The sequence below is a fragment of the Sus scrofa genome, chromosome 10 (assembly GCF_054392235.1).
Source record: "Sus scrofa isolate SSC_HxYL_T2T_F1_AM1 chromosome 10, Sscrofa_HxYL_maternal_Yorkshire_Landrace_v2.0, whole genome shotgun sequence".
In the NCBI taxonomy this organism is placed as follows: domain Eukaryota; kingdom Metazoa; phylum Chordata; class Mammalia; order Artiodactyla; family Suidae; genus Sus; species Sus scrofa.
Genome location: NC_139392.1, coordinates 86,919,356 through 87,193,648, shown reverse-complemented (window position 1 = coordinate 87,193,648; position 274,293 = coordinate 86,919,356). Strand labels below are relative to the sequence as shown.

General features: G+C 45.4%; 2 protein-coding genes and 1 long non-coding RNA gene across 24 annotated transcripts; 1 reads left to right on the top strand and 2 right to left on the bottom strand.

Annotated features, from left to right (window-relative positions):
• Positions 1 to 32,427: 32,427 nt before the first annotated feature.
• LOC146399582 (uncharacterized) lies at positions 32,428 to 37,192 on the bottom strand. 2 transcript variants are annotated; one of them, XR_014818126.1, is made up of 2 exons: positions 36,363 to 37,192; positions 32,428 to 34,439 (listed from the first exon to the last, which is right to left on the bottom strand). It is a non-coding gene; the product is annotated as an uncharacterized LOC146399582 (long non-coding RNA). The 2 variants fall into 2 exon arrangements; XR_014818127.1 differs by having other exon boundaries at positions 32,619 to 34,439; positions 35,588 to 37,192.
• Positions 37,193 to 80,594: 43,402 nt separating this feature from the next.
• USP6NL (USP6 N-terminal like) lies at positions 80,595 to 233,249 on the bottom strand. Of its 21 annotated transcripts, XM_084980533.1 has the most exons (17): positions 233,121 to 233,249; positions 215,638 to 215,724; positions 139,845 to 139,912; positions 137,622 to 137,704; positions 133,919 to 134,012; positions 130,045 to 130,084; positions 119,151 to 119,231; positions 111,288 to 111,395; positions 105,786 to 105,895; positions 103,509 to 103,557; positions 101,740 to 101,860; positions 98,372 to 98,466; positions 97,680 to 97,745; positions 97,487 to 97,586; positions 94,186 to 94,338; positions 83,344 to 83,958; positions 80,595 to 83,303 (listed from the first exon to the last, which is right to left on the bottom strand). In XM_084980533.1, the coding sequence occupies exons 3-17, from the start codon at positions 139,850 to 139,852 to the stop codon at positions 83,122 to 83,124; spliced, it is 1,905 nt and encodes a 634-aa protein (XP_084836659.1). In that variant the 5' UTR covers positions 139,853 to 139,912; positions 215,638 to 215,724; positions 233,121 to 233,249; the 3' UTR covers positions 80,595 to 83,121. The 21 variants fall into 21 exon arrangements, with proteins under 21 accessions (XP_084836659.1, XP_084836647.1, XP_084836651.1 ...); XM_084980521.1 differs by having other exon boundaries at positions 80,595 to 83,958; XM_084980525.1 differs by lacking the exon at positions 133,919 to 134,012 and having other exon boundaries at positions 80,595 to 83,264; positions 83,334 to 83,958.
• Positions 231,140 to 233,954, top strand: LOC146399581 (uncharacterized). The gene is made up of 2 exons (XM_084979581.1): positions 231,140 to 231,202; positions 232,567 to 233,954. The coding sequence occupies exons 1-2, from the start codon at positions 231,140 to 231,142 to the stop codon at positions 233,707 to 233,709; spliced, it is 1,206 nt and encodes a 401-aa protein (XP_084835707.1). The 3' UTR covers positions 233,710 to 233,954.
• Positions 233,955 to 274,293: the final 40,339 nt, after the last annotated feature.

Sequence of the window (274,293 nt, the reverse complement as noted above, 5' to 3'; positions counted from 1 at the left end):
ATCTTCAATGTGTACAAATTTCAAAAACATCGTTGAGCAAAAAACCAAGTTGCATAAGGGTAGATATGTATGACATCATTTATATAAAGTTTAAAAACTTATAAAAAAAAGCACATAACTATATGGATCCACACATATGCGGTAACGTAAAAAACACAGAGGAATGAAAAAGAAGTAAAGCAACATGAGGAATCACGCTGTTTCAGACTTGACAGTTAGAGGAGGCTTTCTGGAGAAATATGCTTGAGTGACAGAAGAGGCCTGGCATGGGGCTGGGGGCCAGAGCACAGCGTGCTGCACCACCTGGTCCTCCTGGAATCAGATCCTGCTTTGTCTGCCGTTTAATCACTGTGTGACTCCGGGCAAGTTACGTGACGTCTCTGTGCCTCAGTTTCCTCATATATAAGACAGTTTAATAACAGTACTTACCCCTTAGGGCTGTTTTGAGAATTACATACATCGATGTGTATATGTTGGAACAATGCCTGGCACATGGTAATGGCTATATGAATGTTTGCTATTATTTATATTCCGGGTAGAAGAACTAGTCAATTCAAAGGCAGGATGAGGGGGTTAGGGGAAGAAAGGATGGGCAGAAAATCTTGGTGTGTTCCTACACTAGCAAGAAAACCTATGTGAACAGAGCAAAGTGAGGGAGACAGGGTGAATGGCTGGTGACACTGAGGTTGCGGATCAAATCCCAGCAGGCCTTACAGGACGTGGCAGGAAGCTTGACTATTGTCCCCTATGCTGCTGGAGAGATGTAAGCCAAGGAACAATGTGAGCCAATGTGTGTACTTGAAAAAGATGACTCTTAGCCATAAAAAAGAACCAAGTATTACTGCTCACAATAATTGGATGGATCTCTAGGGAATTACACAACGTGAAAAAAAGCCAGGGCCAGAAGGTCACATACCAGATGATTGCATTTCTACAAGGCTGTTGAAATGATAACAGATTAGTGGTTGCCAGTGGTTATGGGGGGGGAACATGTGGTTATAGAAGGGCAACACATGTGTCAAAAGGGCAACACACGTATTCATGGCAGCATTACTGCCAATAGCCAAAAAGTGGAAGCACCTGAGTCCATCCCCGGATGAACGGAGAAATAAAATGTATAAACATACCAGAGGATATTATTTAGCTTTGAAAAGGGAGGGGATTCTGCCACATGCCACAAGGATGAGCCTTGAGAACATTATGTATGAAATTAGCCAGACAGAAAAAGAGAGATACTGTGAATTCCACTTGCACAGGGGTATCTAGAATAGTGAGATTCAGAGAGACAGAAAGTAGAATGGTGGTTACCACGGGAATGAGGGATGAGGAGTTATTATTTCATAAGTACAGAGGTTTTTTTTGCAGTTTTGCAAAACGCAAAGAATTCTATGGATGGACCAAGACGATATTATCACAACAACAGCAACGTACATGATGTCACTGAACCTTAGACTTAAAAGTAGTTAAGATGGTGTATTTTACGTTGTGTGTGTTTTACCACAATTTTAAAAATAAATAAATAAAAAGGGCAGCACAGGGATGCTTGTGGTGTGGGAACAGTTCCATGTCGGGACTTCATTGGTTCAATATTCTGGATGTGACCTTGTACTACTGTCTTGTATGACGTTACCACTGGGAAGCTACATCAAGGGTATACGGAGCTCTCTGTATTCTTTCCTACAGCTGTAAGTAGATCCACAATGATCCCCAAATTAAAAGTAGAATGAAAATAAAAAAGATCGCTGTGCATGCTGGGTGGAGTTCACATCGGAGGAAGCACTACAGGGGTGGAAAACCCAGCGGGTCATAGTTGTCCGGCTGCAGGATTAGAGCCTGAACCAGAGCAGGACAGTGTAAAGGCCAGTGGAGAGGAAACGTACTTAAAAGAGGCAGATGGGGCTGGAGAGGGTGAGATCACAAGGGCGAGAGAAAGGAGGTGAGAATGACATCAAAGTTTCTGAGTAGGCTGATGGGGTGAATGCTGCATCAATAACCTGGAAAGATAGTTTATGAAAAGGAATGAGTTTAGGAATTCAGGTGGGGGGGGATTAGAGTATCTGGGCCAAAGTCACTCTGAGCCACCTTCCAGGTTCTGAGCATCACCAGCTCAGCCCCTGACACTCAGTGGTCAATGAACTTCTTCATCCTTATGGTCATTACCGCTCAGGATTTCCATGTCCAGAAACTGTGAGTGTGTTTCTGTCACATGGCAAAGGGGAATTAAAGTTGCAGATGGAATTAAAGTCGATTACCAACACATCTTTTTTTTTTTTTTTTTAATTTTTAGGTCTGCACCCACACCATAATGGAAATTCCCAGGCTAGGGGTCAAATTGGAACTGCAGCTGCCAGCTTACACCAGAGACACAGTGGCTCCTCAACCCCCACTGAGTGAGGCCAGGGATCAAACTCACATCTTCATGGATACTATATGGGGTTCTTAACCTGCTAAGCCACAGTGGGGACTTCTCAACTGATCTTAATTAAATAGGGAGATTACCTTGGATTATCTGGGTTGGCTCAGCATAATCGCAAGGGTCCTTACCCGTGGAAGAGGGAGGCAGAAGTGTCAGTGTCAGATGATGTGATGTGAGAAAGACTCAACTGGCCATGAGGATGGAAGGCGGGCACAACTTCTAGTTGGAAAAGACAAGAAAATTGATTCTCCCATTAGAGCCTCCACAAAGGAAAGCAGCCCTGCCAACACCTGGATTTTAGTCTAGTGAGACCCGTTTTGGACTTTTGACCCCCCCAAACTGAGTGATAATAAATTTGTGACTTGTTACAGCAGCCATAGGAAACATACAATTCTTCGTGGGTAATAAGACACCCGGGCTCAGGAAGGACGTGGGTAAGGTCCCCGCCAAGGGTCAAATCCCTCTGTGAGGAAGCGAGGACCAGATGGATGAGAAGGAAACAAGGATAACTCAGAACTGTGATGGAACAACAAATCTGAACCTAAAGCCACCCCCGCCCCAAACACTATAACATCAGACAGCAGGAAAGCAGTAGAAACATCCATAGAAATATCCCTTAGAGACAAATGTATTCAACTAAACCACCAGGAATCTGGGGCAAACTGCTGCCTTTTCTGGCCTCCCCGCATGAATGGCTCCATCCAGTCTATGACACAGAGGCCGGAGGCCCTTTCTCTCCCTGGGCTGCCTGAAAAGAGCCTCGCTTTAGGAGGTGGGGGGGGGGGGGGGGACTGAGTGCCCAGAAATCTCTCTGAAAATGAAATTTCAAACTACTTCTTTCATAACAAATATAGCATTTCGGTCACCATGTATTTCAGTGTGGTGCACAGAGGTGGGAGTCAGCAAGTGGTTAGACAGATCTAAGTGGGTTTGTCTCATAGGAAGGAATCCTGTGTTCCTGCGTCTCCAACTTCTGCAGAACCCACCATGGGATTCCGTCCACAGAGATGCCCAGATTGGATCTAAAGGCACAGAGGTGATGTCCAGAGAAGAGGAACAGAAGCAGGAAAAAAACACTTGGAATACAGAAAAAGCCATAGACGACAAAGCTTTGAAACTTCTGGGCTCTGCATCTCAAAGTAGGTAGACTCCCAAACTGGGAGATTAGAGACCAGAGTTCCAATTTTGGGTCAATGACGCTTGGGTGCCCTTTTGTTCCTCAAAATTTCATAGGAAGTGGCAAACTAGAGTTGTAGAAGGAACACTGGGTCCATGACTTTGCTCTGTCACTAATTTTCTGAAAGATGTTGACTAAATCCATTTATCTAGACCACACTTCCCTCATCTATGAAAGGAAAAGATTAAATTAGATCAAATCTGTGACTAAAGGGGGTATGTGCCAAAAAATACAAATTGTGAGCATTTATGCATTCATTAATTCCTATGATCAATATTCTATTTAATTATTTCAATAAGTCTTTGGCGCAGAGAAGATTTAAAGCTATTGGGCAGTTCCCATTGTGGCACGGCAGAAATGAATCCGACTAGTATCCATGAGGATGCGGGTTCCATCCCTGGCCTCACTCATTGAGTCAGGGATCCGGTGTTGCCATGAGCTGTGGTATAGGTCGCAGATGTGGCTTGGATTCCACATTGCTGTGGCTGTGGCGTAGGCTGGCAGCTGCAGCTCTGATTTGACCCCTAGCTTGGGAACTTCAATATGCCGTGAGTGCAGCCCTAAAAAGCAAAAAACAAAACAAAACAAAAAAAAGCTACTGGCAACCAACATATAAAATAGAGCAATACAGTGAGAATTAGGAGAAAGTGAGAGGGAAGAAACAAAGGCAATGCCAAACCACAGCAGGGGTTAAAATGCCAACAAAAATGAGTCAAGAACACAAAAACTATAGTTCTATGTGCTTGCTAAAAGCAAGCCCCAAAATGTGCTCTGAGCTACCTGGAAGTCAATGGGTAAAGGGAAACTTCTAAAAAAACATAGAGTAAATGCAAAACAACCACTCAATAAAAAAAAAATTGGACAGAATACAAAGATAAGACAAAGAAATTCCTCTGAGGATCCTTTCGAGAGAACAGCATTTAATGCAATAAGCGACGTCCTCAAAAGCTTCCTTACAAGACACACAGCAATGAATTTCTTGGGACTTATTACAGGCTGGTGGCCTGACATGAATATGAAACTCAGTAACTCAAGAATCCAATGCCACAGGCTTTAGGTATACAGCTCTCTGGCTCAGGCTAAATTCAAAGAATTGTTTTAGATGATCAGGACATATGGAAGGACTACATGTCATCCAGCAATCTTCACTTAATATTGTGTCCCACTCGTTTCAAGATATTAGATAAAGACATGTCTGTCCATTTTTCTTTTTTAATTCATTCCAAATAGTAAAGGGGCAGGGGGAGGCAGAAATATTGACTCCACTTTCAATGAAATGAAAGGATTTTTGTAACTTAGAACAGAGCAAAATGGAGGCGGAAAAGACCAACCTGGGAGCAGGAAGGTCATACCTAAAAGTCTATAAAGGAGAGCTGGGTTGAGAAGAAAGTAGATTAACCATGAAGCCTAGAAAGCCTCTGGACCCAGAGGCAGAGGCATGGGGGACGGGAGGGGAAGGGAAAAAATGGAAACCAGAAGATTGTTTGAAAATCTAGAGGAGGAGAGCTTCAGTCCCTAAGCCCTGACCCACCCAGTCCCACAGCCAATTCACCCCACACCCCAGGAGTGCTAAGACCTTGAACCAACTCGCAGGTGCCAGGCATTGAGGAGGGTGGTGATGGGTGGTCCTGGGACGACTCAGGGGATTCGGTGAAGGCACACTGACCAGTGAGCCAATGAGCTCTCTGCTCCTCCCCAGCCCCAGATGCCCACAAACAGGGTTACACTCCTGGGCAGGGAAGTGGAGGGTCCTTCTTTAGGGAAACAGAAACACCCCAAGGAAAGAGAGACTCACAGATCATAACAGCCAGGATTCCCAAAGAAAAAGCCATCGGAGCACCCATTCCTCCTCCAGCACGGCTCCCATGACAATTGGTAAGCACCCCCTGTGCACACAGGGCTCCAACCAACGTCCTGCATCGCACTCTTGACATGAATGAGCCATCAAGGACCACCAGTCATGGGAGGGATGTCCTCAACTTGGAAGGGGAGATGCCATGACAAACAGAAAAGCGAAAGTGGGAGAAAACCCATTTCAAAGAACAGAATGAAACTTAGAAAGAAAATGGCCTGTAAATAATATCCTCAACCAGCTAAGGAAAAATCTAAACAGATGACAAAATAATGGTGTCTTTACCTCCAAGAAAAATAGAAGTTGAGCAAGAAATGTTCTCCTGGGACATTACTTGACTTGGCACTGAGCAACCCTCTGGGGGTCATATTAGAAAATATGGAACACTTATCCACAGAGGAGAAAGCAGAAGACAGGTGTCAGCAGGTAAAATCCTCATCTTCCTCAAGGCTGATGAAGGATATAGGATATAGGATGCTTCCATTATTTAGAAAGGCGGCATCAAATGCTAGAGGAAACAGTCCAGACAGTGGAAAGGATTCCTTGAGGAAGGGCAAGGATGGAAACAGGGGCCAGAGGATTCTGGCTTTTTCTGATTTAACTCTCTGGCACCATTCACTTGTTTGACTATGTGTACCAAATAAAATAAAAGCTGATTTTAAAATGCTGGAGTTCCCCTTATGGCTCAGTGGGTTAAGCGCCTAATAGCATCCATGAGGATTTGGTTTCGAGCCCTAGCCTCGCCTAGTGGGTTGGCAATCCAGTGTCACTGTGAGCTGCGGCACAGATTGCAGGTGTGGCTCGATCTGGTTGGTGTTGCTATTGCTGTAGCGTAGGCCGGCAGCTGAAGCTCCGACTCGATCCCTAACATGGGAACCTCCATATGCCACAGGTGCGGCCCTAAAAAGGAAAGAAAAATGTGATCGCGCTCAGCCACGTGTGAAATACGTAAGTGGTGATCAGCTCACATTACGTTTTCTCGGGTTCACCTGTTGTTGCTTTTGTTTTTTTGTTTGTTTGTTTGTTTGTTGTCTTTTTGCTATTTCTTTGGGCCGCTCCCGCGGCATATGGAGGTTCCCACGCTAGGGGTCGAATCGGAGCTGTAGCCACTGGCCTACACCACAGCCACAACAACTAGGGATCCAAGTTTCATCTGCAACCTACACCACAGCTCACGGCAACGCCAGATGCTTAACCCACTGAGCGAGGCCAGGGATCGAACCCACAACCTCATGGTTCCCAGTCGGATTCGTTAACCACTGCGCCACGACGGGAACTCCGCTTTTGTTTTTTTTAATCTTTTTCTAGGGCCGCACCCATGGCACATGGAGGTTCCCAGGCTAGGGGTCGAATCGGAGCTGTAGCCGCTGGCCTACACAACAGCCACAACAACTAGAGATCCAAGTCTCATCTGCACCCTACACCACAGCTCACGGCAACGCCAGATGCTTACCCCACTGAGCAAGGCCAGGGATCGAACCCACAACCTCATGGTTCCTAGTCGTATTTGTTAACCACTGAGCCATGATGGGAACTCCTCTCGGGGTCACCCATTTGATGCAAGCAGTCCTGTGTTATTACCATCAGCGGTGGCCGTGGCCTGAGGACCCGCCTGCTAGCACTAGATCGTGAGCTCCTTGAAGACGGGAACTGTTCAGATGATGTCCACTTAGCACTGACCACCCTACCCGCCACACTCGGTAATAATAGCTAACATCGTGGTTGTTTGCCTCTTACTATGTGCCAATCACCAATTCCAAACATTTACCTGTAGGAAGTCACTTAATCCTGCCAATGCTGAGCAAGAGAGGTGTGACTGTTATCCATCACAGAATAGATGAGACAACTAAGGGACAGCACAGACAAGAGGACAAATCATTTATCTGACATTGCCACCTAGTAAATGGTGAAGCCAGGGTTCCATTCCAGTCTGAGACCCTCCCTCTCAATGACTGTGAACTCAAGAAATATCTGTGGAAGGAAGACAGCACAGCCAAAGTTAGGAGGGAAGAAAAATAAACAGAAAGAAAAAATGCAAATAAAAAGGTCATTTTCTCCCGAGAAAATAATTTGGAATCTGATACAATGCAGAAACTTTAAAATTACACTGCAGAGAAAATACAGTAATACTAGCCTGGAAAGATGTAGAGACACATCTACTCAAAAGATCCTTCCAGGATATCTACTGCGGCACAACAGGATGGGCAGTGTCTTGGGAGCGCTAGGACACAGGTTCGATCCCCCACCCAGAAAGTGGGTTAATGATGGCGTAGGTTGCAACTGCAGCTCGGATCTAATTCTTGCCTTGGAAACTCCATATGCCGCAGGACAGCCGGAAAAAAAAAAAAAAGATGCTTCTAGGTAATCAAAACCTAGCACCCATAGACTGGCTAGCTTGGGACAGTGCTGCTTCCTGCTGTCCTCCTCCACATCACCTCGCAGCAAAACGGAGCTGCCGTCATGAAGGAGACTCATCCGTGAGCAGACAGCTGGCATGAGCCGGGAGCAGGTGAGAGAGCCTGATCTCACGGTAACCAAGTGGGACCCCCTGGGGCCTCCCTGGAACAGTCCCCCCCACCCCATCCACCCAGCATCCTGCGCCTGCCTCTTGTCTGTAGAGAAGCTTTAGTCTCCTAGGCCTTCCTAGAGTCCCAAAGAGTACATTGAATCCGAGAACTGAGGAAATGCAGAACCAAAGGAAAACAGTCAAGCAGGACAAAATAATAATAGTTGAACCATTCAACAAGGTCAAGGGCCTCTAGAGCCTCCTCGAGGGCTACACATAATACTCTGAGCCAGGTCCTTCGAGCTGTTTCGCAGATACTAAAACCCCATCAGGTGGAAGACTTAACTCTATGTTGCCCACAAGCACAGAAACGCCAGACCCAGACTGATAAAACCAGAAGCTTGATGATGTCAACTCCCAATTACCTCACCACCAACCAATCAGAAGAATGTCCACAAGCTGATCACGCACCCCACAGCCTCCCTCCCTCATCCTATCTTAAAAAACCCTTGAAACTCATTGGGGAGTTTGGGCCTTTGGGGCACTAGCGGCCCAGACTCCTTGTTTAGTGCCAGCAATGGGACTTGCCTTCCTGGCCTGAAGACGGCCTCTGCATGTGTAATCTGAGGCTCCCCATTTAAAAGAAGGTATCAACATACCAGTTATAAACAGGGCATCTTGGCTCCACCCCACCTGCTCTCCTGAGGCCTTCGAAACTCCACCCCCACCCAGGCCGAGGACCCCTCATGGGTCCTCCAGCCCCCATGTTCATCTCCCACCTCTCCTGCTCCGGCTGCCAACAATTTCTGATGCTTGTGCCAATGTCACTGATGCTCACAAACTCCCATGGGTGCTGGGAACCCCTGGGCCCCAGCAGGTGATTTCCCATCCTTCTCCACCTGCAGCTCCCAGGCCCTCCAGCGTGAATCTACCTGGAGCCCACTCCCACCAGCCCCAGCACCCACCTTGCCCCCAGTGCCCCTCCAGACTCGGCAAAATCATTTCCTTGCTTTTGACCTGCATCCCCCATTCTCCACGAGGCCTTAGCCGAATACAGAGCCCACCTGTGTCCACAGGGAGGGCCTTGTCTCTGAATCCAGCAGGGGCCATGGCCCCTCTTCTCTGCTGATTCTTTTGCACACACCAAATGTGTGCAGTTTATTGTGCTTCAATGATATTTCAATAATTTGTGAAATAGGTAACCAAAGAAAACAATATACTTTAAAATAACCTCAAAAATCTAGACTACCTAAAAGTAATTTCCACATATTCCAAGTAAACAGCAAACCGTGTTAAATTACACGAAAAATAAATGATGCCAAACTGTATTAAGGCATCTCACTTGATATATAAAGTGATGTGAGAAGTAAAAGGATACCAAAAAGATACACTGTGAAAACACTTGTCCAAGAAAGTAGAAGTGGCTTCTGCTGATTTTTTTTCCTTCTTAGTTCCTCAGGCAGACAGACTCCCGGGAATAATTCTAGGAGAGATGGGGAGGGTTGGGGGCAACTGAGAGCAAAAGCAGACTCTCCATTTGGGAATAAAGAAGTCTTTTGCCCAGCAGTGTTGGCCAGGGAACGCCTCAGGGGAGATGCCAGACATAACCGAACACCGGGGAAGGCCGGGCTCTGGAAAGATGCAGCCAGAGCCTCCCAGAAGAGCAGGTCCCAGACTGGGTGAGACAGAGCGCATGGTATCTCATGTTCAGAGCTGGGGAACCTGAGCCAGAGGGACGTGGGGGAAAGGGCGAGTCAGGGCTCCAGATCTTAGACCTCGAGAGCAGGTCGAAGAGCTTGAAGTTTTTGAAAATATGACTCAGGAATTCCTGTTGTGGCTCAGCGGGTTAAGAACCCAACTGGTCTCCGTGAGGATGCAGGTTAGATCCCTGTCCTCACTCGGTGGGTTAAGGATCCGGTGTTGCCATGGCTGTGGCTGTGGTGTAGGCCGGCAGCTGTAACTCTGATTCGACCCCTAGCCTGGGAACTTCCATATGCTGCAGGTGCGGCCCTAAAAAGAAAAAAACAAACCCAGTTTCAGGAATCTCTCCAGCTCTGTTCACATATATCCTGCAGCCAGAACTCAGAGGATGGTTCACACACATTCCAAACACCTCCTTCCCTGCCTTTCCCTGCAATCGAACCTATAAAATAGAGCCATTCCCAGCCTCCTTTAAGGATCAGATTGGCCTCGTCACACAGTCTGGCCATTTACATGGAGATGCATCCCTATAGAGTGGTTCCATTCCGCAACCCCCCCACATCCCTGCCCCAAACACACACACACACACACACACACACACACACACACACACACACATCCAAATGCTCTCGGCTTTTACCGTTCACCTTTGCTTTTCTTCTTACCTTGCTGAAATATAAGAGAAGATCCTGGAGCTGCAGCAGCCATTCTGTCACCAGGAGGACCAAAGCCACACACTAGAATGGCAGAATTGGAAGACAGAAGAATATTCTTGCCCAGCCCTGGACTGCCCTCCTCCAGACTTCCCATTACATTTAAGGAAAGGACAGAAGAAGCAAAAAAGGAGAGGAGAACCTCATGTAAACCACTATTATCAGTTATATATTTATGCTTAACTCATATTTATAATCTATAATTTACAGGGAAATGCTTTCCCAGACACGGGAGGATCACTTGTGATGCCATGAAACCGTTGCTATGGGAGCAGTAACATAAATTAGGCACCATCTTCCTGTGGGATACTCCCTAGCACTGTATAAGGAGGACAGAAATGACACATACGTAGGGACATGGAAAGAGCCTCTGAAATACAATGTCAAGTGGAACAAACAAATCAACAAAACAAGGAGTTCCCGTCTTGGCTCAGTGGAAACGAATCCGACTAGCCTCCATGAGGATGCAGGTTCAATCCCTGGCCTCACTCCGTGGGTTAAGGATCTGGTGTTGCCGTGAGCTGTGGTGTAGGTTGCAGACGTGGCTCGGATCTGGTGTTGCTGTAGCTGTGGTGTAGGCCAGTGGCTACAGCTCCAATTCGACCCCTAACCTAGGAACCTCCATATGCCATGGGTGTGGCCCTGAAATGCAAAACAAAAAACAAAACAAAACAAAAGTCAACAGAACAAGATGCAGTATTGACCCATTTACGTGATTTTAAATGTTATATGTGTGCAGGTACCCCCCCATCTATAAATGCACAGATAAAAGAAGGACACACACCACCTGTTAACAAGGACTGTTCCGGGGCTTGTCGGGGAGCAGGGCTGGGCTGGGGGTGGAAGGGGCTTGGCTCTTCCTTCCGAGCCTCTGTGGGGAGAGCAGTTGAAAAGCACCCTGTTAGTCTGCTCCCTTCCCTTTGGGTAGTGATATTCCAGACTCGCTAAACCCCAACAGACGAGTGAAATGCCTGGGGAGACCACCCCCACAATGTCTTCAGCCCTAGGATTCCAAATACCCCAGCAAGACGGATGGCTGCATGAATCGGCGCCCACTGGGGCTGCCACGCTGATGGCCTAGTTGCTGGGCTTCTGTCTCCTGGACACCTAGAAATGGACACCTTGGACCCCAATCAAATACTCCAGTGGGCCGTTCAAAGAGCTGGTTGTATGAAAGCCTGAGTCCCGCTGAAAGCCCCTTGCTCACTTCAGCTGGGGGCCCTCCACAGCCCCAGCAGTTCTGGCCCCTGAAGCCTGCTGCCCCTGAGGTTGGGGTTGACTCCTTGGGGTCCCACCCTCCCTTCCCTCCAGGGACCGGGAGCCTGCATCAAGGGCATCCATCCCTTCCACAAGCACCCCTGGGGGTCCTGGTGCCGGGGCATCCGCCTGCTTCCAACTTTCTGGGCTCTGCTAAGTGTGGGTCCGTGAATACCGTTTGCGGGTTGAAGGGATGTGAGCTGTGCGTGACACAGCTGCTCCGCAGTCTAAACCATAATGGGTGTGAGGAGAGTTTCCAGCAGTGGCTGGGATGCGTGTCTGAGGATGCTCATAAGACGCAGCTCCTGCGCACAGTGGCCGGGCATGTGGGGCCCCACAGTGGCGAGAGAGCGCACCGACCAGGCGAGGAGAAAGGACGCAGGCGCACATGCGCGCAGGGAGCTGACCAAACTCTTCCGAGGCGTCACATCAAGCGAGTGCCAATTCATAACGGAGCGCGCCAGGGCGGACGGTGTCGGATTTCATTTCAAAGACGTCACGCGGACCCGCGAGAGAAGAACTAGACTCACGGACCCTGCACAGCACCTCCAAGGCATGCGCCCACCTCCAGGTAACTGCTGGCGGCCGGGCACCCACCAGAGAATGAAGGGGACCCGCAGTCCCTCCTACTGGGTTTCCTGCCTCTAGTCAAGTCCCACGTCAGTCCAGTGTGCCAGCGCGCCACGTTTTCCAGCCACCCACGGCATGCACAGCCCCAAGGTGGGCAGTGCGGGTGGCAGCTTGGTGCCGAGCCCACCGGGGGACACGGTGGGGCTGTCACTGGCCATGCAGCTGCCTCTGGAACCAGGGAACATGGCAGGAACAACAGTTGGGCACTTGTGGCCAGGAGACCTGGGAAGGCAGCACACAAACCGCGCCCCCTTCCAGTCCGTGGGGGTGGCGGTCAGAGCCAAGGCTGCACGTCCTCCCATCTGTTTTTGAGGCTGGGTAACAAGACCAAGGTCTCCTTTTGATGGCAGCCTCTGGGGCTTCTGTAGGGACATGTGTGATGAGGTGGGACAGAGGGGCTGGGGGAGCATGTTGAGGACATAGCGAAGGATACCACTCACTGCCCCCTGCATCTTCATGGCAGGTCCAGAGCCCACCCCCTCCTCCTCCTCCTCAACTCCCACCCCATCTCCCTGACCCCTCCCCACCCAGCACCACCAGCCCCTCTCAGCTCTCCTCCTCCTTCTCCAGGAGGGTGAGACACGCCGCGGAGGGGGCCTTGGGAGAGAAGCAGATGGAATCCCCTCACCCTTCTCTCTCCTCCTCTGGCCCATCTGCCACCTGCTCCCCCTGCCCATTTACTTTTAAAGGAATCAGCTTTAAAAGCAGGGGAGGGAATCCCACCCAAACTCTCCCAGTAACAAAGAATCATGTAATTACTTTGCAGCTACTTGTCCTCGGTAATTTGATGCTTGTGTTGTTATAATTACACATTCCATGGAGTTAGAGAGTCATAGTTCTGGGGTGGCCCATTGGTGACATCTGCAGTATGTTCAAATGAAAAAAAAAAGAAAAAGAAAAAAAAAAAAACAACCAAACAGCCCCCAAAGCAAAAAACTGTCAGAGAGGGAGCCTGGCTGATGCAGCTCCAGCCCCAGGTGTGGCTCTGGGAGGAGGGACCGAGCAAACCTTCATTTCCTGCCCAGTGTGTGCTTGGCCTGGTGTATCCAGGATTGCGCAGGGCCCGTGTGTGGAAACTCACCCCCTCACATACTGCCGATCCACACGAACTCTGGTCCAAGTTCACCTCTGCACGGGTTCTCACCTTCATCTCCATCGAGCCACTCTGGGCTCCCTGCTCACCAGCACCCCTGCCTCTGCTGCCCCCACGTTCATCCCAAATCCTCGGACGATCTTTTAATTAAAAAAAAAAAAATTTGTTTTGTTTTGTTTTGGTCGTCAGGCTCCTGGCATGCAGAAGTTCCCGGCCCGGGGATCAAACTCAAACCACAGCAGTGACAACGTGGGATCCTTAACCTGCTGAGCCATCTGGAAACTCCACGGATGATCTTTTAAAAAAGGCCGATCTGGGGAGTTTCCGCTGTGGCTCAGTGGGTTAAGAATCCAACTAGTATCCATGAGGATGCAGGTTCGATCCCTGGCCTCACTCAGTGGGTTAAGGATCTAGTGTTGCTGTGGGCTGTGATGTAGGTTGCAGATATGGCTCGGATCCTGTGTTGCTGTGGCTGTGGTGTAGGCTGGCAGCTCTAGCTCCGATGTGACCCCTAGTCCCCTAGTCCGGGAACTTCCATATGCCGAGGGTGTGGCTGCAAAAAAGCAAAAAAAAAATTTTTTTTAATAAATAACAAAGGCAAATCTGATGGATTCCTTCCTGCCTAGCATTCACCGGCTTCCTGGAGAAAACGCAGCACTGGCTCGGCCCACCAGGAGGGTGGGTGCACCCCAGCTCCAGCCTCACCTCCCCGCTTACTCCTCCCGCCCTGGGCTTTGTCCTCGTGTGAGATTGTGGGGGGCTGGGGACTCCGGGGAGGAAGGCTCAGGGCAAGGAGGACCAGGTCCAACCTCCCACAGCTATGCCCGGCTTGCGGGCCCTGGTCTCTCTCCCCGGCAGGTATGGGAGCTGCGGCAGGTGGTTCTCAGGTGGGACTGGAGACTCAGCCCCTCCAGCCTCATCCGTTCAAGGCTGGTCCAGTGTTTGAGAACCAGACCTCTGCTGTTTGGGCTCCAGGGCCCCTGGGCAGCCGAGTGGGTCACGGCCAGCTGGGCACCCCCTCCTGACTGTCCCCCATCCCCACCTGGCTGCTCAGCCATCACCGGCCACGGTCAGGCTTTCCTAACTGTGGCCCCGCTCGGCTGTGTTCCTCAGACTCACAGCCACCCAGGAAGCTGACATCTTCTGCCAGGGACACCCGGTCCCTACTAGCCTCTCTGGCTGGACCGTGACCCTGCCTGGCCCACGCATGCCCTGCCCTCACCCTGCTGTCCCCTGAAGGTCCCAGGCATCAAGTCCTGCTCTTGTCCTTCCTTCGTGCCCCCACTTTCCCTCATTGTCCTCAGTGCCATCTCTCCACACAAGCACCCTTTGGGCCAAGGGTTCAAAGAAGAGGGCAGTGAACGCATCAACTCCCGCATCCCAGGGCACAGCCCTGACCATGAAACCCATCCTGATGAGCATCCCCAGAGAACCAGTGTGCTCAGTCAGTCATGCCATCGGCGCCTGCTTATTAGGGAGCTACCATGACGTGCCAGAGAAGGGCAGTGAGCACGAGAGAGAGACCCCCTGCTCGCCAGGGGGACAGTGGGAAAGGTGCAGCAGGAAGTGGGGGAGGGAGGGCAGAGCCCCGAAATCTGAGCCAACCAGAGAGGCCGGAGGCTATGCCCAGGTGAGAGGGACCTGCAGAAAGTTCTAGCAGAGGGGCGACCGCCACCCTTTAGGGAGAGACGGGGTGGCTTGGACACGGGTGGTGAGAACTGGTCAGAACCAGGTATCTTTGGCGGGTATTGCTGATTCAGTTTCCCGATGGACCGCACGAGGGATGCGGGAACAGCGGGGAGGGTGATGCTGAATACAAGGCTGGAGCCACAGCGGAGGGAGATGGGGAAGGCTGGTGGCTGGTCCATCCAGGAATCTGGGACCAGAGACCGACTGGGGTGACACAGAGTCGTGTGCCAACCCCCTCGGCCCTCTGCCCGCTGTCCTCTCTATGGCCTCAGGCCTCACAAAATGAAGCAGGGTTATGGGCTCAGCCAAGCAGGTGACCTACAGGGTAGACGTGCACATTTCAACCTCCTGTTACCCAAGCCGTGCCAGCCCAGCCTTCCTAGCCTGTGGGCACCTTCCCACTCCTGGGGAAGCCAGGGGTCCGGGCTTAGGTAAGCCCTCCTGAATGTCATCCAGTCCTGACTCAGGAGTCCAGGGGACTCTAGAACGCCTACTAGCTTTCTGAGTCTGTGGAATCTACTCTGTGTCCACACCTTGCGCCGGGGAGTGGTGGGGTGGGGGAGCAGGAAAGCTGGGAAGGGGGACATCACCTCTTCAAGTGCTAACTTCCAGCACCTCCGCCTGTGCACACGCAGAGCCACTCTGCAAGGCTCCTGGCCCCAGCTGGCCCTCCTGCCAACTGTCCCCCACGCCCCCTTCCCCAGCAGGTCTCCAAACAGTCCGGCCTTCTCTTTAAAAGAAAGAAGGTAGTAACGGTACCTTAGGAAGAACACACAGGGGAGTTCCCATTGTGGCTCAGGGGGTTAAGAACCCAGTGTTGTCTCCATGAAGATGCAGGTTTAATCCCTGGCCTCACTCAGTGGGTTAAGGACCCGGCGTGGCCACAAACTGCAGTGTAGGTTGCAGATGTGGCTCGAATCTCATGTTGCTGTGGCTGTGGCGCAGGCCTGCCACTGCAGCACTGATTCAGTCCTTAGCCCGGGAACTTGAGCATGCTGCGGGTGTGCCCCCTCCAAAAAAAAAAGTCTGTTTTTTCATAGAGGCTGGTGGCGAGAAGAGGGCATCTTGACAGTTCCCGCTCTGCTCCAATGACCCTCAAGCTTGACTATACACAGAGCGGTGTTTTTCAGAAAAAGCTTGAAGCAATGGCCCTTTGAGCTTTAAAGAGGGGTCAGTCACCTGGTTGGCACGCAGAGCACAGAATTACAGAGAACTGGAAGGCACAGGTCCCACCTCCCAGCACCGATGCAGAGGTGCGGGGGTGAGAGGCCAGGATGCTGACAAGGAAATGGTCAGAGAAGAGCCCATAGTGGCCACTCAGGGGGAGCCTCTCAGCCGCAGCGACCACACAAAAGAAAAATGAAATGGGGCCAAAACTCTCCCCGTGAATGAGCTCCAAGGACAAAAGGGATGGGCAGAGCTGGTCAAGAAAAAAACCTGGTGTCTGGTGGTAGGTGTCAGGCGATTCTGCCAAGGGATTCTGCGCTTTGTCTGCATTTTCCAGAAGCGGGTCACTTCCAGGAGGAGTCAGGTGTTCTTGGGAGGAAGAATTAAAGGTGGCCGCAGTCTGGAGAAGCTTCTGTAACCTGCTGAGCTCCAGGGTGGGTGATGGGGGGCTTGGCTGTGAGGCCTGGAGGGTGTGAGGCAGGCTGAGGAGCACCAGGGAACAGCCAGCCAGAAGCCCCTTCCCAACCTGCCGAAGCCAGGCTGGGCCACCAGGCAGCACCTTCCTCTGACCCTGTTCTCAAGTCCCCAGCAGTGTCCAGAGAAGGCCAGATATCACTTCCTACATTTCCCCAGGGAGGGAAAGGAGTTTCTAGGATTACATAACTTGATCTTTTCATAGCACCCCGGCAGGCTCCATCATTTCATTTTATTCCCATGTTACAGAGAGGAAATGAAGGTTTAAAAAGTTCAGGTAGGGAAGTTCCCCTGTGGCTCCATGGTTAAGAACCTGACATAGTGTCCGTGAGGATGCAGGTTCGATCTGTGGCCTCCCTCAGTGGGTTAAGGATCCAGTGTTGCCACAAAGCTGTGGTGTAGACCTGCAGCTGCAGCTCTGATTTGAGTCCTAGCCTGGGAACTTCCATATGCTGGGGGGGAGAAAAAAAGTTTGACGTGATGTCATCAATGCCACGTGGCTGCTAAGTGGTAGAGTCTGTTAGACCCCAAAGCCCTGTGGTCCCATTTCTGTCAACAGTGAAATATCTGCCTTACCAAGGGGGCCTGTGACCAAGGACCCAGCCTTCTTGGTTGGAAATAAAGGGACCAGCTCAGAGATTTTCCAGAGGGACTTCGGTTTCTTCATGCAGTGTCATGAATTGAGTTTTTTAAAAATTTCATGCACCATTTAAATTCATTTCAACCTGAAATTACAGTACCATGAGGGCTAAAGAAACGGAGCATGGAGGAAGACAGCTCCCGGCTTGCTGGCTTAATAAACCAGAGCTGGTTGCATGGCTGGACGGTCCACCCAGGTTTTGCATGTTTGAGGCTGCAATGCCCTCTCTGACAGATGAGGAAATGGAGTGAGAAAGGGAAATTGGTGTCTCTGTTTTCGCAGAGACCAGAGGGCCTGGATGAAAGCTAGGCTTCTGGTTCCAGCCCCATCCTCCACGAGCTGGTTGCTCCAGGCCTGTCTCCCCCTCTCTGTGTTGGTTTTAAGTCAAAGGCAGACCACATCTCCCATTGACCGGACTCTGGAATGCTCGTGGCCACTCAATTAATTCTAAAAACACAGAAACTTGGAGCTGGACAGGACCCAGGAGGTTATGGGGCTGGTGGGTCTCAGTGGACGTGCACAGCTGAACCGCCCGCCCCGCGGCGAAAACGGGCGGAGGGTCGGCCTGGGCACCCATCTATCCTAAAGGTTCCTGATTTTGCAGATGAGGAATCCGACTGCCACCCATGGTGCCCACCCAGCCCATAAAGGATCTGAGTTCAAGGACATGACATCGCCCTGGGAAATGTCTGTCCCTTTGGAAGCTGGGGTTTATTTTGGCCTGAAAGGGTGAAAAACCATCACAGTGAATGGTGGATGCCAGGGCTGGGGCATTTTGGATTCTACCCTACAGGGTCCTGGGGACTCTTTGGGATTTTGAGAGCGGTGAAACCATCCAGCCTGTGTTTAAGGATGATTGCATCAGGGAGGCCAGGGGTGGGGGTCAGGCCAAGAGCTTTTCAAAGACAGGTGATGGGGGCTGGGCACTTCTCGGAGCTCCTTTGTTCAGCCCCATGCCTTCCTATCAAATTCGAAAATTGGAGCCTACCCAAAGGCTTATTATGATTATTATTCTTTTCAGTCTTTTAAAAAGACTTAACAGCATGGAAAGCAAGGGAGCGAGAGAGTGCAAAAATGTGCATCCAGCCAGAGGGAGCCCTGTTCGCCAACGAGGAATCTCTGTTTCTCGTTAATTAGAGGAGCCAAGAAATTACCCTTCCAAAGCTGGCTTTTCAACCAGAAACGCCAACTGCTCAACCTTTTGTGGGAACCCCTCTGGAGCCCAAGTCCTGGATGGCCCAGGGCCCCAGCCACACAATTGAAACGTCCACTGGCACCACCTCGGCCTGTTAATTGCTGTGCAGAGAAGGTCCCTCGCTTGATCCCTTTATCTGTCACCTCCAGGAGGATGGCCCTCCTCGTGCTCCTCCTGGGATCCAGGCTGGCCGAGCTGCCGTCCCCGTGCCAGGCGCTGGCCGCCACGCTCCTCTCCCGCTTCCAGGCCCTGGATCCCCGACGGGCTGCACTTCCAGCTGCCAAGCGGGGGAACAGCTGGGGAGGCGGCACTGGCAGGCGGTGGCACCTCCCGGAGCAGAGCAGGACCCGCAAGCACAGTGGCCTCCTCATCTGCCGAGTGGCGCTGGGCTGGTCAGAAAGTGCGGCCACCCAGAAACTGGGTGCTGGGTCCTTGGGCCACCAGGTAACCTCTGACGGGGAAGCGGAAGCCTGGAGACCAGGCCCCTCTATGATGACGGATGTGACGCTGTGATGTAAATTTGGTCTCTGTCCCTGTTATGGCACAGAGCTCCCCAAACCCTTGGACCTTCCTCCGTGAGGAGGGCCAGGAGGGTCTGCTTGTCCTCTGAATGAGATGACAGGGGCTTAAAACTTCCAGTCCCTTCCCGGCCTCCGGGGCATGGGGGGAGCCCGAGACCAAATGGCCAGTAATTAATGGCCAATCGTGCCTCTGCAATGAAGCCTCCAGAAAACCCCACAAAGACAGGGTTTGGGGCACTCTGGGGTAGGTGAACAGGCGGAGATGTGGGGAGACTGGCCCTCGGAGAGAGCACAGAAGCCCTGTGCCCCTCCCCCACACCTTGCCCGGATCTCTCTTCCATCTGACTCCTGAGTCATATCCTCTCATCATAAACCGGTGATCCAGTAAGTAAGAGTCTTCTCTGAGTCCTGAGCTGCTCTAGCAAATTCATGAAACCCAAGGAGATGGTTGTGGGAACTCCTGCCCTATCACTGGTGGGTCAGAAGCACAGGTGACAACCTAGACTTGGGACTGGCATCTGAAGGGGGGGCAGTCTTGAAGGAATGAACCCTTCACCTGTGGGTCTGATGCTGTCTCCACGTAGATAGTGTCAGACGTGAGTTAAGTGCTTGGTGGTGTAGGGAAAACACCCACCAGTGGGAGTGGGTATCAGAAGAGCAGGAAGGAGGCAGGGTTGCTTCACCTGGTGAAGACACACTGGGAGGGACAGACCCCAGCTTCCCAGGAGAACTGGTACCACCATAGGAGGGATCCAAGAGACTGCAGTGACCCCCAGAGGGGGACCACGCCCCCCAGTGGAAGCAACAGAAAGACAAATTTCATGTGACAAGGGTGTGTGGGCTGCATGGTTTCCAAGGCAACCCCAGAGGGAGAAGCCAAGGGGGGCCAGCCCAGGAGACTTGCCCTTGCATTTTCAAAGGGTTTGCCCTCCAAGAGTGGGATGGGGCTGCAGGAGCAGGGCATAGTCTCAGGCAGTTACAAGACCCTAGAGCACTCAAGAGACCAATAATTTAAGGGAGCTGGTTAAGAATCCCCAATTCACGGCACTGCATGGGACATCCAGTTTGGCTAAAGTGCAGAGAAGTGGCCGGAGGTGAGGTTTGAAAATTCAATTGACTCCTGACTGTGGGGGGCCTTGCATACCAGTTAGGAGGTGGGGCCTTTTCCTTATGAGCAACAGGAAGACCCTGAATGTAGGCAGGAGGCCAGCGGAACTGGTTAGGGGCCAGATGTGTGCTGGTAGCCACTCCTTCCAAAATGGAGCTGGAGGAATAGGGCTCCCAGACTTCAGACTATACTACAAAGCAACAGTCATCAAAACCATATGGTACTGGCACAAAGACAAAAACATAGATCAGTGGAACAGGATAGAAAGCCCAAAATTAAACCCACACACCTACAGCCAACTAATCTATGACAAAAGAGGCAAGAATATACAAGGGAGAAAGGACAGCTTGTTCAATAAGTGGTGCTAGGAAAACTGGACAGCCACATGGAAAAGAATGAAATTAGAACACTCCCTAACACCATACACAAAAATAAATTCCAAATGGATTAAAGACCTAGATATAAGACCAGACACTATCAAACTCCTAGAGGAAAACATAGGCCAAACACTCTCTGACATAAATGACAGCAACATCTTCTCAGATCCACCTCTTAGAGTAATGACAACAAAAACAAAAATAAACAAATGGGACCTAATAAAACTTAAAAGTTTCTTCACAGCAAAGGAAACCCTAAACAAAACAAAAAGACAACCCACAGAATGGGAGAAAATCTTTGCAAGTGAATCAACTGACAAGGGATTCATCTCCAAAATTTATAAACACTTTCTGCAGCTCCATACCAAAAAAACAAACAACCCCATCAAAAAATGGGCAGAAGATCTAAACAGACAGTTCTCCAAAGAAGACATACAGATGGCCAAAAAACACATGAAAAGATGTTCAACATCACTCATTATTAGAGAAATGCAAGTCAAAACCACTATGAGGTACCACCTTACACCAGCCAGAATGGCCATCATCGAAAAGTCCACAAACAATAAGTGCTGGAGAGGGTGTGGAGAAAAAGGAACCCTAGTACACTGTTGGTGGGATTGTAGATTGGTGCAACCACTGTGGGAGACAGTGTGTAGATTCCTCAGAAAACTAAACAGAACTACCATTTGATCCAGCAATCCCACTCCTGGGCATCTACCCAGAGAAAACCACGACTCGCAAAGACACATGTACTCCGATGTTCATTGCAGCACTCTTTACAATAGCCAAGACATGGAAACAACCTAAATGTCCATTGACAGAGGAGTGGATCAAGAAGATGTGGTACATATACACAATGGAATATTACTCAGCCATTAAGAGGAACAAAATACCAGCATTTGTAGCAACATGGATGGACCTAGAAATTACCATGCTAAGTGAAGTCAGCCATACAATGAGACATCAACATCGAATGCTTTCACTGACATGTGGAACCTGAAAAAAGGACAGAGTGAACTTCTTTGCAAAACAGATGCTGACTCACAGACACTGAAAAACTTATGGTCTCCAGAGGAGACAGTTTGGGGGGTTGGGGGGGATGTCCTTGGGTTATGGGATGGAAATCCTCTGAAATTGGATTGTTATGATCATTATCCAACTACAGATGTGATAAATTCATTTGAGTAATTAAAAAAAATAATAAAGAGAAAGAAACTGAAAAAAAAAAAAACCAAAAAACCAAAGAGGCCCGTTGCCCTGCCTCCTTTGCACGGCAGACCCGGCTTGGCCAGCCTCCCAGGTCGGTGGTCTGCACGGAGAGGGATTCAACAGGATTCCCGGAGCACGTTCACCGACAGCATCGTCAAGTCTATGGGAACCCAAAGGGAGGGGTCTAGCGGGCGCTAAATTGGATTTGACATTTATAACCGCCAATTAAAAGCTCAGCAGTGAAAAAGAAATTATTATTCCATTATTTCTCTTCAGCAGAGATCTCTCTCTGAAATAAACATTTTCCTCACGCAGTTTCGGCAAGGAACCTGATTGTCAGGGCGGATCCTAAAACCAGGGGTCCGGTTAACCCGGGGACTCTTGGCGTCACTATGGTCTGTGCGGGCCTTTCTGCAAGTCGGGGCGTGCAGGCTGGGCGGGGCTGCTTCGCTTTGCATGAATGATGAGAGGACAGTCACCCAGGGCAGGCACTTCCTGGGGACAGGGAGATAGAAAACCACTCAGAGAAAACATTTGCAAGAAGGGAAATGTCCTCAATGCATCTTCCATAGTTTGCTGTTGTGAGCCCCTCCCCCTGCCTTCGCAGTGAGAGCTTCTGGAAATCCTACTCTTGTGTGGGGGGGGAGTCTTTCCGAGTTCTGCTCCCAAGCTGGCAAAGAACAGACAGAGGGCGCTCCTGCAAATGCTGGGACCAGAGAGCAGAGGAGGGGGCTGCTGACCTCTGGCGTGGGTGGGGTGGACCGTGGAGGCATCCACGCTGGACGTGACCTGGGGATGCTCTCCAGGAGGAGGCAGGGCCGAGGATGTGAGGAAAGGCTGGTACCTGAGGGAGGGCGGGCTGAACCCAAGGGCTCCCCGTCGGCCGCCACCCCCAGCACCTGCTCGCCTCCCTGGTTTCTCCATTGGCGTGATGATGATGGTGGATTCTCACACCTCGCCAGGCGAGCAGGGCACAGGGAGGGCAGGAAACCAAGACGACAAAGACTCGAAGGAAGTTTTGTAGTTTTGTCAGGGGGGAAAATAATAATAATAATAATAGGCTTTCACACCAAGCGCTGCTCTGGGAATCCAACTGCTCACCCTGTACTTTAAGCCAACATTGACTAAACAACAGCGAAAAAATAAACCAGATAAAAGCAACTGAAATCCTCCCGGGAAGGAGGCCGCCTTTGCTGGCACCCCCCACCACCACCTCTTCCGGGTGCGACGCAGTAGCCACAGAAACAGAAGACTGTAATTAAAGGGAGAATGGCTGAGGGCCAAATTAAACTCCTTAAAACAACAACAACGTTTTCAATAAAGAGAGGCGAGAGCAGCATGCTTCAGGCATTACTGTAGCCCTTTTCTTCCAGGAGGGTTAGCAAATAGCACATACAGGGCCTTGAAATTTTGATCAAGCAAAACGTTTTCAAGGGTTTTATTTCCTCCCTCTTTCATTAAAATTGCACCCCTGCGATTCGATTCTGTGCATCACCTAGATACACACATGCCTGCTGTGTCGCTTCTACCCAGTGAGGACTGTCGGGGCCTCTGAAGGCACTAATATCTCATTTAGGATCTGTTGGGGAAAAGTCACACGTATAAAAATATAAATGAAAATGGCCCTACACACACACACACACACACACACACACACACACACACACAAACACAGTGCTTATTTCCTTTGCTAGGGTAGTGGTTTTGAACTTGGGGACACAAGAAAAATACATTTATTAGTTCAAAGAAAGGGATCTAGATTTGGGAATATGCCTTATGGGATCCTGGGGGCCTCACACCCAATACCTGAACCTGGGAGGAAGCGAACCCTAAGACCTTAGAGGCGAGAAGGACCTTGAAAGCTGCAGCCCTGAGCCCTCTGTTCCCCACACCACGCCCCCACCCCCTTCAGGCTCAAAGACTAGAGAGGATTTTTTTTTCTTTTTTTTTTTTTTTGCCTTTTCTAGAGCTGCACCCACGGCATATGGAGGTTCCCAGGCTAGGGGTGTAATTGGAGCTGTAGCCACCGGCCGACACCACAGCCACAGCAACGTGGGATCCAAGCCGCGTCTGCAACCTACACCACAGCTCACGGCAACGCCGGATCCTTAACCCACTGAGCAAGGCCAGGGATCAAACCGCAACCTCATGTCCCTAGTTGGATTCGCTAACCACTGAGCCACGACGGGAACTCCCTAAAGACTAGAGAGGAAAGGCAGTCAAGGAGAGGAAGAAGGAGGCGGCAGGAGAGAGAAAACTAGGTGGTGAGACGGGAGGAAAGATGTCGATCTGAGTGCCTTTGGCACAGGGAGAGAAACCATCTCAAGTCAGCGTAAGAGAAGAGGAGGGCAGTGCCATCAAGACCGAGATGGTGAGTCACACACACCCCCCGCGCCAGCCTCAGTCAGTTCCACCACAGGGACCTCGAAAATCTTTTTTTTTTTTTTTTTTTTTTTGTCTTTTTGCTATTTCTTGGGCCGCTCCCGTGGCATATGGAGGTTCCCAGGCTAGGGATCTAATCGGAGCTGTAGCCACAGGCCTACGCCAGAGCCACAGCAACGCGGGATCCGAGCCGCGTCTGCAACCTACACCACAGCTCACGGCAACGCCGGATCGTTAACCCACTGAGCAAGGGCAGGGACCGAACCCGCAACCTCATGGTTCCTAGTCGGATTCGTTAACCACTGCGCCACGACGGGACCTCCTCGAAAATCTTCAGACACCAGGCACTGCCACTCTTCCGGATCCCCTCCCGCTCTGCCTCTTCTGTCTCTCCAGCCCAGCGCCTGCTACTTCTCAGCCCACGAAGCTGCACACGTTCTTAGGCTCTTACGTGTATGCCCCCCACAGCCGGCGGTGGGCAGAGGCCAGCTGGCCGTCTCGGAATCCCAAGTCCAGCCTCCCTGGGGTAAGAACCTGGCCGGCCCACACGCCCACACGCCCACCTCAGTCCAGGACGGCAGGGAGGGGTCACGTGAGGCCAATGCCCAGCCCTGGAGGGGACAATGTCACAGGCGGCAGGACTCGTGGGCTAGAGGGGCCACCCGAAGCTTAGGGGAGGGAGGGCTCAGGAGAGCGGGCAAGGAGGACCAGGGACACCCCTCTGTCTTCCTGATCTCGGGAAGCGTGATGCTCCCTCCTCCTCAGGTGTCACTGCAAGGAAACCCAGGTCTAAACACGCGCACACTGTGTCATGGAACCTTCCAGAATCCTTCCCCAACATCGTTGCCTCGCTCAATAGCTACCAAACAGGAGCAGCCTGTGGGATCCTTCCTACTCCAGGAAGGCCCTGGGGAATGAGTCACAGGTGAAGACAGTCTGCCTTGCAGCGACTTCTCTTCCTCGTCGGGCGTTGCCGTGAGCGGGGGTGTAGTCGAAGATGCAGCTCAGATGCCGCATTGCTGTGGCTGTGGTGTAGGCCGGCGGCTGTAGTTCTGATTAGACCCCTGGCCTGGGAACTTCCATATGCAGAGAGTGTGGCCCTAAAAACAACAATAACAACAACAACAACATCAAAACCCCTCTCTTCCCAGCATTCTCTTCCTGGTTTCCACGCTCCCCAGGGCCTTCTTACTGCTTCCCCAAATATCACACCATTTCCTGTAATGACATTTTAAAATTTTGCTTTCATTTCACTTTACACCTAAAGAAGAAGCCGGGGAGGAGTTCCCATCGTGGCGCAGCAGAAACACATCCAACTAGGAACCACGAGGTTATGAGCTCAATCCCTGGCCCTGCTTAGTGGGTCAAGGATCCGGTGATGCTGTGAGCTGTGGCGTAGGTCTGGCATTGCTGTGGCTCTGGCATAGGCCGGCAGCTACAGCTCCGATTAGACCCTTAGCCTAGGAACCTCCATATGCCGCACGTTCGGCCCTAAAAAGACAAAAAGACAAAAAAAAAAAAAAAAGAAGAAGCCAGGGAAAGGTACCCTCCCAACGTGCAGTCAGTGCAGCTTGCATGAAGCAGCCACTCTTCCAGATCAAAGGATCCATCCTATTAACACCTGACAACCTGTCCACTTGTCACTATTCAGTCAGTCATGCAGCCAATACTTACTGGTATGTCTTCTAGATGCCAGATAAGGTGCTAGACACTGGATACAGCCATATGGGACAAACACACGTTTCTACTCTCAAGGAACTTTAACGACTTTGCCAGGAACACAGCCACCGAAGAGTCATTCCACACTTAAGAAGTGTTACTTACACAAGGGAAATTGAGGGCATGGGCAGAATGTATGAGGGTGAGTCAAGGGAGGCCTCCCTGACTAGCTGAAGTTAAAATGACATACATCCTCCGTCCGTATCAGTATTATGTTAGGGCTACTGTGACAGAGTGCCACAGGCTGAGTGGCTTCAACAAGACTTATTTTCTCACAGCTGTGAAGGCCAGAAATTCAGGATTACACTGTGGGCACGGCTGTTTCCCGAGGCCTCCCTCTTTGGCTTGTAAGTAACCATCCTCTCCCTGTGTCTTCGCAAGTTCTTCCCTCTCTGTGTCCTCCTCTCCTCTCCTCTCCTTAGAAAGACCACAGTCATATGACGGGGGCCCTCATTTTAAACTCAATTACCTCTTTAAGGATCCTACATCCAAATACAGCCCCATCCCGAGGTAGTGGGGGCTGGGACTTCAACATATGGATGGGGTCAGGCGGACACAATTCAGGCCATAGCTGCCTTCATTGCTAGCCAGCTGCCCAATGCTGCAAAAATGTTCTAGAAAGAAGACAGCTGGAGACGAGCAAGTATGATCACGAAAAGTCTAGAAGGTCAAGTTAAATACATCTGACTTTATCTGAAAGGTGACCTTGAGATCCTTGAAGGAAGAGGAGGGACAAAAACTGCAGGTTTCACTGTGGACCATGAACGGGAGGAACAAGGTGGGGGCCACGGGGACCAGGTGGCAGGTGGAGATGCCTTGGACTGGAGGAGACCCTGAGGTCTGCGGAGGGGTTGGGGCATGACTATAAACTGGAACCTGGAGTTCCTGTTGTGGCTCAGAGGTTAAGAACCTGACTAGGGTCCATGAAGATGTAGGTCCGATCCCTGGCCCTGTTCAGTGGGTTAAGGAGCTGGTGTGGCCATGAGCTGTGGTGCAGGTCACAGACGCCGCTCAGATCCCTCATGGCTGTGGTGTAAGGCCAGCAGCTATAGCTCAACTCCAGCCTGGGAACCTCTATATGCCACAGGTATGGCCCCAAAAAGACAAAAACATAAAATAATAAACTGGAACCAGAGGGTGGGGGTGGAGGCAGGTGCAGAACAAAGCCCCAGAAGCACCGACACTAAAGGATAAAGAGAAGGCAGAAAGGAGAGGCCAGAAAGGTGCCGGAAACCACGAGAATGTGGCGTCACCAGAGCCAGGGGACAAGAGTGCCCCAGCAGGGAGTGGCCGGAGGGCAGAAGGGTCCGACAAGGGAGGGTAGGGTGTGGCTGCAGATGGGTTTACATCTGGAGGCCGTCGATGTCCTGGGTGAGGGCATTTCTGGGGTGGGTACGGCTGGAAGGGGAGGTGGGGGGACACCCTAATTTGGGCTGGGGGCACAAAAGTCACAACTGGGGAGGTTAGGATCCCTAAAGAACTTTTTAAGGGAGAAAAGCTTTGAACACACCTGAACGACGCTGGAAAAGAGCCAGTGGAGAAGTAACATCACATCCTGAAGAGGCAGATGGAAACGCTGGCCTTGGGACAGAGAGAAGGGACAATTCTTTTTTGTTTTTTTTTTTTTGTCTTTTTAGGGCCGTGCCCATGGCATATGGAGGGTCCCAGGCTAGGGGTCCAATCAGAGCTACAGCTGCCGGCCTACACCACAGCCACAGCAACGCATGATCCGAGCCGTGTCTGCAACCTACACTACAGCTCATGTCAACGCTGGATCCTTAACTCACTGAGCAAGGTCAGGGGTTGAACCCGCAACCTCATGATTCCTTGTTGGGTTCGTTTCCACTGCGCCACGATGGGAATTCCAAGAAGGGATGATTCTTCCATCTCAACATTTTCCTGCAAACGAAGCAGGAAATGAAGCACAACCATCATCAAAGCAAGGGCTTCGCAGCACTGCAGTGTGTGCAGGGGAAGCTCGCAGGCAAGGGACCCTTTGTGTAGGTGGAGAATGTGGATTAGCAGGTGAATTACTCCAGGATGAGCCGAGGAGGGACTACCCAGCATATCTGGGGACAATGGTATGCATCAGGCCTGCTCTTTTTAAAAAAAAATTTTTTTTTAATTTTAAAAATTAGTTTATTTACTTATTGTCTTTTTAGGGCTACACTCACAGCATATGGAGGTTCCCAGGCAAGGGGTCAAATCAAGCTAAAGCTGCCAGCCTACACCACAGCCACAGCCACACAGGATCCAAGTCGCATCTGCAGCCTACACCACAGCTCATAGGAACGCTGGATCCCCAACCCGCTGAGCGAGGCTAGGAATCCAACCTGCATCCTCATGGATACTAGTCAGGTTCTTAACCTGCTGAGCCACAAGAGGAACTCTACTCTTTTTCCAAAAAATAAGATTTGTCCTCAAATTGCCACGTATGCCCCTTGGCCACTCAGTATCTGGACTGGCAGATAAGAAGCATCCCGTTACTGCCCAGAAGCACACCATCGAGCTGCCCACAGACAAGCCAGGTCTGTTTGCTTTTCTCCAGGACACTTTGAATGAACTATAAAAGCTGGAGGAGTGTGATGAAGCCCCCTGAAGCTGCAAACCACAGAGTGTTCGAGAACTGCCGTCTGGGCCCCGGACACCTTTAAAGGCTATGGCTATGAGCAAAAACCACAGGCAGGCTTCCCCTGAGCTGGGTCTCTCCTCCTCCGTTCCTTCCTGGGCCGCCTCCACAGCCTTGCAGGGACCGGATCCCACTGCACCAGCACATCCTTCTCGGAGGGGCCCCAGGGTCGGGAATAAAGCCCCCCAGAGTTTATTCCATCAGGCCAATGAATTTCAGACCAAATCACTCCCACAGGGCCGTCTTCTCCAGTTACTGGGCTCGTTCAAGCTCAGATAATGGAACAATTCCTCCCGATAACGGCCCACGAGCAAGTGAAGGAGAAAAACTAGCCCCCCTGCTACTTCGCTGAAGGGAAACCAGAAGGCAAAGGTCACTGCCTAGAGCCTCCAAGTTTTTAGTGTCTTGGAGAACTTTCTACCACAAGCGATTTGGAGCATGAAGAATGGATTCGCCGGGAGTGGTGGTTATAAGCAGAACAGACATTCATTTTTGTGTCCTAGTGACCGATGCACGTCCAGCGCTCTGGATGTTCTCTTTCTAGAAGGTTCCACGGCTCATCTCCCTGGGAGGCAGGAAGCAGGATGGAGTCCCCCAGAGCCAGGTCTTCAGAAGTGTCCGGGGCTGCACACCAGGAAAAGCGAAGTCTGCTAGGAGTTGCCTCATTTGTGTTGACTTGTCCCATTCGAACCTCAGGGTCGGGACAAGGACACCCTCTCCAGGAAAGTGAAGAATCCGACAGTGACTAGACAGCTAGAAACAAGGAAGAAGGCCAGGACACTCCTGGTGCGCAGGCACATGGGCAGCGCTGGGCCCCACCTGTCTGCAGATGTCGCAAAACAGGAAGCCTCCTGGGCTCAGAGCATTTCCTGGGCCAAGACTCCTCCGGATCCTCCCCCAGGGGCCACATCCATTCCCCTGGAGAAACCTGACCCTGAGACAGGAGGTGCCGCTGAAGGTGGCGAGAAGTCCCTACCGCCTACTCACAGGTGCCAGCCGTGGTCTGGTTGTGCCGAGGGAGAACTTGGGGCAGCAGGAGAGCCCGCCACGCAGCTCCACTTTCTCTCATGCAGAAGAGTTTTGCAGCTATGGGGCTTCGGTAGCTATAGGGCTTCTGCAGTTTCGCAGGGGTCTGACCATCAGCTGGAGGCTCTCTGGGTCTTTGGTGGGGGCTATGTCTGTAGGAGGCTCTGCTCTGTTCATTCTGCCCCTTCGTGTCTGCCCTGGAGCCAGAGAACCTCTATGGGCCGCCTCAAAATGGTTGGCCTTGAAGCGGGTGACCTGACTTCACCGTTTTGAAATGATTCTAAGATGCCGAAGTGCATTGTGTTAAAATGAGGAGAGCTCACAGAGACACCCCATTCGGACAGCGTGCTGTGGCCCAAAGTCAGACAGGGCCAGGCTGGGATCCCCAGGGTGGGGGCACAGCTGCTGCTCAGGTGGCCCCATACCCCACGTACGTCTGTCACTCAGAATCTTGGCCCCAATTGCTCTGCCCCTGTCCTGAGCTTGGAATTGAACAGGCCCCTAAAACCATCCACCAATGTCTGTCCCCAAGGGTGGGGACACAGCCAGCAGCTTCTGCAGCCAGTGTCAGCAAGGCCTGGGATTCTGAGAGATAGCTTCAGGCAGCATGCTGTCTGCAGATGGCTCTCTGGGAGCTGACTTGTAAAAGCAAATCCAACGACAAGTGCAGAATCCAAGGGTGACTACAGAAGAAGACTAGCGGGCAGGGCATAATTAGGGCGCACTGGGTTGGCCTGAGCTCTCTCCACCCCTGACCTTTGCCATCCTGGGCAAGGTGGCTCCTACCTCCTAACCAGCATGGGGTTGCCCAGAGCAGGGCGGGGGGCGGGCGGCCCTGGGCATCTGGCCCCAGAGCATGACCTGGTGGGAGAGAACTTCGAGATCATTTGGGTCCTAGGTCCGCAATGCACTTGAATTTGAGAAAGAGATTCAGAAGGCAGCAGCTCATGGCTATGGAAGCGACTGAGGGGCTAGATCCTGGCCATGCCTCTCCCAGCCATGGTGAAGAAGGCAATGTCAGGCCTCCCCAAGGGCCAGGCCTTCCCTTCTCATCCAGCCCTTGGCCCTCTGCTTTCAGTCCACGGTCGATGCTGAACGGTCCTCACCTCCCAGGAAACACCGGGGTGTCCATTTCATCACCAATACGCAGGTTGAATGCCTCCCAAGGGACAGGCTCTGGGGTCCTGCCCCAGGGGACAAGGGGCAGCGGGGATAACAGACAGAGGACAACCTCCTGGAATGCAAGTCAGATGCCCTTCTGGGTGGAGGAGCTGGGGAGCCCAGAGGAGGAGGAGGGCTTGACTGCTCCTGCCCTGGGGATCCCGGAGACTTCACAGAGGAGGTGAGCTCAGAGCTGGGAGCAGCTCATCAGGAACTGGCAGCCTGTCCTCCCAGCTGGGCTGGAATATTCCTCAGCTCCCCAGGCAGCAGAGCTTGGCTGCCATCAGGGCCCGGTTTCTGGGAGCCTGGGTCAGGCCAGGCCAGGTTCCCAGCTGATGGGGGTGTCGGGGGCTTAGCCTCTGCCGTGTACTTCCTGCTCCTTCCTGCCCCATGAGCTCTGATACATCCATCCTTCCCTTCTCAAAATGCCTAGTTCATCCACTGCTCTTGGACCCTTGCTGCGCCAACATTACTACATTTTTAAACACCAAAGTAGAGAAGATAAATTAGTGCACCTATATCACCTAAATTCAACAATCCTCACCTCGTGGCCAGTCGTGTTTCATCCACACCGCGCTCCCCTTCCCCAACCTGCACCTCAGACAGTGTATCATTTCATCGGCACACATTCCAGAAGGTGTCTCAAAAAGAACAGAGTTTTCTTAACCCATATCCACAAGACCGTTCTTGTTCCTTTAAAAAATGATACCAATTTCTGAATATTCCCAAACGGATATATCCAGTCAGCAATCCCACAGGCTGGGTTTTCCAAATTGCACACCAAGATGTCATTTGCTGTGTTCCTCTGTCCCATACATTTTCTGTCAATGGATGTTTAGATCTAGAGACATTGATTATTTTGGGCTGTAACTCCAAAGGCGCTGGAGAGATAAGAAGGGACAGAGAAGCAGAAGGACCTGAGTTCACCCCTCTCTCAAAACATTAAAATCACAATTAACTGCTGGACAGTCATCCACGATATAGACTGGAACTTACCAAAAAAGACACTCTACACCCAAAGACAAAGAAGAAACCACAATAAGTTGGAGGGGTGCTTTCACAATATAATTAAATCTCATACCCACCAGGTGGGAACCACAAACTGGAAAATAACTGTATCCCAGAGGTTCTCCACAGGCGTGAGAGTTCTGAGCCCCACATCGGGCTTCCCAGCCTTGGGGGTCTGGCATCAGGAGAAAGAGCCTGCCCCCTACCCCACCCAGGAACATCTGGCTTTGGAGGCCAGCAGGGCTTGTGTGCGGGAGCCTCACAGGACTGGGGGAAACAGCGACTCCACCCTTGGAGGGCGCACGCAAGGTGTCACATGCACTGGGACCAAGGGCAAAGCGGGGACTCCATAGGAGCCCGGGCCAGATCCGCCTGCAGGCCTTGGAGGGTCTACTGGGGAGGCAAGGGTTGGTTCATGGTGGGGGCGAGGACACTGGTGACAGAGCTCCAGAGAATCATCACTGGCATGAGCTCTCCATGAGGTCACCATTTTGGCCCCAGCCAACAGCCTGCAGGCTTCAGTGCTGGGATGCCTCAGGCCTAACAACCAACAGGGTGGGAACACAGTCCCACCCATCAGTAGACAAGGTGCCTAAGTCAGCCTGAGCTCACGCTGCTTCTAAACACATCCCTTGACACAGAGGGACAAGACCCAGCCCCACCCACCAGGAAGCCTGCAATCTCCTGGACCAACCTCACCCACCAGGAGGCAGATTCCAGAAAAATGGGGAATTACGATCCTGCAGCCTGAAGAATGGCAAACACAAACACAGGACGTTAGACAAAACGAGATGGCAGCAAAATACATTCCAGAAGAAGGAACAAGAAGAAAACCCAGAAGAACAATGACGTGAAGTGGAGATAGGCAATTGGCCTGAAAAAGAATTCAGAAGAATGATCCAAGATCGCAGAAAAACTGCAGATATGGGGGGATTCCTCCCATCAGCAGGTACATAGGGTCTGATCAGTTCTTTCTATGATTTAATGCCAGGTCCGTTCATTCACTAGAGGTGATTGCGTGTTGGTCTCCTAATTCCATAACTCCTTCATTTATTAGCTAGACTCCTTCTTTAAAAAAGAGAGCAACTTCATGGGGTGGGGGGATGGAATGAAGAATTGATTCTTTCTCTTCTTACATCAGTTTTCCAAAGACTGAATTTCTTCCCCAACTTTCTCCAAAAGTGACCAAGGGGTGTTTGGTTTTTAGCATCATCACAGTGGCTAGAATTTCAACATATGTGGTGTTTTAATCCACTGCAGTCAATTTCTTCCAGTCATTACCCCAACTGACGTCTGAATTGCCTCATCTTTGGCCAGAAGGAAAGACTTTGGCTCCTGCAGCCACTTTGACAGTTTCTTTGCTTTCGGGGATCGTAGGATGGTCCAGGCTCTTCATGTACATTCATCTCACTCTTGTTTATTTCAATAGCAAGTCCCCTGACCCCCGCCTCCAATCTGTCTGTGTCTAAACAGCAGCTAGATTAATCTTTCCTCAAATTAATTTTAGCTCTGTTTCTCTTCTTGAGAGACAGTGTGATACAGGAACCAGAGAGGACCTCTGGAACTCCAGAGAACTGGGTTTGAAAGCTGGCCACATCAATTACAGAGGTGCAGCCCTGGCTGGTTCCATCATCTTCTGAGCCTCAGCTGCCTCATTTGTAAAAATAGGAGTAATATCTTCCCTCACAGGATCAGGGTAAAGACTAAATACCTGCACAGCGCCTGGTTTAGAATCTGGTGAATAGTAAGTGCATGTCAATATCCCTTCCTCTTCTTCTTGTTCTTTTCAGGAAACACCAGCGGCTCCTGGTGCCCCTCCCCCATGCAAACTTTCAAGGTCTCTTCCTCTGACTCATGATGACCATTCTCTCCATCCACCTCCACTCTGGTCCGACCAGAGTGTTCTCACTGGAGTTACTAACTCCCACACCAGCCCTAGTTCCCACCGCCCCTCCTCTGCCTGAAGTGCTTTTTCTGTTTATTCAAATCCTACCTACCGGTGAAGACCCCGCTCAGATCCTTCTGTTTCTGCAACCCCTCCAGACCACACACTCTCCCCATCCCATGAAAGCATGTCCATCTGCCGGCAAAAGCCTGGCTGGGGGGCTACACTCTTCGGCAGCTAGTTTCACATGATGCCTACAAGTTTGGACAGAATCACGCTTTCTGATGCCGGACTGGTGGCCACACAGATCTGTGTGTGTGACTGAGTGAGCAGGGCCAGCTAAGTGTGCTCGTGTGTGTGTGTGTGTGCGCTTGCCCATGTCGGTGTTAGCACACACGCAGGTCTGGGTATATGTGTGCATGTAATCAACACCCTGCAGGAAGCCAGGCTCCCCACTGCCCTCTCTGACTCAGAATCATGAGGCTTCCCTGAGGCTCTGCCCTCCCCTCAGACTTCGGCCAGAACATGGGGGGGTCCCAGGTCTTGAAAAAGACCCAGTGATGTTCTCCTTGGAGGGGTCTCAGTTTTCCAAACTAGATATGACTCCATCTGGAGTAAGAAGAGCCCTAAATGCCCAGAGGTGCTTCATTGTCCAGATCTGGCAGCTGGAAATGAGACCAATAATGAACTCAGCACAGAACTTTCGCATGGAAAAACCACCCCCAGAGAAGCAACGAGTAATGACGCTTGGCAAGTGGGCCTCTCCTTGAGACAGGATAACCCCACCTGGAGACTAGCCAATGGCTCCAAGGCATCACAAAATCCAAAGAGGCAGCTATGGCACAGGGCATCCACCTTCTAGCCCTTCCTGGACCCCAGAGTCCGTCCCAGGATGGAGTCATTGCTGAAAAGAAGGAAAGAAGGAACTGTTCCAGGTGAAGACAAAACGCAGCTCTAGCGAAGGTGCAGAAGCCCTGGGTGAGCTTTCTTGGGTCTTTGGGGTTTAAAAGAAATGTCTGTCCCTTCCTTCAAAAGGTGTCACCCAGATAAAAGAGGTTTAGCCAAAGCCAGCTTCAAAGCTCTGCACAGAGAGGCAACAATGATTTAAAACAGGACTTTCCCTGGAGGGTTGGAGGGGTAGGGGGTGCCCTGGGATGAAGGGAGGGGCTGAGCAGCACCCCAGAAAGAAGGCGGCCAGTGAGGAGGGTCCTGGAAGAACTGGGGCCTCTTGGGCCACACGTGAAGGGGTCACCAGTCAGCTCTGTAAGGAACCCACCTCTGCCGCCCCAGATGGGCAGACACCTGGGCTGTGTTCCCCAGGGGACGAAGGAAGCTGGCAGGTCCCTGGGCTGGCAACTCTGTGCCAGGTGCCTCAGAAAACGGCTGGCACGGCCGCTGCCAGAGCAGAAGGAAGACAAGCCCTGATTACTCTAGAGGAAAGGGCCTCTGGGCTGAGTGGGCAGGGGCCGTGGGCTTCCGACAGCCGCGGTGAAAACGGAAGTTCAGGCTGTTAATGGGGTGTTCAAGCTATGGTGTCACTTTCCCCCAAGGTGGGTGGGAAGCTGGGGGACATCCCAGAGGCAGGTGTTTGGGTCTGCAGGTGCTCACTGATCACAGGAAGCTGCGTGGGTGGGGATGGGAGAAGGGGGTGGGGGAGGGGATGGTGGGGGAGGGGACAAGGGGGAGGCATGGGGGAGGGGGGCGGGGAGGCTCTTCAGAACCAGTGGGTGTCTGGCCCTGCTCTGCTCTCAGTCCTCTTCCAGGGCTTGTGGGGGCTGAGGGCAGGATGAGGGGCTCTGAGCGAGGGATGCAGCTGGGTGACCACCACGTGCCATTGCCTGGTGACAAGTAATAGCAGTGCCCAGGCCCCAGGTTGCATCTAGCAGAGGCTTGAACGTGCCAGACCCACTCCCCTCACAGGCTTGTCCCAGAGCCCCTGCACCTGGCCCTGCATGGCCCTCATTCTGGTCCAGTCTGCCCTCGCCTACCCTCCGCCGGGTGGCCTGATTGCGATGCACGCTGGTGCCCAAGTCGTTAAAAAAACAAACCAACCTGTGAGCCGCTCCCTATTCCTAAGCTATAAATAGAATGTGCTTTTGTGCATCTTTCTGGAACAGGTCATGTGCGCAGGCTCCCCTCCCAGGCTCAGCCCAGGCAGCCGAGTCACTGAAGAGGCAGGTGCAGAGGCCGGGCCTCCCGGAGCCCTGACAGCAGCATTCGCTGGGAGCTTTGGACATCCCAGCTCACAACGGACAGCTCTGGGGACGCCGCTGCGGTCCCAGGAAACTACTGTCAGCTTACTTTTCATTTGCAACTGTTTTTAAACGAGCCAAAGGCCAGGTCCCTCTTCCACTTGCTCAAGAAGGCGTCCTCACCCTCGGTCACCTGTTCCCACTCCAGGGCAGGTCAGACAGGTCCCAGAAAGAGCCTCCTGGCACCACAAACATCACTCGACCAGGACAAGTCACACGGACCCCTGGCAGAAGGGCAGTGACCGGGATGAGGCAGGAAGGGTGCCAGACTCACTGGGCAGAACCCCAGGGGTGCAGCCTAGGCCAGAGCCTCACCTGCCTCGCCCTGGTCACTGCCTGGATTGCAAATAATCCTGTCTTGAATGGGGTAATGTGTAGGTTCTAGAAGTTTCCCCAAACATCCACCTTCAATTCTTCTGCTTCCAACTGAATAAGGCCTGTAGCTCTTGTGGAGAGAGAGCCAGAGACTGAGGAACAGAGGCAGGGACGCACAGAGACAGGGAGACAGAGGGACCCGCCCGCTCCTGCCTGCTGCCCTTTGCACTAAGCTCATGCAGCTCTCTCCTCTAATTCACCTTCTTTTTTTTCCAGCCTGATCGCTGCATGTCTTTCAGGCACTGCTGGTGGGAGGCTTTCCATCCAGCTTCCCACAGCATCCATCCCCCTCGTAATGCATTTTATTTTCTTGTCACTGTTCAATCCTTTGTCCGCCTTCCCTCATTCATTCAGCGCCCACTGGGTTCAAAGCTCCGGATGGGGCCCTGGGCTCCACCGAGACCAAAGCAGACAGCAGGGTGGCACCATGACTTTGCGGGCTCTTCCGCCACAAAAAAAATCCTTAGAAGTCCATTTTACAGCTGTGATGCTACAAAGGTAAATATATTAATAGCATATGGAACAGCATTTTCTTCGACCTAAACGTTCCTTTTTTTCTTCTGATTTTAAAAGAAATGACAATTAAACACTGTCACAGGCTCCCGAAAGTATCATGGGCTTCATGGAGGCCCAGTCTTGGCAGACTGTTGCTAACTCAGGGAGCTGCTGATCTGGCTCACAGTCCAGGATGCAAAGTGGAACACCTTGGAAGCTTCCAGAAACCTCGTTGCCCAAGGGCACTCGGAGAGCGACATCAGGACCTTGGAGGGATCCAGACACCAGCACGTCTTCGAATCCGGTTGATTAAGTGCGCAGTCGAGGTTGTGCAGCCATGGTCCTCAGTGGCAGCTGCCCAGGGGAAGAGCCTGAGGAGCTCTTCTTAGAACCCCAGGTAAGAGGGGTGGTGCATCCTTGTTCCTAAAGCTCCAGGCGATCGGTGGGGCAGTGGGTGGTGGGTCATGCCCGCAGGGCCTCTGTCTCAGCCTGGCCTCTTGTCACGTGGTTCCTGCCAGACCTGCCTCTGGGCCACAGAAGGTTGAAGATGAAGGAGGAGATGGGAGGGAGAGACAGCGATTATGACATCACTATCGCAACGGTCCCCAAATCAGCAAGCTTGCAGGGGCACAGGCTGCTGACCCTGCCACCAGGACTGTCCCTCATGGCCGTAAGGAGTGGAGGGAGCAGCACTGAAGGCAGGTGCCTGCAGCTGGCAGTGCACACATGGGAGCTGGAAAAAATGTAAGGGGCTGCACCTGAGAGATAAGGCAGCCCTGGGAGATAAGGCCCTGGGGTCCCGCCCGTGTGATGCTCTGTGTCCCTTGGTCCAAGCACCTCTGGGACAGGCACAGGATGGGGGCACAGGGGCCGGGAAGCACAGGAACCCCCTTGAGGGCTCTGCGGAGGAATCAGTCCATTCAGCCCAGAAGGGACCAGGGAATCTGCGGCTCACAGCCAGCGCAGGAGGAGCTCAAAGCGGGTGGGGACCCGTTGGGCCTGGGTGCAGATTTCACCATGGCCTGTGCCTGAGCCTCGGCCTGGCATGGGTGGTTGTGGGCTGTAGATTAGCACTTAACTCTACATTCAATGTGATCCGCTGGAGTAGAAGTGTCCCAGCCAGAACCCGGATCCCTTGAAAGCAGGGACTCTTGGTTTTTTAAAACGGTGGTAAAAGACACAACACCTAACACTGACCACCTCAGCCGCTTTTAACCCTGCGGGTCCGTGGCATTAAATACACCCACACGGCGAGAGTGGGGCCAGTGCGCCCATCCACTTCCAGAACTTACGAGCTTGCAGAACAGAAAGTCTGTGCCCGTGGGGAGAAATTAATAAACAGAAACCTCTTCCATCATCAGAGAATCCGGTGAGCAGAATGGGGAGCCCGGGGTGAGAGCGGCGCCCAGCAGGGGGAGGGAAGGCCCCGGGAGACTCGCCGAGGCTGAGCCGCGGACGCGGGTCTCTAGCGCCGCGCCCCCACCCGGCACGTGGCTCTCCACGGCTGCACACCCCAAACTGCCATTCTCTGCTGATGCCAAATAAACTCATCTCGGCCAGAGAAGCAGCCGGCTGGCTGTTGGCTTCAGGTCCACACCATGTGACGGTCTCCCCCCGCCTCCCCCACCAGCCCCGGGCGGCCACCATCCCGCTGTGCATCCCTGTGATGTGACGGCTCCGGGGGCTCCTGTCACTGAGGCCTCTGCTCCAGCTCCGAGGGCTGGGGAGGGACGGAGGGGCCACAGGAGGGAGGCCTCCCCATCTTCGTACAGAAAACTCCGGAATCTTTAACCCCCTGCTAGAGCCTCGTGGCCCTGACTTGGACGCGGCTGCTCTGTCTTCTGCTGTCAGATCCAGACGGCTCGGCCCAGCAGCCTTTTGACATGAAGTAATAATTGTCAGAGAGGGTCAGGGCTCCACCAGCTGAGAAAACACCAGAGTGACCCTTGCGAGGGAAGCGGGCCCCGCAGAATCAGGACACAGCCCATTAGCGGGTCAGAGGACCTTCCCCGCTGACATTTGCGTCGCCACCGCCTCATCAGGAAATGTGACGGGAGTGACATCCTCTGTGCAGTCACCTTGACGGGGGCGCGTGCCAGCCCGCCTGCAGAGTGGCGCTCGGCAGACGGTTTCAAACGTCGTGGTGAAAAACCACAGAAGCATTTCACGGCTATTGCCGCCTTAATACAAAAGGACTAAGCAAAGAAATTTTGGAGATTACAGAAAAGCACACAGGTGGAATCAACCGCCCATAATTTCATCCCTAAGAGATGAGAGCTGCTGCCTCTACGGCACAGACTCCTCGGATCTTTGTCAACGTGCATGTGTGTGAATATTCACGTGTATGTGTGTATGTGATGTGTGCATGTGTGCGTGTGTATATATATTACGCATGGTGTATGTGTGTGGGTATATGCACAAACATGTGTATATGCATGCATATGTATGTATATGTTCATTGTGTGCATGTATATGTATGCATGTACGTGTGTGTTATATTACATGCATATGTATGCATGTGTGAATATACCTATACACACGTGTGTATTTTCATCTATATATATGCATGTGTAGGTTATACATATGCATGCACATGTATTATGTGCATTAAATGTATGCATGTTGTCATGCATGTGTACATGTGTATGTATGTGTGTCGTGTGTATTGTGTGCACATGTGAGTATGTGTGTTATGTGCATGCATGTGTGTATGTTGTGTGTATTATATACATGTGTACACGGAGGCAGTGATAGTTTTATGAGGGTGCATTTTTATTTGTTAACAGAATGTGTCAATCACTGGTATAAGAAAATTTGAAAACAGATCAAGGGCATTTTGGTATGTAAAGCTTTACAAATGTTTGTAGACACCTTTCATATGTTTCTAAAGCAGCATTTTTCAAACTGTGTTCCACAACACATATATGACTTAAAATAAAACCTGGGACCTGCTGCCCACCAGCTAGGGATTTCCAGGCACACGAGGACCCCGAGAAACCTGGCAGCAAAAATCCCCGCGAGGCACAGTGTGTCCGGCACTGCCGGCCACAGACCACCGTCCAGGTGAGCCCACAGGCTTGATGGGCTGCATGATTGAGGTCAGCCTTTCTCATGCCCTCTCCCGAGGCTGGGACCAGTCCTTTCCAGTTGTCCTGGGCCTGAGGAGGGACTGTCCAGTATCACCGGGGAAATTCTGAATGTAGGAAGGAGCAGGGAAGGGGCAAATGGCCAATTCAAATCTGTTGGCTGAGAGTCTATGTAACACGATCCTTTCCCTGCACAGCGCCCCCAGCTCCTCCTGGGGATGGCGTGAGGCAGGTGCCAGGGAGGGACTCCAACCACCAGCTCCCTAACACACAAAGTGACTCTTGCTGCCGACCTTTGCCTCGCTTTCTCACTCTCACCAAATTATGGGGAAGGATGGGAGGGGTTAACAGAGGTGGGAGGAGAAGACACTCAGGAGTTTTTTTAAACAAACATCTTCGTTCTTTTTTTTGCTCTTTTTTTTTTGAAAAATTAATATTATACTGTATTGATTACTTTTGTAATTTGCCTTTTCGCATAATATCGCATGAGGATTTTCTTGGGGCATTAAATAAATCAAACATAATTTTTCATGACTTCATATAATTCTGCCTGCAAGATAAATACCATACTTTTTTTACCCAGAGTGCCAGTTATCAATTTATTGCCCGTGGGATCCAAATTCACCCTTCAGTACCTGCCTCACCATTGGGATAATGAGCTGGATTTTGTCTTTTCTGTCCTGCAAGTGCAATGCCAAACGTTGTCAGTAGAGGGCGGGAGAGGGCCATTGCCGGAAAGGTCCAATTCTCCGCCCTCATTTCAGGGTGAGGGGTTTGCTCTTCTTCATCCTGTTGCATTGTCAGTGGTGCGTGTGCACGTGTGTGTGAATGCCCAGCGCTTTCTGCCCTAGCACACAGGCGGCCTCAGAACCTTGACCAAGGCTGCTGATCACCCAGCTGCAGACTGGGGACCAAGAGTGCCTCCAGTTCCAGCCTCAGGAGGGTAGCAGTGCCTTGAGCCCTCCAGCTGCCCACCTATAAACCTCTGCTCACCTGCACTCTGAAGACATGTTTCTGCTGCCCAGGGACACAGACCAGCTTTGGTCAAGACCGCCAGGGGCTCTGTCCTGGCAGTGACCTTCAACCACACCTGCTTCAGTCACCGACCCCCTTCCAAGGCTGTCCTTTCTAGGGTGCCTCCCCCGCCCCGGGGCACCCTTTAGGGTTCTCTGTCCATCTTTCTAGCCACTCTCCCATCATAACTTAAAAATCCCTTAGAATTAACTTCCTACACTATTGTGTGATTTTTGCCTCCTGACTGGTCTCAGATGGAAACGTCCAGCAAGGATGGTGCTTTGAACATTATTTTTGAAGGGTTTTCTTTTGCAGTTGGGCAGCAGGACAAGATGGAATGAAGGATGTATTTATTCAGACAACCCTTAGAGGGTTACCAGGTCCCAGAGATAAGGGGCAGCAGAGAACAGTGATGGAAAAGTTACTAAGTGCCCGTCATGAGAACCGCGTCACTAACCTTCACCACAGCCCCCAAGCGGCACTGCGACGTCCCCAGCTGACCGGTGAGCACCTGCAGCACAGGGTGAGTCTGCTCAAGGCCCCGCAGGTGGGAGATGGGGCCTCATGGATGCCAACCTGGACGGCGCCCTCCTTCTGCTGCCTCTAAGACGGGACAAGTGGGACTGCCAGGACGCTCCATCAGCAGCGAGGGCTGGAACCTGTGCCGTAACAGATCCAGAAGGAAAGGGAGGATTCAGGGCAGAGAACGTCCAAGTCTCTGAGAGTTTAGAAACACTCCCCGGGAGGGACACCTGCGGGAAAGGGGAGGGTTGAGTCTGGAAAGTTCTGGGTGACATGCTTGTTGAGTCTGCCCTGAGAAGGGCTGGGGTGACCTCTGAAGAGACACAGAGGTGACACCAAGGACAGCCCAGATCTGTGCAGGATGGGGCTCTCCCGTACACCCCAGTCCTGATCTTAACGCGACTGTCAAGTGCTTAACCTGGTAGCATTTAGGGTTTATATTTGGGTGCCTCCCCCTGTAGTGTCTTCATAAATCAGGAGTAATAAAATCCTCACTCTGGATTTGGGGGGCCTACTGCACCCCTGGGCAGTTTCTTGGTGACAAGGCCAGCTGCTGGCAGACAGGAGACAAGCGCCAGCTACCGCAGGAGTTTTTCTACTTGGTGGGAGCAAGGCCAGGGCTGGAGGAGGGAGGGCGAAACGCTGCTGGCGGCGGAGCACGGGGTGGGAGGAGGTCTCCAGGGATGAGAACTTGAGACCAGGGGGCCAAAGAAGGGGGCCTGCACTGACCCAGTCCCCAGGGCCAGCTCAGCATCCCTGACACGCACAAACCCCTGAGCAGAAGGTGGGGCCACGGACAGCCTCTGCCTTTGGGCCACGGAAGCCCTCACCCCCTCACCACAGTGAGACTAAACCAAACATGGGGGGCTCCTCAGAGAGCAGCAGTGGTCCCCAAGGTTTTTGGATCACACACCCTGTCATTTTCAAATATTTCCTAAGTACTGCATTTGTGCGTGGATGTATTTATTTTTAGGGCTGCACCTGTGGCACATGAAGTTCCCAGGCTAGGGGCTGAATCAGAGCTGCAGCTACCAGCCTACCCCACAGCCACAGCCACACGGGATTCAAGACGCAGCGGAGACTCACGCAGCAGCTCGTGGCAACGATGGATCTTTAACCCACTGAGTGAGGCCGGGGATCGAACCCGCATCCTCATGGATGCTAGCTGGGTTCTTAACCCTCTGAGCCACAACAGGAACTCCTGCATATTTATATAGAAATTAAACCTATGTACTGCTGTTCTGATTAGAGTGTGCCCCTCATAAAGCATACAGCCAGAAGAAATGTTTAGAGGATAATCTGAAAATAAACATGGGTGAAAGCTCTAAAATTGTCCTCCCTCGTCCAGGGAGGCATTCTGACCCCACCCGCCCCCCCATACAAGGTGTATGGTCCCCAGGTTGGGAGTCTCTATTGTCTAAAACTTACTGAGCCCACAGCAAAATCCAAGTTGTTTCAGGCTCCTTAGCCCGTACGATCTCTCCTCTCCACTTCCTGTCCTCTCGTGAGGCCCACGCACCCCAAGAGTCCTCTTTGACAGCTCAGTTTTCCTATATTTTCTTGGGCACATATGGAGATATTGATTAGCCTTGTCATTGTGTTTTTAAAAATGAGATTACTCCCACGAGTTCCCACTGTGGCTCAGCAGGGTACAAGCCCGAGGAGCATCCATAAGGATGTGGGGTCGATTCCTGGCCTCGCTCAGTGGGTTAAGGATCCATTGTTGCCATGAGCTGTGGTGTAGGCTGGCAGCTGCAGCTCCGATTCAACCCCTAGCCTGGGAATTTCCAAATGCTGCAGGTCAGGTGCCCTAAAAAGCAAAAAAAAAAAACAAAACAAAACCCCAAACCCTCCCCCCCCAAAAAAAACAAACAAAAAAAAAATTAAAAAATTTAAAAATGAGAAAAAAATAAAAATGAGAGGACCCCATATCTCACATATTTCGTACATGTTGTTTTTGTTACTCTTAAAGAATCCCCTGAGTCATACAGTTGTATGTGTTCTATATATTTAACGGCTCTCTCGTATTTAATAGTGCATACACGGGGTTATTTATTCAACCATTCATGAACATTCACTGTGCTTCTCATTTTTTGTCCCCATGAGCAAGGCCATAATAAACATCCTCGTACGAATGCAAGAAAAAAGGGAGAGTGTGATGCTTAGCCTGCTCCCGGGTGTCCTTGTCACGTCATGACCGGCCCGCTCTTCCTTCCCCTTTAGGCGGGGAGGCTGGACACCTGCGATGCCTCCTGGGACGAGAAGTTTGGCGAGAAGGTTCATCCCCATACCAGTGCTGGGCGCAGTCTCCGAACACAGGACAGCCACGTTAGTACCTGTCTTGTAGGCTGTGTGACGATTAAATGACCTAATTGCATGTGAATTACCTCAAAGGAGAACCGTCGCAAAAAACAGAGGCGCAGTAAGTAGGAGCCGTCGATTGTCATCTCAGCGCCCACCTGTCTCAGGGAAGCTGGGAGTCAGGGTTGGGACGGCCACCCAGAAGAAGGGACAGCTCGCCAGTTAGTGCTCTGCCAGTAAGTGCCAGTAAGCTCTGACTTAAATCATGAGCTGCGTGTTGGGATCCTGAGGTACAGAAAATGGTTGTTTCCTGGTCAGCAGAGATGCAAGGAAAAGTCCCCCAGGGTGAGGTCCTGTCCCAAGGATAGGCTAGGTGTGGCAGAGGCAGTAAGCTGGGAATTCCCACTGTGGCGCCGTGGGACGGGAGGCGTCTCTAAAGCGCTGGGATGCAGGTTCGATCCCCAGCTCGGCACAGTGGGTTCAGGGATCCAGTGTTGCCGGCGTATAGATCGCAGCTGCAGCTTGGATCTGATTCCTGGCCTGGGAACTACAGAAAAAGAGAGAGGATAAATGATCGTACCCCAGTATGTATTTCCTCCTTCTTCCTTTTAGTAATAGAAGCCTTTGAAGTTTTGCCAGGCATGTGGCATCTCAATTACACTGCTCAGACTCTTGCATTTCAGGTGTGACTCCATGGCTAAATTTTAGCCAGTGGACTGGGAGCAGGAGTGATTTGTACAAGCAACAGGTTGTACCAGGAAATTTATATAAGGGAATTCTTTGCATTGCATTTCTTCTTATTCTGCCGTGAATGGTCCGACAGGCGGATACGGCGGACCGATTCCTGTTCAGTGCTTCGGTCGGAGAAAACAACCTCAGCGATAGATAAGCAAAAACAGGTGAGGACCCGGGGTTCCTGGGGGCCTGGTGGAGCAGAGCTGCTGCGTCCCTGGAACACGTCGGGGCTTCTGTATGACAGCATCTTCATCAACGTCTTCTTCTTCTTTTTTTTTCTTTTTGGGCTGCGCCCACGGCACATGGAAGTTCCTGGGTCAGGGGTCAACATCAGAGCAGCACCCGCAGCAACACCAGATCCTCAACCCACCTCACTGGACCGGGGTTAGAACTGGTGCCACCACAGGGACACGCTGGATCATTAACCCACGGCGCCACAGCGGGAACTCCCAATTTCATCTTCTTTAAGCACTGTCCTCTGGAGCCTCTTGTACAGCGTCCATCCGGTATCCTAACTAGTCTTCAACTGGTGTCAGAAAGAAGGTGCTTGTTGCCAAAATGAAAACAAAATCACAGGGCACAGTCTAAGCAGGGGGTGGCCGGCCGTGAGAAAGTGCGTGCCGCAGGCTGGAAAGCAGATGATCTGTGTTATTACATGGCAGGATATTTGGCAAATCATGCCTTCACTAACTTGGAAGGCAGATCTGGTCCCTCAAGAGTCTGGGGACTCTTTAGTTCCAGCGAAAGTCATTTTAGAACCTTCACAACAGGGATGCATCTGGCTGGTCCTTGATGCCGTTGGCAAGATACCGTGGGAGACACACAAAGTTGGGGGTGTTTGCAGCAGAGGTGGAAGGAGGCAGCTCTGTGTTGGGAAGCCCCTCTGCTTGTGGCCTGCAATCCACAGTGACCCAGGGGCTGGAAATGCAACTGCTTCTGCTGCCAATGGCAGCGTCTGCTGCCACAGAGCTGTTCTCGAAGGCCTCCTGAGGAGACTTTTCAGCCAGGCAACAGGATCCCACTGGGAAGTATCAGTCAGGTTAGGGTGCAGCTTTCCACTCAAGTTGATCATCTCGGGGGGCTTCAAGAAAGCCACTGTCAAAATGGGAAAGACCCTTCTGTAACAGAAGACCAAGGGGCAGGCTTAAGGACTGCATCCCAAAGAGAGGTTCTGCCCATGGAATGAAACACAAGCAAATAAACTACAAGCTTATCAAGTTTGGAGGCAAGTGTATTATCATTCATTCCCTCAAACAGCCCTCAGAGCCCCAACCTGCAGCAGCGGGAGCTTCTGGTTCCGCTGGCGAGACATCAGCCTCTTGGATCACCTCCTGCTGTTCTTGTAGAGGAGATAGTCCCTCCCACACTCGGGATCAGCCCTGGTTCCTGTTGGAGGCGGGAAACTGTTTTGATATTTAGACACCCTAATTCGTGTTCTGGGGGTGCTCACTGCTTTCAAGCCTTTTTATTGGACTTTGAATGCTTTGAATTTCATGTTCATGAATACCTGAGTACACACTAACATTTTCTTTCTTCCTTTCTTTCTTTCTTCCTTTCTTCCTTTCTTTCTTTCTTTTGCTTTTTAGGGCTGCATCCATGGCGTATGGAGGTTCCCAGACTAGGGGATCAATTGGAGCTCTAGCTGCCAGTCTACACCACAGCCACAGCAACACCAGATCCAAACTGTGTCTGTGACCTACACTACAGCTCATGGCAATGCTGGATCCCTAACCCACTGAGCAAGGCCAGGGATCAAACCTGCAACCTCATGGATGCTAGTCAGATTTGTTAACTGCTGAGCCATGACAGAAACTCCCACACTAACATTTTCAATTCAAATTCAGGACTACAGGGTTTCTATGGAACTCATCAATGGCATATCTGTACTTCCTTCCTGCCAAATATTCTGCTCCTCAGAACTGCCAAGCAGAGAATGCATGGGCTTCATTTTTCAATGTTCCGGAATAAAAATGCCTACTGCCACCAAAAACAACAGCATCAGTGCAGCATTACAAAATGTTTCAGTCCTTTTTTCCTCAGAATCCAGCCCAGCGAGGGAGGGAGAATCAAACGATGGCATTTTACAGTCGCCTGAAACAGCTCCTTTCTGGACAGTTATGCCACCCGTTCAACAGGCAGTCTCACTCCCTTCCTTCATTTTCCTTCACTGTTGAGGGAGCCCATCTTCAAATGTAATTTTACGTCATCATTGTGTAAAATATTTTCATGACTCCAAAGGCCAGGGTACGAAACAAGGTAAATTTTACATACTGCCCTTAACACGTGTGGGCCCTGAGACCAGATCAGAGACAGAGGCCCACATCCTACATGGACATGTATTTTAAGTGATTAAACTGGGCCAACAAATGTGTGTGTGTGTGTGTGTGTGTGTGTGTGTGTCTTTTTAGGGTCGTACTAGCAGCATATGGAGATTCCCAGGCTAGGGGTCAAATTGGAGCTATAGCCACCTGCCTAGACCATAGCCATAGCAACACCAGATCCTAGCCTCGTCTGCAACCTACAGCACAGCTCATGGCAACGCCAGATCCTTAACCCACTGAGCGAGGCCAGGGATGGAACCTGCATCCTCACAGACACTATGTGGGGTTCTGTACCCGCTGAGCCACAGTGGAAACTCTGCCAACAAATTCTTTTTTTTGCCACCCCACTGCAGCATATGGAGTTCCTGGGCCAGAGATCAGATCCAAGCCACAATTGTAACCTAAGCTGCCTCTGTAGCAGTGCCAGATCCTTAACCTACTGTGCCTGGCCAGGCATTGAACCTGTAACCCAGCAGTCCCAAGAGGCCACCAATCCTGTTGTGCCACAGTGGGAACTCCTTTACCAACAAATTCTTCTGTCCTCTCCTCTTCACATTTCTTCCCCACTTGGACACGAGACCACTTTCTGATGTATTATTTTTGGCTCTGCAGAATTCTACACTGGAACTTGGTGACCCAGGACAGCCTGCCCCTTCCTCTCCTCTGGTCCTATGTCTCAGGCCTTCCCAGCACACAGGGGCCTCACAAACATACACTTGGGGTCGTGCCAGCCCCAGTCAGCCTTCGGGAGGAAGGGCCCTGAGATGGGGTGCGGCCCAGGCCCTCCAAGTGGGCTGGGCCTCCTGGGCAGGAAGTTCTGGAGCCCTGTGACCTAGAAAGGAGGGTGTGGGCTCCACACCCCTTGGCTGGGATGTGGGGGGCCCTCACCCCCTAGGCCAGGGCAGGGACTGCTTCTCCCAGGCCTGCAGGCAGCTGTGATGGACCAACCCAGCATCTCTCCCTGTCCTGCAGTGTGGGGTTTATCATTCCATTTGATAAACAGAAGCACATTTTATACATAAATGGATGGTATCTTTGCACACCCACAGCTACACGCAGACTTTCTGCCCCATGGTTGGGGACCGCGGGGACAGACCAGGAGCTCCTTATCACACAACCAGCCTCCTCACTGCAGAGAAGGCACCCGGCTGGGCCAGCAGCAAGCAGCCGGCACCAGAAACGGCTTCTCATCACTTTGGGGTGACTCTGTCAAGGAAGCAAATGTGACTTTAATTCACACTAACGGATAGGAAAACAGATTCCTCGATGTACCAAGAGAAGGTAAACTGGATATTAAGACACAGATTCAGTTCAGATGCCCAAAATAACAGCTCCATGCCCGGACCTGAACAGCAGGCCCCACCAGCTTCTCTCTCCTTTGCCAACAGCTCCCCTGATGACCGCTGAACACCTAGGAAGCGGGACCCACGGAGGGACCGGGTCCCACGGGAGGAAGCCCCATCCGTTCGCCCCCAGTGGTCCACTCACGAGCTGCCCTCTGCAGCGCCTCCCGCGTCCCTGTGGCTCCACGGCCCCACTTTGGGCAACTGCTCTGCCTCTTCCGCTCCATCTCCCACCAGCTCTCTCCGCGGTGAAGACGCTGCTTCCCGGGACGACTGACCACCAGCCATCCCCTGAAGCCCGAGGGCTCAGCCGTCTACGGGAAGAGAGGCTCACACTCTTCCTGCCGAACGATGATGAGGGTGGAAATCAAAGTCTAGCCAAAACAAGAGGATGAAATGAGAAAAACCAAAATCAGCCTCCGAGGTGCGAATCAGCCCGCGTGCCCCTTCCGTCACTGAAAAGGAGCTGCTTCGGCTTCCCCTCTGGACGCTGCAATACCGGTGGTGGCCACCAGGTGGCCTCGGGGCGGAGGGAAAGCTGTGCCGCGGGAAAAGCGGAATAAGAAAAGCTATGAGCTATGAGTTCTTTTTAAAAATATAAATTAAAAAACGTCTATATTGGTTAAAGCCGCTAAGTTTCCTCGATAGGAACAACGTGGTGTCAACTCACTAAGAACTCTACCTCTTATAAGCCACCACCTAACTTTGTTGTGGGTGGAAAAAATCTTCCTGAATTGCTTTTGGAGTTAGAAACTTCAGGGGCTACGTTGGCTTTGAATTAGATCTCCTCCTATTAGCTTTTTGGGAAAGAGGCTGCTCTTTGGCTTGCTAAGTAATAATTAAGAGAGCTTTGCTGGAGGTTCTTGAAGTCTCTTTCCTGAGAGAAAACCAACAGTCTCTTTGCCATAGGCTCCTATTCTTTGTTTTCTTTTTGTTTACATAATGAAAAAAAAAAAAAAAACCCCACCTAATTTCCATCAAAGCAAGGGGCCAAAACAACAGGGTCCTACTGTAGAGCACAGGGAACTATACTCAGTATCTTGTAATAAACCATAGTGGAAAAGAATATGAAAAATATATATCTACGTGTAACTGAATCACTTTGCTGGACATCAGAAACACAACGCTGGAAATCAGCTATGTTTCAATTTTTTTTAAAGAATTTTACTTTAGGAGTTCCCATAGTGGCTCAATGGTTCACAAACCCAACTAATATCTGTGAGGACGCAGGCTGAATCTCTGGCCTCACTCGGTGGGTTAAGAATCTGGTGTTGCTGTGGCTATGGTGTAGGCCAGCAGCTGTAGCTCCAATTCGACCCCTAGCCTGGGAACCTCCATATGCGGCAGGTGAGGCCCTAAGAAGACAAAAGAGAAAAAAAAAGAGAGCGAGAGAAAATAATTTTATTTTAAAACACATTGCGGCCTGGCTGCTATAACCTCTTCATGACCAGCTACCCAATCAGAAAGTTCTCTTGGTTTCCATGGGCAACCGCCGCTTGGCCTGGGCTCGCTAAGGCCGTCTCGAAAACCAGGGCTTCACTGGAATTAAAGAGATTTTCTTTGTTCAAGAAGGATTTCCCAAAAAAAAAAAAAAAAGACAAAAAAAAAAAAAAAAAAAGGAGTTCCGTCGTGGCACAGTGGTTAATGAATCCGACTAGAAACCATGAGATTGCGGGTTCGGTCCCTGCCCTTGCTCAGTGGGTTAACGATCCGGCGTTGCCGTGAGCTGGGGTGTAGGTTGCAGACGCGGCTCAGATCCTACGTTGCTCTGGCTCTGGCGTAGGCCAGTGGCTACAGCTCCGATTCGACCCCTAGCCTGGGAACCTCCATATGCCACGGGAGCGGCCCAAAGAAATAGCAAAAAAAAAAAAAAGAAGGATTTCCCTCCTTCATACCTTCGACTTAATCCTGAAACCTCAGACCAACCTGCTTCATTGACTTTCCAAATAGGCAAATGTTCTGAAGGAACAGCTGGTAAATATGCAGGCTCAGCGGTTTCCCCTAAACCAGCAAGTGAAAGTCAAACCACAAGGCCACTGGGCCGGGATGTTAATAATGTCACATGCAGAAACAACTTTTCTACATAAGACAGCAGGTGAAAAGAGCCTGTTTGCTCAAGATGGTTCTGAAAATGAGTCTCAATGAGAGGTCTGCCACATGGCAACGTGACGCAAACACAAGTTCAGACAAAGCCATCCTCCCTTAATTCCTCTTATCCATGGTGGCCACGTGCCCAGCACCAGAAAATCATGACAATCCAATTCCTCAACTTCCCAACTTCTCTTGCAGTGAGGGGTGATCTTACGACCTCCTCTGGGCAATGGACCCAAACGGAAGCAGACTGAGAACATTTTCAGGAAAACTTTACTTTTCCTGTTAAAGGAATAAATAGCAAAGGCTGGTGCTACTCCTCGCCTCTCTTCTTTCTGCCTTGGATACAGATACGATGTCTGGAGCTGCAGCATCTATCTTGCAGTCATGAGGCGAGGGAGGCGTTTGGGTAAGCATCACGGATGAGTGGAACTTGGGGTTCAGTGCCTATCTCTGAACAGCTGCTTAAGGGAGAAAAAGAAATCCACGTGCATTCAAGCCATTTCAGTTGGCCTCTGCTCCCTGCAGCTTCATCTAATTCTAAGCAAGACACACCATGCTTGGCATACTTTCCATTAACTCTTCTCTCCCTGCAGGAATCTAATGCAGAAGGAGCAGCGTTTCTGCCCCTCTCCATGCTCTACCATCTCACCCTTGTAGGGAAAACTCATAAAAACCCAAGCTGGGTGGATGAGACAGTGAAACTCTCCAATTTGGCTGGGGTTTTTGTCATCGCCAGGTTAAATGAGTGACAGCTGATAGCCAAAGAAAGTCATCAGATTTTATGTCAGAGAAGATGATAAAGGACTCGCCGCTCCAAGGCCCGAACATTTGCATCCTGGGTGGAAGGGATGCCCCCCAAGAGCCAGAAACAGCACCCCCATCAGCTGTCCTTGTCACAGGGATGGGAAGGTCCATCTAGCCACCCCATCTGCATCCAGAGCCACAGGTCAGAGGGGCTCTGTGCTTGAAAAGCACATTTGAATGGGGCCTGCGTGGATTCTTCTGCTTCACAACTTCCACAGCCCCCCTGTGCTCTCAGATTGCTATAGTCTGAGTGTGACCCCATATCCGTGTGTCGAAATCCTAATCCCTAAACTGATGGTATTGGGAGGGAGGTGGGGTCTCTGGAGTGATGAGGTTTTGAGAGTGGGGCCCACATGGACGGGATTAGTGTCCTTATAAAAGGGACCCCACAGAGCTCCCTGCCCCCCCCACGTGAGGACACAGGGAGAAGACGCTGTCCTTGGCCCTCACCAGACTATGCTGGCACCTGACCTTGGACTTCCTGCCTCCAGACTATGACAAACAAATGTCTGTTGTTTAAAGCCGCCCAGTCTGTTAAGGGAGAAAAAGAAGCACAGGCTTGTTTGCTATGACAGCCCCCACGGACTAAGACAAGATAACGGCCAAAACCCACAGGTTGTTTATCGCCCAGATTCTTGACTTGAAATTATGCAAAGCCAATCCCACTGCTGAACACAGTTTGGCAATTCCTTAATCCATTAAACATAGAATGTCCATCTGACCCAAGAATTCCAATCCTAGGCATCCAAGAGAGTTAAAAATATGTCCAAATAAATACATGTCCGCACGTCAACAGCAACCTTGCTCACTAAGGCCAAATGGTGGCATCGACCCAAGCGTCCATCCACAGATGACTGGGTAAGCAGAGCAGGCGGTCTACACGCAGTGGGGGTGATCCAGCTATAAAAGGATCAGGTACGGAGACCCACTGCCTGCAAGCTAAAGGACCCTTGAAACTCGGAGTCTTCAAGTGATAAGAATTTAGATACAAAAGGCCATATATTTTTTCTTTCTTTCTTTTTTGCCTTCTTTTTTTAGGGCCACACCTGCGGCATATGGACGTTCCCAGGCTAGGGGTCAAATCGGAGTTGTGACTATGGGCCCACACCACAGCCACAGCAACACCAGGTCCGAGCCATGTCTGTGACCTAGACCACAGCTCACGGTGGCGCCAGATTCTCAAAGCCACTGAGTAAGGCCAGAGATGGAACCTACATCCTTATGGATACTAGTCTGGTTCTTAGTCTGCTGAGCCACGACAGGAGCTCCCCAAAGGCCCCATATCGTGTGATTCCATTCCCATGAAATATCCAAAATAGGCAAGGCCACAGAGACAGAAAGCTGATTAATTGTCAGAGGCTGGGCAGGGAGGGGAGGAGAGAGGAAAACTGCTTGATGGGTGAGAGGTTTTCTTTTGGGGCGATGGACGTGTTTGGAACTAGACAGAGGTGTGGTTGAACCACACAGAGAATGCACCAAGTGCCCCTGGATGGTTCACTTTAAAATGATTTATTTCATATTCCGTGAATACCGCCTCCATTAAAAAGCCAGTGGGAGGCAGGGAGGGAGGGGAGGGAGGAAGGGTGGAAGAAGGAATTGACTGGCTCACGTTAACATGACTTTGGCGAAGGAGGCTCCGCGGAGAGAGGGACCGAAGTGGTACCCTGGGGGCTTTCCAGCCTGGTGTCACCTTGTCCCTGATGGCCCCACTGCGCCTCGGCCTCCATGAGACACATAGCCCTAGAAGAAGGTGACGAGCCTTCAGCCCCAGACACCCAGGCTCTCAGCTCAGAACCTCAGCTGAAAGATGCGGGGCAGTTCTGTCACCACCCTCCGCCCGCTGTGGTCGGAGGAATCAGCTTACTGCAAACACACCTAGTTATGCACTGAGGGAGAAGAAGCTTGGCGGCCGTGATTTCTTTGAGGGTTTAACTTCTTTAAAGAAAGGGAATTTGGGAGCTCCCATTATGGCTCGATGGTAAACAAACCCGACTAGTATCTATGAGGATGTGGGTTCCATCCCCAACCGTGCTCAGTGGGTTAAGGATCCGGCATTGCCGTGAGCTGTGGTGTATCTCACAGATGTAGCTTGGATTCAGTGTCGCTGTGGCTGTGGTGTAGGCTGGCAGCTGCAGCTCTGATTCGACCCCTAGCCTGGGAACCTCCATATGCTGCGGGTGTGGCCCTAAAAAGATGAAAAAACAAACAAACAAAAAAAACAAAGGGAATTGATTTCAGGTGTTCATTTCTCTGCCTAAAAAGTCAAGATTTAGTTGGGGGAGTAACTGTTGTGGCTCAGTGGGTTAGGAACCCAACTAATATCCACAAGGATATGGTTCAACCCCTGGCCTCCCACAGTGGGTCGAGGCCTGGCGCTGCCTCTGGAAGGCCAGGCTCGACAGTGCGCAGTGTACTCAGAGGAGGCACAGGTTGCATCCAAATTCCAAGAGTGCTCCAGCAAATCTCGGAGGAACTTCTGGACCACGGAACTCAGCGTGATGCATCACACGAACTCAGCACACGCTGAGCACTGAATCGGACCCAGGGTAGATCCACAGCTGTCTGCACGAACACACGAATAGATGAACGTCTGGGGAAACTGGTGGCGCTGGTCAGCATATGCCCAGGCTGTGTTCAAGCTCCACACGAGAGAGGAAACGCTAATCCTTCATCCGTCATCCAGGCGGAAGGCAAACGGATCATGTCCCTTCCCTTCCACCACCAGTGGCCATAAAAGCAAAGGCTCTGAAACGTTAAGAGGCCATAAAGCTGTTGGCAGTGGCACGGGGCTCTGAGAACACACACATGAATAAATGAAAACCCAGAGCTGCCACAGAGACCGCTGTGTCCACAAGGACACTGGTTAACAGGCTCTTAGAGGAAAGGAACACAGGCCGTGGCTTCCCACAGACACCCGGGGGCAGCCGTCCGCCAGGCTCCCCGGTGCGCCCAGCCCAGAGCCAGGTCGGTGGCTCCCGTCCAGCTGCACGGGGTGGTGCAAGGAAAACACAAGACTGATGCCACGGGGTGGTCAACCAAATACCCACCCGCTCAACAACTCTCAGGCCACGGACGCTCTCTCTGAGGGGGAGAGGACAGCGATCAGACTGGGGAGGCAGACCCACAACCCTCTGAGTTAGCAGAGCTGCCAGCCGCCACCCAACACACTGCACTCAGTGATGGATGCGCGGGAGGGCCCTTCATGGGGACCGCCTGGCACTAGACGCTGGAGTTCTCTGGATTTCTCTATCGAGAGCTGGCCACACAGACCACGCAGGCTGTCTGTACCAAGATTTTGCCCTTGATCTGAAAACATGTTTTTTCCCCGTGGACCTCTGAGCAGGGACCGCAAAGAATGGCCAAGAGGCCCTGGGGGTCAAGGGGAATTAAGGTGATGCCTCCCTCCTGCTGGGTCTCCCCAGGTCACCTGACCCCCAGACACAGCCACTCGACTCCCTCCAGGACTGTGTGTCACGGTTACGTTTGGTTACGCTTCTGGGAGGATGTGCCATCGAATTCTTGTGGAGGGTTTGGTGGGAGTGGATGCCTGTTCTTTTTCCACCTTCTTTTCACCTGCTGGCACCGAGCAGTCAAGCCCCCAAACATGCATTTTATCAGGGCCGAAAGAGTACACACAAACCAGCACTTGGGGGAGGCTGGAAGAGGCTCCATTAAAGCCATTGAAGGAGTCCCCCCTGCGACACCGTGGGCTAAAAATCCAACTGCAGCAGCTTGGGTCACTGCAGAGGCATGAGTTCAATCCCCGGCCAGGCACAGCAGGTTAAGGATCCCTTGCCGTGGCTGTGGTGTTGGTCACAGCTGAGGCTTGGATTCAAGCCCTGGCCAGGCAACTACATATCCTGTGGGTATGCCCCCTCCCCCCCAAAAAAAGCCACTGGACAGAGGCAGAGCTTGGCAAACAGGAATTTCTGCTTCGTTTTGGCAGCATCAGGTGGCGGAGGCAGGTGGAGGCACGAAATAAGGATCAGGCAGAGTGTGAGACGGTCCCATCGGAGAACCACCCGAAGTTTCCTGAGCACGTATTAACTGCTGGTGCCATGCTGGGCGATGGACATGTACGGGGCAAAGAAAGCAAGACCCACAGGCTCCTGGGAGGCAGTCGGGCCCCTGGAATGATGGACCGTCATCCTTCCAAGCCTGTCTGAGGGCTGGTCAAATCCTTCACCTTTCAAGTAAAAAACAAGCACAAAGATAGTGCAATAAATGTAGCCTTTCCAAAAAAAAAAAAAAAAAAAAAAAAAAAAAGCAAATTGGCGATGGCTTTTAAATCACAGGAGGAACTGTGTCAGGAAGCCTCTGATTTTACCAGGGCTCAAATCAGACATGGGACCATCTTATTCAGGCTGCTGTAACAAACACCCACAAAGACTCATTCTCCCAGTCCTGAAGGCTGCAGATTCCGTGTCTGGGGAGAGCCCGCTGCCTGGTTTGCAGACGGCGCCTTCCTGCTGTGTCCTCACATTACGAAGCGGCGGGGAGCTCCTGGTCTCTGCATAAGGACACCAGTCAAGACCCCACCTCTTACTACTTTACACTGAGGGTTAGGATTGCAATACATGGATTCAGGGGGAGCGCAAGCATTCAGTCCAGAGCATGGACCGGGAAGCATGACCTGAGGACCCCCTGGGGAAGAGAGAAGGGGCTCGCCTTGTTCTTTGGGGGGTTAGGAGAGACATTTGGGGTTCGGCAATATCTCTACATCAAGCTAACAGAGATCCACTATCTAATTTTTTCATACTTATATGCCTCAATTTTTCCCAAATGAAGACCTCTTTCCTAATTACTGAACAGGGAAACTTACACACTTGAACCCTCCAGTCTGTCCAGCGCTGTACCAGATGCTCTCTATTTGACCCTCACAACACTCCCAAGAGGCTAGCGTCCCATCTTGTGGATGGGGACACGGAGGCTCAGACAGGTCAAATCACCCGCCAAAAGCCACACAGCTGGCCACGATCCAGTCAACACCAAAGCCCACATATGCCTGCCCCTTCCAGGATTGGCCAAATGCTCATCAACTTACCTGCTGCACACAAGTGGGCTCTCATGGCTTCTCCCACTCTGCCATGGTGGTGGGCATAGACGGAGCAGATGAACAAACTCTATGCTGCCAGCCTTTCTCTGGCCGAGGCTGCTCTCAGAGATGGGGGCAGGGCGGGGGGGGGGGAGTGCTGGTCCCTCCTGTGGACAGGTGGGCAGGCCACTGTTCCCAGCAGGGACTGCCATGTGGCAGCACCAGCCCCCTCTGACTGCCATGCACAAAGGTGGCTCAGGCCATGGCGCTCCAAGGGGCCCTGGGATGGAGTGAAGGGATGGTGGCTGTGGCAGCAGCAGCAGCCACTTCTGGAACATCACATGTTCCTTGTGACTGCCTGGACCCAGGTTCATATGGGAACAGAGACGAGCTACCTAAGTTGATCCCTGTGGCCCTCTGCCAGGGGCCATCTGGTCAACCTTAGTCAGCCCCTGAGGTTGAGCTGAACTTCTCAGTTACAAGCACCTACAGAAGACAGCAGAATGCGTGTACACCTGTCCAAGAGAATCCCCCTGCTGGTTCCACCACACACCTGGGGATAGGCAGAGACAACTTAAAGGAACTCATTCATTCATTCTTCGAATACCGAGGTGCCCCCTTAGACAACCTGCTATTTAATACTGTAGAAACGCCATGGGCTTCTGAGAAAGTCTTGTTTGCAAACCTTGGTCTGCCACAAGCCGAGTGACCTTGAGAGAATTACATGACCTACCTCATAAGGCTCTGAAGGGATGAAATGGGACATCACCTAGAATAACATAAGGCTCGAAACCACAGTGTGACATGTACATGACGCAAATGCACCTGCACTCCCACTAGTCAGCATCCACAGCCTCCTCCACATCAGGTCTCCAGGCGCTTCAATTCTTGGCCAAAAGTTTAATGCGATCTCTGTGTAAGACACAGCTGAAGTATATCTGACAAACTAATCATACACGCTCCTTTCGGGGGCAGGGGGGAAGGGGAGAGGGAGAGAGAATACTAAGAATAGAGTCGGAGGGGTGAGGCACAGGGCAGCTGCTGGGAGAGAGATGGGGGGGGTTCTGAGGATGGGTCCTTGTCTCTTGGTGTGGGAGTTGCCAGATAATTGGGGTATTATAGCAAATTCCCTTGCAGCATTGGGACCTGGTCGTGAGTGGAGCTGGAATGACTCTGAGTAAAATGTCTGTGAACACTGGAAGAGCCTTGAAAAACTGCTTTTGATTGTCTTTGAGGTGGACTCAGGTATCAAGGAAAGAGAAAAACCTTTCTGGAGATTGTTAGGTAGTAGCAGCAGCAGGTTTACCAGCACTGTTGCCTAAAGTAATAAGGAAGGTAGAAAATGTACCTTATGCCCAGGGGCTCTGGCGAAGGGAATGGTCCAAGCAGACAAGCAGAGTGTTGAAGGGGCCACTTGATTTCTCCTTGCTGCCACTGATAAAAAGCAAGACAAGAAGAATGAGCTAGAGGAAGGACTTGTAAACAAAGGAGAGGCAGAACTTCCTGATTTTGAAAATTCTCACTCTCCAAGATGGCAAATGATGTTAAAGGGCTCTTGAGCAAAACTCAACAACAGGGCACCATCTGGAAAATTCAGTCTAAAGATAAATCCAAGAGTGTGACGGCATTTTAGTCTGCTTGGCTGCCATACAAATAACAAGGACCACAGACTGGGCACGTCAACAACCCTGTCCTCACAGGTCATATATTGGCACTATCTGCAGGTGAGGCTTTTTTCCCCAATGAAGAGCGTGCCCCTCCTCGCCAATAAGATTCACAGGTTATCCACAAAGTTTTTAAGAGAATTATATTGGAGGAAGCACTGCCAGCTTGGGCTGAAAGGGACCGAAAGCACAAATTAAGAATGCCTTTGAACCCTGAACCATCTACAAGTCAGAAGCAGGTGGAGAAAACTATATACACACATGAAAAGCAAGCATGACTTGGAGGGTAAAAGTGAAAGCCCACAGAGTAAAGCCAAGAGCTGTGGAAAGTAGTCCCAGAAAATGTCCATTTGTACTCTGCTGGATTTCAGAACTGCTATGAACCAGTGACTTCCATGCATCACCAGTTTCCATCCTTTTTGACCAGAAGGGTCTCCAGCTGTTAGCATGTGCTTGTCCTATTACTGCTGATAATTGTCTCTCTAGTTTGCAAATTTCATACCTGGCTTTGAGGACTCAAGGAACTACACCTAGGAAGCCTCCAACTATATATGGACCTAATTTGGATCTGAAATTCAGAACTTCAAACCGATACTATATGTACTGGGGGGGGAGGCTTGAGAAAAGCTAAGTTCATTTTATGTGTGGAAGGGACATGAATCATTGGGGCACAGAGGGAGGATTAGCCAGCCTCCAACAATGTCCCCAAAGATCCCCACCCTCTGGTATCTCTGCCCTTGTATCACCCCCTCCCACAATGAATAGGAATGACACATGTGACCTATAAGATACTGCAGAACTGACATACATGACTTCTAGGTCTTAGCAGACACTGTGGCTCCCCTAATTCTCTCTTGGATCACTTGCTCTAGGAGATGCCTGTTGCCATGACAACACTCAGCAGGTGTGTGGAGAGGTCCACATGGTGAGGACCCTAGGTCTCCTGCTAGATCCAAGCTAGATCATTCTACCAAAATGTTCTTGAGGAGTCCTGTTGTGACTCAATGGTAACGAACCTGACTGGTGTCTATGAGGATGCAGGTTTGATCCCTGGCCTTGCTCAGTGGGTTAAGGATCCAGCATTGCCATGAGCTGTGGTGTAGGTTGCAAATGCAGCTTGGCTCCTGAGTTGCTGTGGCTGTGGCCTAGGCTGGTAGCTGCAGGTCCAATTCGACCTCTAGCCTGGGAAACTTCCATTTGCTGTGGGTGTGGTCCTCAAAAAAATTAAATTTAAATGTTCTTGAAGTTTCAACCCACAGAAACTGTGTGATATAATAGATGTATATTATTGGTTTAAGACAGTCAGATTTGGGAAAATTTGTTACCCAGCAAGAGATAACTATTACAGGATTGAAATGAACACATGTCAAATACTCCGTTCAATTCATGAATGAATGATGGAAATAGCAATACAGTTCTAAAAACATTTGGGGAACCTGACATTCACAGATAATTTCATAAAGGATTGTTAGAACGTGGGTGTTTGATTAATACAAAAGAATACAGAACTGGTTAATGCCCTACAGAGTAGTAAACCAAAACCTTTGTTTTTTTGGGTTTTTTTTTTTAGCTGACGCTGAAATGACATGTCATCACCTTTTGCCTCATTTCCAAGTTTTAAATACTTTTTCAAGAAAAAAATTTTTTTTTGTCTTTTTAGGGCTGTACCCGTGGCATATGAAGTTCCCAGGCTAAGGGTCCAATAGAAGCTGAAGACCCTGGCCTATGCCTAATCCACTGCGGGGGGATCAGAGCCAAGTCTGTGACCTACACCACAGCTCACGGCAACGCAGGATCCTTAACCCACTGAGCAAGGCCAGGGATCCAGCCCGCATCCTCATGGGTATTGGTTTGTTAACAGCTGAGCCACAACGGAATCTCCATAAATACTTTTTCTTAACAAGCAGATAGGATTTCAGGAACTGAGACAGGGAACTCCCAAGGGACTGCTGCTCAGGAAAGAGGGTCCCAGGAGCGGCTGCCACCCCAGCTGAGACTGGACCTCCCTTACTTCTGCTCGGAGGGGACAGAAGGGAATAAAGCGGGCAGGGGCGTCCGGAGTGGAGCGTGGCGTCAGGAGCCCCCTAAGGGGAAATGGCACCGCGCTGTACACAGAGCTGCCTGGAAGCAGCTTTGGCAGGAAGTTGCGCTGGGAGAGGGTAGAAAGGTGGGCAGGAAGAGCAGGTCGCCAGGTGCAGAAAGAAACAGGACGCCCAGGTAGAATCCTAGGCTCTAACTAAGGTTTGGGGGTGTTGTTTCCTTACCTTTTAAAAATCATCTTAAGCGTGTGAGCAGTATTTACCTTTTAAAAAGATGAAATGTGAATTCACCTTTGGGACAGACCGATTCTTTTTTTGGGGAAGAACAATTACGTGACCCTTTGCCTACACATTCAAAGCAAATATCATGCTTCTTACTGAGTCTGTTGGCCTAAATGAAGGTGTTTGAGGCTGGGAAACTCCAAAGTCTGCGCAGAATAAAAGGCAGAAGAGCAACGGGCGGGCCCGGAGCGAATGGCTGGCGCGTCTGCAGGAGGCCAGCCTGGTGAGAAGTCCCCGCAAGTCGTGTTCTAATGGGCCTTCCCATCAGGGACCAGAAGACAAAGGAGCAGGCAGGCCGCTCAGAACCACCTCCGCTGTCAGTCAGCCTGGGGAGGCGGGGCTCCGGACAGGAAGTAAGAATCCAGGAAGCCCCGCAAGCGGTGTGGGGACAGCCCTGCAAAGGACCCCAGGACAGAGCTGCCTAGAGGCTCTCAGGAAAGCCACATCCGACAGGCTTGTCAGAGCCTCCCTTCCCCCTTCTCCCCTTCCCCCCAGAGGACAGATAAATAGTGACAGAGAGACAGTGAGGGATGGACAGGTAAGTACAGGTATAGGCTAGATGCATAGACAGGAAGAAAGAAAACCCTGGAGGAAACATTTCTTTTTATCATCTTCCTGAAATGTGGACAAGGGCAGAGAAAGGACATGCAAGCATGAATGAACAGGAACTCCAGGATACAAATTACTCGCTTTTTGCTGGTCACACTCTGAGAGGCGTTTTAGAAGCAAAATTCCAGAGCTCCCAATTTCCGCTTTTCTAGATTATCTGTGATGGATACGTTTCGCAGCCATTTCCCCCAACACCAGCCAGGAGTCAACACTCAACCTGAAGGAGAAGTCGGAGGACCAGCGTCGGCCTCTTTCTGTCCCCTTCCACCTGCGAAGGACCGAAGGACCGAAGGGGAGGAGGAGGGTGGGGGGAGGGGCTGGGAGGGAGGCTGGTTCTCTCCGGCTTGGCCCGGGCTCCCTCCCCTGCCCCCCGCGGGTCTGGCTCCTCTGGACACAAAGTGAACATCTGCTAGTTCACCTGCTTCCCTGGAGGCTGGCAAGCAGCTCACCCAACTGTTCACAAAAATGCGGCTTCTGGGGGATAAAAACCCGTCTATGCGGGGCCAGCTCCTACCACCTAACAACACGACTGGGTCCTAGAAACATGGGAGCCTAATCGGTTCTGCTGGGGGCAGGAGGCGGCTTTGGTGATGAACGGAGCGCTGCGGGGTGTTCTGAGTTCCAATCCCCTGGGAAAGGCCCAGGTGGGAAGCACAGCCATAGGCAGTGTGCATATTTTTCTAAACATAAAGCCGATTATCCACCATCACCTGGAAACAAAGGAAAATTACTTGTAATTATTCTAGATGGAAAAATAGCAACTTCTGGAAGTTTTCCGCCTCCCCTCCCTCCAACGCCCATTCACAAAGACGAAGTAAGCCCGAGTTGATTCCGGGTGACACATCAGAGCATGATTCACGCCTCGAGAGGAGGTGGGCAAGAAAGACCAACTTTTAAAGTATTCCGATGAAAGAAATGACCCTTGTCATGGAAGTTACTGTTTTTAAAAGACTGAAGCCCTCTCCTGGAGAACGCTTGGGAAAGCTGGGGACAAAAGCCCACAGGACCAGCAGGTTAGCAAGAACAAAAGCCAAGCCTGGTTTAAATCCCCCCACGACGCCCCCACTCCTGGGTGGGAAGTCCTCACTCCGGAAAGCCTGTCACAGCTTTCCTAAGTTTTCAAAGAGCTGTCACAATACTGCGCGGGTGGGAGGGGGCCGCAGCCACGTGAGTGTCGCTGCACATGGCAGGCGGGTCATGCGGGTGATTCTGGTGATGGCTGTGGCCTCTTTTCTCCTCCTGAACGGCTCTGAAAAGGTTGGCGCCCTGGGGCTCCTGTTCTGGAGCAAGGAGTGGCTGGATCACTTGAGGGTCTGAGATTCCACGTGCAGATTACATAGTTACTGGTGCAGGAAGAAATGATAGCAGGTGGGGTTGGCTGCCTGCAGGGAGGGGAGAGGCTGGAAGGTGCTGTGGAAGCTGGGATAACCCCTGTGCTGGGGGCCTGAGGCTAGAACAGTGTAATGGGGGCTGGAATACGGGGGTGCTCTCAAGTGATGAGAGACGGGACTTTTTTTTTTTTCCCCTTGCTTTTAGGGCCACATATGCAGCATATGGAAATTCCCAGCGAGGGGTCGAATCAGAACTGCAGCTGCCGGCCTACGCCACAGCCACACCAGATCCAGGCCGTGTTTGCAACCTACACCATTGCTCATGGCAACGCTGTATCTTTAACCCACTGAGCGAGGCCAGGGATGGAACATGCATCCTCATGGACACTACTCAGGTTAATTACCACCAAGCCACAGTGGGAACTCTGAGAGAAAGGACTTTTTTAAAAAAAAAATTTCAGTGTGCAGCAGATGGATAGTTTTGGTAAAGTACCCTAAAAAATCAATGACAAGGAACATGAATTTAACCAAAGAAATACAAAATGGAAGCCCCACTACTTTCATATTAGGTTCGACAGCATAAAAATTATTCTGTCCAATTGCCAGAGAAATTTCCAAGAGCTCACTCTCAATTTATGGAGCCCAGTTTTCCCAATGTATTTGTTCACTTTCCCTTTTTCTCCCTTGTAAGTTTGTTTGCTTATTCATTTATTTTGCACAATACCTGCAACATGTGCCAACCATTCCACCACCACACACTGAGAGATGTGGGTCTGGGGTCTGGCCCCAAGGGAATCTTCCCAATCTGAGATATTAAGTCGGTCATAATGCTGGGCCCCCAACCAGAAAGACCCCCAGCATCAGTGTGTCTTTGCCAGTGAGTTGACCCTGTGGCGATGGTACCAGGACCCATTTGCAGATGGCGCCAAGTGGCTCAAGGGATCGCTTCCGGTGAAACCCAGGTTCCTCTTTAACTGTTTAGCTGCAATAGCTAAGAACTCCAGCTGTCAGGACTGCTACATTTTGGCACTGGCCTCATGTGTCAGGACATGGTGGCCCCTAGCGAAAAATCAGCATGGAAAAAACTCCATCAAGAGTAAGGAGACTACGAGTTATCCTAGGAGTTCCAGTGTACCAGCTAGAGTGACATTATTTATCCTTCCTTGGGCTCCCTCAAGCCAGGCCCAGAATGGGTTTTGCTAATTAGTTGGCATCAGGCAAACATCCCGTGGTGCAATCAATGTCCTTACAGGAGGCTTTCAAACACCGCTTGGAAGTACATCCGAATTCACTAAGACTCCCCATTTCCCTCTAAGAAAACAATTATCTACGTCCAGTTTCCACACACACAACTCCAAGTGCCTTCACACTGGGGTCAGTAGCATGAGCGGTCTAGTTTTGCCAGGACTGGAGTCACCTCTGGTTTTAACGGTCACAAAGGCAGCTCGTCTAGTTGGGACAGAAGACTTCTGTCTCTCAAAGCCTCGGACTTTTCTGCTGTTGTTTCAAACCAAAAGCACAGTGAGGTCAAGGCCGTTTGCATGTGGACTGCTCAGTCTCAATGCCCGCTGTCCTAACACCATTTTGTATCCCTGTGGCGTTAACTACTTCATCATCTACTCTGATCGATACAATCCCAAGTCACAGAAGAAAGTGTTTCCAGGCCGGGGGGTTTTCCGGGTAATGACAGAGACACCGTATATCGTCTCAGACGATTGGGCTACGTGTCTGCACATCATATGCCCACACTCCTCACGCCTGACATGAATTGCCAACCATTTCAGGCACCAAGAAACATTCCACTGACTGTCTCTTGTATAATTAGGAGGGTATAATTATGAGGTCCTCAGATCATGTCACAGGCTTCTGTGTGGCTATAAAACATGCCAACATAGGCTTGGATTTACCTCTGAGAGAAAGGGGGTGCTTCGTGCCCCACGAACAAGGACCCCCTGTGGGCACTCACTCACTTCTGACAATCAGACTGCAGTGGAAAAGAGGGCTGCCTGTTCCCAAGCTTCCTCCTATTTGTCTCTCTCTCTGGGGACACAAGGCTTTGGAACCCTTAGCTGCCACATGGGCAGTGTCACTGTCATGAAGACACCATGCTGAAAAGACCTTAAGTGGAGACCCCATGGAGAGAAGTGGCTGAGGACAGGGAGTTCCAGCTACTTCAGCTCAAGTGCCACACAAGGGAAGGAAGAGCGGTGGGGATGCCCTCAGCTGCTCCTGAACTGTGAGATCATAAATCGCCATGGTTGTTATATGCCACTCAGTTTAGGGTGGTCCATTACTCAGCAAACAGATAACTAATATACCTCTTAAATGGATCACAATTGGAGCCCTTCCTACTGCTCTTTTTTTCAGAACGCATCCCTGGCCTTTTTAGGACTCTCCCAGCTAGTAAGACTCTCCCAACGAGTAAGGCTTCCCCAGCTAGTAAGACTCTCCCAACGAGTAAGGCTTCCCCAGCTAGTAAGACTCTCCCAACGAGTAAGGCTTCCCCAGCTAGTAAGACTCTCCCAACGAGTAAGGCTTCCCCAGCTAGTAAGACTCTCCCAACGAGTAAGGCTTCCCCAGCTAGTAAGACTCTCCCAACGAGTAAGGCTTCCCCAGCTAGTAAGACTCTCCCAACGAGTAAGGCTTCCCCAGCTAGTAAGACTCTCCCAATGAGTAAAACTTTTCCAGCTAGTAAGACTCTCTCAACGAGTAAGGCTTCCCCAGCTAGTAAGACTCTCCCAACTAGTAAGACTCTCTCAACAAGTAAGGCTTCCCCAGCTAGTAAGGCTCCCAGCTAGTAATGAAGCACATCTGGTCTCCCCATTAGCCCTGAACTGCTCTGCCACCCCTCCATCACTCACACCTTGCTTCCCGCTGCTCACCCAGGTGCTGGCCCACGTTTCCTATTTTTGATGCTTCTAGTTATGAAGCCCCACTGCTCTCCTCGAAGACTCCGTGCCCCTGGGGTTCAAGCTCACTCTCCACACACCCACCATGTGCCTGGTAGATGAAGTACCACATCCCTGGGCCCTGTTCCTTGGCTTCTCGTGTGAGGAGCGCAGTCAGTCCAGGCCTGTGGCTGGTGCCTACGGGCCAGCAAGCTCGATCGCTCACTCACTCAAGTGTTCACAGAACATCCGCAAGGCTCCAGATGTGGAACAAAGCTGATAATCTCTCACTGTTGGGCAGGACCAAGGAGAAAGGTCACATCTTCATTAACGGTGTGGTGAGCCAGTACCAACCACGGCTGTGCAGTTAGGATACAAAAGTTAAACAGAAAAGATCTTTTTTTTTTTTTTGTTCTTGCAGGAGGTCTTGTCAGACTGTGAATGGGAATAACTACCCATTTTCTTGTCTGTAAAATAGATAATTGTCCTCTCGTAAGGAGTAAACGGGACAGTGTGTGTGAGACGCTTTAGTGTCTTACACACAGGAAGCGCGCCATAGACGTCAGCTATTCTACTTCTTATTCCATATTATCTCAAGTTTAACGCACCCAGTGCTGAGGCTCTCGCATTCCCTCTGCTCTTCCCACATCTTCCCCACCCCAGTTCCTGGCGCGCTCTCCTCTGTGTGCCAAGACGGACCCCTGCCCCCTGCGTCCTTGTCTCCTTTTCCTTTCTCGCATCCCACATCCGACCCTAGGGCAGGGATCTGTCTCTAAAATACATCCAGGGGGAGTTCCCCTCGTGGCTCAGGAGTTAAGGAATCCGACTAGGAACCATGAGGTTGCAGGTTTGATCCCTGGCCTTGCTCAGTGGGTTAAGGATCCGGCGTTGTGAGCTGTGGTGTAGGTCGCAGACGTGGCTAGGATCCTGTGTAGGCTCTGGCATAGGCTGGTGGCTACAGCTCTGATTGGACCCCTAGCCTGGGAACCTCCATATGCTTCGGGTGTGGCCCTAAAAGGACAATATATATAATACATCCAGAATCGACCACTTCTCACCCCTCACTGCTCTGACCCTGTCCAAGCTCTCATTGCCCCTGCCTTCTTTCACAGCCAGGATGTGCCAACTCCTCTGTCTGCCACCACCCACCCTCCACATGTCCTGACCAGCTCTTCAACCAGCGGCCAGGAGAACTGTGTTTAAAGAGGTCGCATTCATCTTTTTTGCTCAAGGTCCTCCAGTGACTTCCCTCCTAACGGCATCATGATCATCTGGCTCCAGATCTCCTCTCATTCATTTCCGGGCCCTCTGCACACTCTGGTCTTCAGCTGCGCTGCTCATCCTGTTCTTTCCCAAGCACACCGGCTACTCCTGCCTCAGGACGTTTCCACTTGCTAGTCCTTCTGTTGGAAAGACTCTTCTTCAATACCTAAGTGTCTTGCTCCTTCAGCTCCTTCTAGTCTATTCTCAAAGGCCAACTTCTCTGGAGTGGGGGGAGATCTTCACGGACTGTCCTAATTAATATTACCCCCCCCCCCAGCACTGTCTGCCTCTCCAAGCTTTAAATTTTTTCCTTATCAGCTACCTCATACGTGTGACTTTGCCTTGTTGTTTCTCCCACTGGAATGTGAGTCCTGTGAGGGTGTGGGTTGTTCATTGCTCTCTTCCCAGGGCCCAGAAACAGTGCCCGGCATGTGGCAAACTCTTGACAACTGCTCAGGAAGAGGGGGCAGGAGGGAAGGAAGGACAAAGGGAAGGGATACTCGACTTCTTTGACTCACACGACCCAGGGACAACTTGACCGGCTCATCAAGTTGGAGCCTTGCTTGGGGTTCTAAACTAAAATCGAGAGGCCGCTGCCCTTCCTCCGCAGGGCAGGGAAGTACGGCGGCCCCTTGGGTACCTGTCCCTTCGTCTTTCATTTCGTGCAGGTACAGAGGAGTCACCTTTAGCTCGTGGCTCCCACTTCCGCTGATCTTCGGCATCATTCCCACTGTACCCGGGGGCAGAGGTACCCTCTTTGGGTGTCAACATTTGCCCAAAGTGCAGAGTGGAGCAGGTTCGAGGTCAAGTCTTCTGAGACACTAGTCCTTCGGGAGCCCTGGGCCTTGGGGAGTCAGTGGCAGGTCCAGAAGGTCCAGTCCCTCCCAGGCTCGCTCACAGTTGGGGACATGGTGGTGCACACGCCCAGGACGGGCCAACAGCCCGACAGATTAGAAAGCACGTTGAGCTGGGGAGTCACGGGCTCCGGGTTTTATCAAAGCCAGAAGCACCCTGACCCGAAGGAGAGCAACTCACCGCTGAGAACCTGCCTCGGCCCCATGAAATGAGTCACTCGTCGCCTTCTCAGGAGGACGACATCACGGGTGTCTCCATGGGGCCCCCGCATATTTGAGACAAGAGTCTGACCAGCGACAGGTGCGAAGGCCAGGGAAGCACCGAGACAGGTCGGGGGGATTCCCTGCCTCACGTTCAAGAGCTTTTTCCTGGATGTGTTTACATCCATCCATCCAGCAAACGCTTACTAGACATCTAGCCAGGTAACACAGGCGAATTTACAAAGGATCTGACCTTCAGAGGGGCCCTGTTTCCTGGGCCTCTGACTCCACATCTCCTCTCTCTTCATGCACTAACCCTTGTGCTGCCCCTGGAGTGAAGCCTGGGGCCTCTCAGGCGAAGAAGGTAGTTGGCTCCTGTGCCAACAGTCAACGTAATGTAACAGGACCTACAGCTGCCAGCCGACACCACAACCACATCAACACCCAATCCGAGCTGTGTCTGTGACCTACACCACAGCTCACGGCAAGCCAGATCCTTAACCCACTGAGTGAGGCCAGGGATCGAACCCGCATCCTCATGGATACTAGTCAGGTTCATTTCGGCTGAACCACAACGAGAACGCCAACACAAAACACTTCTCTTTGGGGGAAGTGGCAGCCTTCAAAAGGCCCAGATGAAGTCCGCTGCAAATGCTACGTTCTATAACCCATCGGCGGACAAAGGGGTTGGGTGGCCGGTCTCCATGTGGGCTTCAAAACACACTTTGGGTGCAGTCCGTCAGACGGTGAGACACCAACACCAAATGCTACTGCTTACATGTGGAATCTGAAAAAAGGACACAATACTGACACACAGACTTTGACAAACTTATGGTTTCCCGAGGAGAGAGGTCGGGGGGTGGGGGGATGCACTGAGGGTTTGGGATGGAAATACTATAAAACTGGATTGTGATGATCATTGTACAACCATAAATGTAATAAATTCTATGAGTAATAGAAAAACCCCACACTTTAGGAGCACGCAGTGGAGGAAGCAGGGGAGAGCAGTGACTCAAGATTTGTTGAAACGAATGTGGTGGGTGCTCTGGGTTCTGCAGGGATGAGTTTTTCAGAGTTGCCATCCACTGCGTGGCAGGACGCCCAGGCGTGGCAGGTGGCACAGACACAGCCGTAATTGATAGCTTAATTAAGGAATTAAGTGGGTTATAACTTCCAACCTACAGTTTGGCTTAGCTAAATTTCATTATCTTCCCTCCCCTGGTACACACACAGGAGTCAACGGGAGTGGGTGTCACCACCGAGGGCTGGTGCTAAGTGGCCTGGCCTGTCTGCACACATGGACAGAAAGGTCCATAGACGCCTCCTCCACCTGCTGGGAGCGGCTCCAGGAGGGCTGCACAGGCCATATCTGCCCTCTTCCCTCAAGAGGGGGCTGAATGGCCTGCTGGAGATGAGAAGCATCGCCTCCAACAGCCACAGGAGAGCCTTCTGAGGGCCGAGCCCTGGGAAATGGGCTTTGCAGACTTGGAGAGAAGGCGCCCTGCCGCCTCAGTTACGCCCACAAGCTCCCCCAGGCCGACCCCATGTGCCTCCTGCTCGGTGGTGGCCTTGGGCCTGGGAAACTGCTGCCCTCTGGGGCGGGTGGGGCCGAACTGGGGAACCCGGACTTCTCCCCAGCTGCTCTTCAAGGACGCCCGGCCCGTATCCTTGTCATTTAGAACGTGGTCCCCGAGCCGGCATCGCCCAGGATCGGCTCTGCATCTTAACAAGATCCCCAGGTGACCTGCACGCCCACTGCAGTTTAACACTCGGTGACCAGATGGTACATCCAACAGTCGGTAGCAGATGTTGGTAACATCCAACGTCCACTTGGTGCTCTTTCCATGGAGGTCTTTTTTTTTTTTTTAATGTATTTTTCTTTTTTAGCCGCACCAGTGACATGTGGAAGTTCCCAGGCCACGAATCGAGCCTGCACCACAGGGGCAACCCAAGTCACTGCAGTGACAATGCTGGATCCGTAACCTGCTGAGCCACGAGGCAACTCCCCAACTTCCATGTGAAACTAACCTGTTCCTCAAAGATTCTGTGTACCTTAAAACCATATGAAGAGTGAGGTCTATGAAAAATCGAGGCCCCTGGGTAGAGACTCATAACTGAGATCTGACACCCTTACTTAAATATGAATTTGATGCTGGCGTGTGACACCGGTGGCAAGAGTCTCAGCTATGGGGGGGGCGGGGTACAAAGCAACAGAGGATGCCCGGGGAGGGTGCGGGGAGGTAAAGGCACACCATGCTTTGTGCCTCTGCCCTTAACCTGGCGGGGGGCATCCTTCGCGAGCGCCACAGAGGACAGTCAGGTGCTGTGGCGTTTGAAGCGCCGACCAAAACCAGCCACCTGGGAAGCTGAGTCCAGCCGCAGCTCCCGGGGGGCCTCGCAGCCAGCAAAGCCCCTCACTGAGCTTTCACACCCATGTCCAACTGCACTACTTCCAAACCCACCATGGTCCGAGTCATTTCCAGGGGCAAACCCTGCCGCAAGGCCGTTCACAGCCTTTGTCACAGACCGCCTCGAAAGCTGGGCTGAACGATGGATACGGAACAGGACGGCCGTGGGAGCCACCGAAGGGTTTTCGAGCCGGAAGAGGACAGAATCCAAGTTGGCCTTTAAAGGTGTGATGTGAGATCGTGTGGTCGAGGAGAAGGTGCCTGCAGTAATCCAGCAAGCTGCTGAAGACCTGGACCGGGAATTTGTGTCTCAACTGGATTGCAGTGCACACAACGTGACTCCGTTCTGACGGCCACTTCTGGGCACAGAGTGGATTCAATCACACGCCGTGAGTGATCCAGGGCCACCGTTGCCCAGGCCAGTCTACACGGCGATGCAGGGGGCCTGCAGGTGTGTCGGCTCTTTTCACCCAGATTGCCATTTCTAGAATACCTGTGCCAGGGTTTGCTGCTTGGCAGGTGGGTCACGCACACTCTCAGGCTGAGGGCTGTCTGGCTGTGGGCAGGGGGCGCACGTGCTGCCCATCTCTCGCCTTGGGATTTGCGCCTTCAATCCGCTTTGGGCTGGAGCAGCAGCAGGGGAAGGTAAGGGCCGGTTCCTGCCCAGTCGCGAGACCCCAGGCGCGTCCCCGGACAGCTCCGGGCTCGCTTCTTCATCTGTAAACTGTCCGTCCTCTAACAGCGGGAGCCTCAGGGATGACCCAGCCGGAGTCCCCGCGTGAGGGCCAACGTCTGAGACGCTCCCCAAGGGCATGGCGCACCACCTCTGCCACCCTACATTCAGTTGGTTAGGACAGGTCCCTCTGGCCTCCTGTCTTCGGGGGAAGCTGGCAGGTGGCTGGACTCTAGGTAGGTAAGTTGTCTCTGCTTCTCACCAGCACGCTTCTTCCTAAAGGAACATCTGGTTGCCTCTGCACGGGCCTTCCTTTCTTCTTGTGAGTCTGGATGAGGCTCTGGTTTTCCCTGCTTCTCTTGGCTTATCTCAGACCTAACTCAGATCACAGTGGGTTTTTTCAGACACTGCACAGATATCCCTTCTTAGGCCTCTGATTAAACTCCATCTGGCATCACAAAAGCTGTTTCAAGCCTGGATTCCTTCTCTAAGGTTATGTGCCAAAAACCCATCCATAAATTAATAGTTACGGTATGTTTATTAGTTTCCTGGACTTCTAATAGTATATTGATTCTGGGCAGAAGCTTAGCATCTGGTTTAGCTAAAGAATTTAATTTTCTACAAACCATACAATCTAATCATATCATCTGGTATTCAAACAAACATGAATTGAGTGGCCTTTAAATGCCGATGTGTGCACCAGGGCTGCGTTTCTACCAGGCTGCCATGACAATAAGGGTGTTAAAAAGAAAAAAGAAGAAAGATTAATAGAGTGGATTTTTAAAAAGGCTTACTACATTCAGTTTAACTGTCCATTTTTTTGAGTTTACGCTCTTACTTTCTTTTTCACGTGCGTAATAATATTTTTAAAGATTTTTTTAAAAAAAAAATACATTTGATAAAATAAAAATGGACAATTCTATCACAGTGTACCAAATTTTGCAGAACATTTTACTGATCCATGAAATACAAAAGACAGGTTAAGAGAACATTCAGTGATTTTTAAAAGCTGGGCCAAGTCCAGGTTTAAAACCTCCCCACCCGCTTCTGAAATCAATCAACAGCCTGCAGGGTTTCTGACGGGCTGGCCTGGCCGGGAGGAGAAGACGGCTTCCCTCGCAGACTCTGAAATGGAAGCAGACCAGCGTGGACTCGCTCAGCAGGAAGAGACCAGGAGGGATCGGATTCCTGACACCACCCCGCCCCCGCCCCCCAGGCCCCCCATTCCAAGGTCTTCGCATTTCTGAGAGAGCCTTTCCACAAACAAACGAACAATTACTGCCTTCCCGTCACGCATGGGGCGGCATTCTGACCTTCAGCTTCCTTGGGAAAATAACCAAGAGCCCTTTCATCCCAGGCCCCCCGCCGGCCTCCGAGGTTGCACTTGGGGTGTGCCTTCCACCTGCGACCACCTGCTGCCTTTCAGGGCTGCGCCCGCCCCGGACCTTTGCTTCCTTTCCTTCCTGAAAGCACAGGAAGGGAAGAAGCAGGACTGGTCAAGGGGCCTCCGGCACTTGGAGGGCCTCTCGCTGAGCACGGCTGGGCGTCGGCGAGTTCCACCCAGAGCCCCTCCAGGCTCCTCGGTTAAAGCCTTTAAACATGACCCGAGCCCCATGGGGAGGTTCAGGCTCCGCCTCACTCCCACCTCCCTGGACAGCCCGGCCTCCCGTCCTGTTTCAGGCGGCTCATCCTCACGTCCCGGGCGCCCGGCCCTCAGTTCCAAAAGCTTCTTCGGGGAGTCGTCAAAGCTTCGAAGCCTCGCGTACGCAGAGCGCCCCCCCCCCCCGCCCCCAACCTCTGGGCGAGTGACTCTGGTCCCACCCACGACCTTCGACACCACACGACCACCAGCTTCCAGGCTGGCCTGAGGCAGAAGCTGGAAAGCCGGCCGAGGGCGATGAGAGGGCGCGTGCAGCGCACCGAGCAATAAATCCAACGTCTTTCCAGGTCGGTCCGTATCAGGCCAGCCCCGGCTTTGAAGGGGTGAACGGCGTTGGCGCGCTTCCTGGGGTCACACCCTAATTTAAGCTTTCTGCTGCTGGCGGCCGCTCAGGCTATTCCTGTTTTTCCTCCTTTGCAAACAGTGGCGAGACAACCCCCCTTTTACGGCCTCCCCCCACTTGTACCTCTGCTCACAGAAGGGGCACTGGACAGGGCACACAGCTGGGCCGGGGCACATCTGGGAGGCACGTTCCCTCCCCCAGCAGGGGACTGGCACCCTTTTCGCCAACTGGCTTTGTCAGTCCTTGTTTCCGTTTCTGTTTCTCTAGTGAATGGGGACGGAGAATATGTTTAAAGGCTGTACTTCTTTACCCGCAGGGCTGACTATTCTTTGCCCGAATTCCACCTGGAGAAACTGGGCACGTCTAAAGGGGAGAGTCGAGCTCTTTACACGTGAACGTATCAGCCCCTCCTGTGCACAGACCTTCCCCTTCCTCATTTAACGCGGACTGACCATCGAGGCCCGGTCCTGGTGGGACCTGGTGGATCCCCCTGCAGGTTGTCATCTCGGTAGATCCGCAGAGCGACGCTGCGGGGAAGGCCCCGCGTTCTGTCACGCGAGAGACGGGGGTCCAGCAAGGTGAGTGGGAAAGCCGAGCGTCGTCTCCACGCTTGCTGTCAGGCCTGTGTTCTCTCCCTACGCCATTCGAACCCTCCAGAGCAAAGCCCCCTCATGTGGCCTTTAAGGTGGTTTCTGATAGAAAGAGAGTGATGGGGGTGTGAGGAGAACAAAGACACAGGTGGGGAGGGGGTGGCATCTCCTCTATGATCAAAATGTGTCACTTGTTGACAGAGGCAGGTCACGTGTGGCCTCTCATCACAGGTTTCAAGCCCAAGGCTCTAGACCTTTGCTGGACACTCCTAGCAGCCACGTGACATTCCTAACAACCGGGTCCCATGGTTCGGTTCGGAGGGACGGATTAGAGCATCATAAGATACAGGGCTGTGTGTGTAACTTTAAAAAACCCCAATTCCTGGGCACCACCCTGAGACATTCCAGCATAACTGGCCTGGGAATCACCATCTGGGGCAGCTTCTCACTGGCAGCCCTGGTTGAGACCCACTGTCCGCAAACACCTCAGCCACCCTGTTTAGCTTCACTGAAAGTCCACGTTTCCCAGCCGCGGCGGAGGCCCGAAAGGGAAGGTGACTTGCTGAGCTCGCACTGCTGCTGAGAGGCACGCTGGGACCGAGTGCACACCTGACGGGCCCTGGGCCCCTCCATCACACTGAAAGCCTGTGGAGCAGCCACCGATCTGCCTTTCAAAGGCAGTTCAGGCCATGGTATCATCTGCGGGTACAGATGTGCTCGTAACTTAAGACGGCCTTCGCGACGGCAGCTTGAGCTGTTGGCGTCAGGCCTGCTCCTCTGCGTGCTTTGCTCCCAGGCTGTCCTCCAAGCGAGGCCTCACCTTCCCTGACGGTCACCTGGTTTCCTCTGCCCACGACCATGGTGAGTTCCCTGCACATCCAGTTCAAACCGTCTCTCTCCCGAGCATCACCTTCACGCTGGTCTCGTTGCTGGTGTCGAGCACGGGGGCCTCCCCTCCTGGTCCTTGGCGCAGACGTGGGTCTTCACTTGTGTTGGTAACAAAGAGTTAATGGCAGCCTCCGCCCACCCACCCCTCGCCACTGCTGCCGCTCCACGACGCCAGGGACCACCTGGCCTTTGTCCACCACGAGAGGGCACCCAGACAAAGCGTTTGGGGCAGAACTCTCTTGAAACTCGCCTTCCAACCTCCAGAGTTTTACAGACCAGAGAACCCAGGCCCAGGGAGGCCCAGCCCTGCCCTGCCCAGGGGCACACCAGGAATTTGCGGCTGAGCTGGTGAACACATCCAAGACTCGCTGAGCTTCCTGGGCAGCCGCAGTCCACGGCTGACCCGCATTCAGCTTTCAGAGCAGCGGGCCTCTCGGCTGTGGGCCCACAGCCACTTCTATGCCACGGCTCCTTAGTGCACTGCTCGCGGCAGCAGACTAAAGAGCGCTCCAAGGTCAAGGGTGTTTCTGGGGCGGAACGTGAGCGTTTTCTTGATGCAGCCTGCTTTCTCGTAGGGTTATGCCGATTTTCCTCCAAATTAAAATCAAAGGTCTGCACTACAGAAAGGATAACATTTGGTGGTTGAATCCCTATGAATACAGAAAGCAGCAAACTGGAATCAAACTGAAGGCTGAGCGGTTGGGGTACCTGAGTGTTTGAACGGCTGGAACTGGCATTATTTTCCCGTGTGACTCCATCCCTCCCCAGCCCCCCTTCTCTGAAGAGAACTGCATCGCCTCCCACGGGTGCGGGCCTGCCTTGACTGCAGGAATGACAGCCGATGCAGCACCAAGCCCGTCAGACCCTGTCTTTTCAGTGAAGTCACTGGTCCTGCCCCTGCTCCTTGTTGCAGACCATCTGCTCCTTCCTGGGGCCCCCCTCCTCTCAGATGGCCCTGTGCCATCCCCCTCCCCACCCACCCCCAATGACACTCAGCTCCAGGACGGCAGGGGCCTCCAACGCCCGGCCCTGGAGGCGCCTGATCAGACAACACTGCGACTCATCACTGTGTGACAACACTGCGCTGGACCCTTTGCACAGCTCCACTCATTTAATCCCCTGGACGCCGTGAAATGAACACTGCAATCTGGACGCTGGAGAGGAGGACATGGATATTGTCATCCTGTGACTTCACCATTTCCCAGGAACGAGAACAGAGGCGGCCACGGATGCCGATTTCAAACTCGTGCCAGTCAAAAGCTCCGTCTTCAATCGCAGGGCATCCGGGTACCCGGAGCCAGTCCAGGACCGTCCCTCTGAGTCCTTCACGTGCCCTTTCCCTGCAGCCCCGCTTAAATGTGAGGACCCCGGCCTCCCATCCTCAGCTCAACCTCCCCTGAGGCACGCGCCCTCCCATGACCTGAGTTCTACGTGCTGGGCAGCCCGAATCTCTCCGGAACCACTGGCTGCCAGCCAGCACCATCCGCCCGTCTCTATTCCTCAGATTCTGTGCGTCAAAACAGAAGCCAGTTCCCCACCAAACCGAAATGGCCCCTTCCCCTGAATTCTTCTCAACAGAAGATGGCCCCCCTCCCCACCCTGCCACCCAACCTGGGAACCACAGACATTAATCCCGAGCCTTCCTCGAGCCTCAGCAGGACAGAATGATGTTTAAGCACACAGGCTCCCAAGAAAACTATTCTATCCACGAGAGCAAGAAAAAGAAAACACCTAGGAATAACTTAACAAAGGAAGTGCAAGACTGAAACTACAAAACCTTGCTGAGAGAAATTAAAGATCAAAATAAATTCAAAAGAGAGATCAGGTGAAAAATAAATTAAAAATCAAAATTAACATTGTTTATGGATCAAAAGAGTCAACACTGGGAGTTCCCACAGTGGTGCAGCGGAAACGAATCCAACTAGGAACCATGAGGTTGCGGGTTTGATCCCTGGCCTCACTCAGTGGGTTAAGGATCCGGTATTGCTGTGGCTCTGGTGTAGGCCAGCAGCAACAGCTCCGATTATACCCCTAGCCTGGGAACCTCCGTATGCCACACACGCGACCCTAAAAGGACAAAAGACAAAAAAACAAAACAAAAGATCCAGCATGGTTAAGATTCCCAAGCTGATCTACAGGCTCAACAGGTTTTGTTTGTCTTTCTTTGTTTTTGTTTTTCAGAAACAAGCTGATCCTAAAATTTATATAGAAATGCAAAGGCCCCAGAATAGTCAAAACAATTCGAAGAAGAACAAAGTTAAAGGATGTATATTTCCCGATTTCGAAACTTAAAATAAACATTTAAATATATGATCAATTGATTTTTGACAGAGGTACCAAGGCAATTCCGTTTGAGAAAACAGTCTTTTAAACACATGGTGCTGAGACCAATGGATAGCCACACAGACTTAGATCCCACCTCACACCTTAAACAATAATAATTTAACACGGCTCACAGACCCAAATGTAAGAGGGGAAACTGTAAAACTTCTGGAATGGAATTTAGGAGAGAATCATTTGCGACCTTGAGTTAGGCAGAGAGATACAATATGAAAAGCATGATCCATAAATAACAAATAAACTGGACTTATTAAAATTAAAAACATTCACACTTCAAAAGACACCATTAAGATACTGAAAAGACATGTCCGACTTGGAGAAAATACTTGCAAATCATATGTCTTATAAAGGACTTGTATCCAGAGTATTTTAAGAACTGTTACTTTTTAAAAATAAGAAAACCCAATTAATAAAAGATCTGAACAGACATTTCATCAAAGAATATACATGAATGATCCATTAGCACATGGAAAGATCCTCAGCATCATTGGCTACTTGAGAAACGCAAATGAAACCACAATGAGCTATTACTTCATACCCACTAGAACGGCTTTAACCAAAAAGTACAAGATAACACGTGCCGGCGAGGGTGCGCCAAAACCGGAACCCTCAAACACTGCTGGTGGAAGGTCAAATAGGGCAGATACTTCGGAAAGAGTGTGGGAGTTCCTTAAAAAGCTGAACCAAACACAGTAAAACCCAGCGACAGCACTCCTAAACGAATACCCAAGGGAAATGAAAACACGGCCACACACACACGTCTGTACACAAGTGGTCGTGGCAGCATGTGAAACCAATCCAAGGCTCTATCAGCTGGTGGCTGGATAGACAAAGGAAGGAGGCCAGATGCAAAAACCGGTGTTATCTGATTCCATCTCTATGAAATCAGAAGGACAGAAGGTGGATTAGTGGTTGCCTGCGGCTGGGGGATGGAGATCACAAATGGGCACAAGAGGTCTTTTTGAGGTGATGGAAACGTCCCCAAATTGGTGTGTCGTAATGGCTGCACAGCTCCGGGACTTACTAAAAAAGCATTGACGTGTCCACTGAGATGGGTGAACTTTATGGTAGATAAATCACACTTCCTAAAAACTGTTGGCTGTGGGAGGGAAGCACAGGTTCTGGATTCCGATTCCAGTCCTGGATCTATTACCTACCAGCTGTGTCACCTGGGACAAGTTACCTCGAGTTTTTTCATCTGTACATCAGGAATTAAGATAATCCATACTTCATAGCTACTGTCAGAATTAAGTGAATTAAGAGGTAAGATGCTAGCACAGTGTCAGACACACAGCAAACATTCAGTCATGTTAGCTACTTTTCATAATTATCATGATTACATTCAACCAATGATCAAGTTTTGCCAACTTCACTTAGTAAATTGTCCTCCTAACTAGTGAATCCCTGTTTCCTTGAACCTTCTTCCCTGGCGTTAGGCTCTGAACCAGCTTTCAGACAGACGACTGGCTCTCTTCCTGGCTTCCTCCAGGCTTGTGCGCACATGCCTGCGTGTGGCACTTGAGACCCCCTGGGCCTGGTCTCTGTGGCACCTGCCACCACATCCCCCTCCCCGACACCATGCCATGCTCATGCCATCCCATGGCACAAGCGCCCCTCCATCCACTGCCTTCAGGCTTTTCCACTTTGCGCGCCCCCCTCAGGCCCTCCCTGACCTGCTTGCGCTGGCCTTTCTTACCCGTGATAGCCACCTGCCCACATCGCAACACCGAACTGGACACAGATCACACAATGCATCTCATTTCTTAAAGTGGGAGCCCAGCACGGTCCCGGGGCACTAGTGCACTGTAGGTGCCAACGGGTCCGGAGGACAACCAGACTAGGCAGCATCTTCTCGGCTCCCCACGGGGAGGAAGTGCACTTGGGCTTTCCCACAGCTCAGGCCTCTTTTTGGCCTGTCACTTTAGGCAAGTGACAGAGGTGGTGCAGGAAAACGGAAATCTTCATAAAGCCCCACCCGCCCGGAAGTATTACTGTACGTGGTGGGGAGACGAAGTTCAGGGTCCGGCCGCTGACCCGAAGCCACTTGTACTTTCACTGTGGGCAGTTCATCAGAATTTACAGATGGCTGGTGATGTTCAGCTTTCCAGTAGAAGTTTTTCTCACTTAGCTGAAATCAGAGATTTTAAACTCTGGAACTGACCTGTTAAGGATCTGAGACAGCTCACGGTGGGAATATACGACAATCCACTCTAAAAAAAAATTCTCCAGAAAATTCTAAACAGCAGCAGAGGTTGAGACACACTCCTCTGAGATCTAAAATGTGCTCCTCTGTGTTTTAACAGTCTTCCCGATAAAACAGGGGCAGTTCTGCTTAGATTTACGGATAACTGAAAATCCCACTAACAGTACAGCTCGCATGAGAACGTGAAATGGAATCCTCTCCTCCATCCTCAACACCGTAGGTCATTGTAAAGGTCAAGTCTGACTTATTAAAACCATCTGGTCAATACGTGTTAATGGCCACACTAGAAGTGACATTTAAAACCCGTTCAAGAACAATTAAAACAAAGGAAAAATCCAGATCGCCAAAGCCACAGTCTTAATTAACCCACAGTCTGGAGCATATACTCAAAGGTCTGAGTCTAAAAGATAACTCAGAGTAATATTTTCAGGAGATTAAACGGCAGACCCTCTGTGAATAAATCCCGATTTGTGGACATGGAATGTTTCTAATCATGAAGATGAAAAGAAACCTTAGCAAAGTATCGACCAGGGATCATTTCTGTGTTTACAGCATAACAGGCCCTGGGGGGAGAAATCGGAAATGACCACAAATACAAACCTCCATGATCAAGTGCCACCAGGTAACATTTAGTATCAGACCCTTAAAATGAAAGAAAAGTTGAAACAATCACATCGCATCCTGTAAACATCTATTTGTCTTTTCCAGAAATGTCCCACTGACTGAATTTCCTTTCTTTAAGAAACATTCTGCCACTGACAGAGAAGGGCGTCAGGACCTGCCACCCCAAAATAAGCCACTTTGGCATAAGAAGGATTTTTGAGCCGAAGGCACTGGCGTTCAGGAAATCCCTCATCTGCCTAAAAGCAGAGCCTGCCCGTGGACTCAAGTGTCATAAATGCCCTCCCCGGGCAGCTCGAATCTCTCCTGGCACCACCCTGGGCACTGCCACAAACTATCGCCTCTCCCATCGCTTCTCCAACAGCCCTCCAGAAAAGCGTCTGCTTCTCCCCAGGTGCCCTTGCTGCCCACCTCCTTGTGGACCAAGTTAGGTGCAGGGACCTTGAGTGAGCACCCCTGCGGTTCCTCGTCACCGGGCACCAAGGGAGGCAGGATGCGCACAGTAGTGAACCTCTGGGTGTTCTGGCCGCTGACCTGTCCTTTGTCAGCTTGGTCAGTCCAGCTCACAGGGCCTGGGTGGAGAAGCCAGAGACAGAAGAAAAGAGTTCCGCCTCCCCGACAATCCTCGGGGGTCTGATCTGACACATGTAGATGACAGCTGGTATCTCCCAGCTCGAAAAGCTATTTTTAAAATCCTATAAACACCTGAAAGAGTTGAAGTTCTAAAACCTTTTGATGGAGTTACCGTTGTGGCTCAGGGGGTGAAGCATCCGGCGTTGCACGAGTAGGTCGAAGATGCAGCTCTGATCCCGTGTTGCTGTGGCTGAGGTGTAGACAGGCAGCTGCAGCTCTGATTCCACCCCTAGCCCAGAAACTTCCATATGCTGCAGGTGCAGTCCTAAAAAAAAAAAAAAAGGAAAAAACACAAAAGGAAAAAAAAAAAAAAAACTTTTGAGACACTAGGTCTAGTTTCTTTAACTTTTCAAACTAAATATTAAAAAAATAAACCTGGGGAGTTCCCTTTGTGGCTCAGTGGTTAACAAACGTGACTAGGATCCATGAGGATTTGGGTTGGATCCCTGGCCTTACTCAGTGGGTTAAGGATCTGGCGTTGCCACGAGCTGTGGTGTAGATCGCAGATGCGGCTTGGATTCCTTGTTGCTGTGGCTGTGGTGTAGGCTGGCAGCTGTAGCTCCAATTTGACCCCTAGCCTGGGAAGCCCCATATGCCATGGGTGCGGCCCTAAAAAGCAAAAAACAAAAGCAAAGCAAAAGAACCCCCCCCCAAAAAAAACCAAACTGTATCAAAGTGCTTACTATGTTAGGCACAACTGCTCTGAAGAAAAGACTTAATAGTCACAAAATATTTACTACATGTACAGTTAACAGAGTAAAATTAATCTCCACACTATGAAAATCCTTACCAGACATTTTGTAAGTATATTTGACCCACTTTATGAATATTATTTCATCTTTTATCATTATTATTTTTCTTTTATTAAAATATAAATTTGAAAGAGTAAAATTGTATGGTGGCAAAATAACTTCAAATTAAATTTTCCTACGTGAAAAAGAGAGCTATACGATAGGGGAAAACTGAAAATAACACCTTACTGCTGTTAATAATGATCAAATAAAGGGAAGGTGATGAGGTTCCAAATACAGAACTACTGGAAATGAGAAAAGCACAGGACAAAGAACTGTGATATACAGAAAGTCATGTGGGCAAACACAGGGCAGTACCTACTCAATTAGCGTGGAATTTAGCTGGAGACGCATCAGGGATGCCATATGGAAAAAAGCACATAAAAGACACAAAACAAAAATATACTTATTTAGCATGTTAAAAACAATCACATCAAAAAAAGTGTACAGATAAAAAATGTCAGATGACATTAAGAAAATAGTGTGTGTATATATATATTTTGCATATATATATATATGTGTGTGTGTGTGTATATATATATATAATTCTACAGTATTTACCACTGTTGATATATATATTTTGGAGCAGCTCAGAGGCTGCTATCATCAACTAAATTGTACAGCTTGGTTTATTACAAGTCATAGAATCATGGTTTAAAATTGGAATTCAGATCCCCAGCTACATGTTTATATACATTTATTTCTAAGTGTCCACATTATCTGAATCAGGAGCCTGCCAGTGTCTGGATTTTGCCTTGCAGTGCTTAGCTGCTAATACACTGCATTTGTTTTGCCATTTAATAACATCATTACCCAGCTGATTAAAATTACATTAGACTCATTATATACATAAAAAATATTGTCACATTCACTAGCTAAACAAATGTTACTCTCATTTTAAAAGACATACTTCTGTACCTTGAAAGCTTAAAGCCCCAACTTGCAACAGGAAGGACCATTAAATGGCAGGATCTGTATTCTCTCCCTACTGTTCAAACAGGAGCAAAGTAATGTTGAAAACAAGCTCTCCAATGAAACCCAAACTCATACCTTCTTGGAGTGCCCAAAACTTGGTCAGTGTTTTGGTAACTGTAGTGTAATATTTTAAAAGATGTTGCTAATTGTTTTTTTTTTTTTTTTTTACTATGAACCTGAATTTTTTTCACTGAAACAAATCAAAGAAAAAAACAAACAAAAAAACTGACTTGAAAGCATGAAAGTCATACTATGAAAAAAAAAAAGACCAAAATCTTCAATTCCTAGTAATAATTAGGATCATTTTTTTACAATTTAACATGATGCTAATTTAATGGCCCATGTGCAGCAACACACAGTGACTACATTCTTTAAAGCACGCGGGCCAGGAAAAGATCACGGAAATGCCACTCTGGGCCCTTTGTGGGAGGCTCTGCGGGGATTTAAGGGGCAGAAGTAAGAAGTTACCATATTGCTAATCCTGCTTTCAAATGAATTTCAAAAGAGTTTTTTTCTGCTGCCCTGTGTGAAAGCTTGATGATCAGTGACTTGCAACTTCTCCTGCTGGCATCTGCTGGAGAGCTGTACTGCGGCACTTCCTGGGCATCTGGCAAGGAACACTCTGCTCTGAGCTTGGCGAGAGTCAGACCAGAACAAAGGGCACAGATGCACAAACAGGGCGGTGAACGTGCATACACCGAGCACTGCACCTCTGGCCATAAACTCGCTCTAACTGCCCTGGTTTGTAAGCACCATTAAGTGGCTAACCTTTCTCTCCAAAGTCTTCCAGTTTTCAGACTGAAAGAAAATGCCAGCAACTGAATGAAAAAGCTGAGCATTCTGTGACATGCTTAATCAAGTCAGGGCAAACCCTCAAATCAGTTTAGGACCTGGGTTAAAAAGAAAAAAGAAACAAAAACAAAAACTTGACTAGAAGACAAGTTAGGAAAAAGAAGAATAAATTATCATGGATCTGGATTAAAAGTAGTTTTCTTTTTTGACATTTCTTGAGTTCTGTGTTCAAGCGTGTATGCATAGATGCCTATAACAGCTATTAAAAGACACATACACTACATGTGGCCTTAAAAATATCTATTCTACAGTCTTTCAGTGCTTTGTAACATTACTCAAAAGAGAATGGGCTAACAGAGTAAAACTATTCAGGTTCGGAAGAATGATCTAAATGAAACTGTGCGTGCATCCCTAAATGCTATTGCTATGTTTCCACCTTAAAGTCTCTTTAACAGGTTCAGTGATGATGCAAATTAAAAGGTCACCTTAAGCAGCATTCGGTGGGGATGAAGACACTTCCATACACTCTTAGTACTGACAGACGTGAGAGCTGTGCGAGTGGTTTACAACGGTATAAAATACTGCTTTGGCAATTACAAACATAGCAATGTAGGTTTCGTATGGTTTCTATTCTCTTGTCTGTTGCCAGGAAAAATTCTCACAGCAATACTGATTCCTGAATGGAGAGTCCACCCCGGCTTCTGTAGTGATAGGCTGGGGGAGGGGGCCCTGAATACTGATACCCGGGCGAGCCGGCGTCTTCTAGAGCCGGGCAAGTCCTGTATCGCGCCGGGCTGTCCACTGAAACTGCGGGGAGGGGGCGGTCCTGAAAGGGGGCGTGTTGAAAGGCGGGGTATTTTGGTTGACTGCTTAGGTGGCTATGGTTGGCATCGCGAGTCCACGCGGGTCCATGCGTCTCGGGCCTCAGAGTGTAACCCACTTCTGACCATTTTCTGTGATCCGGCAAATAATCCACTGGAGGGAGGATGAATTTGCCACTCTTTGGTGACCCGGAATTGCCCGAGTATCCCCCGGCACCAATATCAACAGGGAGAACTTCTATTCGACTCGATGGCTGGACAATAGGGGTCGGGCGGGTGTAAGACTTTTCTGGAGAAACATCGATGGAGAGAGTGGAGCCGTAAGGCCTCCGGGAAGGATTCACCGGAGCCCCGCGGGGAAACTGCGGAGACGCAGGGCTGCGTCTGGGGGAGCCGCCGTGGTAAACAGGGGGGTTGCTGTAGGACGGGGCGGGCCCGCGGTCTTCCCCGTCTGCCTGAGCCTGAGCCGGGGGCCTCGCGTGGCTCGGCGGCGGCGCGGGCAGCGTGAACGCGGGCGGCGCCCTGGCCGGACTGGCCCCCGACGCCGCCGGCCTCCGCGGGCTGGGCGCGCGCGCCCTCTCCAGCGCCTCCTCCACCGCGCCGCTCTCGCCGTCGGGCACGTTGTCGTACTGGGAGGCGTTGGAGCCGCGCTTCCCCTCGTCCGCGTCCAGAACCTTCACCTTCTGCCTCACGTTGGACACCCGCGGGGCGGCGGGGTGGGCGGCGCGAGCTCGGCCTTCCAGGGCGTACTTGGCGCTTCTCTCCACGGCCGACACGTCGGACGGTTTATTCCACTTGGGCACGAACTCCTTCCTGCCGTGGGAAGTGGCGTTGCTGTTCTGGTTGGCGGCGGCATGGTTGTACTGCCTGGAACCGTCCTGGGCAGCGGCCGGCAGTCTTCTCTGAAACTCGGCCTCCTCTTTCAGCTTCTTCGTCTCCTCGTCCAGCGACTTCCGTCTGGGCTGCCTCCCTCTCTCCGGGGTTCCACTTTTTCCTTGATGCGCAGGGGGATGCTCGAGCGGTTTGTGAGGCGCCGAGCCGCTCTCTCTTCTGCCGCCCGGGTGGGGGCTCGACCTGCCCACACTTCTCTGTCCGTTGCTCAGGTGACTCACGCCAGCCGACAGACATTCAGGTGGAAGTTGTCCCAAAGGTTTCTTTGGAAACTCCTCCTCTTTACCTACGGGGAAAGAGAAGTTCCTAAGTAACAGGCGCATGGGTAAGCAGTACCAGCTCTAGGACTTCCACGTAGAATAACCCATACTTTCCACACGAGCGCACACGCACACGCATACACACACATGCAGAATTTTAGTGGCTTGAGACAAGCATGTTTTAGAGAGAGCGATACCAACAACAGCACAACTCAAAGCCTTATTACACGGTGTGGATGGAGATAGGAAGATTTCATAACCTTCAAATAAGGTCCATACAATTGTGGAACACGAGTCTCACATTTCGTTAAGATACATGGTTACAAGCATGGAGGCTGACAGTCTCATTTCTATTCCTAAAACAATCCTTGCAGGTCAGTCGTCCACTGTCTTACATTACATCCCTACATTAGCATACCTCAACTAAAATGGTTCTGGAATCTCAGTAAAACTTTCCCCATCAACTTCAAGCAGGTCTGCCAAACTTAACAGTCAACTGATGACCAAATGCAGTCGCCAAGTGGTCCCCAAGTAGCTTACTGTGACTATTATCATCTCAAGTACCTTCACCAGCATAGAAAGAAACAGTATTCTCCATTTGAAAATTTATGTTCTAAAAGGATCCTTCTTTAAATGAAAAGGAAGGGCAGGAGAATAAAGAGAAAATCGTATTAGATATTTTTAGTTTTACATTTTAAATAACATTGGAAAATTATTGAGGAATTAAGGTGCAATAACTTGGACATTTTTAAAGTGTTTAAAAATGATCTAAAAATGATCTATTACAGTATGGATACCCAACAAATACCATCTTGAAAAAAACAACAGATTCCACCTGTAAAAATTCTACGGTTTAAGATATATGTGTTTTTTTACCTGTTATAACAAAATAATATATATATTTTTTCTTTTCTTTTGCTTTTTAGGGCCACACCGCCTGCAGGTTCCCAGGCTAGGGGTCCAACTGGAGCTACAGCTGCTGCCCTACACCACAGCTCACGGCAACACCAGATCCTTAACCCACTGAGTGAGGCCAGCGATTGAACCCGAAACCTCATGGTTCCTAGTCAAATTCATTTCTGCTGCGCCACAATGGGAACTTCCAAAATAATATATTCTCACTTAAAAGTAAGTTGTTCTCGTCAAATGTGTACCCATCCACCTAACAAATATTTACTGGGTAAACAGTCCATTAGTTGTGAGCAGGCAGACCCAACCATTCGTTTTTATGGAGCTCACAGTCTAGTGTTAGTGATGCTAAGTGTATTATTTATCCACATATCATAATTTTATTTTTTTTTTTTGCTTTTTAGGGCCACACCCTCAGCATATGGAGATTCCCAGGCTAGGGGTCTAATTGGAGCTACAGCTGCTGGCCTACACCACAGCCACAGCAATGCTGGATCCTTAACCCAGTGAGCGAGGCCAGGGATGGAACCCAAAACCTCATGGTTCCTAGTCAGATTTGTTTCCACTAGGCCATGACGGGAACTCCAGATATTAAAAATATTTGATGAGATTTTTGGGGAGGAGAGGGAGCAGAGATTGATGGGGATGCAATATCTTTTAAATAGTTAAACTGCAAAAATCAGAATTACTGAGATAAAATTAACCTTTATGCTTTACTAATTCAGTAGTTTTTAAACTTTTTAAAAGCAGCATCTTTTTTTCTCAAACCGAATATCATATGAAACCCTAATATAAAATAGAAGCAAAGCTGCTCGAGTTAAAGAGGAAGGGCTTGGGGTACCTCCCCCTTGCCCCTCTTCCTCATCCCGCCACTGGCAGCTTCTCAGAACCCTCAGGTTCCAGAGAGACCCAGTCCTTAGAGGTGGGAAAGCAGAGTCTTGGAGGAGCCAAGTGATCTTTAGTGGCAGAAACTAAATGAGAACCAGGACCCAATGTCTCACTCCCACTTTAGCCTCTTCTTCCGCTATGCCATGTTTACGAAACTCCAGAGCCACTTGTGATGGTTCTGCCTGAATTTAAGGTTGACGATGTTTACACAAGGTCTTTACCTGACACACTGAAAAGCATACAGAGCATGAGGATTGGCAATTGCAGTTCGTTTCATTCATCCATCCGTTCAACAAACACGTACCTATCAACCTAGGTACCAGGCTCTACTCCAGGTGCTGGCAGCCAAGGATGAAACAAGGCGAGGGCCCTGTCCTCATGGAGCTCTGCAGGTTGTGCAGAGGAAGACAGCACCAGGAGAAAGCGATGTAAATGACTTGGGGTCAGGCAGCACAAAGCAGGGCCAAGTTCCAGTAACAAGTGCTCTGTGCCCAGAGCAGGAGACGGGCAGAGAATGAGGGGATGAGGTCCAAGGACTGAAAACGTTATGGCACACAGGGACTTGAAGGGCTCTGGATTTGTTTTTGGAGTTAACTGCAAACCTCTCAGAAGCTTTGCAGCAGAAGAGTAGCACGACCTCATGTATAAAGTTCACTCTGAACTCTGGGTTGGACTTAGACTGCATAATAATTAATGATGATAACATCAGTAATAGTTAATGCTCAGTAAGTACCTACCATGTGTCAGCCACTGCTCAACAAGGGGACATACGGCCTACATACAGCAATAGGCACATAACAACAGTTACTACCACTATTCCCATTTTACAGATGGGGAAACTGAGGCAGAGATGAACTTACCCAAGGGCTCACAGCTAGTGAGCAGCGAGTTCAGAATTCGAACCCGGTGTTGACCCCAGAGCCTTCCCTCTTCCCTTCTACATGACACTGAGGTGGAACTTGTGAGAAGAAGGCGCTTGCTGGACATATTTTAAGGCAGAATCACAGGTTAGATTGGAGTCAAGGGATGAGCAGGGGAAAGGATGATTCCTGGTTTAAAGACAGGAACTAACATATGCTAGTCACTAACCACTGGTAAAACTAACACTGTTCTTGCATCTCTCTATAATAAGGGCGCTTTACAATATGTGGACAAATTATTTCAAGTGATAACCGGAACTTGAAAATGCCTGTCATGGAGAAAAGCTGTTTTTCTGGCTCATGAATGCAGCGTGTGAGGCAGCATGTGCAACACCTGGAATGGAGGTGAGAAAGCTGATGCAAATGCAGCACTAGTCCAGAATATGCACAAGCAGACATTCAGCCTAGTGAGTTAAAACTGAACAATAAAAATTAAATTCTACCTAGTGTCCCCCAAACGTTTTTATCAGCTCTACAAACAGCCATTTAGTCCCAGATAAATATATGAATCCCTTTCCCATATGCAAAAAAACCCCATCAACACAAATTATCAGGAAGATGTAAAGAACTACATAATAGAAAAACCAAAGTCAAGACTTTTCGCTCCTACCTTGACAACTTTCTAAGCACACAACACAGTAATGGGAACAGGTGATTCACTGGCTGGTTGATATTCCATCGGATAATAACATCAACCAATCATCGAAACACCCTTCCTGGGTTGGTGAGTGTAGGCTGGTGGGAAAGGTAACCACTGAAAGCAAGGGAGACAGTGGCACCCAGGGTGGTTAGTTCGTGCCTGGAGGGGGCGCTGTCCGGGGACAGAGCTGCACTGGCTGCGGAGTCTCATGGGGCCATGGCTGCCTACCTGCCTGCCTCTCTTTGCCTCCTGCAGCCTGCAGATGGCCGCCAACGCCGCATCCCTATCAAGGCATTTTAAATGTTTCTAAATTCTCCATAGCAGAGTTTAAAAAAATAAAAGGGAAGAGTTCAAAATGAACGGTGGCTGCAGGCTGCGTGCGTTCCCCAGAACTGCGCTACCTGCAGCAGCTCCGCAAGTCTCTCTTGGCCCAGAACCTGTGTTCAAAGCTTCAATCTCTATCAAATGACAACTCATGAAAACTGAAGTCACGTGAAATTAGGTTTTTCACTAGTTAGTTACCTGCTGTCCCTAAAATCCATGCGGAGACTAAGATGTACTGCCAGTGGAGTGGCATCTGGAAGGCCTGGGAGGTAGTCAGGTCAAAGGGTGGAGACCTGGTGACGGGCGTACTGCCCTCGAGCCTCCCTCCAGAGGGAGTAACGACAGCCCCAGAGAGGTGGGACCTGCTGGGTTTTCCTCCCTCCCCCCGGGCCCTAGGAGCTGTGGTCGAGGGTGGCTGAGGGGAGGCTCCCCAGCTGAAGAGGCGCGGTCAGACAGGGAGCAGCAAACCCCAGGTGGGACAAGCCTCCTCCTCCCGTTGCACCCGCCCAAGCACACCAGGCAGAGGCGACACTTCAGAAGGAAGGAGCCCGGCACCTGATTAACACGAGCGAGGTGCTGGGGAGGCCTCGGACAGAGCTGCATGCTCTGTGTCCTCTGAGGCGGACTGGGTGCCAGAGCAGGGCTGCCACGCCAGCGAATAAATGCTTGTCTTTGCTCTTCTTCAGCAATGTCTGTGCCTTGTTAGGGGCTGAACTGTGTCCCCGCAGAATTCCTGACCCTCCGAACCCCAGAATGTGCCTGCATCTGTGAGAAGCCTTTAGAGCGGTGACTCGGGTTAAACGAGGTCGCCGGAGTGGGCGCCTAGTCCCCAGGACAGGAGACCTTCGGAGAAGACACACTGTGGACACACACACAGGGAACACCGTGTGAAGACAGAGCAAGACAACGGCATCCACGGACGAGCAGAGAAGAAGCCAACCCGGCCCACACCTCGATCTTGGACTGCCAGCCTCCAGGATGGTGAGAAAGTCCATCTCTGTGGTTCCAGCCACCCGGTCTGGGATGCTTTTGTTGTAGAGGCCCAAACTGACTAAGATACTACCCTTGGGTCTACCTCCGAAGCCTCAAAACTGATTTGCTTTACTAAACACAAATTTTACGGACTGATTTATCTGTTCATGAAAAGTCACATATTTCATTATTTATGATCCTTCGCTTTTATGGTCCTAGGATATTTTCAATGTCAATGACGTAATGGAACGAAGCATAGGAATTAAAACTTATTCTACAAAACCATGTCAAAAAGACAACTGAACACAATAAATGTGGAAGGTGGTCACTGGCACATGGACCCACGCGGGTAACGAGAGAGCCCTGGGGTCTCCTGTGGAAACACAGACACGCAGCTGTGGTGACTGACTGGTGACGCTCAAGATGAAAGGGTACCTTTGCAAATGTGGAACCCAGCGTCTAAGCAATACCCTCGGTTTGGGCTGACGCAGTACAACGTGGAGGGATGCGTAAAAGACACCTTGCAGTGGTGGCGGAGGACTAGAAACCCGGCCACCTTTGGGAGAATAATGCCCTATCACACCCTGTTCCTCGGTACTCGTGTCTGAGCATTTTCATCCTGAGATGCTTTGGTAAATAAAAGGCACATATCAGTAAAGACTAAGAGGCTACACATTTACAATGAAGGATGCATTTCTCCGGAGAAGGAGAGAAAGCTGGGGAGGAAGGAACCGACTGAGGCGGTAGTTTCACGTGAGCCTGAAACAAAATGGAAAGGCGCGCGTCATTCACAGAAGGGAGTCTTCCTTTTCAACATAAAGGGTAAGAAAAGTGGTCCCCTCACACCTAACACTACTTTACATTCAGGTCAGGACACAAATTTCTCTAAGGAAGAGACATTAATATTCTATGCATCTCTACATCACATTAGAATTAAAAGAAAATCTTAGCATGTTCCACTTCCCCAACGGTCAAGGGGCCAAAATCCATAGTGGGGGAAAAATGGTGCCTGTTCTCAAATATCCAGAAAGGAGCATCTGAAACCGTGAGGTTCTTTCACGGTAACTCCTAAAACATTTCCCTTTTCCCCAATAGATGATAACCTATTAACGTGACTTCTACTCATTTTTTGGGTTTTTTTGGTCTTTTTGCCTTTTCTAGGGCCACACCCACGGCATATGGAGGTTTCCCAGGCTGGGGTCTAATCGGAGCTGTAGCCGCCAGCCTACGCCACAGCCACAGCAACGTGGGAGCTGAGCCACATCTGCGACCTACACCACAGCTTACGGTAATGCCAGGTCCTTAACCTACTGAGCGAGGGCAGGGATCGAACCTGCAACGTCATGATTCCTAGTCAGATTCGTTAACCACTGAGCCATGACAGGAACTCTGACTTCTACTTATTCTGCAGGCCTTCCTATAGCAGGTAAAATAGTAGCAGAATTACAGGCGAAGTTTTGACAAAATGCCCACTCATTCACATGCAGCTAACAGGAATTAGAGCAGTGACACACCATTCAAATAAAACATAATGGTAATAAATACCCAAGATCTACACAGCCATGAAACTGGATGTAGCAGGTTTGCAGAAAAAAAAAAAAAAAAACAAACCCAGCGAAGACAAAAGGACACCGTGTCTAACTAATCCCTAAGTGTCCGTATCTCGTGAGGAACTGGGGCTCTGTGAGAAGCACGCGGTGAGCACCTGAGCGGTATAGGGACACTGAGAGGATGCGGCCTCTTTGCCCCGACACAGATTTTCACGAAGCATGGAAGAAAGCAAAGTAGTTTGAAAGAGGCAGTAGGCAAGAAGATAAAAAAGAGCTTTCTAAAATTTAAGTGCTGAAAAAGCCTAGTCCCTTCCAGTTTTAGGGACAGCAGTGTAAGTCAGGCTGGCAGGCCTTGCGCGGAGCGGGTAAGTGACTGCCAGGTGCCAGAGCCAAACTGCAGTGCTGGGAGCTGCCTCACTTCAAACAGTGTCGCCGGCTCATACCTACTGTCCATGGTGGCCCGAGACCAGGGAGCAGGCTAACGTCCACCAAGTGGAGCTAACGCACAGCCGGAACCCGCATCAATGTCCATCTTCTCCAAGCAGCTGCTGGCCGATGGCACTGGGACTGTGCTGTGCACAGGTCATTCCTGACCCAACGCCTCTGAACAGTGGAACTTCTCAGCAATTCTGCAGCGGTTAATGTACACTTGCTGTTTGCATTTCTAAGGGCCCTTAAGGCAACTGTGACTGTCTCTCAAGAGGAAAGAGAAGGGGTGGAAAGAAGGGACCAGAAAAGAGGGGACAGATGAGAGGGAAGGGGGAGGAGGGAGAGCAGAGCCGGGAAGGCAGGGGAGGGAGAAAATGAGAGGGGAGGCAGGGTGGGAAGGAAGGCCTGGAGGCCTGGCGCCCTTCCTGGAGGCCGTGAGCAGGAGGCGGTCCTGGTTCACCAGACTGAGTGGGCAGCGCCCCCACTGCAACCAAGGGCTCTGCGCCCGCGCGGGTGATCTGACCTCTGTGCGTAGTAATTACACGCGTAAGAAAAAAGATTACTCGTGCTAGCTTCGCTGAGCTGAAGCCAGCTCTGCAGGCCTCTAAAGGACATCAGCTATCGGCATCGGTCATATTTTCGCATGCGAATAAATATCAGCCCCCCTCTTTCCACAAAGGTATATCCAAAGAAGCATTAAACATCTCGTGCCATCTCTTCAGATTCGTCTTAGCCTCTTCAGATTCATCTTAGCCGACTCAAAGGCCCCACCCCAACAGCTGCACGGGCCTTTGTTTGGTTTAAGTATCTCCTTTTACCCCAAGCAGCTGAGTGTAACTAAACGATTCAAGCATAACTGATGTCAAAACAGACAATACGTATTAATATTTATTATCCCCGTTCATCCTGGACTTCTTTGCAACAGACACAGTGTGGTTTTGCTCAGGCCACTACAGCTGCCTGCCTAAAACTGTGTTCTTCCCTTCTTCCCCTGAAAACCAGGAGTTTAAATGAAGAAGTGAGGAAAGCAGCGTAATTCCCATCTGATATGAGGGATACTTTTGTGAAAATGCCACATTAACGATATTTTTCACTAGTGTGTGGGTTGGTTGTTTGTTCGTCTTTTTAGGGCCACATCCTTGGCATATGGAGGCTCCCAGACTAGGGGTCCAATCAGGGCTGCAGCTGCCAGCCTACACCACAGCCTCAGCAACGCAGGCTCCAAGCTGTGTCTGTGACCTACACCACAGCTCACGGCAACGCTGTACCTGTAACCCACCGGGCGAGGCCAGGGATAGAGTCTGCGTCCTCATGAATACTAGTCGGATTCATTACCACTGAGCCACGACAGGAACTCTGAGTGGTTTTTTTTTTTTTTAATTAAAAAAATTAGAATAAATTTCGTGATAATGCTCATGAACATACCTTAAGCAACTTGCTATGGGCCAGCGACTATGAGTATGCTCTGCTTTATAGCGGGGGGGGGGGGGGGTCAAACATTTCTGTAAAATGCCTTTTAAAAAAATAGTTTGGGCTTTTCACAGGCCACATAGCCTCTGCCGAAACTACTTAATTCTGCCACCGTCACAAAAGCAGCCATGGATCAAGTGCAAGGGAATGGGCAAGGCTGCGTTCCAATAAAGCTTTATTTATAGACCCCTGCCTTCCAGCACACAAGGAGAATACGTGCTAATTTTCTCTGCGTCCTTTTCGTGGCTCACGGTACTGCCATTATCTGTCTTCTCCCGCGCTGACATGATCGCTAACTCATGTTTCCCTGTTTGTCTACCCTTCTGCTCTAGTTTTATCTATCCCAGTTGGGTTAAAAATCATTTTTACCAATCTCGGTTATAAAGTGTTGCACTTTAATGTTCTATCTTAACCTGGCTCGACCACAATAATCTCTGTATGCCAGCGCCAACAATTAGACTACTCTGCTCAAAAGAGGAACTGTGATTTGATATATTTCAGAATAAAGGCAAAAATGTTTATTAGCTATTTTTTCTTAAATAACATTTTCCCCCCTAAAAAAATAAAAGCCAACAGAAGTTTTCGTCATGGCTCAGAGGTTAACAAACCCAACTAGTATCCATGAGGACTCAGGTTCGATCCCTGGCCTCGCTCAGTGGGTTGAGGATCGGGCATTGCTGTGAGCTGTGGTGCAGGTCGCAGATGAGGCTCAGATCCCATGTCGTGTGGCTGTGGTGTAGGCCGGTAGCTGTGGCTCTGATTCAACCCCTAGCCTGGGAACCTCCATAGGCAGGGAGTGCAGCCCTAAAATGCAAAAAAATAAAATAAAAATAAAAAGCCAACAAAAAGAATACTCTTAAGCATCCCTAAAAAAAATAAGTGCCTCTTAAATCCCTTGGGGCTTGTCCATCTTTGATCTTACTCAGGTCTCTGTCACCACCTGGTGGACACCACACTCAACTACAAGTCTCGAAGGCAATGGCCTCAGAAGTTGGGAGCTCTCTGCACCCAACTGGAGACCTGCAAGCCCAGGAAAGTGCAGTTTGCTGTGAGCTGCGTCCTATGGTAAATGTCAACAACAGAACACAGGCACTCTGACTCTTCTAACAGTTTCCAGTGAGAAAGAGTGGGGCCACTGTCTGGAAAATTATTCTGGGACACAATCCTTATTCCTTCCCAGAATAAACAGTAAGTCCACTGGGTTTTAAAATGTTGGCACAAAAGAAATGTTATACTTTCTAAATTATAGCTGTAATATTTTTTTTTAAAAATTCCCCCCCAAAAGTTATTATAGTTAGGCTTCACAGGCCAGACTTTTTTTTCTAGTAGATTAAACTTGAAAGATAAGGAAAGCGAAAAAGAGATATTTACATGCATTTACTGTTATACATCTATTTTAATACCACATAAACTTGACAGATCTCTGTAAAATTACTTAATTTTTAAAATCTGCACTCTGTGTTTCCTTATTTCAATCCGCCTGCTCATATGCAGAAACTGTTATGCACGTGTGAGGGCATCAGTTTCCCATATGCAAACAAATTAAAGTGAAAACCCACTCAAACACTCCAAAGTAGGACACGTTTTTTTTTAAACTAACACACCATACAACTCACCTGTCTGTGTGTACAGTCAGGAGAGAGGCTCCCACCCGCTCCCACTTGCCCCACACTAATCTCCCACCCTGCACGGTACTGCGAGAGCCCTGCACCAGCCATCAGGCCACCCAGGCTCTCCTGGCGATAATGCCCCCTAGGGTCGGCATCTCACGATCAGTCTCGGCTTCTGTAAAATGGAACTTCCACTCGCTCTGCTACTTGCGGATGGTTTCTCAAAAGTCAGATGATGAAAAGTAAAAAGGGCTTCTTGTGACAGCAGCTTAACGCACCATGGTTACTTCTGTTGAGACATTACTGGTGTATCAAGCTTTCTAAATCTAAGTAGGGATTCCATGTGGAGAGGTAGCTTTAAGTAATATGTCTGCATTTTCTTAAAATAAGAATAAAGCCATAAGCAGCAGATAAGACCCTGATTTACACAATGTCATCACAAGGATGCTTAGGTTTTCAAGCAGAAAGGGCCCGTGTTAGCTGCGCGTGTCTCCCAATCTGAACTGTAAGTTATATAAAAGGTGTTTGACCATTTTCTTACCAGGTTCCGGAAGGTCTAATTTTGCCCGCTTGAGTTCTGCCATAGAAATCTGAAGTTGCTCTATCACAAAGTCATCTTCAAAGAAAAAATCCTTTGCCAAGGTCTCCTGGAGAAATTCTACAAGTTCTTCCATTGACAATTTCATAAGATGTTCTAAGAAAGGATAAGAAAAAGAAACAACAGCTATTTTAGGTTGAGAAGATGACATATTCTATTCTGATTTTTTTTTTTTTTTAAGAGCACAACACAGAACTTAGACATGGCCTTGTGAATATCACCAAAACTCAGTAGGACAAAAGTATTTTCTGGTATTAAAGCAGTCACAGTGAAAGGCAGGTGAGAAGAGAATACTGCTAAATACCTTCAGTGCTGGAAGTTCCTGGGCCAGGGGTCAAACCCCCACAGCAGTGACCCGAGCCGCTGCAGTGACAATGCCAGATCCTTAAACCGCTGTTCCGCAGGAGACCTCAGGCGTTAATATTAACCCAGAGCAAGAGCTTCTTAGACAGAGCAGCGGACACAGACCACCCAGGATGACGCGTGTGCTTTGTTTTCCGGATATGGAGCTCTGACTGCCGGGGCACAACCACTTCTAAGTCTGTATTACCACTCTATCAGAATCTCTCAAAACTCCAGGTTATTAATTTTATTTGTATTTCTACCTAGGAAATTAATTTTACTGAAAAAATTCAAATTACAGATACAAAGCCGAAACTAAAAATATGTTAAGATCTACTAGCCACTGCCCTACAAGCAGATGTGTGTATGCTTATCAATTTACAAAAATAAATGATATTTTCCATGTTAATCACCCCGTTTTCCCCCGCTCAGTAACATCCACAGACGTCACTGACGCTTTTCCCTTCAGCACAAGTGATTTTACACCGTCCTTGTTAACAGCCACCTGAGAGTCCACCGCTTGTACCAGCTATTCCCGAACTGGTCTCCACTACTGGGCATTTAGGTTGCTTCTAATTTTAAAAGAAAATGTATTAAAGTACAGCGATTTACAATGGTGTGTCAGTGTCTGCTGTGACTCACTCATATAATTATACACACATTCTCTTCTCAGACTGCCTTCCATCATGTTCTCGCCCAAGAAACTGGATACAGTTCCCCATGGTTGCTTCTAATTTTTTCACTGTTTAAAATCACTGTGTGACTTTTCATTTTTTTTAAAGTAACAATGTCTCTAAATACTGGCAAGGCAATTGGGGGGAAAAAAAAACAAGGAAAAATAGTAGGAGCTTTGACTAACTATTGGTCTAGACACAGTTTCTGAAGCTTTATAGGGTGAAGGAACTTTGCTTAAGTCCTTAAGCTCTCTCTTGCTAACGAAGAAAAAATACTCAGCAGGAGATGAAGTTTTTCCATACCTAATTTAATCTAATGATACGGTAGGATATAAAGCAATTGTTATGCTTAAAGTTTATTTACAAAGGTGAAGAAATGGAAATAGAAAATAAAAACAGAAACAGAGGGAGTTCCCATAGTGGTTCAGTGGTAATGAGTTTGACTAGTATCCGTGAGGACGCGGGTTCAATCCCTGGCCTCACCCAGTGGGTTAAGCTATAGCTCTGATTTGACCCCTAGAGCCTGGGAACTTCCATATACCTCACACGCAGCCCTAAAGAGCAAAACAAAACAACAGCAACAACAACGAAAAAAAAAAAACAAATAGAAAACTTTCTATTTGTCAAAATCAATCAAGAGTCATAAGTAAAACATAATTTAAGAGAAAAGGGCCATGGAGAAATATAACATCATACGTCTACCTTCTGACTGTTTAGCGAACATTAGTAAGTCGTATCTTTTTTTTTTTGCTTTTTAGGGCTGCACCTGTGCAACATGGAAGTTCCTAGGTTAGGGGATGAATCAGAGCTACAGCTGCCAGCCACAGCCACAGCCAAAGCCACGCAGGATCCAAGCCAGTCTGCGAACTGCACCACTGCTCACGTCAATGCCGGATCCTTAACCCACTGAGTGAGGCCAGGGATTGAACCCACATCCTCATGGATACTAGCTGGATTTGTTTCCACTGTGCCACAACGGGAACTCCCAATAAGTACGTATCTTAATGGAAAGTATATTTTTGTTCTATGTCTGGACCAGTTCATAATCCAGAGAGAAAAGTACAGCAGGGGTGGGTTGGGGGTGGGGACTGGCTGACGGCTTTCCTGCGGCTATAATGACAGACCCTCCGTCTCGAGAGATAACTCATCACCAAACGGGTTCATCTTGGTGCTGTGGTTTGCCCGCTGCAGGGGGAGGAAGATGAACCACAACACTTCAGAATCCTCTTCTTTCAGAGTAAATACTACAGACGTACCTGATTTTAAAATTTTCACTCCTATGTAGAATCTGGAGAGTCGGGCACTCCTGAAGTCCCTGCTTTTCAAGGAGTCACCAAACAATCTCCTATCAAATCGACTTAACATGTTCTTAGAGCAACACCAGCAACCAGAGAGAAAAACTACAAAACCTGCCCCTAGATACTCAATGATCGTATCCCTGAGCTGGGAAAATGACCGGATGAATTGCTCAGGAGCAACACGAGGGAGCAGAGAGAGGCGCGTGTACCACACAGCGACGGGGCCTGGGCCAGACGGGAAGCACTCAACGGCTCCTCCCTGCACAGCGACCACTGGGCTCGCCTCAGACTTAAGGTTCTTCACACCCACGAAGACAAACTCTCTTGATTTCTGAAGTAAGTAGAGCTCATCAACTTCATAGAGCCCTTGGAACACGGCAACTGAAGGCTTTAAAGCCTTGTGCTGCGCCCGGACAACCGTGGCCATGGTCGTGGCCCAGAGGCCGCAGAGCAGCCAGACAGGGAGATGAGCAGGAGGCTGCCCGTCTCCGGGCCACGGCCTGGGCTGGGTGCTTCCTTCCTGGGGGAGGATGAAGCGATAGCATCCCTCCAGCCCTCGGATGGAAGCGCCCATCACTCGGTCTTTCCTCCTATAGACCCGAGATTCAGACCAGTGAGAAGGAAATAAGGGGGTCCCCTGTGGAAACAAACACTTAATAAAAATCCTGTTATTAGCGGAACCAACACACTGCATTGTACTTAAGTGTGAAGATGACACCAACAGAGAAAAGAGTCAGGGGCCTTTGCAATGCAGTTGGGGGAAAGAACCAAGGAAGGCAGATTACTAGCTGAACATAACCTCTTCACAGACTTTCAAGGATTTTTTGAACTTATTACTAAAAGAAAACAAATTTGAAGTTGGGATAAGAAATCCAGAGTTAAAACAAAGCTAGGTTTTGGTGAACTCTTGATACTGAAACGTGTTCTTACTTCTGTGTAATTTCAAGATTGTGTAAGACATAGCGGGAAGGACTCGCTCTCCTTCAAAGATGTAGATGTCCCATATCCTGAGGTTGAGGGTGAAGGGAGTCTGCGATTAAACACAAGGCAGAAGGAGGATTAATGGCTGGCCCTTGTCTGGCATTTGTAATTTTATGATTGGGTTTTGTCAATAAATACTCACACGATCAAGGAAACATTGAAAAAACCACTTCATTGTGTAAAAACTTGTGTAGATTTCTTGAGAGTCCTGAAAAAAACAAAGACTCAACAATTCCTGAATTGCTGCACACAAAGTCTGACAATATAATACTAACAGGCAGGATGCTGGAGGGAGCTGTCACAGCTACACAAAACCATTCACTACACAATTTTTTTCCTGCTGGAGTTATTTCCACTTTTTCCTCCCTCTTCCTCTCCCTCAATTTTACTTCTGAAAATCGCCCTGAGAATAAGTCCTTCACAGGATAAGACCTTAAAATAACACCTTGATTCTCTTCGATATGTTCTAGAGGGAAGTAGCTGTGCTTTACGAAATTACTCTGTTTTACAGAGAGCATGTACATGGTTCACTTAAGACTAGTTTGTATGATCCTTACAATACTTTTAGTACAAATTAAAAAACCTCCCTTAAAAACTATATCATCGCTCTATCAGCTTCAAAGAAGTTTGATTCTACGAGTCAGGGCTGTGATAGCTAATCAGTACTAAATGTCACCAACCTAACGTCCTTCAAACAACTGGGAATCGTAACTGCTCAGTAAATGAAATGACAAGCCTGCAAATCAATAAGGTAACTGGGCCAAGGGCTCTGCTCTCAGGTCTTCTGGCTTTATTCTTGTGCAGTGGGCGTAAGTCAATGTCACGTCTACCTACCAAGTGCTGCTTAAGCTTGGACAAAAATTTATTCAGTATTTTTTCATGATGTTCTTGAAACCTCAAGAGTTTGGGAAAACCATGGACAAAAAACCCTAGAATACAAACAGAAAAACAATACTTCACAAACAATACCAACAAAAATTCCTAGTTTAAAATGCAATACATTTCTTTCACTTTTTAACTGTCAACGACAAAAACAAATCCAGTGTTACCCAGATATTTTTCTTCCCCACCAAAGAAACCACTGTGTATGAGCTTTGGTTAATGAAACTTACAGTCTAGTATGTGTTTGCTAAGGACTTCCTACAACCTTGTAAAAATATAAAAGAGGATAGAAGCTTTCTGGATTAGAAGGGAAACTAGGAAGTTAAGGGAAAAAAAAGGCAACCGAGGCCATTTATGAAGATTAACTGTTCCCCTGAAGTACTTACTGGGTCACATCTTATATGCACACGTTTTTTGTAAGTGGTTCTAATCCTGATTACTTATCATTTCGTTTTACCATTAACTGCGTCACAATATTGAATGACTTTTCCAGGCTTCCTCTAAGAACATCATTAGCTCCGTGCTCCCTAAGTTGTGAGCACTTTGTAATCCTTTCCAGAAGTGACATTACCATCAGCTAAAACAAACAGGCACGGTATGATCAATGTTAATGTATTCTATCCCAAGTGATTGTACAATGTAATCCACAAGATTTCTAGGAAGTAACACATTGTAAATGGGAAGTTTATTATTAACTTCTTATCTTCAGCTCATGGAACTTTACATCTATTTTTATTCATAGGTTTCCTTTCAGATATGCTACACGATGAACTTCTGGTTTTCTTCACGCTAGTGTTTTTCAACCTGGGTTCTCTACGTGACTCTGAAAGATGTCCTACGCTTTTAAAAGAATCCAGGAGAAATATTACGTATTTTATATACTTCTTCTTGCACACGTTCATGAGGCGTATGAGTTTCTGAATGTTTCTAAGTCGCTTTATAGACTAGAGAAACTGATTTTTCTTTGTTTACCTCATCTCTTGGTCTGGTTTGATCCTGGAGTCCATTTTTCCCTACAGTATATCTGTTTCCAAAAAGTGAAACCAGGTCCCTCCAAGGACCCAAGGAACACACAGGTGGGAAAGCTGCTGTAAAATCTCAGAGAAGGGGTATTTCTTAACCAAATCTCAGCTTTCTAAGCTGTGTGTAAAATTTTCCAGAGACAGAAAATTCCTTCCTTAGTAATATTTTCCAGTGAAATGATTTCATAAGAAAATCTCTATCTCTCCTTCTGTGCCACTTTCATGGTCAATTTGATAGGAATGGGAGTTGGAAGAACGAGAAAAAGTCTGATTTTGACAAAGGCAATCCCTTCAACAACAAACTAGCTCAAGGATGCTGAGACACCTAACACTGCTTCGCTTTTCAGTGGTATCCCAGACTTGATCTTGAAATTTCCTTTTCTTCAGCCCTCGCTTTCCTCGACCCATATCAAGTGATGCCACTTTCACACAGGAAATGGAAGAACGGGGGACAGCTTTAGTTATAAAATTTCATAGGCAGACCTAGAAACAAGTACCTCTAAGTAGAAACTTACCCATAATAATGACCTACACTGCTCTGTAAATGTTGAGATAGTAAAATTAATACTGCTTTATAGACTAGACTGGTGACAATAACTGCTGCAAGCGAGCTATCAGGTATGTTTAAAAGCAATGACGCTTCTAAAATTGGCCAATATTGCACATCATGACCTACTACTTAAATGGTAGCGCTCCACTGTACTTCAAGACAGCTCAGCAACACCAGCTCATGGTAAAGTAAAATAAAGACTGATAAGGAGGAATTATTGTCTCTCAAGATGCCTTTTTATTTTCTTTTATTTATTATTTATTTTTTTGTCTTTTTGCCATTTCTTGGGCCACTCCCGCGGCATATGGAGGTTCCCAGGCTAGGGGTTGAATCAGAGCTGTAGCCACTGGCCTACACCACAGCCACACCAACGCGGGATCTGAGCCGCGCCTGCAACCTACACCACAGCTCACGGCAACGCCGGATCGTTAACCCACTGAGCAAGGGCAGGGACCGAATCCGCAACCTCATGGTTCCTAGTCGGATTCGTTAACCACTGCGCCACGACAGGAACTCCATGATGCCTTTTTAAATGATACTATCTATTGGATGACAGCTCAATATAATGTCTCTTGTTGTGACTCAGGTTTATTTATTTATTTTTGGCCGCACCCATGGCACGTGGAAGTTCCTGGCCGGGGGTCAACCAAGCCACTGCAGTGACAACACTGGACCCTTAAACCACAGAGCCACCAGGGAACTCCTAATGTGTCTTACTACAGGAGTCTATTTATGGGCTGCAAAGTTCCCAGAAATAGTTACCATGTAGAAGTATTTATTTTTAAAAATTTCACAAGGAACACTGAGGGGACAGCTAAATGCAAACACACACGCACACAAATAACCCCGCTGGAGACACATGGCAAACGTGAGATTTAATCAAATTTGACTACTTTCGAAAATTTATAATCTCACTTGAACATGTGGCAGGTTCCCTACCACATAAAGCTTCAACATTCACAAATAGAACTTAGACAGCCCATTCTTAGAGTGACTAGTGCTAAAACTGCTTTCAGTCTGGTATTACCACGTGCAGTGGCACTGGGAAAATGATTCTGTATTATACGGACAAATGCCATATTTATTGCCAAGAGAAGTTACAACTCAAACTCTCCAAGTTTACTGCATATGCTTGGCAAATATAAAGAAAAGGTTATTAGAAACAGTCTTCAGTTTTGAAAACCAAAAAATTATGCAAGTTTTAAAATATTAAAGTACCCAGAATATGTTATCAGCCTTATTATAAAATGGAATCAGTTTTAAGGCTGAAAACTAAAAACACACACTTGAAACTACTGATTATGTGCCTTTCCTTTAAAAACCCAAGTGTCCCTCCTCAATTATTATCTTTGACAAAGATGTATGGATTCGTCGCCAGGGCCAGTCAACGGCACACTGAGGGACGACTGCCTACAAGTTTTGATCAAAAGCCCAGTAATACAGCTTTTCCTAAATTCTTCCAAACCGAAATGAGTTTCTTCTGACTGTGGCAAGGAAAGAATTTTAAAATGCCAGCAGTGTATATACTCTGTAGTAAACACAAAGGAATATAAGTAAGAACAGAAAAACTTTAAAAAGTTCAATAAAGGAGAACGAAAAAAAGAAATCAGTAACAAGCACTAATTAGAAGAACAAGCCGGCAGACATTAACTTTTTGTACAGCATCTTCCAAAGTTGGACTTTGTCTGAATTTGCCTTTTTCTCCCTCCCTTGTTTGTTGTTTCTGATCACCTGTGGGGCTTTCTTACCATGCATGGCATGTTTGGGGCCCGAGAACAGTTTGACCAGGGCCCAGAAGGCATCTTCTTCATTCATATACATGAGGAGTAAAGCTGTGATCTGGCTCATGCCCTGACAGTATCCAACTTCCTAAGGAGTGAATGAGAACAGAGAAACGGGGGGTTTAAGATCAAATTACATGCACAGGCACATAGAAAAGACTGACATGAAACAATCAGAAATGCCGAAACACCTTGTTTAATGGCCAAGTCTACAGAGGAAGATTACAATCTCAACACCACTGAGCCACACACCGTCAAAGAATACACCCCGTGTTCGAGAATGAAGGTGACAACGCAGCAGTAAGGACGCGTCTGAACCGACACGCGTTTTCCTGACCCCTGCTCAACAGCATCACCCCTTCTGCAAAGAGCACAGTTTCCTTTACTGTTTATGTGCGAGTCTCAGCTCAAATTCCTCTTCTTTGCTCAGATGCTGGCAAATCTCTCCCCTGGTACAGTCCCCAATCTGCTATCTTTTCTCTAGGCTTCCGGGCCCTTATGTAGACACATTCTGGGGTTCCCATCCAGCCTATGCCCCTTCCCTGAGTACTGCCCACTGCCCCCAGGATCCATGCTTACGACGTGGCCTCGGGGAGTTGTGTCTGTGCCGTGTGAACCTCAGCTGATGGAGGAAAGGACACCCGACCCAGGGACCCATGAGCGGGCTGCACAACTATTTCACTCTCTCACTGGTCAGATACTTTCTCTAGGAAAACTGAATAAAGCCACAGAGACTGCAATCAGATGGTGGGGTGTCCTGAACAGGGCGGTCACGCCGAGTCCAAGGGTGCCAGATTAGCCTTGGAAAACAGGTAAGCGCCCAAAAGAGCATGCTGGAGAGAGAAGAAGTGGAACGAACAGCTCCCGAGAGAACCAGTTACCACGTGGCCCAGAGTGGCAGAGAGAGGGAAGCCCCTCACCTCCCACGAGCGCCATTTCTACGCGAAGTCCCTTAACTTGCCCAAGTTTGAGTGAACTTCTGTCCCTTGTAACATAAAGCTTTTGATTATTTTTTTGAGCTGTGCCTGCGTCATGCATAAGTTCCTAGGGCCAAGATCGAATCTGCGCCATGTAACATCCAATCCTTAGCCCACTGAGCCACCAGGGAACCCCAACCCTTCGGATCACCATAGCAGTGATACTCGGTTAAAGGTGTCCCTCCCGGAATCCAGTCAACAGGCATTTATTTGGCACATCTATATTAGTTTTAACACTAGATGATCTTTCTCCCAAATTCTCTCTCCCCCCAGAGTAACAAATATGTGCCTTAAGAACATGCTCTATTACTAAAATTTTAGTTTTGGCCTACTCCAGGAGGTAGCAAGCAGGTTCAATGAGTATCCCATCTGGACCTCACTGAATGGCAGCCTCTGGGGCCATGAAGAGTCATCAAGAGTCAAGGAGAAATTCATCTAGCTACCACTTCCTGTCCTTCAAGCCCTGCTCATTCCCGTCCTATGTGCTTAAAATAAGACAAGACAGAAAACATAAAAGAACAGTCTGGAGGAAGAGAGGAAAAGTGAGATTTGCTGTCATAGTGGGGTTTTTTCCACTTCCAAGCCAGCTCTGCCCTAAGGCCCTGGAGCTGCCACAGGAGCCTCAGGAAGATAAGGAGTCCATGAGGGCCCCATCCGTCCTGAGATGAAGCATCGCAGGCCAAAAGGAGCGTCCAAAGATCCCCTCTGGCTGCTCAGAACACAGTTCAAAGCGCTGCGGGCAGGCACGCTCCGACTTACCGTGTTATAAATAGAATATGCAGCAAGGACATGGAACAGGGATTGTTGCCTAGAGAAAATACATGGAGATGGAACACCATTTAATTATTTCACAGACTTTTAAAGCCATAAACTTAAAAAAAAAATCATAAACTTAAAAACTACTATTATAATAAAGACATGATCCAGAGTTCACACTGTGGCACAGAGGAAACTAATCCGACTAGGATCCATGAGGATGCAGGTTCGATACCTGGCCTTGTTCCGTGGGTTGGGGATCCAGTGGTGCCATGAGCTGTCGCATAGGTCACAGACATGGCTCAGATCCCATGTGATTGTGGCTGTGGTGTAGGCCGGCAGCTGTAGCTCCGATCTGACCCCAAGCCTGGGAACTTACATATGCCTCGAGTGCGGCCCTAAAAGAAGGAAAGATAAAGAAAAAATAAAGACATGATCCCAAGCTCAAATTTAAACAACATGCCGTACAAGCTAAACTTGAGGCTAGATAACATTCGTTTTGACAGAATTTATACCAAAAAGCACAGACCATTTTTCAAAGTGTTGCCCTCTCTCACTGAACTCTTCTTACTAGAAAGCAGCAGCTAGCTGGGCAGAACCAAGGACGGCCTTCTGAAGCTGCATGGAGTGCCAGGGGCTGCAAGACCCTGCAGGGTGGGGTAGCTGTCTCCCAGGAAGCAGTAGGGGCCCTAAGCCAGCCTCCGGTGTCAGCGCTGCTGTTCCCACAGCCTGGGTTCAGGGGCCTGAGATCTGAGGTGGCAACAGGAGTGGCTCCCGCCCCCACCTCTAATTGCCTGCTAACAAAACATTTGCTTCCCGACCCATTGCTTGGGCTCTGCTGCTCTAGAGGCCCTGCTTCCACAGGGAGGAAGGTCCCTACCGGGAGACACAGCGATTCCATGGAACCAGAAGCCAAGGTAGTCGCCCGGCCACTTTGGGGCCCTCACACCTCCAAATCAAGAGGCAAAGAGGGAGCAACTGCACCACTGGCGTGACTGGTCCTGGTCGTGGAGGGGAGGGCGAGCTGCTCAGACACAGGATGTAAGGAAGAGCCCGCCAGGAGCCCAGAGAACACTAACGGTGCCTCTTAGCATCACTGAACCCTGGGCTTCAAGTCAACAGAAAACTACCAAACTCAGGCAGGACTCTTAAGGATGAAGGTTCCAGGCCACCAGGCAGGGAGCCCCGCCCAGCGGGGAACTTGTGAGAGCGACAGGAAAGTGGGAGGCAGTGGGCCGGCAGCTCGTAAACCAGTGGCGACCACAGGCCCAGTCACAGAAATGAGGCCTCTATCAGTGGTGAGCGTTTCGCCCTTATTTTGGGGTGTATCTGTTTGTGTATATACCTGTATTTATTTCAGATGCGTTTCCTTCCTCTCTTTTCCCTTATTTAACGTGCAGTGTTTGATAACAGTTGACTATATCGCAGCATTTAGGTTACACACATCCAACACCCCCCAAGGACTCTGCATCCTTTTGTGGGTTAGAGGTCAGCAAAGTTTCTGTCATAAGCAGAACAGCTGTACCACGTCAGGCCCAAGAACGACTTTATTGTCCATTTTTTGGAAATTAGGTTGACAAGGATGGACTGCGATGGTGAGCTTGACAGCCAACTTGGCGAGGCTACACCCCCCAGGTATTCAAAGCTCCCGTGGGTGCCGGCTGCCCGCTTCCTGATGGCCACCCAGGGACCAGGAGCTTCCCCGGCCGTCCCTGGACATGTGGAAGCCCATTCCTCCTGATAAAGCTCTTACTGGTTCCCGTTTCTCTGCCTGAACCCCAGCTGATGGGGAGGGTCAGCAAAACTGCACCTTTCATGTTCATTAACTGCTGCAGTCACTTCATACACTCATTTCCCAATGTTTTAGTTTCACCGGTACATGGAGTCAAGGTTAGAAGAATATATGCAATTGCTGGCATGGTTCTCAGAAAGTAACACAATCCTTCATTTCTTTTCTAAAACTTAAAAAAAGTATCTACATATATTTAATTAACCCCAGGTCATAAAACGATTTTATAGCAATGTTACAGCTCTTCCTATGTCAAAGATTAAAATCTAAGTTAACTCATTTTTTTTTTTTTTTTTTGTCTTTTTAAAGCCTCACCTGTGATTAGATCCTAAATTCCACACAGCAGGGACAAAATGATCTGCCAAAACTTAAACCTTTAGAATTGGAATCAAAATTGTCTCTATATAAGACATACTAAACATTCTTATTTTAGGTTGATACAGACTATTTATAAATGCTATTCCTAGTTCCTAACAGTAGACTTTACTTACTTAACACCGTATCTGTCTCGAAACATGATATGGTCCCTAAATGTGCGGTTGACATCAAGGTCTATTTGTCTGATATCTGGTGAGCAGCCCCGGGCTCTGTGCTTTAATTTCTGAAGAGGAAAAAAGAAGGGAAGAAAGCACGTTTTTATGGAAATCAGTTGTTAAAAAAAAAGTAATTCTCATCAAAAAACTTTTGCTTTAGGAAAGTCATTTCAAAACTGAAAACATGAAAAGCTACATAGTTACAGGTTTCTCTCCCGTCCAGGCCCCCTTTCTTCTGTTCCAACCCCTCCCTTCTCCCAGCAGCCTCCTCCCTCTCATTCTGACAACGCAGCCGGATTGTAATTTGGGGTGGGGTGTGCATTGCTAAGACTCTTCACAGCTGAGCCGTGCAGTTTACTATAATTCCTTTTTTCTTTTCAGCACAGTATCATGTTTTCCTTGGGGCTTATCACTGACTTGTTTCATGATCTGCTTTCTTTTCTTTTGTCTTTCCTTCCTTTCTTTTTTCTTTTTAGGGACGCACCTGCAGCATATAGAAGTTCCCAGGCTAGGGGTCAAATCAGAGCTGCAGCTGCTGGCCTACACCACAGCCCCAGCAATACAGGATCCAAACCATGTCTGGGACCTACACTGAAGCTCACGGCAACACCGAATTCTTAACTCACTGAGCGAGGCCAGGGATCGAACCGGCATCCTCACGGATACTAGCCGGGGTTCGGGAGCCCCTTGCTTCGTCTGCTACATACTTGTCGCTAGTTCAATCCATACTCAAGTGGATTATCGCTCGGGTGGCGTCAACCTCTCCTGGCGCTGTTCCAATAGAATGGGCCCTATCCCGATTTCTGTTCCCTGGAGACGAGGCTCCAGAGCTCTCGGACCTGCTGCTCAGCAGGGGTCTTCACCACCTGTTGGGCCTTCCTTGGCTTGGGTGCACTGTCTCCTGAATCTCATGTCTTTCTTGGTTTATTCCCTTGTTCTGGAAGAGCCCATCCTCCCAGGAGCTCTGGGGAAAAGGTGTGTGGGAAATAAACTTTTTTGATACTTTGAATGTCTGACAATTCTACCTTCTTTCTTAGGTATCTGGCTCTTTCAGAATTCTAATTTGAAAATGTTTTTGCTCAAAAGGCACGGCCTTCGCTGTCTTCTAGCTTCCAGGGTCGCCATTTTAAATCCTTCCTTTTTATGAAACTTGCTTTTTCTCTAGAAGCTTGTAAGATTTTCTATCTCCAAGTTCTGAAACTTCCAATTTCTGTGCTTGGTTTGGATCTATTTTTAGCCATAGGTTTGGGGATTAGATGGATCTTTTCAATCTTAAAAACTCATTGAGTTTTGACTTCACAATCTATTTTCTGGCAGATTTCTTCACTTGTTATTTTCAACCCTCCTCTAGAATTTTTCATTTCTATTATCATTTTTTATATTCATAAGCTGCCTTGTTCTCAAATGTTCCTTTTATAGCTTCTATACTTGTTTTATGGATGCAATCTCTCTATCCCTCTGAAGACATCAGCAAGAGTTCTTTGGTTTTCTTCTTGCTCTATAGTCTCCTTCTCACAAATTGCTTTTCCCACTTGTTCTTGTTTTCCACGTTGGTGCCCAGCTCCTTTCCTGTCAGCTCATATGTGAAAGGAGCCCTGCAAAAGCTGACGGAAAGCTCTGCGTGCAGACGGGGCTTCACGGGCTGCCTGGGCAGTTCTGCTGGGCTTCCCCTGAGGTCAGGAGTCTGGGGGATTTCTTTGGGCTGGTCAGGTTTCCTAAAGCAGACTCTTCTGCTCTCCTGCCAGGAGCCCAGTGGAAGGAGAGGCTGGACTCCCTGCCTCAGGACACGCAATTGCTCTGCGCCTTCCTTATGCAGCCCTGCTGCACAGGTCTGCTTCTCTACAGCCAAACAAAAACCCCCTCTCTGCAGGATCGGGGAGGGGACTCAGGAACTCCGCTTCTACAACAGACTCTCAACCACTGCTACTTTTTTTTTTTTTTTTTTGGTCTTTTTGTCTTTTTAAGTCTTTTTGGGGGCCGCACCGGAGGCATATGGAGGTCCCCAGGCTAGGGGTCTAACTGGAGCTGCAGCCACCGGCCGACACCACAGCCACAGCAATGTCAGATCCGAGCCGCGTCTGCGACCCTACATCACAGCTTATGGCATCGCCAGATCCTTAACCCACTGAGTGTGGCCAGGGATCGAACTTGCAACCTGTGGTTCCTAGTCAGGTTTGTTTCTGCTGCGCCACGAGGGGAACTCCCACTGTTACTCCTTTTAGTTTCACTCTCAGAGGTACGTGGAATTGGCAAACATAAAGCCTTTGGGAGATTCTGAGATATGGATCAGGTGCTTCTCCAGTTTTCTCAGGGTCACTAAGATTACTAAATGTTTGTTTGAATTCTGGTCTCTAAAAACTGGTAGCTGTTATCTCTTCTCCCATTTTCTCATTCCATGTGGTTATGTCTTTATTAAAAAACCTCTCTGTGGTCTATTTAATGGCATTTCAGGGGAAAAGGGCAAAATGGGTATGTTTAACCAGATGAGAGATTAAAATTTATATTAATTTATACTTAGCCATGCCAACTCTAATTAAACACCTTACATACAAGTATTATATTGACCTATTTACCATGTACTGGAAATATATATATTTCTGTTAAAATTAATTCTAATAAGTATATATGTAACTGCTAATTCCTGCTTTAAGCTAAAAGTGGAAAAAAGAAGGCCACCTGGAACATACATATGTATATTAAGTGTTTTTGAGTATGTGTATTTTTGTGTCTCGAGGTAGGAGCTCAGGGAAAGCAGCTTCTGTAACCTTTTAAAACATGTGCACTTCTGCAGAGTTTTAAAACACTTCAGAGTTCTGAAGAACAAAAAAGCTATTTATTCCATTGTATTAGAACCATACAACTACTGAACTATTATTGTGTACTCTTTCTGATGAAAGTTGATCCAGAAGACATTACAAAAATATAGCCTAAAAATAATACTCTGTACATATTTGTCCGTTAAATATCTTTCAAGAAAACAAGGTAATGGGCAAGTAAAGAGGTTTCGGTTATTGTTCTAAGGCCTCCTGGTAGAAGATGAGGTATCAGAACACAGAAGGGAAACTCTGATAAGACAGGCTGAAACATGCTTTAAGATGAAATTTAGTTCAAAGGGAGAAAAACACCCAAACACGCCTATAATACCAGTTACTCCAGAGAACAAGAAAATCCAACAGAAAAAGGACCTCATGACAGAAGCAAAGCCCAGTTAAGCAGGTTAAAAAATAATAGAGCAAAGATTCTTCATGTCCTAGAATGGTTACAACCTAATGCACAGAATCAATCAAGCATGTTTCCAATCAGAAAATCAAGCATATTTCTTATCCTAACAAAAGCAACTTCTAAGGTTATCTCTGAGATTGGGTGGCTTGAGGTCCGTGAGTGTCACAATAAGAAAGATACACATTTTACTTAAAAGGAATAGGATCTAATGAACCTATGAACCTGAGGGCTGAAGTACACTGGAAGGCATCTAGACGAAAAACTAGCACTCCCCACTATGGGTCTGGCCAACAAGATTACTCGGCCTGCTAAGGCTGCCGGCGAGGTTGCTCACCAATGTGGACAGGGCTCTGCAGTGTCAAATCCATCACCAGACACAAGAGAGACAAACAGCAAGGAGATACCATTACAGAAGAGGAGGGAGTTCCCTGGTGGTACAATGGGTTAAGGATTCAGCATTGTCATGGCAGCAGCCCGGGTTCGATCCCTGGCCTCGGAACTTCCACATGCCACAGGCATAGGCAAAAAAAGAAAAAAAGGAAAAGAATAGGAGAAATTAGTAGGTAAGAGCATCAGCTCAGGAGCCAGGACAATTTCATCATTTGAGAAAAATCTCAGTGGATTGAAAAAAAGTAGTTTTACTGCCACAAAATTTCCAACTTCAGGAGAGGAATATATATACCACTTTTGGAAAGAGCGAATAAGACAGTGTGACTGAGAAAAGAAGACTGTTATATGCTGGAAGAATCTTAAACAGTAAAAATAATGTTTGTGATAGTGTTGGAAATTATTAGCCTCAAGAGACTGGTCCAGGGCAGTCATCTCTTCTGCTGTGATTACTACATACTGGTGTTTACTATGGTTCTCATCTTAAGCAGCCACTGGATACTTTTATTCTACATATAAAAAAGTCTAAAATATAACTGAGAACCGCAGTTCTGAGACTGGCATGTGCACTGGGTTGGCCGTGTCCCCTCAGGATTCCAGTCTACCCAGAACTTGGGACATGGGGTCTTTAGAGATGCAGACAAGTTAAGAGGAGGTCATAGTGGATTAGGGTGGACCCTAAACCAATGACCATGTCCCCATAAGGTGAGACACAGCGACACAGACACACCCGGGAAAGGCCACGTGAAAGCGGAGGGAGAGACCAGAGTGGAGCCACCTCGAGCCAGAGAATGCCTGGGATGCTGGCAACTCCAGGGTCCAGGAAGAGGCAAGGAAGTGGGCTGCCCTGGAGCCCTGAGAGACAGCCCGCTCCGGGTGCCAGACTTCAGAGTTCGGACCTGCGAGAGTGCATTTCGGTTGTTTTAAGCCACTTGGCTCGTGGTACTTTGTTGTGGCAGCTCTAGGAAACAAACACAGCATGCTAACTAAAACCTTCTTCTTCCACTAATTAAAGCGACATGTACTGAGCACTTAGCATATGACAGGCACACTGTTCCAGGTGCTGGGGTTAGATTTTACATGTTCTCTCAGACACATTTTCAACACTGGTTCTAAAACCACGACATTAAAAGCAAGTATCTAATCAACAGTCTAAATAATCTGAAGCTCTAAAATTCTAGGACATAAACTCACAGTCTGTGTCGGGTCCAAACAGCAAATTTTAAAAGCCTGTTAGTCATAAAAAACAAGTACTTGTTTAAAGTAACCAATATTTATTACTTTATATCTTGATGAAATTTTATTTATTTATACATAAATATGAAAATCTCAAAAGCGCATTCCAAAGCCCCTTTTATAACTGGTGTTGGGTTTAAATCATAATTTTTATTTCAGTTATTTTATTTTATTCTATTTATATTTTCTGAGGAACATACTTTAAAATTCTTTTTAGATTTATGTTTCTTACTCCTTTCAAAGGTTAATATAATTTAGGTTTTGAAAGGGCACAGCTGAGATGACAAAGAGGTAAATTTAATGCACTGGCTCCTTTATAGAAAGCATAACTGACCAATGAGTGAAATATTTTACTTCTTATTAATAAACAATAAAACCTAGAAATACCATAATAATCTTGGAGGGGAGGGGAGAAGAATAAAACAGTCAATCATACCAGGCAGCTGTTGGATAAAATTAATTCTGTTCTTTTCCCCAAAACTCTGAAAGTGACACTATAAATCTATTATTAATACTACATAGGAAACGAGCAGCTCCAACAGGTGTTAGGCCATTTTCCTTACGAATAGGCCCCAACACTGACTGATTCAAAATATCAGGCAGGCAGTTACTCACACTATAAAGGTCTCTTGTTTCTTCCTTCATTTTCGGGATCTCCAGGAGTAGAGCCCAGACTTCACCTCTGAGCTGGAGTGGGATTCCTTTGTAAATTCTCCTATGAAACTTAGTAAAAGACACACATAGTGAGTTCTGAGTGGACAAAGCTGAGACGAGTCTTTCCTGATAACTGATACAATTTACACCGCACATTTGGATGCTCTCCTGTTTACTCTTCAGACCCCCGCAGTAAGGACGGAATAAACAAGGAGGAAGATGTTGCGTGTGTCCGGCCCACGAGTACTCCCTACACCCCGAGGGTGCTCCCGCGGTGCGCCGAGGCAGGGTCAGTGCTCTTTTTAAAGCTGGGAACATCCTGCTGACAGAATTAACCAGTTACACATCTTCTTCCTTTCCCTCATACACCTAAAAGGTTCCAAAGAGCACAGGGTCCTCTTGGGTCAACGTGTCTTCATGGAGGGTAGAGTCTCTCTAGAACCTTCTATCTCATAACTCAGTGTGAACCACATAACACCCCACAGGCCCCACCACACACACACACACACACACACACACACACACACACACACACACACACACTCATTCTCTCCCTCCCTCCCTCCCTCTCACTGTTGGAGAGAATCTTCAGGAAAGCCACTGATCCTGTCTGACCAGATGAAAACAGTGGTAAGTCTCCATCAAGGAGCACCATCACTTTTGAATGAAGTTACATATAAATCATCATCAGAACCATCAATTCTTCGGGTCCTTGGAAGTTCACTGCTATCGCTCTAACAATCTTAAGACTCAACAGACGTCTCTGCACATTCTTACATCTTTTTTCCTCAAGGCTAATTACACATTCAAAATAACATATAAACCTATTATGCTCATTACAAAGTTGTGCATAAGGAACCTTTGAAACTCAAAAGTAGATGGAACTTAAAAGGAAAAGATTAAACAAATTATGGGAGAAACTTAGTGAGGTAAGAATAAGTACATAGTTATCTTTACAATAAAAATAATGTATTTAAATAGCATGGCTAAGAAAACAAGATGCAAGTTCAAATAATTGAAATGCTGATGAGCTATGAACTACAGCAGAGCTTCAACCTCTACAATTACACTACTAAGATTTTTAAGAGCAAAACCTTCAGTAACTAAATCATGATGGGGCTTTAAGAAGCTCTGATCATGTGATTTTTAAATGAGTAACACTGTAGAATAACTGTCTATGAAACGGTGAATACTGTGAAGTTGATTCAATTTGATAATTACATAATTTCAATTTTATTCTTTCAGTGGAAACATGTTTCCAATTTGAAATTTCAGCGGACTGCAAACAGCGCATTTTAACTCTGAAAGTAGATGTAACTGGGGGAATCTCGGCAGGAAGGCTTTGTGTAAACTAGACTCTGCTACTTCAGCATTTCCCACGTTCTCAACACTCAGGACTGACTACAAACGGAGAGTGGGTTTTTATAAAAAGTGAACTTAAAATTTACTTTCCTAAGAAAGTTGACCATCTATATTCATTTCAACATACAGAAAAATGCAGTAAAATCAGAACCGCATGTATTTCTTATACTGTATCATTACAAAGACTTTAGACAGTATTGTCTTCATTCAATTCCGTATTAAACGGCTGAACATAAATTGCCGTTCACTGTTCATCCTAAAGTTAAATATATATTTAGAAAAACAAAACATCAGTCAAATGGCCATGATTCAACTAGAGGATGCAATCGAAAGATTTCTGGTAGAAATAAAAAGTTAATGGTTCCAGCGTTACTCCAGGGCTAAAATGAAAAATGAGGCACATATGAAAACGGCTGGAAAAAAGGAACACTGATACACGGCCATCAACATGAACAATCAGAACCAGCTTTTACTGAGCATTTACTGTGTGCAGGAAACTAAAGCAATTTACATACATTGTCTCATCTAATCATATTAACAATTCGATATCAGACCCCAACTTTACAGATGTTAAAAGTGAATCACAAAATACTCAATAACTGTCCAAACGCACACACAAGATGTTACCAGTTAGTAGAAGACACTGATTTTATGTTTTCTTAAAAAACAAGGACCATATTTCTATTCTTGCCACACAGGCAGTTATGTGGAAGTTCTTGCGCCAGGGATTGAACCTATACCACACAGCAGCAACCACAGCCACAGCGGTGAGGACACAGGAGCCTCAACCCACTAGGCCACCAGAGAACTCCCTAAAGACCCTATTACTAAAACCATAGTGTTATGTATGCAGTATCCACTGTTCTGCTCGAATGGATTTACTAAAAAATAAAATACATGGAATGGAAAATATTAACGAAATCAAGGAGCAGAAAGCATAAGATAAAGTTGTATTCCAAACCTAAAAGGAATGATAAAAAGGGACATATCTTGGATTCTAGCTGTGGGAGGTAATAAAGTGAAATGCATACAAAGTATGCATACATGTAATATATAACAGAAAAAGACTTACGAGACCCTAAAATAGGAATTTTAAATTACAGTTATTACTTTTCAAATTCCTGTACTGTTACATGATAGACTGGCATTATGGTTACATGCCTTTCTTCACAAATTTTCAACTAACAGACAAATTCTGGAAAATTTATAAAACAGGGTAGGAATTATATCAAAGCACAAATTCTCCAGAACAGTAGTCTAGCTTACATCTGCGGGAATCTTTCAATGGACAAAGCAGTAACTCATGTTTTCTACGACAACTCTTGTAATGGCAGCACAGCAGGTGCAATTCTACTTCAAACGGGAGGCAACCAAGGTTCAGAGAAGTGGCCTGCAGAGTCGGGAGCGGCATCTTCCTCCTCCCGTTTCAGGGTACTTCTGCTTCATCACACTGCCCCTTAGAGATCACAACTTTAATAAAGTGGTAGAACTTAGTAAAAGTTGAGAGCTGGTCACCCCAACTCATACGTGAACAACATTCATTCATTCCATTTATTCTAAAAAGAAACTCTGCAATAACTTTCTGCTCTATGACCCACACTTACCAGGTACAATGGCTACCAAACTTGAAGAAATTCTGTGGCGCTCACAGTGCAGTGGGGAAGATAACAACCTTAGAGTTACAACAGAAACACAATCCCTGAGATAAAGTCACATGCACGAATTGCTACCAGAGCTGCGCATCACACCAGGATGGGAGAAGTCCAGAAAGAGAGACCCTCCCACCCCTAGAGGGGCCGGGGGGTGGTGGGGGGAGAGTGCCAGGCACCATCCTGTCCAATCCGTGGGGGTGAGCTCAGCCCTTACGGAGCAGGACACATGAGAACCTAAAGGGGGATCAGAAAAGGTTTAGGGATAAAGGTCTTGGGGGTGGGGGCAGTGAATCTGCTGTGGGGGGTCACTTCTTTCTTGGTTCAACCCAGTGGCTCTCCTCCCGAGTCTGTATTAGAGACACTATAATGGAGGGGGGTGGGTAGGAATTCTGCATGAGAAAGTCAGGAGAGACCTTCAGAGAAGATGACAACAAACTCAGTATGATGGCTACGCAGGGATCTGCCAGCAAAGAGAAACGGGTGGAGATGAGGGTGAGGGAATGATGACCCAACAGCAATGAGAGCGAGAGAGACCGCAAACGCCAGTTACACTAACACTCTCTGATTATTCAGTGGGAGCTGGGATGTGTGTTTCTCCATCAATTTATTCCTCCCAGCACTTCTACATTCCTAAACAAGTAGGTACTAGGATCATCATGCCCATTTTACAGATAAGAAGATTTAAGACGTAGAAAGAGCAAGTGACTGGCTCAAAGTCACACAGCTAATAAACTGGAAGAAGAACTGAAATTCGGGCAGTCTGACTTCACAGATCATGGTCTGACCAACCATGATACAGACCTTCTGTATGCTGGATTTTAACAACAATTTAGTATTCCAATTTAAAAGTACTACCTTTCAAATTCCGTTACGATTTTATTTTATGGATATAAGAACAAATAAATAAGGTTGCTGAAATCTACCTTTGTTTCCAGCATCTCTGTTCACGTGCCAATAAAAGTAAGCAGTCTATTTCAGTCACAGATACATTTAAAAATCCATCAACAAAACAAAAATTCCGTCAAACGACCTAATGTTTTCAACCCAGCTTTCCAACTTCAGTGACTTCCAAACAGCAATAACTGCTATGCGCGTCATCACGGCTGCCAGGGAGGGAACTTTTCGGCCCCACAGGCTGGCTCAGTCTTGAGGGACTTTGAAAACACTGCAAGCAAAGCCCGTGAAACAGAAGTTCACCCTCTGAGCTGGCGATGCTCTTCGCTGCCTTCGTCTCCTTCCACCGTCCCTGCTCCGCTGGCCCCTTCATCTCTGTCCCCAAAGAGGCACGAGCCTCCTGAGTCTGGCTCTGAAAGTTTTAACCATCCACGAGGCCCTGTGCTCTTACGACAACCGCACCCTATTTCCTTCGGACCTGCGACAGACAAACTCCACAAGGGAGAGCTGGCAAAAGACGGCACAGTCAGCCAGCCCGGCATCTGGACGGAAGGGCTGCTCATCATTAACCTCAGCTTGCTTGAGAAATGCATTTCTAACACTGTGGTTTTCACATCAGTAAAATCGGCTGTTGACTAATACGAGTCCTTAGTTCCCTGACCATTCAGTTACTTGGCCAAAAAGTGTGTGTGTGTGGGGAGGGGGTAGGTGCAGTGCTGTGACAGAGCTTGGACAATTACACCAGGGCCGGGTAAATCAGAAGGGCCTCCACTTAGCAGAGGCAACTTCTCTTCATTTAATAGACTCTCTTTTAAAGTTTAGTACGGGAGTTCCTGTCGTGGCGCAGTGGAAAGGAATCCAACTAGGAACCATGAGGTCTCGGGTTTGATCCCTAGCCTCGCTCAGTGAGTTAAGGATCCGGTGTTGCCATGAGCTGTGGTGTAGGTGGCAGATGCGGCTCGGATCCTGTGTTGCTGTGGCTGTGGTGTAGGCCGGCAGCTGTAGCTCCGATTTGACCCCTAGCCTGGGAACCTCCATATGCTGTGAGTGTGGCCCTAAAGAAAAGCAAAATAATAATAATAGTAATAATAATTAAAAAAATAAAGTTTAGTATGACTGTACATAGGGGTCAGTCACTGTGGAAACACAAAGCAAACTTACTGGCAGCTTTTTCTCACTAAAGATTATATTCTAAAATATCCAAATAGTCTCTCCAAGAGCTTTATGTTTTATTTCAAGACATTTTTAGAATATTTCTTTGTCTTACTACATAGAGAGTCTGCGAAGAGAAAACTTATACCTTCCCTTGGAAGAGCAGAAAGATACATACTACTTTTTAACTTCAATGTAATTTAAAACTGGGTATGAACTGAAAGCAGCAATTCTTTTAGAAGGTGCATTCTGTTTCCTATCGGACTGGACCATACATATCATCGAATAATCCCAGCATTATAGTTGTGGGAAAGTGCTTTAAAATTATACAGGGAAGAAAGAGCTCTATTATACTTGCTCTTACTGGGAAGTACCTTAGCCAGACTTGCTGTCAGAATAACAGCTTAGCAGAACTGCTCATTTTTACAGAGGCCTACCTACTCTTACAGACCGGCATATGCCAGAGAAGGCCATGAAGCCATATAATTCTACAAGTATTTTATTAGACTCGAGCTGAGATGAAAGCCTAGTGCAACGCACTGGAATTTATCCTGTAGTGAGCACTTGAGCGATGGGGTCAAGGAGCTGTCAGCTGTAGGCCACCTGAGAGAAGGACAGCGTCACACAAGAGCACAGGTGTCCTGAGCAACAGTCTCCTCTGAACGAACGTGTCCTCAAACACCTGGATGAACTCATTCCTGATGAAGATAAAATAGCAAGAGTCTAAAAGAACTTATATCAGAACATTTAGGATGCTCACAAAGAAAAGAGACGTTAGTCCTGTGAGATACCCCGTGACAAAAAGGTCTTCGTGGCTGACGCCGTGTCACACACTTTCAGGTCCCTCCTGAAAACTTCCACGCGTGTAACATTAAAGACACCGTGGAGTCCTGTGCTCAGCCCTGCTTGGCTCTAACTTTCTCCACTCTGTGTAAGCAGAGCCTTTCGGTCATGTGATAGGAGGCCGCGCTGACTGACCGCAGCACGCTGAGCGTCAGGGCCCCTTCTCTGGGCTTTCCACGAACTAACCTGGTTAATCCTCAAAACGGTTCTGTCGGGGAAGGACAGCGATTACCCCAATTCACAGGCCAGTGAACTAAGGCAGGAAAAGGTTAACCATCTTCGCTGAGGTCACACGAGAAATGTGGCAGAGCGGGAGTTTGAACCCAGGAGAGTCCCCGGCTTCACCACCAGGCAGTACTCTTCTACGTAATACCCGGGGCCCCCTGGACGTTTTGGGAGGTAATGCTGACATACAATAATTTATATCCATGTACAAAGGGAAAAATATTACATAGAAATAAGTGTGAGGAAATAGACAAAAATCCTAACAGTTAACCCAGCTGTGTCGTACTGCAGGATATTATGGAAGATTTCTTTTCTCCTTCGAACTTTTTTGATTGTCCAACTTGCCTTCAAAAAACTAACAGGGTGAGCTGACCTCACTGAATGCCTACTTACTACACGCGAGGTGCGATGGCCGGGGTCCCCCTGCGCGGCACCGGCACCGTTAAGCCTTCATCCCTCCGAGACGGCACCGCCATCTCCCTCCACAGACGGGGAAGCCGTGAGGGCAAAGCGATTTTCATCACGACACTAAAATGTGATCCGCTTCTTTCCCTGGCTTGGCTTCTGCACGGGGAGCAGCAAAGCCGTGCTGGTGAAAGCTGGCAGCTCGGCACAGGCGCGGCAGGAGAAGCGCCGCGCTGGAGGCCGGGGGTTCCTCCCTCACCTCGGAGTGGAGAGAGGAAGTCAGGTCACGCGGGAGTGCCCTTGCCGAGCCGGGGACACGACAGCTTTTACTCCAGCTCAATCCTGAACGCGCATGTTACTAATACTGTGGGTGGCGAGGTGGGAGGCACACACAGGAGCCCACGTCGGCCTCAAGGAGGAGCGCTCAGGCACCGGCACCAATCCTGGCCCGAACCAACGGCTTCCGCGTGGACGCCGTCACTGCTCGACAGAACAACCGACCGACCGACCTCGGTTGCTGAGGTATCTACGGTGGGCGTTTCGCAGAAATTTTCTCCAAAGTACATGAAGGAAGGCGTTCGCCCACTGGTGGCTCAGCAGGTTAAGGATCCAGCATCGTCGCTGCGGGGGCTCCGGTAGGATCCCTGGCCCCGGAACTTCCTTGTGCCGTGGGCGCGGCCGAAACAAACAAAATAAAGTAAGCCTGTCACTCACTCCGAGGAAAACAACCGACGGTATCTGTTACCACTGGTAACACTGGCCCTTTCAAGCGAAAGTTAGAATTCTGGAAAATTTCTGCCAACTAGTAACTTCACAGCTTCCCAATATTTAAAGACTTTTCTGATCAGGTTAGAAGTAATATATACAGACGTGTGTAATTTTAAAAATAGGTTTTAAACAGCACAAACTCAGTGAAGGGCAAACAGACCCAGGGGGCAAGTATGCTGGAGGCTTCCCCTGCCCCCCGGCCCTCTCTGCACGGCGGCGTCACGGTGGACATGAAGCCTGCAATGACAACAGTTCTGATCCCAAAGGGAAGCCTCTGACACGGCAGCAGGCAGAGGGGAGACAGAAAGAGATGAAATCACAGGCAAGAGAACCGCGCCGCTGACCTCAGGCCAAGCAATACACCCCCTTATCCGCTGCACCCAATCTGGATTGGGCATTCTGCGAGAACGTCGAGATGTTTTTTTTCAGAATATGAATGTAATGCTCTTGTAATTACAGAGGAACTTTTAACGGGAAAATCCACATTGAACAGTTTTCATAAGGAAGTAACGTTTTTAATTACCTTTTCAGTGTTCTTGTATTTTTCCCATCCTTTCAGCATTTTTAGCCATTTAGTAGTTCTTTCAATTTCCAGGTGCTTTTGCTAAAATAAAATTAAAAGTCATTGTTACTGCATGTCTGAGGATTCTTTACTTACAAATTACAAAAAAAAAAAAAAAAAAACCTAAGAAAATGCTGCAGAAATTAAAAGGACTACTACAAAAGCTATGTTAGGAGTTCCCACTGTAGCTCAGGGGGTTAAGAACCTGACATAGTGTCTGGGAGGATGTGGGTTCAATCCCTGGCCTTGATTAGTGGGCTAAGGATCTGTTGTCGCCTTAAGCTATGGCATAGGTCACAGATGTGGCTCAGATCTGGTGTTGCTGTGGCTGTGGTGTAGGCCACCAGCTGCAGCTCTAATTCAACCTCTAGCCTGGGAACTTCCATATGTCACAGATATGGCTATAAAAAGACCCCCCAAAAAAGTTATGCTATATTGGACAGGAAATATCCTAACTTTTAAAAAGTTGGGTAGTTGATTACATTTATGTCAACAGTAACCCCCACAGAAGTTAAGACAGAGAGGCTTCCTTGGGAAAAGTAAAGGAATCACTTAAATTTTCTAACGTTTTAAAATTAAACACTGAAAATCCTAGTTATTCTACAAATTTAAGCCAAAATATTTGGAAATATTTTTAGGAAGCAACAAGAAACACAACTTCAAAATGCCATTCTCTTCTTTCACATTTTACTGAATTCCGGCATCTTGGTGTTTTCATCTTGATTTTTGTAAAGGAGGAATTGGCATTTATTTGTAGAGAGGTTATCATATAACGAGCACTAGTGAAAGATCATACAAAAGTAAGCAGAGGTGCTGCCCTGAGGAGAGAAAGGTCACTGTGCTGAGGGCACAGCACACGCACGCGGCAAGCAGCACCGCGACAGCACCGCGTTCTGGGGGCAGAGAGGGTGACCCCAGTCCTGCTGGAGGGAGCAGGGAAGTCCACCAGGGACGTCAGGAAAGACGCGCCTGATGAAGGACAGGAAGATTACTAGGATTTCTATCAAGTGCAACCTGGGAAGAGACATCCCGAGAAGCACGGACAGGGCTGTTTCTCAGCCGATTCGGCAGCGCAGGGGCTAAAAGAGGAAGCGTCCGAGCTGAAGATGAACACGTGGGCGGTGTCTTGGCTGCCACATTAAACTACGACTCGAGGCAAAGCTGGGGAACAGGGAAGGCGGTGGAGAAAAGGCTCCTTCTTCATCTCTTCGAGTCCCAGGAGAAGGGCTGTTCTTTTCTAAGCCCTGGGCCTGCCCTCTGGTCTCCCACACACTCCTAAGGTGGCGGAGAGCGATTCATCCCATTAGCAGATTTAGAAGAAGACCTGGGCGTGGACCCCCTCTCTCCCCCACTTTGGGAGTCCCGCTCCCCTCAGAAGCACGTCTGTGTTCCGTCCTTTCGGGCAGGAAAAAGCCACCCTCTCCAGCCAAGAAGTCCAGGCGAGCCCCTGCCCGTGGCCGGGAGCGTCCGCCCCTCTGCTCCTGGCTCAGACAGGCCGCCCTTGCTGCTGCTCACAGCCGGCCTCCTTCCCCTGCCCCTCCACCCTCCGGGAGGCCCCGATGCTCCATGCTCGCTGTCTCCCCACCGCCTGGAACAGGGTCGCGCACAGAGTCGGCACCCAATGATTACACCTTCAGAGACCAGAACCCAAGAGAACGCCTTCTCGCAGAGGGCTGAGATTCTGCTCTTTCGTTAATGCTCCTCGAGCCGAATTTTCTTTCCTCTGTTAGGGTAATAAATGCATCTAAACAACAAAGGAAGTGGAAGACGGCATAGGAAAGAAAAGAGTTCTGAGGATACCTTTCACGCTCAAAAACCTATGCTCATTCGCCCATATGAGGTGTGTACAATCACCCCCGTTTTACTAACAAGGAAACGGGGGCAAAGGGGTTGACCAACTTCTCCAACCTCCCCCACCCCCACCCATCTGCTGAGCTGCAACACCCTACACTCTGGCTTCCACCCTGCCTGGCTCTCATCCGGGGGATCCCAGTCCCTGGGGGAGAGCACCAGCTCCTCACAGACTGTCTTCAATCCAGCTGCAAATAGGCAGATGGCAGAGGCCCCACCATCATTATTTTTAGATTCAAAAAAAGCATAAAATCCCAAAGAAAATTCTGATTTTAGGAAAAGATTCTCACCAATAAGAATATTTTTATAGGGGTTCCCACTGTGGTGCAGCAGAACTGAATCCGACTATGAACCATGAGACTGCGGGTTGGATCCCTTGCCCCGCTCAGTGGGTTAAGGATCCAGCGTTGCCGTGAGCTGTGGCGTAGGTCGCAGATCAGCTTGGATCTGGCGTTGCTGTGGCTCTGGCGTAGGCTGGCAGCTGCAGCTCTGATTAGACCCCTAGCCTGGCAACCTCCATTGCCGTGGGTGTGGCCCTAAAAAGACAAAAAAAAAAAGTATTTTTATAGAATTCTATTTTTAGGTATATTCTTAAAACTCTTTAATTCTTAACTCTTTCCAAACATTTTGATGGGTTTTTCATAACAAAAGATGATCACTTGTGAGCAAAAGATATTCTGCTACGATTCCCATTTTTCAAAGGATTAAGCATATTCTTCATTATATTATTAGAGATAAAATGTTACAGATGGTTCCGGAAATATGTTTAATTCTAAAACTCAGTGGGGCACTGAAACCTAATTAATGTTTCTGCAAAATGTGACTTAAGAGCAGGCCGAGCTGTGAAAAATTAGAATTGATCTAAGATGCCATTTGGTACTTTTGTGTTCTTCTGCACTCCCCTGGCTTCTTCAAAGCACAATCCCTTTCTCCACCAACAGGAAAACACCAAATAATTCTAGCCAACCCCAGAGTATAATAACATACATTCTGCCAGGAAAAGCCCTGCTGAGACCTAGCAAGTGTCTTGCTATCTTTCACTTTTATAACTACTAAATTATCAATGAATCACTTTAAGAAGGAGCTATTCTTTTTTTTTTTAAAGGCACATTTTTGTATTCTCATGCTTATCATATACAGGGATTTTTAACAAATCCTACGTATTCTCACATGCAAGGATAACAGACACACACACTTTTAAGAACGATTAAGTATGCCTTTTCTTTCCCCTACAGCTAAAAAAAAAAAAAAAGATACACTTTGGGAAAAGCTCCCAGGCTGTAGGATTTCTACATTACATATCATCAGGAGCTCAGTCAGGTTTAAGTGCTAACTCCACAGGGCTGCCAGATCAGCTACGCAGACCTGAATGCATGTGCATGTCCTTCTCATCCCGACTCACAAATCTATAATAAATGGATGAAGTAGACTTTATCACCAAACATGCTGCGGGTTAATTACTCCAGAATTGATTCTGAAGTAAGAAGTAACCGAAAACACATGTGACAAAGGTGAACCTAAATGCTCTAGAAAAACCGGCTAAAGGGCATCATCTGGCTGTGGACTCAGTAACACCTAGACAGACTAGGATATAACAGCAAGTCAGAATCTTGACCTAGAAGCTCAGCAGATACTTCACACACGTGCGACACACCCCAAAGGCTTCCCTGAACATGCTGCTGTCACCCTGCCCTGCCCTGATGTGAATCAGCAGCATCACCACCCACCAAGTCATCAACCTAGCAGCTTTGGGAGTTTTCAGGCCTCCTTTCATGTTCCTTCCACACCCAAACTACACCCTGCTCTCCTATCCACGTCTCCTGCTTCTACCACGTCCTCTGCCCTCGTTCCGGCAATGCTAATTCCTAGGTTGAGGCGAGAGCTCCTCCCGGGCAGCCCTGAAGGTCTTCAGCTGCCACACGCTATGACCTGTTACGGGAGAAACAGGTGAAAACTGTCCAGTGGATACCCATTATCTACACATAAAGTTGAAGTCTCTGCACGGATGGCCCTTCGCGACATGGCCCAGACTCACCTCCTAGTTTCGCTTCTGCTCCATTTATGATCTGGCCATCCGAACTACCTGTCATTCCCATACACAAGGTATGTCCACACCTCTCTGCTTTTCCTCTGCCCGTCAGGCTCTTCCTCGTCACTATTTGGCCAAATCCCAAGTATCCTCTCAAGATCTAGTCAAATGCCAAAGGTCTGGAACCATTTCCAAACGTCTCCATCCTCCAAGCAAATAAACTGTTTCTTCAGCATTTCATGGCATGGACTAAGGACTCCATTGGCCTGGGTTCTGCCCCTTCTTTTCAGTTTCATCTGAGACAAGGTACTCAATCTTTTTGTATCTTAGCTTCCTTGTCTATAATGTGAGAATTATCGTGATTACTGTTACAGCATCTAACACTTGTGTTCTAGTTGGTCTCAATGCCCAAATATTATTGTTGTTATTATGATTACAGTATGGACTCGAGTTCAGGAACCATATCACATTCTCCTCTTAATTTCATCACTTAAAGCTGATTGTTATATAAGAAAACTTCCACACTTTAAAAGTAAACATAACTAACACAAGACAAGACAAGCAAACAATACTCTGAAGCAATTATGTAACAGCCCCTTGGGGTCTCAGAGGTGGCGGGGGCGGGGGGAAAGGATGAACATGACCAGACGGAACAAATGCTAAGCACTTCTGAGGGCAGGTCAGTGGCTGTAACACAGAAGTAGAGAGCAGCGAGGTTACAACGGCGTCTCTCCTGCAGCATAGTGGGCGATGTGGTATCGCTCCAGCACGTCGGCAACGCTTTTCAAGGTGCTGCTAAAAGGGGAAACTAATGACGATGTAGGAGTCAATGCAAAACCGATATTAAATAACTCTGCTGACTTCCCAATGTTTACTGAAATATGCCAAACCTGGAGAAATGCGGGAAGACCAATGCACCATATACTTACATATGCTTCACCAAAATCCACAATCATTAACATTTTGCCAGATTTAATCTATTTATATCGAGGGGTATTTTTTTTTGGGGGGGGGCTGATCTATTAGAAAATCACAGATACCATGAACACTCCAAATACTTCAAGCATGTATCACTAAGAACAAGTGCTACATTATCTTACACAATCACAATACCACCGTTACACCCAAGAAAGGTCAAGTTGGTTTATTATTTGGTGATAAACAGCCCATATAGCAAATTCCCTGCTTGTCTCAAAGGTGCTCTGTAGGCTGTTTTCCTCTGAGAGGGAAAGGGGGTCAGGACCCAATCCCGGATCAGGCACAGCTCTTTAGTTTAGTTCCCTTGACTCTAAACAGTCCCCTGGCCTTTGTGCGGGGGGGGGGAGTGGGGTGTTTAGGGCCACACCCGCAGCATGTGGAGGTTCCCAGGCTAGGGGATGAAATGGAGCTGCAGGCGCTGGCCTACACCACAGCCACAGCAACATGAGATCCGAGCCGCATCTGTAACCTACAGCACAGCTCACGGCCACGCTGGACCCTTAACCCACTGAGCAAGGCCAGGGATGGAACCTGCGTCCTCAAGCATACTAGTCACATTCGTTTCCACTGAGGCACGACGGGAATGCCTCATGATGTTGACTTTTGAAAAGTCTAGTCCACACTCGCTGGCTGAGTCTGTTCCCCTAGATTCGGGCAGGAATACTGCACAGGTGATTCTGTGTCCTTCCTATTGCATCACATGCAGAGACACAGCAGGCCCACTGGTACCATTATCAGTGATGTAACTGCTGCTCCCTTGGTGAAGTGGTATTTGCCCGATTCCTCCACTACGTAACAGAGGAATTCCCTTTTGCAACTAAGAAATCGTCTGGATGGCACCCTGTGACGTAGTGTGGACATCCTGTTCCTCACTGACCCTGCGCAGGGCTCTCATCCTTCACTATGATCCCTGACTGAATCAATTCTGAGTCTTCGGAGGTAGAATGGGGTGGTGGGTTCTAATTTTTCCTATGATTCTTTCTATATCATTAACTGATATTTTTCGATTAAAAAGTTTTTCCTTTCGAGTCCCTATTTTAAATATCACTCTAGTATAAAGGACTGTTTATTCAATGTGTTATAATTATTACCATCATTGTTCCTTTTTTTTTTTTTTTTTTTTTTTTTTTTTGGCTGCACCTGCAGCTTGCAGAAATTCCCAGGCCAGGGACTGAACTCACACAACAGCAGTGACCTGAGCTGCTGCAGTGACTGCTCAGGATCCTTAACTCACTGCACCGCAAGGGAATCCCTATCATCATTATTCTTTCTAAAGCTCAAATGGCCCCAAATTTGACTTGACTGCCTCTTATCTGGTTGGGGATGTCCCCTCTTCAAGTGGAGGAGCCTTTGGACATGGCTGATCTGACCCAAAATTCAGGCTCACTTTATACTTTTTCTATCCTAGATCTAGATCATCCATTTCTTTAATGAAACAGTGGTTCTTTTTAATGGGGGACTAGAACTCAAAAATTAAGATCTGGGTACTAGATGTGCTTATCACTGTAATTTTAAAAATCATATAAGAGACCTTAGTATAAGAAAATTCTACTCCCCTGAGAATGTCAGAACGACACACACCAAAAGGGAAGGGATACAGCGCTCCGTCTCCATCCCACGTATCTCTCCACATGGTACGTACGCTGTGGCGTATTTTCCCCCTGGAGCTGTTCTCAGGAAAGGACTCAACTTCCATTTGAAGTGTACGATCTGATACACGTCCCTCCTTAAGCAGGACTGGCCCCTCCTCCCGGGGCAAGGAGGGTGTAAGGATTAAAAATGGGAACAACATCTTCTTTGCTGCCTCTCGACCTCCAGTGATCTGAGACTGTCCTTCGGCCCCGCGAAGGACCAGCTGCATCACCCACAGAAGATGAACTTGCCTTGTACGGGGTCCAACACGATCGATCACCTAGAGAGGAACCGCCCAACATTTACACAGCGCAGGAGGGGTACCAACCGTCTTCTCTTCTAGAGTTAGAAACCTTAGAACTTTACTCGCGTTTAAGTCTCAGATGTTTTGCTCAGTATTGAGTGTGGCACCGAGGAGGAAGGGGACCCGTCCTGCACACCCAGACCGCACCAGCAGAGGTCAGGAGAGGACAGGGAGTACAAGAAGCGTTCGGCTAGAATGACACTGAAAAGTCAGTCAGGTGTTTTGATTAAGATTCCACACCACAAAAAATTAGGATATGGTTTTCGAAGATCCAAGAAGGCGCCAATATCCCATTAAACCATTTAAAATACCACACTGCGAAAAGGAAAAGCTGAGTCAAAGAAAACGCACGGTTTTACATACCCTTTCCTCCTTATTAAAAACATCAATAAGCTCAGAGAAACAATATAACCCACTGTCAATGGCGTTCTCTGCAGAGTAACTGTAACAAGTGTGTTTACCGGTTTAAGTGCCTGTTGAGGGGAATCCAGAGCACTTGCCACCAGTGCCCTTACGAGGGACTGCCTACCACCGTCCCTGCTTTAGACAGAGAACTGCCTTATGTACAAATACGCTGGCAGAGCTGGAAGAAAGCCACAAAGGAGGACCTGACTGTGCATCGGTCACGCGGCGGCCCAAACGGCAGCAAGGACGTGGTGCGAGGGGATGCCCTCTGAAGATTAATGAACACTTTGGACTTCAACAAGCCTACTGTTCTCACTCAGTTTATTCAGTGAAGCAATGTATTTTTTATTAGTCTCCTAGAGATGGCAGGCCATGAGGACTAGGCAGTCACCGAGGAATACATGAACCAAACCGAAATTGGGAGAAATTCTGGTAACGCTTCCAGCCTCAGACTGCTTTGCATGTGTCTGAAGTTCTCACTCCACATGGACGAAACCAAAGCTCTAAAAGGGAGGCCACACATTACGAGTGCAGTTTATATACGAAAGGCAGAACATTCTGGAATCTCAGTCAGGCAGCCCCAGAACCCTACCCCTCTCCCACTAAAGATGAACAAGTGAATATAAAATGACATCTCATGTTAAATTATGAAGGTGTGCATGTTATTTTTTAGTGATTACCTTTATAGTAAACTCTTCAGAGTAAATGACCCATTAATTATAACTTTAATTGCACTGGGTAAGAGATCTGTATTGTACAGACAAGTCTCTTTAAAAAAAAGAAAAATTAAAACCTCCCTCAAGCATGCTGTTGACTCTACTAGCTTGTCTCGTATTACTTCTTTTCTCATTGTCCCATTTCTAGAATCATCTATACTACTGGTTCCCACGCATTTGAATTTTCTGGACCAGAAGTTCGTTTTAAGGCGGGGAGAGGGCTATGGGAGAGAAAAGTCAATTTGGGGTTGCCAGATTTTGATTCAGCCACATACGGATATCTTCTGTAAAAGATACCTTCCAATTCTCCTCTCCCTAACTTCTCAAATAAAGCACACTGTCACCTCCGAAAGGACAAGCTCCGCCAGCCTTTAAATCCACATTTTGTGACACAGCACAGTCCTCATATTCACCTGGTCACCCAGCCACCATTTACACCACGCGTTCTCCACGCCCTGCTCTAGGTTCTGGGCTCCGAACAGTGAACAAAGCAGATGAAACCCCCACAGAGAGGACATCCTAGTGAGGAAACAAAGATACAAGTGGAAGCTTCAGCAAGTGAAAAGGTATTAGTGCTAAAGGTATTAGTGCTAAAACGGGGGGGGGGGGTAATAATTAGCAAATGTAGGAGAGGGGTCTTCAATATGAGATCTGCCTGCCAAGGAGGGGCTGGTTCTGAAGGTGGCATTTAAGTAAATACCTGCGGGAGGGGCTCGCAGAACCCCGGGCACTCTGAGGCCCCTTCCTTTTCCTGTGGGTACGAGGGAGAGCCGGCGTAATGCTCCCATGAGTGGCGTGATCTCATTTTAGCAGGACGCTCCGGCTCTTCTGGTGAACAGACAGACTGCGGGGACAGGGTGGGACCCTGGCAGAGGCAGGAAGCTGGAAGCTCCCGAAGACAGGTTCCAGTGGGCCAGGGGGCAGATGTGGAGCGGCTAAGTCTTGAAGGCCAAGCTACCAGGACTGCTGACACAGGAGGTGTGGGTATGAAAGAAAGTCAGCAACACCTGACAAGTGTTTAGACTGTAAACTGGAGGCTGGAGCTCCCACTGGAAGAGACGGGAAGTTCATTCACAGGACGGATTTGAAGAGAACAACAGAAACCCCGTTGGGACACTTACTGGACACTAAGTGTACTGACCAAGTCCGACAGCTAAGTCTGGACACTGGAATGGACACACACGTCTGGGAGTGGCATATACAGCCAAGCGCGGCGAGATTACCGAGGAGAAAATGCAGACAGGAGAGAGAAGTTCCAGGCCTGAGCCATGGGCTCAGTATAAAGTCCAAGGTGATGAGAAGGAACAAGCAGATGAAATGCAGAAAGAGCGTCCTGTGAGGCAAGAAGAATGTGCCGAGCACGTGGGGTTCTGAAGGGCAAGAAAAGAGCTGTGAGGTGCTGGCCAACCACCTCCCAGGTGCTGGCAGGTCACTACGAACGGACCTCCCGGTGTGACAGTGAAGAAATAAGAATCGTGAAGCAAGAAATGAGCGGAGAGAGGCCAGAGGAGGAGGGCAGCAGACAGTCATGAGGAAGACGGGTATGATGTCCAGGCGGCAGGAAGGTCCAGCTGAGGTCTGCAGCCACGTGTTTAAAGAAAAAGCAGTCACCAGGGTTGCAAGTCTTTTCCCAGTTGCACTTGGCCATGTCGGTGCCGGGGCTGCAGGCAGAGAGCTTGGCCCAGAAGCAGCTGGAGAGGTGGCGAAGGGACGTCCTGCCCTGCACGGAGCCGAGCTGGTTAGAGAGTGTGCTGAGGGGTCGGGGACAGTGGTGGGATCAGGGGGTCTGAGGACTTGTGAAGAGAGAGACTGGCCAGAGAGTGGACACAAGTAAATCCCCATGTCCCCATTTCCAAGTGGACAGACAGAAGTTCCCCAGAGGCAGAAGGGAGAAAGTGCTGTCACTTGTCACCTCCTCCCCCCCCATCCCCGAGCCACAAGGCCCTGCCAGCACTGCTACCTCACGTCACAACCACCTGCTCCTGAAAGCCATGAGGCGTGCCTCCGCCAAAACATTGAGGTTCTAACACTGAAAGAAGCAGGCAGTCACGAGAGAACTCAGCCACAGGAAGTACCCACAGGGACCTCTACACACTATACATAAAGCGGCAATTTTATCCATGCCCTAAAGTCATTCTGCAGTTTTTATTTTCAGAAAGTTTTGATTTTAGATGGAGAACTGCGGGTCTTCAACGCATCCACGGGTAACTGCTACCTCTCCTTCACATCAGGTACGGATCAAAAGTTCCATAAAATCTAGTTATTTCACGATTAATTTCATTTCTTTCTTTCTTTTTTTTTTTTTTAAAAAAAAAAGGCCACACCCTTGGCATATGGAAGTTCTCGGGCCAAGTATTGCATCTGAACTGCAGCTGCAGCAATGCTGTAACGTTAACCCTGCACCCAGCCAGGGATCAAACCAGCGCCTCACAGAAACAATCCAGATCATTAACTAACCCATTGCACCACAGCGGGAACTCTAATTTCATTACTTTCTTCTTCTCCTTCCCTCCCTCCCTCCCTTCCTTCCTTTTTGGCTTTTTAGGCCTGAACCTGCAGCATATGGAGGTTCCCAGGCTAGGGGTCGAATCCGAGCTGTAGCTGCTGGCCTAGGCCATGGCCACAGCCACGCCAGATCCAAGTCGCATCTGCGACCTACACAACAGCTCACAGCAACATCGGATCCTTAACCCACTGAGCGAGGCCAGGTAGGGAACCTGCAACCTCATGGATACTAGTCAGGTTCAGGTTCATCACCTGCTGAGCCACAAGGGGAACTGCAATTTTATTACTCTCTTACAGTGGTAGTCGTAGGGTCAGATTCTAAGGGTGACTGCGCCGCCTGCCTGTAAACTGGCACTCACAGTCGCAGAGGTGACGGGGCTTAGCCCTCTGACTGTAACTCGCCAGGGGCTGTACGTGAGCACCGATCCGACTTACCCGCTCCATAGCCGCGTTGTGAGAGGGGAGCTCCTCTTCACTGTGGAGGAAGAACAGGGGAGTAAAACAGTTGAAATCAGAGCAAACTTTCAGAAAATCATCAACCTGTAGGCAGGTACACATGATGTACAACAATTTACGTGTCATCAAAATAGGTGTGTCAACCTCTATTCCACCGAATTCGACATAAGACAGTGAGCTAGTCTCTAAGCTCACAAGGGGCCCTGTCTTCAAATCTCTAGACTTGCACTGTCCAATCCGGTCATCTCTAGCCACATGTGGTCGCTGAATTTTAAATATAAATGAAAATAAAACTAAACCTTCAGTTATGGGCCTCACCGGCCACAGGTCAGGTACCGTACTGAGCAGTGCAGGCATGGCTGGCACACTTACACCACCGCAAAAGCTCTGCTCTCGTCCAGGAATCAAGAACCTTCTCCTGCAAAGGTAAATGCTAAAACAGTAAACAGTTTAATGCCGAGACGTTCAGCACTACCAGCCTCGGTGGGTTCACACCTAGGTAAGATCTTCAGACAGTGCAAGAGTAAATGAAAAACAGGCTAAGAAACCAATTCTCGAGAAGAAAAGAAACCTTGAGGATTACATGTACGTGTTTTAAAAGTGTCTACTCACCTTTATTTCTGTACATGGCTTTCATTCTGACCTTAGTCTAACTCTCCGAGCTAACTTGGAATCCTAAGCACCAGGACTAGCGGCGCATGAAAGGCCCCCATCCCGTTCTTCATTCACTGGCAGAGGAAGGCCTGCCGACACCCTGGGGTGTACTTGCGAGGTGGCTGGGTCAGCAGGGCCATCGTGAAAGATACGAACACCCGGCAACTTCTGGATGCACCACCAATGGTGTTTCTGGGGTGCGTGGGCCGCCCAGCTGCTCCGCGCAGATCCTGGCCACTCTGTGTTGAACACGCCTAACTGCACCTAAGTGTCGACTCTGGCTGCCGCCCCGGGACAAGCTCTTTGGGGCCCTTCTGTTCACTCAGCAAGACTAACAGACCTCACTGTGCCTGTTCCCAACACTGAATCAGAACCAAGTTTTGCACCTGCCTGTGGAAAGCTGTGAATCGTCTGCTCAGGCTACATGGTCTGAGCCGGCAGGTCCTACAGAATGAACTGCACCCCCGGCCCTGGCAACCACCAGTATGTTCTCTGTATGTATAAGTCTGAGTTTTTCTTTTTTCGGATCTGACATATAAGTGATATCATACAGTGTGCACCTTTCTCCGAGGTAGCTCATTAAGCATAACTACCACCCACGTTGTTGCTAACGGCAGAACTTCCTTCTTGTTTATGGCTGAGACACATATGGCACATTTTTTCTTTGTCCTTCCAGTCAGTGGACACTTGTGTAGTTTCCACGTCTTCACTACTGTGAATAAAGCTGAGATGAACAAGGTGGGTGCAGGTATCTTTTTGAGTGAGTGTTTTCATTTTCTTCAGACACCTACCCAGAAGTGAAATTGCTGGACCAGATGGTAGTTCTATTTTTAATCTTTTGAGGCCCCCCCCACACTATTCTCCGCCGTGGCTATATCAAGCCACGTTTCTACCAACAGTGTACAGGGTTTTCCTTCTCTCCACCTCCTTGCCAAACTGTGTTATTTCTTATCGCTTTGATGCTATCCATCAAACCAGAAGCAAAATGCTATCTCCTTGTGGCTCTGCTTTGCTTTTCTCTGCTGATGAGTGAGCTTGCGCACATTTTCATGTACCTGTTGCCCATCCGTATGTCTTCTTTGGAAAAATATTTATTCAGATCCTCTGCCCATTTTTTACTTGGATTGTTTGAGGTGGGGCGGGGGGGGGGTGCTGGCTAGAGGTGTATTAGTTCTTTATTAATTTTGGCTATCAATCCTTTATCAGACATACAATTTGCAAATATTTTCTCTCATTTGGCAGGCTGCCTTTTCATTTTGTTCATGATCTCCTTTGCTATGCAAAAACCTTTCAGCCTGATGCAGCCTCACTTGTTTTTTTGCTTTTGGTGTCAAATCCAAAAAGAAAACATCATCGCCAAGGTTGATGACAAGGGGCTTAACACCTAAATAAATTTTCTTCTAGGAGTTTCATAGTTTCAGGTCTTACATCCAGTTTTCCCAATACCATTTGCTGAAGAGATTATCCTTTTCCCATTGTATATGCTTGGCTCCTCTGTTGTAAACCAACTGCCCATATATGCATGGGTTTGCTTCTGAGCACTCTCTCCTGTCCCATTGAACTATGTGTGTTTTCACGTCAATATCATGCTCTTTTGATCACTATAGCTTGAAATATAGTTTGAAATCAGGAAGCATGACATCTTCAGCTTTGTTCTTCTTTCTCAAAATTGCTTTGGCTATTCAGAGTCTTTGTGGTTCCATATAAATTTTCTAATTGTTTGTTCTATTTCTGTGAAACATGCCGTTGGAATTTTGATGAGAACTGCATTAGATCTGCAGATCACTTTGGGTAGTACAGACATGCTCTTTCTTTTTTTGGTCCTGCCTGTGGCATGCACCAGTTTCAGGGCCAGGGATAGAACCCAAGCCACAGCTGTGACCCTAGCCAGAGCAGTGACAACACTGCATCCTTAACCAGCTGCACCACCCGGGAACTCCAACAGTGTGGACATTTTAACAACATGAGTTCTTCTGATCCATGAGCATGGAATGTCCTTCCACTTATTTGTGCCCAGTTTTATTTCTTCCATCAGTGTTCTATAATTTTCAATGTACAGGTCTTTCACCTCCTTGGTGAAACTGATTCCTGGGTATTTTCCTCTTTTTGATGCAACTGTGAATGAGACTGTTTTCCTAATTTCTCTTTCTGATAGAAACGCAATTGGTTCTGATATACTGACTGTATATCCTACAACTTAACTGAATTCATCTGTTAGTTCGAACATTTAGTGGAGTCTTTAGAGACCATATATAAGGTTAGATCACCTGCAAATAGAGACAGTTTTATTTCTTCCCTTCTGATTTGGATGTGTTTGGGTTTTCTTGCTTAACTGCTCTGCCTAGGACCTTCAATACTATGTTCAATAAAAGTGGTAAGAATGGGCATCCTTGTCTTGTTCCTCATCTTAGAAGAAAGCTTTCAGTTTTTCATCATTGAGTAAGACGTCAGTCACAAGTTTGTCACGTAGCCTTTATCATGTTGAGGTTACGTTCAAGCTATACCTGTTTTATTACAAGTTTTTATCCTGCATGGATGTTGAATTAGTCTTGGGACTTCATAGATGGACAACAGAGCAAGAATGTGGTCAAGTTTTCCCACATGAATTCTCTTGCGTTATTGCCCCATTTCTAAAATCTTTTACATAAAACCTGCTACGTGCTCAACACTAATCTCCATAAAACTTTTCCTCATCAAATCTCTGTGTTGGCGTACATTCTTTTCACACCCTTCCAAGGAGAAAACAGGGGACTGTGCCTTATCAGGAGCTACACACTATGTCTAGAATACACAAGTAAGACACTGAGACAGCCTCAGGCACGGTGGCTGGCATGCTGAAGGAGTGAACTGATGTTGCTAAATGAATGCATGAAGGGAAGGAGGAACACAGGCCTGCATGAATGCGCCTCCGCCTGGTCACCTAGATAGTCTTCCAGCAGAAGAAGGGAAGGCCAGGATCTGAGAGAGTGCAGTGTTCCTTTGGGTCAGCAAAGCTTCAGCCCCTGGACCAAATCTGGCCCTCAGCCTGTTTTTGTAAATAAAGTTTTACTGCTACATCACCATGCTCATTCATTTATGGATTGTCTATAGTTGTTTTCATGCGACCACAGGAGAGCTCAAGAGCTGTGACAAGGACCATATGGCCCACAAAGCCAAAGAATATTTAATATCTGGCTACTTACAGAAAATGTTTGCCTACCTCTGCTTTAGAAAACAAAGGTTTGTCCTCTGGTGGAAGGAGGCACCGAGAGACTGCTTAAAGGAGACATCAAGCTGACAGCAAGAAGCTGTGCCTCAGAGAAATACATAAAGTAAAAACAACAATATAGTCATTTCTGGAAACACAGAGACCTGTGCGGATCTATTTTTTTTAATCTACTATTAAGCTTACTGGAAATACTAGTCAGAAATATGGGCTTGTAATTTTTCAATAGCTCAGATGGAATATTTCTGTAACTGTGAGATAAACTTTCATTTGGAAATATAAAACCTAACTTGTTAAAATCAGCTCAATATACTGACTAAATTTTATTTCTGATATTGCAGTAAATTCTAAGTTTAAAAAAAATTCTAATAAACTTTTATAAAATTTTAATAAAATTCTTTTATAAAAATTCTAATAAACTTAATAAAATTCTAATAAAGCTACATGATTTACTCTAATGACAATTATCAGATGGTAGAAAGAGTTCTCAAGGCCTTTATCATTAAAAAGGATTTCTTAAAAACACAAATGCCATTTTTCTGACTTTCAAATACCTATATAGTCCTACTAAACTACAGACAATATGCCAAATTTTATAAATATACACATTTTGATAAATAGTTGACAATCTGAAGCTTGCTATTAATTTTTAATTTTTATTTTTGAGGCAATTTCTAATTCTTCTATTAATAACTTGTGGCCTAAAAGCATCATCTATCATTATCCAAATACCAAGCATTCTTTGCTGAGCAGACTAACAGTGGCTATTTTTGATAAAAGTGTTGCAAGCTCAAATGCTGAAAGTTCTCTAAGTTCTTGAACAAGCTGGCTTCCCCCAGTGTCCAGATGCAGCCCCGTCTCACAGGCAGGCAGCTGGGAGGGCGCCGCTGCTCTGCGCGAAATGAAGACGACCCTGTCCGGGGTCAAGCCAGGCTGGTGTGGCAGCAGTTTTTATACGCGCTGTAAAATCTGCTATAAAACCAAGTGAGTCCCACACTGTTATTTGTTAATTACTGTCATCCTTCTTCACATAACAAGTAATTTCAGTTACAAAAACTGTAACTGGCTATGAAGTCAGCAGCCTTCAGAGAAGATGACAAAGAGGGGCCATTTTATTGATGGTGACACCTAAAGCACAAGTTTATCATAAAATCAATCAAAAATTACAACGAACTAAGACAGCAGAAAGAATGCTCTTTTGATCAAGGTGTGATAGGGAGCAATGTCTAAAAGCCTAGGCCAGGAGACTTTATTCAACAGCACAGAAAACTCTAGTGTCTTCAGTGACAAACATTCAAAGGCACCTGCGGCAACCGTGAGAGAAAATGTCTCAGTGAAATGAGACAATGTAACAAAAATCAATGACTTGGCTGAAATTTAATAAAGCCTAACATTACACTAAAAGCCATCTCTGTGCTTCATTATTTTCACTTGTGCTGCCTGCGTTAGGACTGCATCACGGAGTCAGTAGCAAAATCAGCGGGCCAGTGTGAGAACTGGTTGAGCTTCACCACCAGACACAGAGAGCTCATCAGCCACCAGCGGGCCACTCCGCTGGGGGCTGTGACCACTTCAACAGAGCCCTGGCTTGAGGCACTCTTCCTCTCCCCTTTAACATTCTTTCCAGGCACTTCAAAGAGCTTCTTCAGGGCTTCTCTTACTAAAACTACAGAGTAGCAGGCAGCACAAGGTAGAAGGTCAGACTCGGGCTCCACCGCGAGGCAGCCAAGGTCAGTTCTCCGTATCCGACACTTAGTGTGAGCACAACCTGGACAGCTGCTTAACCTCCCTGTGCTTCGGTTTCATCCAAAAACAGATTTTTTTAAAAGAATACCTATTCTGATGAGGTTTTGAGAGGAACAGATGAGTTAATCCATGTAAAGAGTTTAGCACAGTGTCTGGCACACAGTAGGTACTCAATGATATTAACTAGTATTATTGGGTAAACCGCTGTTTTTCTCTCACTAGAGCCAAATGGACCTCAGCACAGAGACAAAAACCAATACAGGATAACTGCGTGTGATTTTCAGATCACCAAAGTCAGGTGAGGCTCTTGGGCCAGGACTGACTTGTTGCAAGCAATGAGAAAACAGGATCTAGGTAATTCCCAGACCCTTTTGGAATGCAGCATTTTTTCATATGTATTTTGTACTATATTAGACCACTATATGACATAAACACCTTTTACACAAACGCAGACACTTGGCGGGGGTGTCAAAATCAGCTGAGTTGTATGCTACTTTTTGAATCAAAATCTGGGCTAGAACCCAGAAATCTATTTTAAAAACACACAAACATTTTCCAGCTAACTGTAGTGTGCAGGAAATCTGGGGACCCACCGATCTTAACAGTGTCAAATGCTCAAACCGTCCTTCCAAACACATTTCCATACCTCAGATCTGCACACTAATCCACACAAACGTAAACTCAGTTCCTGCCACATTTGTGGCCAAGTTTGATTTACTTTAAAAAAAAGGGGGGGGGGGAAATGGGGGTTTACTTCAAGGACAGTATTTTCATCATAGTTAAATACTGCTCGTTAGTCTGCTGAAATTCAAAGACTTCTAATCATAACTACTCAGGAGAACATCTCAGATATGCGAATACCATCAGGTAGGACAATAACACCTTCTATCTGTCTAGGTCGTTATGTGGCATTCTATCATTTCACTTCTTCAAAGCTTCAGATACCCCTATGCAAGTAGAGCAGTTCATATAATTTGTTTCACAGACGAGACGAGAAGTAGTTAAGTGAGACCAACAAAGCCACGAAAAGACACATGTCCTCTAACTCCCAGACCTGTTTCTATTTGTTTGCTTGCTTGTGTTACCCTGAGAAAGACACAACAAAATGCTTTCTAAATGCAAGAAAACTGAAAAAAAAAAAAGGAAAGAGTACTATTAAGTTAATCCTATGGACTCTATAAGAAATTGTATCTCTTCCTTCAACATTTAATCACGTTATCATAAAATAAAAATCCCTGGCTCTTTCCTCTTGAGAATAGTAAGATTGGGAAAGAATAAGTTTGAAGAAATAGTGAGTTCGTCACTAAACTGTGTGGAACCGACAAACTAGAGAGATGCAGAAAAGTCTCTAGCACGAGGGATTCTGACAGCCAGAATCAGACAGGCAAATTCACATCACTGCAGGCCGTTTTTAAGGGTCAAAACTGCTTTAACTACTCTACTCTACAGTGCTCTAGACCTCTCTCAACTCTTTACAGAACGTGCCCAAGATAAATGGAGTTAATTTTAAGAAGCAATAACACGAATACATGTCCAACCATAAGGAAGATCAATGGCATCTCTTTCCAGTGCTCATTTTTAGACTGCATAATACAAAGTACTAATTGCTCATTATTTTTAAAATGCATTCATATAAAATGAAATGTTTTATAATTATTTTTGAAATACAAATTGGTATTGATTTCCATTTAATTCTGCTAAATTATGAATACAACGCATTTACTGCACTTAATGTTCTTACTGAAACACAATGACTATTAAAGGCTATATTCTTAGCTATAGCTCAGTTTCAATCACAGAGGTTCAAACTGCCAGGAATTTAGTAACAAAAAGCAGGTTGCAGGACCAATCCTGGAGTCTTATTCACAGGAATGCCATTAAAAATAAAGAAAATCAGTGTAATAGGTGACCACATAAACACTTTAAAAAGGTAGCTCAAACCGCAACTTACTGTAAGAAGCCAAATCGATCCGTGACTCTGTAAACCAGGTAATTGGCATCTTCCCAAGGCTCGATCTCTGCGCCTTCGCGTCCCTGTAACAGGGCATAAAGGAAGCCGTGACTGGCAATGTGGAAGAGCGAATCATTTCTTAAAATAAAAAGACCAAACAACAAGAGCTATCTTTTTTTTACTAAAAACAAGAGCATTATCGACCCTAATTAAATTTCCAAAGAAAACAAAGCACTATTTCTTTGTCACAAACTCTGGATGCTATCAAGCCTTGATCAGACGCGGGTCTTGGTAAGAAACCCACCGCAGGGGTAGAGGGAGCCGCAGGGCTGAGAACGAGCGCCACACGGGAAGGTGTCAGTGGGCACCCGGACCTCTCAGGAGACCAGCGCCTGCCCCGCCCGCCTCTCTCCTCTCCACTTCCCAGCTCCTCGGCCCCGAGGCCGCTCTGCCCACGTCTATCACAGCCTCCACGGTCAGACCCGGGGACACCGCCGTTCTCACCAAGGGGACGTGTCAGTACTGCTCACGGCCTGTTTCTCAACTTCATGGCACCACTGTCTCCCGGTTCTCCTTGTCCCTGCCCAGCTCCTCCATGCCAGCTCCTCCATGCCAGCTCCCGAGTGAGCACCTTCCGATGGGCACCTCCCAAGCGTGCCTGTGTCCAGAGCCCCAGCCTCAGCCTGCTGCCCTTTGCCCTCCCCTCCAGAGACTGTGAACTGATGGGCACAGGAGCCCGTGAGAAATGCACGCCAACCCTCACACTTCACACTCAGCACCCAACTGTCTCATGGAGTGTCCCAGAGGATATTTTATAACTGCTCACATGCTCCTGTGAGCACTGTGTGGGCAAGGACTGCAGTAACTCATGTGTACATAGTGACCCCATGAAGGCCTAGCACTGCGCCTGGTCACTAACTGTGAACTGCATGGAGGAAAAAGATACGCATGCAGGCATGAAAGAGAGCAGTAAATGAATTCTATTGGTTTTATTTAAATTAGGCCATTAAATAAATTAATTAGGTTTTCCATGAAGTGGAAATAATAATAACAATAATAATAATTATAATAATAATGATGATGATGATGATGAGAAACTGTGTCTGATGTTCCAAAGAACCAACTTAAAAACTCTAGGAGGAGTTCCTGCCGTGGTGCAGTGGGTTAATGATCCAGCTCACCTCTGCTGCACTGCCAGTTCCATCATGGCCTGGGTGAGTGGGTTAAGGATTCCATATGCCATGGGTATGGCCAAAAAATAAAAATAAAGACAAACTCTGGGAGCGTAATTGTTAAGTTGAGCACTGCCTGCGTGTCTCCCGAGAAGCAGGGCACTGCCCAGGTGGCCTTCTCTAATTTCATGTTCCTGTTATTCTCACAATCATCAAAAATAACAGATAAGAAAGTACATGCAAATGATATAAACATAAACCACGACATGGCTATAATGCATTACAGACCTCAAGAGATAGATAAGTAATAAGTACATATGTAAATTATCAACAACTGCGATTTTCTAGGGAACCAAAAACCAGATTCCATAACTAACTTAAGGTTACAATGCTAAAGGAGATAATACATCATGCATAAATTCAAATTTTCAGATCCATGTTAGATTTTTAACAGTGCATATCATTATAAATAAAATGGGTATTTAACTCTATATATTAAAGTATTAAAATATTTATTGAATACTTAGTATGGGCCAGACATGTCACAGGTAAATCATTCAAAAGAAATTCTTACCCTCAGCAAGTTTACATTCTAGGAGTGAGAACAGAGAACAAGTGTAATAAAAGTGTGCTGATAACCTAAATGCAATCGTGAAAAATAAGAAGAAAAGGGGACTAGAGAGAGCCAGCGGGGTGGAGGGGGTATGAAACTAGTCAGAGAAGACTTCGCTAAGCAGCAGCATCTGGCAAAAACCTGAAAGAAGAGGCAATGAGGCATGAGGATATCCAGGCAGAAGAAATAGTCAGTGCAAAGGCCCTGAGGCAGGAGCAAGCCTGGAAGAAGTGTCATTAGAAGAATCGCAAGGGACCAGAGCGGCTGAGCAGGAGGAAGAGAAAACACAGAGATGAAGTCAGGGAAAAAAGACGACTTCCACAGTCACGGGAGGTAAACAAACTGCTGCTGTAATTTAGGCTCTCCGAAAAGCAATCCATTTCTACTTTCATTTCTTTTAGAATAAAAATTACTCAAAGAGTAAATATGAATACTTACTCTGTCATATTTAGCAACTATTTCAGCTCGTTCCTGGGCAAGTTTGAGTGCTACATCCTGGTCTGAATCTGTAGAGAGATCCAATTTAAACGAACTGTTATTTAAAGATTTAAAAGTTAATTATAAAACTAAGACAAAACTGAATTCAGTAAGACAATGATTCAATGCTGTCTAAAATGACAAACCAGGAAAATCAAATAAACTTACAAGGATGAGTTAAGTATCTGCAGCTACAATTTTGAGATAGCAACATAAGGAGCATTTCGATGTTACGTACCATTCTCCAAAGAAAGCGAATCTGTTAACAGAGCCTTAACACATGCTAAATCCTCTCTCTCAAGAGTTAATTTTGGATCTAATTTCACAGAAATAAATATTAAAGTAGAAACTGAAGCTGAGAGCTCTAAGTTTTCAGATGAAATCCACTTGGGGAGATGATGAGCATTCAAGAAGGCTTTTTAAATTGTAGGCAAGACAGATTTCAGGAGTTAAAAAATCATTTCTCGTACATGACGGGTATACTCATTTCTTCATTTAGCTTCTCAGGTCCCCCTTATCGGCTGCCCCAACTACAATAATCTCCAATCTTACCACAACACACGGCCTTCTTTCGTATTACCACCAGCTTATCTCTCAAAAACGCAATTCTGACAACAAGAACAGATCAAAAACATGAAACAGTATGGGTATGATTACACACCCCAAGTACCATAAATAAAAATAAAAGACCAAAGACAGACTGTGTAAAAAGGCACCTCTGATCAAGGCGGAAAAGACCAACATTCCAGTGGAGAACTGGACAAAGGTCATGAGCGAGAAATTCACAGGAGGAACAACGGCAGCGACAGCCGCATCTGCGTTCCAAGTGCCCAGCAGATAAGAAGATCCTGCCAGCATCCGATACTGTGAAGAGCACTTTATATGCCTTATCACATTTAACTCTCAACAGACTTTGTCATATCTATTACACAAATTTTTAAAAATGAGGTTTAGAGTTTAACCAACTTGTTTAAGGCTACAAAGCTAGTAAACAGCAAAGCCAGGATTCACATTCAGACAATCCTGACCTCCACGGCCCACAATGTTAACCACTCCATATAAAAAAATATAAGGATGCGAAAATGACATCCAGTTAAAGACCTCACATGGAACACACACGCTTGTATCCATTCCTCCTAAAATCCTATTCAAATGGTAATATAGGGATTCTTTAAATTCCTGCCCTCAAAGGCCCAGCAAATGGAGGTTCCAGAGAGGAGGCAGGGGTGGGGTTCAAAGCGGGGAGTTAAAGGAGTCAGCTCCCCAGAGGTGATGGGAGAGCGTGTGTAACAGAAGAGGCTGAGGGCAGGGGGGAGAACCCAATCCTCACCCTCTAAGGGAGGAAACCTGGAGCAACGCCTACCCTAAAGCGCAGGAAGCAGCAGCACAGGCCTGTTATCTGGCACCAGAGAAGTCAACAGGGACGAAATCAGCTGCGAGCAGAGAGCGGCCACCTCTGGGGGTGGGCAGCAAGGAGGGAGGAGTGTGGAAATCAACTATTTTTCAAAGTAAGTTTTACAGACTGCTGAATCTTTAAACCAAGTATAGCTCTGATAAAAATAAAAGCTACATTTAAAAGCCAAGACATGGGAGGGAAATCAAACTCATTACAAACTAAGAAATACACGGTTTAAGATATATCACTTTGCACTTACCTTGGACTAATCAAAAAAAAAAGCATCAGTATTACTTAATGTTGACACAGTGTGGGCAAATGTACCGTAGCTTTCACCGTGGGTAGACTTACAAGTCCTTCTGGAAAGCAATCTGTCAACAGATACCAGAAATCTTTTTTTTTTTTTTTTTTTGTCTTTTAGGGCCACACCAGCGGCACAGGGAGGTTCCCAGGCTACAGGTCCAATCAGAGCTGTAGCTGCCGGCCTACACCACAGCCACGCCAGATCCGAGCCATGTCTGTGACCTACACTACAGCTCATGGCAATGCCAGATCCTTAACCCACTGAGCGAGGCCAGGGATCCAACCCGCAACCTCATGGTTCCTAGTTGTAGTTGTTTTCCACTGCGCTATCACAGGAACGCCTCAAAAATCTTAAAAGGAGGCATCTTCTAACAATTCCACCTCTAGGAATTTATGCCAATGAGATAATCAAATATGCACAAGGTTGTTCATAATAGTAAAAATAGCAGAATGGAAACTGTAAATTTTTTAAAGTCTATTTGAGAAAAATGTTTCTATCATTGCTTTTTTTCAGACAACAAAGTGTCAATATGCTATCCTTTGAGGGAAATGTGAATAAATAATATAGTGGTTCAACAAAACAACAAAAATACAGATCAGTTGTCCAGCTTTTCAGTTAAGTAATGCATTCAGAAGTCTGAGATAATTAGCTCAATTATACACATTTATTATCTGGTTTTAGACTTATGAACCTTGGCCAATTCCTTTTTCCCTCTTCTGGTGCCCAGTTTTAGCACATCACACTCCCTCTTCTACAAAAGGGGAGGGAAACCAAATTAATAGAAATTAAACTCAAGCTAGGAAACCTGACTAGTTTGATAATTCGGTTTCCACCATCACGAGAGCTAAGCACGAATTTCTATGGTTGACTAGGCCAAATTCAATAAATCAGCTCTTTGAAAGACAAATACCATGTGATATCACTTATATCTGGAATCTAATATATGGCACAAATGAACCTTTACATAGAAAAGAAATTCATGGACTTGGAGAACAGACTTGTGGTTGCCAAGGGGGAGGGAGTGGGACGGACCGGGAATCTGGGGTTAATAGATACAAACCATTTGGAATGGATAAGCAATGAGATCCTGCTGTATAGCACTGGGAACTGTATCTAGTCACTTGCAATGAAGCATGATGGCGGACAGTGTGAGAAAAAGAATGTGTGTATATATATGCATATGTATGTACATGTGACTGGATCACTTTGCTGTATAGCAGAAAATTGGCAGAACACTGTAAACCAACTATAATGGAAAAAATAAAAATAATTTTTCAGAAAGTATCAAGATCAAAAAAAGGGGGGGGGGCTCTTTCTTTGAATATATGGTACACCAGTCCTTTATTCTTGCTACTTAGTCCTAGGAGTCTCAACTCTATTTCCAACTTAACAACAAAATGTTTAAAAGTATAAAGGCAAGAACTAGAAATGGTACGGAGCTGGGAAGTGACAATGCAAAGTATATCAGGAAAACATCTTTGTGGCAAACTATAAAATATAATGTTTTACAGGGACCATATCCAGTCTAGAGATTTCCAGAAAGGACAACCTAGCCATAAAATAGAGGTTGTACTGGAACTGGATGAAACTGTATCCTAATTTTATGGGAGAAAAATGATGTAATTTAATACGATTAGAATAACTGACTTTACTCTAAATCAAGCAAGTCCTAATCTTTAAATTCCTTTAGAAAGTTCTTATCCTTGTATTTCCCCATGGAGGGAAAATTATGTATTATCAGTGAATGTATTCCAAAAAAAAAGAATAAAGTCAAACTAATTTTATAAAATATAGCCAAACCTGCTTCTTTGAAGAGACTAAATGGAAACGCCAATCTTTCCTAACACCAAGTTTAGAGACATTATTTAACAATATGAACCATGAGGCAATCATCTTTTGAGTAAGAAGTAGTGTCCTCATGCAGAATTCGCTACAGTTAGATCATGGTTACGTTATAGTTACATCATGCTGTCTGATGAATACTTGAGAAGTTCATTAAGAATCACAGAATACTCCCTTTGGTTTTGTTCTGATTGCTTCTTTAGAAATTCCACCACAGGACAAGGAGTCTGCCCTAAAAACACTGACCACAGAGGAGACCAGCAGCTGTCCCGTGTCTGTGCCTCCTTCCAGGCACCTGGTACACGGAGACAGCTGTGTGCCTGGGCACGTCCATCACACATCAGTATCAAACAAAAAGCCATCACAGTGCTCAAGCCAAATTAAACACAATTATTTTAACTGACCTTACATATAACGATGTTTTGATGTTTCGACATAAAAGAGGCCTATTTTAAGCAGTTTTAGAATCAGAAGTACACAGAAAACATCTCTGGGCACAAATGTATGGAAGGACATGACGACTATAGCATTTTAAGAAGGGATTTAAAAACTGACAACTGTAACATCTTAAGAAGACTAATTCCATTTAAACACAGGAACTTCTGATCCACCTGAAGTACATTTTTTTTTTTTAAGGCAGACACTGTAGTTAATTTGTAGGCAATGTAGTACCAAGTTAACCCCAAATTGCAATGAATAACTCATTCAAAGTGAGTAAATTTTAAATTCAACCCCATAAAACAAAACGGAGAGACCAGTTTTCCTAGTGTACATTTTGACAGATGAGTATCAACTAATGCACATGTTTAAAAACCAACAATTTCAATTTTAAAAGTACTTTACCCTTTGTTAGGGAACCAGCCTGGCCTTGGGAATTCACAACGGCCTCAGTCCTCATAGAGCAAACCTATCTCTTCCAAGACTCATCATCGCCCAGAGGTCACAGGCACACCGAGAGTGTCAGGCGGTCCCTCACACATTCAGCAGCGAACGGAAACAGACAAGCGCAAGGCAGCGCTACTGGAAACTATTTGTGAAACAAGCACAAGAAAGCAGAGGTCTGAGATACATTCTAAGGGGGAAAACAGACCACGCTGTGGTTACACGAACTAGGGACAGTCAAACAAAGATGATGTTGTGTTGAGGGTGAAAACATGGCTTTCAGGCTTGATCCCAAGTATGAACCACACCAGCCCACACCCAGCATTCCATCTAATAACAAACAGGGGCTTTAAAGGAGTAGCTTTGGAGCATGCCTTAACCTTGTATTTCAGAATTAGCCACATTCTTATTACTTTTAATCAAACTTGTCTTGGAGCAACAAAGAAATTTTTTTTTAATTTTTTTATTTTATTCCTCCATGAATTTTAAAGAAGAAAATTTTTATTTACAACATTAAACAAGCTAAGTAGGAATTTTCTTCTCAAGCATACCTTGTAACTGAATTTTTAACAGTATTGTTTTAAATGCGAAAGCTTCAGGCCCTGTTTCAGACACTAAGCAAATTTATACTAAATTCTGGAAGGTTTTTGTAAATTTTTAACACCCCTGCAGATATGCTAGTGATATAAATGTTTCATAAAACAATATGCATACCTACTGCAGGATGGCACTGTGAAATTTCCCATTCTATTTATTCTTTCCTTCATCTCTTCATTGCTTCCTTCTTTCTTTCTTTCTTTTTTTAAATGGGTTGGGACCTACCTACAATTTGGAAACCACTTGTAAAAGGGGCGGCCAATTAGTGGCATGGTAATACACATTAATTACGCTTAATGAATTAGGTGCACCCTCAGCTTAAGCCGGTTGTAACATTCAACATAAGCAAAAGATCTTAGAAACTTAGAAAGAGGGGAGAAGCTCAAACCATAAACCTAGGAGGAGAATCAGACTGGCATTAAATTTCTTATCAGACAGATGGCAGTGAAGGACTTATTTTCAAAGTTCTGAGGAAAAAAATAGCATAAACTTGGAATTCTATACCGAGCCAAACAAGTGATCCAGTAGGAATGAAAAATAAAAACACTGTGGGATATCACAAGGTGTGGTGAGCTGAAGAGACTCCCCTAAAGAGGTCCACATCCTAACCTCTGGAACTGGTGGATGTATAGGGAAAAGGGAATTTGCAGATGTAATTAAGATCTTGAGATGGGAAGCTGATGCTGGATTGTGTAATGGGAGGCACAACACCATCGCAGCCCCTTAGGAGAGGGAGACAAGCTCAAAGGATGAAGTGGAGGCGGGGATGGATGCAGGAGATTGGCCAGCAACCAAGGAAAGCAGGCGGCCCCCAGAAGCCAGACAAGCAAGGGATCCCAGAAGGAACAGCCCTGCTGACACCTTGACTTTAGGCCAGTGAAACTGGTTTCAGATTTCTGGCCTCCAGAACTCTAAGAGAAGTAATTTATGTTGTTATCTAAGCCAACGGGTTTGTGACAGTTTGTTATGGCAGCAATAGGAAACTAATATAATGATTCAAAATTTGCTGCCTAAACAATGTTTCTTTGACAATGACTCTCTCCTTGTCCAAGCTTCAGCCCTCTCCTTTACTAGACCTTGACCTTGGCCTCCCATCCTGTCTTCAGCCTGCCTAGTCCAGCTGTAGCAAGAACTTCAGTGACAGCCTCCCCCCCACCCTTGACATCTCATCATCCTTGACATCTGCTCAGAATCCTCATCCCACACCCCTGCTATCTGCTAACCCTGGCCTGGCTCTACCAAAACCCTGGTGAACTTGGTCTGGCAAGAATCCCCCCCAACCCTTAATGTCTCTTCTTAGTGATTTTCCCCCATACTGTGATAGTCCTGATATTTATGATAGCCCTGAATAAAGGTCTCTTTATTGTTTTAATAAATGTCAGAATATTTTTTCTTTAACAGAATCAAAAAGTGCAGACACCAGAACCATGAACTCTCCGGAGGCTAAACTTGGACATTTCCAGATGCCAACAGTGTAACTAGACTACATTAGAATAGGAAATGCAAGGTGTCTTCAAGGATAAAGTGGATTGTAGGCAACATATAGAGCACAGATATTATCAGTGATACACTAAAAGCCTACATATAAAAGATAACAAAAAGAAGGTAAGGGGACCATGAAAAATCTCAGAACAAACAAAGCAGAGAGTGACAGAAGTCATGGTCAAATATGAAGTAATGTACAAAGGGGCAAGGCTACGAATTTGATACATATACGAAAAGCGAATTCATCTGACCTTGACACTTGCAACATCAGGATTATATTCCCTTCCTACCTCATCATAAGTGAGATTTAAGTAAATTATATTGTCTTTATCATTATATAAGAATTGTATTGGCTTTAAATGTTCATAATCAACTAGATACAGTGTCTAAAATTGCTTACTGCATGTATGCATGCACACACATTTATTTAAATGCCTCTCTTCTATTCAAAAACTAGAATAAGTCCATAAATCTATTTAAAAATTTTTTATTTTATTTAAAAAAATTTTCATTTCCCCAATACATGATTTTTTTTCTACTGTACAGCATGGTGACCCAGTTACACATACATGTATACATTCTTTTTTCTCACATTATCATGCTCCATCATAAGGGACAGAGTTCTCAGTGCTACACAGCAGGATCTCATTGCTAATCTGTTCCAAAGACAAGAGTCTGCATCTATTAATCCCAAGCTCCCAATCCATCCCACTTCCTCCCCCTCCCCATTGGCAACCACAAGTCTACTCTCCAAGTCCATGATTTTCTTTTCTGTGGAAAGGTTCATTTGTGCCTTATATTAGATTCCAAGTATGAGTGACATCATATGGTATTTGTCTTTCTCTTTCTGACTTACTTCACTCAGTATGAGGGTCTCTAGTTCCATCCATGTTGCTGCAAATGGCATTATGTCATTCTTTTTTATGGCTAAATAGTATTTCATTGTGTATCTATACCACATCTTCCTAATCCTATCATCCATCGATGGACATTTGGGCTGTTTCCATGTCTTGGCTATTGTGAATAGTGCTGCAATGAACATGCGGGTAGATGTGTCTTTTTTAAGCAAAGTTGTGTCCGGATATATATCCCAAGAGTGGGATTGCTGGGTCATATGGTAGTTCCATGTACAGTTTTCTAAGGTACCTCCATACTGTTCTCTAGTGGTTGTACTAGCTTACCTTCCCACCAACAGTGCAGGAGGGTTCCCTTTTCTCCACAGCCCCTCCAGCATTTGTTATTTGTAGACTTATTAATGATGGCCATTCTGACTGGTGTGAGGTGGTATCTCATGGTAGTTTTGATTTGCATTTCTCTAATAATCAGGGATGCTGAGCATTTTCTCATATATATAAATCGAGACCTTACTTTTCTTTTGCTTCAGAGTACATCTTCAAGCTCATGTACATCAATACCTACCCAGGCTGTGCCAATAAAGGTTTGGTAACTGGTTCTTAGAGGGAAGAAATATAGGCTGTGAGCCTTGCTTTTCGGCATCTGCCAATTTCTATACTGCAAATGTTCCCACCATGTGGCCAATCACCAAGCTACAATGTGAGTCACTGAATGCAGGGTTCAGGCTGGCTCTAGCAGCTTAGTGGGTTTATCGGAACCTCTTCCAGAGCTGGAAAGTTTCCAAATGCATGAACATAATTTGTTCAACCAGTCTTCTCTTAGGAATGTGAACCAGGATAAACTCAAGTCGATTTGTATTGACGGTTAAAGATGAAACATCATGAGGTGAAGAACTTAACAGGTTATGGCAATCAAACCTGAAAAAATGAGGAAGCAGAAACTATCAGTAAGCGGAGAAAAAGAAGGTGCAGAGAGGAACTCAGAACCCAATATGCAGAGTAAAGCAGAGTCACCACCAGAGAGACCTTTCAGCCTAAAAAGAGGCAGAACAGCCCATCCCTGAGCTGCCGCAAGCTGTGGTTCCTGATGGCTTTTCCCTTCCTGTTCAATGTATGTGTATAGCAAACACTTTTTTCCTGAAAATATCTGAGAAGTTATTTATGTCTACAATCGAGTTCTTTAATTCCATCTCATCATTCAATCAGAAGAAGCCCTAAGTATCAACGGCGCTTAAACAACGGATTATTTAATTACTTGAGTAATTTCAGGTATCATACCACTTTCTTCATAAACCACGGACTAAGATCTATCAATAATAAAGATTCTTTTGATGATGAAAGCTTTTTATTTATTTGTTTGGTTTTGTTCTTTTTTGTCGTCTTAGGGCCACACCCGAAGCACATGGAGGTTCCCAGGCTAGGGGTGGAAGCAGAGCTGGGCTGCCGGCCTATGCCACAGCCACCGCAGCTCGGGGTCCTCAACCCAAGGGTCTGGTCCCCATCCGCAGGGATGCTAGTCACACTCGTTTCCGCTGAGCTACAACAGGAACGCCTAATGATACAACCTGAAGAGGCAGCAAAGCTACAAGCTTCAGCATTTATTCTGCCATGCTCTAGTTCCAAGGCTGGAGGCAATGCTCAGGGGAGCAAAGCAGACTTCAACAGAGCAACATTAAATACAACTAAAAACAAACAGGAGTCCCATCGTGGCTCAGCAGTAACAAACCCAACTAGGATCCATGAGCATGCGGCTTCGATCCCTGGCCTCGCTCAGTGGGTTAAAGGATCTAGTGCTGCCATGAGCTGTGGTATAGGTCGCAGACTCGGCTCGGATCCCATGTTCTGTGGCTGTGGCACAGGCCGACAGCTGCAGTGCCAATTCGACCCCTAGCCTGGGAACCTCCATATGCCGTGAGTGTGGCAGATAAATAAACAGATAGATAGATTCACTTATTTTCACTGGTCACGCTGTGAGAAATGAAATGAAATAGAGGCACCTAAAAGTGACATATACCTGTCCTCCCCGCAAGAAAGTTAATTCTGGAAGAGCATCCCAGGAGACCCGGTCATCCTTAACCAAAAGCACCACCCTGGTGGTCCTGTGAGAAGAAGCCATCCAGAATATCTCCCCCCCACCCCACCCACTGCGTCCTGCTCACTCCCTCTGCCGGGAGGGCCCTAACCCACGCCTTATCTGCATTCCTCCAGCACAGTCCACTCCCAACTCTCACTCCTCAGTTGATTCCACTTTCAACAAACACCTTATCAAAAAATACACCATCTCAAAAAAAACCCATTTCTCTCCTTCCTTCCCCCTCTGGTGTAACAGCCTTAGAAAAATCATTTGGCTTCCTTCCCTCTTTCCATGTTAACTTGAGACAAAACAAAAACAAAAGATTCTGATCACGGCTGCAATTATGAAAATAGTGTAACTAATCATGGTCAAGGAGGGGACAACCAAAGGCTGAAAGTTAAATACAGGAAAGAACTGATGCCATAAACCCAAAAGCGCTCAGAAATGCCCCAATTTCCTTTTTAAAAGAGCCACACAAGTTTCCGAATACATCTTCATATTCGAATCTCTGGTGTAATATGCATTGTCTGACACAATGAAAGTGTTCAGCAGCCAAAAAAAAAAAAAGAATGGAGTTGCCATCGTGGCACAGTGAAAACGAATCCGACTGGGAACCATGAGGTTTCGGGTTCAAACCCTGACCTCGCTCAATGGGTTAAGCGTTGCCATGAGCTGTGGTGTAGGCCGGTGGCTACAGCTCTGATTAGACCCCTAGCCTGGAAAGCTCCATATGCCACTGATGCGGCCCTAAAAAGACAAAAAAAAAAAAGTGTTCGGGAGAGCCTGCTGCAGCACAGCAGGTTAAAGACCTGATGTTAATGCAGCTGTGGTATAGGGTGCAGCTGCAGCTCAGATTTGAACCCTGACCCAGGAACTTTCATATGCCATGGATGCAGGGGGGCATTCAAAACAGTAAGCTTAAATGCTCTTCAATTATAGCTTTTCTTTTAATTTGTCAGTTATATCTTTCCTTCAAAATATTTCTATTTTCTGCCTAGCAGCATGATATCAACATTTTTCATTATATCAGTAGTTTTTCAATTTTTCATTAAATTTTCAGAACAGATTTTTTCAAATTCTTTTTTTTTTTTTTTTTTTTTTTGCACCCGAGGCGCATGAAGGTTCTCGGGTTAGTTGCTGATTCAGAGCTGTAGCCGCTGGCCTATACCACATCCACAGCAATGCCAGATCCGAGCCACATCTGCAACCTACACCACCGCTCATGACAATGCCAGATCCTTAACCCACTGAGCGAGGCCAGGGATCGAACCCAAAACCTCATGGTTTCCAGTCAGATTCGTTTCCGCTGCACCATGATGGGAACTCCCAAACAAATCCTTACACAGAAGCCCACTTTTAAAGCGAGGAGTCTAAGTGGGGTGGAGGAAAGGCGTGGCAGAGTTCTTCTCTGTTAGCACGTCTGCTCCCAGGAGTTCTCTTCCAGCACTTCCCCGACTGCCATCTCAACTTCCCCTTCACAGCATCGCTCACAATTCTCAGGGTCCTTCTCTTGCTTTTACCACAAAGATCAGCCTTTTATAATTGGTACGTTGTTTGCTTCACTTTGTGTGTAAGCATCTATTTTTAAGACCTGAAGGAGTAGGACACATCACCAAAATGTGGAGCACCCAGTATCAGGTAGGTATTTAATATTTCTGTAACTAAGAAAATACTTAAAACTTTCACTGTAACAATTCCAAGGCAGGCTTCTATGACTTGCTTCCTGATTTCTAGAAAGATGAGAAACAAAATAATTTCTAAAGTCCTACAAACAATTACTGACAAGGATTCATTATAACAGGGAGGACACATTTTTTAACTTCAAATTTCATCATGGCTACAGACTTTCCAGAAGATTCACTTTACTAGTTCCCACTGCCGCAAAAGTAGAACTGTATTTACAATCTGCGACACACAATAAATTATTGAATATACTTATTTCCATGTCTCTTTAATTAAACTGTAACCTCCATTCATCTTGGTCATCTCTTGTGTCTATCACAGTGTGTGGCACACGGTAGCTGCTGACTCAATATTTCTTAAAGGCATAAAAAAATTACTCAAAATTAGTTACTAATGTGAATTATTCCACCAGTTAAATACTTAATATGTCCATTTATTTATTCATTTGCTTCTTCCAGCAAACTTTGCTAAAGATTTTTAGCTTTCTCATCTATTTTCTTGTTATTTTAAAAAATTCTATTTCAAGGTAGCATTTGAAATTTTATGAAGACTCAGACATGAGAAGTCACAATCAATTTCTGATTAGCACACCTGATTATCTAAACGACCTTCAAATTCATTAAGGAATGAATGGATGGGTGGATGGATGGGGCTCCTGAAAGATGAAGGAAACCAGAGGCTTGTTTGGTCTGGGTTCCAGCCTCTGCTCTTCACGCCTTCCCTTTATCCATCTCCCAGCCTACTCCTTGGCGGCCAGAGGCTTGCTCTCCTTACCGGGAGCGCCTGCTCACTGGCTGTGAGCCTCCACCGCGTTCCAAGTCCACAATGGAGGCCTCCAGCTGCTGCAACCCTCCAAACCCCCTCCCTGCTCTTCCCTCCCTCCTCTCTTGGGAGCAGGATTTGGGGTTGGCCTGGCTGAGCTCCATCGCTTACTTGCTCAGCCTCCCTGTCCCTGAGCACATCCTTCTGATCTGCTCTCCATGCCCTGCAGGGGGACCTGAGGTGGCTGGGCTGTGCCAGTCACTGGGTAGGTAAGTCTAAATCAAGGGAGGCTGATAAGCCCTTTCCACTTCAGAGCTAACGTCCTGTCCTCGGATCAGCCAGCAGAGGAGCCATGTTCACCTCCATCTATCAGTCTCCTGTGTCTTACTTCTCAAAAAGACACAGCATCACTACTGGTTCCCTGTAACTCCCAAAATCAGACTTGTAACTCCTACATTTATGGGTAAGATGATTCACAGAGAAAAAGGATATGAAGTGATGTAACAATGTTTAAATACCATTACTACTGATGAGAAACATAATTACTAGTAGTTGAATGGGGTGTAATTTCCACATTTGGGGGCAGGGTTGAATGACAAAACTGCCAACAGATACTTAGAAACAAGACAAGCTTATGAGTCATTTTACTCACTTAACCCCACCTACAGTTGCTGGCAAACCCAAGGTTACACCTTAGCAGTCTCTGCAGCAGTGTGAGAGCAAGACTCTATTATTAACAGATGACACAGACTAGTGTGTAACAACTCCTTGTTTGTGGATACTTTATAACCTGCTTCATGAGGGTTTAATAAGTACCAGATATTCATTATGCATTTACCACGCATCAACTCAAACACCATTCTCACAGCAACCTACTCTGTTAGTATTACGACCCTCCCCAATTCACACACAGGGATGTGACACAGGGGAGGTGAAGTGATTCTGATCCTAGGGGGAAAAGCGACTGAGCAGGGCTGAGTCTAACTGACTTCAGAGCCCTGTTTCTACCCACCAAACCATCTGCTGAAGTTTGAGTGGACGGTCTTCTATTTCCTCTCACCTCTGCTATTCCTTATACTTCTTTCCTTAGAAACATATCTATCTGTGATTGCTATGAATTTTAACAGTTGTGTTTTCTGGGTTCCTATAGCCTTCCAATCTTATCACCCTAAACTGTCAATTACTTGTGCAAAATGGAGACAGACGGTATTGTACAGAATCCAAGAACCATTTATATGAAATATTCTTTGTGATCACAAGTAACTGTACCTCCTATACTACATTTTAAGTGGTGTACTTTAGGATAATAACAGGAGATGATCAAGAAACAGAAAAAAAAAAAAACCCTGACAGGATAATCACTAAATGGATACTGAAGTTAACTTTACTAAAATACTTTATGCTTTTAGCAGATACTAAATCAAATGCCTTCACAATTAATTTCTATAATAACAGAAAGGATTCTGTTGAATCCACGTCATTTACTTAACTTTCACAACTCAGTTCACTCAGAATAGTTAAGCTTGTGTAGTTTTTTTAATTAACAATAAAATTTTGTATTGAATTCAGCTCAACGGGTATTAACAAGAATGAGGCAACTGCAGCAAATTCCTGTAGACCAGATATAAAACAAATGGAAAAGAAGAGAACTCACAGAATGCTCACCCTAATAGCAAGTAACTAATACCACAGCTGGTTTGGCAAGCTCTCCTCTCAACCCAAAGGTAACTGTTCTACTCTTTAAATCAAAAATGCAAATATGCAGGAACCAAACTGTGCCCAAAATGGTACACAAAAATGAGAAGTAGGTAGTAAGCAGGAAGAACTGTATTAATACATAAATAAAAGTATGAGCTATGTAATAAGCATTTGGTCCTTGAATGGTCCTTAGGTTTGCATTGCAACATAAGGCCACTAAAAGCCAGCAATGTGGGATATAATAAGTTTAAGTGCCCACATCAAATGGAAGCTGTCCTTCATTCAGTCATTTAAAAAAGGGAGTGCCCCTAACTCTGAGCACGCCTCCATATAATTCTCACAACACACAGCTATGTTCAGTACACCTCACCTCACAAATCCTAAGGACACGATCTCTACATATCTCATGTGTGTATGTGTTTCACACCACGTGTAGTCTTTACATGGTTACTGTTACTGTGTAATAATGTTGTGTTAGAGTGTGTACAGCTAAGATTTCTTTTACATAATGAACATCAAAAGTGCTCTACATATCGGGTCATCCCTGATCAGGAGTCTAGATGAATTAATACCAGTGAAGTCAGGCTCACAGGTCAGGCGCTTACTCTGCACCCATCTAAAAGTCCTATGTATATTATTTCATTTAATGTCCTCACATCACAACTATGAGGTAGTTACCATTATCATTCATTTAAGAGCTGTGAAAATTGTTAGGTTAAGGAACTTGCAAGGATCACACAGCTTTGAAGTTGCAAGAGTGGCTTTCAGACCAAGGCAATAAGGCTCCCGAGCGCTCTTAATAACTCCGCATGGTCTCTGAATAAATAAAATGGCAAGCAAAGGAACAAAGGCTTATCAAGAGGATCTGTCAACAGGGATCCTCAAAGCAGCATCAAATAAGAGCAAGAGGCCAAGGAAATGCCCTCCAGTCAAAAGGAAGCCAACACGTTTCTGAAGGGAAAAGGCCAGAAAAGCAGTGGAGAAAATGAAGACCGCTCAGAAAGGAAGAACAGTTTGCCTGTTAACAGCTGGTACCTGTTTGCTATTATCATCATCCATTAGGCACAATGCTAGGTACACAGAAAATCGCATTTAATATTTAACAGCCTTATTATAATTGACATCTTATAGATGAGAAAAACGAAACGAAGAGGTCAAGCAGCTTGTCCAAGGCTACATTATAGTCACAGCACAACTCACATTCAAAGACGGAGGCTCCAAAGATGTTCTGCTCACTATGCTGGGGGCGGGGGCGGGGGCGGGGGGGAGAGGCTCTCAATCAATAAGGTCTCAGCAACCAAGAAACCAGTGCACAGCCCCCAGGAAGTGGGTTAGGTGACTTCGGGGTGCTCAAACCTACTGCTCTGCTTGTGTCTCCCCAAGTGAATCTCTCACTCCAAGAAAAGACAATCTGCCTAGATCTGAAATTGACTACTTACCAGAGTTACTTATTTCTGTACACTTTCAGATACCCAAGTTTCCAAGGTTTTACTCCACTGATACCATAAAGCTGCCACAGTTTTAAGTATACAAAATGCATTTGCATAGTACCTGATTACTATAAATAAGCAAGCAAATTTTTCCAAAGTTGAAGGCAGTTTAATATTTTTCCAATGTGAGGCAGCTAAATATTGTTAACATACACGACTAGACACAACTAAGCTCGTTTTGTTACGCTTAGTTACCAAGGGCCAGCCCCTAGGCAGCCAACAGGGAAGTGCGCGTTCCCCACCAACAGCAGCACTCGTAATGCTTGTCAGTCTGATTCATACTCTCTCTTCAATATAACCCGACCCTGCGCTTATTTTTCTTCAAGCCCTTTCAAACACACCTTTATTTTTTTTCTATATACAGCACATAACGTTCTTATAAAGATTCACCAACCCTAAAGTATATCAAACTTTAAAAAATAATATGGCCAGCACATCTACTACTGGCAATTTACAGTATGTAAGTATTGTACAGAGACTTCGGTATTCCCCTGATAAAGATATCTTAATAAAATGAAACAGGAGTTCCTGCTGTGGCAAGGTGGGTTAAGAATCCAACTGCAGTGGCTAGGGTCACTGTGGAGGCACCGGTTCAACCCCGAGCCTGGTGCAGCAGGCTAAAGGATCAAGCGTTGCCACAGCTGTGGTGAAGGTTGCTAATGTAGCTCAGATTCAAGCCCTGGCCCAGGAATTTCTGGAAGGAGGGAGGGAGGGGGAAGGAAGGAAGGAAGGAAGGAAGAGAGGGAGGGAGGGACACTGTGCACCAGAGCCAAAGCATGGGCAGCGAAGTTATCACATCACTGTTCCAGTGGAGGCACAGCCATGTCACACAACATCCACTTACTATCAGTCCCATCTGAATATCATCTTGGAACAGAAATGGGCATAATTTAAAGAATGACCTGACACTTTCACAAACTCTTGACCCTTGACTTATATAAATGCCAAAATATAAATAAAAGCATTTTCAAGCTGAGTTCAAGAAAATCAGCACTGTAACATACTACTATTAGCCTATCTCTAATAAATAATAACCTAGGGTCAAGAAACAAATCCTCTTCATTTTTGGCACTTTGTTGGCTACCAGCAGGATAGGTAATAAAGTTTCTTTAACCCATGTACCTATGGTCGACTAATCTGTAACAAAGGAGGCAGGAATATACAATGGAGAAAAGACAGTCCCTTCAATAAGTGGTGTTGGAAAAACTAACAGCTACATGTAAAAGAATGAAATTAGAACACTCTCTAACACCACACACAAAAATAAACCCGAAATGGATTAAAGATCTAAATATAAGACTAGATACTATAAAACTCTTCGAGGAAAACACAGGCTGAACACTCTGTGACATAAACCGCAGTATTATCTTCTCAGATCCACCTCCTAGAGTAATGACGGTAAAAGCAAAAAAAAACAAATAGGGGAGTTCCCGTCGTGGCGCAGTGGTTAACGAATCCGACTAGGAACCTTGAGGTTGTGGGTTCGGTCCCTGCCCTTGCTCAGTGGGTTAACGATCCGGCGTTGCCGTGAGCTGTGGTGTAGGTTGCAGACGGGGCTCGGATCCCGCGTTGCTGTGGCTCTGGCGTAGGCCGGTGGCTACAGCTCCGATTCAACCCCTAGCCTGGGAACCTCCATATGCTGCGGGAGCGGCCCAAGAAATAGCAACAACAACAACAACAACAACAACAACAACAAAAACAAAAAAAAACAAATAGGACCTAATTAAACTTAAAAGTTTTTGCACAACAAAGGAAACCCTAAAAAAAAAAAAAAAAGGCACCCACAGAAATATCTGCAAATGAAGTGACTGACAAGGGGTTAGTTTCCAAAATATATAAACACCTGCTGCAGCTCAATACCAAAAAAACAAAAAACTCCATCAAAAAATGGGCAAAAGATCTAAACAGACAATTCTCCAAAGACATACGAATGGCCAAAAAACACATGAAAAGATGTTCAACATCACTAATTTTTGGAGAAATGCAAATCAAAACTACTATGAAGTACCACCTTACACCAGCCGGAATAGCCATCATCAAAAAGTCCTTAAACAACAAACACTGGTGAGGGTGTGAAGAAAAACCCTCTTACACTGTTGGTGGGAATGTAAATGGGTATAACTACTATGGAAAGCAATATGGAGATTCCCCAAAAAACTAAAAATAGAACTACCATATAATCCATCAATCCCAATCCTGGGCATCTATCCAGAGAAAACCATGACTCAAAAAGATACATGTAACCCAATGTTTATTACAGCACTATATACCACAGCCAAAACATGGAAGAACCTGAATGTCCATCGACAGAGGAGTGGCTAAAGACATGGTACAAATATACGATAGAATATTAGCCATAAAAAAGAATGAAATAATGGCATTTGCAGCAACATGGATAGACCTAGAAATTATCATACTAAGTGAAGTTAGTCAGACAGTGAGACGTAAACATGATATGCTATCACTTACATGTGGAATCTTAAAAAAGGATACAAATGAACTTATTTGCAGAACAGAAAAAGACTCACAGACTTTGAAAAAGTTGTGGGTACCAAAGGGAGCAGGTTGGGGAAGGGATGGACTGGGGTTTGGGAAGGAAATGTTCTCAAATTAGGTTGTGATGATGGTTATACAACTATAAATATAGTAAAATTCATTGAATTAAAAATAGAAAGAAATGAGAGTTCCCATCGTGGTGCAGCGGAAACCAACCCGACTAGGAACCATGAGGTCAAGGGTTCGTTCGATCCCTGGCCTTGCTCAGTGGGTTACGGATCCGGTGTTGCCTGAGCTGTGGTGTAAGTTGCAGATGCAGCTTGGATCTGGCATTGCAATAGCTATGGTGTAGGCCAGCAGCTGTAGCTCTGATTCGACCCCTAGCCTGGGAACCTCTATATGCTGTGGGTGTGGCCCTAAAAAGCAAAAAGAAAGAAATGTATGAGGCCTATGTGGAAAAAAATGTCCTTAACATATTAAGTGAAAAAAACCCAAGGTGCAAAATGTGTACATAGTGTAATCTCACTTGTTTTGTTTTTGTTTTTTGCTTTTTTAGGGCCTCACCTGCGGAACATGGAAGTTCCCAGATAACCACAGCAACGGGGGGTCTGAGCTAGTCTGCAACCTACACAACAGCTCGTGGCAATGCCGAATCCTTAACTCACTGATCGAGGCCAGGGATGGAACCTGCATTTTCATGGTTCCTAGTCAGGCCCGTTAACCACTGAGCCATGAATGGAACTCTTCACTTGTATTTTAAAAAATAAAAATTCTTTGGTGAAACCCTCCCTAAATAAATAAATAAAGTTTCCTTAGCTTTACCCTTGGGAAAAATTTGAAAACTAATTCCGAAAGTAGGCCCAATGTGTGTGGCCATGCTTATTCAGCAGTTGGCGGGCCAGCCAGGGGCCCAGGACCAGGCCGAAGAAGCAGCAGATCGGGGAGCCTGGTCAAGGCAGCAGGCACCCTGGTCCCAGAGAGGAAGGGGGACTCACACCACATCACAACATAGGCAGCAGGAAAAGGACACACCGAGAGCCATGAGGGCGAAATAGAGAGGGAAATTGATGCTGGCTGGCGAGGCAGGAAAGACCTGGAAAAGGAGGTGACCCTTCCTGTGACATCTCAGCTGCAGCGAACACGTAAGTAAATGAAGGTCAGATTAAAAACATAAACACCAGCTTTCCCTTGGAGAAGTGAGGTGGTTTAAGCCCTCCAAAAGTTATTAATTCAAAAACTACTGAGCACAATGTGTTGCCATTGTACCTGGCTACTGTGAATACATACAGATAAAACACAATTCTTCAAAAGATCAGAGTCTTTTGAGAGAGAAGAATAAAGAATCAACTGTAAACCAAGTGATAAATACCCCTTAATAGATGTCTTTTTAAAATGCTACAGAGAAGAAAAAAAGACTTTACCTATAAGACAACATCTGACCGAAGTTAAAGAATGGTGGAAACTCACAAGCAGAAAAGCCCATGATGTTCCAACGAAAAGCTGCAGCTCACGGCAACGGGCATGGCTACTTCACGGCCCCTTTCTTGACAGTCATGCTGGGCAGGAAAGAGAGGTCTTCAAACTTCCATCATTCCTCCTCCTCCTCTTCTCTATAATATCCCACCCACCACAACTGGAACAAGAGGAAATCTCCTGGCACAAAATTTAAGCGTATACAGGAAAATAAGCAAGGGAAAAGATGCGGGGATTAGAAATGAGTTTAAGGCCATAAAGAATGTAAAATGAACTTAACTAAGTTTTTACATATATATATTTTTTGAAGATTAATACAGTTTACTTCTTAGACTGAAACTCCTTTTTCTTTTTCTTTTCTTTTTCTTTTTTTTTTTTTTTTTGCAGTTTGGTGGGGTTTTTAAATTTTTTTTATTACAATTGATTTACATTGTTCTGTCAATTTCTGCTGTAGGACAAAGCAACCCAGTCATACGTCTATACGCATTCTCTTTCTCATATTATATTTCCTTGCGTTGCACCACAAGTGATTGGTCATGGATCCCTTTGCTACAGAACAGGACCTCACTGTCTACCCATTCTAAATGTTAACAGTTTGCATCTATTAACCCCAAACTCCCAGTCCACCCCACTCCCACTCCCTCCCCCTCGGGAACCACAAGTCTGCTGTCTATATTCATGAGTCTGTTTCTATTCTGTATATAGGCTCGTCTGTGCCATATTTTAGACTGCATATATAAGTGGTATCATACGTCTTTCTTTTTCTGACTTCACTTGGTATGAGACTCTCTAGTTCCATCCATGGTGCTGCAAATGGCATTACCTTGTTCTTTTTTTATGGCTGAGTAGTATTCCATTTGTATATGTACCATATCTTCTTAATCCATTCACCTGTTGATGGACATTTAGGTTGTTTTCATGTCTTGGCTATTGTGAATAGTGCTGCAATGAACAGAGGGGTGCGTGTATCTTTCTGAATGAAAATTTTGTCTGAATACATTCCCAGAAGTGGGATTGCTGGATCATATGACAGTTCTATATTGAGTTTTCTGGGGCACCTCCATACTGTTTTCCATAGTGGTTGTACCAATTTACACTCCCGCCAACAGTGCAAGAGGGTTCCCTTTCCTCCACACCCTCTCCAGCATTTGTTATTTGTACACTTATTAATGATGGCCATTCTGACCAGTGTGAGGTGGTACCTCATTGCAGTTTTGATTTGCATTTCTCTGATAATTAGTGATGTTGAGCATTTTTTTATGTGCCTCTTGGCCTTCCACATGTCTTCTTTAGAGAAATGTCTATTTCGGTCTTCTGCCCATTTTTCAATTGGGTTATTTGGTTTTTTGCTATTGAGTTATATGAGTTGTTCGTATAGTTTGGAGATTAAGCCCTTGCCAGTTGCATTGTTTGCAACTATTTTCTCTCATTCTGTAGGTTGCCTTTTTCTTTTTCTTTTTTTTTTTTTTTTTTTAATGGTTTTCTTTGCTGTGCCAAAGCCTTTAAGTTTGATTCGGTCCTACTGCTTTTTGTTTTTATTTCTATGGCCTTCAGAAACCGATCTAAGAAAACTTTTGTAAGGTTGATATCAGAGAATGTTTTGCCTATGTTCTCGTCTAGGAGTTTTATGGTGTCTTTTCTTAAGTCTTTAAGCCATTTTCGAGTTTATTTTTGCGCAAGGTATGAGGCTTTCTAGTTTCACTGATTTATATGCAGCTGTCCAGTTTTCCTAGCACCACTTGCTAAAGAGACTTTTTCCCATTTTATATTCTTGCCTCCTTTGTTGAAAATTAATTGACCTTAAGGGTCTGGGTTTATTTGGGGGCCATATGTCTGTTTTTGTACCAGTACCACACTGGCTTGATTACTGTCGCTGGGCAGTATTGTCCAAAGTCTGGGAGAGTCATGCCTCCTGCTTGGGTTTTGTTCCTCAGGATTGCTTTGGCAATTCTGAGTCTTTTGTGGTTCCATATAAATTTTTGGATTGTTTGTTCTAGTTCTGTGAAAAATGTCATGGGTAATTTACATCTGCTCAAAACACAAATTTTAAGGAGTTCCCATCGTAGCGCAGTGGAAATGAATCCGACTAGGAACCATGAGGTTGTGCATTTGATCCCTGGCCTTGCTCAGTAGGTTAAGGATCCGGCGTTGCAGTGAGCTGTGGTGTAGACTGCAGATGTCGCTCAGATCCCACATTGCTTGCTGTGGTGTAGGCCATCAGCAACAGCTCCGATTAGACCCCTAGCCTGGGAACCTCCATATGCCACAAGGGTGGCCCTTAAAAAAAAAAAAAGAAAAAAAAACCCCACAAATTTTAAAAACAAGTCTAATCCCAAACACATGCATTTCTTTAATATTATGAAATACCTATATAATGTACAATATATACTATCTTCCTATAATGAATATAACACATTTGAGAAAAAGAGCAGCAGAAGAAATGTGGATTTACAAAGAAACTTGTGGCATTCAGGATTTAAAAACAAAAACAAAACAATCATCTTAAATGCAACTGCCAGTCGAGGGAAAGGGGAAAGGGTTCCAGGTAACGTCTTGTCTGGAGATCCTGAGAACGGACAGTGAGGTTCCCGTCAGTAACCTACAAACAAAATCTCCTTCCCAGCCCAACGCCTTCCCCTCAGTTGACCCTAAAACTTACCCACAGGTTCACTCAGATTCTAAATCATTTTTTTATCTAGCAGTCAAAGAATAAAACTCTTTTAAGAAGCCATTAAGGAGTTCCCGTTTTGGCTTGGCGGGTTACAAACCCAACTAGAATCCACGAGATGCAGGTTGAAATCCCTGACCTCCCTCAGTGGGTTAAGGACATGGCGTTGCCATCAGCTGGGGTGTAGGTCACAGACACGGCTCAGATCCCGAGTTGCTGTGGTTGTGGCTGTGGCCAGCAACGTGAGACCCAAGCCTCATCTACAGGCCTCTGCAGCTCTGACTGGACCCCTAGCCTGGGAACTTCCATAAACCACAGGGGGAGCCCTAAAAAGCAAAAAAAAAAAAAAAAAAAAAAAGAGAGAGAGTGAGAGCGAGAGAGAGAGAGACAGAGACAGAGACAGAGACAGAGACAGAGACAGAGAGAAACCTTTAAGGGGGGAAAAGCCTCTTCCAGAATGCGATACTGGATGAGTCATGCCAATTTCCACATAAAAGATCACCAAGGGGATCTTTTAGTAGTCCAAGGGAAACTGACGAAAAAAAATGCAGTTTACATAAAAGACCTTCTCCTTGTAGAAAATATTTCTTAGGAAGCAGTTACCAAACCATTGAGTAAGTGATCTGAAATTACAGAATGTATTTAGAACAGTAATCGAAGTTCCTCTTTTATGAGTACATCAGCATGCCCAACTTCACAATGCAGCACAAGACTGGAAATGACATAAATATCCATTGATTCACCTATTAAAAATCATGAAGCAGAGTTCCTGTCATGGCTCAGCAGAAGTGAATCTGACTAGGAACCATGAGGTTACGGGTTCAATCCCTAGCCTCGCTCGGTGGGTTAAGGATCTGGCATTGCCATGAGCTGTGGTATAGGTTGCAGATGCGGCTCAGATCCTTCGTTGCTATGACTGTGGTGTAGTCCAGCAGCTACAGCTCTGATTGGACCCCTAGCCTGGGAACCTCCATATGCTGCAGAGTGTGGCTCTAAACCCCCCCCCCGAAAAAAAATATCATGAAGCAATATTCTGCACTGATTTGATTGGATTCATCTCCTGGATGTAACAAAAGTAGAGGGAAAGGCAAGGTTCAGAGCAGTCTGTTTAACACACACCCAGGGTTAGGGACGTACACACACACACACAACAGCAGTTGCCGGGGAGGTGAGTGGAAAGGACACTGGTCTTTCACCGGGTGGCCTCCAGTACACTCGGAGTTGTCCACCCTGTGCGTGTACCACCTTATCAAAACACACGCTTCAAGTTTTAACAGTTGAAAAGATACCTAATGGAGGAAAAAACCCCACCTCGAAAAAAGGGCAAAGATTTAACAGGACTCCCACAGAGCTACTTCTGCAGAGGCAGGTGGTCTGTTCTCACCACGCCCTTATTTTAGCCTCCAGAGACCTCTCAAGTGCAAGGTCACCTGAGCTTTTTCTGACAGAACGTCTTCATCTTCCAGTTTTCTTTACTGCTCTAAAAGAAGGAAAAGAATACAAACTCAAAGAGATAGAAACTATGGCCAAATGCAAAACGAACTCTTCCGTGTGACCAGGAGAAAACCAATTACTACTTTCTCCCAGGCAGCCCCTGCAGGCAGGGGCGTGTGTCAGCACAGGAAGAGGAGACTGAGCGTCTGTGTTCTACCTTCTGGAAAGATGAGCAGAAAACCAGGCCAGAGAAACAGACTTTTATCCACTGCAATGATCTGTAAAAGCTTCAGTGCTTTGCTGAGAACTGCAAAAATTAAACAAAGGATGATACGAATCCCAAAGTCATTGCATTTTATGCTATTAAGGGCTGGTTCAAATACTTCAAAAGTAAGTACAAGCCAAATAGCAAAATTGACAGAAGAATATGCCTCAGCAGATCACACTACAACTTTCCTGATCAATTCACCTACCAGACGAGATTTTTACTGCTGACAAATCTGGGTCACTTTGAATGGATGTCTCACAGGACTTTCATTTACATGTTTCTGAAATGCCTTTAAAGATCTTTTAGAGAGATTTTCTTTCCTTTAAACTCATATTTTCCTTATGACACTGATCTTGCCAACTGCAGCAGTCCTTTTCAAGAGCATAACTTTAATAAACTTGCTGACAAAGGGATTACATTTGTAATCTACTGTGAATGGCAACAGATCGTTGTGAAGAGCAAGTTACTTTAACTGACTATTAACACTGCCACTTTAATGGGTTCTTTTGTTTCCAACAAAACCACCAATGCTTTGACAATTTTACAAACTCACTATGTGCCATCAATGCTCTGACCATTTCCACAAACTCACTATGTGCCCAGCTCTTTGCAAGTACTGAGAAACACAGACTATTAAGACACAACATCTGCCCTCGAGATGTTTACAGTCTTTTAAATGAATAAAAGAATCCTTACACTAAGAGATGTGTCTAACGCAAGGTGAAAGTAACAATCCTTCTTAAAGATCACACAACCTACAGGGGACAACTACGTTACTACACAACTCCAACTTTCTAACACAACCTGAAAATTATAGAGCACTTAATGAAGTAATTGTAAGAGGCGATTATCTGAAGATAGAACACAGTTTCGGGGAGATTATTTTTTGTCTACTTCGACATTGTAAATGAGAGCCAATACAAATTTTTCTACTAGGAGATGCCTTCAGTTTGACTTATGTTTCTTGAGAAATCTAGGCACATCTAGAAGTCAGAAGCTCAAAGTACCTGGCAAACAGATTAGAATGCCAACAGAAACTAAAATTAATTGCCTACTTCCTTTCAAACACTATCAACCACCATAAATCTTTTGGGAAATGTGGTTATCTTTGTTTATAACATACTTTAGAAAAGGCCTTCCCAGGGAATCACGTCTGAAATGCGTGCGTACGTGCAAAGTAAACACATGCAAAAAACCTGAGCTTGCCCAACATCTACAGTCAACAACTTTACAATAGTTCAATGGATTCATGTAACAAACTAAAATGAAATCAACATTATCTCACAAATTAGTCCATATCCCAGTAATTTTACTTCATTTTTAAAATCCAATTCAACAGAATTCTTAATCACTCTCTATCACTTATTACTGATGTAAACTTGAGCAAGTTACAGGCGGCATGAGCTTCCATCTCCTTACCTGTAACAAGAGGGACACAGTAGGAGCTGTGTTGCAGCAGAAACAATCCCTGACAAAGGGATTACATTTGTAATCTACTGTGAATGGCAACTAGGAACCACGAGGTTGCAGGTTTGATCCCTGGCCTCACTCAGTGGGTTAAGGATCTGGCATTGCCGTGAGCTGGGGTGTAGGTTGCAGACTTGGTTCAGATCTCATGAGGCTGTGGCTGCAGTGCAGGCCGGCAGCTGTTGCTCCGACTGGACCCCTAGCCTGGGAACCACCATATGCTGCAGGGTACGGGGCCATAAAAAAAAAAAAAAAAAAGAGGTACACAGTAACAACTAGGGCACTAGCTAACATTGACTGTGTCTGCTACGTGTCAAGTACTATTCGGAGCAAGACATAACGTTCTAGGTATATTCTCTCAAGCACAAACAACCCTAGAGTGTAGTCACTGTTATTGTCACCAAGTTACAGCTGAGGAAAATGGAGGCATTCAGAAACTTCCAAAGGTCTCACAGCAAGAGCCAGAACCTAGACTGTCTGGAATCCAGAAGCCACACACTAAATTATCAAGATACAACTGCCTAAAAAGTATAAAACATATCCTGTCCAACCTGCAGAGTGCTTGCGAACATCTCACTTAATGAGGCTAATAAAAGCATTTTAGAACTCTGAAGTACCATATAAACGTAAGACATTTATTATGAATCAAGTCTTAAAGACTAATAAAACTGACTGTGCAGGCACCGAGCACCAATTCAGTTAAAAAGAAAAGTTAAAGGACCTGAAGGGAACCGTAAAGTGCATCTAGCTCGGCCTCCTCCAAACGGTGACCTCTTCTCCGTAACATTCTTAATAAGCGGTCACTGATTAAGTCGCTTATTAATTTCTCCTTTAATGCTTCCAGGATGAAATCTCACAATCTGACAAGTCTACCCCTTCCATCTTAGAATGTTCCAATTATTATAGAAATGTCTTCCTTTTAGTTCTAAACAAAATCAGGCTTTTCCACATGACAGCCTGTAAATACAAATCACTGATACAGTCACACTGCTTGAGACGACATCCTGTTAAAGTCCCCGTTGAAATCTGACACCTAAATCCAACATGACAGCCCAGAAAAGGTCTGCGGTGAGGACAACGGCAGCTCTACAGCCACCCTTGATGTGCAACCTGACCAGGCCGGCAGCACAGGGCAGAGGGCTGGAACTGAGCACACACGAAGATCTATCTTCCTGAGGCGCCGTCTTAATCTCAGGGCAGAAGGTGACATTTTATCATTTTCGATCAAATTTTCTTCTCTTTTGGAGTGTTCTAGCCTGTAAAGTTCATTGTAAATCTTCAATTCATCATCTGACCAAGCTCTGTCAACTCTGTACCTGCCCACTTCCCTCAGGTTCCAATGGTTGCGGCTAAATTTTTACCCCAGCCTCTGAAAAGCTCTTGAGTAAGCTAAGACCCTAGGACACACCGGCAAAGACCTCCACTCTGACATAAATAAATTACCTGAAATACAGCCCATCAATCAATCACGGAACCCTTACACGACCAATCACTTCTAGCCTGTGGTGCTATCCCATACTTTTCTAACACTCCAATAAAATCTATCACGTTTCCTTAGGTTGTCTATTCAGTGACAGCCCCCCCCCAAAAGTTGCATTAGTTTAATGTTTTCATACCCAGAAAAACTCCTAGAGATCATTTGCTTTTAAACCCATGCATAAGCCATTACTTAATAAAACCAAGCTGGAATTCTGATTCAAATGATCATTTCTAATGGCCGGAATCTACCTTTGCTCCTCTTTTGAGTCCAGTCTGCAGGTACCTTCTCCGAGTTTTATTACCTTTAAGAGACTATTCACGATTACTCCAAAAGAGTCTAAGACTATATAATTTAAATTATCCTAAAGAGCTGATGTCAACGGTATTACCGTCTCCTAACCTACCTTGGGCTTCATTTAGCTCTCACATCTGTCCATTTCCTTATCCTTATCCATGTGAAGGTAATTCTGCATTTTAAAAAACATAACAAAACAAAAAAACAGATGGAGGCAAATAAACCTGGAACTTGGATGCTTGGACTTCGATGCCTTCTCTCATATTACACGACATGACCTGCCCCGAACAGCAGCCTGTCTGGTCATTACTGATCTTGGGGATCCTAATTCTGTTTCTTAAGACATTCTGAACATGCTCCACACTGTTCACAGATGTCAATTCATTTGTGCTTGATGGCTCCTGACACAGGTTTTTTAAGTACCTACTACCCTTTTTTTTTTTTTTTTTTTTTGCTTTTTAGGGTCGCACCTGTGGCGTGTGGAAGTTCCCAGGCTAGGGGTTGAATCAGAGCTACAGCTGCTGGCCTACCCCACAGCCACAGCAATGCGGGATCCTTAACCCATGGAGCAAGGCTAGGGATCAAACCAGCATCCTCATGGATCCTAGTCTGGTTTGTTAACCACTGAGCCATCAAAGGAACTCCAAGTACCTACTACTCTTTTTCATTCATTACTGGTTACAAATCTTTCCTTCTACCTTCTACCTAGAACTAATAGAGCACCTTAAGCAGATCTTTTGTTTCCTTAAAATTGCTTTATCTTTTCTTTCTCATTAGAATCAGCAGCCACTAGAGATTTTTCTCTTTTTAATGCAGGTCTCCTTTCAGCGTCTGTGGATGAAAGCAAGCCCACCTTTAAGCAAGTATTCACACTCCTAAAGGTAACCATATACCACTAACTGGGTCCTGAATTTTCTTCCTAAGAGTTCTACGAATTCTAAGAGGTTACCATCTCTTCTGTGTTGCCCACAAACACTTCTTCATTAGTTTTGAACTGGCCGGGAAAAGCCGTTCCCTTCTTTGTTTCTATAACATCCTAAAATACATACTTGCCAGTAAGAATACATCCAGTAAGATGGATTTATATAAGCTGTTGTCAGGCTTAAATTCTTGATGAAAGAAGACAGTTACAAATGATGGTTACAAAATCTCATGGCCTCAAAGATGTCAAAATAATTTAATGGGGAAAAGAAAGTCTTTTCAATAAATGGTGCTAGAATAACTAGATAGCTATATGGGGGAAATTAATAAACTTTAGCCCTCATGTCTACAGTAGTCAAAAATTAACTCGAAATAACTCATAGATCTGTTGGTATGAGCAAAAGCTATGGAATGTCTAGAAAAAAACATAGGAGAAAAATCTTTGTGACACTAGGTTACACAAAGATTTCTCTTAACTAAAATAAGCACAAACTGGGAGCTCCCACTGTGGCACAATGAAAATGAATCCAACTAATATCATGAGGATTCGGGTTTGATCCCTGGCCTCACTTAGTGGGTCGGGGATCTAGCATTGTCATGAGCCGTGGTGTAGGTTGCAGATGCAGCTCAGATCTCACGTTGCTATGGTTGTGGCTGTGGTGTAGGCCAGAGGCTACAGCTCTGATTGGACTCCTAGCCTGGGAAGTTCCATATATCACAGATGCGGCCCTGAAAAGCAAAAATAACATAAAATAAGCACAAACTATCAAAGAAATATTTATAAAATAGATCATCAAAATTAACATAGACTATCAAAATTAAAAACTCAACTTCAATAAACATAGTTAAGAAAACAAAATGCAGGCCACAGAGAAAATTTTTGTAAAGTAACTGCCAAAGAGCTTGTGCCTAGAAGTTATAAAGCATTCTTCACACTGAGGTCTAGGGAATGACTGGCCAACAGGGACCTGCCTGTTTAGCACAGAGAACTCTACCCAATAGTCTGTGATAATCTGTGTGGGAAAGGATCTGAAAGAGACAGTTGTGTGTCCATGTACAACTGAATCACTGTGTTGTGTAGGAGAAATTATCACAACGCTGTAAATCAACTACACTTAAATAAAACTTAAAAATGGGAAAAAAGAATTCTTACAACTGAATAGTAAAACAAACAGCACATTTTTTAAAATAGGCAAAAGATTTAACAAACATTTCAAACACCAAGCAGACAATCTTTGCAAAGAAGATATTCAAGGAGTTCCCATCTTGGCTCAGCGGTTAACGAACCTGACTAGGATCCATGAAGACGAGGGTTCGATTCCTGGCCTCGTTCAGTGAGTTAAGGATCTGGTGTTGCCGTTAGCTGTGGTGTAGATCACAGATGTGGCTCAGATCCTGAGATGCTGTGACTCTGGTGTAGACTGTTGGCTACAGCTCCAATTTGACTCCTAGCCTGGTAACCTCCATATGCCATTGGTGCAGGCCCTAAAAAGAAGATATTCAAATAGACAATAAACATATAAAAAGATGCTTAACATCATTAGTTACCAGAGAAATACAAATTAAAATCACACTGATACCACCACAGCTGAAGTTAAAAAGATTAATACCAGAGTTCCTGCTGTGGCACACTGGGTTAAGGAACCCACCACAGTGGCTCAGGTCACTGCAGAGGCGCAGGTTTGATCCCCAGCCAGGTATTTATCCCAAATGAAAACAGAGTCATGAAACATTTTATGTTCATGTTCATACAAGTGTTATTCCTGACAGCCAAAGACTAGAAACAATCTGAATGTCCATCGACTGGTGAATGAATAAATAGCGGTTAATCTCTACTCTGGCTACAGCTAACCTGCGGACAAAGAATGTTCCGACTTGTCAAGAAACAAAAGATGCTGTGGCCATCAAGCGTCAGACACTGCAGCTGCCCACAACTGTGCACCCTGCAGAAACCAAGGATAGAGAAGAACAGAGACCAGCCCTCGATAGTTAAGGTGTGCATCAAAGGAACGATTTCACTAAGCCCAGACTCATTAAATTCATTCACTTGAAATGTTTTTTCTTTAATTAGCAGGAATTTTCCATGGTATATAGAAGTTCCCAGGTCTACGATTGAATATGAGCCACAACTGCCACCTAGGCCGCGGTCGCAGCAATGCAGGTTGCTATAACCCACCGCGTCAGTCTGGGATGAAGCCTCCACCTCCACAGTGACCCAAGCGCTGCAGCTGGATTCTTAACCCACTGTGCCACAGTAGCACTGCCAGCAGAAATCTTTTAATGTTCAACTACCTGGTTTGTTTTCACAAAACTCCTATATATCCTGGCTCCTTCTCACATCCTTGCTCAGCCTCTCTGAGAGCCTGTCTCCCAGGCTTAAGTCGTCCGTGTGTCCACCACTGAACAAAACATAATTCTCCACTTTTAAATTGTGCACTTTTTTTCAGTCAACAAAATGATACAAAGGAACACATTACTAATACATGCGATAACATGACTAAAGGAAGTCAAACCACAAGAGCCCTTATGTACAACTCCATTTATATGAAATTTTAGAAAACACAAAAAATAGTGACAGAAAGCACATCAGCGGCTGCCTGAGGCTGGTGGCCAAAGCAAAGAGACACAGAAAACAAGAATTTTTAGGCATCTTGATGAATCTCTTCTGTATCAGGGCATGGTGGTTATGTGACCATATATAATGATGAAAACTCATCAAGCTATGCTTCAAATGGATGCATGTCACTACACATGAACCACACCTCAATAGCGCTGAGGGAAAAAAGACTCCATCATCTCACATTTTTAACAGTCACTAACCACTTTAAAATGTATTTTTATTCCAATTTACTACTTTCAGGCTGTTATAAAAGGTAAATAACTAAATTTATGTGAAGAGCATGAAAAATAAAATCCCCCAAAAGCTCTGCTTGCAGGCCTACGCCCCCTCTGAACAGCTCCACGTGCTCTAACGCACTCAGTTGCGGCATCTACCTTGGAAGCTATTCGCTTCCTTCAAGGCTTTAAGTGACAGCCCAGGAGGTACATCTAAATAAGTAAAGGATCATTATAAGAACAACAACAGCACCCCGCGCGGCGGGCCAGGCGCCACACAGCTCGTTCGTTCACCGTTGTCCCACGCTTCGCCATCTGCAAGCAAAGCTCCAGCCCGCACAGGCCAGCCGCACCCTCTGCCCACCTGCTTCTTTCAGCTTCAGGGCCATCCCTCATTCTGGTTCTCAGGCTGGAGCGCTCCTCTCTGCGCTGACTGGCTGACTCCTGCCACTCTTCCTTGCCAACCTAAGAGCTACCCCTTCAGGGAGATCTCCCTTCGTCCTTGATATCTTGATATCGTCTGTTTATGGTGCCTTGATATCTTCCTTGACAGAAAATACCACAACTGTAAATTATTTATTTACTTGCTTGCTTTCTGTCTTCTCCACTGGACCCATTTTATTTTCCACTGTAACCAGTGTCAGTACAGTGCCTGACACAAAACTGATGCTCAATAAACTGCCTAAATGAATGAATAAGAATTTTCTAATTTAATCCTAGTCACAAGCCTAGTGACACAGGTACCACCGTAGAGATGAGAAAGCTGAGACTTAAGAGAGGCTGGCGCGGCCCGTTCCACAGCCATGAGGGGATGGAGCCACAGATCGCACCCGGGCCTCTCCCTCTTCAAACCTTGTGCACCTAATTATGCGGCAATGTCTGTATGGAGTGTCGCAAAATTCACTGAATTTCTCAATGGAATGCTTAGGTCTAGTCACCTAGTCTTCAGCTATTGGTCAGATCCTATCACAAACTCTAAGGACTACTCAGACTACTTCCCTGGAATTTCGTTTGATCGAATATTCTTTGAAATAATTGGGCTAGCTCAATTGTTAAGCAGAAACATTCACTAGGCCTGATGGTACTTCCTGGAACAGGCTTTCACTGGATACAACCAAATTTATAGTACAGTCCTCAACAACAGATGCAAATTTTCACGGAAGTAAATGATACAGTATTTAGACATTCAGCCCATTAACAGCAGAGCTTGCTGTCTCGCTGCTCGTACACACTACCAAGGCTCACGCTACTGTACCTCCTGCCAAAACCACACAGCAAAACACCGGCCAGCCTAAGTGAAAACCTGGAATATGCCTGGAGGCGTGGCATATACACACCAATTAAGAAAAAACAAAGGTTACATTCAGCAATGTGAAACCTACTACAATAATTCTATTCATCTGGAAAAAAAGAACAGCCAGAAAAAGAGCAGTGGAATAAAAGAGCTTTTGAATGACATTGAACTTAAACAAGTGAGTCAGGATAGTGAGTCATTCTTAAGTGTATACCCCAAAAATGTGAACAGATACTACTATAGGTCCTAAGACGCTAATTATAATCTGTCAAAATAAGGAAATAATGCTGCTTTATACTGAATTCCTGTTTTCAATGGGGTTATAGTTTGGGCACATACATTAGAATTGTAAATGGTTTTAAGACTAGTTCCTGAAATACCGTCTACGGTTCGGGGCAGCTCAGGGAATAGATAATTGAATATGTAAGGATACTATAGCAACCAAAGGTTTGGTAAAGTTCTGCAATGTCCTTTAGGGTGGGAATAAGATAACGAAATTCTCTAATATTGGTGTAATACAATTCACGTTATGCAGAGAATTCATACACACCAAGAGAAACCATGCCCATTAAATACATTCTTAACTTTAAGTAATAAAACCTTTTTTTCTTGCAAGGAACCCTTTCTAATTTACCTATTTTCACCAATAGCCTCACTATAAAGCCAGAACTTAAATTCAAAAGCGTGGTGACATTTTTAACATTTTCTTTGGCTCCTCTACATGTAATTTCTCACTAATTTATGAATATTTTTTCAATCATTTCCTTTTTTTTTTTTTATTTCCCCCCACCACGTTAGTCTACAACCATATTTTGTTCATGGAATTATATTTGCTGAATGAAAAGAAGATGTCATTCCAAGACAATGTCCAGTAATTCCCAAGTGTGATCCATTGGGATCATTTGGTAGGTATGTCGTAAGGAACCTGTCAGTCATAACAACTAACAACACTTGATTTCAAGTCTTTCCCCATAGTAGCATTCCTGTCACTACCTTGGTTTTCCATGCCTCCTTGTGATGGCATTTGGGCAACTAGGCCAGATGTAACAGCCAACTCGCCCGAGAGTCTATTCACTCGGGTGAATATCTCTTGTTATATATGTTACAACTATATAAAGGGCTGAAAATCTGATGTCCTTTACTATACTATGTGAACGTATACGAATTCACTGACCCCTCAATCTACTAACTAGTATTAGAGTACAACACAAAATTAAAATAGCAAGGCTAATTTTCTAAGAGAAAATACTGATTTCTCTCAAGGTATCTAAGAAATCTAGATCTAAGTCAAAAAGCTCTGATATGAGGACTCCAGAGTCAAGGGAACTCCAGGTTCTTCCATCTTTCTTCTCCATTATCTCCTATAAGGGTTCCATCCTCAAAGCTCCCTCATGGTCCAAAGATGGTTGCTAGACCTCCAGCCATCACATTTGTTATTACAGAGAGCAGGAATGATGGTTAGCAAGAGGAAGGAGAAGTGTTCAGGTGAAAGAGTGACAACACTACCCGTCCCAGACAAAAACCACTAAGAGGCAGAAAAGGCAATAACAGTCTCACAGAGCTGAGAAGACAAACACTGGAGATGGCAACACATACGACGTCCAGGGCCTGAGGACCAAGACCCCACAGAGAAAGAAAGCAAAGAGGAGCCTGCCTAAATGTGAGCTGTTTAACTCTGCAACACATCTGCCTATTCTTAAGCAGCACAGACAGAGAAGTCAAGCAGAGAGGAGCAACAGCAATTAAAAAGCTAAACAGAATTTTTAGCATTCTCACGGTCCTGGGAAAATTAAAAACTGGAGTTTAGGACCCACTACCAAGGCAGGAACCTGGTCGGCGCCCTAGACTTTCAGCTGAGGTTTCTGAATGACTATACCCTAGGATTTATGGAAAACTAGATATAAACAAGGCCTAATAAAACTAAAGTTCAGACTTGCAACTAAAGTTCAAACATGATGAACTCAGTTTATTTGTCTCTCCTCCAAGTGCCTGCCAGGGCTAAAAAGTTTACCCAAAACCTGTATTAAAAGTTTCATATAATAGCTGATCATCAATTTAAAAAAAATTTATCAGGCACAGAGTTCTCTTGTGGCCCACTGGGTTAAGGATCTGGCATTGTCCCTGCAGCTGTTTGGGTTGCTGCAGTGGCACAGGTTTGATTCCTGGCCCAGGAACTTCCACATGCCATGGGTACAACCAAAAAAAAAAAAAAAAAAAAAAAATCAGGCATATGAAGAAATGGTATCAAGGAAAAAAGGAAAATCAGACGATCAGACACAGATTTTTTTTTTTTTTTTTTCTTAAATAAGAGACATTTATAGCCTCTCATTGTTCTGGAGGCTGGGGAGCCCAAGATCAGAAGGTTTGGTCCTAGTGAGAGCCCTCTTCCTAGTTGCTGATGGCCACCTTCTCAGACACAGATTTTTTTAAATTCTGTAATTCATATGTTCAGAAAGACCAATGATAAGACAGATGATTTCACCAAAGACTTGGAATCTTTTTTTAAAAAAATTATACGAGGAGTTCCAGTCGTGGCTCAGTGGTTAATGAATCTGACTAGGAACCATGAGGTTTCAGGTTCGATCTGTGGCCTTGCTCAATGGGTAAGGGATCTGGTGTTGCCGTGAGCTGTGGTGTAGGTCTCAGATGCAGCTCAGATACGGCATTGCTGTGGTGTAGGCTGATAGGCTGGTGGCTGAAGCTCCAATTAGACCCCTAGCCTGGGAACCTCCATATGCCTCAGGTTCAGCCCTAAAAAGACAAAAAAAAAAAAAAAAATTCAATCAATGAAATTAAAAACTCAACACACAACCTTAACAGCAGATAAGACACAGCTAAAGAAAGGATTTGAGATCTAGAAGACAAATCAGTATAAAATATGTGGATTGAAACTAGGAAAGAAAAAAATAATGGAAAAATACATGAAGGAGCATATGAAACACAGGAAATGGTCTAACATACCTATAACTGGAGTCCCAGAAAGGGAAGATGGAGCCTTCCTTTGTGTAGAAGCAGTTTTAAAGAGCTAATAAGCAAGAATGGTAATTCACAGATCCAAAAGGCAAAACAAACCCCAAGCAGGATAAATACAAAGAAAAACCAACATGAACACATCAGAGTAAAACTTCTGAAATCTAAAGACAGAGGAAATCTTAAAAGCAACCAGAGAAAGACAGATAACCTTCAAAGGAGCACCAATACAGCTAATGCCGAATTTCTGAACAGAAACTAGGAAAGTCAGAAGACAATGCAACAACACCTTTAAAGTGCTAAAAGAAAATAAACAGCAATTTAGAATTTCAAGAAATTTTAAAAACATCCCTTAAAATTGAATCCAAAAATAAAGACACTTCCAGACCAACAACCGAGAAATTTAATGGTTTTATATATATATATATAAATAAAAATACTAAAGGGAAGTTCTTCAAGCAGAAGAATACAAGCCCTGATGGAAAAACAGACATGAAGGAAGAAATAAGGAATAATGGAAAAGGTAAATATATGGATATTAAATACTTGGGGCTTAAAATATATGTAGAATTAAAACATATGAATAGTACCTAAAGGCAGGCAAACATAAATGGAGTTAAACGTATTCTAAGGTTCTTAGATTCTTCTGGGAAATGGGCAACAGCCCTAACATTATATATTCTAATAAGAATGAATAATGCAATCTAGAGCAACACTAAAAAACAGCAAAATAATTTATAACTAACAAGCTAATAAATGTGAGAATGGATAAGAAAAATTATTTGAATAATCTAAATGATGGTCCAGATAAATCAAAGGCCCCCTGACTACTTCCTTTGGAGTCTTTTGTTTGTTTTTGGTTTTTTTTGTCCTTTTGCCTTTTTTTTTCTAGGGCCGCTCCCATGGCATATGGAGGTTCCCAAGCTAGGGGTCTAATCAGAGCTGTAGCCACCGCCTACACCACAGCCACAGCAACGCGGGATCCAAGCCGAGTCTTCAACCTACACCACAGCTCACGGCAACGCCAGATCCTTAACCCACTAAGCGAGGGCAAGAATCGAACCCTCAACCTCATTGTTCCTAGTCGGATTCGTTAACCACTGAGCCACGATGGGAACTCCTTTTGGAGTCTTAACTAGAGAATTTTAAAAGAACTCTAGAGCAACTCCATATACTCAAAAGAATAGCTAAGAGAGTTCTAAAGCTAAGGCATACAACTCATTGTCAACTACGGATATCATTAATTATACATCAAATGAACTTTGCTGAGCACTGTGTTGTCCTTCTTTACTAAACTTCCTGCATTGTTTTCATGTTCACTCGTTCATTCACAACTTCATTCAACAAATAAGAGAGAAACATGAAACCATCTGCTTGATCACCACTAGACAACTTCTCAGAAATAGCAAAGATTAAGGACTAGTCACAAAAAGAGACATATGGAGCCCAATACTACAAAGCCAGCAAGTTTGATACCCAGTATGATACAACAGCAATTAAAATGTGTTACCATTTTTAATACCTCTTTATGACAGAACCACAGCAACCAAGGATGATGGTAAAGTCTACCCTCACATATTATACTTAGCGAAGGAAATTAAAGTGGTGTGAGTAACTTTCTACTTCCAATAAGACTTACGATTTTAAAAGCAAATTTTATATTGGATTACCGCCAATGTTAAAGTCATGGAGCTGAAAGTCTGACTAAAGTGGATTTAAAAGAAAAATGGAAGAGGAGAAATTGAAGACAGCGAGTACAGACAGGTCTTTGGAGGAGATTTACAGCAAAGGAGGAGAGAAACAGAACAGTCGCTGGCAAGAGAAGTGGAGTCAAATGAAATATTTTTTCCTTTCATGAGAGAAATAGCAGCACATGGTATAATGATGAGAATGATGCATGACAGCAGGAAAGCTGATGACACAAGGGAAGGAACAGAACTGAGTGGGCAACGTTTAGGAGCGGGGCCAGCCTGACACGGGGCAGGGGACCGCTCGTGTGTAGCAGAAACAGGCAGAGTCCCTACGACTGGCTGACGGGACGGAGGTAACGCAAAGTGTTAGTCTATGAGTCCACTGAAGTACTTAACTCCAAGTCTCTCAGTAAAGGGGGAGGCTAAATAAGCAGCTGAGAACTGAGAATGGGAAAGAGACACTGAAGGTTTGAGAAAAGGCGGGGAACTGAGACAGTCACCAGTATGAACGAAGTAGATTCGCATGGTGTGACTGCCAGGCAGCGTTAACAGCCCACCTAAAAGCGCCTGGTCATGAAGTTAAGGCACAGCTAGTCAGAGGTTAGGGTGTATTCTCCAGCCACAGCTAGCTGCACAGGTAGAAGCAACACGGGTGTAAAGCCGGCAAGGGCCAACTGGGCAGGGGCAGGTCAGATCAGCCACCCAAAGACCCTGAAGCCTTGGCCTCCTCCCCTCTTCATCTGCCCCGGATGAAACTCCTTTTCTACAGGTATATGCCTACTGCCCACAGACAGAGGGACACCAGCATCTCAGGGTCTCCTTAACCAACAGGCTTTCCTTGGGTCGCTCTCCTTGTCTGCTCTCCCTGTCATTAACAAGTCATCCCATGAGGGATCACAGCCATCCCCCAAACAATGAATCCATACTTTAAGTCCCTCCATCCTATTCTGCCTAAATGCTGAACCCATATTCCGAGTTTATGTCTGGAAGCCTACACCTGGATATGCATAGGATAAAGACTAACAGGTCTGAAACAACCCTTGACCATTGGGTCCCAGTCTGTGGTTGTGGAGTTCCAAACCCATCTCCATAAACCACTCCCCATCCATGGACCCCCACGATCAAGGGACACTGTACTTCTTCCCCAAACACACCCAGCTCTTGAACAAATCCACACCCCTACAGGTTACCACATCTAAGTCACCTCAATAATTTCATGTAAACCATAGCTATTTAATCCTAATCAAGTTGAAAATTCCACTATACTGAAGTCATATATAAATATCTAAATAATTCCATCAGATCCACCCTTCTCTGCCTCATATAGAGAGCAAATACAGTGAATTTCTTAGAGTTTTTTTTTAACAATGTCTAAATTCAAAGTATCATATCTACTGTTAATCATAGCTTATTTTGTTTAATATCAGTACACACTTTGTAACTGCCTGAATAATATATCCAAGTCAACTGCTGACATTTTTTTTAAATCTACTTCTGAAAAAAAAAATCATTAAAAAGCAATACAGGGAGTTCCCATCGTGGCGCAGTGGTTAACGAATCCGACTAGGAACCATGAGGTTGCGGGTTCGGTCCCTGCCCTTGCTCAGTGGGTTAACGATCCGGCGTTGCCGTGAGCTGTGGTGTAGATTGCAGACGCGGCTCGGATCCTGCGTTGCTGTGGCTCTGGCGTAGGCCAGTGGCTACAGTTCCGATTCGATCCCTAGCCTGGGAACCTCCATATGCCGCGGGAGCGGCCCAAGAAATAGCAAAAAAAAAAAAAAAAGACAAAAAAAAAAAAAAAAAAGCAATACAAGCCATTAAGTCAAGTCTGGTTACATAATTCTATAATCATGATAGAACAATTTTCAAAACACTGGAAATAAGAGACTGCAAAGTTCCCTAAGCTAAAGGCCCAAGTGTAATAGTGGAATGAAGGCAAATCTCCTTAAGAAAACAGATGTGTGTGTGTGTGTGTGTGTGTGTGTGTGTGTACACCTAGGTGCTAGTGTGTACACCTAGGTGCTATATATACTTTGTGTATATACAGTACAATACACAAACTAGTTTCTCAGAAAGTTTCTGAAGATTATAAATATGTAAATGCTTTAGGATATTTAAACTAAAAGCAATCTTTTCTAATCCAAACAGTAACTTCTACTTTTTTTTTTGTCTTTTTAACTTTTTCTAGGGCTGCATATGGAGGTTCCTAGGCCAGGGGTCTAATCGGAGCCATAGCCGCCGGCCTACACCACAGCCACAGCAACTCGGGATCCGAGCCGCGTCTGCAACCTACACCACAGCTCACGGCAACACCGGATCGTTAATCCACTGAGCAAGGCCAGGGATCGAACCCGCAACCTCATGGTTCCTAGTCAGATTAGGAACTCCGAAACATCTACTTCTTATCTTTCCAACAAATGAATAGACAAATACAATTTCAAAAATATAAAAATAAGGATATGGGTGACTCAGGTCATTTTTTGAGTACAATAAAACAGCAACTTAAAGATCATTTTCCAAACCACTCAGGAATTCAATATCCAAAGTGAACACACAGTGCATACTAAGCACCGTGGTAAGACTCTCTACTCTTTTAGAATTAGGATCATGTTGGAGCAGTACAAAGTCTCTCTCTCTTTTTTTTTTTTTTTTTTTTTGTCTTTTGTCTTTTCAGGGCCACACCTGCGGCATAAGGAGGTTCCCAGGCTAGGGGTTGAATCGGAGCTGTAGCTGCCAGCCTACACCACAGCAACGCCCGATCCGGGCTGTGTCTGCGAACCACACCACAGCTCACAGCAACGCCGGATCCCGAACCCACTGAGCAAGGCCAGGGATCAAACCCCAACCTCATGGTCCCTGGTCGGATCCCTTCTGCTGCGCCATGACAGGAACTCCCAAAGTCTCATTTTTTACCTTAATTACTAGACTTGGACATTTATGGAGCTCCTAGTAGGCATTTCACCTAAGTAACATGTACTATAATAAGATATGGAAATACATTAAGACCGAATCTTTGCTTAATTATTAGACAAATGCTGTAATTGCTTCAAAATTTTAAAAGTATTTGGTCGCATTTTTGAAAGCCCCATAATCAATAAACCCTTCTCTCTTTTCAATTTTCTCCCAGAAGAGAGAGAAAGAGTGTGGGAAACCTTTCGCCTCCCCTTCAATCCCACTCCAACCTCCACGTTTTCAGTCAAGGCTTCCCAGGGTCATCAGAATGCACAAGAAAGCCACTGCTTCTCCCACCCAATTCTGTACACAGACAACTCCTGGACACCAATAATTCAGCCCTGGCAACTCAGCACTGCCCAGTATAACTGTCTGTCCTCGATATTTCTGATTGTTTACTTTACAGAAAGAAAGGGATTTCTCACAATTATTTAAAATTTAAAGCACTATGAAAATGTTCTAGAGCAGTAATTTAATTTGGATCAGCCTAATTCACACTTCCAAAGTATAGCATCTATACTGTGTTTGCTCTTTTGGGTAACTGCAGTGATGAAAGTGGCAGATATTCAGGTGACAGTCATTAAAAGCTCTCCATGACAAAGTAGCATAATGACCTTTATTAATAACTGCATCTGGCGTCTGCCAAATGAGAGAGAAACAATACTCGAGCAGTCCATTTTTCTTTTTCTTTCTTCCTTCTTTCCTTTCCTTCCTTCCTTTTTCTCTTTCTTTCTCTCTCTCTCTCTTTCTTTCTAGAGCCGCTTCCTACAGCATATGGAGGTTCCCAGGCTAGGGATCTAATCGGAGCTGTAGCTGCCGACCTACGCCAGAGCCACAGCAACGCGGGATCCGAGCCTCGTCTGCAACCTACACCACAGTTCACGGGGATCCTTAGCCCACTGAGCAAGGCCAGGGATCGAACCAGCAACCTCATGGTTCCTAGTCGGATTCGTTAACCACTGCGCCATGACGGGAACTCCAAGCAGTCCATTTTTAAAGAGCAACAAGTCATCTGAATGAAGACACTGCAGCACTTCTAAATTACATTTAAATTATATCAAGATAATGGGACAAAGAAACATTTAATTCCAAATAGCACTCTAGGCATAATAACTCACTGTACATCTAGTTGTTCTCTTGAGAATATTTATAGTATCTACTGGGCAGTCTGTTTTGGTAATAAAATAATATAAAGTCAAAATTGAGTCTTCTCAGTAATTAGGTAACTGATTAGATATACCGATTACCTATTACCCATATGTGCATTTATCACTTTGATGATAAGCTACAGAGAAACAAATACCAGACAAGCTCATGAACCACCTCATTCTTCAGAACTTACTTTTCTCCAATATGATGAATGAACTGTGGTCCTGCGCTCAAGAAGCTCACAGCATAATCCAGGCACAGCACTTTGAAAAGTAACCGTCAGTGTACACGTGATAGGGTAAAAAGCGGTGACATATGTAGAGGAGCTGCTCCAAATCATGCCCCAGTAGAACCCAGTACCTCTGTCCTACGGCTCCCAACTCTCCCCCATGCCACCTCTAAAATCCTAAGACCACAACACAGATACTGAATCAGTGTCTCAGGGAAGATGTCTGATTACAATGCAAGACCTTATATGTATAAATTTTACCCACATTACTGGTTTTACTATATCCACCCCTTTCTCCATCAACATAACACAAGGCAACTTGCACAACATATGTCTACAGCAATACGTGGAGCCCAAAATGCAGCCATCCACAGATAATCATGGACGTGCCGCTGATGCTGCTGCATAAGCAACTCATAGTAACAAGTGGGAGTTCTGCGTGATCCTAGACCTCAGGCATACACCATTCTATAGCAGAAATGTAGAGCTATTACATTTTTTTCTCCACATGGCAAAAACAGCCTGTTTAAGGCAACAAACAACCTAATTATACCTGGAGATCATTATCAGAGAATCATAAAAACTGAGTTTTGCTCATTACAAAAGATGGTACTTTACTCCTTTTGCATGACTTTTTTCCCCTTTGTTACAGTCATAGGAGAAGCATTTGAGTATAAGCATGAAAGACACAGAAAGAGGCAACAGCAGACCAAAGAATACAGGGATGACTTCAAGAAGTGATGAGCAAACCAAGATAAAAATCAGCACCCTTCCAGAATGTGTCACCCAGAAAACAGCCAAATTCCTCAAATTCTTCACCAAACAGTTCTCCTGTCCCACACCATGCTGCCATGCTGCAGAGCAGCGGCCTGCACGGTAGGACCTCTTACCCCGACCCCTCCCCACCGAGACAGAGAGACAAGCAGCAGAGTCTCGAGAAATGGAGCAGATTCTGACACCGACATCGCAGATGGTGGAATGGGTTTTGAATTCCCTTTACTTCAGAGATTACTTGAACAACTGTGTTTTGATATTAATAGAAATACTGATTGCACTTCAAAAACGGAAGACTTTAACTGAACAAGCATACCCTGAGCGGTTCCCCAATGCACAGACAATGACGCTACACGTTCTGGGGGAGCTTACCTACCATTTGAAGAGATGAGACCACCGCCATTGGATATTTTTTCCAAAGGCAGCGGTGAACTGAAAAATGGAACAAAGGCCTGAATGGGGTGGTACTGAAAACGAGCTGGGCAGTAAGGTTGGACCTCCCGAAACATCTGACAAAGGAAGTGGTACTTCTCCCTGAAAGCGGTGACACTCCCAGTGAATTTTCAAGGCAAAGCACTTGACAGAAACATTACACTCAACTGTGGTCAAAAATTCACATACAAACAATTACCCAAGCAGGTTGGTATACATAAATTTTCTTCTTAAAAGGGCAATAAAAGAGACGTAAAGGACTAGAAGAAAATCACTACACATTAATAAATGATAAAGCATAATAAATCTGAACATGATGCACATTTGCTTATTTAACAGACACATACCACACGCCTGGTGCTGGTCTAAACACCTTCCACATACTGACTGCATTCCTGGAACCACCGCAGGACAGCTTCCGTCCAAGCTTACACATAAAGAGACTGAGGCACAGGGAAATGAAATAAGGTGCCCAAGGTGACATAACTACTAAGTAGCAAATTCAGGAAATGAATCCAAGCAGCCTGGCTATACAATCTATTCAGCGCGCCTCAACAGAACTTTCTGTGACGTGGCTGCTGGGCACTTAGGATGTGGCCGGCATGACTGGGGAACTGAATTTTTAATTTTACTTAATTTTAATTACGGAAGTTAAAACGACCGCATGTTATGTCACGAATGGCTAGTGTACCATGTTAGAATTCAAGCTACGCTCTTCATTACAACAGAGCACTGCCTTGCTGACAAACGAGGGGACGGCTGCTCAGGGAGTCTACTGCATTCGATTTTAAAAGTTTCCAATAATTTAGCTTCAAGCAACAAGTGACTGCAAAATTCACTCCTTACTTCCAAGATCCCAATGAGCTAATAAAATGGACTTCTTTTTTTTCTGTTTTTTAAACTTTGTTTAGGAAAACTTTTTTTTTAATTTTAATGATTTTAATACGTTTCCATTATAGCTGGTTTATAGTGTTCTGTCACTTTTCTACTGTATAGCAAGGTGACCCAGTCACACATACATGCATGCATTCTTTTTTCTCACATTACCATCCTCCATCATAAGTGACTAGCCATGGTTCCCACTGCTATACAGCAAGATCTCACTGCTTATCTGCTCCAAAGGCAACAATCTGCAACCATTAATCCCAAATTCTCAGTCCATCCCACTCCCTCCCCCTCCCCCCTCGGCAACCGCAAGTCTCTTCTCCAAGTAAATGGACTCCTTTTTTCTTTAACATTTAAAACAAAGTTCTTAGTTTAGATCTGCATATAGAAATGTATTTCCCTAAAAGAAAGTTTTGATAAAACTTTAGTCAATTGTCCACATCACACACACAATTTTGACTTCCAATATCACATATCTAAATTTAAAGAATAAATTCACTGCTTAAGGTTTTCCAAGTACAAATGAACTGGTAGAATTATAGACAGTAATAAACATCACTATACTGAATCAGAACATTGTCCACAGAGCCCTGAACTCTGTCTCAGACATAAACACCTATAAACAAGTATCAGCCATCTGAGAGAACAGCAGTGCAGCATCACCAGCAACAATAATAGTAACACCAAAAAAAAAAATTAATGGCAGCTGATATTCAGCCCTTGCCATATGGCAACCACTGTCCAGGGTCCTTTTCACGTTTCATCTCAACAACACAACACTCAAAACACTCACAATCCTCACAACACTCCTGTGAAGTACATACTATTATTATCCCTGCTTTTCATAAAAGAATCTGATGCACAGGGAGGTTAAGTAACTTGCCAAGGGTCACACAGCTAATAAGTGAAGTGCAAATCCAGGGTGGAGACTCAATCTTCCTGATTATAGTCCCTATTCTCAGCTAGCCTCCCCTATGCTGCAATCACTCACAGAGCAGTCAACTGTGAAAAATCTCTAAAAGCTCTTTATAATTAAGCCAACTACACAACTTTCTAAGGCTACCTTAACACAATTTGCTTTGTGTGTGTGTGCATGTGAGTTCAGAAAGAGTAAACATAGGAGTTCGCTTGTGGTGCAGAGGGTTAAGGATGCAGTGTCACTGCCGTGGCCTGGGTTGCTGTTGTGGCTCAGGTTCGATCTCTGGCCCAGGAACCTCCACAGGCAGGAGGTATGGTAGGAAAAAAAAAAAAAAAAGTAAACATAGTCAGGTAGGCAGTATGAGTTTTTTTTTTTTTTTTTTTGGCCTTTTTAGGGCCGCACCCATGGCATATGGAGGTTCCCAGGCTAGGGGTCTAATCAGAGCTGTAGCTGCCAGCCTACACCACAGCCACAGCAACGAGGGATCCGAGCCACATCCATGACCTACAGCACAGCTCACAGCAGAACTCGATTCTCTATCCACTGAGCAAGGCCAGGGCTCAAACCTGCGTCCTCATGGATGCTAGTCAGATTTGTTTCCACTGAGCCACGATGGAAACTCCAGGCAGTATGAATTTGATATTTTAGTATAAGAGGTTAGCACAGAAAAAAATTGCTTTAGGAAAATGAGCATATTCTATATGAATGTCAGTCCTCTATGAGCTCTTAGGAACAACCCCTCATACAGCAGATGGAAAACTCTGATACAGAGACATTCACTGACTTGCCCTAAGTCACACAGAGGTACAACTAGATCAAAGGTCTTCCAAATCATCAGTGTCCCTCCCACTATATTAGAATGGCCATATGCATGCTTTAACTTAGGTTACCTGACACTCGCCACCGAGACTGCCCAACCGCAGCACGGAACAAAGTACACTGTAACAGTGTTTGAGTTGCATTTAAAAGACATACTTTCGGAGTTCCCATCGTGGCACAGCAGAAACGAATCTGACTAGGAACCATGAGGTTGAGGGTTCAATCCCTGGCCTTGTTCAGTGGGTTAAGGATCCAGCATTGCCCCGTGAGCGGTGCTGTAGGCTGCAGACGAGGCTCAGATCCTGCACTGCTGTGCCTGTGGCGTAGCAGCTGCTGTTAGACCCCTAGCCTGGGAATCCCCATATGCCGTGGTTCGGCCCTAAAAAGAAAAAAAAATATATAAAATAAAAGACATACTTTTTTTTTGCCCGCATTGGACACCACAGTAGTGAGGACTTGCTTTAACTGTAAGTAATAAACCAAAAAATCTAGCGGTAAGTCAAGGTTGGTGCAAATGCTCACTGGTTTCAGTAGTGTCATCAGAGACCAGACTTCTATGTTTCTCTTCCACCAGACTGCTTTTGTCCTCATGGTCACATCACAGCTGCTATAACTCCAGGAATTACATTCACATTCCAGGTAGAAAGAAGGATGTAACGAGGAAGTGAAGGTGACAACTATCTCAAAAAGCGTAACTTTTCCAGAAGTCTCCAGCAGGCTTTTGTTTACATCTCAAGAAACAGAATCTACTTGCTGTGTTGTTAACTGAAGTTCTGTATGGTGCAGAGGTTAGGGATCCAGCATTGCCGCACCTGCATCACAGGTTTGATCCCTGGCCCTGGAAGTTCCACATTTCAAGGGTGAGGCCAAAAAAAAAAAAAAAAAAAAAAGATTCTGTCATTAGTTAAGATTTAAGGGAGAATGGGAGTTCCCGTTGTGGCTCAGTGGTTAACAAATCCACTAGGAACCATGAGGATGTGGGTTCGATCCCTGGCCTTGCTCAGTGGGTTAAGGATCTGGTGTTGCCATAAGCTGTGGTGTAGGTCGCAGACGCGGCTTGGATCCCACATTGCTGTGGCTGTGGCGTAGGCTTGGCAGCTACAGCTCCGATCAGACCCCTAGCCTGGGAACCTCCACATGCTGTTGGAACGGCCCAAGAAATGGCAAAAAGACAAAAAAAAAAAAAAGATTTAAGGGAAAATGGATATTGAGTGGACAATGAAGCGTGTTTGTCACAAGTACCCATTTCTCAAATTCTCATGAGATAATTTCATATTATCTTCTTTTTTAGTCAAGAGCATGAAATTCTTAGTAAGTCATAGAGAACTTCAAACAACTAAATCAGGTACACTAGATGCTATGACTTCAGTTTCAAGCTTAAATAGTCAATCTGTGGATGGAGTTCCTGTCATGGCTCAGTGGTTAACAAATCCGACTGGGAACCATGAGGTTGCGGGTTCGATCCCTGCCCTTGCTCAGTGGGTTAAGGATCCGGCGTTGCCATGAGCTGTGGTGTAGGTCGCAGACATGGCTCGGATCCTGCGTTGCTGTGGCTCTGGTGTAGGCGGGTGGCTACAGCTCCAATTCAACCCCTAGCCTGGGAACCTCCATATGCCGTGGGAGCAGCCCAAGAAAAGACCAAAAAAAAAAAAAAAAAAAAGTCAACCTGTAGCAAAATAAGCTGAAAGCCATCATCCATTTAACCATTACAAAATATCTTACAGGGAACTCATACACTCCTCTGTCCACTGTTATTAGCTATAATATTCGCTTATCTCAAGGTCAATTTATGACAATCACAATGACCTAAAACATAGCTAAAAAAAACAGGATGGAAGCAAAAATGTTCAATAAGCCAAAACATTATCAATTAATACTCACATGTCAATTGAATAAATACAGTCATAAGGTATACGAGGATTTTAAAGGTTCAGTAATAGAGGCAGAAGCAAAATGCTAAGTGAATACAAAGGAAAAAATGATTAATACTGGCCTAGAAGAGGAAGGGGAGAAAAAAATCAGGGAAGGCTTTTTGGTGGAAGGCAGCAACTGAGGCCGGGGGGCTGGTAAGGACCTAGCTGCTAGAGAAGGAAGAGAAGAACCTGCCGTCCTGATGGAGCAGCACGGCTGCGAAACAGCAAGCCTTCTGGTATTGCTGGCACAGAGGGTGTATGGAGAGATCTAGGAAATAGATCTAGAATACAGCTAGAAACACAGGTTAAGTCCAAATTCAGGTTTTATGGCAAATTGTTTCACATAGTGATCTCAGACAGCAACGGAAGGATGGAATACAGAGTTAAACAACCACGTACAACTGACCGGTCTTCTCCCCCTTTCCCACTATCATCCTAGGAATATTTCCAAGGAGTTCCCGATGTGGCTCCCGCAGTAATGAATCCGACTAGTATCTGAGAGGATGCAGGTTGGATCCCTGGCCCCGCGCAGTGGGTTAAGGATCTGGTGTTGCCATGAGCTGTGGTGTAGGTTGCAGACGCGGCTCGGATCCTGAGTTGCTGTGGCTCTGGCACAGGCCGGCAGCTGTAGCTCTGATTTGACCCCTAGCCTGGGAACCTCCATAAGCCACAAGTGTGGCCTGAAAAGCAAAAAAAGAAGAAAAGAAAGAAAAGATGGAAAGACTATTTTCCGAACTCCTTCACATGGTGTACAGGCTCGTGTCCGGCACCTGAGCTCTCTTCCACAATTTATCTTGCTCGCGAAGCTTATACATACACTCTCTTTCCACCCCCTCATTTTACGTATCCTTTGATACCCAGCTCAACTGAGGGCATCTTGTCACTTCACCAAGGAGCCTTTCACTCTTCTAATTACCAAACTAGGGCCAGTTCCCCCTTGGGGTTCCCAGGACACCGTGTCTACTACAACACCTATCAACTATCATAATTACTGCCTTCTGCCTCTTACCACCTGCATATGAGTTCCTTGAGGATACATCTGCGTACCCTCTGCATCTGAGATGTGGTAAGTGTTCAATGCATGTTTATCAAATACAATAAAGGAGGCAGCTAGTTTAGTCATCTAGAGGTGCTAAGGCATGAAAATGGGAATGAAAAGGTTAGGACAGATACCAAAGCACATATATTTTACCAACAAAAGAAACCTTCAGGGCTTCACTCTAATTCTACTCTTAGTTTAAGAATAATTTTAATAAACAGGGTCATCAGATTTCGTAACCTAAAAAATATACTTTTGAATAAAGAACCTGAATCATTAAGAAAATATTAATTTATATTTAGCATACCTCTGTTTAGCCAGATAGAGACACATGTACCATTTTCAAAACTTTTTTGTCTAAATAAACACGATGGCTTTAAAGAAGAAAACCAAGCTCCCTACTAATACAAAGCGACCATGATTAGTCCTGAAGATGCAGCCTAGCCAGGACATCTGAGAGGAAAGCTGTCACAGTTTATGTTCCCATTTAAAATCACTTGTCCTATCCCCTTCCCTGCTCCACAATAATAAATTGCTTTAACTCTGCCCATGATGACCTCATGGTAAAACCTATGACTCACTATCCCGCCCTGACTTACAGACACTTCTTAGACTACGCTGTCCTAACGAACGTATATTCTCCCATTCATGCATTCTTTCACTCAACACATGGCTGAGATCTACTATGTCCCAGGCCTGGGCAAGGATCCTATCTTATTTTGTATCCCCAGTGATTAGCAAAGTGTCTTAAAGATAGTGGACACCCAATAAAGGCTTTACAAATGAATAAATGAGGGCGTTCCCATCGTGGCGCAGTGGAAACAATCTGACTAGGAACCATGAGGTTGCGGGTTGGATCCCTGACCTTGCTCAGTGGGTTTAGTATCCGGTGTTGCTATGAGCTGTGGTGTAGGTCGCAGATGCGGCTCCGATCTGGCGTTGCTGACGCTCTGGCGTAGGCTGGTGGCCACAGCACCAATTAGACCCCTTGCCTGGGAACCTCCATATGCTGCTGGTTTGGCCCTAAAAGGACAAAAAGACCAAAATCAAACAAACAAATGAATAAATGAGAATGATGAATGAAGAAACAAATGAATACATATACATTATGTATGTATATCTGACCCTCCTTCTCATAAGGCAAAGATACTTTTTGAGAGGGTGTCTTTTTAGGGCCGCACCTGCAACACATAGAAGTTCCCAGGCTAGGGGTCGAATCAGAGCTACAGCTGCCAGTCTACGCCACAGATACAGCAACATGAGATCCAAGGCCACATCTGCGACCTACACCGTAGCTCACAGCATCACTGGATCCTTAACCCACTGAGTGAGGCCACGGATCGAACCCGTGTCCTCATGGTCACTAGTCAGGTTCATTACGGCTGAGCCACAAGGGGAACTGCAAAAGACACTTTCCAAAAGACACTTATCCTTTGCCTAAGCTGTATTATAAAATATCTATCTCTATCCATTTCAATTATGTTATAAACGTCAATCATTCCCACCAGTTCCCCACAGCATCACCAGAATAAAGAATGTGGATCCATGAACGTTATCCTTCTAACAGTGTCACTAGTTCTCTCCTTTTCTATAGTGCTATCTGCTGCAAAATTCTCATTTCCTTAAAGGCCATGAATGAGCATGAACTCCAGTATTGTATTTCACTAAGTCCTGGTGGTTAGGATACACTTACTGACATTTTTATTAAAAGACAAAGCAGTGATTTGGCAGATATTTTAGAAATTTTAGAGAAAATATTTGAATATTTCATAATCTCTCTCCTTCCCTCAACTAATTCTTAGCCACACCCTTGGATCCTACTTAAAATATATTACGTGCGTTTACTCCCTTGTACCATGGAAAAGTAAGTGACAAAAACTTCTCAAATCATTTATTACAACTACTTCACCCCAGCTTTGATGTTCTGCTTCACAAATCAATTTTTCCATACTATTTACGACTATTAATGTGAATACAGTACTCTGAAATACTGCTGTCTCAATAGCCATCCAAATTAATGCCGAATGAGTTCAAAACTCTGTTCTTATGGGTCCATGTTTTACATCTGCTTGTAAGACTTTACCTTTCTTCTCAAGTAATTTATCAATATTTAACATTGGTAAAAGATACTCTTGCCAAAAAAAGAGTAAATATGCTAGTTAAATGATTAAAAACACTATTAGAATAGGTTTGGGAAAGCAAGCTGCTAAGAAAAGTCCATGTATAAGGTGCCTCTGTTTTCCCTGGTCACAGAAAATTCTGCCTGAAAATACAGGGGAAAAAAAAAAAAAGAACCAGAGCCATTCTACCTTAGATATGTTTTAGTGCGTTTTTCTATATTCATATGGTGGTATTCCCTGTCAAATATAATTACAGTGTGTGTGTGTACACAAGTAAGCACTATGAAAGACAAGAACAGTAGTTATTATTCTTTCACCAGGTATACTCCAAGTAACTCTGACTGTGACTAAAAACATATAAACTAGAAGGAACACTCCAATTAAAAAAAACTCTGTCTGTAAAGGTCAAAACCGTATGAATCTGACATTTTCAAACAGATTGGGATTAAATTAACTAATTTATATTCTTCTGAATAGTAAAAGCAATAAGTTTTTTTAAAATGCTTAATTATTAGAATGCTGTATTCACAGGAAGAAACAATCTCCTATTTCAGAAGAAAGAGGAAAATAAAGTAGAAAACAGGAGGTGAATAACTGTAAATATTCTAAATAACAGTCACCATATTTTAAAAGTAAATGACAACAGTTTCTCTGCTGTCTGAGATGCATTTTCGTCCACTTAAATGCCATGCTCGTCCATAAAATGAGGACAGACAGGAAGACTTCTAAGGTTTCTTTCAGCCGTAATATTCTGTATATGTTACAAGAGCATTTCATAGCATCACCCTAAGTCATTTCGCATAAGGCTTGAGGAATCTCATAAGCTTTACTTTAAACACAGATCATATCAAGTTCTCTTAAAATCTAAAATAATCTATATTTTATATCATCCAAGGTACATTTATGCTATTCGAATCACAAAACAGACTGCTATTCCTGACATATGAAAAGGCTAATATACAAATATATCAGTTGATGGATGTTAAACCACAGGTTAGTGAAATTGCCAGTATTATAAATTCAGTTGATGATCAGCCTATTTTTTAATCAATCCTGATTATTTTGGAGGTTTTCTATTTCAAATGTTTAAAAAGCAAAATATACAAGTATTTCTTCAAAGATGTATCTGCCTTAGTTCATTTTAAGATCTCTAAGTCAGGCATGCAATTTAAAAAGATTTTGAAAATGTATTCCAGCATATCCCAAACTGTCACAGGCTATAAATACAGGACTATGTTAAATATAAATACCATTAGTAAGCACAAATCATAAACAGAAAAAATTAATTATTCACTGAAAAAGGCAACAAAATCTATCCTTCACTGACTAATTCACATTTATTTCTATTATTTTATCAGCTATTCACACAAATAAGAACCATCTACTTCTGCCCTGCTATCGGCAGAATCCTGGCTTGTTCTCTTCTGATTTCTGCCATGAACATTTATATTTTAAAATTAAAAGAGAAGAGGATTATATAAATTATTCTCCTACCTCCGAATAAATAATGCAAGAGGCTCTTTACAGCAGGAAAAACACTGCTGCAGTAGACATGTCATAACCTCTCTTCCCTCTTCATACCTTGTAATAAAATGATAAGCTTCTAATTTGTGGCTTAAAAACAGTAATAATGAGGCGTGTTAGCAATTATGTCATTACCCAATCCTCTCCAGATACCGCAATATATCAGAAGAGCAAAGCACACATGATAATTCAAACTCCTTTTTCAGAGCTGCTCCTTAGGGCGATACTTGCAAAAATCTCTAAGTGCCTAAAAGTGCTCCGACTGTTCGACCTGACGACGTTCCTACCTTCCTTCAGTCTGGCCGCCTTCTGCCTGGATGGTGTCACCAGCTCCTTCACAATCTGCAAGACTTGGATCATTGCTAGTTACCGAGCCAAAGGCTCCAGCAGCTTCCTCCAGAAATCCAACAGGTTTCATCACCAAGAGCTCACCGCATCTCTGCCTCCAGGAGGCTCAGCACCAACGCAAATCAACTTAGAGAAAGAAATGCTCTGCTTAGCCAGCTATCCAGGAAGGCTCGGGAGCAGTTAATAGGAAACAACGAAAGGATGGGCTGGAGCTTCCTGAAATGATGGGTTCGAAGAGACTTCGGCCCACGTGAAGAGCACCATCCTCGAAGGCCAAGACGTCGGACTTGCGGAGCATTAACTAGCCACAAACAAAGCAGAGTGAAGCGTGGTCGCCTCAGCCACTGAGTGCCCTGGGAACACCTCCGCCCAGAGGTCTCGACGGGCAAAATAAAGTGCCACGCGATCGGTCCTCAGAGAGGGGATCACAGATGCTGTGCGCAAGTTTTCAAAAACACACGCAGAAAAGCAGTCAACCAAAATCCCCTGCGCTGTCAAAGCCTTGATACTTCTTTCCAATTTCTCACACATCTCATATGTGCAACACAGAAAATAAAATGTGGATAAAAATACAACTCTATCTTGCTAACTTCAAGCTCCCAGATCTGCATAGAAGATATGGTACCTCAGAAAACACCCTATGAATTCCTTGCCTTCCTCCCCACGCAGCCCCCTGACGTTCCAGCCCTTGAAGAGACGTCTCAGTCCTGCTGCCCACTAGCAATGCCCTGAGGGGCTGGCGATTCTCTGGCCTCACCGCCACAGGCACGGGCCAGAGAATTTCAAATCAAATATAACCACTGTTTCTGCCTTATGATTTTTAACAGCCAAGGTGCAACCACGCTCAATTAATATTTAATACCTCTGTTCCATGTTCTATTTACCACACAGCAGCCCTTTAAAGAAAACCTACAGAGGTAATTACAAGAGAAAAGCGACCTCCAGGTTAATATGGTTAAATGTTACATTTACTAAATTGATTCTCCACCAGTGATTTGTTCCTCTCACTGTACTGGGGACTTTCCTCTCCTAGTTTTCTTTCCTTTGCATTTATTATTTTGATTTTCTTCATGTATTGTAAAATAATGGATCCCAGAGCAAATCAAAGGCCTTTGCCTCTACCCAGTTAAAAGCTTACTTGTTATTTTCCCATTTTTTCAATTGGACAACTGAGGTGCACAACGAATCAACCACGGTTGGAAGTAAACCAACCATAACGCAAAGGCTTCCACTTTCTATGACACCAAGGCACTTCTATAAAAACATACAGCTCTGAAATTCAGGGTGAAGTTTTCAGTTCTTCAAAGCAGAGGAGCTATAACATGTGCATATACATCTACCCATCATTTATTCTCCGTATGGGTGTTAATTTAAGACATAAGGGCTACAAATCCATGACAGTGAGAAAATGGTTGCAGGTCTACCCAAGGCAAGAGTTCAGATGGGTCAAAAGCTAAGTTTTAAACCTCAAATCAAAACTCTGTTTTTTGGAGTTCCTGCTGTGGCACAGTGGAAATGAATCCAACCAGGAACCATGAGGTTGCAGGTTTGATCCCTGGCCTCTCTCAGTGGGTTAAGGATCTGGCATTGCCATGAGCTGCAGTGTAGGTCGATGCGGCTCAGATCCTGCATTGCTGGGGCTATGGTGTAGGCCAGCAGCTGTAGCTCTGATTCGACCCCTAGACCAGGAACCTCCATATGCCACGAGTGCGGCCCTAAAAAAAGAAAAAAGAAAACCCAAAAAACTCTGCTTTTCAGTTAATCTCTCTGAAGGCTCAAGACAAACCAACATTTAAGTCAAGTTCTCCTAATTCTTTCTATCCCTTGCCCCATTCGCTAGGGCAGCCCTGGACATGAAATGGTGCTAAAAACCTACTGGCTTTACTTTCCAGTTCGTTGTATGCCCAGCGCCTGAGAAATTACTTCCATTTTTCTGGGGGTGTGGGGGGGATGTTTTTGAAAAGTACTTTCTGTGAGCTTTGCTTGTTCTATTTTCCTCTTTCCATGCAAGGAAGGGGATAAACAGGACACCACCCTCTCAGTCAAGTCTACCCTCCGTGTCTGATTGGCAAGGAGAGGACTATCTGTATTCATGTTTCCAAAAATTTCAATTATCATCACCCCGAGCTCAGTGGTATCGGTAGTGGTTCTGAAAATGAAAATGATGTAACAATCAGCTTGAACACACTGGTTCACCACTGTCAGGCCTTAACTCATGCTAAACAACCAAAAGCTTTTTTCTTGTTTCTCTCATATTCTTCTCATGTTTTTTTTTCACACGCTGCATCAGTAAAAATATCTGAGCACATATTCTTTTTTTTTTTTTTTTCCCACTGTACAGCAAGGGGGTCAGGTTATCCTTACATGTATACATTACAATTACATTTTTTCCCCCACCCTTTGTTCTGTTGCAACATGAGTATCTAGACATAGTTCTCAATGCTATTCAGAAGGATCTCCTTGTAAATCTATTCTAAGTTGTGTCTGATAAGCCCAAAATATATGGAACTGAGCTATACTCTAAAATGTCAAGAACATGAAAGTCAAAGACAGAATGAGGAACAATTACAGATTGAAGAGTCAGGATAACTAACGGAATACACAATCACAAATTAGATATTGGACCAGAAAGGGATGGGGGAAAAGATAGAACACTTTGAGACACCTGGTAAAATCTGAATACAATCTATTGACTATCACCGTTAATTTCCTGACTATGACCAGTCCATGGTGGTTATGCAATAGAACATCCTGGATTATGGAAAATACACTCTAAAGTACTAACGGTTTACTCTCTAATGGTTCCAACAAAATAATTTTTATTAGAATGAGAAAGCAAATTGGCAAAGTGTTAACATTCAGGAAATCTAGGTAAGAGACTATAGGAGAACTGTTTGTTACTCTTGTAACCTTTTCCTAAGTCTGGAACTATTTCAGAATAAAAAAATTCTGACTACATATTTTAACATATGTATTATTTGTTTGTTTTAAAAGGGTATTTATGTATGTTTAAATCATATGAAACAGTACGTGAAAATGGTGAGATAAATAATCACACATTGGTATATATGCTGTTTCAGTTAACTCTGTGTATGTACATACAGAGAGAGAGAGTTAACTATGTACAATGCGCCTATATTTGCACACACACATAAGCATCCTCACACTTACCTCCTCATCCCGTAGGTCATCCTGAACCCTCCTAGAATGCACATCTGGAAGGGACACTTTCCTCTGGGGTCACTCTGGCCTGGGCAGTCGTAATTAATTCTGCTGCTAAAATTACCTGCTGGAGGAGATGCCCGCGGCAGAGGTCCTCCACTCCCATCCCCTTCACACAATCTCCTTTCTCCCACCTTTCAGGAAAAAGGCCAACCCTCACCCACCTTACTATGGGGCAGAGCTCCAAAGAGTAAAAATGTGGGAGGTGATAATTCAACAATTCCTTTGATCAGGGAACAATAAGTAACATGAGCCATTTCCACTCATCGAGACAAGAGTTTCTAGTGAATAATTATCAAAATTTATCACGTTTGTTGTTTTGACCAACTGTTTTTGGATAAAATTCTGTGAGGAAAGTGGAATGAATGTATAACTTCAGAAAAAAGGCAAGTTTGCTAAAGCTCTAGCTACTACGGAACAGCCTGTTCATTTTTTAGATAGATGTCATTGGGCATCAAAGCACTTTGATGTTTTTTCTGCTTTGTGCATGTGTGTGTGTTTTAGGGCCGCACCCACAGAATATGGAGGGTCCCAGGCTCTGGGCCATATCAGAGCTGTAGCCACTGGCCTATGCCAGAGCCACACCACCACCAGATCTGAGCTGCGTCTGAGACCTACACCGGAGCTCACGGCGATGCTGGATCCCTAACCCACTGACCGAGGCCAGAGACAGCACCTGCAGTCCCCATGGATTCTAGTCAGGATCACTTCCACCGAGCCACAATGGGACTCCGCACTGTGATGCTTAAACCCACTGGACACACTTGTAAGAGGGATGTAACAGCTTTGTCTACTTAATATTTTTCTTTATTGGGCCTCTGGCACAAATAATTGCTTTAATCATAGTCCTTAGCTCGTATTGGTTCGTGTGTGGCCCAGTTTTACTACCTACTCAATTATTTTACTATTTTTAATAATAAACACCACAGGAGTTCCCGTCGTGGCGCAGTGGTTGACGAATCCGACTAGGAACCATAAGGTTTCGGGTTCGGTCCCTGCCCTTGCTCAGTGGGTTAACGATCCGGCGTTGCCGTGAGCTGTGGTGTAGGTTGCAGACGCGGCTCGGATCCCATGTTGCTGTGGCTCTGGCGTAGGCTGGTGGCTACAGCTCCGATTCAACCCCTAGCCTGGGAATCTCCATATGCCGCGGGAGCGGCCCAAGAAATAGCAAAAAGACAAAAAAAAAATAAAAATAAAAAAATAAACACCACAAAGCGAACAAAACACCAAAACGGAAACTGGGACTTTAACAGTAAACTACATTTAACCTGCAGTCCCCCAACCACCAACCCATCCCCCTGCATCAGCCCAAAGTAAGAGTCATCCTGAACCCAGCAGTAATCATTCCAACATTTCCTTTAATTCCATCTGTATGTTAATTAAAGACACACACAACCTTTGTGTTGCCATACTTAATAATACTGTGTTATGAACTTAATAAAAAGGGTATCAAATTTTATATGACATTTTGGATATTTTATTCTTTCTTAAAAGTAATTCTACTACATTCTAGACCAATGGTTATTGGTCTAGACATGCACTGAAATTACCTAGGAAGTTTTTAAAAGTATGGTGCCTGGATCCACCCACAGGGATTCTGACTTTGTTGTCCTAGAGTGCAGCCTGAATCTCCTAAATTTTAAAAGCACCCCTACCTCTCGGCAATGATCTGAACATTCAGACAAGGTTAAGGACCACTATTCTAGAAGAATGACACAGGAAAAGTTAACTATATGTGGATAAGTAAACATGAAAAGTACAAAATATTATGATTGCCTTACTGCCATTTATTTAAATGGATACGAGGGGAAAGAAAGAGATAGGTGTATGGAGAAAAAATATGAAAATATTATCAATGACTTTTCCTCAATGGTGGAATTATACATTTTTTATGGTCTTCTTTAGCTATGCTTTTTTACAGAGAACATATTTTACTACTTTTTTTAAAAGGAACTATATTTTGGTTTTTTAAAAATCCACATCATCTCACCAAAAAAGATACACAGAATAGAATAAGCATAGGAAAAGAGTCTCAACATCCTATGTTATTACAGAATTTCAAATAAAGACAACAATGAGATACTACTACATATCTATTAGAATGGCTTAAAATCCAGAACACTGACACCACCAAATGCTGACAAGGATGTGGAGCAACAGGAACTCTCATTCACAGCTGGTGGGAATGCAAAATGGTAGAGCCACGGTGGAAGGCACTTTGGCAGTTTCTTACCAAACTAAGTATACTAATAATCCTAACGTGATCTAGCAACTGTGCTCCCTGATATTTACCCAAATGAGTTGAAAACTTGGGTCCACACAAAAACTTTGATATGCATAATCTCCAAAATGTTTTTCAATAGGTGAATTCTGGATAAACAAGCTATGGTACACCCAGGCAATGAAATACTATTCGGCAATAAAAGGAAACGTGCTATCAAGCATAAAAAAACAGAGAAGGATCTTAAATGCATACTGCTAAGTGGAAGAAGCCCAGCTGAATAAGCTACATAGTGTATGATTCCAACCACATGACATTCTGGGAAACACAAAATCGTGGAGACAATAAAACGATCGGAAGTTCCCAGAATGTGGGGGAGAGGGAGAGAAGGACGAGCACGTGGAGCATAGGGAATGTTTAGGGCAGTGAAACTTCTCTGCAGGACACGGCAACGGCAGATACAGGTCACGATACATCTGTCAAAACCCATGGAACGTACAACCCAAAGAGTGAACCCTGATGTCAACTGTGGACTTTCGTCAACAGTAACGCTTTAATACCGGCTCGTCAATGGCAGCGAACGCACCACACTGACGTGAAGTGTTCATCGCTGGGGACACCAGGAGGCGAGGGAGTATTCTGAGGGGCTCTAAGGGCAACTCTTGGTACTTTCCGCTCAATTCTTCTGTAAACCTGAAACTGTTCTGAAGAAAAAGAGTCTTCTTAAAAAATTACAGGAGTGCCTGTTGTGGCTCAGCAGATTAAGAATTCGACTAGAATTCATGAGGATATGGGCTCACTCAGTGGGTTAAGGATCCAGCGTTGCCGTGAGCTGTGGGGTAGGTCGCAGATGCAGCTCAGATCCCGAGTTGCTGTGGCTGTGGTGTAGGCTGGTGGCTACACCTCCGATTGGACCCCTAGCCTGGGAACCTCCATATGCTGCAGGCAGGACCATTAAAAAAAAAATTACAGGAGTTCCCGTCGTGGTGCAGCAGTTAACGAATCCGACTAGGAAGCATGAGGTTGCGGGTTCGATCCCTATTCGATCCCTGGCCTTGCTCAGTGGGTTAAGGATCTGGCGTTGCCATGAGCTGTGGTGTAGGTTGCAGACGCGGCTTGGATCCCGAGTTGCTGTGGCTCTGGTGTAGGCCGGAGGCTACAGCTCCAATTGGACCCTTAGCCTGGGAACCTCCATATGCCGTGGGAGTGGCCCAAGAAATGGCAGAAAAAGACAAAAAAAAAAAAAAAAATTACAAAGAAAATGTATACTTAATCTATATCCCACTCTTCAGACTTTATCTTAAAAACCAGGATAAATCCAAAGAGGACAGAGTTAACAGGAGAGAGAGTGCTGAAAACAAAAATCCTACCTGCCTGCATACATGAGAGCTCCATGGAGCCTGGAGGACAAGAAATACCACAGCTGCCCTGGCAATGGGCTGCGGGAAACAGTCGTGAGCTATTTCTTTTTTTAACAAAACAATTTGTACCTCAACCTGGTTTCCTACATGTGTATTTTTGTTCTACACAGCCATACCCAAACCACTAAGTTTTGGCTAAGCCCCCAAACCGCTGATTTACTTTTCGTCCGCGTCACTTCCAGATCCAGCATTCCCAGAGCGGCCCCAAGGGGCAAGGCTGGGAGGGAACACGAAAGACACAGGGACAAAGACAGAGAACGCAGCAGTCTCCGTGCGAATCCCATATGGACATTTCAACGTGTGATGTTTTCCTTTCTCCAAATGAAAACGCAAGGCAAAAATCAACTGCCTTCAGATGAAAAGGGATCAAGGACAGGAAATGCATGACAAACGATAGGAAGAAAATATAGCTCAGCAGAGGAAAGAGCTCTTTTCCCACCATCCCTCCCTCACCGAAGAGGAAGGAGAAGAGGAAGGAGAGGAGGAAGAGGAGGAGGGGAAGAAGAAAAGGGAGGGAGGGAGAACGAGACAGAATGGGATCCCGGCGGCACTGCTTCTCTCATCCATGAACACGTGCACTGGAGCTTCTTTTTTGGCCCCAAGTGAAAAGTACAATGGAATCCAGATATCCTAAAGGAGAACTGAACTGTTGACAATACACAGCGCTAGGAACACTTGAAGTCAACTCCTTAGACTCCTAAAGAATTACACACTAATTTACAAGGTCTCCGCTTGCTTCTTGTCAATTTACATCTTACTAGTTTTTCTTATTACAAAAAGAATGCATGTTCACTAGAAAATAAGTATCCAAAAATAAGCTCAAAGAAAATAAAAATCTCTCTTAGGCTCACTCCACAGAGATAAGGACTACAACAACCTTATAGACTTACTCATGTACTTTCTGGTTGCTAATTTTACAAAAATGAAGTTAACAGTATGCATAGTCTTTTGGAATTGATATGCGTTTTTACACTTCAGAATACTGCATCCATGTCTTTTTCATTAATGAGACACAGACAAGGATATCTGCACTGTGCTCTAGCCACAATTTTAGATCAAATGAGTAACAACCCAGCCTCTTTTCATTCTTGGCAGTGATTCAGATTTTTTTCTACCCACTTTTCAGAAAACTTCTTTGGTTTTCCTGGAAATACATTCAGAATTAAACTACTGTCATTTTTTTTCAGAACATGTAGACAAATGAGAATATAAAAAAAATGTGAAAGGCCATACTCCCTGTGACAAAAATAATCTAAGTATTCAAGCTGTCAATCGGCCTGCAGACAGAAACAGACTACTGAACACTAAACTACAATCCCACTCTGCCTGGTATCCTCTTGAGTTAATACAGCAGTTAATACACTTCTTTGTCATTCTACTTTGATTTTAAGGGTGCAATGCAATCACTTTGTTCTAGAATTTTGAAAATCAATCTCTTTAAACTCATCAATATAAAATACAATAAAACATGTTATTAAAAATAAAAGTTGTACTTTTTTTCCATACCTAAAATCTATACCATTTTCTGACCAAATAGTGTTCAGGTACTTTTATTGTAATTCCCAATAATTCACAGTGGGTATTTTGTCAAAAACTAATCAACCATCTTCACAGATTTTTTTCACAAAAAAAAAGTAACACGAAACTAAGAAGGTATGAAGATAAATGCCCCAAAATTGTAGGATGTGGAGAGCACCTCAGAATACGTGTTTATGGATAAGAACATGATTCTTCTTTCAGATGATCTCAGTGCATATTAGATACAATAACTGTTTATGAACAAAATATCTGTATTAATGTAATTAAGTTAGCAGTTCTTTCAAAACCAGTTTTTAAAAACTCATTTTGCCTAAAAAAGCAGCCAAGAAACTTCTCAACTCTGTAGCTCAATGGAAACTGTCATTAAATCTGTGCAAAACAGGCTTCACAAACTCAGGAAATACAATATATTATCCTGAAATATCTTCACAACATCCAGAAACTGGTAATGCACTGACTGTATACCATAAGTGCATGCTAAAGGCAACAGAAGTGTGCTCAACCGTACAGAATGTATTAAGCACTTAGTATGAATGTACCATGACCAGTAGGTACCTAGTAGGTACACTATGCCAGTTGCTGGTTATGGCAGGGCTGGTCAATTTCCTTCCATTCTTCCAAGAGAAACTGGCACTAAACACATAATTACACAATTCTTGAATTACAATTGGGGTAACTACTGCAAGTAAGTATCTGATGACTGGAGCATGTGCCCTTACATGGAAAAACATCATGAATTAAAAGCCATACAAAGTACATTATAACTTAACATATTCTAATTTCTGAATTACATTTCAAATTTTTCTTTTTTTTTTTTCTTTTTTTGGGCCGCACCCATGGCATATGGAAGTTTCCAGGCTAGGGGCCAAATTGCAGCTACAGCTGCCAGCCTAAACCACAGCCACACCAGATCCAAGCTGCATCTGAGACCTACACCACAGCTCACAGGAACACTGGATCCTTAACACACTGAGCGGAGCCACAGATCGAACCCACATGCTCATGGATACTAGTAGGGTTTGTTACCGCTGAGCCACAAAGGGAACTCCACATTTCAAAATTTTAAAGCAAGCTTCCCTCTGTGTAGAAATGACCTCACTTTTGATTTTCCCAAGCCACATGCAGATGAATGCCCAGATATGAAAGGAAAAGAGATTTTCTAGCCACAATAAGGAAATTTACATAGGACTATGTTCAAAAGCAAGAACTCAAAACACAGCATCCAGGCAATCGGACCTAGCCCAGATTCCAGCAAAGCTATGAAATAACATGATTAGCTTTAAAAAAAAAAATCATTTGTTACCATTAAAAAACACATATTAAAATCACTTGAGTCTGTTTATCCCTCAAAACAAATCATAACTCAATCCAGAATAAATCATAATTCAATATGACATCACATTTAAGATCAAATGTTCCTATGTGGACATACATATATTAATATAAAAATATAAAAACATAGGTATTTCTGTAGAACTCACAAAAGTGCTTGTGTACATAAACACAGAAGTTCCTTTAACACTCAAAGAGATCTTTCCACATTTTCTCCTCAATATAAAATCTGAAATCACCGTAACAGATTCATCACAACAGGGAAGCAAGGCCACCAGCAGAGTCTGGGAGAGAACAGCACATTAGGCAAAACTGATCTGCAGCACCTATCATTCTCCACTCTTCCTGCTTTTCTAAAGCCTTTCTCTACCTCTGCCTTTTCTGTATAGTACCCCTTCTCTCCTCTCTGACCATCATGAAATCAGCCATGTCCCCAAAGAAATAAATAAAATCCCAATAAACACACAAAAACTATATTTTTTCATCATAAATTTTTAGAGAGGCAAAAAGCATCATCTGAGGTTAAAAATCTGTGATTTTTCAATAAGCATTTTGAAAGAAAAGACTATTTTAGAAGGACATAATGCAAGAGAAAATATAAAAATATAAGCAGTGAGCACCAAAAAAAAAAAAAAAGTTCTCCTAACAATGAGATACCACCTCACCTCATCACCCATCAGGATGGCTGCTATCAAAAAAAAAGAGAGAGAGAAAAAGAAAAAACAAATGTTGGCAAGGATATAGAGAAATTCCAACTCTTGTACAAGGCAAAATGGTACGGCTATGACATAAAACAGTACGGCAGTTCCTCAGAAAATTAAACACAGAATTATCATATGATCCAGCAATTTCATTTCTGGGTATATACTCAAAAGAACAGAAAGCAGGATCTCAAAGAGCTATCTGTATACCTATGTTCAAAGTATCATTAGTCATGACAGCCAAAAGATGATGCAAACCAAGTGTCCGCTGATGGATGAATGGATAAACAAACTGTGGGAATCCATGTAGTAGAATATTAATCAACTTTAAAAAGGAAAATTCTGACACATGCTATCATATGGATGAACTTCGAGGACATCATGCTAAATGAAATAAGTGTCACTAAAAGACAAATACTGTATCAGCATCCCTACATGAGGTACCTAGAGAGTCGAATTCACAGGGACAGAAAGTAGAGAGGTGACTGCCAAGGGATGGGGGGAGGGGAACACGAAGCGGTTTTATTGAGTACAGCGATTCAGCTTTGCACGATGAACAGTTCGAGAAATCCGCTGCACAACAACGTGAATATGCTGAACAACACTGAACTTACACTTTAAAATGGTTAAAATGGTAAATTTCACATTATGTATATTTTACCATAATTTTTTTGAAAGCTATCCTTTAAAAATCAAATATGCAACTGAAAGCAACTTTATAATGTCATTTTGAGCCTACTACTAAGGTAGTCACAATGAAACTAACAGCCTTGTACACCAATTACCAGAATCACTAATAAATTGATGCAGTCTTTTAAGAAATATAGGAAGACATAGGCAAAAACACTTCAATACAATAAATCTAGCCTAAGGAATTAATCATAGTTGAGGGTTTTTTTTTAAGAAAAAGGTCAAAGTCACCAATGGTATTCATTTTGCAAACATTTTTCTTTTAAATTGAGCATCCTAAATAACCAAAAAACAGGGAAATAGTTAAGTTACTATGCAGCATTCCTTTAATTATAAGTTCTAATTATAAAAAAACGACTGTGGAAATATAACTGTCTAATCACAATTCAGTGTTGGAAATCTAAATATAAAACTGCATATACATCAGGAACCCGATTATGTAAAATATATATACTATCTAAATATAAAAATTATATAAAAACATATACTATCTAAACAATGCTAGAGGGCCATGTGCAAAAAAGCAGGATTACCAATGACTTCCCCCCATTTCCAAATGTATCTGTTTTAATGTTATGGTTATACTTTAAAACAACACCACCAACAAGATGAGACTGGAGGAGTTCCCATTGTGGCATAGCGGAAACGAATCTGACTAGGAACCATAAGGTTGCAGGTTCGATCCCTGGCCTCGCTCAGTGGGCTAAGGATCTGGTGTTGCTGAGATGGGATTAAGATGGCGGAACAGGAGGACTGGAGCTCAACTTCTCTCATAAAAACAACAAAATTCACAACTAAAGGCTGAGCAATCTTCAACCAAATGGACTGGAAACCTTCAAAAAGATATCCTACTCCAGAAGACACAGAAGAGGCCACATCAAGAGGTAGGAGGGGCGATTACCAGATATAAGCAACCCCATACCTCCCGGGTGGGAAGCCCCACAGACAAGCCCCACAGAAAAGTAACTGGTTCACAGAGACGCACCTACAGGAGTGAGAGTTCTGAGCCCCACATCAAACTCCCCATGTATCGGAATCTGGCACGGGGAGAAAGAGCCCCAGAGCATCTGGCATCGAAGGCCAGTGGGGCTTGTGCGCAGGAGCTCCACGGGACTGGGGGAGACGGAGACCCCATTCTTAAAAGGCGCACACAGACTTTCACGTGCACTGGGTCCCAGGGCAAAGCTAAGTCTCCACAGACATCTGGATCAAACCTGACTGCAGTTCTTGGAGGACCTCCTGGGAAATCAGGGGTGAATACGGCTTGCTGTGAGGGAAGAACATTGGAAGCAAAGCTCTCGGGAATATTCAGCAGGGAATATTCAGCAGCACGCCTTTCTCTGGAGGGGGCCATTTTGGGAAAATCTGGCCCCTCCCATCAGCGCTGAGAAGCCTCAGGCCAAACTACAATCCAGGTGGGATCACAGCCCTGCCCCTCAGTAAACAGGCTGCCTAAAGACCCCCCAGGCACACAGCCGCCTCTAATCTCATCCAGAGACAAAGCCCCACCCACCAGAGGGATAGGAATCAGCTCCACCTACCAGTGGGCAGGCATCAGCCCCTCCCATCAGGAAACCTACAGCAAGCCCCCCACCAACCTCAGCCACAAAGGCGGACAGACACCAGAAGTAAGAGAAGCTACAACTCCATTATCTGTAAAAAGGTCACCACATCAAAAACCTATAAAAATGAAAAGACAAAGAACTATAACTCAGATGAGGGAAAAAGGAAAAACCCCAGAAAATCAGCTAAGTGATCAGGATTCTGAGCCTCCAGAAAAAAGACTTTAGACTGTTGATGCTGAAGATGATGCAAGACATTGGAAATAAACTGAAGGCAAAGATGGATAACTTACAGGAAACACTGAGCAAAGAGATACAAGATATCAAACTTAAGCAAGAAGAGATGCAAAACACAATAACCGAAATAAATTCACTAGAAGCAGCTAACAGCAGAATACAGGAGGCAGAAGAACAAATAAGCGAGGTGGAAGACAGATGAGAGGAAATTACAGATGTGGAACAGAAAAGAGAAAAAAGATTGAAAACAAATGAAGAGAGTCTCAGAGAACTCTGGGACAACATTAAACACACCAGCATCATATTATGGGGTGCCAGAAGGAGAAGAGAGAGAGAAGGGAAAGAATCCAGCGTTGCTGTGAGCTGTGGTGTAAGTCACAGACGTGGCTCGGATCTGGTGTTGCTGTGGCTGTGGTGTAGGCCAGCGGCTGCAGCTGGGAATTGACCCCTAGTCTGGGAACCTCCATTTGCCGCGGGTGTGGCCCTAAAAAGACTAATGACGAAAACAAAAAAGAGAGAGGAGATTGGAGAAGATGAAGAAAACAGATTCGTTTAGATGAGATTAGGTGAAATTAGGTATAAAACGGAAGCCACAGTAGGATGTTTATCTAAAGTTACCAACTTAGTCTCCTCCAACTATCCGCTTTGGCGCTTTGGCGAATGCTGAATTTTCCTTCATCTCTTAATCTCATCCTCTCCACTCCAGTCTTCACTCACGCTGTTCCTTCTGTTTAGAACCCTCTCCCTTTCCCTCCTCACTTAAGCAGGGTGGTCTTCCTGTGGAGAGGGTCCCTCCATCCTGCAGACGCCTGCCTTTCCGTCTTGTATGAACAACCCTTGCTACCTTGGCAAGAGCTGTCTCCCCGCCTGGTTCTCTGCCCTACAAGGCCAGGGACCCTGACGGGCTTGTTCTCGTCTCTGTCCTCAACCACCGACACAGCAGCAGTGCACAGGAAGGTGCTCGTTAAACACCTGTGAGTACTAAAATACAAACACTATTAGCAGTGACTCCAAATCACAGAAAAATTCGTTTCAAAATCAGACTCAAACACCACTCTCAAAACGTTTTAAGAAATTAACTGATAGCATCATGTATCTCGACACTGTCTAAAAAAACAAGATTTGAATCTCTTACATTCTGCAATATTCCAAGTTAATTTTCTAGCTTCCCATATACCTTTCAACTATTAAACTTTTAAGAGTTGTAACTATAGATGGTAAGTATCCTGACATTTCACATTAAAATCTAATATAACCCATAAATCTCTAAAATCTAATGAGAATCAGAGTCTTAATATGTTCATTTATTTTATTTTTAGCTAAAGAAAATTTATTAGAACAAAGACAAAGAAGCACCAGGTTATGAGACAGGCTAATCTTTACTGGAGCAATCTCAATTTATATATGAAGAGCTGCAGCAGGTTTACTGCTATTAAAACAAAACAAAACAAAACAAAAACAACAACAACTACACTTTGTGCCTTCACAGTACCTGTTCAAGCATCTTGAGATTTTTGTCAGTATAATGCAATACAGAAATTATACAGAAAGGAATTTCTCAACAAAGGCCAAATGTCTCTTTTCAAGGTCATCTCATATTCTAGAAAATATTTCGTTACCATTTTTCTCAAGCCTTTGTGATAAAAACCAAAAGGGAAACTAGTAAAACAGAACAATAAATTCTGTTCTTATGAAAGAAATTTGAATCCTATTTCAATTAAAGAAGAAATGGAGGCATTCCTACTGTGGCACAGTGGGTTAAGAATCCGACTACAGCAGCTCCGGTCACTGTGGCAGCGTGGGTTCAACACCCTGCCAGGCACAGTGGGTTAAAGGATCTGGAGTTGCCTCAGATGGGGTGCAGGTTGCAGCTGCAGCTCAGATTCAGTCCCTGGCCCAGGAATTTCCCTAAGTCACGAGTACAGCCATTAAAAAAAGAAGAAGGAGGAGGAGAACGAGAAGAAGAAAAAAGAGTGAAATCTTCTTTGAAAGAACCAAATGGGAAGGCCATCGAGAGAGCACCATGCCACCCGCCTGTCCGTTCCAGACAGGCTTCCTGAGTCACACATGCCAGGTGAGGGGGTCGGTAAGGAGCCCTAGGAGAGCCCTAAGCTGAGGGGCACTCTGCCAAAGAACTGGGCTGCAGTCCTCTAAAACACCACACCATGTAAGATAAAGAACATCTGAGGAACCTTCCAGCTGAGAGGAGACTAGAGACCTAACAACTAAACCCCAAGTGTGAATGACACTCGCCTGGACCCTGCACTGGTCAGAACTGCCACAAAGGACATTATTGGGGAAACTGTCAACAATGAGATAAGCATTACAGGCCATAAAAAGAGAATTTATCTATTTAAGAACTTTACTGTGGTCCAGTAAGGGAACATCCTTGTTCTCCAGAAGCACACCCTGAAATACAAATGCAGCAGGTTATTCACAACTGACGCTCAGATGGTTCCAAAAGAAAGAATATACATCTTTAAGCACATATTCAGAAATTTAAAAATAAAATAAAGAATTGGTGCCACAGAAAAAATAAAGTTGGACTGGGCAGGAAGGAAAGAGAATTTCATGCTATCAGAGGAAGAATTTCATCTGCTGAGACCGATACACATTAACCAGAAGAAATAAACTTAAGGAAAACTACAGGCCTGGAGGTTGTTACTGTCGATCAGAATGCCGCTCACCAGTGAGCTACAAAAGCCTCTGTTTTCAGTTGGACTAAGATCTCTACTGGCTAACAATTTTTATAGCACATTTTAGGGGAAAAGAAAGTTCCCACTGTGGCTCAGTGGGTTAAAAATCCAATCAGTATCCATGAGGATGTGAGTTTGATCCCTGGCTTCGCTCAGTGGGTTAAGGATCCGGCGTTGCCGCAAGCTGTGGCACAGGTTGTAGATGCAGCTCAGATACCACCTCTAGCCTGGGAACTTCCATATGTTGCAGGTGCCCTAAAAAAAGAGCAAAAGAAAAGAAAGTCAAGATTCCACTTATAATACAAATAAACATTTTAAAGTAGCTTTCTTAAATGCAAAGTTACTACTAAAAAACCACTTGAGATCCAAGTTTCTTGTGACAAAGTCAGATTGTGTGCCTAAAGTATTGGGACAGAGTTTTTTCTCCTCTCCTGGCAAAGTTTCTTATACTTAGAGGTACATATACCTGTAAGCGTGAGGTTGCGTTAACGGTGTACGGCTGATTTGTTTAAAACCACAATGACTCCACTGCCTCCGTGGGTGGAGATCCGGACCCTGTGCATCCTCCAGGGCAATGGAGAAGCATCCTCCCCAATGCAAAAGAAAGACTGTGTACAGACACACTTCCTTGTTAGCTGGCAGTATGGAAACTCCCTTTCGTATAGCTTCTAGGCTACCACCAGAAACAGTTTTTTATAATAAAGCATTCTGATGAAATATATTGAGGAATCATATTCTAACAGTCTGCATCAATCATGTGACTGACTGTCTTACTGCAGTTAAAACAATAAATTCAGGAGTTCCCGTGGTGGCGCAGTGGTTAACGAATCCGACTAGGAACCATGAGGTCGCGGGTTCGGTCCCTGCCCTTGCTCAGTGGGTTAACGATCCGGCGTTGCCGTGAGCTGTGGTGTAGGTTGCAGACGCGGCTCGGATCCCGCGTTGCTGTGGCTCTGGTGTAGGCTGGTGGCTACAGCTCCGATTCGACCCCTAGCCTGGGAACCTCCATATGCCACGGGAGCAGCCCAAGAAATAGCAACAACAACAACAACAACAAAAAAGAGACGAAAAGACAAAAAGACAAAAACAATAAATTCAAGCAAGTTTGAAAATCAAATTCAAACTGTGTTGTGCCGTCAACTGTCACAAGCAAACAGGTTTGCAACGTTCTTCCAACACTGGTCACACCCAGGTCCTCCTCGCTCACACGTGATCTACAGCTACAGATCACAAAAGGAAGCACAAGAACATTATTTCCTAAGGAAAATACTCAAGTTGCCTTGTAAGTATGTAAGTTTACATAAAAACTAATACATAGATACATGGCTTTTCAAATTTCTCTTCAGTTATTCTGCCTTACTTTGCATTTATTTAGAACATAACAAGGCTAACCAGTGACGAAACCAAACACAGGACTTCACTGTGTAAATGTCAAAAGCTTTTACTAATGCAGTCAATAGAAATTCCATTTCTCGAGTTCCCGTCATGGTGCAGGGGTTAATGAATCTGACTAGGAGCCATGAGGTTGGAGGTTCGATCCCTGGCCTTGCCCAGTGGGTTAAGGATCTGGCGCTGCCATGAGCTGTGGTATAGGTTGCAGACATGGCTCGGATCCCGCGTTGCTGTGGCTCCGGCAGAGGCCAGCAGCTACAGCTCCAATTCGACCCCTAGCCTGGGAACTTCCATGTGCCACAGGGAGCTGCCCTAGAAAAGACAAAAAGACAAACTAAAAAATTCCATTTCTATTCCACTCTTCTAGAATCTGAAACAGGCAACTGTGGGAGCTCCCATTGTGGCCCAGCAGTTAACAAACCCGACTAGCATCCCTGGCCTCACTCAGTGAGTTAAGGATCCTGTGTTGCCGTGAGCCATGGCATAGGTCAAAGACGGCTCGGGTCTCAAGTTGCTGTGGCTGTGGTGTGGGCTGGCGGCTACCGCTCCGATGGGACCCTTAGCCTGGGAACCATAAAAAGACAAAAAAATAAAAGTAAAAAGACACTGTGACTCCAAATGCCGCACGACTTAATCTAAGATCAGTGTCTGACCAGAATCTTTTTACATCCCACAGAATCGGCTAAGTGCTTATGAGGAAGGAAAACTGCTGCAACTCCAGGGCCAAGAGCTGCTACCATCCGTCTACACAGCGACCCCTCCTGGGAACCTGAAGAAGACTCAACCCACTGCAAATTTTCATTTCCATTTGCCCTCCTAGCTTCTGCCCCACAATCATGATACAAATACATACAACGTTTCCTTTTCCAAAAAACGAACTAATGGCTGAGTGCTTGGAGCCTGAAAGGGGAGACAGCGAAGAGGAACTGGGAAGATGGTTTCACTCTTTTCTTGACCCTCTAGCCAAAGGCTTTAAAGAGAAGCTAGAAAGAATCATTTGATAATCACTTGTCTAACTGCAAAAAAAGAAAAAAAGATGTAACACCAAAACACTATTTGAGATCAGTTTTGAAGGACGAAGAGCCAGGCTAGGAAATTTTTAATATCAATTTCTCACATTTGGGAAACGAGAAGACAACTATACAATGACATCCACCCATACACACTGAGAGGCTCAAATTCCCGTAATAGAAGGTCTGTTTGACCTAAAGCAAAAAGCGATAATATAAAGCTTTCCAGACACTACGTTTTTAAAAAAGAGAATGTTAATTACACCTAGATTTACCAGTTACAGACAATATGACAAACATCACTACTAAGTTGTGCTTTCCACTATGTCTTCTGATAAATGAGAAATACTAAAAGTCATACTATAACATTTTCACATACAAAGTCAGTTTTTAGAGAAGTTAATGTAAAAAAGGTATGAAATTTTTCAAACTAGTACATCAGTTCTAATAAAATGGGATTCGAGGGAAAAAATGTAAAAACCAAACTCTATTTTCTGAAATTAATTTCCTCTACAAGGAGATTTCTCTCAAGATTTTGTTAAATGCAGACATGACATTATTTAAAGGCAATTCAACTTAAATTTTAATTCTGACCAACTTCTTAGGTAAACAGCTGTTTCCTAAACAGGATGAGTATCTGGATAGGCTATTGCTGTGGAGAGAAGTTTAGACCAATACTTAGGGAAAGTCTTATCTTACTTGTTCTGTGATTTTTCTACTTATTTTTTAGTTCTTTTTTTTTTTTTTCTAGTTAATAAGACTCAGAAGAATCCTGATGCCACAATTCAGGGATTCGGTAATCTACTCAATTATTTACATGATCTGCTCTAACAAATGCTGAACAAACTGCCCTTCACCTCGGCATCGACTCAGTCTACAGCTCCAATGAGTGACAATATTTATTCCCACTCTTACTAGAAGCCACAAATAAACTACATCCCAAATGATTCACTGCCATTATCTTTTTCCTCAGATTAAAAAGAAATATTCACATCCAGGAGTGACCTCAAAAAACTCACTCCACTATTCAGGCCAAAGGGCAGCATCAAACACTCCAACACAACCGATTCACTCCCGGATTGCCCACTCAACATCCAAAAAGACTCTCTTAGGAAATATTTCATGTAATTATCTACGGAGCAAAACTTTTTCAAAGAAAGTGAGGTAATACAGAAGTGAAGAATAGAAATTTTAAATACAGTGGATAAGCTTTATTTAACTTAAAACTTGGGAAAAGAAAAATAAGTAGTACCCTAAATTAACATTTTTTTTGTTTGTTTTCTGAGGTTTTGGCTTTTTAAAAACATATTCCACCAAAATAATCATCTAGAAATTGTTGAACACCCGTCTTTAAACAAACTACTCTTGTTATATTTCCATTAAAGATCTAAAAATCCATTTTAGGAGTTCCCAAGTGGCGTAGTGGAAGCGAATCTGATTAGTATCCATGAGCATGCAGGTTCGATCCCTGGCCTCACTCAGTGAGTTAGGGATCTGGCGCTGCTGTGAGCTGTGGTGTAGGTCACAGACAGGGCTTGGATCCCAAGTTGCTGTGGCTGTGGTACAGCTGTAGCTCTGATTCAACCCCTAGCCTGGGAACTTCCATATGCTGCAGATGCAACCCTAAAAAGCAAAAAACAAACAAATGAACAAAAAAATCCATTTCAAATTACAGCCACACTTTAAATATAACAACTTAATTTCATCTGTGACACCACCCACTAAAACAAAACTTTTAACAAATCTGATAAATGCTAAACATTGCTAAATATGCAATATAGGAGTTCCCGTCATGGGTCAGTGGTTAACGAATCTGACTAGGAACCATAAGGTAGCGGGTTTGATCGCTGGCCTTGCTCAGTGGGTTAACGATCCGGTGTTGCTGTGAGCTGTGGTGTAGGTCACAGACGCGGCTCGGATCCCGCATTGCACTGGCTCTGGCGTAGGCTGGCAGGTACAGCTCTGATGACCCCTAGCCTGGGAACCTCCATATGCCACAGGAGCGGCCCAATAAAATGGCAAAAAGATTAAAAAAAAAGTAAAAAATAAAAATATGCAATATAAAAATTAAGAGCAATTTAAGAACTAAAAATCAAAAGGCTTTTTGTAGACTGCAATAAAGTTAACAACCCACAATGAAATGCACAAGATCATAGCAGCACCTTATTTCCCACAAAAATAAGTATTCTTTTTTCATTTTTATTTTAAAAAGTTATTTTTCAAAGTTCTTTTTTTATATATATATAAAAGTCTACACTAAAAGCTGAAAAACATCTTAAAGCATTTAACATGTTTTCTAGGCCTTCTAGCTAGGGGCATCTAAACTCGCAGGTCAGAATGTACAGAAACTGATCTCCTGCGCTGGCCTCAGGTGTCAGAGCCGGTTGCCTCCAGGCCCCAAACATCTCCAGCAGTTTATTTCACCTGCTGTATGACGAATACCATGTTCTATGTGGTTCATGACATGGGAAGGGTTAGGAAATCCTACAGAGAGAAATTCACCCAGACATACAAGTATGCAACCTTTCCTCTAATTGCTAAAGAAATAATTTTTTTAAAAAATTACTTACCCATCAATCTCATCCAAATCTAGGTTTAGAAATTCTGGCTAGATTTTAATGAACTATTTTTTAACCTGTACCACGCTTCTCTAATTTTTTTTTTAAATAGGAACTCTGATATACTCAAGTTCGCTTCCACCTTGATGAAAACTTACAACCCCAGAAGCTGCAGCCTAACACAGACCATGACAACACGCCCTAGCCTAGAGTCAGTTGCCTTGACAATCAAGAACGACATCTGGAGTTCCCGTCGTGGCGCAGTGGTTAACGAATCCCACTAGGAACCATGAGGTTGCGGGTTCGGTCCCTGCCCTTGCTCAGTGGGTTAACGATCCGGCGTTGCCGTGAGCTGTGGTGTAGGTCGCAGACTCGGCTCGGATCCTGCATTGCTGTGGCTCTGGCGGAGGCTAGTGGCTGCAGCTCCAATTCGACCCCTTGCCTGGGAACCTCCATATGCCGCGGGAGTGGCCCAAAGAAATAGCAAAAAAGACAAAAAAAAAACAAAAAAAAAAAGACATCTGTCACCAGAGAAAACCAAGTTGGCCAGAAAAAGAAACTTCACTCCAAGTTGACTTCTTTTTATTTAGGGCCCCACCCACGGCATATGGAAGTTTCCAGGCCAGGGGATGAATAAGTGCTGTAGCTGCCAGCCTAGGCCACAGCCAAGCAACACAGGATCTGAGCTGCGTCTGCGACCTACACCACAGCTCACGGCAACACCAGATCCCCAACCCACTAAGTGAGGCCAGGGATCGAACTGAGTCCTCAAGGATCCTAGTCGGATTCGTTTCTGCTGAGCCACCACAGGAACTCCCCCAGGTTTACTTCAAAAGGAGCAAGGAAAGAGCCGAAACCTAAGAACAAAGCTAGAAAAGGCAAGTACTGCCTGTCACCAATCTTTTTAACTTACATCTAACAAAAATATCTCTCTGTCAGAGTAATTTTTCCTGAATAAAATCTCAGGTTGCTCCCCTAACTGAAGTTCTTCAGTGGCTCTCAAGCCCCGCAGAATAAAGTCCAAACTTCCTGAAATGCAGGTGACCTGGTCTCGATTTCATCTCCTCCAACTCGACCTCTCACAGCCTCCTTCCCCAGCACCATATTCCAGAACGTTCAACCACTCGGTAACAGGTGTGCTCAAGCCTTCATGCCTTTCTCACACTGCTCCCCTGCTTCAATGCCTGTGCCACACGCACGTGTGTGCATGCACACACCCTCTCTTTCATGGAAGCAGCTCAAATTTCACCTAAAAATAATGACACAAGCAACAGCTACCACATGCTAACGAAGGACGTCGCTGCGCGACACTCAAATCCGTGCGCTGCTTTACTGAGCATCTACTGGGTGCCAGGAGGAATGTTTAACCCTAGGAATAAAAATCCTTGCCCCCAAGGAGTTTACAGATTGAAGAGAAGAGTGAGGAGGCCAGTGGTTTTCACAGAGTGTGACGGCTTCTAGAATGAGGCAGGCAGAGGGTTCTAGAGAAGTAGCAAGGGGCCCACCTTGCGAGTGAAGCGGTGCCCAGGTGAAGGGGGGAACCCTGCAGCCAGGAAACTAGGCAGAAACTGATTTTTTTCAAATCCTAAATGTGCAGTACGGACTTGGGATTTACTGTAACCCCAATGGTTAAACCCCCAAGGGCGCTGGTCATTCTGGGCAGCCCCCCTTTCCACACAACGAACACAAAGAAATTACAGATAAAATATGAAGGCAAACGACCACAATGACATGCCTGTACCCCCAAACACGGTGAACACCTCTGTGGATGAGAAGTCTAACGGGAACACAAAGTGTGAGCCAAGCTGAAGCCAGGAGGCCTGCTGGGCTCCGGGACCCAGAGCAGGAAAAGGCGGCAGGGAGCTCTTGCCGCGGGGTTAACTACGGGTCCTTCCAACAGGGAAACGAGGGCTCCACGCGAAGCAGGGTCAGCAGCCAGGCTCTTGGCGTCAAACCAGGGGCTGGGTGGCACTCTTCCTTGCCTGTGAACCTAGACTAAAAAAGACTTCTGCTGACGGCACTGAGGCTGCGGCTTAGGCAGCAGCTGACCTAATGCCAGCTGACTCAGTGACCAAATCTGTGACATCCCCGACGTCACCAAGGGGCCAGGGCTCTGACCTACTAACACAAGGCCTGATTCTGACTGGAAACTCCAAAGCCAGGCAGACAACAGCAAATCTGTCTGACCAGCAGAAAGAGAGAGACATATACACGCACAAAGGAAAAAGGAAAAAAACTCCTATTAGAAAGTGCCTGCAAAATTATAGAACATGATGAAAATACCAATAATATCAAGAACCACAACATAAATTCACTGCAGACGAAACACAGAAATCATCAAATGATCTGAAAAAAGACTTTAAAATAAGAATGACCCTCAAACAGAAAAAGAAATAACAAAAGAAGCAAAAACAATTTTTTTTAAATTCAAGCAAGCAGAAGTGAGAAATCAACTAGTGGATATAAAAAAGAACCAATTAAAATCTTGCAAATGAAGTATAACCACTGTAACTTACAAATAAAAGACTGACTGTGGTTCAGATACTCATTGCCCTCATTATCAGCGCCTCCCCTCACCCCCGCCCCCCATGCTCACAGGGCTCTGAGGTTAAAACGCTTAGTTTTCAGGAGCATTCCATCTTTACCAGAGTTGGCATGTTACACTAAACAAACATTCTCACCAAATTTCTTAAGAATGGAGCTGAAATAGCAAAAGCTGTTTCTTCCTTAGTAATCTGGCAACATTTTGATTATTCAAGGCACGTCACAGAAAAAGTAACCCAATGTAAATCTCTAAAACCAAAGACCACTTCTTAGAGTATTTTTACAGTATTTCTTACAGTATTTTCACTCAGGTGCATAATAACCAACAGCTTCATTTACACTGTTACCAACTGCCTCGTTATTTAAACTGATGAGAAAAGCTACTCTATTCATATTATAAAGTAAATATAAGTGATATGAATAATAACCGGTAAAAAAAATTTTAACTCTCTAATATTATATTCCAGTAAAGAAATGCTCACTCATCCCAAAGTTTCCACAATCAAAATATCTGTACTCTGAAAGTGTAGCAAAACTGTCTTAGGACCCCAGTTAGGACAGAAACCTTCTTCCTCACTCTGTAACAGTAGGCAGTTAACACAAAATAATAAAATCCGGTTCTGTTCACAAGCAGAAGTAGAAAGGAATGACAGAAAATATGATGTATGTTGCTCCCTTACAACTGAGAAGATAAAATCAACAGCAAAAGGTAAGTCTATAGGATAGATTTGGTTCCTTGCTCCATCAAAGACAATTATGAAAAAAATGTTTTGCTTAAATGTATCAAGCCAAGTTACACAATGATTAAATTTTGCACAATAAAATCCCTGCTAATTATGGTTAACTGCAATTTTTCCTCTTCATATTTCTAAAGAGTCATTTTCCAGTGACTGGCCAGTAGAAAATTTTAGATGATAGAACTAAACCAGCCAAGCAGCTACTGACACAGATACCCTCACCACATCTGAGTTCTTAGAGTAAATCAAACATCAGAAGGTATCTCCCTGTATAGACAGAGATAAGTGCACAGTTACCAGGGTTGAACCAGGTTATCCAATCCCTGATGAAGTCACACAATTCAACTCATCCAGTAACAGATTCTTTTTCTTTTTTTATGTACAACACTGCACATGCTCCTGAGAGCCCAAAAAGAAACAAGAACACTCACCCATGGCTGGAGGTGGCTCTGTCTGTGGTCCGGATCAGGTACCAAACCCAAATCTGCTGTCCAGCGTTTCTCAGAGGAATACATGTCCTGGTCAGAAAACAAAGAGAAAGAAATCCTATTTCCTAAAGGTCCGTAGTTAAAGTTATCTAAAAGGAAATAAAAATAATTTATATACAAAGAGTTTCTATTTCCAAAAGAACCCCATCATCTAAACATAAAAAATTACCAGTCAATCTTTGGAACACGGTGGTTCCATTCATGTTTTCCTTTTTCTGTGAGAAGTCACCTCAAAAGCAAATAGTAAGTAGCAAGTAATTGCCATGCAGGAACTTATTCACCGGTGCCTTTTGTCTTCGTCCCCCGCTCCACCCCCTGCCACTCCCACATAAAGTCAAGGGAAGAAAACTCTGCATCTTGGGTGGGTTGCTCACGTCACACCTGCTGAATATATTCTGACTGCATGGAGATGCTTATATTCATAAACGCCATCAAATAACGATTACCAAAGGTATTGCTATAGACTTCCCCCAATAACGGCCATTTTCCTCATTCTAAAAGTAACATGATTTCATTGTTTCAAAAAATTGGAAACGACAGCAAAGTTGCGAAGAAAAAATTGTCTCTCAACATGATGCTGCCACATCCACCCAATCGTTTGGGGCATGTTTCCTTTCCAGGAATTTTTTGTATTTTTTTTTCCTTTTTCAGCCACACCTGCAGCACATGGAAGTTCCCAGGGCAGGAACTGAATCCAAGCTGCAGCTGCGACCTACGCCACAGCTGCAGCAACACCAGATCCTTAACCCACTGCGCTGGGCTGGGGATCATCAAACCAGTGCCTCCAGAGACAAGCTGGATCATTAACCCACTGTGCCACAGCGGGAACTCCAATATGTATTTTCAAAACATATTTTACAAATACTACAGAAAAAATGTTGTATTTAGTTCTTTTCAGTTGAGAATCATCACCCTGTATTACTATAAATACAAACTTATGTATTACTATAAATACAAACTTAACCCTTTGCTGAGACTTACATTATAAACCTTCCTCTCTTGATAATATATTAAAGAAAATGAGGCATAAATTAATACTAATGCTACATTTAAACATAACCATGGATGTATAAATGCCTCACAAAAATCTAATATTTGAAATTCCACAAATAAGGTAACATCAGATTTGATACAAAATCTACCCTTGTGTTTCCTTCATAGAGCTGATAAGCTACTTCTTGCAATCACAAGGGATTATTTTCTAAATCAATAAATCAATTAAGAAAATAGCATAATTAATACTAAGAACCTCTGCTTCTGAAACAGATTTAAAGTTTGGGAAACTTTTTTTTTTTTTTTTGTCTTTTTGCCATTTCTTGGGCTGCTCCAGCAGCATATGGAGGTTCCCAGGCTAGGGGTCGAATCGGAGCTGCAGCCACCGGCCTACGGCAGAGCCACAGCAACGCGGGATCCGAGCCGCATCTGCGACCTACACCACAGCTCACGGCAACGCCGCATCCTTAACCCACTGAGCGAGGCCAGGGTTCGAACCCGCAACCTCATGGTTCCTAGTGGGATTCGTTAACCACTGCGCCACGACGGGAACTCCTGGGAAACATTTTTTGAAGAAATAATGCTCCCCCCATCTAGAAAACATCTTCACTCATTCTGCGTATTATACACATGAAGCATAAATTTACAAAATGAAAACTCTGTAGACACAGCATGGCTCACACGCTGTAATTAGCAGTAGCACATAATCATAGTTCTGCCACGTAATCACCTGACACCCAGCCCACATGCCCTTTACCTCCGCAGCGGACACCATTAGACAATGTTCATTTCCAGATAACTCAATTACCCCAAAGAAAATGAGACGGTATGTGGAAATTCTAAAACAACATATAATCCACACGTTAATTTTAGAACATGGGAAGGTTTCCTACAATGAATACAGTTTCTCACTGGCACTTCACTGACTCTTATTAGATTTGTTTTCCCTCCCAGGAAACCACAAGGAGGAACATGCTGCCCCGTGGAGCAGGCCAGCAGCTGAAGGATGGCCTAGGAAGACCAGCCCACGGAACAAATAAACAGACGGACGACCCACTTACAGTTCACCTGCACCTGTAGAGTCTGGTCTCTATGCCCAGGGACTCTTCTCTTTGTTCATCTTTATATGAAAGTTTTTTTATCTTAAATTTAAAATTCCTAAGTGGCAACATCAAAGCACTTTGTACTGAGCCTGAGCCATGCACCCCTCCTACCCATAATCATAAATTGGCAAATGACTACTTACTCAAGGATTGACGTTCCTAAGACATCAAGAGTTTTCTCAACACTAAAAATAGTAACCTCAAAAACACCAGGATAATAAAACTTATCAACACCGGATTCACAGCCTTCCGTCTGAGGTGACGAATATACCTGACCAATTCGCAACAGGACGCGAGTTGGAATTAATGTCATGGAATAGTTCTTAGAAACATATTTTCACGTGTGTTATACCTGAAGTCACCTGTTCAAGACCATTTACACTAATCACAGCTTTGAAAGGCAGACCCTGCGTGTACGTTCGAAGTAGGTGGTCCGCCAATGCTTCTCAGCAATGAGACAAACTAGGCGGTCTACCAACGCTTCTCAGCAATGAGACACCTGATAAAATTTTCAGATTCCCTCGCTCCTCCCCTAAATGCCTGGACCTAAAAAGAAGAAAGAGAAAAATCTTAACTTGGTTTTTTTCACACACCATCTATGAGGGAAAGAGTACTATGTCTCAAATCCACAATTTCACGTAAAAGGCATTATTGCAAAATCTGACCTTTTAACTCATTTTCCAGGAACTTGAGCTGCTGCTATTTATATTCTCAGCATGAGAATTTATACTCAAGTTAACCTACTATGGGTTCTTTCAACAGCTTCTTAAACTTTTGTGACAAAACCTGACATGCACAAATGTAAGGCTACAGTAGGCCTAAGTACTGCCCATGCTGAAAGGGAACTCGGGGACTAGTTAACAGGACAGCAAACTGCACCACACCCTTTTCTTTACTGCAGGCACTAAACATGACCTAAAAGTAATTTCTGCCGCTTTCAGTCAGTTAAAACCTGTGGAAATATCTAAAAGGATTTCTGGTTTTTATAACACCAGGTAATCTATTCTCCAACTAGCTCAATAATCCCACTTTTAATTAGTTTAAAACCTAAATTTAATAGAATTATAAGCCACAACATATGATATCACATTCTGTTGTTTCTAATAATATTCTTTATGGAGATCAAATTAACATTAACTTATTTCATTGCACAATAACTTCCCCTACAAGGAAAATATACAAAGAATCCCAATCTCCACTAAAAGCTGATGTGATCTCCATTTTTTAATCTCATCACAAATTATAATTTTTAGATAATCAAATTTAATCTTGAAGATACTGTGCTAAGTGAAATAAACAAGTCATAACAGGACAAGTACTCTATGGTTCCACTTATATGAGGGACCTAAAGTAGTCAAATTCATAGAGACAGAAAGTAGGATAGTAGTTGCCAGGGGCTAGAGGAAGAGAAACCGGGGTGTTAGTGTCTAATGAGTAAAGAGTGTCATTTTGGGAAGATAAAAAAAGTTCTGGAAATGAATGATGATGGTTGCACATCAGTATGAATGTACTTAATGCCACTGAACTGTATACTTAAAAATGGTTAAAATGGTAAATCTTATGTGTATTTTACAACAAAAATATAAATTAAAACAATCAAATTCATCTATGTTTCAAAAAGGAGAATCCCAATGTAACAGAAATTTATTACAAAGAATCTAGACTTTAATAATAAAAGTTATAAATCAACTGCACCTTTCTAAAATATTTGGCTGTAAAAGAAAAAGAAGCATCTATTTCAAGATGCTACAAGTTCAAATTGACACTGAGAGACATCATAGTGAAACTGTCCATCATCAATGACAAAGAGTTCTTAAAACCAAGCAGAAATAAAAGGCAGGCTGCTTAGAAAGAACAACTGGACTTGACGGATGATTTATCAACTGCAACAATGGAAGCCATAAGACACTGGAATAATACCTTCAAAGTTCTAAGAGAAAATAATTGTTAAGCTATAGTTATACACCCAACTTAGCCAAACTATTTTTTCAAGAAAAGGGGCAAAAATAAAGAAAATTTCAGACACAAACTGAGAGAATACACTGAAAACAGATCCTCAGATCCTCACTAAGGATGTTTCCAAAACTATAGTTCACAAAGAGAACTATATTGGAAAATGAGGCCAAAAAGGTCTCAAATACAGGAAAGAACGGTGAGAAAAGAAAACTGTAAACATGAGTAAAAATAAATACTAGAGGTATAATTTCTTTTTTTTTTTTTAGGGCTGCACTTGAGGCATATGGAAGTTTCCAGGCTAGGGGTCAAAGATGAGTTGTAGCTGCTGGCCTACACCACAGCCAAGGCAGCACCAGATCCAAGTCACATCTGCAATCTACGTCTTCTGGATCCTTAACCACTGAGTGATGCCAGGGATCGAACCTGCATCCTCATGGATATAGTTGGGATACTAGTTAACCCACACAGGAACTCCTAGAGGTATAATTTTTAAATTAGGAATTACAAAAACAAAGAAACCTAAAATACTGAATAAAACCAGCATGTAATCTAGAAAGGAGGTATTAGGAATGGAAATATTCCAAGTGTCTTAGGTTGTTTTCCAGGAGGAAGACACGGCAGACACTATCTTTTGTTCAGATGTCTTCCACCACCCACAGCCCTTGCCGTGGCTTCCCTGGGGTGGAGGACAGTACCCATCCCGTGGGTGTGTGGGCCTGGCCATATGATGCATTGCAACAGGAGCAGAACTGACACTGTATCACTTGTAAGCGGAGGCTTTAAGGGCTCTGAGCTTGTCTGTGCTCTCTTATACTCTTCCACTGCACCCCAAGTCGTGCTGGTGCCAGAATGAGGTGATACCTAGTACACAACTGAACCCACAGGTTAGAGCCAACCCCATGCAACCCCAGCCACACCCAACAGAGACTGCCAAACCTATGAGCTAGAAATAAATATCTGTTGCTATACAACACGGAAACTTTGCAGTGGTTTGTTACACAGCATTATTACAACAAAAGATGACTAATACAGAGGATAAAGATATTAACTTTAAGTGCAAATTAAATTTGTGAGTTCAAGTTTTACTAAAAGTTTTACTCACTAAATCTGTGAACAGATATAAATATATAAATATGTAAATATGTATTATATGTAAATATATAAATATATATACTTTTAAAAACACACCCACAAAAACGATACCATTTATATAAAGTTCAAAGATATGCAAAACTAACAGTATATGTTTAGGTACATGTACAGATGTAATATAACTATGAAGAAAAGCAAGAGAATTCTAGGCCCCAGAGTTGAAGCTGATGGTTTTCTCAGGACAGAAGTAGGAGGAAGAGGCAGAGGTGATCTAAGAGGGTGTGGCTAATGTCCTAGCAGCAAAGCTGAGGAAGGGGACAGAAGAAATATTCTATTAGACCTTTTGTAACATGTCCTTTGTATCAATTTAGTATTTATATTTTAATATAAAAAAGCAAAGATCTTCCAACAAAATTCAGAAATGAAATGAGTATAAATAAAAATGACATAGGTAATCACACGTAAAAATGAGTTAAATGCATTTATAATCTTTAAGCTGTACTTAAGAAACAGAAACAGTTGTAGTGACTCACTTATTCTTTAAAAGAAAAATACGGGTGATAGCCAGGTCCACTATAAAATATGAGAGCTTTTGTGTGAAAAGATTATCCGGCTGGCCTTCCCAAAGAGCTGTGTCATTTGTGCTGTTTGCTCCCAACTGTCTGATCCCTGAAAATTCTGATCTCACCTTCACAGCTGTATGATATAAGTTCATTTTCTAGTAGAAATTCCTAGGTCCTGTTTTGCTCAATAGCTGTGTGTTAAACTGCCATCCCAAGAAAAAGCTTAAGAAAACTGTCTTAACTGAAGCATGATTTGTAACAACAACCACCAAAAAAACTATGAACAACCTAAATGCCCAACAATAAGGCACTATCTAAATGAACTGCTGCTAATTTACAGGTAATGGAGTCTCACGTATCCTATTTTTTTTTTCCTCTGTTGTCTTTTTTTTTTTTTTTTTAGGGCCATACCCATGGCATATAGAGGTTCCCAGGCTAGGGGTCTAATCAGAGCTGTAGCCGCCAGCCTACACCACAGCCACAGCAACGCCAGATCCAAGCCGCATCTGCAACCTACACCACAGCTCACAGAAACGCCGGATCCTTAACCCACTGAGGGAGGCCAGGGATCAAACCCTCGACTTCATGGTTCCTAGTCGGATAGGTTTCCGCTGCACCACAATGGGAACTCGTCATGCATCCATTTTTAACTGTCTCAAAGAAAGTGAGTGATGATGAGAGAGAATGAAGGCTCTCCCATGTACTTTGTGTGACTTTCTCACAATCAACAGGAGGAACCAGAAATGATGCCTCAACCAATATGGATGTACTTCTCCAAAGGCTTATAAACTGATACGTAGAATGACTAATGTTCAATTTTTAAATGTAAAATAGAGAGATAATACACAAATTTACTATTCATTCAATAAATATTTTCTGAGCAGCTATTATGAGCCAGGCAGAGTTCCAGGCTCTGCAGATACAGCCAAGAACAAATCAATGACCCCATCCCCAAAGAACTTAAATCCTAGCAATTCTAGTACCTTCCTTGCTTAATTCAGATTCACAGTTCATTAATTCAAACAAACATATCCAGACAGACTCCATAGTAATGTTTTCTCATTCCAGATAAAGAAATAACTTTAGTTAATATTAAAATCATCATTAAAATCATTAGTTGACATGGATGTCTCACCACTGTACTTTCACAATTCTTGAGCTTTCTCTAAAGAATGCTCTTTCCAGAACTTACACCCCCTGAAACACAATACTAAATTGCCATGGCTTTCAGTACCTTCCCTGTTCGAGAAAAGTAAAGCAAATCTCCTATCAAAGCTAGAGTAAAAGGGGGTTTATTTATGCCATTCACTCAGTCAACAAAGTACTTCTTGCTAATATGATCAGAGAAGGAGACAGGCAAAATAAGAAATCCTTTCGCTTCCTAGGTTTGTTTACACGTGTATGTTAATCAAGCATGAGATAAGAATGAGGTCTGATTTCCCCTTCTACAGGTAGAATTCAGGTTAGGTTTCCAAAAGGTCTTATCAAATTGTTTACACGGGTCAACGTGTCAACTTCTAAGTATTTAGGAAAGCAAATGACCTTCTTAAGGCTTCCTTTCCCATCTCAGTTACAGAGAGGCAGGGCTTTTCAAAAGTAGCTTATAATTTGCTTATATGTTCCATTTGCCTAATGCCCTTGCTACAGCCTATCAGAACTACACATAATGAAGCTCTACAGATAAAAGCTAAAATGAAGGATATAGTATCTCTGACTCACAGGGGACTGACTTCACTTAAAAAGTCAGTTAAAAATTCCAGACAGCTCAGTATAAACACTATAGCAACCACTATGAGAACCTCAAAGAAAAGCAGAAAGGATCCCAGGCTCTACTTTAAGGAATTTATATCTAGTTAGATTCAAAACCCAAGAATGTATCCATCCATCCATTAAATACTAATTCAGCTCTACCATATGCAAAAACTTCTCAAAGGACTTGACAAACAGCAAATCAGGATAACCCAGGTCCCAGTCATAATGTTTCTAACAGAACATATTCAGGACAAAAGTACTAAGAAGGATGGGAGTAAAGAGCTTCAGTTCTAGAATGGATAGACAACGAGGTCCTACCGTACAGTGCAGGGAACTATATTCAGTCTCCTGGGATAGACCATGATGGAGAACAATATTAAAAAAAAAAAAAGAGGAGTTCCCGTGGTGGCGCAGTGGTTAATGAATCCGACTAGGAACCATGAGGTTGCGGGTTCGGTCCCTGCCCTTGCTCAGTGGGTTAACGATCCGGCGTTGCCGTGAGCTGTGGTGTAGGTTGCAGACGCGGCTCAGATCCCGAGTTGCTGTGGCTCTGGTGTAGGCCAGTGGCTACAGCTCCGATTCGACCCCTAGCCTGGGAACCTCCATATGCCGCGGGAGCAGCCCAAGAAATAGCAAAAAGACAAAAAAAAAAAAAAAAAAAAAAAAAAAAAAAAGAGTATAGTGGATGGACCGGGAGTTTTGGGGTTAGTAGACACAAACTATTACATTTAGAACGGATAAGCAATGAGGTCCTGCTGTATAGCACAGGGAGCTATATCCAATCACTAGTGAGAGAACATGATGGAACATCAAATGAGAAAAAGAATATACATATATTATATATATATAATATACATATACTAATGACTGGGTCACTTTGCTATATAGAAGACACTGACATAACATTGCAAATCAACTACACTTTAATAAAAAAAGAATGTGTGTGTGTATGTATATATGTATAACTGAGTCACTCTGTTGTACAACAGGAACTGACACAACATTGTAAATCAATTGTAAGAATCTAAAAAACCCAGCTGCAACTCATGCAAAGGCCCTACACTGAATTAAAATGAGTAAATTAGGGGCCAAAAATGTACATGTACAGAAGTGAAAAGAGGAAAATTCACAGAGACGTCAATAAAATTGTAATTCAGCAACTTGATGGCAGATTATTGGCCTTGTAAGAAAATCACTCAACATACAGCAAGTCTAAGATGTAAGCATTCCAGCTCTGCCATTAACCAACTCTAGGATTTTAGATCAAGTCACTTTACTTCCCTGGGCCTCAGTTCTTTTATCCATAAATGAAAATTAAAATTTTCAACCTGGCTACCACTCAAGATTGTCAAGGGACTGTGCATGGAAAAAAATGCTTTTGTAAACTAAATATCATATATTTAACACATGTATTACCACAGATCCATTTTTGGCCTTTTTATAAAAAAAGGAGTTGAAACAATTTCTAAGTTCTCTTTCTAGCACTGTAAGACTTGTGACCTAAAAACTAATTTTAATTCAATGCGTAACTAAGAAAGATTCTTCCTTAGTATTATAAGTAGAATCAATCAATAAATTATTGCAGTAAACCAGGTATGCGCTGAAACAAACAGATCTGTTATTTATGACGGGGGGGGCAGACAGATTCAAAGGACTCGTGGAAGAAAGTCAAGTCAAAATGACTAATAACAGTGAACTAATCAAAGGTAACCCTAGGTTCAAGGGGAGCATACAGATGACATTCCTTTGACAATTCTCAGTGATGGCAGAGCATCAACTCTGGAGGAAAAAGTTTCTGTAAAAGGAAAATATTTCCCAAGCAAGCGTGGTGATTAGCTTAGAATTAAAACTGATAATAAAAAAATGATAATAAATTGATAAGGGATGGGGCTCAATATTTGCAGAAAGCAATTTCTGAAAAGAAATTTCCAAACTTCTCTTCAGCAATTAATGTAGTCTACTAAAGGTAACTACTCTTGGTACTGATTTGACCTATTCTACCTTGTTACTTTGAAAATTAGTCTACTACTTCACAACCAGATTATTCCACCTAGTCTTTACTTTCCAATAACTAACACATCCAGCTGGGAAAGGAAATCAGAAACTCATGAAAGTTACATAAAAGACAAGACAAGAGACCAGTATTTCCGACCAAGCTAGGCCACATGTTATACACCAACCTTCTTGCTTAAAGACAAAAAGCTAAGCGTGTGTGTGTGTGTGTGTGTGTGTGTGTGTATTTTTAATTATTAAAAATATCAGAGGGTAAAAATTGGTACAACCACTTGAAAAACTGGTAGTAATTACAAGAGTTAAATATTTCTCTACCTATTACTCAACAACTCCATTCCTAGGGATATTTCCAAAAGAAAGGAGTGCATATATTCAACAAAATACAAGTATAGGAACGTTCAGGAGTTCCCGTCATAGCTCAGTGGTTAACGAACCCAGCTGAGGTGGTTAATGAATCCATGAGGATGTGGATTCAATCCCTGGCCTCAGTGGTTAACAAACCCAACTCAGCGGTTAATGAATCCATGAGGATGAGGGTTCGATCCCTGGCCTCGCTCAGCGGGTTAAGGATCTGGCACCACAGTGAGCTGTGGTGTAGGTCACAGACAGTGGCTCGGATCCTGAGCCACTGATTCAACCCCTAGCCTGGGAACCTCCATATGCTGCATGCATGGCCCTAAAAATTGAGAAAAAACCAACAAAAAAAATCCAAGAATGTTCATAGCAGCTTTATTTGAACAGCCTTTTGGAAATAAAAAAGTAGAATGAATAAATAAATTGTGATACATTCATATACTAGGCTATTATGGCAGACTGCATTTTCCAATAATAGTCACTGCAATTATTTCTCGTCTCACACGCTCTTCCAGAATTCTGCCTCTCCCTATCAACAGATAGAGCCCGTTTCCCCCTCTTTAAACCTGGGTAGGCTCCTAACTGCCTCAAGGAACAGAATGCAATGGAAACAAAATGGCCTCAGCTTCAAGGCCAAGTCTTAACAGGTAACATTGTGCCTGTCTGGTTCTCCCCTTCCTTCCCCTGCTGTGTGCAGGCTCTGGGAACTGGCCGCCAGTACGTGCTCAGGCCACCTTAGGTGTCCTGTCATCCACCCCCACACATGGGTGCAAACCTTCAAACAGCAGGAGGCCCAGTCTTCTAGGCACCCTACTTAAAATCAAACAAAGCAGAGAGGAGCACTGCATCAAATTACAGTTTTTGTAAGGTACATAAATGTTGACTTTTTTTTTTTTTTGCTTTTTAGGGCTGCACCCGTGATGTATGGAAGTTCCCAGGCTAGGGGTCAAGCTACAGCTACAGCTGCTGGCCTACATCACAGCCACAGCAACGTGGAATCTGAGCTACATCTGTGACTTACACCACAGCTCACAGCAATGCCAGATCGTTAACCCATTGAGCAAAGCCAGGGACTGAACCCACATCCTCAAAGATACCAGTCAGATTCATTTCCACTCTGCCACAAAGGGAACTCCCTGTAGCAATTTTTCAGATGCCATAGTAACTAGAGGAAGTACAGGGCAATATTTTAAAAAGAAACACTACTGCAGGGGCACCCACAGAGCTGAATCTCAGCAATACCATCCAATACTGAATGAAACAAGCCAGACGAGAATACATATTGAAGGACACCATTCTGATGAAAAACTAGACAACTTCTACGGTGATAGACAACTGAGTAACTGTGATTTGAGGCAGGGGAGGAAGGTGGCGTGCACTGGGAAGGAGTGTGACAGAGCCTTCTGAAGTGACAAAACATTCTGTAATGTTAAACTGGGTGTGATTATGCACTTCGTCACATTTGTGCAAATTCTTCAGGGCACACATTTAAGATTAGTGTACATTATTATATGTATATTATACCTTAATTTTTTAAAGGTGGGGGAGGAGCTAACGAGGCCATAAGGAATTACCAGCCACCGTACAAGAGAGGAGAGGAACCCACAATAGGGAGCACGGTGCCCAGGGGCTTCTTTCCCCCGGAAATGTCTGCCCAGTCCAAGGAGGTTCCTAAGAGGATAAACCACACCTAGGCGGCCTTGCAGACTAGGAGGACCACATGTCAGAGCACAAGAGCCACCAAGGGAGCCACCGCCTGCCTTGGAATAAGCCCTTAATCAAGTGAATCCCAGAAGGAAGGATAACACAAAAGTAAACTAAACCAGCCTCCACACAGACTAAACCGTCTCAGTTTGGATGAAGGTGATCCTAAGTGCCTGGTAAAGGCAACAGAAAAGTCCTTATCTAAATCTAAAAAAACTTCTAGAAATAATTTTTCAAATACAATGATTAATACACAAAGATAAGCAGGTGTGCAAAGAGATGAGACTCTTAGAGAAATAACAGAGCACAGAAAAAACGTGCAGGATTCAGATAGAGTTACCGTGCTTATTCTGTCCACAGAAATATGTGCAAAGCTTGAACATTTTGATAGGGAACTTAAAAGTACAAAAGCGGCATAATAGATTTTTTAAAAGAATCAAATTGAAATTCTACAATGAAAAATACAGTAACTGAAATTAAGAACCTAGAAAATACACTTAAGAGCAGATTAGAAATGAAGACTAAGTAAACTGGAAGACAGATCAGAAGAAAATGGCCAGAACACAATAGAAACAAAAGAAAGGAAAACACAGGAGACAAGTGAATACACAGAGGCGTTGGTGAGACCTCACACTGGACAACCCAAGTCCCAGAAAGATCAAGCAAGAGAAATGGGGAGAAGCAATATTTGAAGAGACGACAGCTGAGAACACCCAAGACGGATGAAGACATCAGGTCACAGAAGTAACCACTATGTACACAAGCACAGGGGAGGAGGGATTGAGGGAGAGGGGGAGAGAGAGATTAACTGAAATCACCTACGAAAGACTAAAAGGAAACCTTAACAATAACCTAGCAAAGATGCAAATTACCAGCAAAGAAAAGATAAACTGCAGCTGACTTCTCAAAAGAAACAAAGACAAATATTACCGGATAATCTCTTCTTCAAAGAACTAATAAATATATGCATGCATTTCCAATCTAGACTTCTATACCTAGCAAAATGTATCTTTCAAGAATGTAAGTGATATAAGAAACATTCTCAGACAAACCAGAAGTTTGAAAATACTCAATATTAAGTTCACTCTAAAGAATGTATTAAAGAGTATTCTTCAGGCAGAAGGAAAATTATTCCAGATGGAAGGTTGGTAAGACAAGAAGGAAAAAGAAAAAGAAAATGCAGTAAACTAACTGAATAATAATGGCACAAAACAAGAGAAATAGGTCTTTGGGGTATAAAACACATATGCATTTAAAAACATGATAACAAATAAAGGAAGGGAATTGACTTAAATGTTTTTAAAGGCCTTCATTATCTGGAAAAGGATGAAAGTCTCAATATTACACTTTGATAGAGAAAACATTAGAGTACCTCAGGCAAACACTATAAGAATATATAATTCCGAGCTAACAAAAAAGGAGGAAATGGAATAATTTGTTTTAAATCAATCCAAAACATCTAGAAAAAGGAAAGATGGAATAGATGAGACAGATTTAATTTTTAAACACTAATACCAATAAAGAGTTATTATTGGAGTTCCTGTCATAGCTCAGCAGAAACAAATCTGACTAGCATCCATGAGGATGCAGGTTCGATCTCTGGCCTCGCTCAGCAGGTTAAGGATCTGGCACTGCCGTGAGCTGTGGTGTAGGCCAGCAGGTACTGCTGTTTAGACCCCTTGCCTGGGAACTTCCATATGTCATGGGTGCGACACTAAAAAGACCAAAAAAAAATTTCATTTTCATAACACACATCAGCAAAACACAGAAATACCTATTCCCCATTCACATACCTAAAATTCATAAATTTTAACCTCCACATGTTTCATTTTTTTGCATTTTCTTTTTGAAGTTTTATTTCACTGTATCTTTTACCTCATTACAAATAAGCTTTAAAGCATCCAAAAACCAAACAAAAAGAAACAGGAACAAAAAGCCCAGAGAACCAACTGGCTTATAAATGCTGAATTAACTTCACAATAAAATATTAATTTGCCATTACTGCCCAATATAACATCACTAATCGAAATTAATATATTAAAAAGATAAACTGATATTTTCACTTATTTCATGAAAAACATTACTCTAATGTTTGTTAATTCGCTTGTTAACTTAGTGAAGAAAAATTGCAGGATAAAATTATAACTGTTTCCACACTACTATCAATGTCAGCACATGGGGTGCAACATGTACCTCTATCAGAGAATAATTAAATAATCTCCTTAGAGCCAAAAATTTAACACTTAATCCCAGTTTTATAGATGTAGACACTAACAAGTAATCGGTGCCGGAGTTATAAAAGCAGACACCTAAGTGTACAGAGAGTCATTTCCAGTCTAGCCAGCTTAGCGTCACCTAGACTGACTCCCTTTCTATAAAGACTCCGCACAGGCCCAGCCGCCTAGCTGGATGAGGAGGGCACAGTGCCAAGAGCCCTCCTTCTCTACACAACAGGGCTGCTGAGGAGCCAGGCAGGGACACTGATCACACCACACTGATCCAACCTGCACAACCATCTCCCATGACTGCTCACACACACTCACACTAACACTCAAAGCGTCCCACCCTCCCACTTCCCCTGGTCACCCACCATCTCCTTCTCATCCTTTAGGTCTCACCAGCCACTTCCTCAGGACAGCTTGTCCTACCGTGCCCGATCAAGTTAGGTTCCCTGATTACAAGTCTATAGCTCCTTGTACTTTACTTCAAAGGACTTATTCTCACCCCTACCCCGGCATCGAAAACAATGTACCTAACACAAGGTTGTGGGTACAAGAAGGCACTCAAAAATTTTTTGTTGCATAAACAAACAAATCTGAATTAGGAGTCACCCCAATTTTACAAAGAAATGGCTTTTTAAAAATCAAGTTATTTGCATGAAACGCTATAATCTAGAAATGGCAGAGACCCCATGCTCTAATGCTCAGGTACTGCAAGCAAGGCAGGATCTCAGAAGTCAGATTCTTTCAAAAGAGTATTATATTTGTATTGACTTCCACTGTGAATATTGAGACACTTTTTAAAGGGAAAAAAAAAAATGCAAGTAAGTCATTCCTAGCAAGGCAATATGCCTTTCAAATATCACACTGAAGGGACAAACTATACTTTTCTGGTAACCGATGGTCTGAGCATTGTCAGTAGCAATACTAAACAAGGATGCCTTCAACTAAAGCAAAACAAGGATGGTTGAAGTGAAACTGTAAACATAAGCCAGAATCACCTGTGAGTTTCTTGCTAACTGAAGGAGCAACTCCTAAAGTTTTAGTATTTCGGCTAAGTCTTTTATCAGCTTACAAACTGCCTTAACATTCCTTGTACCTTTTTTTTGGGGGGGTGGGGGTCTTTTTAGGGCCGCACCTGCAGCACATGGAAGTTTCCAGGTCAAATCCGAGCTGTAGCCGCTGGCCTACACCAACACCAAATCTGAGCCGCGTCTGTGACCTACACCACAGCTCAAAGCAACTCCAGATCCTTAACCCACTGAGTGAAGCCAGGGATCGAACCTGAGTCATCATGGATACTAGTCAAATTCACTTCTGCTGAGCCAAGACAGGAAGTCCGCCTTGCAGTTTTCAACCCAAGTAATTTCATTTTCAGCTTGCCACTAGCTTAATTTACTGGCCTCCTTTTCACCCATCTTCACCAGCTACAAAAATATAACAATTACTTGGAGTCCCGTTGTGGTGCAGCGGAAACGAATCTGACTGGGAACCAAAAGGTTTTGGGTTTGATCCCTGGCCTCATTCAGTGGGTTAAGGATCCAGCATTGCCGTGAGCTGTGGTGTAGGTCACAGACATGGCTCAGATCTGGCACTGCTGTGGCTGTGGTGTAGGCCAGCAGCTGCCGCTCCATATGCCACAAGTGTGGCCCTAAACACACACACACACACAGAGTAACTGGAGATAGATGCCTACATGGGGTCAAAGCCTGACCAGTGCAGAGACGGCTTGGCCCTGGAGGCCCAGACTGGATCTGCCGTATCAGGAAGTTATCCTGGTTCCCAAGAATGACCAGCCAATTAATAGATAGTGCCAAAGCCAAGCCAACACTTCTACTTACTGGCTTGTTTAACCAATGACAGCTATTTCATGTCAAAACAGTAACGTTATCACTGGTAATGGACTACCCTTAAAGATACAAGCGCATCAGAGAGTCAGGCTAGCTGAAAACAGCTGAGGAGGAACCAACACCAAGAGCCTCAGTTCATGTGTCTTTGTAACAACTAATTCTTTCAATATGTAATCAGCAAAGGAATGTCTGTTAACTCAGAACACCTGTACCTGCAGTAAGGACTCTGGTTTTCCTTTAAAAGTGAATTTACAGCTTTGTTCAAAAGTATAACTTTTTTCTTTTCTTTTTTTGCTTTTTAGGTCTGTACCTGAAGCATATGGAGGGTCCCTGGCTAGGGGTCGAATCGGAGCTACAGCTGCTGGCCTACACCACAGCAACGTCAGATCCAAGCCTCCACTGGGACCACAGCTCACAGCAACACCAGATCCTTAACCCACCGCACAAGGTGAGGAATCAAACCTTTGTCCTCATGGATACTAGTCAGATTTGTTTCCGCTGAGCCACAATGGGAATGCCCCAACTTTTTTCTATTTTGACATATTTCAATTGTTACCATCCCACTCTAACATAAAATCAGCACCCATTTTAAGTAACAAACTAGACTACGTTTACAAACTTTATTAAAAGAAAAAACCCAGCAAGCTCTGAAATATTCTTAATTTTAGGGTCTGATAGAGTGAAAAATAAAAGCAAATAAACCACTGTTCATTTGGTCCTGGCTAATTTGATTCTTACTAAGATGACTTCACAAAAGAAAAAAGTACCCTAACTTCCCTGTAAGAGAACGTCCCACAGATTCAACATAAGAGGGTGTCGGCCGGGGTGAGCTCTCAAGTTTTGTCCAACTTCCCCGTGCTACAAAATACTAAGTATCTCTCCCAAAAATTTACTTCTATTCATGGATTAATACAGGATTGAAATCAGTTTATTCCAGCAAGCAAAATACTTAAGGTCGTGTCCCCACTTTTTCCCTATGTGTCACGTTATTTCCAATGACTGGTACTGCCCCAATTCGAAACTCCTTCTCAGTCCCATAAGAGACGTATTTAACTTACGCTCAAGTCTACTGACTAAAAAGCATCTATGGATTAAAATGAAGGAGGGGGGAGGAGTGAAGCGGGTAGATTTTAGTCTTCAATTCACAGGCGCCTCGCAATTCCCGACATTCAAATAAATACCTGCGAGTAACCATTCTCCCGCATCAGAACTGCCGCACCAACCCACAGCTGTAAGCCTCAAACTATTCTGCAAACTTTGCAAAGGCGCACAGATTTCCCGGCTCTCCAAAGCCCTCATTCACCCCATCCTCCCCTCGCTTAGTCGAAACGGAGTTCCGCGGCAGGAAGGCAATAATTTAAAAGAACGAAGTTTGCCTCGGTCCTGCCCACTTGGACTCTGGAGGACGCAACTGAAACTTGCAAGGGAGACACGTCTCCCGGGGACCGAAACTTACTCGCGGGGGAGGGGAGGCAGCAGATCCCCGCCCCCGATCCCGCCGACCCCGGCCCTTCCCCGAGCCCCCCTCCCGCGCCGTCCCCGCGGACCCCCCCCGCGCTCCCCCGGCGCCCCCTCCCAGCGCCCGCCGCCCCCCAGCCACGCGCGCGGACCCCACGGTCCGGGTTCCAGGGGCAGCGGGCGAGGGCGCGTTTCCGGAGCCGGCCCCCTCGAGGCGGGGGCGGGGAGCGCCGCTCCGTCCACCTCCCCCGGGGCCGGGAATGGCGGCGTCCGGCTCCCCGGAGCCAACTCCGAGTCCCAGCCCGGAGGAAACCCGCCGAGCCCGGCGCCGCCGGCTACTTGCGGTGGGAGAGGAGAGAACGAACTTACCTCCGGACAGTCCCGTCGGCGGAGGCTGCAGGCGGGGGCAGGGGCGTCCCGGGGGCCGAGCAGGTCCCGGCGCGGCGGCGGCGGCTACCGCAGTGCCCTCCGCCCCATTGTTTCCCTTCCAAGAGGATCCCGGCGAAGCCGAGCCCGGGAACCAGGAAGTTCCCCGGCGCGACACCTCCTGCCGCCGCTATGGAAACGGCCCCCGCCTCCCAGGGCGGCTCGCCCGGGACCCCGCCTCCGCGCCGCCAGCCCCGCCCGCCTCACGGGCCGCCGCCAACCGTCGCCGCTGCGGCCGCGGCGGCCGCCATCTTGGCGCGGCCCGAGCGGCCCCTTCCCGGCGGCACGTGCGCGCTGCTCCCGCGTTCTCGCCGGCCGCGGGGGCGCGCCGCCAGGGCTGCCGGGGGCGGGCGCAGCTCCCGGGATGCGCGGCCAGAAACGGCGCCCGGGACCCCGCGACGCCGAGGGAAGGAGGAAGGGAGGGAGGGCCCGGGCGGAACTGCAGAGCGGGGACCCAGAGCCGGGCTTCGAGGCATTGCACGAAAACGGCAGGCTTCAGCAGGTGTCAATTGACAGGTCGAGGGATGGCTGAGACCAGGGTTGAGGTCGACAGAGCGGTGCCAGGAGCATGGTCTCTGCAGCCAGATTGCCTCGTGTTTGTGGCTCAACTACCCACCAGCTGTCAGACCTGGGGTAGTCTGTTTAGTTTTCTCTGTGTCTCAGTTTTTCATCTGTAAAGTGGCATAATAATACTATCTGCCTCATAGAGTTGTTACTTACTTTAGTAACTGTAAAATAATCATTTGTTCAATAAAATGGCACTGCTTCTGGGAAAAAGTCAGATTTCTGTCATTTTCCAGGAACTTAATCTAAGTGTTCAAATCAGCAGCACTTTAAGTAGGCTACTGTGTAAGATTCCATTGCTGCCTGAAACTTCTCAAATGTTCATCTTTTGTCCCATCTTTCTCTAGGTCAGCTTTCCTTTTTTATATCCTGGAAATTGTCAAGAGTTTTCATCTCCAGAATCATCCATCAAGTGGTTCCATAAAAAGATGAATGATGTAAACTTTCCAACACTGTATAATTAGCTGACAGTTAAATGATTTATTCGGTAGAAGCTAGCAAAGTTAGGGTGTGCAAATACTAAAAAGCTTCCTGTCCTTGATTCCAGGAACTAGAATTACTAAAGCTGGCAACTCTGCAAGTTGCTATTATCTCTCTTTTCCAGCGGATGAAAACTGACACCAAGAAGCTGGGTGCTCTTGTGCACTATGGAAGAGGAGGGGTGAGAGCAGGAGGCAAGGTCGTGAGCTTCTCCAAAGGATGCAAACTTTGAGAACTGTATGTAAGGATAGGTCTCAAATGGTCTCTAAGGAAGGCTTGTTCCAACTCAGAAGTATTGTGATTTTGTTTGTACACTCTTTAAGAAAATACAAATGGGAGTTCCCATTGTGGCTCAATGGTAACAAACCCGACTAGGATCCATGAGGACCCGGGTTCAATCCCTGGCCTCGCTCAGTGGGTTAAGGATCCAGTGTTGCCATGAGCTGTGGTGTAGGTCACAGATGTGGCTTGGATCCCTCTTTGCTATAGTGAAGGCCGGCAGCCACAGCTCCGCCTCCACCACTAGCCCGGGAACCTCCATATGCTGCAGGTACAGCCCTCAAAAGACAGAAATAAAGGGGAAAAAAAAAAAAAAGAAAATACAAATGTATACTTCCCTTTGGGTCTTCTTTCATACAATTAAACCAGATTTGTGAAGACTAGTGTTTATTTCAATGATCCTGATCCCCAAATGGCATAAAGAGTTTGCTATGTGAATTGGGGTAAAAACAGATCAGGAGTTGGCAGGACAGGAGTAGCTTTTTCAATACCCAAACGCTTCTCCAAAAGTTCTGACTAGCAATCACCCAGATCGGGATATTCTGAATATCGAAAGGTAGACGCCCCTATCATACAGCTTTGTAGCCCCCCAACCCTGGACCACAGACTACTTTGCACATGATAGGTCCTCGGTCAATGCTCATTGAAATAAATCACCATGTTTGTGGTTGAGCTCTCATCATTTCAGGAGGCCTTGGGGACTACAGAGATATGCAAGAGCTGTTACTCAAGGGACATCCTCACAAACATCAAAAACAAGAACCGGGAATCACCAGTTAATGGGATTTTGGATGAACAGCCTCGACTCCAGGCTTGTTTGGCAAAACAAGTGGAAATTTCAGATATGTTTTTCCATAAATTATATGGGTAATTTTTTGAATACTTTGGACCAATTATGAGCACCGTTGACTCAATTTTATACCACAATAATAGCATGATTAAAGTTCAGAAAAACCCACAGTTTTTCCCCCAAGTCAAAGTGTCACCAATGAATTGTGTCACCTCAATATAAAACCTGGATTTGTTCTTAGGTATAACTTTAGGGGCTTACCATAATATTTTTTTATTAGTGACCATCTTGGAGCTATTATTCGACTATAAACATGAATTTTTGTCTTTATACCCCCGGTGTAGTACTTGACACACAATAGGCACACAAATTCATTTACCGATGGCATATGATAAACATAGAGAATTTATGTCAGTGATTAGCAAGGAAATATAGAATCATTTTTCCTCTAAATCAAGGATGGGCAAACTTTTTCTCAAAAGGGAAAGATATGAACATGAGAACAGCCATAGAAAATATGTAAAAGAATGAGTATTCTACTAAAAATGTATTATGGAAATAAGTGGATTTGACCCGCTAGCCCATTTACCACCCCCTAAATAATTATATTTAGATTATATTCCATTTTATATTCATTCCAATGAAATGCCAAATATTGAAATGCCCTTTAGGATTTCCTGTTGTGGCTCAGTGGTAGCAATCCCAACTAGTAACCATGAGGATGCTGGTTCGACCTCTGGCCTCGCTCAGTAGGTTAAATATCTGGCATTGCCATGAGCTGTGGTGTAGGTCACAGACGTGGTTCGGATCCTGCATGGCCTGGGATCTGATTCACCCACTAGCTTGGGAACCTCCATGTGCTGCAGGTGTAACCCTAAAAAGCAAAACTAAAATAAAATACCCTTTAACTGAATAAAGCATAAAAGCTTGATATCCCTAAAGCACGCATAAGTGAAAAGACATGGAGTAGCAGTTTGTGTTACCAATTAAAATATTTCGCAAGTAACAAAGGTTTAGAACCATGTCTCATGTATTATGATGGAATAAGATGGATGGATATTTGTATTTCATTTCTGCAAAAGTTATACATTATGCCAGTGGAAAAAACAATGTTGCCAAAGGTAAAAGTACATGTTTAACTCCCCACAGAATGCTGTAATAACTAAGGCCAGAAGTACCATTTGTGGTGAGAACATAAGAACATAGAATACAGAAGGAAAAAAAAAAAAAAAAACTCCAAAGCAAATCATACATCTTTCACTCTCATCTTCAGAAAATGGATGAAAGGGTAGGTTCCTAGAGTCGCCTGTAAATTGAGAATCTGAAATGTGAACCCATGGCTATTGGATCCATTTAATTTTTTTAAATAAGGGTAAGCAAATAGCTCCCTAGTGGGGGCAATTTTTTCTCGTAAAGCTGTGGAAAACCTTTCAGGGCACATTTTCATACTCATCAGTAGCAGCACTTTCTGAAACTTCATGAGGAGCCTGTGTTCTCTGGGTTAGGAAAGTCTGCTCCAATGCTGCTGCTGCGTATAATTGCTCTTCGTTATTTAAAACAACTCAGTAATGAGTTGTAATGGGGGCAGTCGACATCTGTGTTCCCAGGATACGTGAAAAAGCAATGGATGATCAACAATCACATCCACACTGCTTGTATTGAAAAGTTATCCTTTGGTTTTAAAGGTATTGATTGCAAAGTAAAGAAGAAGAGTCCGTGGCAGGGCTGTGAATCCCATAAAATTGTATGCAAGATGTTGGGTAGAGAGTTTGTTACTTCTCACTCTCTGGGGTTGTCTTGTTGGTTTATTGGTGTACTTGATTTTTTTCTGTCTTAACAGTGGACATGCCATGAGACTGGGGAATAGATCTGTCTTCTTCTCTATTTTATCCCTTGGTCCAGATCAGTGTCTGGTAGAGAATCAGCCCTCTATAAATAATTGTAGAAGGAATGAAGGAAGGGAAGGAGGGAAGGGGGAAGGAAGAGAGGGAGGAAAGGATGAAGGAACAAAGGTATATAAGCATACAGTATTTTTCTGTGTAATACTGTACATCACCTATGCTTCAATTAAAAAATACATTTTTTTCCTGGGCAAAAAAAATGTCCTAACTTTTCTCATATGCTCAAAAGGGTCTGTGACTCAAAGGGAAAAAAAAAAGGCAGCAATGACTGGTTTTCAACTACAAAGACTGCCTCTCATTATCTCCTCTGCTGTTTTGTTCACAAGCCACCCTGCTCCTGATTACATACCAGAATGGTTATCACGATTTGCCAGGCACCTGTAATGATGCCACCTCGTTTGGAAAGTATCTCCCTAAGTTGTTCCAGCTTTAGAAACTTTCTTCTGTCTACTCGACCTAAGAGTTTCCATACATCACCTCTCCTTTTGACCACCACTTAGATGTCATTCCTGCCGTATTCTTTTTGTTTGTCTCATCAAGCAGAGTTGTGCTAAACAAGTATTACAAATAGTGAAAAAAACTAAAGTACAATTTCAAGTCATTTTTGTCCCCATTGACGGGTGACCAAACTTTTGCCACTGTGTATATGATTTTTGAATTTCCCTTTAAACTACTGTGCACAGAAATCAATATAAGCTGGGGAGGAGCTAGTTTTCAAAGATGGCCCTCCAGAGTTCCCATTGTGGCTCAGCGGTTAACAACCTGACTAGCATCCATGAGGACACAGGTTTGATCCCTGGCCTCGCTCAGTGCGTTAAGGATCAGGCGTTGCCATGAGCTGTGGTGTAGGTTGCTGACAGGGCTCAGATCCTGAATTGCTGTGGCTGTGGCTGTCGCCGGCAGCGGCAGCTCCAATTTGACCCCTAGCCTGGAAATCTCCATATGCCACAAGTGCAGCCCTAAAAAGCACCGCTTTCCCCCAAAAAGCTTAATTTTATGTGCAAAAAAAAAAAAAAAAAAAAAAAAAAAAAAAAAAAAAAAGATGGCCCCCACTGAATCAAGCCTCCAATGTCCACATCCGTTTATACCCTCCTCCTTTTGAACCTGGGCTGGCCCTATGACTTACTTTTGTCAAAAAGAATCAGGTGGAAGTGATGTTAAATGATTTCTAAGGCGAGATCAGAAGCAGCCTCACTGCTCCTGCTGGGTCTCTGGGGTATTTACCCTCAGTAGCTCCCTCCCAGCGCTCAGCCGTCATGCTCGAAGAAGCCCAAGCCACACGGAGAGGCCACATATGGCGGGTCTGAATGACAACCTCGGCGGAAGCCCCAGCCAACAGCCAGTATCAGCTGCTAGCCATACGGGTGCACCACCTTGGTCATCCAGCACAGTCAAGCTTTCAAAATGCCTTGACCGGGCAGCCCCAGGAGGAACCCTAAACAAGATCCTCTCGGTCAACATACAGAACCCACAGAACCATGAGGACAACGTGAATTTTTTTTCACTCTTCTTTTTCTTTTTTAGGGCTGCACCTGCAGCATATGGAAGTTCCCAGGCTAGGGGTTGAATCGGAGCTGCCGCTGCCAGCCTACACCACAGCCACAGCAACACAGGATCCTCGCAGGATCTGCGACCTACAGCACAACTCGTGGCAACACGGGGGATCCTTAAACCACTGAGCAAGGCCAGGGATCGAACCCGCATCCTCACAGATACTAGTTGGGTTCTTAACCCTCTGAGCCACCGTGGGAACTCCAATAATCAGTTATCTTAAGCCATTAAATTTAGGGTTGGTTTCTTACCCACTTACAGATAACCGGAATAAATTGGTTAAAAATAAAGTGCTAAAAGCTATACTTAGCTCTAAGCTAAAACCTTAATAAATAAATAATTTTATCAAGATTAACAGAAATGAAGTATAAGAAGGTCAAGTTGTGGAAGAACAAGGTGAACTGTAACAGATCCTATTGCACTGGGAGCATGCTTTTCACCACTGAGTTGCTGGTGCTGCCTGGTTCTTTCCTCTGAGCGGGGGGAGGCGGGGGGATGTGCTGGGCATTGCAAAACAACATGATGACCTTAACCTTTTGGTGTCTGCAGAGTAAATACACCCACAATTACATTTCACTTACATAGGCGTGAAATAAGTCCTTGTCCACATGCTTTGGCTATAAAAAGAAAAGAAGGAGTGGTTCCAAGGAGCCAGACCAAAGATTCATTTAAAACAAAACGATGGATGGAAAAAGTATTTTGTTATCATTTCAGCTTATCTTTTCTTTGTGCTAATACTTTATTTAAAATACAAGTCTATAATTTTGCAATTTTGAAATCCACAAAGCTCTGAAAACCAAAAGTTTTGTTCCTAAGTTTGGCAGCTTGACTCATTGGGGTAGTAGCTGAACTTCCCTTTGGCTATTACTGCCTTTATCTTATTTAATAGGAACACTCATTTCATTGCAGAACGATGAGTGTGTTTGATTACAAGTTCCTGTCCCGGATCCCACTTCTGCACGCCCGCAAGGGACATGCAGTGTATTTGCTGTGTCACCCTTCTAAAAATCGAAACTTCTGCAGGCCAAGACACTTCTGGTTTCAGACCTGAAGCAGACTTTATTGGAGACCTAAAGTAAACTTTTTTGCAGGAGAAAGAGCCATCTTCTATGGAGTCATCGGGGACTCCCTGGATTCAGGCAGCCTGGGTTCAAAGCCCGCCTCCCCTCCTGGCCACCTCAGAGACCTGGCTTAAAGTGAAGCACTCTCAGGTTCCTCCTCTGCAGATGAGGACGGTAACAGAAACTACCCCGTAGGGTTCTGAAGGGAACTAAATGAGATTTTGCATGCCAAATGCTTAGCCCAATGACCAATAGTGAACACACAAAGCATGTTAACTCATTTATTTATTTGGCAACCCCATGGCATATGGAGCTCCTGGGCTAGGGGTCAGATCCGAGCCACAGTTGTGACCTAAGCCTTAGCTGTGGCAATCCTGGATCCTTAATTCACTGTGCCGCTCCAGGGACCAAACCTGCCTCCCAGTTCTCCCAAGATGCCTGCCAATCCCACTGCACCACAGCAGGAACTCCTTCTTGTATCATTATTAGAGCTTTCATATAAGTTCAATACAACAATATCTCAGTGAGGGAAAAAGAAACGACTCAAGGTGTCACCAGCAGAAAGATATTTAATCCATGAAGTCAGATGTGGACAAAGTCTTTGGAAAGAGTGGGCGGGTGAAGGTGGGAGGACAGACCACTAATGTCCAGTTATTCACATCAGCTGTGGACCTGATGTCAGGAAGCTGCAGCAGAGAATGATCCGAAATTGCAGGGAATGACAGGAAATCACTGCCAATGTCACAGCTGCCCGCAGCTTAGAAGCAGGTGCCTGTCAGGGGCACTCTTTGATGTCTAGGTTTACTGTAAACATTTCCGTCTGTCAGACCCTCAGGTCAGCCACAGCTGGGGGAAGCATGACACGATCCTTATGTCGTCCAACTCCCGAATGCCTCTCACCGGCAGAACCTAAACCTATCAGAATTTGCTGGCAAAGGACTCTGGGAAATGCAGCCCTGAGGTATAGGCATAATACCCAAAACAAACAGTAAGTTAATGCTGATAATGTTCATTTGCAAAGCACTTAACCATAAAAGCTCTGTGAGGTAGGCAGGAACTGTAGCACAAGGGCTAAGTGACGTGTCCTGAGTTGATGGGTAGGGAGGGAACCAGAGCCTCCTATTCCAAATCTAAAGCATGCTTCTTTTTTTTTCTTTCCCTCTTTCTTTCTTTTTTTTTTTTTTTTTTTTTTTTGTCTTTTTGTCTTTTTAGGGTCACACCCAAGGCATATGGAGGCTCCCAGGCTTGGGGTCAAATCAGAGCTATAGCCGCTGGCTTACGCCACAGCCGCAGCAACACCAGATCTGAGCCCCGTTAGCGACCTACACCATAGCTCACAGCAACACCGGATCCTTAACCCACTGAATGAGGTCAGGGATCAAACCTGCGACCTCATGGATGCTAGTCGGGTTTCTTAACCACTGAGCCACATGGGGAACTCCAAGAGAGTGCTTCTTTATGCCAGTGTGTCCTATTTAATCAGCTGGGTGGTTTTACTTTATCTCTTAAATCTTCATGCTATTTGTATTATTATCGTCTTTCATTTCTGCTTAGATCAATCTAAAGAGGAAATTTTGCATCACTATCTGAAGTGCAATGCAGATCACTCAAGTAGAAAAACAGATGTCACATGACATTAACAGAAGATAAAATGAAAATGAACACACCGAGAACAAGGATATTAAAACCATCACCCAGAGGGTTCTGAGCCTCAAGCTTGATCTCTCTTTGTTTAGAAGGGAGAGTAGCCCGTATTGGAAATGTTAAATGTACTAACAACAAAGCCTGGCACCAAATGGTGACTGTTATTGATATATTCACAAGGACTAAAAAGTGACTGAAATCCCTGAAAAGAAATTAAATTTCTCACTATGCAAGACAATGTTGTTTAAAGTCTTAGCCATCTGATTTGCCCTTGGGAGAACACAACACACCCTTTGGGTAACACTGCTTTCTGCTATATCAATATGGAAAGTTTAGCTGAGAATCCAGGTATATGTGTGTGTTTGTTTGTTTTTTAGGGCCACATCTGCTAGAAGTTCCGAGGCTAGAGGTCAAATCAGAGCTGCAGCTGCAGGCCTACACCACAACCACAGCAGAGCTGGATCCAAGCTTCATCTGTAACCTATGCCACAGCTCATAGCAACACCAGATCCTTAACCCACTGAGCAAGGCCAGGGATTGAACCTACCTCCTCATGATACTAGTCAGGTTCTTAACCCTCTGAGCCACAGTGGGAACTCCCAAGAATCCAGGTGTTTGTTAATTCAGTTTTGAAAACTACTTCGTAGATGAGTATAAATGCATGTCAGTATGTTTTGCTCCAGCTGACTCATTCATATAAGATTTTTTTATGTGATTGAGGTAAAATTCACATAAAATTAAGCTTTTTGGAGGAAAGCGGTGCTTTTTAGGGCCGAACTTGTGGCATGTGGAAGTTCCCAGGCTGGGGGTCGAATCGGAGCTACAGCTGCCAGCCTATGCCACAGCCACAGCAACTCAGGATCTGAGCCACAGCTGTGACCTATACCATAGCTCATGGCAATGCCAGATCTTTAACCCACTGGCCAAGGCCAGGGAACAACCCACCTCTTCATGGATACTAGCTGGATTTGATACCACTGAGCCATAATGGGAACTCCTTAAACATTTTAAAGTGAATAATTCGGTAACACTTACTTCATTTACAGTGTTGTAGGATTAGCACCTCTATGTAGTTCCAGAACATTTTCATTACCCAAAAAAGAAACTCAGTATCCATTAAGCAGTTATTCTCCATTTGCTGTCTCCCTGATGCCTGGCAACCACTAATGTGCTTTCTGTCTGCATGGATTTATGCTGGATATCTCATATAAATGGAATGGAATCATACATGCAAGCTTTTGTCTCTGTCTTCTTTAGTAATAGTAATGAAGTTCACATGTTGACATACATGTTGACACACATGACACCACATGTTGCAGTGTATGTCAGTGCTTCATTCCTTTTTATGGCTGAATAATATTCCATTGTATGGACATACCACATTTGTTTGCCCATTCATCCATTGATGGACATTTGGGTTGTCTCCACTTTTTGACTTGTGAATAGTGCTGCTATGAACATATGTGCACATATATTAATTTCAGTACTTCCTTTTCAGTTATTTTGGATACATAGTAAGGAGTGGAATTGCTAAGACATATAACTATACTAGGTTTAACTTTCTGAGGAACTGGCAAACTGCTTTCCACAGTAGCTGAACCATTTTATTTTCCCACAGCAATGCACAGGGCTCCAATTTCTCCACATCCCTGTCAACACTTGTTGTTTGCTGCTTTTATGACCATAGCCATCCTTGTAAGCATGAAGTGGTGTCTTGTGTTTTGATTTGCATTTCCCTGATGACTAATGATGCTGAGCATCTTTTCATGTTCTTGTTGGCTATTTGTAAGTCTACTTTACAAAGTCCACTGAAGCCCTTTGCTGATTAAAAAAATTGGGTTGTTTGTCTTTTTATCATAGAGCTGTAAGAGTTTTTTTTTATGTATTTGGACCCTTCTCAGATATATGATTTGCAAATACTTTCTCCCATTTTGTAGGTTGCCTTTTCGCCTAATTGATAATGTCCTTTGATGGACAAAAGCATTCAATTTTGATTAGGTCCAGTTTATCTGTTCTTTTCGTGTTCTGCTCTTAGTGTCATATCTAAGAATCCATTGCCTAATCCAAGGTCATGGATATTTACCCTTATTTTTTTTCTAAGAGTTTTATGTTTAATCTTTTATATTTATATAAGAATTTTCATAGAAACAAGGTAAACCCTTTGACCTAAATTAATTCTATAACCACTGAGATTTACTCAGCTTTTAATAATTGCGTTTGTTTAGCCATGACTATGACACGTCACTAGAGTAGATTACACAGACTGCACAGATATCTGTAGGATATATATAGAGAGAGATATAGATATACATATACATATATATAGACATATATATACACACACGTATATTTGTTAGAATATATAGTATACTTATTAGTATAGCACTGTATTCCTGCATAAAAATAGGAAGTATATAGATAGTGCTAGGAGAAATTGCTTAGAAGAGAGAGCAGACTGGACTTAGGAGAAGACAGGCAGTACAATTGCAAATAACAACCAAAAAAGCCAATTCAAACTGGGCTAACTAATAAAGCTGATTTGTTGGCTCACATCATATCACTGAAAGCCTAGTAAAAGATGGGCTTCGTAGGACTTAATGATACTATCAAGGCCCAGCCACTTTCTCCACCTCCCATCACGTCAGCTCCATCCAACCAAGATGGCTGCCAATGAATTCCAGGGTGCCCTGCCTCCTGATCTCAGAGAAAGTGAGCAACCCCCAGCAAGCACTTGTCTGTCTCAGGCTCTAGTATGAACTGAACTACATATCCATTCCTGAGTCAACATTCATGGCCAGAATATAGGATTATGTTAAATGCTTTCACCCCCATTTAGCACCCGAAATGCAGTTAGGCTTCTCCCCATGGGGGACAGTGTGGTTCTCAAATGGAAGATGGGGCCAGTGACAAAGAGAAGAGGAAGGAGTATGGGGAGGTGACCCCAGCGTCACCACAGGGAATCTCAGAGAAGTCACACTGGAGGAGATGCCCTTTGACCTGGTCGGAGGAAATCAAACAGCAGAAGGTTTTGAAGGTCTGTTTTTTAATTTATGGCTATACCCATGGCATATGGAAGTTCCCGGGCCAGGGATCAAATCCAAGCCACAGCTGTGGCAATGCCTGATACTTAACCCACTGCACCAGGCTGGGGATTGAACCCACGCTGCCACAGAGACAATGCTGGATCTTTAACCCACTATACCACAGCAGGAACTCCTGGAGGTCCATTTTTTAAAATTAAGAATAGTCATCCATTTGATTTTTTTTATTTGTCTTTCTAGGGCCACACCTGTGGCATATGGAAGTTCCCAGGCTAGGGGTCAAACTGGAGCTGCAGCTGCAGGCCTATGCCACAGCCACAACAATGCCAGATTAGTAATGCACTGAGCAAGGCCAAGGATCAAACCCACTTCCTCATGGATACTAGTGGAGTTGTTTACCACTGGGAAGTCCCTAACCACCCATTTTAGCTGGACCACGGTGTCAGGTGAAAATTAGTAATCTTAGGAGGATAACACGATAGCATATCATAATGGAGAGCTTCAAATGCCTGGCTAAGGAGTTTAGATTTAATTCACTAAGCAGCAAGAAGGAGAAAAAGAAAGAAAAGTTTCTCTAATTAAAACCATATAAAAATGAACAAATTTTTCAAAATTCATTTTAATGCTAGGACTTGGTATTTGATAAGCTCTCATTTATGGAAAGTCATTCATTCCCTCGTTTAATCAGCAAAGATTTGTTGAGTACCTAATGTGTGCTGAGCACTACAATGCCAAGAGCTGGTGATTCAATTGTTAAAAAAAAAAAAAAAAAAAAAAAAAAAAAAAAAAAAAAAAACAGCCAGGGCATCACCCTTGTAGAGGGGACAGGACAATGGCAAGCTTATACAGGATGTCATCATGTCATCGGATTCTAGGTCTCTTCTGCCTTTGGAAAGCACTGGTTAAATTCTGGGCTAGAAGAATTAAATTCACTGAATCACTCAACAGCCAATGGAAAGCAAGGTAACAAAACACTCAAATCTGAGTTAACCACCCTGACCCAGAGTAGCTCAGAGACCAAGAAGCTTCTCAAAATCTCTGTCTCTTGCCACGTTAATCCATTCCTATCATGAGTCTTCTGAGTCTTGATAATACTTCACTACAGAGCAGTCCCAGCCTGAATCCGATGAAAGGACAGGAGCCACACCTAAAGTCTGCTTTACCACAAGCCCAACACACTCATTTAAAAATGGATGACTTTTGGAGCTCCCATTGTGGCTCAGCAGGTTAAGAACCCAACTCGCATCCATGAGGATGTGGGTTCAGTCCCTGGCCTCACTCGGTGGGTTAAGGATGCTGCATTGCCATGAGCTGCAGTTCAGGTCACCGATATATGGCTTGGATCAGGCATTGCTGTGGCTGTGGGGGCAGGCCTGCAACCGCAGCTCCGATTTGACCCCTAGCCTGGGGTCCATATGTCTCAGGTGTGGCCCTTCAAAAAAAAAAAAAAGGAAAAAGGGATGACTTCTGGAGTTCCTGCTGTGGCGCAATAGGATCCACAGCATCTCTGTAGCACCAGGACTCAGGTTTGACTCCCAGCCCCAGCATAGTGAGTTAAAGGATTCATTGTTGCCAAAACTGCATCATGGCTCACAGCTGTGGCTCGGATCTGATCCCTGGCCTGGGAGCTCCATATGCTTCAGGGCAGCCAAAAAAAAAAAAAACGAAAACGAAAAGGATGACTTTTGCTTCAGGTAGATCTCAATACTCTCCTGTTAAAATCAAAGCAGAGCCTGGATCATTAAGTTAAATTACCCATAAAGTACTTGAAAGTTTCCTTCTTTTCTCTCTCCCACCCCTCCCCCCCATTTCTCAGCAGAGTTTGTTGAGCATGTGCCAGGAGGCAGGACTTGTGAGGAACAGCTAACAAAGTCCCCGACCTGCCCAACCGCCCAACTTTTATTGTGTGTCAACCCTTTCTTCCCTATGTCACCTGACCTGAGAGGATCTATCTGAAATTAAAACAATTCTCTTCTCAATCCAGAAAATGTAGCCTTGTCTCAGGTTGAGAAGTGAAACTGCCCAACTTAAGTTCACCATCAGAAGGCAGGTTTGAGACTTGCAGTTGCCCAGGGGGAGGGGGAGGGAGCAGGTGGGATTGCGAGTTTGGGGTTAATAGATGCAAACTATCCCATTCAGAATGGAGAGACAATAAGGTCCTACTGTACAGCACAGGGAACCATAGTCAATCTCCTGGGATAGAACATGATAGAAAATAATATTTTTTAAAAAAGAATATGTATATATATATATATGTGTGTGTGTGTGTGTGTGTATTTTGCTGTATGGTGGGAATTGGCACAACATTGTCAATTAACTATACTTTACTTAAAAATAAACAAAAAAGAAGGCAGGTTTACATTGAAAGGAAAACTTCTAAAGAACAATGAAAGTCCACAAATTATGTGATTCCAACTATATGACGTTCTGGAAAAGTCTAAGTTACAGAGACAGTAAAATGACCAGTGGTTGCCAGGGGCTAGGAGGAGAGAAGGAAGAACAGTGGACCACGGAAGATTTTTAGGGCAGTGAAAATACCATCTGATACTTTCACAATGGATACTTGTCATTACACATTTGTCCAAACCCACAGATGGTACCACACCAAGAGTGAACCCTACTGGAAACTATAGACTCTTGGGGACAGTGACATGTCAATGCAGGTCCATCCATGGTAACAAACGTACCGTCTGGTGAGTGATGCTGGTAACGGGGAAGGCATCGTGAGCGGGCAGGGGCAGAGGGCAGGTGGGAAATCTCTATACCCTCCATTCCATTTTGCTGTGAACTTCAAACCGCTATGAAAAATAAAGTCTATTTTTTTAAAAAAAAAAAGCAATGAAAAACAGGGAGTTTATTGATCCAGCCAATCCTTATTACGCCCCTAGGTGTGCCAAGTATTGTACAACACATTACGAGAGTATCAAAAATGAACAAGACAGGAGTTCCCGTCGTGGCTCAGTGGTTAATGAATCCGACTAGGAACCATGAGGTTGCAGGTTTGATCCCTGGCCTTGCTCAGTGGGTTAAGGATCCGGCGTTGCCATGAGCTGTGGTGTGGGTTGCAGACTCGGCTCGGATCCCGAGTTGTTGTGGCTGTGGTTTAGGCCATCAGCTACAGCTCCGATTGGACCCTCAGCCTGGGAACCTCCATATGCCACGGGAGCGGCCCTAGAAAAGGCAAAAAAAAAAAAAAAAAAGAACAAGACACACACGGTCCTTGCCCTCATAGAACTTGTACATTGATATGTTCATCAGTAGGCAATTCTACTCCAATTAATGGTGGTGATCGTTGCTGTTCTCGTGTCCTGATGTAGCAAGAGGCAATGCAGACATGCCAGCAGAACACCAGGCGACCACCGAGGTCTGAGGCAAGGAAGTTCATGAGAAACAGAAGCACAGATGATGCATAACCACCGTTTCTACTTGACGGCGAGCATGTATTACTTTAAAATTCCTCTCCTCTCTAAAACTCTCTGCATTTTGTGAAATAAACATCCAGCCGTGTTACACCTATTTGCATGGGAATTTAACCATGTCTTAGGCAGGTGGGGACAGCTCTATGGGGAGCAGAGCTGGTGTGAAGAAGCTGCAGGAAGAGGACAGTCAGGCTCTAAGCTTCAGCCCAGGTCCCCAGACTACAGCTGAGTCTAACTGCGAGAGAGGCTTCAAGCAAGGACTGAAAGGGCTGCTTTCCCAGGGCCCTGGGAGACACAGAGGCATAAACAGTATTAGTTTCGTGCCCAGATAGGGCAGCTGGCAGGTGACACAGAGTAAGACAAAGAGCTGTTCTCCTCAATTCAGAGCAGCCGGAGGAGCAGTGAGAACCTATGGGAACGTCCTGAAATTGTAAGGCCAGAAAACTGGAGTGTCCCTTACATGTGGCATCATAGAGAAGCCTGGATGCCTTAGCAAGAGCCAGCTCAGTAGAGGGATGAAGCCAGGTCCGAAGGGATGAGGGGCCCAGAGACGATTTTCCAAGGTGGGAAACACAAGAGCATGTCTCACTGCAGATAAACGCACCCAGTGGCAGGAGGGAAGCTGATGGTACAGACTGGGGAGGGGCGGCTCTTCTTATTCCACTCACAGCCTAATGTCATCTCATCCACACCAGGGAGTTGACTATTACTTGTATGGGAGTCATCCAGTTGCCACACTTAAATAGTTAGAGCCCAGGCCCACAATAAAATATATTATAGAAATAAAACTTTCTGCTGATCTTCAGACCTAAATAATGAAACCATCATATCATTCCCATAACCCCCTCTGCTACTAACTCACACACACACACACACACACACACACACACACACACACACACACACACACACCATCATCATCATCCTTCGTTTTGTATTCACTTTCACTAAGTGGTCCCAGCATCCCAACTGTCCCAGACAACCACCTGGGCATCGTCCTTTGTGCACCTGCTCATCTCTCTCCGTATGCAGCAAGTCAACCAGCTTAGATTCCACTTTGGATAACCCCACACTCAACTCCCTCCCATCACTCCTACCACCACGGTTTGGACGCAACCTCTCATCACTTTGAGTTTGAATCTCTACAGATCTCTTCATGTCCTATCTCTTCCTCACTCTCCCTCATGGCTATAGGCCTCACGCTATTAGCAGCACGATTTGCCTATAATTCAAATCTGACCATGTCACTAACCTGCCCATTCAGAGCTTCAAAACAGAGTGCGTGCTGATCACTCAGTAAATGATGCATAGACTGACTGAACAAAGGAAAGACTGCCTTTAGTGCAAGATTGTCAGTCTTTCCCCAGTCTCAGGTACTTTTGGGCTAAGGATTTATTATAATAACCTAATTCCAGCTGGTCTCCAAGCAAAGACTCAAAACAGATGTTCCTTGCTCATTAATGCTCTTCCTGAGTTACATGTTAACTTGTTCATTTTTCACTCTTCAGCAAGTACAAGGGGGAGTGTTGGAATATATGATGTGGTCATGACAATTATTTTGCAGATACAATGGAAGGCTCACAGTACCCAGAACTGAACAAGGAAAGTGGAAAAGTAAAAGAGAGCTTTGGGAATTACATAGCAAGCATTTATATCTTTGCTACCTGGGAGATACTAAGATAAACTAGGAAATAATCTATTTCCAAATAGAAGTTGGAACACCAACCAAAAAAAGAAAGAAAGAAAGAAAGTCCTGAGGAGCAGAGAAAAGTACAAAAGAACAAGAGGGCTTTGAACAGAGCAAACTGTGCAATGGCAACCTCATTTCCTTTGAGGATGAAGTGGAGGCTATTCTGATAAGGAGGAGCCATAGCTATTACTCTACATCACCTTTCTTCAGTAAAGGTTCCAAGATGACATTACGCTTAAGAAACTGGGAAGCTGTAGTTGCATTGAAGAACGGCTAATGACAGAAACAGATTTATATGTGATAGCAGCATCAAGCCCTTTCTGAAAGAATACAAATGTACCCTTTTTCACAGAAAAAGTGTTAAGATCCACCTTTTCCAATGTTACAAAATCTAGGACCAAGAAGCAAATCAGCATAGGAGCCTACTGCATTTTCATTGCATCAATAAACCAAAGTATATTGGAGTTCCTGTTGTGGCTCGACAGAAACAAATCTGACTAGCATCCATTAGAATGCAGGTTTGACCCCTGGCCTCACTCAGTGGGTTAAGGATCTGTTGCTGTGAGCTGTGGTGTAGGTCAAAGATGCGGCTCAGATCCCGTGTTGCTGTGGCTGTGGCATAGGCCAACAGCTGCAGCTCTGATTCCACCCCTAGCCTGGGAACATACATATGCCAAGGGTGCAGCCCTAAAAAAGACAACAACAAAAAATGTATAACAAAATTTGCTCTGGTAGACAGACTCAAAGTGGCAGTTGATATTATAGATCACGGCCAATGAGAACCCTTCTATTTTCATGCTTATCTGGGCATAAACTGTGAGTGTCTTAGAGGAATCAGGGCATATACAAATTAAACTATTAATAAGACATAATTATGTTGAGGTTACAAAGAATGTCATCACTTATTTTTGCAGTAGTGAAGCTTGCATATTTAATTTTGGAGACTTTGCTAGCCTTCCTCAAAAAACGAATCACAATAAAATCATCTGAAAAGGTATATTAGACAAAACACTTGGAAGAGAGTTTTTAAACTATACATTTTTAAAAAACCCAAATATGAGGGATTTCTATCTCCCTCATCTCTGAGAGAAGATGCTCTATGAGGATAAGATGCTGATAATGGAGACTGTGTCTCTGCACCTGAGTTTCATTTCCCCTTGAGGTTTTCTTAGTAGATGCGACAGTCCTTAGCAATATTCAAAAACATTTCTGGCTCTCTGCCTCCCAGACATGGTAGGGTCACTTCCTGGCCCCCCTTGGGTTGGGTGGGGTCATTCTGGCTCATGAGTTGTGAACAGAATGTGGCATATGTAACTTCTGCGTGAAGCACGTGATTGCTGGTGCGAGACCCCACCCCCACCCCCATCACTCTCTCCCTCTGCCCCACCTGCCAGAAAAGCCATGCTCCAGATGGTGACTGCCGCAACAACCAGGATTACAAAACAAGACAGAGGAGAAAGCCTCAGCTGTCCAGTAGTAGGACTGTAGCATGAGCAAGAACTAAGCCTTAGTTTTAGCCACTGAAATTTTGGAGCTATTTGTTACCGCAGCAAAGTCTAGCCTATCCTGACTAATCACAGCTAAGATGACTGCTGTCACTAACATGATTGCCATCATTCTTAATTTTCCATTAACACTGAGTCCCCAACATGGGCAAAAACTCTTTCTTAGGTTTCTGTTGACTTAACAGATAGACACTGGAACTTTCAAAACGGCATTAATAGGTGTTTCCATGGTGGCTCAGTTGTAAGGAACCTGACTAGTATCCATAAGGATGCAGGTGCCATCCCTGGCCTCATTCAGTGGGTTAAGGATCTGATGTGGCAGTGAGCTGTGGGGTAGGTCACAGACAAAGGTCAGATCTGGCATTGCTGTGGCTGTGGTGTAGGCCGGCAGCTACAGCTGCGATTTGACCCCTAGCCTGGGAACCTCCATATGCCTCGGATGTAGTCCTAAAAAAAAAAAAAAAAAAAAAAAAAAAAAAACTACCAAACATGCTACAACATGTATGAAACTTGAGGACATGTTGCTAAGTGAAATAAGCCAGCCACAAAAAGACAAATACAGCAAGATCCCACCCATACAAAGCACCTAGAGCAGTCAAGTCCACAGAAACAGAAAGCAGAATGATGGTTGCCAGGGGCTGAGTAGCTGTTTCATGGGTAAGGAGTTTCAGTTCTGCAAGAAGAAAACATTCTGGAGATTGCTTACACAATAATGTGAATACACTTAACACTACTGAACTGTACACTCAGAAATGGATGACAAATTTTATGGGTTTTTACCACAACTGAATTTTTAAGATTTAAAAACCAACACGCCTCCCTCTCTTGATTTTTCTCCCACCTCTTGATCCATCTCCTTCGTGGATTATTCCTTGTCAGCCCACATTTTAAATGCTGGGTTCCTCAGGGCTTTGTCCCAGGTATTAAGAATGACTGCTCTGGAGTTCCCATTGTGGCGCAGCAGAGACAAATCCAACTAGGAACCATGAGGTTGTGGGATCCAGAGTTGCCATGAGCTGTGGTGTAGGTGGCAGACGTGGCTCAGATCTGGTGGTGTTGTGGCTGCGGTGTAGGCCGGCGGCTGTAGCTCTGATTCAACCCCTAGCCTGGAATCCATGCGCCGTGGGTGCAGCCCTTGAAAAAAAAAAGACAAAAAAAAAAAAAAAGACAAATCCAAGGACCTGAACGAGCCAAGACTCTTTCCTGCTTTGTCTTCCTTCTCCCTTCCCCTTTCCTCCTCCTCCGCTTCCTCCTCCAACTTCTTCTGCTGCTTCTTCTTCCTCCATCTGCTTTTCCTCATCTATTGAATTTATTCTTTCAGACTAGCTTTTTCCATTAAACCATATCTTTAATGGTCCAGATTCTTCTCTGCCCAGCCTCACAACCCAAGGACACCTCCTTCTTCTGTAGTTCCAATTAAAAACAGAACTTCCCAGGAGTTCCTGCTGTGGCTCAGCAGAAACAAACCTGACTAGTATCCCCAAGGATGCAGGTTTGGTCCCTGGCCTCCCTCAGTAAGTTAAGGACCCAACGTTACCGCAACCTTTAGTGTAGGTCACAGATGCAGCTCATTGCTGTGGCTGTGGTACAGGCCAGCAGCTCCAGCTCCAATCCGACCCCTAGCCTGGGACCTTCATAGGCTATAGGTGCAGCCACAAAAAGAAGAAAAGAAAACTTCCCAGAAAGAACTCTTATTGACCCAATTTAGTAAAGATCCTCATATCCATGGTCAGAATTTGTGATTCAAAGTCTCATGAGAGCCACAAGGGTACAACGATTCTGAGAAAACAGGGAGTGTTCTTCTTGAACAAGGGAGGCACAGTAGACAGGAAAATCACAGCAACATCCCCAACAGAGACTCACGGCCCTCAGACCACTGTCATCACGGTGAACTGTGATTGGCTCCCGGCTGTATCTCCAGTGTCTTATCTTTTCCCACCTACCCAATATTTTAACCTTACCTAGGATTTCAGGGCTGTAACTTCTCCCATTCTTACGGTATCTCTGTCTGTTTGGAACGTCCTTCTCCCCAACTTCACATGGCTAAACTGAACTCATCTTATATGCGTTATCATTTGTTCCATGAAAACTTTAACTTTCACAGACTTCCCTGGTAAGTTCAAGTTGGGTGCCTCTCCCACAAGCCCCCTCTCCCGAACTCAGTACATTCTTATTGCAACACTTATCACTCTGTAGTCTTCTTTTCTTTTCATCTTTTTAGGGCCACACCCACGTCAAATGGAAGTTCCCAGGCTAGGGGTTGAATCAGAGCTGCAGCTGCAGGCCTACAGCACAGCCACAGCAACATAGGATCTGAGCCACCTCTGTGACCTACACCACTGTTCACAGCAATGCTGGATCCTTAACCTACTGAGCAAGGCCAGGGATCGAACCCACATCATCATGGATACTAGTCAGTTTCATTACCACTGAGGCACAATGGGAACTCCCTGTAGTCTTATTTTCTATTACACATCCCTCATCCTATCTCATCATCCTATCCTCTCATCCTCTCACCTGATTTTTGCCCCCACTGGAATGTAAGTTCTCTTGAGATAGGATTATGTCTACCTTGTTCACCGCTACATCTTCATCAGCTCACCCAAAGCTTGGACAAATATCAGGAATCCGACAACATCTTCTTAAATGAATGAATGGATGATTGAATGAACTGATTTGAGAGATGCAATGTGTAAGAGCTCCAAATAAAATTTAACTTTTCCATTCCAAAGATCTTGAGGCTAAGAAGAAGAAATATAGGGTGATGTCAGCAAAAATGGTATGAGGTAAAGAGATATGAAAAGTCTCCCCTCCAAAAAAAGCAATGAGAGAACTGGCAGAAACAGAGAGAATCAGCATTTTCCAGAAGTCTGGAAATTAATCAAAGGCTTACAGCAATCTAGGGAGTGCTTAATCAAGAAAAATTGCAGAATTCAGATTAGAATGTTTTTACATTCTAGGGGTGCTTTAACTTTTCTGTTCCCATGTCCCTCTCTGCAGCTCCACGGTAGTCTTACTAAAAACAACAATCCCCAATCACAGTGAAAACCAGCAGCCAGAGCAGAAAAAGAGCGGAACTCCTTCAAAGCCTCATTACCAGAGAATTGTCATTATATGACTTGTCTGGTGGACCTGGAAGATTCTGCTTGCAAGGCTGACTTTGACCTGACTCCAAGCTCACACAGTGGGAAATGCCTTCTCTCTGGGGTCATTGTCAAAAACATTTAGAGGCAACTGTTTAATGTTGCAGCTCCCTGAGGTTGAGGCCAACAGCTGGAGGCAAACAATAGGATAACCAGAATGCTTAAAAGAAGAGCCGGTGAAGCTCTGTTCATTTCCGTTGGTCCTCCCTTAGTGGAGTAAAGCCTCTTTGAATATGCCATCCTGCTCGGCCCTGTGAAGATGGGTTTTTACACACTGGGGGTAGAATGTTCCTGGGGAAAGTACCTGTGACCATGGTGATGACGGTCGTCACAGTGGAGAAGCCCAAAAGGGGAAATGCCCAGGTTTCCCGGGAGGGTGTCTGGTCCTGCTCTCTGTCACACTCCCAACCCCTTAAGCTTTCCCCTCTGATAATTCCCAGGCCACGAATGCAGGTGGGGCCGTGACTTGACTCACAAGCATGGATGATTTCCTTACTGTCTCTGCAAGAAACTCGGAGACTTGAATGCATCCAGCTGGAAACAGCTTAGGACAGGAATCTAAGCAGCACCCTGGTCAAGAGACCATTCTCAACTGTGGGTGGTGTCTGAGAGGCTAAGATGCAGGCCAAGTGGGCCAAGTAGTTAGTAGGTAATTGATGCTGTGGAGACTGGTGCCCATACATCAGCCCGTCTCCTCGTGTCCTTAGGTGACCTCCAGCCACTTTGCTGGGAGGTGTGGTCATGTGACTGCGCTCTGTTCAACGTGGGGTTCATCCCTCCCTGTCATGGTCCCTCTCTGTGCTGTTTTCCCCTTTCCAGAGCAACTTCCGACGCCAAATGTGGAAGATGACATGGATGGAAGGAGCTTGGGTCCCAGGAGGAACACCCAATGGGGTTTTACCTTTAGGAGAAAGAAGACCTGATTGTGTTAAGCCACTAAGAGTTGGAGGTTTACTTATTGAAGCAGCTCCCTTTACCTAAGAGTAAATACCTGTATTAGTTTCTAAATTTGGCTTGCTACTATTTTTTTTAGATTTTGTTTGTTTGTTTGTTTGTTTTTTCTTTTTAGGGCTGCACCCGGGACATATTGAAATTCCCAGGCTAGGGGTTGAATTGGAGCTGCAGCTGCTGGCCTGCACCACAGCCACAGCAACTCAGGATTTGAGTCACATCTGTGACCTACACAGCAGCTCACGGCAACGCTGGATCCTTAACCCACTGAGCAACGCCAGGAATCAACCTGCATCTTCGTGGATACTAGTGAGGTTCTTAACCCACTGAGCCACAACAGGAACTCCTAGACTTTAAAAAAAATTAATTTTATTGAAGGAATTCTCTTCTGGTGCAGCAGGTTAAGGATCTAGTATTGTCACTGCAGCGGCTTGGGTCAATATACATATTACACACACACACACACACACACACACACATTCTTTTTCATACTCTTTTCCCGTACAGTTTATCACAGCATATTGAATATAGTTGCCTATGCTCGACAGTAGGACCTTATTGTTAAATACCTTTATTATGAGGATACATTCCTTTATAAATACCAAGGAAACAACAAAAAGATGCCTGGGGAAGCTGGACCAGAGGACAACAATCAGCAAGGAAGGATGTTCCAGTGCTGCTGTGGGGCCTCCCAGCAGGGACCTCTCCTCTGCCTCGCGCAAGCTTTCACCCTTCATCCGCCTTCTAGTCACAGCCAAGCTTCTAGGAATAGCCATCGGCGTGTGTTTCCTTCCTGTCCTCACCTCTCGCTCATTCTTCATTCCGTACCATCGCGCTCTTGGCCCACACTCTGCTGAAACTGCCCCATGACCTCCAACGCTTTTCAGTCTTTATGGAGCAGCTTTGAAAAGACGACAACGCACAGTCTTGAAGAAATGGTCTACACATACCTTCCCCCCCCCCGAAAATGAATCTGTTTCTAAGCCCCCTTTCCCACCGGGTAGGGAGGAAATCCAATCTCGGCCATTGTTGGGGTTCCCTTCCTGGGACCTGGTCGTGCGAGATTCCAGAGGGTTTCAGACAGTGCAGAACCTGGGGGCGGGGTCTTCGGTTCACAAGAGTCTGGGGTGACCTGCTTCTCGTGCAGCCCACTTGCTGCTATCGGGCCCTTCCTCTGCGTCTGTTCTCTGCAGGGCACAGCGCCTGCTGTCCAGACTAGATAACCTGGTTCCACGCTAGGTGGACCCTGCACCTGCCAGCTGCCCAGGGCTCCTGGGGGAAAGGCCTCGGGCCCCACCATTCTGAGAGCCCACCAGCTGGCCCCTTGGAACACGGTCTCCTCGTACCCTAACTAGTACACTCTACACTAACTAGTACACTCCCAATTTTGCCATCTCCTGGGAGCCCTTCCTCTGCTCTCAAACAAGGCAACTCCTTCTGAGCCCCTCAGGGGACCAGGGGACCCTTGATCATCTTCAAACTCAAAATCCCACTGGAGCAGGGGAAAGGGGCGCTATCTCCCACTGACCCATATACCCATGAACTTTAAAGGCTCAGTGGATTTCTGGTGGCACTGGCCTTGCTCCAGCTCTCTGAGGCCTAGAACCATCTCCCCTCCTTGAAAGTCTCTCCTCCTTTGAACCTGTGGACATGCTCGCTGAGTCTTCCTTCTTTCTCTCTGACTGGTCTTTCTTAGTCCTCTTTGTTCTGCCTGTCCCTAAATCAATGGGTTTCCCCTTTTTTCTTTTTTCTTCCTAAAAGTACTTTGAAAGATTAAATACTCTCCCTGTACCTTTTTAAGTTGTCATTTTAAAAAATGTTATCTTAAGTCTAAAGAGCTGCAAGAATCAATTTTCTAATATAGTGTAAATGTGAATATTTTTAAATGAAATTGTTGTATCATTCCTCTAAATAAGCATAATGGAATCTACAAAACATTGGTGATTTGTTTTTGTTTTTTTGGGGTTTTTTTTTTTTTTTTTTTTTTTTTTTTGGTCTTTTTAGGGCTGCACCTCCAGCATATGGAGGTTCCCAGGCTAGGGGTCGAATCAGAGATGTAGCTGCCGGCCTCCACCACAGCCACAGCAACTCGGGATCTGAGCTGAGTATGCGACCTACACCACAGTTCACGGCAACACCTGATCCTTAACCCACTGAGAGAGGCCAGGGATCAGATTTGCAACCTCGTGGGTACTAGTCAGGTTCGTTAACCACTGAGCCACAACGGGAACTCCAAAACACTGGTGATTTGTTACAACCTACTATCATATTTTTAAATTTTTTTAAATTTTGTTTTAATTTTTGTTTTTTTATGGCCACACCCATGGCATATGGAAGTTCCCAGGCCAGGGACTGACACTGAGCCACAGCTGTGACTTATGCTGCAGTTGCAGCAATGCTGGATCCTTAGCCCTTGAGCCAAGCCAGGGATTGAACTCGCACCTCCACAGAGACCCAGGCCAATTGCAGTTGCATTCTTAACCCACTGCCCCACAGTGGGAACTCTAGCAAGCTTTTTTAACAGCTGGCATTTGACATGATTCTTTTTCTCTTTAATATCCCATTTCCTTTTCCACAGAATGTTTCCTCACTACAGTTTATAGTTTATAGCCTTTTATTGATCACTTTCTTACTTCTCCAGAAAAAAAGTATCGATTAAAATTTGGAGTTCCCATTGTCGCACAGTGGAAATGAATCTGACTAGTATCCGTGAGGATGTGGGTTCAATCCCTGGCCTTGCTCAGTAGGTTAAGGATCTGTCATTGCCATGAGCCGTGATGTAGGTCGCAAACATGGCTGAGATCCCAAGTTGCTGTGGCTGTGGCATAGGCTGGCAGATGTCACTCTGATCTGACCCCTAGTCTTGGAACCTCCATATACCATGGGTGTGGCCCTAAAAAATTAAAAAAAGCAAAAAATAAAATGAAATAAAATTTTCTGTGTTTCCCATAGCCACAAGCCTCTAAGTGTCAAAGATTTCTTCTGTGTTGAGTCATCATTACAATGATTATTGGTACTCAATTGATCCAAACAACATAAATATTATAAATTCAAAAATAATTATTTAATAGAAAAGTAAACTTTTCACCCAACTTCACTGAGGTATAATTTTCATCCAAAAATAATTCATTCTTTTTAAGCGTCATTTTGAGGAGTTTAGACAATTGTGTTTAGATACACAACCAACACCACAATCAAAATCAAGATATAAAATATTTTCTTAACTCCAAAAGTTCCTTCTGGCCTCTTTGCAGAGGCAATCCTCAAATCTTGTCCCTAACCCAGGCCATCACTAATCTGCTTTCTGATCTTAGACTTCTCAACCTCCCAAACTGCAAGAAATTAACTTGTTGTTGATAAGCTACCCAGCCTGTGGCATTTGTTATAGCAGCCAGAACAGACAAAGACAGAAATGCATTTCTTAATTTATGTGACTGGAGATACATGTTTTCTTGCCACCCACCCCTGCTCCAACTTAGTCATCAAGTGGTAAATATTACTCATCACTAGAATGAGACAGGGTTCAGCATCAATTCCATCCCTACTTTGCACTTTTACAGACGGAAGCTTTGAGAAACCATATTCACAGACATAAAAGGATGGGAAAGGAAAAAGGGTTTTGGTTTTCTTTTTTTCCTTAGGGCTGCACCTGTGGCATATGGAAGTTCCCAGGCTAGGAGCGGAATTGGAACTGCAGCTGCCGGCCTACACCACAGCCACAGCAATGCCAGATCCAAGCTGCTGTGTCTGTGACCTATACCGCAGCTCACAGCAATGCTGGATTCTCTAACCCACTGAGTGAGGCCAGGGATCAAACCCACATCCTCATGGATACAAGTCAGATTCTTAACCCACTGAGCCACAATGGGAACTCCAAGAAGAAGGTGTTTTCATAGCAGTGTCTCTCAAATCGTTGAACTCCTTCTCTATTATGCCCAAGATCACAGCGTGATCTATAATCACAAACTGCTTATGATGACTTAAAAGCTGATAATGCCCTAAGGTTGACAACTTCAACTCTGCTAATGCACAGGCCTGCAGACCACTCTTCCGGCAGAGGGTCTCTTAGGTAATCAGCAGAGTCATTCGCCTTCTTAGAACCAGAACTAAGTATTTCCAATCACCGCTTTGTTTGACACCCTAGAGGTTTTTCTTTATCCTCCAGGATGATGCAACATGGTGCTGTGAAGAGTGTGCTTTTCTTTTGCAAAGTGGAAGGAAGGCAATTATGAAAAATTAATAAAGGAGACATGGGCCCCCCACTCCCCAGCCCCCATGAGAGGTGCCTTCTCCAGGCAGTTGAAGGAAAGATTAGAAATGAGAGCTGAAGATCTAGACGTGGTGTCCCTGAAAACATTCACGCGCATGCACGCCTTGGAAAGTCTTCGCCAGGAGGACTTTCTCCCAGTTTAAAAACCTCTGCCTTCAACAGCTAGTGTTGGTTGGAGTTCAGCCCCAGCCATCTTCATCTCTTTAGTGCTACGGAGTTGCCATGGGTATGCTGCTAACTCTCCCATCTCTCCTCTCAGCTCAGACCTCTCTCCTGAGTCTAAGAACCATATATTCGATGGGCTGTTCAACATCTTCACGTTCCACTAAGATGTGGTCCACTTTCTTCTACGTATAAACACATCCTACCCTAGACTTAGGAAACAAGAGCCAACTCCATAAACTGAACTGGAAACAGAGTAGTTAGCTTTTCTCTGTCACTTTACTTTTTACAGAGTGCCTTCATCCACAGACATGTGTCTACGCTATAAAGTCTATAGAGTATACCTGTGACTCTTACGGTAAAGGCTTGTATTATGCAGATGAGGAAAGCAAGACTCTGGGAGGTAAAATGAAAAGTCAGATATATTCAGAAAAAACGTGAAAGAAACAAAAGACTTATTCTCTGCCTTGACTTTGGTTGGAGAGAAGTTACTTAAATATAGATGTGAAAAACCAACATAAGCCTGTTTATATAAGTAACCAAACTACTACTCAGGTCAATGATACAGGTATTTTCCCACTAGTTTTAATAAAAGTTGTATGGATTTACATTCTATATAAAGCCCTCATATCTCATTTCCTCATGGAAGTATGAAAAAATTAAAATGTGTTGGCTGGATGGAGTTCCCATTATGGCTCAGCGGAAATGAATCTGACAAGTATCCATGAGGATGCAGGTTCGATACTTGGCCTCACTCAGTGGGTTAAGGATCTGGTGTTGCCGTGAGCTGTGGGGTAGGTCACAGACATGGCTCGGATCCTGTGTGACTGTGGCTGTGGCTGTGGTGGAGGCCGGCAGATGTAGCTCTGATTTGACTCCTAGCCTGGGAACCTCCATATGCCAAGGGTACGACCTTAAAAAGCAAAAAATAAAGAAATAAAATAAAATTTGTTGGCTGGAAAAATAAATGAATTAACCCACAGTATGTAAAGGCCCAAAACAATATGATTAACAATGATCAATGATTAGAGAGTTGTTTAGCCAGAAACAGAGGCGAGATGTGTCACTTCCTTGGCTTCCTTCCAACAGTTTTATTCCATACAAAAGAAAAAAAATAAGGTTTTCTCATTCTTTTATGGATTGTGTTTTCAACATAGTCATTCGCTGAATGTACATTTCCTGTCCTGAGTAAGGAGTATGTGATTGTGGGGAAAAACAACATCTCCAGCTCTGCACATCTTGAACAAGCGTTGTTTGCAACAAACCCTGGCCAAAAGAGCATTTAGGGAGTGTTTTGAGTTTTTGTTCAAGCCAGAATATGCAATTTTCTATTTCCTAAGATGACAGTTGAGCAGTGATCAACCAAGTCTTTAAAAATATGTACTTTGGAGTTCCCGTCCTGGTTCAGCAGAAACGAATCTGACTAGCATCCATGAAGACACAGGTTCGATCCCTGGCCTCGCTCAGTGGGTTAAGGCTCTGGTGTTGCCGTGAGCTATGGTGTAGGTCGCAGACACGGCTTGGATTCCGAATTGCTGTGGCTGTGGTGTAGGTCGGCAGCTACAACGCTGATTAGACCCCTAGCCTGGGAACCTCCACATGCTGTGGGTGCGGCCCTAAAAAAAAAGAAGGAAAGAAAAGAAATTGCATAGAATCAGGTAGCAATTTATGGACGCCTTTTCTTTTTGTTTTGTTTTTGTTTTGTCTTTTTGAGGGCTGTACCTGCAGCATATGGAAGTTCCCAAGCTAGGGGCCAAATCAGAGTTATAGTTGCTGGCCACAGCCATAGCAACACCAGATCCAAGCTTCACCTGTGACCTACACCAGTGCTCGTGGCAATGCTGGATCCTTAACCCACTGATTGAGGCCAGGGATTGAACCCGAGTCCATAGGGATCCTAGTCAGGTTCATTACCACTGGGACACAGTGGGAACTCCCCACCTTTTCTTTTTAATATTACGCTTTTAACTTGCAAAAGAAAAATCACAAGAATTCCTATTGTGGCTCAGCGGTAAAAAACCTGACTAATATCCATGAGGATGCAGGTTCGATCCCTGGCCTCGCTCAGTGGGTTAAGGATCCAGCATTGCTGTGAGCTGTGGTATAGGTCACAGATAAGTCTCAGATGCCATGTTGCTGTGGCTGTGGCATAGGCCGGAGGCTACAGCTCAAATGTGACCCCTAGCCTGGGAACCTTCATGTGCTGTGGGTATGGCCCTAAAGAAGATTTGAAGAAAAAAAAAAAAAAAGACAATCACACACGTTTCAAGAAGGGCGAGATCCTGCAGGTGCTGGGAGAGGTCTGATCTCCCCATTGGGGTGTCTTAGTCCATTCATGTTGCTTTAACAAAAATACCACAGACAGCATGACTTAAACAATAAACAATTATTTTTCATGGCTCTAGAGGTTGGGAAGTCCAAGATTAAGGCATTGAAGAGTTCCCGTCGTGGCGCAGTGGTTAACGAATCCGACTAGGAACCATGAGGTTGCGGGTTCGGTCCCTGCCCTTGCTCAGTGGGTTAACGATCCGGCATTGCCGTGAGCTGCGGTGTAGGTTGCAGACGCGGCTCGGATCCCGTGTTGCTGTGGCTCTGGCGTAGGCCGGTGGCTACAGCTCCGATTAGACCCCTAGCCTGGGAACCTCCATATGCCTCGGGAGTGGCCCAAGAAATAGCAACAACAACAAAAGACAAAAGACAAAAAAAAAAAAAGATTAAGGCATTGGCAGATTTGGGGTCTGGCAAAGACCCCACATCCTGGTTCACAGACAGCTGTCTTCTCCCTGTGTCCTCACACGGCAGGTGGGGTGAGGGAGCTCTCTGAGGTCCCTTTATCAGAGCACTAATCCCACTCCTGAGGGCTCCACCCTCAGGACCTAATCATCTCCCAAAGGCTCCACCTCCAAATAATATCACATTGGGGATTAAGTTTCAGTACATGAATTTTTGGGGCAACACAAACATTTAGTCTATAGCATGGCGGGACAAGGGTTTCTTTTGGTGCCCGTGCCCTGTAGAAGTTCCCAGGCCAGGGATCGAACCTGCAACACAGCTGTAACCAGAGCCGCGGCAGTGACAATGCCAGGTCCTTAACACTGAGCCATGAGGGAACTGCTAGTGGGACAAGTCTTCACTGAGCAGGACTGTCCCACAACCTGTCGGACACTTAGCATCCCTGACTCTGCTAATTAAAAGCCAGCAGTATCCTATCTTAGTTAGCGATTGCTGCGTAACAAATTACTCCAAACTTAGCATCTTTAAGCAACAATCATTTGTCATCCCACAGTGCCTATAGGTCAGGAATCTGGGAGGCGCTTAGCTGGGTGGTCCAGGATCAGGGTCTCAATCAAGGTGCCTGCGAGGGCTGCAGTCCTCTGAGACCTGACTGGGTCTGGCAGGCCGCTTCCAAACCCATGCAGGTGGTTGGTTTGCAGAAGGCTTCAGTTTCTGGTCCCGTGGGCTTCTCCCCAGGGCTGCTCACAGCAAGACTCTCCACAAGCAAATGCTGAGAGAGAGAGAGAGAGAAACAAAGAGAGAGGGAGGGAGGGAGAGAGAACCTGAGACAGAAGATGTGGTGTCTTTTCTGACCTGATCTCAGAAGTGGCCGGCCCTCACTTTTGACACCTCTGGTCACACAGACCCATGCTGTTGCCATATTGGGGAGGAGGGGCCTGCAGGGGTGGGAACCCCAGAATTAAGATCATCGATGGGCACTTAGAAGCTGGCTACCACGTGCCCATCACCACTGACCGCAGAAACATCCCACAGATGCTCCTAACCCCTCCCTTCCCCAGAGAAGCACAGTCAGCCCATTTTAGGGTGTGGAAACAGGCCAGCGAGCTCTGCGATTATGGAGCTCTCAGGCAGCCGCATCCTGTACTGCTCTGCCTCACACTAAACGCACTCACCTTTAGCAATCTTCCTTCCTGACTTCCCGCCTTCCCGCCTTCTTCCTTTCTTATCATTATTTTTACGTCCGCACCTGCGGCATATGAAAGTTCCAGGGCTAGGGGTCTCATCTCAGCTGCAGTTGAGGACACAGCCACAGCCATACCAGATGGGAGCCACATTTGCCACCTACACCACAGCTCATGGCAACGCTGGATTCGTAACCCACTGAGCAAGGCCAGGGATCAAACCTGCATCCTTAAGGACACTCTGTCAGGTTTGTAACCTGTTGAGCCACAATGGTAACTCCTCATCTGTGCTTTAGGTGGAAGCTTCAGTAAAAAAGAAAGAAAAGAAAAGAAATTATGATAACAAGTTCATATTTAAATTAACAGCAGATAATTTCCCCACCACCACCCCCCGTGGATTGTATTTCTTCATTCTGAATAAAGTAAGTTTCCAATTTAAAACTCCTCTCCAGGATTTCCTGTCATGGTTCAGTGGCTAATGAACCCGACTAGTTAGTATCCATGAGGAGCTAGGTTCGATCCCTAGCCTCGCTCAGTGGGTTAAGGGTCCAGTGTTGCCGTGAGCTTCGGTGTAGGTAACACACGGCTTGGATCCCGCATTGCTGTGGCTGTGGTGTAGGCCAGCAGCTACAGCTCTAATTCGACCCCACGGCATATGGAGGTTCCCAGGCTAGGGATCAAATTGGAGCTGCAGCTGCCAGCCTACACCACAGCCACAGCAATGAGGGCCATGGATGCGGCCCTAAAGAAAAGACAAAACCCAAAAAATAATAATAATAATAAATAAAACTCCTCTCCAGGAGTTCCCATTGTGGCTCAGTGGATTAAGAACCTGACATAGTGTCTGTGAGGATGTGGGTTCAATCCCTGGCCTTGCTCAGTGGGTTAAAGATCCATGTTGCCGCAAGAGGTAACATAGCCCAGGAACTTCCAGATGCCACAGGTATGGCCAGAAAGAAAGAAAGAAGAAATGAAAACCTCTCTCCAATTTTTTCCAATATGGTTAAGGCTCAGCCTGGAACTCTGGTTTTTAATATTTTCAAGACAGGAGTAAAAGACTTCTCTGTATGCCAAAGATCTGCTGACTTTGCAAAGAGCTCTTTAATTGGGGTGGGAGGAGCTGGGAGGGTGGGAACGGGGATGATGGGCCCACGGCTTTACAGTCAATCTCTCATTTAGTCCTCCTGACAAATCAGGAGGTAGGTATTACTGTTTCTTATTTGCCCACAAAGGGAACTAGTGCTCAGAAAGTTCAAGCAATGTGTGACGGCCAAAGCGGGGGTAGGATGGAGTGGGAGGCTGGGGTTCGCAGATGCACACAAGCATTTACAGGATAGATGAACAACAAGGCCCTACGGTAGAGCACAGGGAACTATAGTCAATATCCTGAGATAACCCACCATGCAAAAGAATATGAAAAAGAACATATAGATGTGTAACTGGAGCACTTTGCTGTACACCAGGAATTAATGCAACACTAAACTTCAGTTGAAAACAAAAAAGGTCAAGCAACAGCCAAGTGACAGCTCGGATGGAACCAGGGCAGCCTGAACGTCAACTCTGCTCCTGGATGATTAAGACTGAATTCTTCAGACTAACAACAAGGAAAAAGAAAGAAGTTCATTCTTGAAGCAAGACTAAAAGGAGAAGCTCTACAGAAACCAAAAGGATTATACATCTCAAAAACAAAAGATATAATTGTTTTTTAAATTAGATTTTATTTTATTTTTTTAAGGCCATACCCGTGGCATGTAAAGGGCCCCAGGCTAGGGGTCGAATTGGAGCTGTAGTCTCCAATCTACACCACAGCCACAGTAATGCCAGATCTGAGCCGTGTCTGCAACCTACACCATAGTTCATGGCAACGCCAATCCTTAACCCACTGAGTGAGGTCAGGGATTGAACCAATCCTTAACCCACTGAGTGAGGTCAGGGATTGAACCTACATCCTCATGCATGCTAGTCAGATTCATTTCCGCTGAGCCACAGTGGGAACTCCAGAAATAACTGTTTTAATCCCCAGGAATGGACTGTGTACCAAAGCCTTCCCCCAAATGAATAATGAAATTTACAGAGGTGTGATGGTTCTAGACGATGGGTTTTTGGAGAAGTGATGGACAGGTGCACTGTCTTGACACAAACACAGCAGGACATCACACGGCAAACATTTAGAAACAGCAATCATCTGGATACAGAATCTGAACAGTCCTAAGTACAAACGCCTGCCCACAGCTTGGTCGGCCTGATTTGACACAACACCCCCATGTCCAGATCCATCAGACCTCTGAGCTGTACCTACCTAATCTACCAGCACTTTGAATTCCATTTATTCTTGCCTTACTAAATGTCTAAAACCAATAATAACTACTATCACTGAACACCAGCTGTGTACCAGGAAGAGTTTTAGGCATTTTTAGCTGCATAACCTCATTTAATCATGCTAGCACTTCTCTACAGATGAGAAAACCAAGTGGCTAAATAACTTCCCAATGCCAAAGCCAGTAAGAGCATCACCAAATTCAGAGTTGTCTGACTCCCCGCCCCTTGTTCCTGGTATCCTGAATCCCATGAAGGTATTGATGTGGAAAAGTTGGCACAGGCATTCTTTGATAGTATTGACACCTGATTTTGAGCAATGATGAATTAGTCTATCTCTCATTTCTCCCCTCTCCCTTGCTTCCCTCCACCAGCCAATTTTAGTTGATCATTTATTTTTTGTCCTTTTCTTTACACAGAGATGTATTTGAAGGCCATGGTGAAGGTCACACTGTAGAAATGAAGGTACTGTCGTAATTTGAATGAAGAAAAATGGTGGAAGAAGGAAGTTATCAAAATACACGTGGGGGTATAAGCATATAAAATTCCCACCCCAGAATTCAGCTCCGTGTTCACACTATAAGTGATAGGAGTAAGAACTTCATGATGAAAACACAACCAGCTTACAACTGACCATCAGCAGGTACAGTGAGCAATCAATGAATAAACCTTGTAACTGATATTTTTGCCATCCTATTTGAGACGGACCATTAAACTCCCTCCTAAATAATGGATGGGGGATATGTTTTCCCTGTTAAAAAGGGAAAATGTCAACAGAGATTACAGCAATTCCTCAAATGATGGGAAGTATGCTCAAAATCAAAATCGCCAAACCAACAAGTGGAATCTCAACAATAAAATAGATTTTTCCACTATTAATGCCAAGAGCAGTAATTTGATTTCAGCAAAACAATACCATCTGTCCTACTAAATGTCAATTTCTATTTTTATGAGCTTTGTAGTTTGGCTAATTTTTAGTTTATAATTGTGTAAGAGCTATAAACGTAGGTTTATAGTTGGTTTTAAATATTTAAATGTATGCATGATCAAACATCTTTCTGTTACAAATGACAAAAACCCAAATCAACCTGGTTGTGTTGCTCCATCACATCCTGGCTGTAGTCAGTGTCTTGATCTAAGACTTTAGAGCCATCTCTTTCCCTCCACCTCACAACGAAACACAGGCATTACCCAAGATTGTCCTCAGCCCCCTTCCTTCTTCCTCTGTGTACTTTCACTTGGGGGGACTCATCCACTCATGCAGCTGTGCTTATGAAATGACTCTCTGATGTCTACATTACCACCCTTCATCTCTTCAAACCCACATTTCCAGCCGCTGGATAGACCTCTACTTCCCGCACAGACCTCTCTACTTCCTGTACAGACCCCTGTACTTCCTATACAGACCTCTCTACTTCCTGTTCTACTTCCTGTACAGACCCCCTGTACTTCCTATACAGACCTCTCTACTTCCTTTTCTACTTCCTGTACAGACCCCGGTACTTCCTATACAGACCTCTCTACTTCCTGTTCTACTTCCTGTACAGACCCCTGTACTTCTATACAGACCTCTCTACTTCCTGTTTAATGTAAAGCTAGGAGATTCTCCCTGTTTCTTTCTCCCTCTGTCTCTTTTTAAAAGTAAGAGAGTTTAACTGTAATCAATGAAGCCCATGAAGCCCACTATCTCTTTCCTCTTGGATCTTCTCTCCACCCTACCTCCCCTTGCACAGACACCACTGGAAGGGCTATGGCATTTTGGATTTCAGCCAAGGGGTTGTTGAGCTCAGGATGCACCCGCTGGGTTTGGCAGGATAGCTCCATGTGGCCACAATCTCTTGGATGTATGGATATTGTTAGCCATCCTGGTGTAGGAGTGGCTTCCAGGAATGCTCTTTACTGTCTGTTAGGCTGATTCACATGATACAAATGTGTCCTACTGTACCCAACCCTGAAAGGATTTAGGTAGTGAAAGAAAAACAAGTTTGAAACATCCAATCAGTTCTCACTGAAGCCCAGTCAGAGAAGTCCTCTGCTTCTGACTCCTAAAGATTTAGGAATACTCAATAACGCCACAGATTCTATTTTATTTCATTTTATTTTATTTATTTGTCTTTTTGTCTTTTAGGGCTGTACCCACGGCAAATGGAGGTTCCCAGGCTATGGGTCCAATCGGAGCTGTAGCTGCCAGCCTAGGCCACAGCTACAGCAACACCAGATCCAAGCTGCATCCACAACCTACACCATAGCTCTCATCAGTGCCAGATCCTTAACCCACTGAGCAAGGCCAGGGATCAAAATTGCATCCTCATGGATGCTAGTTGGGTTCGTTAACTGCTGAGCCAAGACAGGAACTCCACAGAGGCTATTTTAGATGCACACACTTTTTTTTTTTTCTTTTTTGGTGAGAATCATGTGAAATAGAATGATCATAAATTCTGTATGTAGAGGACACAACTAATAAAACTACAAAGAGCAGTGATGCCTGTTAACAGTTTATATGTGTGGGAAAATGCTATCTTTACTTCCAGAATTGAAATCTATAAAATAAAATGAGATCATCTACAAATAAAGTAATAAAATTTATGGAGTTCCCTTTGTGTCTCGGTGGATTAAGAACCAGCTAGGATCCATGAGGACGCCAGTTGATCCCTGGCCCTGTTCCGCGGGTTAAGTGTTCGGCATTTCCGTGAGCTGTGGTGTAGGTCTCAGAGATGTGGCTGGGATCCCGTGTTGCTGTGGCTGTGGTGTAGGCCAGCAGATGCAGTTCTGATTTGACCTCTAGCCTGGGAAATTCCATATGCCACAGGTGTGGCTCAAAAAAGAAAAAGAGAAAAAGAAAAGAAAAAGAAAATCTATGAAGAATGTTTTGTCTTGTACGTGATCTTATTTGATCTCAGTTGCATAAGTAAAGAGGGTTTATGTTCCCTAATTTTCAAATAAGACCTAAAAAAAATTTTTGAGCCTGAACTGACCTCTGACTTCCTGCTTTTTCACAGCACACAAGGACTCTCAACCTTGGCCAGCTGGTCTACCAATCTGGTCTTGGCTCTTCTTGTTAGCCCACATTGGGGACACGTACCCAGTGGCTTTTTTTTTTTCTGGTCTTTTTTTTGGGTGGCACCCACGGCATACAGAGGTTCCCAGACCACTGTCTGCTGTCAGCTCTGCCCTGCTCACCATGACTGATAGGCTGGGCACACAGATCAGGAGACACGTGAATGATGCTGAAGTGCCAGGTGGCATGTCTGCTGCTTCAGGCGTCCTGCCAATCTAGCTAGAGAGGCTTTCTGCCCTTGATGTGCTCCTGTGTTCCTCCTTGATGTGTGACTTTAGCTAAGAAAACTTTCACCCCCAAGTTTTTATTTTAAAAATGTCCCTCCTACAGCAAAGTAAAAGAATAGTACAAAAATAGCTGTATACTCCTCACCCAGATTCAAACAGTTAACTTTTGGCCACATTTGTCCTTTCCCTCTCTCTCCCCATCCTCCCGCACCTCCCTCCTCAGCACTGCTGGGTCCGAGCCTCCTCTGCAACCTACACCACAGCTCTTGGCAATGCAGGATCCTTAAGCCACTGAGTGAGGCCGAGGATTGAAGCCACATACTCATGGATTCTAGTCGGGTTCATTACCACTGAGCCACAACAGGAAATTCCTCGTCTTTTTACCCTCTTTTTATCTAGAACGGCTCCCCCTGACTTTTTTTCTTTCAGGACATTTTTTAAGGATTGAGGCCAGTGGCCTTGTAGAATGGCTCGCAACCCACAATTGATTGTTTCTTCATGCTCGGATTCAAGTTAAACATTGGCAGCAAAATACTACACAGTGGGTACTTTTCACTGCATCACATCAAGAGACACACGATGACATATTGTCTCATTATTGCTCATGTTAAGTGGGTCACTTGACCAAGATGGTTTGTGCCAGATCTCTATCACAAAAGCATCTTTGCTTACTTGCAATTAATTAGTAACCTATGGGGTGATAAGGGGAGACTTCATAAATTATGTGAATATCCTGTTTCCGAGCAACCTTTAACCCAATGTTTTAGTACTGCTCTTACATCAGTGGCTGTAAAATTGGTAAATTTTATTATTCTGTCTACATGTATTGGCTGGCATTCTTCGTAAAGTTCTCCCTCCCATTCATATACTGTTTTTCAGTATCACTATAAACTCAAGGGTTCTTTTCTTATTCTCTATTTTATGATCCAATGCTATTATTATCATTTTAGTGCTCAAATTGTCCCCAAATTAACCAGCAATAGCCCCTTCAAGCTGGTTTTTCTGAACTTTTAACACATCTTCCATTAACAGAGCTAGCTTCATGGTCACGTAACCCTGCTCTTAGAAAAGCCTTCTATCTGTTCACTGCTCTGATGTTGCTGTCTTGATATTCTTAGTAATTTCTCAACAAGAGGCCCTGCATATTATGTGGCTGTCCCACTTGTTTGTCCTTAGGCATACCCTTGCTTTCTGGCACAAGAAGACATTCCAAACACACTGTTGTTTCCCTGTCCCTAATCCATATCAACCAATTTATCCAAGGAGATTTGCTCCTTTTAGAGGGAAACGGTACTTAGAAACCAAGATCTGAGTGCTAGTGTGTCCGTTAGTCCTGGGGTGACATTGCTTTAAGGCATGTTCAGTGGTGAGAAGGGCATGTCACAACTCCTTCCAAACCTCTGTACCAAGAGACAACTAAACTCTAGTGTGGCTTCAAGCAGCCTAAGGCCATGTGCCCGACCCCTCCCTTAAATGCCCACCTGGAAAACTCAACGCTGCCAAGAGGATTTATAGTGTGTTGCAGCCAACACCTGAGGACAGGCCCGTGACTACCTTTCTTGGAGGACTCACTAAAAAGTGTCCACAGTTCTGAATCCTGCCTCTGTCCCTTTGAGATGTGTATGTACAACCCAGGAGTGTCTTTCTCAAGGCCAAAAAAGCCATTCCTTTGAAATGTAATCATCAGGAAATATAGGGGTCTCCGTATCCCCATCTCCATGGCGTGAGGAATTCTGACTTCCACGATGGCCAGCTAGCAGACACAGCTGACCTTATGGCATATACACTGACCAGTCCATGGTAATCGTTTACTTGAGCCCCACTGTCTCCCCCTCCTGACTCTTCTTCTCCCCTTAAAACACCCAGTCACTCTGTTCAAATCAGAATGGAGCTCAGCCATTTTCTGTACCGTCAGTACTTAATAAATATAGTATGTTTTCACAAGTCGAATAATGTCCTACTTTGCCCTTAACAGCAGATATAACTGGAACTTCATGGATTCATCCTGGTATCTCCATTTCTCACACAGCATCATAGCACTACTCCATATTTGCCTCCACTGAATATGACTTCCCTTCTCCAACAGTGAGAGCATTAGGTCACTCCACACAATCAATGTATTGACCCACATGCTACCAATGACCACATGTGTGTCCTACCACATGCACAAGAGAGGTTCAGGGAGCTTCAGCATGATGACACTAATATTACTCTCAATTACTAGCCTGATTCATAAGCCTCCGGTGGTCTTCTCCGTCTTAGAATATATCCCACTAGTCAGAGAGCCGGGTTCCAAAGTTACATGTAATTCTTATCTCTGTGTTGTTACATCATCAGTTTGCCAACCACGTAGATCCCTTTGTTTTTGTCTGCATTCAACCTGGAGAGTTTCTTTTTAAGCTCCTCTTAGATTTAATTTTTAAAATATTTACAACACTTTCATGGTTCAGAATTCAAAACTGCATAAAAAGATACACTCAGAGAAGTGGAAACTATTCCTCTCATCTCTATTCCTTCTACTCCATTCACACCTATGCCCTATAGGTAATTATCTTTGTTTCTGTTTTACCATTCCTGTGATTCTTATGAAATCAAACAAACACACAAACACGCACACACATTCTCATCACCCTGCAACCTTTTTTCCTTCACAAATGTTAATGTGCTTTACATATTCTTTTTTTTTTTTCTTTTTATAACTGCGCCTGCAGTATATGGAAGTTCCTGGGCTAGGGGTCAAATTGAAGCTGTAGCTGCAGGCCTATGCCAGAGCCTTAGCAATGCCAGTTCCTTAACCCACTAAGCGAAGGCAGGGATCAAACCTGCATGCTCAGGGACACTATGTCGGGTTCTTAATCTGCTGAGCCACGACAGGAACTCCTGTATATTCTTTTCCATGTTGCTTTTCTCACTTAATGATATAGCTTGGAAATCCTTATGCATTAGTTCATAGAGGTTCAGTCATTCTTTTTTATTGCTGCATAATATTCCATGACTTGGCTGTTCCATGATGGATTCAACTAGTCTCTTATGGATAAGAACTTTGGTTGTGCTTTCAATGTTTTGCTGTAAGAGATTCCATAATCAATAACCTTTTTCATATGTTATTTTGCATTTCGAGGGTTTTTTCTTCAGAATAAATTAATATGGATAATCTTCAGATAAATTAATCTGAACTGCTGGATCAAAGGGAAGGCTGCCCTGCTGACACATCGATTTCAGTGTGGTGAGACCCTTTGATGTTGTTTTATTAAATATTGCTACATACTCCTCCTTAGTTGTTAGGCTGCTTTGTACTCTTGCCAGCAATACCTGAAAGTACCTCTTTCAGCCATGGAAATGCTGACTTAGAGAAGCATACCTGTTGCAGGTGCTTGAGAGAAGAGGGTTTATTCTCTGAGTTTTGTCATCACTGGAATCCTTTCCACCACCAGTCTGCTGTCTTTGTGTCCAACAAGACTGAAATGAGAGTTCATGTGGGCAATAGAGAGGCTACAAGGAACAGCAAAACCTTTACTTGATGAATTGGACATTAAAACACCAGTAGGGAGAACCCTAAAGATAGGCTGTGGGAGCTCAGAAGTGGGCACAGGACTGGGCTCTCAAAGGAGACCTATGAAGCCACAAAATGAGACTCCAGACATGCCACTGATCAAGGAGTTAGGATGAGAGCAGGGTTAAAAGAACCCAGAACCAAGGTTAAAAGAACCCAGAACCAAGATTAAAAGAACCACACAACTACCACAGCACCGAAAGCTAGTATAAGGGCTGATTTTTGCTTTGACTGGTATGTTTTCAGCTACTGTGAGGAAGTTATGTAGTTTAATAAAAGCACTCATCAGTAAGATTTACAGGTATAAATAATTCTATCTGTAAACTGAATCCCCATTTCCATGTGACCTAACACATTCACGGGCTCTAGGGATTAAGATGGGGAGCATTTGGGAGCCATTATTCTGCCTTCCACATCAAGTAACACTGGGCTGTCTTATTCCTAACTAGGGCCCAACTTCGTGTCATATTCAATATTCTACAAAAGCCTTGCAAATAAAGTAATGTTTACTAAAGTCCCTCAAGACACTGAGGACAAGTTTTAGGTCTTCATTCAATAAATCCTCTTCGGGCGTCTCTTCTTCCTAAGGTTTCTTTCCAACGTCCCTCCTTGGAAATAAATGTCAAATCTCTCTACTTTCTCTTTGTTCTCTCTCTCCAGCTGTCTTGCTCTCTTTCCAGACCTACCTGTCCTTCCACGTATCTCCCAGACCCATCCTCTCCTAGAAGACCCCAGCCCACACCTGTGCTCAGCTTCCTGGTCTCCCATCCCCCTTCACCCCACACTTAGCTCCGTGAGAAGGTGGGTATGCTGGAGGCACTGTGGGCTCCCCCAGATGCAGTCTCCATCCTTCCGCCATGCTCTGTGCCCAGGAAGGCCAGTCTTGCCCTCTGGCTCCTGGTTGGATAGTGCAAAGTGCAAAGATGGGCAGGGAGGGCAAGGGGAGTGAGCGTCTAGTCTCCTCTCCCCCAAAGGCTTCGGCTCCTGACTGGTGGCCCTGTCTTCAGCTATAATCCCCCTCCAGGTTCTGGTAATCAGATACTCAAGAGGAAAGACAGTTCTGGAAAAAGAGAAAGAGAGCTGCAACCACAATAGGAACTCCTGGGGTTCCTCTATAAGGGAACGAATCCCATCACGAGGGCTCCACCCTCCTGACCCAATGGCCTCGTGGAGGCTTCACCTCCAAATACCACCCCATTGAGGGCTGGGACTTTAACGTATGAACTTGGTGGGGGACACATTCAGTTCATAGGCAGGACTTTGTTTTGCTCATGGCTCTTTCCCCAGCACCCACCCAGCTTGACCGCCCTGGCTGTAGTACTAACACCTGCTCATTCCCTGTGTGAGCGAATGAAGAAATTCTGAGGACAGCACAGTGATGGTTAGCACATTTGTTCCTTCTCAGCTCTGGGGATGCATGTCTGGGTTCTGGGGTCACGGAAGATTGCAAATAAAATAACTGTTGTTGTAAATTCTGTAAAACTCCAGGGGTATAAGCAACACCTTGTAGCTGGCAGACAGAGGAGAGCTGTCCGGGATGGACCCAATCTCACAATTTCAAAATTCACAGCAGTGTTTCACCTGACTGCGAAGC

What these genes read in the sequence shown, in the direction of transcription:
- USP6NL (XM_084980520.1), bottom strand. Translation starts at nt 191,356, where the DNA reads ATGATCCAAGTCTTGCAGATTGTGAAGGAGCTGGTGACACCATCCAGG. An exon ending in TAGTTGCTAAATATGACAGA is followed by an intron (nt 137,705 to 139,844) that starts GTAAGTATTCAT and finishes GCCCTGTTACAG; the next exon opens with GGACGCGAAGGCGCAGAGAT. An exon ending in TTCAATGTTTCCTTGATCGT is followed by an intron (nt 97,587 to 97,679) that starts GTGAGTATTTAT and finishes GTTTAATCGCAG; the next exon opens with ACTCCCTTCACCCTCAACCT.
- LOC146399581 (XM_084979581.1), top strand. Translation starts at nt 231,140, where the DNA reads ATGGGGTCAAAGCCTGACCAGTGCAGAGACGGCTTGGCCCTGGAGGCC. An exon ending in AGGCCCAGACTGGATCTGCC is followed by an intron (nt 231,203 to 232,566) that starts GTATCAGGAAGT and finishes AAAGGCGCACAG; the next exon opens with ATTTCCCGGCTCTCCAAAGC.